Source organism: Bacillus rossius, chromosome 2, assembly GCF_032445375.1.
Source record: "Bacillus rossius redtenbacheri isolate Brsri chromosome 2, Brsri_v3, whole genome shotgun sequence".
NCBI lineage: Eukaryota > Metazoa > Arthropoda > Insecta > Phasmatodea > Bacillidae > Bacillus > Bacillus rossius.
The window spans coordinates 116,491,612-116,731,753 of record NC_086331.1 but is presented as its reverse complement, the minus strand read 5'-3'; the positions used below and the strand labels follow the sequence as shown (position 1 = coordinate 116,731,753).

General features: G+C 36.2%; 4 protein-coding genes across 13 annotated transcripts; 1 reads left to right on the top strand and 3 right to left on the bottom strand.

Annotated features, from left to right (window-relative positions):
- Nucleotides 1–32,153: 32,153 nt before the first annotated feature.
- Nucleotides 32,154–105,860, bottom strand: LOC134529670 (tyrosine-protein kinase Shark-like). Its single transcript, XM_063364006.1, has 16 exons — nt 105,662–105,860; nt 96,038–96,131; nt 87,117–87,257; nt 85,524–85,688; nt 81,269–81,453; nt 78,473–78,560; nt 75,788–75,946; nt 73,945–74,150; nt 66,519–66,683; nt 57,245–57,548; nt 56,307–56,407; nt 51,416–51,562; nt 48,766–48,874; nt 44,630–44,801; nt 43,291–43,417; nt 32,154–40,150 (listed from the first exon to the last, which is right to left on the bottom strand). The coding sequence occupies exons 1-16, from the start codon at nt 105,695–105,697 to the stop codon at nt 39,953–39,955; spliced, it is 2,397 nt and encodes a 798-aa protein (XP_063220076.1). The 5' UTR covers nt 105,698–105,860; the 3' UTR covers nt 32,154–39,952.
- Nucleotides 105,861–131,191: 25,331 nt separating this feature from the next.
- On the top strand, nt 131,192–163,554 carry LOC134529668 (galactosylgalactosylxylosylprotein 3-beta-glucuronosyltransferase S). 10 transcript variants are annotated; one of them, XM_063363997.1, is made up of 10 exons: nt 131,205–131,476; nt 136,460–136,550; nt 139,913–140,041; nt 144,511–144,626; nt 146,111–146,282; nt 149,479–149,671; nt 151,368–151,627; nt 154,405–154,611; nt 155,638–155,773; nt 156,978–158,014. In XM_063363997.1, the coding sequence occupies exons 5-10, from the start codon at nt 146,139–146,141 to the stop codon at nt 157,193–157,195; spliced, it is 1,158 nt and encodes a 385-aa protein (XP_063220067.1). In that variant the 5' UTR covers nt 131,205–131,476; nt 136,460–136,550; nt 139,913–140,041; nt 144,511–144,626; nt 146,111–146,138; the 3' UTR covers nt 157,196–158,014. The 10 variants fall into 10 exon arrangements, with proteins under 10 accessions (XP_063220069.1, XP_063220071.1, XP_063220067.1 ...); XM_063363999.1 differs by lacking the exon at nt 136,460–136,550 and having other exon boundaries at nt 131,192–131,273; XM_063363996.1 differs by lacking the exon at nt 136,460–136,550.
- A 4,663-nt stretch (nt 163,555–168,217) lies between these two features.
- Nucleotides 168,218–211,784, bottom strand: LOC134529676 (inhibitor of growth protein 3). Its single transcript, XM_063364017.1, has 9 exons — nt 211,666–211,784; nt 205,180–205,251; nt 200,244–200,372; nt 199,581–199,715; nt 191,668–191,754; nt 179,340–179,578; nt 174,258–174,418; nt 172,435–172,726; nt 168,218–172,051 (listed from the first exon to the last, which is right to left on the bottom strand). Exons 1-9 carry the CDS (start codon nt 211,691–211,693, stop codon nt 171,926–171,928), a joined length of 1,269 nt encoding a protein of 422 aa, XP_063220087.1. The 5' UTR covers nt 211,694–211,784; the 3' UTR covers nt 168,218–171,925.
- A 10,656-nt stretch (nt 211,785–222,440) lies between these two features.
- Nucleotides 222,441–224,267, bottom strand: LOC134529667 (myb/SANT-like DNA-binding domain-containing protein 3). The gene is made up of 3 exons (XM_063363995.1): nt 223,758–224,267; nt 223,257–223,477; nt 222,441–223,110 (listed from the first exon to the last, which is right to left on the bottom strand). The coding sequence occupies exons 1-3, from the start codon at nt 224,056–224,058 to the stop codon at nt 222,667–222,669; spliced, it is 966 nt and encodes a 321-aa protein (XP_063220065.1). The 5' UTR covers nt 224,059–224,267; the 3' UTR covers nt 222,441–222,666.
- Nucleotides 224,268–240,142: the final 15,875 nt, after the last annotated feature.

Sequence of the window (240,142 nt, the reverse complement as noted above, 5' to 3'; positions counted from 1 at the left end):
TTCGATACGCACGACACCTTTTTGTCTCACTGCTTGTAGTTGACAGGGACACGGGGCTCGACTGACAAGCTTGGTCGATACGCACGACACCTTTTTGTCTCGCTGCTTGTAGTTGACAGGGACACGGGGCTCGACTGACCAGCTTGGTCGATACGCACGACACCTTTTTGTCTCGCTGCTTGTAGTTGACAGGGACACGGGGCTCGACTGACCAGCTAGTTCGATACGTACGACACCTTTTTGTCTCGCTGCTTGTAGTTGACAGGGACACGGGGCTCGACTGACCAGCTAGTTCGATACGCACGATACCTTTTTGTCTCGCTGCTTGTAGTTGACAGGGACACGGGGCTCGACTGACCAGCTTGGTCGATACGCACGACACCTTTTTGTCTTGCTGCTTGTAGTTGACAGGGACACGGGGCTCGACTGACCAGCTAGTTCGATAAGCACGACATCTTTTTGTCTCACTGCTTGTAGTTGACAGGGACACGGGGCTCGACTGACCAGCTTGGTCGATACGCATGACACCTTTTTGTCTCGCTGCTTGTAGTTGACAGGGACACGGGGCTCGACTGACCAGCTTGGTCGATACGCACGACACCTTTTTGTCTTGCTGCTTGTAGTTGACACGGACACGGGGCTCGACTGACCAGCTAGTTCGATACGCACGACACCTTTTTGTCTCACTGCTTGTAGTTGACAGGGACACGGGGCTCGACTGACCAGCTAGTTCGATACGCACGACACCTTTTTGTATCGCTGCTTGTAGCTATGGGACTTCAAGCAAACGCCCTGGATTTTATTGCTCCTGACAATTGACTGAGTTTTATTATCTGTTTACGTATGCTGTACTGAAGTTCCAGATTCACTATTTTTTTTCTTCTAGAAACCAGCGGGAAGACAGAAACCTGCACGCTCTATAAATTTTAACATTCACCGAACCATACTTCGCGAACAGTAAATAAACTGGCTCACGAATGTGTAGTGTTCAAAGCTAAACACAACCGGTGAATTTTTGGTGGTTTCCCACAGCAGGTATAAACAGGTCTGTGTGTTTCTTTGTCTCAGGTAGGAGGGCTGCTTGGACTCAAGCTTATGTTTTATGCGGCAGTTGGTGTCACAGTGGTTATGCAGCAAAACAGCATAAACACTTGTTCCTTTTGTAGAGTATTTGAAATGTTATAGCATTAAAAAAATAATACTCTACCAGTTTTTACGTAATATAAAAACTGTCATGAGGATATACTTCTTGAGCACTTAGTTTCTAAAACATTTTATATTGGGGAGACTGTTGAAACTTGAAACACTTTTTAGGTATTTCTTCCAGTTTAGTTTCACTGAAAAATACATTTTAAAAATCAAAAGACAATGCATGTATAATCTATACTAATATTATAAAGCTGAAGAGTTTGTTTGTTTGTTTGTTTGTTTGTTTGTTTGAACGCGCTAATCTCAGGAACCACTGGTCCGATTTGAAAAATTCTTTCAGTGTTGGATAGTACATTTATCGAGGAAGGCTATAGGCTATATTATATCATCAATAACATTAGGGATCCTTACTGAAAGTCCAATTTAGAATCAAATGCGTTGAAGGGGGTTAGATACAACATGCAGTACACGTACGAAGTGTGTGTTGACAATGCCGCAGGCACTAGAAGTTTATTTCCCATTGCCTATTAACATTGTTGCCATGCACTAGATGCTTTATCATTCTTAATTTTCCCATACATTAAAAAACACCCGTGTGATATTAACAACGAAGCAATCAGTAAGTACCCACATAAGAGTTCAATTAGTATTTAAATACTTTTTATCACTTTAAATCGCAAACCTAAACTATTTTTTTTTTCCTCTCTCTGTGTTTAATTTGATTTTTTATAGCCCTTTTTTCAAGTATATATATTTTACAGACTTGAAACTTCACAGTATTGTTCCTTATGTTACGCAGGATGACATTTTCCGAAAATTAGATCCCATGGGTGGTTAAAACCAGGCAACAGTGGGTACTTTGTCTGCATGAGAACAGGATTTTGCATTGTTCATGCCTTCTGCATCTCCATGGCAACGGGCATCGCGCGGCAGTGGCGTACCCACAAGTAGGGGCATGTATAATGAGCAGCGCAAGAGTGATCTGCCTGTAGACTGCCGTAGCGAAGTACGGGTACATCAGTTGTACGTTGCGTGCACGATTCGGGAAACCATCGGTGCTATTCATTTTCTCTCCGGTACATTATACAGCATTGTAATAAATTTTCACTGAATTTTTTTTATTTACCATTACTGTAAATGGGAGATGTGGCTTAATTTTTTTCCATTAGTATAGCTGTGCAGCGAGTAAATTATAAACCAGTAGCTGTTCTTTAGTCAAAATATTTCTAAAACACTACGTATTTCGTGCAGTTTGTAAGTATTATGAATCTTTTAATTTCCCAACCAATTGAAAAATACAGATGAATTCATATAGCTGAAATATTCAAAAATTCAATGGGAAGTTTCAATGCTTCTGCCGAAAATGTTCATAGAAAAGTTGTTCCTTAGACTTAAGCTACACTTTCGTTTCAAAAGTTACTCCAGGGTGGTTATCAAGCCATACAAACCATTTCTTGATATTGATAGGTTATCAATGTCAGGTCGAGGGCGTGAAATTTATTTAATATGCGGGGTGGTAAAGTTAGCATAACAACACACACGTCGCAGGTATGACGGCCGAGTTACGACGGACGCGTAGAATGCGAGTACGGATCACCGCTACAGCATACAGGTTGGTAGTAAATTTACAGGAGGGACGTGGTTTGTTTTTCCAGCATTTGGTGCAACTGCTAGCAATTACTAGCCAATATAAAACTACAGAAACTAAAACAAGATATGACCAGTCATAATCTTAAGCATGACCTAATCTTAAGCACAATGTAACCTTAATTAGATAAGCATACTATATGAGGAGAGCTTTCGTGCAAAACTCTACATGTCCATCACCAGTAAAAATGTATTTTTCACATGTTTTGAGACCTTTTTTGCACAAAAACCCATAATTCATACTTGTAAATGACTTGGACATGTTGCGTTTTGTATCGCCATGAGATGGTAGTGTTCTTTGCCTCAGAAAAAGGGTCTCAAAACATGTGAAACATACGTTTTTACTGGTGATGGACATGTCGAGTTTTGCATGAAAGCTCCTCATATATCGCGTTTTGAACATTTCTGATTCTGACTAGGATTGAGATGAAACCCTAAATTTAGTGATAGTATACTAATGGAAACGTTTGAAAGAATTATTCTCTATTTTAAATGAAATGAAGACACGTTATCAGTTGTGTTATGGGGCTAAATAAACGCAGCACATACGCTGGGCGCGTCGAATCTACGGCGCACTACAAAAGATGACTTTCAATCCATACTTCCTCTTTCTGGCGAGGCGTCACGCTGGGGGCGCTATGGCGGTCGAAAGAGAGAACCATGCTGGGCTTGCAGAAGGTGTACCTACTGAGGAGCATCCTAGCTTCGAAAATCACTCTGGTAAACCATTGTTGGTGGCATGTTATTTCCATTTGGCAATAGCATTTATGGCAGCTGTCGTGGTTAAGATATTGCCAGCCCATGCAGATGTTTGTCTTCCAATCTCTTTCCCTCCCTAAGCAGCATGAGGCCGCATCCGAAACATAAAATTTAATATTGATTCACAGTACCTATCTATATTTTCTTAATGAGCACCGTTTTTCCTAAATAGACAAACAACCACAACGAAAAATATTTGAAACTGAAGCAAAAAAAACTGACAGAACTGTATAAATAACTGCAAAATACTTAACTCAACACTGTAATATTATGGTAGTCCGTTGCACAACACATTTATATTAAGTACTACTAGCGAACAACACTTTTACAAAACCAATGAATTCTCCACTCCACACTATGTTCTAGGTACAATAGTCTCCCCTCTACTGTATACAGTCGGAGGAAAAAATTATCAAAAAATAGCAAACATTATGAAAAATAATAATACTGATTTTTATTACACAATTTACAATTTTATGTTACTGGGAAACTTGTTATGAAATAATATTGTACCAATTTTAATTTAAAATAAATATTTACATTATTCTCAGGGTAAAATACATTGATATTGTAGCAGAAACTGTACAAACATATTCCATGGAAGTTTATTTTCAACCAATTATAAGTCTTTCAAATCATTTTTATGAGTTATTTATAAGAATCACAAGTATTAACTGTAGGCTGAGATTTACATTGTAAATCAAATTAACGACAATAAATATATTACTTTTTTATAGATATTAGCACGTAATGTTTTATATACGTGACATGTGCTTGACAATAGAAAATACATTTAAATATTGTAAGGGTTTTACATGTACACATGACTAAGTGTAGTGATTTAGATTCAGAAACCTGTAATTTGTATAAGTATTTAGTCTTGGATGATATTTGTCGTGTAATTATCACTGCAACAAGAATTTTACAATAATCTTTGTGCCAGATAGTAAAACATATGAAAAAAAATCCTTTCTTGCTTTACTGCTGTAATTTTTCGCAATCATAATTGAAATTATTTATATTATAATAACTGCAATTTTTGTATATATATGCTGTTAAACATTTTTTCAGCAGACATGATAGTTCTTTTCATGTCTTCTGTGATGTTAACTCTTGACTACAAGGAGTGAAATATATTTAACATTAAATCATACTTTCACAATCGCTTCATTTTGTGACAATAAAATTAAATTTTATTTATGATTAGTCCAAAATATTTAACATCAAGCATTCAGCATAGAGTGTTTTTTTAATGTTTTGAAAGTAATTTATATTCACAAAAAAAAACCTTTATTTAACAAATGGCAACAGTAAAATTTTTATGCTATCTGGTACAACTAATTGCAATTGTACGTATCATTGTATTTAGATCTATATGCATACGTGACTCTTGCCTAGTGCTATTACAGAATCCATAACCTAAGCAGTTTTTTTATAACATATGTTAAATGCCGAAATTGTATAATCTTAATATTTTAAATTTGAGTGTTTCAGTGTTATTTTATAACTTTGTAAAAGTAAACATAACCTTGCAACGGTTAAGTCATAGAGTTAAAATGTTATGAAGAGGCTGTACATTTCATGGTATCTGTCACACATACCTACAGCCTCATGCGCTGATGTAGTTTACTTTTAATATTCACTATCTTTAATAACGTTTAATCATTTTTCCTTTTTCAAAATATATTTTACTCTGTTGTTTGTATTTTTATACAGTAATAAATAATCCAGAATAAAATTCTTCCTCAAACTAAAACTTAAGACTGTGTGACAAGTCAATTTCATAAGTCATTGGTATGAACAAAATGAATTAAATTTTTTGTTTAATTTTAAAGTGTAATGTAACATGCTGTATGATGTCAATTTAGAGAACTATATTTCTGAGAACATTTTTCCAGAAACATTATTGTTGCTAAACTCACTACAACTTCTTCAATATTTATAATTTTAGGTTTAATTTATTTACGTGACATGCTGTACAAAGTTTATCACTTATGTAGCTGATGTTTACACACTCATGCCATGATTTTAGTGATCTCGTGCAAGGGCAGGGAACATTTAGTATTTGACTGCCTCTAGGCTCTAGCATGAACATAATTGTGGAGTTCTAAAATGTAGTCACAAATTGTCGTGATAATGGCACATTTAAAAGTTTTAGTGTATGCATGTTAACGGCTGTTTAGTGCAGTAATGCATAACTTTGACAAATCTCCATTTGTGTTCAATTATTTTTAGCTCCAGAATAGGCAACATGTACTTTTTTTTTAAAATTTCCTTCGAATAAAGGCTTTCCATTTTTATATAACCTAAATGTTAACAAATATGCAAAAAGAATCAACGCTGGACATTATTACAAACAATATTGAAGCAATTATTGAGCTACAATATCATGTACCTCCTGTACTGATATTGTTGTAAATCTCAGTAGTAATTGCTGTATAAGTAAATAGTATGTCAAGTTGATTTTATGTTGGCGAATCCTTTGCAGATTTTACCACTTACATGCATTTAAAGCTGATAAGGAATAACAATAATTATTTCTGTCATGTACCCTCGTTTTGATATAAGTGCAAGACAAGGTGAAAGCTAAATATGTACTGCTACTTTGGTAGTCTGATTACTTTCATTTAATTTTAATGGAATTAAAAAAAAATCAATTTTATTTATCTGCAAGTGGTATTTTGCTGTATTGATCTTCCACGAACTTGTCTGTCTTCCATTCCGGCAAAATGTGATATATTAATTCTAATGTACTGTAGCGACCATATCCCAGTCTTCACGTCAAAGCAATGAGGTTGCATCGCGTGTTACGTGATAGTGGCATCATTAATAACAATTTTAACTGTAAATAACTTTGTCATCAAAGATTTTCATGCATTGAACTATGCATGTCTACTTTCAAATATGTATCAAAAAGATATTTTTATGAAGTTCAGACAAATTCATCATATATGCATGTTGCCTATTATGTGAGTAATCTAACATAAGTTAACTTAATCTAGTTCCTACTGCTTTTAGAGTATTTCCATTAGTGTTGTGAACTGGATAAAATGCACTAAAAAAATTCTGGATAAAAGAAACTATGAAATTAATTTCACAGGCATGGTATTTTACAAGAAAATTATGATATTTTTGATACACTGAAAGAAAACATAACAGTGAGAGCAAGGACATAGAGTGGGGTTATTGCATGCATTCACAAAGTGACCAGTTTGTAATCTAAGTAAGTAGTCTATAAATGCATGTCCGGCAGCAGGGTCCAGGGTGTGGTGTTGGTGTCCACCATTTCGGATTGTGGCGTCAAGGCGACCATCCTGAAAGACCTTAACCTTTGACCTTGACCATAAAAAATTTGCAGCAATTGGCCAGAATGAATCCAAATTTGCCAAAAATTTTCCGAAATTTTGCCAAAATTTGCCCAAATTACCCGTTTTAAAAAAATTCCACCTAAACATTTTAAAAAATAAAAAAAATTAAAGTTTATCTATTTTGAGAGAAAAATCACAGTTTTGACAGAAAATTTTGCGTTTTAGTCCTCAAAAATATGATGATAGATTAAAAATTCCTAAAAGCGGTTTAAGACTCCTAAAAACAAGCCGAACTTAGTCGCTGAGGTCATGGCCTTGATCATTAGGATAATGCTATACGACAATTTGAATTAAAACGTAACCACCGAAACATCGTTACGACAGCAATCTTGAAAATCCGCAAATTAGGCTAGCAAATTAGATAAATTAAAATATCTAGATAATATTTAAATACAATATTAAAAAATAATAAAAAAAACATCATAGAGTCTTTGGTTTGAACGCGATGAGGGTAAAAAAAATGGTGACAGATCATTTTTCCACGGAGGCCACCGACAGAATGAACTCCCACCAATAATATCAAGGAAGATATTACGTCAACCTGTATGACGTCATGACGGCCATCTTGGATCCACTATCTTTTTTTCTGTCTGCTAGAGAGCGCTGGCATAATATTGGTTTGATTTATATCCGTAAGCGTGCAGTAGTATTTATTACTGTGATATCCGTCACCATCTTGTCGACCATCTCGGATGCTATCTTGAAAATTCGTAATTATTTACCTAGAAAAACGAAAAAAAAAATTCTAAAACTCATAAAATATCATTTACTATTGGAATGATTTATTCAATTCATTTCAGTCCTTTATTTGATCTTTGGTTGAAGGAAAAATAACTTATGCTACTAAATATTTATTTCAATTATCATCCTCACTGCAAACAAGGACTCCTGCCGGCTGAATAAATATTTTTCTCGGTATCACTATGCCAACCAAGGAGGTATTTTTCGATACTTGGCATAAATTTCAAACAGAACATGTTAAATGTCAGGCGTATCGACCAAACGAATCCGAACCACGGGGCCCTTCTTCATCGATGATTCTTATAGATTTAAAACAGGCCATGGCATATTTTAAGAAAACAAGACAAGAGTCTCTGAACTGTCAGAACTACAGTATGAATATAACCTTATTACAAGAAAGTAGGCCAAATAATTAAGCATGTTTTACGCTTAGTGGTGGGATGTGTCTCTGTCGGTGGCCTCCGTGGAAGAAGGATATCTTTTTTTTTTTTTGCCCTCACCATATTCTAACCGAGGACTCAACGATATAGGTGTGTTGAAAATTTAAATTTTATTTTAATATTTTTATAAATTTTAATTTTCTTAATTTCTAGCTTAACTACGGATTTGCAATATGGCGACCGTAACGATAATTACAACGGTGACGTCACAATTAAAAATGGTGGTCATAACATTATCTTTATGGTTAAAGTCATGACCTCCGCAGCTTAGGGGTCTTAAGTCGCTTTTATGAATTTTCAAGCCATTGGCATTTTTGAGAACTAAAATGGGAAAATTTCACTTAAAATGGTAATTTCCCCTTTAAATATGTAATTACTTTTTTTTACTTCTTGAATTTTTGGCTCTTTTCGGCAAATATAGAGTAATCTTTAGGCAAATTTCTGCCATTTTGAAGGTCAAGGTCAAAGTCATCCAATATGGCCACCGTGACATCACAATCCAAGATGGTCGTCCCCGACACTGACACCATACCCTTAACCCTGCCGCCGGACATACATTTATATACTCTAAAGTTGTAAAAAAATTAATTAAATATTTAAGGTTGTGTGTATCATAAGATAAAAATTAAATGGTGATAACTGTACAATATGTTAGCTTAATATAAGCTCTTAGAAAGAAACTTTAATGTCAAAGATTTTTGTAAGCAAATGCTGAAGAATCAGTGTTTCAAGTAGTTGATTAGATAGGTACTAAAATATAAAGTCATTTTTGTACCCCATTTAAACGAATACGGTGCTTTAAATTAATTTGTCGTAGGATACACAACCGTGTATAAAATGCTTGTACTTACACTAAAATCTCGTAAGTTAGTCTACATGGTAGCAAACTTGAGGATTCTGAATAAATTTTCTGTATACCAAGGTAGCTGCTGAGATACATATGTAGTTAATTTATAGGAGGTATAAACCACAGGTATGAGTAGTCAATTATAAAAATAGTGTTAATCAAATTTGTAAACAAATTGGTTATGGGGTAAACCCACAGACAATACAAATGTTAAAAATGTTAAGTGCCAACTGTTATATCAGTCCGGAAGTACTATAATGCGCTATTGTATCATGTGAACAAGTGTAATATTTGAGATGTATGTCAGCCAAGTGTTTTCCTTTCATGTTGCAGCTTTTTTCAAAGCTGAAACCTAACTGATCTTGGATGGTGCATTTTTAGATACATTCATGATTTTATGTTTTATTTTATAGCCGGCTATACTTACGGTTTTGTGTTTTTTGATGTCAGAGCTGAACTGCAGTTTACTATACACTTTCTCATTGACAATAATATTGCTATGACAATAAAAAGTATTAATTTCTAGCTATTTCTTAACCTGTGTGACACTATTATATAAGATAGCAAAAGGTTAACAAATAATGGTTTGTAGCATGATTGTATCTGGAAATTAGCCAAATGGTCATTACAACTTAAAGATTAATCAAATCACAAAAAAAAAAAAAGAATTCATGTAGTTTTAGTCCTCAAAGAATGTGTAAAATGTTGACAAATGTGCTATTAAAACCTTGTATATAACTGTTATTAAGGACTTCCTAATCATTTTTTCTTCCTTATAAAATTAATTACTCCTTATCCTTAAAAGATTTCCCAAAACATACTAAGCAGGTTTTGTTTAATGTAAATGCAAGTTTTTAAAACATAGTTACAGAAAACTTTACACAATTTTTAATCATGTATAGTTTTCTACATTGCAGATTTAAAGCTAAAGTGGTGTTAAAGGGTCAACTGTCATATAATCATGTCACCCACATTGTTGTCATTTGTATGAAATATGCCTATGGTAAAACTCTTTGGGGTAAATTAACCCATTTAAAACCTTGATACAAAGCCCCAGAAATGTGTTTATGATATTGATTGTCTTAATTAATCTGGCTAAAAAATTTAATGCAGTTGTCTTGGTATTAAAAAATACTAGCGAATTTTTAACTTGTGATAGTTATTTTTTTCTTTTATAGTATTGTTACAATTTAATAATATGGAGAGAATTGGATTCGCAAGGGATAGCCCAGTTAGTTTTATTACAGTTTTATTGATTACTAATATCTACATTAATAATAAATAATTGTACTTAAAAAATATCCGATCACAAGTCACTGGCACTTAAAAATGTTTATTCTCAAGTCACTCAATGTCTGTAAAGTTCCACAGATCACACTCCTCACTGGAGCTAGGCTCAATTGTGGTTAGCCCCTTACCTCGCACCTGTCCACACACACAGTCTTGCGCCACTCAGTCGCCACACTCTCACGATCCAGTCGAACTCCACTCAGTGCCACTCTCAGGAGAGGGGAGTCTCTCACACTCTTCGCCGATGTCGCACTTCTCTTCACTCGGAATAATCCGCTCGGAACTGTCGCGGGACTCACGCGGCACCCGTTGCGGAACTCTGTCGCCAAAAACTCTCTCGCCGAGGCCGGCGACGCTGCTTAAGTAGTCTGTGGCGCCCTTCTCGAAGCGACGAGAGCAGCCGTGACGAGTCGCGTCATCCCGAGCCGACCCGACGCCCGAAGCGTCGAGAATAGCGTCGCTTGCTCGTGGAATTCACAAGGCCGCTCAGCGGTAGATAACAGCGCCGAGGTAGGGAGACCCGCGGAGTGCGGAGGGGGAGGGGGGTAGCGACAACCCTTGTAACCCGGCTAGGCAGGCGTGGCATGACTTACGTCAGTGAACGCCACGTGACACGGCGCATGATGCTAGTGGCCTCGCAGGGCCGCCAGCCAGCTCCGAATCTGGCACGTGTCGCGGTCCTGTCTGCGTTCGTAACAGTATCAAGGGCACCACCACAAGGGGGATGGTTATATATTTAATTTTCTTCCCCTTAATAATTTACCCAAAAAAGGTTTTTATTTATTTAGCCACACCCTAAATTGGGTAACAGTAAATGACCGAAATATGTGCTGTAAATGCTCACACACGTTAATATTGATAACAAGTTTTTACTTCCTTAAACCTTTAGGCCAGAAGGAAGAGATGAAGTCGTGCATTAAGGGCTAGTCATAGCACTAACAGCAAAGGAATAAGTTTAAACGTGCGATGTGTACTTGCCTACGTATGTCGCCGCCGAAACTCCGGCCAGCCGCACAGCACTAAAAGCAATTTATATATATATTTATGAATGTTTTTAATGGTATGATGATGTTCTGGACCGCACAGTTAAATATACACAAGCGATTTATCCGTGATCTATGTGGATTACAAACCACGTCTGATAACTGACTCAGTGTTCCTAAGTGGTCATACCTCTTCGAATAAGTGTGATGCCGCAGAGATCACTGCTACCAAGGAAAAATTCAGTTTAATATAAGCTCAACACTAAACTCTGTTAATTGTGGCATTCAACTAAAAGTTACTGCTTGGTATGTTGATCTAGTAACTGTTTTTTCATCTGTAAATTTTCCAACATTTTTTTTTAAAAACACAAACCTTGGTTTTTCTAATTTATAATAAATGTTCTCATTCCATGTTGTCACAATGCTTTCTTCACTTAAAGACTGGAAAAACCTATAGTTCCAGAAAAGAAGTGTTTTCTGGCACTCCTCAAGGTGTGGTACTAAGTCTAAGTCTATTACATTTTATCTGGCACATTCAAGACTTAATTTTTAACATTGTATCATATGTATTGTCCATAACTTATGTAGATGACATAGTGCTATATCATCTTGCCCTGTACAATACAACTACAGAAGATATAATAAATGATGATCTAACATCACTGGAGGTCGGGCTTGTTAAAAATAGTCTTGCTTTGTCTCTAGAAAAAACAGAAACTTAAAATCGAACCATCTCCCTGCTATCAGGGAATTTTTATCTATATGGGAAAGTAACATCGCAATTTAAAGTTCAACACATGACCACCAAACTTACCAAGCTGTCAACATTATAAAAATTCTCAGTCTTAATGCCTGGGGCAGTGACCGGAAAAAAAACTTCTGCTATTTTACAAAGCTTGCATCCTCTCGAAACATGTTTAGGGATGCATACTCATAGCCAACATCTGAATCACACGTAAGACACAAGGAGCTGGGCACAGTGGGGTATCTGAGGAGCTGCTCCTTCAAGCCTCCAGTCTTCTTGGTGACCCTGTGGTTACCATTCTAGCTGAAGGGCTAACAGTCCGCAAGTGCCATGAAACTTCCGGCAGTAGCGCTGGGTGACCCAGTGTTGATAACACGATTCCCCGCTGAGGTTCCCTCTACCACCCCTGGGACGCACGGAGTTGGTTTCGCACTGGCAGTTTCAGTTTGTGGCTCTAATCGTTTAGCGCACGTCCTAAGGAGTCCCCACTCCATTGATGGGTGGATGCGGTGAGCGGCGATACAGCTGCTGTAATAGCCAGGACAGTTAGTAGAAATTGGAGAGGCTTTGGCCGGATCATGGTCTCTCTGGGTTTTCTGAGAGGTCCCAGAGATGTTATAGACTGTATAAGCAAATTATGGTTCTCTTAGGAGTGGGTATCATTTGAGCCAACCACAGGTAAGCCGAACTGGTTGAGGGAAATGAGTCGCGGCAATGCAGGGATAGATTGTTTCAGCCTTTCGCTGCAGGACTTCCTCAAACACCTCCAGTCATGATATAACAGCGTATCCATTTTCCCACTGCCTGGGAAGCCATCCCACGGAATTATATGGTCACAAAATGGATTTAACTATTGCATGTAATAAATTGCACGTTTACACTTGTGTGTATTAAATGTACCACATATTTGACTGCATTACAAAATATACAAAATAACTGCCTAAGATGGTGTTTGAGAGCAATAAAATAATCACCAATTGCAGCTCTTCATGTAGAAACCAATACATTCCCACTCAACTTCAATAAAAAAATTTATTAAAAACCATTACTGTATAAGGACCTCGAAATAATGATTTCACCTTTTCTGCAATACTATTAAAAACATGGAATGAGGCATATAATGTCACACTATTACCATTGGAAGACTGACATAAATATTTTACAATGGAATACACAGAATATTTTTTAATGGAAAGACATTAAAACCATTCAATCCAAATAAAAAAAATTCTGCTTTCACACAAACTACCGAAAATTCACCAGGGTATCTTAAGAACCCATCCAGGAATTCTGAAATATATAAAGATGGATAAAAATACAAAAATGTAACTGACTTTGCTTACTATATCCTTCCACTCAAACAATTCTGGTATATTTAAACTACCTACTGAAACATCAATATATTATTTAGAGGCCTATGCAATATATGAAGCCCTAGAAACCTGCGAGACAGGCAAAAACAAAAAAAAAGTATAATGATTTACACAGCAACAACCTAGAATATGAAGCACCTGATGTCATTATAAATATAAATATATTTTTTTTATTCCTTGGCTATAAAAAAGGCATGAACACTACCTTCACGTAGATACCAAGTCACACAGACGTTCAAAATAATGAAATTGTGAACAATTTGGCTCAATAGGCAGCTACAGAAGGAAAGGTGTTGAATGCTCCGCGGCCTCTGCGCCGGGTGGACCACGACCGAGCCGGCCTCTGCGCCGGGTGGACCACGACTGAGCCGGCCTCTGTGCCGGGTTGACTATGACTAAGCCGGCCTCTGCGCCGGGTGGACCACGACTGAGCCGGCCTCTGCGCCGGGTGGATGACGACTGAGCCGGCCTCTGCGCCGGGTGGATGACAACTGAGCCGGCCTCTGCGCCGTGTGGATGACAACTGAGCCGGCCTCTGCGCCGGGTGGAATCATGACTGAGCCGGCCTCTGCGCCGGGTGGACCACGACTGAGCCGGCCTCTGCGCCGGGTGGACCACGACTGAGCTGCCCTCTGCGCCGGGTGGACCACGACTGAGCCGGCCTCTGCACCGGGTGGACGATGACTGAGCCGGCCTCTGCGTCGGGTGGACCACGACTGAGCCGGCCTCTGCACCGGGTGGACCACGAATGAGCCGGCCTCTGCACCGGGTGGACGACGACTGAGCCGGCCTCTGCGCCGGGTGGACCACGAATGAGCCGGCCTCTGCACCGGGTGGACCACGACTGAGCCGGCCTCTGCGCCGGGTGGACCACGACTGAGCCGGCCTCTGCGCCGGGTGCACCACGAATGAGCCGGCCTTTGCGCCGGGTGGACCTCGACTGAGCCGGCCTCTGCGCCGGGTGGACCACGACTGAGCCGGCCTCTGCGCCGGGTGGACCACGACTGAGCCGGCCTCTGCGCCGGGTGGACCACGAATGAGCCGGCCTCTGCGCCGGGTGGACCACGACTGAGCCGGCCTCTGCGCCGGGTGGACCACGACTGAGCCGGCCTCTGCGCCGGGTGGACCACGACTGAGCCGGCCTCTGCGCCGGGTGCACCACGAATGAGCCGGCCTCTGCGCCGGGTGGACCACGACTGAGCCGGCCTCTGCGCCGGGTGCACCACGAATGAGCCGGCCTCTGCGCCGGGTGGACGACTGAGCCGGCCTCTGCGCTGGGTGGACCACGACTGAGCCGGCCTCTGCGCCGGGTGGACGACTGAGCCGGCCTCTGCTCCGGGTGGACCACGACTGAGCCGGCCTCTGCGCCGGGTGGATGATGACTGAGCCGGCCTCTGTGCCGGGTGGAGGATAACTGAGCTGGCTTCTGCTCGACCACATGTATGCCTATACAGGGATCGATGTATGTGGGATGCCTGGAGAGCTCACTTAGAGCCAACATTTTAACATCTTAACAGCGTGTCCGGCACTCAGAGCTGACCATATCGGTAAGGTTTGAGAAGGATGTAGTAGGACATAGTGAGTTTCGGCCACACATGAGCAACAAGAACCTGATAAGGAGTCTCAGCCAGGTCCGTGTGGTCACTAAACATATAGTGGCGCCCAGGCATTATCGACATGCATGTGTAGCACGTGCAAGGCCCTACAACATTAATTGTATCCTTTAAGTATATACTCCTTGACGAACATTACCTTGTTTGTAATCATGTGAATGTGTTTGCAAGTTCTAACAACATATTTTATAACATAAAAGTTTATTGAAGGTGAAAATTTTTTTGGCAAAAAGCAGGTAATCTTGTTGAAGGACACGGTGTTGTAAATCCAACTTCAATGTTTTAGAGTAATTCTGAGTCATGTGTACTAAAGACTCTGTTAGATTATGTATCCCATGTGTTGATTACACTGTACAGCTCTTGACTCAAATAGAAAACAAAAGATAGTAAAAACAATTTGGCATAAGCAGGTGCGGCTCCAGGATTAATATTTGGGTAGGTTCGGACTGTACCGCAGGGGCGTATGTGCAGTTTTGGGGGTCCGGGCTCTACTGGGGAATCTGCCCCATACCAATGAGAGGGTGAACTGGGGAATTTTTAAAATTCAGATGCAAAATGTTAAGTTTTGTGGCTTTCTGAGGGTAATTTATTCCTCTCTGAAGTCCAATATGTATAGTATATTAATAATAAGAATGATTATAAATGTACAATTGTATGTCAACAAAATACACTTTAATGCCTATAAAGGTCACCAAATTAATTGTTAGGATTAAACTTGTGTTAATATAAGGTGCATATTACAACACAACTCGTATATTTATGTAAAATGTTACAAATTATCATTATAGTTTCATTTCATTGCCAAGTGCCCTTTTCAAAATAAACATAATGTTTAATATGAATTGTGTCCTTTTATAAAAAGTCTTATTTTCAAGTTTGAAAATGTTTGGTAGGCCCGGGCCTGCTCAGCCTACCTGCTGGGCATACTTGTCCAGTTGATTTGTAAAAGTAAGATTCTAGTGTGCTCTGTAATGCAGCAGGAACTATTCTAAATGAAAATTGTAATGATTAGGAAGAGTATGGTGTAACTGCATCATTATTTGGCACCATATTGGTTCCACTTGAACTTCTGGCGACACTGAGCAATCAGGTGTGGAGAGGCCTTGTGGCTGTGGATTCATCAATTGCACATTAGAAATTATTCTAGATAACAACTTACACATAACCTGTAATTATGTACCTGCACTATGTAAACCTGTACTAGCATCAACACTAAAAGTACCTCTAATTGCATATTCACGCACCATATCTATCACATAACTTGATGAAAACAGAGATGGCATCAGCAGCAATGCCTTCAGCACCATTACTGAGCTAACGTAGATCTAAATTGAAAATATGTTCACTTGCACCAACCACTGTTAAATGCATCCATCTGTAAAGTATTTATAGGTGTGAACAGGAAGAAATTTGTATTTGCAGGTGTGAATACGAATATGATTGCACTGTTTTTTATATATAAGTATTGCACATTATATGCTAAATTCAAGTTTGAAAAATAGGGGTGCAATTTTTCTGCGAGTAAAACATTTTTGTTGAGGTTAAGTTTTTTCATAAAAACAAAACATGTTGCATGAAAAATACGTTAAATTAAAAAGCTGAGTATAGAAAAGCATGCCAAACAATTTACAATAATTAGTAATGTAAAAAAAAAAATACATTTTGTTCAACATGAAATAGAAAAACAAAAACTGTGAGCCAGAACTAACGTAGCGTACCCATAACTATAATTGTAGTACACACTAATGAAAAAGAGTGGGCTATCAAATCTAGTTTACTCTGCACGAGACAGAGCACATGTGTTGCATGCAATTGGCAAAATTATTGATATTTGACTACATGTGCGCACACTATACGGGCAGCAACTTAACCAAACATAAATGATGCCAACTGACACTGGCTACATATTTATACACGCTACACAACGGCGACAATCATATTTCCGTTAATTAAATAAGCAAGAAGTAAAATCCTAGCAAATAATGGATTTCCATTTTAAAATACATAATTTTATACGGGAAAAGAATTTTATGCACAACATCTTACATGTAAAAAAATAACGTACATTTTATGGAGAAAATAGCGGGACCTAACATTTGACTGTATTGGATGGGAAATCGTATTGTGCTGGTACATCTTAAGCAGTCTTTAATTACTACTGTATTTTCCTATTATAACTATCACACTGCCCGACAGCAACTTGAAAACCAATTGCTGTTGCACGGTGCTTTATCATGTGACCTTTGGCAAAGTCATGTTTACTACATACACAAAGCACTTGGAATCTAAGAGCAGAACCAAAAAATCATGCCACTTTATGCAAGAAATTTTTTTCTCTCTAAATTTTGACATTCTAAAATAACAATGTGACTATTATGAGATAAAACATGGTATTCCTAATTTAATATTTGCACATTAGAGAGTAGAAATACACCAAATATTAGCATTCACATATTTGTATTTGCAAATGTGTACAAATATGTATTTAAATTTGCACATTTGTATTTCAGTATTTGTACTTGCCTATCAGTGAACATGAGAACTTACCACCTTTATTATAAACAGTCAGGAAACGGATGCACATATTTATGAATACAGGCACTACCGTAAAGAAGCCTGTGAACAGCTGCTGAGGCGATGGCCCGCGATGAGAAGTTCCTGCTGTCCGAGAGCTGATCCAACCCCAGCGTGATGACCATGCAGATCCTGCAGTTCCGGTAGACGTTTAACAATGTGCATGCATGTGCACTCCATGCTCACAGAGACAAACACTTTAGGTTGCAGCTCCATGTTGTTCACACTCTACCACCGCTGCTATCATGTCCAATTACTTTTGTAAAGTTCAGTCTTGTTCGTGAATTCTTACCAATTGGAGGGTAAGGTGGTACAAACATTATAAAATGAGTGACACAGGTGGTAAGACGGGATCCGTTGGTATAGCAACGTGATATTCTTCAAGATCCCAAGGATTCAAGAGAGTCTTTCCAAATCAACAGTGTCCCTTTAAGGAAACTAAGATTCTATATTCAAATGACATTAAATAGTAGGTAAGCCATCTACACTTGAAATTTCAAGTACTGAAGAACAAGCAATTTGTGAAGAAATATGTTTGAATAACTCATTAAAGATTTATATTTAAAATATGCTCCCAATATTACAAGCTAGGAAAAAGAAGTAATAGCTAATATTCTGAACAATCAAAATTGATATCTCATTTGAGATGGCATCATCCTCCAGAAATGACTGAGGTAATTGATATAATACAGGGAGAGAGTAAGGCATAATATTCTTTATTGATACCCACTTTGTGGCCATATGAAAAAAAAAAATTGTAGAAGGCTTCTTGAATAGTGTTGAGCAACAGTTTATCCATGTTTTCGATTCCAACACTTCTTAGGGGGAAAATGCTACAATTGCAGCCCTTTAATTTCCTACATTAAAAAAAAGCTTCCCATGTGTTGAAATTTGGGCTCAAGAGTTAGTAAAACTTAGCATTGAGGAACATTATACAGGTTAAGTCTGAATTTGACTGAAAAACTTCAGCTGCAGGTTAATCATGACAAAATACCATGTTTTATTGCATAATCGTCGCACATTTTATACTAAAATAGTGTTTGAAAAGTAGGGGAGAGATTTTTATGAAAAAAAAAAAAAAAAAAAAAAGATTTTTTGTTACGTAAAGTTATTCATAAACACAAAACCTATTCATAGAAAGTACGTTTATTTAAAAAGTAGAGTTTACAAAAGCATGCCAAACAATTTAAATTAACGTCATGCAATAAAAACATTTTGTTCAACTTTAAAAAGAAAAACCAAAACCGTGACCCAAATGTGAGCCGGAACTGACACATAACTATGATTGTAGTACACACTTACCACAAAAGAATGTGAGCTATCAAAACTAGTTAACTCAGCACTAGACAGAGCAGGCATGTTACATGCAATCAGCAGGCTATCAATATCAATATTTGATGACGTGCACGCGCTATATATGGGGATCAACATAACCAAACATGAATGATGCCAACTAGCACTGGCTACATTTTTATACGCAGTACACAGTGGTGATGAAGACGAACGGATAAGGTTATAAAGTTTGAAAACGTCTTCAAAAAAAATTTATACATCAGACCACTTCGTATTTCTGTTAATTAAATAAGTAAGCTGTAATATCCAAATGAATATATTTAAACTTTAAAATACATCGTTTTAAAAAGGAAAACTATCTACACAAAGCGCTCGGAATCTAACAGAGGGACCAAAAACATAATGTGACGTTTATGCGAGAATTATTTTCCTCCAAATTTTGACACACTAAAATAATGGTGTGACGATTATGAGATAAAACACGGTAAGTTGAAAACATATAACCAATTATGTGAAAGTGTTTCCCAAGGGTGGTACACGTGTTTGAAGTAGGAGCTGAACAACAATTTTACTGTAAATAATAGAGAAAGTATTCTGTCGCTGTAGCAAAACTATTTCTCTGAAATATTTGGGGGTAACACCATTATTTTCCAATTATTTTTGTGGCGTGTTACTACCCCCAATTTTTCAATGAAATAATTTTGCTGCTATTTCTACCCCCAATTACTTCAAAAAAATAATTTTGCTACAGCGACAAAATTTTAAGTGGTTGTAGAACCTCATTCAATTAAACATAATCCAGCTCAGGGTTCTTTCTTAAATACTTTCTCTATTATTTACAATAAGAATATTTTTCAGCCCCAATTTCAAAGACATAAACTAACCTTGGGAAACACTTTAGTCATATTTCAACTTATTTTGTCGTGATGAAATCGCAGCCTAATTTAGACTCACCCGGAATATGAAAATCTAGTGGACATATTGATTGACCAAGACCGTGAGAGCATTTTGATGGAAACACAACCTACTTAAAATTAAATTTTTGATCTGGATAGGATCCTCAAATTCATTCTTGTGCTACTTTTCAAAACAATCTCAAAAACCAAGCTACATTGATTATGGACCAGTATTTCAATGATTCTCACACAGGCAGCAAAATGCTCCAACATTACCAACTATACTACACATCTTCAGGTAGTTTAACACACCACTGCCATCACGTTCTCAGATGGAAAGGCTTTTCACCTATGCAAAAATGACTTGCCAAAATCGAATTGACTTAATAATATAAAATTCAAGAAAAGGATTGTATTGCGAGCAAATTTATTATAAAGTTATCTATTCAAGGAAAGCTTTTATATATTATAATTTTATAATATTACATTAAACTACTAGTTTTATTATAAAAAATATTTATGAATAAAATCTTATAAAAAAAACTTATGTTGGTAACTTTTATCTTATTGACACTGTGAAGTAAATTGCAATTATTCTTAAAAAGTCCTGTTATTTGTATTTCCTAATATCACAAAAGCAATTGAAACCAATTCTTTCTACACAAAGCACTGATGTAATCACTCATTGATATTTTGTTTTGGTATTCTATTGGTGCTAAATTAGGTACAAACTATTGTCATGTTTTTTTTTTTTTTTTTTTTTTTTAAGTATTTATATATTATTTAGATTAAAATCACTAAATGATGTTTTCTAGCCCTTGTACCATTTATTGAAAAGTTTTATTTTATTGAGACAGATATCACTGCTACAATTCAAATTTGATATGCAATTATTTTTGTTTATGCTAAAAATTGTTTTATCACATTTGTGTGAAATTTACTTTTGCTAAAGAGATAACAATATATTATATTATCATTAGAATGAAGTATTTTATTGGTTTTGAATTCTTGAAGACTTTAATTTAGGGAGAGGTAAGGACTGGTGGAGTGTGGACCATACATTTTCTCCAGGACATTGAGAAGTACCCAAATTTGTGGTCATAAACTTAGGAAAAGTTTAAATATTATTCACTAATAGGCAAATACAAATATTTATGCAAAATATGAATATATACAAATTTATTTTTTTTGAAACATACAAACATTAATATATCAATATTCATATACATAGAAAATAATTTTTGTGAATAAATTCCTATTCATTTTCACAAATACAAATATGTCCATAATTGACTTTGCCAAAATACAAAAAAGGTTTTAGGTAGGAAAATCTTAACAATGCTTTCCCCATTCTAAAAAGGTTTAAAATGTTTACAAAATGTAATTACAAATACATAAATCACACTAAATCTCTCTCTCAACAACTGCAATAAGAGATTAATTCTTAACTTATCGTTACACATCTAAAACAAGTTCTGGCCATTAAAATGGTCATAAAATATCATAATGAATCAACATTAAAATAATATACATATACATAGGTATAGACAATATCTTGCTACATAATTTTACTAGTAGTCACATATAAAGACATAAAATCACAAAAAAAAAAAAAAAAAAAAAAAAAAGCAAGTTACACAAAATATGTTACTGATATGATACTTTCAGAAAAGATTATTCCAGGAATAATAATTTTTAAAAAAAATTTGAAATGATGGAAAGTTTTTTGTGTGCACATCAGATTTGAGGCATATACTATAGTTCCACAAGTGACACAAATTTGGTTATATGTAGTTAAATTATGAAAATAAATTAATTCATGTTAAAAATTTATGATACAAAAATACATGCAATTATTACTTAAATGCAGCCTTGTAGCACTGCAGTAGGTCCTGCTATATTATTGGATAACATCCCTGAGCACTAGTACACAATAAAAACCATTTTGTAGAAGCAAATTTTTTTTCCTGAAGTTCAATAGATTTGCCTACAAATACAGGCAAAATCAAACCCTACATTTTTTTAACGCTAAAACATGACAGATATTGCTGGACATTTTTCTAGAGAAATACCTGTTTTTCCCACCAAAAAATTTTCAACATTGCTCCATTTCAGTGTACCATTAAGTTCATAATATTGTTTTTGGATGCATCAGCATAGCCAACATGTTCTAACATAACCAACACTGCTCTCCTGGACTTAAGTACTGTTTAAATTTATCATGACGTCAGATAAGCAAGACTGTAAACGTAAACATCATTGTGCAACTGGCACTAAATATTAATAAATTACATATCAATAGGCGAGTAACAAAGATGTAAAATTCTTCCATGTTCCACCCATGATGAAAAGTAAATAACTTTTCAAAAAGAGTTTAAAACCATATTTTGCTTCAGTTGTGTAAGTAGTTTAGATTTCCTTATCTATATTAGAGGTCCTCAGTGGCGGTGCTCGCTAAAGTGTCATGCTTATTTGTTGAGGGTCATGAGTTTGATCCCAAACCCCAGCATGACTCATATTTATGGACACAGAGTTTGTGGCCAAGTTATTTGGAGCCCACTACGATCTCATATGTCCCATCACTTTGAGAATCTGTGTACAACAGTGTGATTTAAAATCCTATAAATAAAAATTCATTATCTATTCAACAAAAATTGTGACTCAATCAGCTAATTTGCCAAATATTATACAACATAGGAAAGTGTTATTTAGTTAAAATAATATTTATAATGGCTATGAAATGACGTGGCTTTTAGAATAATTCACAGTACGATGAGGAAGGTATCCAATGTTCATAATGGAGTTTCGAGTCTCATTCAGTGTATTAAAGTAAATAAAGCCTTACATCAGTATAGACCCCAAAAAAATTTAAATAAAAATGACCATAAGCTGTGTTAAAATAAGGTAAAAGCAGTGCACAAAATTGTACTAAAACACAAAGCGGTGCAAAAAAAACCTATGTAAAAAAATTTTGTTATAAAATTTGTTGACAAAAGTTCATTTTTGCCTTTCAGTCCCTTAAAATTTGTATTGTCTATGCTATGAATTGAAACTTAAAATTTTTTGGTAATTTTTAAGAAGCAGCCTTTTTCCCAGAAAAAAATTAAAAATTCTAAAATTCTTTATTTACCTCCTGAAATATTTTCCAATCATTCTCTAACAGGGTGTATTGATACATAGAGTAGTTTACCATTTTAACTTGTGGTTAGGTTAGGTTAGGTTAGGTACATAAAAAATACTGTGAAATGGTATGAAAAATTGGTTTGGTTAGCTATATTAAAAATAATATAAAATAGGTTCAGTTACTTGCATTGATTTTAGATTGGTAATTCATTGTGATTTTACAGTATTTTTAATGTAGCTAACCTAACCTACCAACCATCTACACTATTTTTAAGTATTCTGAATAAAGCTAACCAAAACTAACCAAACACTTTCACGATATATCAGCATTTGTAATATACACACACACATATGGACACACCAATCATAACCACTTGTTAAAATGGTAAATTAGGAACTATAAGTATCACACAGCTTTTTTAGAGAATTTTTGAAAAACAAGTAATGGAAAAATAAAATCAATAAGTTTTATTATTTTTGTTCTATTTTTGTTTTAATATACATAAAATTTATAAAATTCAACCAAAAAACTAAAATAACTTATGGCTAAATCATTGAGAATCATGGTATATTTTTAAGGTGCTAAGCAAAGCAGTACATCAACTCCCACAACACAATTTGTACATTTATATTTATACTAACCAACAATGGATGTAGATCCCCAGGGTGCCCCCTCCCTCCCTTGGAATCCAAAGAGCCCCTCACTGAGGGGGCCTGCTTGTACTTGCAAAATCATAACTGTAAATGGGTATGATAAAAGTTATCCCGTGGGGCCCCCTCTGGGAATACTACAAATTTTCACCCAAGTTAACAACTAAATTACATGTAAACAAAGGGACGGAGCTACACGTACATAAAACAAGTTGAAACATGTTTTCTCAGAACATTAACACTTATTTATTGGCCTAAACTATAAAATTTTGAAAACATAGAGTGTAAAACAAGAAGATAGGTTATTTCCAAATCATTTTCACATTTGTTCAGAAGTTTTCTGGGAAACAAAAGATTTTCATTTGAGGCATTCATAAATAATATTGAAGGCGCTGTTGTAGAAAAATATACTGCGTTCGAGATGTCAAAATACTTTGTTATTGTAATTCACTTCCTATGTTACAACAACTCTCCCGTCACCATTTTTTGGGGTACCTATACATCATTATACTGTCTAAAGAACCAAAAAGAGTTTGTGACAAAAAATAACTGTGCTGTACAAAATCTTTGATCGGGACAGATAATCTGAGCACAAGGTACCATATTATGTCTTTGTATCTGTTGGGTTGTTCAAATTGAATTTCACAGGGTGACATTTTTGGCATTTCCAGCCAAAAATTGACTTTTTTATATACCAATTGTTTTTAAATTGAAAGTCTATAAAAGAGCTATGTTATCTATGATAGCATATTTTTGTTTGTTATACCAATTGTTTTTGAACTGGCAGTCTATCATAGAGCTATTTTATCTATGATCTAAGAAAAACACTACAAACTACAAGAAAAATTACTTTAAGTGTAACTACAAAAGCCAGAAATTATTTCTACTGCAGAATTTTTTGCCGGGTGAGGGTGGTATATTTTCTGATATTGTCCTCCCTAGTTATGACAAGTAAAATAATTCTTTGGTAGGAATAATACATCAGAGAAATCAACTTTTCAACAAGAAAAGATAAAACTATTGCTAAACATGGCCGGCAATACACAAGAATTTTAACAACTTTAAAATCAAGCAACTTTAGACAGACAACTTTGTAGCAGGACTTACTGCACAGTTTTCCTATGTTGTCTATCACTACAAAAAATAATCTTTCGTTACTTATTTCCTACAATCCATCGTAATATCATCTAAACAGTCTTTTAAAGCATTATCTACACGTAATAAGTAAAATACAAGATGTATCACAAACTTTGTCAATGGGTGCATGGTATAGTTCCTAACCAGACTAAGCAAGTCACAAAAGTGAAACACAATAACTAAAATGCACTTACATGGTGAATGGACAGACCATTTCTTAACTGAAATGGCATTCATAACTATTTTGAGATAACATGTAAATTCTACTTAATGGACTTAAATTCATACAATTTAATAAGCTAGTTAATAATTACTATCCACCATATAGCAGGATTCCTCCACCCTAATTCACATTGAAATTGGATTGTAAATATTCTGTAATTAAAGATTATAAAGTTGAAGGAAAAACAACACATATATTTGTAGCCTCTTTAACATACACTCAAAAACAGATCACAAACCTGTTTTTAATGCTTGAAAGAAAAAAACTTTTTTTTTTTTAAATTCTTTACCAATACAATACACCAAACTTTAGAACTAACACATATACTTTAGGAATCTGGTGTTATTAGTGTGTACTAGAGGTGGGTTGCAGAGTATCAATCTGCTACTTTATAACTGATACACGCCTGTATCAAGTACTGCAAACGAGTACACTATTCAAGTATCAAGTACTTTAGTATCAGTTTAGAATTCACCTGGAACACCACCACGGCCAATGTGCGCAGAACCTGATCGCAGATGACGGTCACTTGGGCGGAGCTTGTGAAAGGGGAGGGAGCGGCACGACGAATAAGGGATAAAGAAGGGAAAGAATGTAGGGGAGGGGGAAGCCTAAGATGCACATCAAGTTCTGTCCCTGCCCGAACACGCCCGAATATTCACCTTCGGCCAACCTCGGGTTTATTTATATATATTTATATTTCTCTGTTTATTTTAATGTAGCTATACTAACCTAACTAACCGTCCATAGTGTTCTAAAGTGTTTTAATGTAGCTAACCTAACCGACCACTTTTAATATTTGAATTCATTTTTCCTGTGCAAAAATAAAACAAATCCAGAGGTTGGCCGAAGGTGAATATTCGGGCGTGTTCGGGCAGGGACAGAGCTTGATGTACATCTTAGGCTTCTCATCAAAGTACGCTCAGTGCGCAGTGCGTGCTCCTTGCAAAGATTGAAGACTCCGAGTACGAAAGGCGTGGAAAGAGAACACCGATACCTTTTTTCGACTACAAAGAATGTAGAATGAGAAAACTGATACCTTTTTATGACTACGAAGAATGTAGAATGAGAAAACTGATACCTTTTTACGACTACGAAGAATGTAGAATGAGAAAACTGATACCTTTTTACGAAGAATGTGGAAAGAGAAAACTGATACCTTTTTACGCTGGTGATGACGGCACGGAGGATGTGTAACCTGTAACGAGAATGCTCATACCTTGTTGCTTCCTGGGACCGCTACTGCTGTAGCTGATACAGAAGTATCAGCTACTTGTAACCAGTACATTACTGTATCAGTAACTGGTTGGAACAGATACCGAAAATTGCTGTAACAACCCACCTCTAGTGTGTACCCTAGATAGGCATCATCATCCATAAAACAATTTAAAACATCAAAAGTTAAAAAAAAATGCAGGTACTCCAAGAGTCAGACAAGTAACAATAAAATAACTTAAACATTTTATTTTGTAATTGTCAAACATCTGATAAATGCCACTAACATAGTTGTCATATGTTTTCATTAATAACCTGAAAATACCAGAGAGATCTTTTTTTTTTCATCTGCAAACAGACTATAGGATATTTTTAAAATATTATAGATATTTTCTCAGTTACTAATGCCAAATAAAGAATTTTTCTTTATCTTAGTTTTATTTGACAAAATTCTGCAAAAATACATTAAAACACTGAGAAAAATCATTAGCACTGGCTTGCAAGATTGTGGATGGTGTTTTATTTGATATAAGCATGGTAAAGTCTCCACAACACCCTTATCAGTTTGCTGTGGTTCTTTAAAATAGTCAACTAATTTAACTTCTCTACTAATAGATTTTTGTTTTACTTACTTGCTCATGAATTTTGTAACAGTAATTCACGGTCCTTTAGAAAGTGTAAACAATTTGTTACATTTACAATTGCTTTTGACACTACATAACAACACAAATACAAAAGGAGGAAATGCATCAACCAAGAGAAAAACTTAAAAATTAAAATTCAACACTCCAAAGAACATTATTGAATCAAAACTTTCACACGTTGATAAAGAATACTTTTTAAATAGTTTTCAAGTCCAGTTCTTTTATGGCCTCAAATATCTAAATACATACTATAAAAAACAAATACTGACAGTGTCACAACTTGTGTGAATATGTTTGTGTTTTTTATCAAATTGTTTAACACAACAATCAAATATACATAAAAAACTGCAACCTCATTAGGTAAGATTCCTTTAATTGCTGTAAAAAAATAAACAATTAGTAAACAAATGTATTTAATAGTCCTCAATTTACATGACTGAAATTAGTAGGCCGGTGCAAATATCAGTTTTCGTAAAAACACCTTAACTGGGTATTTATATTGCACATATGACATAGCCTCTACAACGAAAGTTGGTATTGACAAACTCACAAGGTATGATACGTAAAATATTTGTAACCAATTGAATATTTGTTTTTTCAAAGTGTTAATATTTGAAGTTGAATTGAATATGGATAATAAACTATTTGTATTAAAAAATATGAATATGCACACAAGCCTAGCAATTAGCAAGTAAATATAAACTGCAGAGGTCAGATTTAGTTGCTCAGACCCAGGCAAAAATTTTGGACATGTACATGGTTGAATTAGTAACTTTATATTTTACTTCATATGCACTTATAATTTCTATCGACAGCAGTGATACTAACTAAAAATATAAATGCAACCACACCCCACCTTTAGTTGTAAACTCTACCCTTTACTCATGCTATGAAAGAATAATCTCAACACAACGGCAACAAACTGGCTTCAATCAAGTATAAAATAAAGGCATGGTGAGTCATAACCATAATGCCCTCATCTTCAGAGTAAAATTTCAATTCTATATACATACATATTCATACTTAGTTAACATGAATGTGTTTTGGCTATAGAAAAAATTATTATTTTAAGTATAGTTTTTTAACAAGGCACAATATTGTGGAAAATTTACTTAGAGGTTTCATTATTAAGGAGAAATAGACACATAAAAAATACCTAGGGTCATTTAGACCTGTAATTTGAAATTCCTGACTATAAATGTTATATTATTAAGATTCTTGACTTTAACTTAATTATAATTTTCTAATCCTTTGATTTTATTGATGGACCCTTTACTTTGTTTTATAAGGAAACACTTGATGAAACAGTGTCTTCCTCAGTTCTAAACATAACTCCAACTGCAAAGAAAGGAAGACCAAAGTTATTAAAAAATATCCAACAAGCTTATCTTTACAATGGACCTAGATCAGTAACATCAATGAAAAACAAGACATGTCTGACCTGCCCTTCATTCCACCAGTCCACCAAGACTACCTTATATATCTAGTTACATCAGCTCATGAGCATGCTTGTGGCCCTGGACCAATGACTGACATTGAGGATGAAGAGGAGGGAGACGAGAATCAGAAGGACGAGTGAAGGAGAAACACGGCTGTTTATGCTTTTTCAATAACATTTTACCCAAGTACAAATTTGTAAATACATAAATTAATAAAAACAAGATAAAATACTGTAAGTGTTGTGATCTGTATTCCTGAATCTGTTTAATTTTAACTTTCTCTGATAAGTAAATATCTAAGGATCTATAACAGTCTTAAAGGAAAAGTGGTGTACAGTGGAATACCGGTACAACGTACCTCACTTTAACGTATTTTTCACTTTAACGTATTTTTTTCAAATCCCCGCCAAAAAGTGTATGTTTACAATGCAAAATTGTTTCAGTTTAAAGTATCTTAATGTTCACTATAACGTATAATTTTCACTGGCAGCTTGGCACTGCTGCCACAAAACTTACATAAAATAGTAAACAAACGTCGAGCTAAATAGCGAATGTGATCGAAAGAATAAACAGAAACCACTTACACCACCGCACCGTAAAATATAACCTCTAAAAATAATCAAAACAAACGTTTGTGCGCCTGTACCATAGATGAATATACATACGTACGCAACACGTAATGTATACAACACATCGGCATTCGATACATCGAAACACAAAGCGCGAGGTAGAAGTGTATTTAATTCAGTGGAAAGTGTCCCGCTAATGTACGTATGGTTAAATCCGTGCCGTGATTACTGTTGAGTGTTGTTTGGAATTCATTTTCATGTTACTGTTTTTAGACGCCACGTGTTAGTGCTACAATGAGTGAATCTGGAAATAAAAGAAAAAGAAAACAATTCACGCTTAAAGAAAAAGTGGAAATGCTTAAAGAACTGGATAAAGGTAAAAAGCAGGTTGAAGTTGCGAAGTCATACGGCGTTGCGGCGACGACTGTAAGTACAATTGTGAAAGACCGTGCAAAAATTGAAAAAATGTACGACGAATCTTTGTTTGATTGTGACCGCAAAAGGCTTCGTTCCGGAGATCACCAAGGTCTAGAAGAAGCTTTGAACAAATGGTTGAAAGAAACTCGTTCAAAAAATGTTCCAGTAAATGGTCCCATGCTACAAGCAAAAGCAAAGCAATTTGCTTTGCTTATGGACATAACGGACTTCCAAGCCAGTTCAGGGTGGTTGCATCGCTTCCGGGAACGACATGGCATATCATGGAAAGTTGTGTGTGGGGAGGATAAGGATGCAGACACAGAGGCGGCAAACCAGTGGAAGGAAGAAAAGCTGGAAATAATTTTTAAGTCTTACTCAATGGATGATATTTTCAACGCTGATGAAACTGCTTTTTTTTACAAGCTTTTGCCAAACAGAACAATGGCGTATAAAGGTGAGAAGTGCACTGGAGGAAAAAAAGCAAAGGAAAGGTTGTCTGTCTTGTTCTGTTGCAATGCCACTGGCACAAAAAAACTGCGGCCCCTAATCATTGGCAAACACAAGAATCCCAGGTGCTTCAAGGGAGTTTCTTGTCTTCCTGCAGATTATGCAAATAACACTCGTGCATGGATGACAAGAGAACTTTTCTCCAATTGGTTGGTTAAAACCGATAAAGAGATGCAAAAAGAAGGAAGAAAAATTCTTTTGTTGATTGACAACTGCGCAGCACACAGTGTTGATGTTAGATTGGAAAACATCAAAATTATGTTTTTGCCTCCAAACTGCACTTCTCAGTTGCAGCCACTTGACCAAGGCATTATTCAAAATGCCAAGGTCAATTTTCGAAAACGCCTGGTCGAAAGGCTGCTCATCAATTTGAGATTGAAATTGCCCACCAACATCAATGTTCGTCAGGCTATTGAGATGATCACCGGTGGCTGGTGGAATGTCCAGAAAGAGACAATTGCTAACTGCTGGAGGAAGTCTGGCATTGTAAACTGTAATGCTGATGAGATCACTGCAACATCATCAGACCAGGATGCAAGCCAGACTGCAGCTGCAGCACAAACATGTGAAACCAATGATATTGACCCCCAAGTATGGCAGGAAGTATCAGCCTCCATGCAGTTTGATGCTGTATCATTCACAGACTATGCCTCTGCTGATAACGAAATAGAAACAACACCAGGGTTGACCGACAGTGATATCATCAGTGAAGTCATTCAATCACAGTCATCAAAAGCTGAATCAGATGATGATTCTGACTGTGAAGAGCTACCTGTGACTGCAACGGAAGCTGTTCTGAGTGTAGAAAAACTAAACAAATTTATCTCTAAACATGAAAAGGTCCCAGAAGAGACCAGGAAATCTTTGCACAACATAGAACATTTTGTTCAACAGAGCATCATTAAAAATCAAAAACAAACTGAAATAACAAAATTTTTAAAAAATAAATTAACTTTTGTTTTGCAGAAACTGATGTAATGTATTCGCCAATGTTAATGCCATGTGTTGTTATAACTATTTTTGATTAATTTTATGATTTTTTTTCTTTGAAGTGATAATATGTATGTATTTATCAGTACTTAGTCATAAATGTTAATGCCATGTGTTATAATTATGTTTTTTTTTCTTTAAAAGTGATAATATGTATGTATTTTTCTGTACTAAGTCATCAATATTAATGCAGTGTGTTATAATAATGCTATTTTTGATTCATTTTGTAATTTTTTATTTGAAGTGATTATATGTATGTATTTTTCAGTACTAAGTACTTTCAGTACTAAGTATAAAAACTGGAGGTCCCTGTAAGTACTTAGTACTGAGATTCTACTGTATATCTATTTCACCCCTTATAGCCACCCATATAATATTTGTGTGCGCACCAAATCTTGGGAAAAATTAAAAGAACTTAGGAAAATACAGTATTAATACAAAATATATTAAATATTGCATTCCTTATTTTTTTATATTACTTCTAATAAAACCTATCATATCTCAAAATGAAGTCTAATTGACTTACACCACTTTTTTTTTCACTGCCTCAAATGAAGGCTTGAAATAAATAGGGATCCAAGTGACATTTTGTTGAAAAATATAGTTTTGTCGAAAATGTGATCTATGGGCTAACGTCAACAAGGTAAAAGGAGATTTAAGTGACAAGACGATTCCTATTATTTACAGTGTTTGGTAACAGAATGTGCTGGGTGTACGTGCCAGGCAGTCAAACATATAAAGGGATCTCACTCCTGATGTTTGTCAGTCTTTGTTGCAACCTGTTGTCTTTCTAGAGTGTCGTGAGTGACCATTTGACCAGGCCTATCATTAGAAGGCTTATCAGTGCTGTTCAGAGTAAACTATGGCAGATGAGGGTGGTAAGAAGCGAAGGAAGTAAGGAAAAGGAAGATTTATTGGAAGAAAATAAGAAATTGAGAAATGCTAGCAAGACATATTTACAGCTTCTAATACTGTAGTGAAATCGGATGCCCCATTCAAACAAACTGTATGTAAGTGCAAATACAATTGCAAATGTATACCCTACAACCAAAAATGTTTCCTCTTTGATGAGTTTTATATGTTAGACAATTGTAAACAACAAAACTATCTTCTAGGCCTAATGCAAGTTAAGCATGTTGCAAGAAGTACACATGGTACATATGGAGATGCTGCAGAAAGTACGCATCAAACAACCATGTTGCACACTGTACCAAATGGCGAAGGGAAAATTGAAGCAAGTTTGTAAGAATACTTTCTGTAATATTTTTGCTGTATCTTATAAAAGTAATAATAGTAGTAATCAAGCAGACTAATAACCCAGTGTATGTTGAAAAAACGGGTAGTAAGAAAATTGATAAAAAATTTACTCATGGTGACAAGGCTCCTGTTGTGAGCACATACAATATCATTTCCAAGGGATATAAGCCACTATGGGAGGCAGGATTCAGGGAAGGAACATCTTTCACAGGATTTGAACATATCCAGGTTTTACGAGGCTTTTAAGAAACAACATCCTGACAGCAATATGTCGTACAGTTTTTATTATCTGGTATTTAATAAGCATTTCTAAAGTAAACTTCCTTCAAGCAACCTAGAACAGACATGTGTACATGTGATTTGTCAGCTAGTCAAATCGCAACATCTTCTGGTACAGCTAAAACAGAGTTCAGAAATAAACCAAAACTTAATCATTTGAATGATGAAAAAGCAAGACAAGATGAAAAAAGATTTTAATGAGTCTCCAATTCCTAGTTGTTGTAGTGCGACATTTGGAATTGATTTAGAATAATGTTCTATCTTTACCGGCCTTAACTCATACTAACATGTACTAACTAAGGCAACCTTCAAATTTCATATTCACAATAACACCAGTATGATGAATATGTGGCATGACGGCATATCAGGTAGGGGAGGGGAGGGAATGAAGTTGCATCCTGTGTCTTTCAAGCCCTCAAGAAAATGAATCAAAGGACAAACTCACAGTGTAGAGAGGTAACTACTATGGGCAGAATAAAAATAAAATAATGATACTTTTGTAGATACACTTACCTTTCATTGAAATGTACCCAGAAATAAACCATTAGTTCTTAGTCGGGGGACACTCCTTCCTCAACTGCAACCGTGATTTTGCTGCTATTGAAAAGCGAAAAAGACTTACTAAATCCAATGTTCCCGAAGGCTTAAAATCCATGATAGAAAATGTTAAATTGACAAATATGTTTCAAGTAAAAATGCTAAGCACTGCTAATTTTTTCGACTTCAAAATATACTTTTATTAATACAGCAAAAGTTAACATTACAAAACTTTCATGGATAAAAGTTACTTCTAATTAACCAGGTAAAATCCTGGTTAAAAAGACCTTCAATTAACTCGAAAAATGGACTGAAATTAATGTTTTCAAGCAAGGTGTAACCAAAAAGACAGTATCAGAGGCAGCATTACCTAGTTTGTTGTGCAAATCCCACATTAAAGACGATAAGAAAGCCAATTTAAAAACTATTATTGAGTTTTTCATAAAACCTGAAGACAAACTGTTTTATGAATGCATAAAATCTTAAAACTAAAGCCATGTCCAGAATTTTTTTATTATTCCAATGTGATTTTATTAATGTATTTCAATAATGTTGTATTAATGAAATTGAATATTGCTTACAAATGTTTCGGTGTTTGTATTACCGGTTTATTTCTATTATCATCACAGGCAAGATTAGGTAATATTATTATGTTTAGATATTATCCAATGAAACATTTGTAAAAAGGGATGGAAGTGCCTCAGGCACTTACAGCTTATTTTAGGAAAAATACTGAGGCTGTAGAACTGACCGCAGGTTTTGACTTTTTATTTTTTTCTTGAACTGATCTTGGTTAATTTAAATATTTTTAATGATTGAGCACAGTGAAATAATTCTTAAATTCAATTTATAAACCTATTTTGAATTAGAAATTTAAAAGTAAGTACTAACCAAAGAAAAAATGCAAGCCCTGCAAAATGTTGACAATGGCACTTAAGGCGATTGGTGCACGGTAAAAAACGGTCACAGGCCCGAAAACAATGAATTTTGTATCATATGACCACTAAAGAGTCTAGATGCCTATGTGGGTGACCGTTACTATGTAGGGAGGTCAGGAGCTTAGTTCCAGCTCGTCAGTGGCGAGATGGCCTTCATACAGGAAGGGTGTTGCTGGCGGTCGCTCTGCGGCCTGCCATCTAGGAGGAATTAACAGAACCTCGAAGGTTTTATCTCCCTCTCCCTCTAATACACAGCCGATACGGTTCTATCGTGCCCGGAGGAGGGGAAGGTTTAGCAGGTTTTCTCTTTCACTCATCCTTCGCCATGGGGAGGCGGAATGGATTATTTTTTGTCCGCAACTGTGCAGACGTCATGTGGCCACTCCCGCACTCTTCTCACTCAACTCGCTCATTCTCTCACACTATTTCAATAAATCTTTTCAAATCTTCAACATCAATACTTTAAACCATTGCGCTTCCTACGGATTAATTATATTTCATGCAAGTGCCCGAATTCAGCTGCAAAAAAATAAAACGCGTAGTCAATTTTTTTCTTCAAAAACCTTCCCAAACACTGTGTGTTAAAAAACATTCTGAAAGCCCATTTTTCTAGATAAATGGAAATTCTAAATCACCTACGCCACAAGGAAACATTGTGCTTTAATATTATGTAAAGAAAACACCTCTTAGTTTTATAGTTATGTAAAGGTGGTGTGATATGTTTTAGATGTCGCACCATCTTATCATCCATGTAGAAGAGTTACCCGAAAAGCTAACAAGACTATTGCCATGGAAATGGAAATATGGTTAAGGAAATATTTTTCAAATGGATGTAAACAGTAATCAACATATAAAAAATCTTATAACTGTAAAATTAAAATACAAACAACCCTATAGCAAATTTAATTTCAATATGAAAAAGTCTACAATAATGTTTACAAGAAACAAAATTGCAATAGCAATACAAAAATATCGCAATTTTGTTACATTGTTAATATATATATTATTTCTAATAAAGGCAATAAAAATGACATACTCAATATTTGGAATACAATAAATACCTTAAGCCCTACATAATTGCTGCGATATTCACAATAAATGCTTTTCTTAAATATAGTAATTAAAAAACATCGTAAATAAATTATGAACATACATATTATGGTGAAGGAAAGTGGACACTATCGCACTGAAAAATCTTAGAGGGTAGTTTTCCTCATCTTATTTCTTTCTTTGCGTTTTTGGTCTTGTTCGTTAAAATATTTCATGTTCAAATACTTGATACGCATATACGTTCTTGTCCTGACAAAACAGTATATAACTTCTTCTGGATATTTATTTTCAGTAGTTCCGCAAATAATTTTAGTCAGTGATTCAAAAATCCGCTCTTTTTTGCACAAATTGTTGCCATGAATATTATCAAAACACATTTCAGCGATCTTTATTAATTCAAAAAATTCATTAGTGGGACATTTTAAGTTACCCTTTGATTGTACATGTATCCAGCTATCGTCCACCGAATTGAAATCCGTAGTGCCAAGGTCAGGATATTTATTTCTGAAACGGTGAGCTATATAGCCAGAAACATATTTCAGCCCTTCAAGAGAAATTTCGTCACTTGAAAGGGGCCTGGCCTCTAAATCTAAGTCTATTTCTTCCATGTCAGCAAGATCTATTTCATTTAAAGGTGATTTCTCTTGAAATGTCTTTGTAAAATACATTTCCTTGCACAAAAGTAGTTCTGTAATTTCATTCTGATAAGCACTGTCCTGTTCCATTTCATTTGACGAAAAATCACTTACCAAACACATTTCGTCTGTCTTCTCATCCGTGTTTTTCCGTTCAGCAAAAACTGCTGCAGAATGTTTTCACAATATGTAGTTTATAATTCTGTATTTAAAGTAAATGGGCAACAGATGCGTATTTTATTACATGCTTTATATTAGCTTCACCTGTATGTTTGTTTGTCTGTCCGTCTGTAACTCTTTCGACTAAGAGTGAGAGGCTCATCACTGTAAAATGTCCCACCAATTTCATTACGTTCGTTAGCCGAGCGGTCTAAGGCGCGCGACTTCTGAGACGTCAGCTTTCGGATTCAGCGATCGTGGGTTCTACTCCCGGCCACGCCAGAAAAAAAAAATTTTTTTTTTTTCTGGTAAATTCTAAGATTATGTCCATACATCTAACTGTAAATGACTCGGAGAGACTTTACCATTTCTTTGTGACGTTGCAACTCCAAATAGTTATCTCAGATGGTAATAGGTAGTGTCGGTAACTCATTTCCCTATGATAATTATACATAAATATAGTTTAAAAAACTAAAAAAACATGCTTTTAAAGAATATCAAACTAAAAAGTTAAAAATAAATATAGTTTAAAAAACTAAAGAAACATGCTTTTAAAGATTATCAAACTAAAAAGTTAAAAATAATTTTAAAATTTAATTTATGACAATAGTATATAAGCAATACTAGTACAAATGAGAAAAAAGCATGGGGCGCTTAATATACAAAAAATATGGCACAAAGCGCCTCAAGCTTTTTTTCTCATTTATACTAGTATTGCTTATATACTATTGTCATAAATTAAATTTTAAAATTATTTTTAACTTTTTAGTTTGATAATCTTTAAAAGCATGTTTCTTTAGTTTTTTAAACTATATTTATTGATGTTCCATACCTCTAATATACGGACAGAGAAAAAACCACTCTAACACATCTTAGTTCAGTTTAACTGTTAACAAATATTTAGGTTAACAGGTCCTATACATATTTCCGAATGTTTTACTGACTGAGTTATACTGGACATTAATTAAATTGATCGCTGATATTTATACTTTTAAACAAAATTTTGAATTTATCATTTTATGTAAACTCTAATGCGTTAAAAAGTGTAACGCAACACTACACACAGGTAGTGATGTCTAGTGCACTGCCCTATGCACATTAGTTAACAAAAAAATAAAATGAAATATTAATTACTGATAAATAATACCTTGATGTCGTGATAAAAGTAACACATGCTTATCTGATATTTATTTCAATTAGAATACGAAATAGGAAGATAAAATAATTAACTGATTTTAAGACTGATTTATTACTTACACAGTAAAGTGCATTTTGAAGACAAATGGGTCTTAAGAAGCGAAAATCGTACTCGATTAAAGGATGGTATGGTGTTCGGTATATTAAGGTTTCCCTCAAAGTAACGGTTTCAGAATGCTTTTAAGATTTTAGTTACATCCCAACGTAAGTTTAAAACATTTCTCTTAAGAGTGTGCTTCGTAGCATTAAAAAATGTGCCTTAATTATTTTGCAAATTTATCATTGTTATGGTGACGATGTCAGGGGTTTTCGTAATTTTTTTTTAGAAATATAGTACAGTATTAGCAACTACGTTAAGAACTCTTATTTTATTCACACAGAGAAAAGAAATACAAAATGTTAAAATTTGGCGTTTGTCTTTTTATATACTATATAGGTTTGTTATTATATGTGTGTTGTAACATGTATAAAAATGTTAAATATAATCAACAATATTTGGTAATTATATATATTAAAAAACTTTTATGTACGCGACTTGAAACTTCGTGAAAGGTTTTCAGTCTATAAAGGCCTATTCTATGATTTTTTTTAAATTATTAATTCTTATGCAAACAATTAATAAAATTGGAAGTTTCTTACATTGTCAGTATATGCATAGCATTACAGTGATTCCAAACAATTCTCTACCAGTGTTTACCTAAGGTTTGCATGTTACGTTGGTTCTTCTACTAATACACGTATATTACAAGAGGTTTGTAATAGATTAAATGGGGTAAGTAAGAATTCGTTTTTATAAACATTGTGTATGAAATTATAAATTTTGAGATGTATAATAACAAAAAGAAGTGCGTTCCGAAGACATATGTCGGTAGTGTTACCCACTGAAACATTATTCCCACTTCAACTCTCTGTAAAAATAAAAGTATGGGATTGAATGCGTCAAAAGGGGTATATAAATAAAATTTGAGGCTTCTTCCTTATTTCATACGCTAGTGTCCCCCACTTACAATTGCAAACAAAATTTTTTCCTCAATGTTGTAATTTACTCTGCGTAATCACAAAAATTTTTGGCAGTAAATAAGTATTTAATTTTTAAAAATGAAAGCATTCATGTTTTGAAAAAAATATTAAAGCGATGTGGGGAAAAATGTTTATAGATACTCCAGTAAAATTTTCAGTTTGATTGTTTTGATAGTTTCGGAGCTGTTGCGAGTTTAGTTTAGAGGATTCTTCGGCCGCGCGAGGCGAGTTTGGCTCTTTTTCATTTTCTTCCAGCGTAGGAAGCCGATACCCGGCTTCACCTCGCATCCTCTGCTGGTCTTCCCTTGTCCTCTCCAGATGTATTACTGTATATTAGCTCCATGAGCGCGACCTTGACAGACCCTTCGTTTCTTCGGTCTCCTCTCTCGTCATCCCTCTACACCCCATTCTTCCCTCTCCCCACCCGCAGGCTGCGGCCCGCCGGCCGAGCTCCGCCGGACTACCTGGTTCCGACAAGCGCCGCCCTCAGCGCCACGTCGCGGGGACATTCTTCCCGGCGGCGAGAGTTTTACACGCAGCACTAGAACTGTCACTCCAGAGGGCATGTTTTGAGTCGGATCGTATCAAAAACAAAAGGATATGAAAATATATACATAACTCAATAGTGTTCTGCCAATTATGTTTTCATTTTCATTTAAATTTATTCTTTAAATCGCTCCTGAAGTAGTCCAGCAGTGATCAATGGAAATTGTCAATATTAAACTGTAATTTTGACAATGAAAATTTTTTCTTCTTACTTTTATATGTGCAGAAACCTATTCGTACACTCGTTTCTTGAACTATACTTAAGTTTAACATAATTATGTGTTTTCTAAATAATTCTGGCTTGGAATAAAAATAAATGCATTTAAAATGACATAACTCAGTAAAAAAAAGTTTATTAAAAATATCCTAGGTATATTATGTCTTAAAAAGAAGCATCAAAAATAAATATGTACAGTTAAATTAGTTTTGTCATAATATTTTCCATGCACCAATCGCCTTAAGATCCCCATTTACTCCAAACGTTTTTATGGAAAAATATTGCATGGCACAAGGATGTACAAAAGCTGTTCAAAGGAAAGTTAGGGTTTTGCATTCTATAGATATGCAAAGAAGCTTAAGAAAGTGGGACTTATAAGATTACAGTAGGCTCCAGAATACCAACGCATGTGTCATTATTCTAAACATCCTCACAACTTAGCAAATCAGGACAATAAGTAGTGTTTTGTAATTTGTGTAATGAATTAGGTGTTTCTGTAAATATAATGCTTTGCAGGTGCCATGGCTGACAAATTTACAGCCCTAACCTTTCAAAATTTGTCTCAAGAAACTGTAGCCAGTGTTACACTATGATAGTCTTTTTCACTAATTTAAACTTAATAGATAATTCATATCCATCATCAACAATCTGATATCAAACCATTGTTATAAAATCAAGTTTTGTGCATTTTAATATGGTTCATGATTGCAATAAAGCATGGAGATACTATCTATCAAATTTTTACCAAATTGAAATCTCAGTTCCAAAGAACACTAATTAAGCATTTATTTGAGTTTAAGTTATTTTTACTTAATTTAAAAATTAATTCATTAAAATTTTTGACTATCAAAGGAACTTATAGCCAATTATTATTTTCTAATTTTTACAACAAAAAAAACTACCCCAGAGTTTGTACCTAAAGTTCAATAAAATCTGGTAGTTGATTGTAGAACTGTTTTCAGATGTATATAATGTTAGGTTGCAAGCAACACAAATAAATTTTATCATAACTACAGCATGCTCTTGATTGCTCATTTTATGTACTTAAAACTATCTTACCTTTTAATGATAAAATCTTTTTCAATGCTTTATTAGAACACAATTTTTTATTCATAATGTTGTGGCAGTTGCTTATATTAAATTCTAATGACCAGAAAGACATCCATCCATTGATATTCTGCTGTAACATAAATATGGCCCCTCTCTCTATCTCTCTCTTTCTCTCTCTCTCTCTCTCTCTCTCTCTCTCTATCTATATATATATATATATAATCTTTCTGGTCTATATATATATATATATATATATATATATATATATATATATATATATATATATATATATATATATATATATATATATATATAGACACACACACAAGGTTCCAAACATGATTACGTATTTATAAACAATAAACCCTTTTACAGAGAGCTCTTTGATGCAAATGTTTTGGGAAGCTAGCGCAAAATCCCACACCTACAAAATATCAACTGATGGTTTCAAATGGAATGAGCTCTTTCATATTAATATACTCTGGGTCAGAAGAGAATGTCTGATAAAGCTGGCTAAATGTAGGACGATCACGTGGAAGGTACGCCCAACACTGCTCGATGATCCTGTACACTTCATCCGGACACCTTGGTGACTGGCTCAGCCTTTCGCCATTTTCAACCAGTTGAATTACCTGTAATAAACAACGAGGAAATTTAGCTTGATATAAAGCTATTCATGTACGAGCACATTAAAACATTATAATGTACAACAAACTGACACAAAAATATATCTTTCCTTTATGATAAAAATTAATCCAATCTACTAAGTAAAATAGTGCAAAACTAGAACATGCAAAATCTGAGTGCCAGTAAACCTTCACAACAAAAAACTTATAGCCATACACGGGATGTGATCAAAAAATACTGTGAATAATTTTATTACAAAGTAATAAATGTTTACGTCAAATTTGAACTAATCTCCTTAAAAATACTCTCCTTGGCTAGTGATGCACTTATCCCAACGTTAATTCCAAGATTCAAAGCATTTCTGGAAAGCTTCTTTTGGAAGTGCTTTCATCTGCTCTGTCGTGGCCCCTCAACGTCGAGAATGGTGACAAAATGTGTTCCTTTTACATGGTTGCTACAGAAATAGAATCTTAGAATTCCCTGACTTTTCCCTGTTTTCCAGAAATTTAAGAGAAAAATTCCCTGACTTTCTTTTGAAGTACATAACATAAATATTAACATGCATATGATTAAATGTAATATAAAAATTTCAACATGAGGTAAAATAAGTTTTTTTTGTGTTATTTTGACGGCAGAATTGCGAATGTGTTTTTTTATTTCGACATGGCTGGTGAGAGCTCTTCGACCCATATTGCTGAGTTGAATACTTTTGTAGCACAAAGTGCAGTATGCAGAATTTATGCTTTTAGCAGAGGGTTTTATATGCTGAAACTGTGGCTCCTTGAGCCAATTCTCCTTAAAAGTAGTTTTCTTCGACATCTCTAAGCTAAAAAAAAGTACATAGCCTATTAATATTTTCAGGTTAGGTAAAAACATTGTTTATGAATTCTTAAAAAAAATATAACTACACAAATACAAAAACTCTTACAAATTCACACCTAGCAATATAACGGGCCTACTTAGAGAATTACAATAGCAGCATTACAACATGCAATACTCTTACAATTTTACAATGTTAACTAACGATTCTGGGGAAAAACATGTTCAGTTATGCATATTTTTTTTTATACACAATGTAAGTGTCACACAACAGAACTCACGGATTATAACGATTGAAAAAAAAGTAATAATAAAAATAGGTAAAAAAAATACAAAAACATAACCGTACACAAAAGCCACGTGTTTTCGTATCAGCTTGGTAGTTTTCAAAATGAGAATTGGTATTGCCTCTTTATCAAAAACACTTTATTTTCTTATATTGGCATCAAAAACTAACTTCACCTGAAACAACGCCTTTAAATTCACGTAATAAGCTTTGTACTCATCTTATTCCACGTGAAAATAGCCTTCAAAAGATAAACGACGCCATGCCCGTTCTGTAATTCACTGCATGGAATGGAACATAATACAAAGTCTCAAGGGCAAATTAAAAACAGAGAAGGAGCAAAACACGAACAAATGAAGGCCTGGGTTCGCTAGTGAACTAACGAGTGCCTGGATTGGCCAGAAGTTATGGTGGGTGGTTGTAACAGCCTATTGCAACGGACAATCGTAGACCAAGTAAAAAAAAAGTTGCAGTTGCCGTGTGCCGTAAGCAGCAGCCTTTTAGCGGAGTCGTTCGGTAGCGGTACGAGCGCATCAAAACAAAGCTTTGTTTGAATTATACGAAACTTTAAAATTTCCAGAATTCGTAGAATTTTCCCTGACATTTCCCGGAATTCCCTGACAATTTTAATTTCCCTGACATTTCCCGGTTTTCTAGTACTGTAGCAACCATGTTTTAGCACAGTTTATACTTATGTGAAAGAGCTAGAAGTCACATGATGCTAAATCCGGAGAGTAAGGCGGATGCGAACAGACAGGAACCTTTTGTTCAGTCAAAAAATTTTGGATCAGAAGCAAGAAGTGGTGATGTGCGTTGTTGTGATGGAGGAAGCCATTGGCCCATTTTTCTGGTCTCTTTCTCCGTACATCATTTCGCAAACGTTGCAGTGCAACCTTGTAATATTCGAAGTTTACAGTTGTTCCCCTTGGAATTTAATCTGATCACACAATGTCCTCGCTACCAAAAAAAAAAAAAATGAGCATAACCTTAACATTCAACTTTGACTGACTTTTCCTCTTATGACAAGGAGAGCCACTTGTTTTCCATAAGGGAACTCTGCATTTTTTTGAGGATCATAGTTATACATTTAACTTTCATCTTCAGTTATAATTTTGGCAATGAAATCCACATCTGCATCAAGACGATCCTTCGATTCCGTGCAAACTAACGCAAAATTTTCCTTTTGTTCGTCAGTCAAAGGTCTGGGAATAAAATCTAACATTCAACTAGTCTCATTTGCAAATAATCAATTTTAAATTCCTTGCACAGACCCGTACTAGATAATAGTTCTTCGGTAAGCTCTCGAATAGTTAATTGCCTATTTGAACAAACCATTTGTGACACTTATTGCACGTTTTCGTCTGTTTTTGAGGTTGAAGGATGTCCCAACCGTTGTTTGCCTTTAATAAACTAATTTCCACTTTTAAATTGCTCATACTACTTGTAAAGCATCTTCAAAGTCACCACCTTATGATCACACTCTGATTTTAACATTTACATATGCTTCTTTGGCACTTTTTTGCAACTTAAAACAAAAGTTAATAAAGTTAACACGTTGTTGAAAATCCATGATGTGCAACAGACAAGGCAAACACAACCTCACTCTTCCGGCTCTGGAAGCCAACTGACAAGTCACAACTTGTTCAAACTTGACACGGATTATCTTAACGGATCAGGTTATCGGTTTTATTACTTCAAATATATGTAGCGTCAGCAGTTGTTGCTGCTATAATAATTCATTCACCATATTTTTTGATCACACCTCGTAACCTCAATACTCCAAACATTATATTATATTGCCCTTTTCCTTTTCATTTACCATTTAGTTGGCTAAGGTTTTGATTAGACATATCACATTTGTAAAAACAATTATTTTTATAGCTAAAACTGCAGCAAATGAGTAATTTTTTTGGGGTAAAAGTATTTATCATTATTAATTTTAGCAGTGACTGTGATAGTTAAATGTTAAAGATTTATTTTTAAATGCACAATTTGAAAGCATATCAAAATCACAAAAGAAAACAAAATACTTGATCATACCTCGACACCTCTCATGTCTCCATATGGCTGCTGACCGTATGAAAACATCTCCCATAGAGTCACTCCAAAACTCCAGACATCACTTGCATGAGAGAATGTTCCAAAATTAAACGATTCTGGAGCATACCTTAAAACATTTAATTGCTGTCATAAAAATTAACACAACATTTTTTAATGTAAAAAATAAACAATACATTTTAAACAAAATATGTATTTAAATAAATTAAAACATGCCTTTTGAACACATAGTATAAAATATTTTAAAGTGATATTAAAAAAATATATAAATTATTACGGTATATTACTAAACATAATATTTTTTCTATTCTGTTTGCTTCAGGGAGGAAATGAGTATTCTACTTCTTTTGCAAGAATCAAGAACATTGTTGCTACTACTTTGTGATTCTGAAATTCCCTGAATTCCATTATTCCCATTTTTTTTAATTAAAATATTTCCTGACCGCTCAACACCATATGGTAGCACACAGCTCTCAATGGTCACATTTTTTTGACGTCAATTAAGGGTGAAATATTCCTTTTTACTACAATTGTTTTTTTAAGACTTTTAGATGTTAAAAATAATTAATACTGTATTAAAAATAGTGTTGATTTTTTTACTAGAAACTAGTGGGAATGGACAATGCCACTTATCTCACTATAAAATATGAGACTTGTATATACCCTTAAAAAAATACTGAAATTAATTAATTCAATAAAATTAATATTTCAATATAAGTTTTTGGTTTTACCACAAAAACCCAATGAAAACAGATATTCGGCAAGCTGTTTGCTAAAAATTTTATTTGTGAGTCGGCACTGACATTTTATTTGAAGACCATGGAAGGATAAGGCTGAAAGACCAGAAAGAGATGTTGATATTATTGGAACAGTCAGTGAGAATAGAAATAATTAAATTGTGGGAAATCATGAAGGAAATGACAAGGGTGATATTTAAATGCACAAAAGGACTTTAAGTGGCATACATTAATGGCTTGTGTGGCATATAAAGTTACATATTATTTGTTAACATAATTTTTTTTTGTAGTTTACAAAAATTTAACAGCACTCCCTCATTATTTTTGTTTTCCATGACCTTTCTAGATTAACTATACTTTTGGTTGCCTTCAATGATCAAAACATGACCATATGCGAAGTAAAATTTTGAGCAGTAACTGTCACAATTCACTTTCCTGACCATTATTGTGCCATTCAGTAAGCTTGAGAAGCACAGTTAAAAATACTGTTTAAGTTGCCACTTGTTACAAAACTAAAAATTTTTTTGTTCCTCCACTTAATCATTAAGTCATTTCAAATTATTCTAAGCATTAGCATTACTCACCATTTGATAGGCCATCTGCCTCCTTGTGAAGCTTTGTAGTATTCACTGCCACTACCTAATGCTCTTGAAAGGCCAAAATCACTAATCTTGGCTTGATGCCTTGATGCCAAGAGAATGTTTCGAGCCGCTAGATCTCTATGCACAAATCTCTGTTGTTCTAAATACATCATACCTAAAACCAAAATTTGAAATTTTGGTTAGTGTGTACAAGTTTAACTGCTTTCTTCCATTCCAGAAAATATTGTATGTATAGGAAAAAAAAACATTTATTTGCCCACTTTGTTTTTTCATACTTATTGTGAGCTGATGCATTATTCTACTGGGGACAGTTACAACATACACCCTTAACATCTTACACTGAACCATGGATAAAAAACAGAGCACCAAGTGCACAGATGCAAATAAATATATTATTATATATCAGTATCACTACAAATTTATGATTCAGATATATTCTGACTTTTCCAGATATCCTAGACATGAAAAGGCAATTTTCCTGACATTTTGGACAATGTTGATCACGAGCCATTCTATGTTTATGCTTTTTATGATCAACAAAGGAAGTTGTATATGCATATCTTTCAAACATGGCATTTTTCACCTGCTTCAAAGAACCAGAATACCTACTCGTGTAACACGTTTATGGTTGAAAAAATATTTTCCATTTGTTTTTGAAAGTGAAAAACTAAGAATTAATTGTTTGAAAATCTCTAAAATGTCTTTTTTGCAAGTGTTCATGATTATTTGGCTGGTAAAGGAAGAATTATGACTGCTCTCAAATAAATATATTTTACTTATTTTTAGAAACAAAATTACTAAATTGATCTCATCAAAAAATACATCATAATCACAACAGCAGAAACTGACAACCATACACACACTATATACATATAAATTAAGAGATTTTGTGAAAATTTACTCTAAATTTAACATACCTATCAATTTTCCTTTATTTCTAACACAAAATATAACAAAATGCAAGGATCAAAAATTTATGAAATACAGTGAAGTCTATGAAACACAAAAATAAACTACAGCAAATCACCCTGCTGCCAAATCAACAGTATAAAATTACACTCCTCCTTTCATCATTTGTATTACTTTACTCTGAATTTATTTAGATTTTAACATTTTGTTGGCTAATTTTTTCAGAGACCAACTTGAGTTGCACGATGTGAACCAACTGCTGGACTTACATCCTCAAGAACTCACAGCTGAAAAATAAACCTGACAAGGAACAGTATACTGCACCAGATAAAGAAAAAAATGCCGAACACAAGAGAGAACTAAACAAGAAAGATGTTGATAAACTAAGCATGCTTGGTCCTCGATGAAAATTATCCAAATGAAGAATGAAAAAGTGCTGTGATTAAAGGACTAAATCAAGAATTTGAAGTTTATAGAACTTTTTAGGCAGAACAGAAACCAAAACAGATGAAATTACACACGTTTTTCAAGAAAGGGCAAGATGGTACTATTAATATTACTCAATAAAATCTCTACGCACTTTCATGTTTTGTTTACCGTACATATGTGCTATCATGTTTGTTTGTGCTGTTAGGGAAACCTAAATCTGCTTACCTTGGATTTGTTTAGCAACTTTTTAAAAAGTTATAAGTTGAATGTTTACAGTATTCCGTGTGTTCGCTTGTAATCTAAAGTTGGATGAATCAAGTTTCGCAGTTTCATAAACGTGGTTTTACTTTCTCGAGTTATGTAATAACAACTAGTTACTAAAGCTGCTTGTGACAGCAGGCAGATGCACGCGTCAAGTGTTGAAGGTCACGCCTGGGTGGGCAAGCAAACCATCTGACGGTAAGTACGTAACTACTTATATCCCATTACACAGTGTCACTGCGTAATATAAAGTATTTAGTGGTAGATTTAAAAAGATAAATGGTGCGACATGTTTATAGTCAAGTGTTATTCTACGCGTTTATATTATGTAAAAGACATTTCCATACACATTTTGAAACATATTAAATAAATTAGCCTGCTATTTATGGAGACTAATGCTTGAGAATACACTATTTTTAATAACACAAACATTTTTAGGAACATATTATTCATGCTAAGTGAGGGATTGGTGCATATGTACTAAAACACAAACGTACTAAAACCAAGTAATGCCCATACCTATTTCAAATTGATTACAAGCAAGGTGAGGTGAGGGATCCCCAAATATATAGCTATTATCATTATCTTTCCCTTCTGCTCCGCCTCGTCACTCTCACCTGATGACTGAGGGGAACAAGTGGATCTTTTAGTTCCAGAAGGTAAAACAATGATTTCGTCTAGGCGTTGGTTTCTTTGTTTTTATTTTACTTTTAGTTATTTGTCATAATATAGAGTTACAACCTGTGATATAATTAACAGAAAGCATATACAACATGGAATTGAGATTGCATTAATACAAGAATGGGTACAAGCATGGGTATAAGAATGGTCATAAGAATGGGTACAAGAATGGTCATAAGAATGGGCCGGACCTTATTAAAGAATTAACATACGTAAATTTAACAATTTTTTAATTACAGTTCAGAATAAGAAAACACATTAAATTATCGTAGTGAGGTTCTTGATTTCAGATCGAAGAAACGTCGTGGTTAGATGCTAGTCCGAAAAAGGTTTTAAAAAAATTGAAAAGCTGGCGTTTTGGAGATTGTTGGATGAAGTGGGACAGCTGACGAGATGTCAGAGGGCCTGGGTCATCTGCCCCGATGGAGGCTGATCTGGTCCTTGGAAAAGTACCCGGGTTCGGTACTCGGTGCCTTGGTCCAGCACTTGTACTGTGTTACTTGGTCCCTGTCAAACAGGGTGATGTCTTACAGGGCCTGCCCGCTGTGAGCAGATGAGTGCGATGCGGATGATCCATGATTCTCAAAAAAAATATTCTCTACGATGACTAATACATTACTACTTTAGCTAGATTTACGTGGACTGACTAACGCCTAAACACTATGTTGGGAAACATCCTTTGTCTAATCTGAACACATCTTAAGAGAACAACACGGCGAGGCGTCCCGATGATGTCTGGTTCTATGCAGTCAGTCCTGAATCGCGGCGCGCAGTGCAGTAAGTTAGGGATGGCCGAGACTCGTAATTAAAAGCGATGTTAAAGGAAGAAAGGTTTTGAACATTACTGAGGTGCTTGTCGAGGAAAGGTAGACTTTGATACCTCGAAGTTGATGGTACTGCCCGATGTCAGCGCGACCTACTGAGGTGTGGCTGAACTGAGTAGAGATCGACTTGCGCGGGTCAGCTGGTAGCAGCATTGAGGCTTATGGGACGGACTAATCCAGCGCTCTGGTGGCTTGAAGGGTAACTTGAACTGGTTCCTGCGGGAGACGCCAGAGGGCAGGCGTTGCAACTCCCAGGGGAAGGGATTCGCAAAACTGCCGCTAGATGGCATGAGTATGTACTTCATGTACTACAGTCATGGCCTTGGGGAGGGCGCCTGGCCGGCGTTGGTGGCCGGTCAAAGACCCGGGGCGGTGTTCTCAGGAAAACCTGGAGAGGGGGGAGGGGTTAAAACTGTGATGCCAGTGGGAAAGGTGGTCTACAGGACCCGTAGACATGACTATACTTTGGCGAAGATGATTCGCGATCATGCCAAGGAGCGCTCGCGTCAGGCGAGGTCTAGGAACTGCCCGGTCTTGAGAGTTCACAGATCATAGCAGAACTCGTCACGAATCGGGGACAAATTACAGGAGACGTCCGTGCGCCAAGGCGGGAATAATGGGATCGCCCTGCTGGGTCATTGAATGGTAAAGGCTGGGAAAACTTGGGGACACAAGTTTGACAAAGGTTGGATGGGAGTGTACAGGAGGAGGAACAAGTTTAAGTTCATGCAGCAGAGGAATGATTGGAAACATTATTTTAAAAAAATTCAAATTTAAAATTGTGCCAACACCACTTGTTGGTGGCACACTTCCTTTCAGTTGTATGGCTAGTGGCTTATCCAGCGCTGTTTCAGCTCACATTTCCTTGTCTCTAAAGTCTCTTTCTCAGCTACAAAAAGTAAACCTCCTGGCTACAGTCATAAACTGTAGACTATAAACCACCTTTAATTCACACTTTTATCAAGTAACTGGAAAATAATTTATTAAAAAAAAAACTATAAAATAAAAACTTACCGCATGCTATTTGTGATGCCCACAACTTTAATTCATATCTTGGGCTTACTCTATCAGGAAATTCCAGAAGATATGCAAGCATCGATCCTAAAGAAATTAATTCTTGTACCTATGAAAAAAGTTCATAACCCCTGATGAAACTGTTTCCATTAATAAAATACAACAGCATACTAAACTAAAGAATTATTTCAACGCAACAAAAGTGATATTTTTAAGACATTAAAATTTAAATTAGGAAACAGTTTTTACAAAAATCCCTTTAATAAAGATTAAACAATAGTATAACTACAGAAAATAATGCAGAAGGATGACAAAGATAAATTGTGTGGTATAAAAAACATTTAAATGACCGTCCTTATGAATAAAAACTCAAGCTGTGGCATCTAGGCCGTACACTGACTTTGAAAAAAGGGAAGAAGTGTTCAACTTTTCAGGAAATATGCACATTTTATATGTAAAATATGATGATATTCCAAAAGGATGGTACAAGCATTCACCATATTTTAATGAAGATGTGATTAACAGTGTTTCTTATATTTCAGTAATTTCCCAATAAGGTTCAAAAGTAGGTAAACAAATTAATAGGTACTGCATGTTGAAAAGATTAGCTATTTAATATCAAAGTGGATGAATGGTTCAAATAATTAGTAAATGCTTTCAGTTTCCCCAAAACATAATTTACCTTTAAAATAGTGACTATATTCCCATTGATGATGATGATGATGATGATTCTTATTGTTGTTATTATTATTAAAATAAATAAGTTGCTATTCCTTTGCTCAATGCTGAGAATAATTACCAGGTAAACCAGTGGAGGAAATTGAAACAGCTATGCTTCTGAAGCTATCAAGCAAGGTAATTCCATGATGTTTGGCACTGCCCTCTACAAAATGATCTCCTACAAATATCCTGAGGATCTGCTATGTTACTAAGAATGTTAGCACCTATGAATGAACTTAAAAAAAATTTTTTTGCTAAACAAACTTTTTTTTAGGCCATGTTTGAATAAGTCAATTCATAATTATGTAATTTATGATTTGGCTGGTTTCAATTTCAATGCATTCATTGGTTACTTATTTCACACTCACAGCACAAATTGATGGTAATGCTAAACACAAAAAAATTTATTTAAAAATCTTTAGTTAAATTTATTATGCTATTTGATTAAATACTTTCCCTCAAATGTTAAAATGCAACTTACAAAATCCACCACAGGTAGTTTTAATTTTGATAGGGTTATAACCTACAAGGTGAATTCATAATTTTGTTTTTCTGTGGTTTTGTGGGTTTAGATAATAAATGTATGAAACACATCATCAATTTAGTATGTAAATTAAAGTAATATGAAAAATTTTCAGAACCAAATTATTTGTTTAATTGCATGTCTTGGTAGTTACAGCAGTCTGAGCCTTTTAAGAGCTTTAGAAGGGGTGGCCAACATTTAAATAATAAGAACAAATTACTAGAATTTAAAAAAATTCAAAAAGCTAACTCTGAACTCTGTACCTTGTATGGTCTTTTTAGTATCAAGAAACCCCCTGTCTTCTTTTTTTGCCCTGATGATATGTCAAATGGTTTGTGAAATAAAATAAGAACAAGCAACTGAGCCTAACATCTAAAAAATCACAGATATCTACTGCAGCAACTTAAAAGAATAATTTACAAATTGCAATTACTAAAGACTGTATTATTTTCTTTACTTTTAATTTATTCAGTAGTTGAGTAGTGATTTCCTACTAGCGTGGCAGGCCACTGCCCAAGTTGTGGGGTGCCCAAAATGGACCACGAGCCATGGGTCAGCCCCCAATGTCCTAGTGTATAACTAATATTTTAGACAGAAAACATTTTTCTACAAGCAAAAATTTTAGGTAAAATTGGTTCAATACAGGTTTTAACAAAGAAATGGGTTTAGATTTGAATTGGTCAATAATAATACACATGATAACCTGCGGATAGTAATAAATAGACACTTTGATTGATTTTTTTAATCAATGCATATTTTTAAAACTCATTTTGGGTTCTGAGACAGTGCTAAGGTCTGTCAAACAATTTTCATGCAAGCTTTTAATTTATAACTTAAGTTACACAAAACTCTAAAAATTATAATTTAATTTTATCGGCAAGAAAAGAGTCTAAATCCATGAAGTATGGCGGGGAGCATGCACAAACATAAACCAATTACACATAGACACATAAAAAAGCAATCTTCTTTAGTTTTAAAAGTAATATAAAAATTAATTGATAATAATCTGTATATAAATTTAAACAATACAATTTGAGGAATTTTTTCTGAAAAACATGATTTAAAAATGTATTTAGTATAATTTTCAAGAAAACAATATCTCTTGTATCTTTGTTGATTTTGTTTTTATGAGCACCCAAAATAGGGGAGTTATATTTGCGAAAACTGTTTAAATAAGAAAATTTTACTTTTTCAGATTACATTCAAGCAGTTTTGGTTTATGTACAAGCTCTTTAAGAATACCCTTATATTTATTCTGAATGATTAATTAGGAAAAAGTTTATATTTTAAATTATATTAATATGTGTAAGTCACATATGAATGGCTTGTGATATAAGTTTTAACATGTACCTTGGATTATAAAACAAAACTTTAAATTACAGAGAACTATGATAAACAGTGACTTACCATGAGTAATGGAGGACCCCTGCATAAGCCAATAAGCTTCACAATACAACAGTGGTTAAGGCCCATCATAACTCTGGCTTCCCTCAGAAACTCATCGCGATTTGTATCAACATGATCTTTGTGAAGAGTTTTAATGGCAACGTTAACCTGTAATAAAGACCATTCAAATCATCACTTGTATAGACAAAAAATTAAAACTTTCTAAACAAGATATTTAATGGGATCAGAGGACACAAAACCCATCTTAGTTGAAAACCATAGAAGACAAATATGAAACATTATTGCATAAGGAATAATATTTCACAATTTTTTTTTTACTAGGCTGTACATCTCATCCACATTGGGGTTACTAGAGATAGACATGCACAACATAAATCATGAATATCTGGGAATAAATTGGCAATTGTCTATATTTAGGAATCACCACATCATTTACCTGGCTTATTTCAGGTAATCTTGGAAAACAGTGATTTTAACTCATGTCCTTCCAAATGCAAGTTCAGGATCTTATCATTGCCACACTTTGCTTTCTACACTAAGATAAGTGTACAGATATTATATAGTATAAAGAATACAAATACGAATGCATGTACAAACCTCTACAAGATTAAGTAAAATAACAACAAAAAATGCAGTACAGAACAAAAAAAAAATTAAAGGCCATGTGAACTTAAGAAATATAATCTCAGGCAACACAGGACTGAATTAGACCAGGTGAAAAAACTAAGTGCAGTCTCTTGTTTAACAGTGATGACATCACAACACATGCAAATACAAGCTATAGCCAGCCCCGGATCTACGATTTCTGAACTGGGGCAGAAACTTGATAGTGGTGCCTTTTTCCTCCAATGTTTGAGATAAACAAATATATACTGGGTGGGATTTTTTGTGACTGGGAGAATAAGAACCCTTCAATAAATTTGCACTCTTTATTACCTATTAGCTCATAACTTTCTCTTCTGTGTGACATAAAATTAAAAATAGGAAACATACAAACAGTAAAGACAACAGACAAGCAAGACAGTACCCATTTCTTCAATCTTTAGGTCCCAGAATTTTTACTCTCTAAACTTGCTACAGCTTTACACAGCGTGCTTTCCTTTCTGCGAAAGAATCTGTTAGCTCATCAAAGTTTGTCTCATAGGCAGTTTTATTTTCAATGGCTAGGATCACGAGGCCAGATAGACGATCCTGACTCATTGTTAAACACAGATAACTTTTAATTTTCAGTTTGCTGAAGCTTCGCTCACAGCTTGCAGATATTGTCGGTAATGTGCAGTATATCCTTAAAGCTATACTAACATTAGAAAACAATGCTTGCAAATCATGCTTGCACAGTTATCGAATGCACTTGATTTTTCATTAATTTTGGTTACTAGCTTTTTGAATACGGCGAATTCCTGGCAAAAAAATCGACTGCATTCAAGTCATTCAAATATTTTCGTGCTAGATCGGCTCTGTTTTTCTGTAGATCCTCAGTTGACACATTTAAAAATGTGTGGCCACTGAGGAAGGGAGTTGTCTGGGTTGACCCGAAAAATTCTTCATGACACATGTGGAAGCCCTCACGTACTCATTAGTTCCAAATTTGGGGAACTGTGGCACACTTCAATGCCCCACATGCCAGAAAATTGCACAGTATGACCACCTTACATAATGTAAGCTCATGATGTAACCCCTATAAAACTATGTCAAGTGCTGGTGATGCTTTTTATGGTGTCTACAAAGTATATTTTGTGTTCATGTCATTTGCTCACTGTGTTGACTGTATGATGCTCCACACATTCCTGGCAACAGTATCTCGGTAATCTTGGTGATGCCACTAAATGCACTTTGATGTCTGTTATAGATGTTGATAATGATTACAGCTCTAATCATTTACACATCATTCAATGGACAATGGTATGCACGTGTACCAAATTACATCTGGCTTGGATCATTATTTCTAGGTACTTAAAATTTGTCAATCAGTATAAATTATATGATGTGGTATATTGTATATTTACAACTAATTTATATGACTACTAACCTACATTAGAACAAAGTATAAACACAATATAAAGAATGCATCATAACAAAGTTAACAGTTCAGAAAAAAACATATATAACACACAGAACACAAACAAGGACAATTCAACACATGCCTCTCAAAATCAAATCTGATCATTACTCATTATTATTTTTTTGGCTATTAAAATAACACTCTAGGGGCCTACAGGATAAGCTATTGAGGTATATAAAATATATATTATATCAATATAGACAAAATTTCTTCAACGAAAATAAAATTTTAACTTCTAAAAAAATATGTTTGATTTGAAGCAGCAGCATGATAATTGACATTTAGTAAATTTTGTATGATTATTCTTTTATACTTCAATCTTTTGGGATATTAGTAGGTCTGTAAGAATATTCAAATTTTCGAATATGAATATTGAACTATTTGTATTTGATTTAACCTCGAATCCTAACACTTCGAAATAACGAATACGTGTTTCCTTATAACGAATATGTGTTTCCTTTCAAATACTTGACATAGCATACTTAATAAATTTGTCATATGTGATATAAATACCCTTTTTTGGTGGTTGGTGGTTGGTGGTTGGTGGTGGGTTGGTGGTGGTTTGGTTTGGTGGTGGGTTGGTGGGTTGGTGGGTTGGTGGTTTGGTGGTTTGGTGGGTTGGTGTGGTTTGGTGTTGGTTGGTGTGGTTTGGTGTTGGTTGGTGTGGTTTGGTGTTGGTTGGTGTTGGTTGGTGTGGGTTGGTGTTGGTTGGTGTGGGTTGGTGTTGGTTGGTGTGGGTTGGTGTTGGTTGGTGTTGGTTGGTGTTGGTTGGTGTGGGTTGGTGTGGGTTGGTGTGGGTTGGTGTTGGTTGGTGTTGGTTGGTGTTGGTTTGGTGTTGGTTGGTGTTGGTTTGGTGTTGGTTGGTGTTGGTTTGGTGTTGGTTGGTGTTGGTTTGGTGTTGGTTTGGTGTTGGTTGGTGTTGGTTTGGTGTTGGTTGGTGTTGGTTTGGTGTTGGTTGGTGTTGGTTTGGTGTTGGTTGGTGTTGGTTTGGTGTTGGTTGGTGTTGGTTTGGTGTTGGTTGGTGTTGGTTTGGTGTTGGTTGGTGTTGGTTTGGTGTTGGTTTGGTGTTGGTTGGTGTTGGTTTGGTGTTGGTTGGTGTTGGTTTGGTGTTGGTTGGTGTTGGTTTGGTGTTGGTTGGTGTTGGTTTGGTGTTGGTTGGTGTTGGTTTGGTGTTGGTTTGGTGTTGGTTGGTGTTGGTTTGGTGTTGGTTGGTGTTGGTTTGGTGTTGGTTTGGTGTTGGTTGGTGTTGGTTTGGTGTTGGTTTGGTGTTGGTTTGGTGTTGGTTTGGTGTTGGTTGGTGTTGGTTTGGTGTTGGTTGGTGTTGGTTTGGTGTTGGTTGGTGTTGGTTTGGTGTTGGTTGGTGTTGGTTTGGTGTTGGTTGGTGTTGGTTGGTGTTGGTTTGGTGTTGGTTTGGTGTTGGTTTGGTGTTGGTTTGGTGTTGGTTTGGTGTTTGGTTGGTGTTGGTTGGTGTTGGTTGGTGTTGGTTTGGTGTTGGTTGGTGGTGGTTTGGTGTTGGTTGGTGGTGGTTTGGTGTTGGTTGGTGGTGGTTTGGTGTTGGTTGGTGGTGGTTTGGTGTTGGTTGGTGGTGGTTTGGTGTTGGTTGGTGGTGGTTTGGTGTTGGTTGGTGGTGGTTTGGTGTTGGTTGGTGGTGGTTTGGTGTTGGTTGGTGGTGGTTTGGTGTTGGTTGGTGGTGGTTTGGTGTTGGTTGGTGGTGGTTTGGTGTTGGTTGGTGGTGGTTTGGTGTTGGTTGGTGGTGGTTTGGTGTTGGTTGGTGGTGGTTTGGTGTTGGTTGGTGGTGGTTTGGTGTTGGTTGGTGGTGGTTTGGTGTTGGTTGGTGGTGGTTTGGTGTTGGTTGGTGGTGGTTTGGTGTTGGTTGGTGGTGGTTTGGTGTTGGTTGGTGGTGGTTTGGTGTTGGTTGGTGGTGGTTTGGTGGTGGTTTGGTGGTGGTTTGGTGTTGGTTTGGTGTTGGTTTGGTGTTGGTTTGGTGTTGGTTTGGTGTTGGTTTGGTGTTGGTTTGGTGTTGGTTTGGTGTTGGTTTGGTGTTGGTTTGGTGTTGGTTTGGTGTTGGTTTGGTGTTGGTTTGGTGGTTGGTGGTTGGTGTTGGTGGTTGGTGTTGGTGTTGGTGTTGGTGTTGGTGTTGGGGTTGGGGTTGGGTTAGGTTAAGTTAGGTTTGCTGCATAATTAAAAACAAAAAACAATATTTTGAAATTTAAATATTTGAACAAACATTTTCCATATAATTATTGTAGCTGACTTAACTTAACTAACCTTTCACTTTAGTATTATTTGTCTAACTTTCCAGAAGTTGTTACATGACTTGAAAGAAATTTTTTAGTGGGATTTTAATTCTATTCTAACTGTTCAAATTTGATATTCGTATTCGATTTGAACAAAAAAACTTATATTTGCACAGGTCTAGATATCATAGACTACTTTTAATTAGTATTTAATGTTCATTTGCATTTTATCTTACTAGAGCACCTTTTTACAACATTACAGTGTACAAATTAATATTCCTTTGATATTCTAGTTTAAACTATTTTGAAGTTCAATAATATGGCAAAATCAATAATCCAGCAAGGTTAGTCATGCATGTGCCTAATTAAAGAGTGCCTACTATCCCAAAGGTATCATTTACAAAGTATTTTATATTTTTTTTCCCAAAAGCAATGCACCTAAAAATAGCTACATATCTAATAACATTTTTTTACCATGCATCATTAATGTTCGTAAGAAACACTATTTCAGCTCAATTAAATATATATTACAAAATATGACCACCAGTCAAATTAAATTACAATAAGTTTAAGATCACAAAGCTTAGCTTACCTGCTTTCCATCAGGTGAGTGAAATGCACCCTTGTACACCGAGCCAAATTCACCTTCCCCAATAACTTCATCAAGTCTTACACTGTCTGCAGGTATAAATTCTAAAACATAATTTATTTTTAATATGATTTAAAACATAAGGAAAAATGAGAAAATAATGTTTTAGCAGCATAAACCAACAATTAAAACAATCACAATCATTATAAAAATAACAAGATGAAATACTAAAAAAAAAAGTTAATAAAACATACAATAAACACACAGAACTACACACATCAAAAACAAAACAAACTCAATCCAGGGGTAAAAAATAAACACATTTCTCCATGCTCTCCTAAACTACACTAATTATTTATTTATCTCTATGTAACTAGTACATTCTAAATCTGCTATGATCTGCTTTTACAAATTCTAGACTCTTTCCACTTTCACAGTAAGTTCTACTCTGAATACGTTTAAATAAGCCTCGTCTCTTTTTCAAACATATTCACCACCTCTACCGTCCATTTTAAAAGCATGGTTATCAGGTGTTTTGTTATCACAGATTGCATGTAGTTGCATTAGCAAGGAGTGCAAAAATACATTGTGTCCTAAACTCAAACTTAAATCTTAAACATTATTTACAATATTTCTGGTTTTAATTATAAATTGAGACTAATCTAACATATTGCTGGTTTTTGTTTGCAAACATTTTTGGGTTCATGGATTAAACAGCTGAAGTTGAAGGATACCTAGAGTACTGGGACACACAAACACACATGCATGAACACACATGCCCAAGTATATACAACATGAAAATTCAAACATTCACTAAAGTTTTATTTACATTTGCTCAGGAGAGTTTCTCTAGTACTTAGAAGAATAAACAGCAAAATATACTTGAAGTGACTTCTCCTGGTCATTAGTTCAAAAATAAACTAATAAGTGCAATAACTTACCGTAGTGAAGTGTTGGGTCTCTTATCACTGGATGACGGGTAGGAACAGGTGGCCTTGGCTCATGGCAAATGTGATTTACTCCCGCACTAATGTTTTTACCACGGTTGTCATTAAAGTCATCAGACTCATCAATGCAACCATCACCATCATCACTAACATCAACACCACCACCACCACCATCATCTGCTACAAGTGAACTTTTCTTGCAAAGTACAGGTGAACCTCCAGTACTAGACGAAGGTGATACTTGCAGGCTTCTACGTGGTGAGTGCTTTGCTCTCTTATAAGGAAGTGTTGCTGATAGCTGTGCAACAGATTCATACTTTAGCTCACAAACAAAAGAATAAATTCAAACAAATATTCAATTTTTTAAAGTTTTTTTTTTAAGTGCACAAAATATTATTTTACCATCAGAATCATAGGCATTAATAGTAAACATCCAGCTATTTTTTTACAGTTATAAAAGAAAAAAATATAATTAAGTATGTTGATCGAGGCAATAGATCTCTGTCTTTTAAATGTACAAAGGTGATTAAGTTGCAATAAAAATCTAATATCTAAAATACATACATTAAAAATTAAACACCTGAAAATCTATCCAGGGCTAATACATGGCAGTGACATCAAAATGACAAAAATATTGATGCACATACTATGTAGTTCACTCAGTCCTGCCAGATTCATATGACTAGTTGCACATAAGATTAATATTTTTTTTTTGGTAATTATAAGGGAGACAAAAGTGTTGTGTCTATTTAGGTTACTGTTTAGATACCATGGAATTGGTAGTGAAATATAATACAATGTTCTTGATTTTGTCGAGTCTGGAAAAAGAAAATGTTTGTATATGACCACAGTTTAGTTTGGAAAATCATTAACTTTGGCAGTGACTGTGATTGTTAAATACTGTGACTTATTTCGTGAAGAGAACCCTTATTATAAACCACAAGCTGCTAACAGAAAGAGATTAAGTGATATTAGGGCCCTATGCTGGAGTTTTTAGTTGCATGTATGAGTTGTAAGTCACTTGGTATTATTCCAAACAGAACGTGGTTTTGGTATGCTGAAACCAAATCTGCATTCATAATGGAATTCGACTGGTTTACACATCTCAGATTGGCCACCTTGTAAGTGAAATTGTTCAAAAATGGCTGTGATAAATATGTACATTAATGAAAATCTTACTTTTACAATTTCATATATACTGAATAAGCTTTTACCAAAACTTCTTTTTAGTGTTAATTTTAAATAATAGTGCTAAGAGAGCTGGGAGAGGGAAGATGTTATAGTTACTGTTGAATTTTTTTTATATTTTGGCTCAAAAAACATTAGTGAATCGTGTTTCCTAAAATTATTAAATGCATTTTTAAATACATCAATTACATGATATTGTCATTAGAATTTTTTTATTATGACACCATAAAAAATAATATCACTTTGAAAAAAGAAGTATGTGAAACCCTGATTTTGCACTGTTACACTACTTCACTTTTAAAAACTAATCAGCTTTCTTTTTTTTAAAACTGCAAGTATTCAAACAGACAAATGAGTAAACAAAGATTGATCTCAATTTTATTCAAGGTAGGGCAATATAAATGTGATAATATGTATCTCTAGTTGTTTATTACCCACATACAAAACTTATTAAGAATAAAAACATTATGAGACTATGTATGTAACCCAAATGAATTGTAGCAGACTATTAAGTTACCAAAATAAGCAGCAGTTATTCTAAAGGAAAGCCACTTTTCCATAAAAATTATAATAAAAATTTGAAAATGCTCCTTTTTTTACTTCCTGACATGTTTTGCAGTTATTATGTAAGAGGGCATTGTGGTACTATGTTAGGTTAGGTATATTAAACAAGAGTAAAATTGTAAAAATTGTTGGTTAGGTTAAAAATTATTAATAATGTGGATGGTTGTTTAGGTTAGGTTAACTAAATTAGATTTACTAATAAACTGGGTTAACTGTTGGTTAGCTTCATTAAAAATACTATAAAATAGTAGGAATGTTTGGTTAGTTTAAGTTAGTACATTATATTGGTAATTCCTAACCAACTGTTCAAACAATATTTCAGGATTTTTGATGTGGCTAATATAACTTAACTGACCATTATCAAAATATTACAGTACTTGTAATATGTAACCTAACCTCACCACTTATATCACAACACTCTCGCAGAGAATGATTGTAAAATGTGTCACAAAGTAAAAAAATGGTATTTGGAGATTTTAATTAATTTTTTACAGAAAAGCGGCTATTATTTAGATTAACCTAAGCTGTGCTATCGAATAAGCCTCACACCCGTGATATTTAGACCATAACCAAAAATATTTTATTAGAATAAGACTCGCACCAAAACTTAAAAACAGACCATACTTCAACTTCTTTTATATATATATATATATATATATATATATATATATATATATATATATATATATATATATATATATATATATATATATATATATATATATATATATATATATATATATACATACATACATACATACACATATATATACACACACACACATTTTTTTGACTTGCATAATCATTCAAAATTACAAATTGGTTTAAAGGTTTTATGTAAAAATAATATAGCATTCTCGATACCATTGTAGATGTCCGTCTACCAGTAATTTTTTTCAGCATTATATTCTTGCCACAAGAATACTGTTTCAATACAATTGAATTCTTAATGTAAATTGTAAATATACGCCTCTACAGATATTAGGCAGTAAATATTTTCATTACAGATTAACTATGAATGATATAATGTTTACCTTAAAGCAAGGAAAAAATGGTCATGAATGAAAAATGAGTATCGTTTTTAGGCAGTGAAGCGCCATTACAATTTTGACACAATCTTATTTATTCCCTCCAGTCATGTATACGACTTTCTTCCCATTGCATGATTTCCATTTCCTCATCAATTTTAATCATTTTAGGGTTTTTCAGCTACCGTAGGTAATCGCAACTGCAAACCTTTGGTAATCATTGCAACATCTTTATCACAAAAATATGCAAGATGTCTAGTGTCAATTAAGCAACAGCAGGTTAACCAATGTTAGATCTTGAAGGAACTCATGCTATGCAGCATTGCCTTGCAGCATTGTCAAGTTTTGAATAAGCTGCGCACCATATTTTCCAACACACATTTTATGAAAATTTTTCGTGGATTATTGGGTAAATATGTGCAGACACAAGTTTTAAAATGATTCAGCTAATTCAAATTTTTATAATGAAAGGGCCATTAAAGAAATCATTACAATGCAGAATCAAGCTTATCTCAAAAATTTCTCTGACCCATAAAAAAATCCGACTTTTCAAGGTTTTCTCTGACTTGTTTTAAATTCCTTGACTTTTACAGGTTTTCCTGGTCTGTTGCCACTCTGTACTACTGTGACCCAATTTTCTTGTGGAGCAATACATGTAGGTATCTTTGTAACTATAGTAATTACATTTGCTCCTAGAGTAATACTCAGAATAAAAAAAGTGCAATATTTACATTGAAAACATCACCGAATAGGAAACGATTTTCGGCTCCATGGACAATGTGTAGGATGCTGTAGACAATCAATGGAGAGTAACTAAACTGCACAGCAGTGCACATTAGAAAGAAAACAGTGGAATATTGTTAATCATAATTATTAGTTAGGATTTATGGCTATGAGCAAAGCTATGCAATGATTACACTGGTCAAGCTTTTTGTTAACACTGATGAGAATGCTATTTTTGAGTTCCTTTAGGTAGTTAATGAAAACACTTTTCCACAGAAAAAGCCTTGCACGTCCCATTTTCAAGCATCTGCTTCTTCTTTATATCAAAGGGTCACTGACATTATTTGTACCTGACTTTGGACTGGACAATGTAGGAATTTCCACATGATCGTAAAGGGAGTATTTCTACAGTATTCTACAAACCTTTAAGGGCAGATTTTAAGCAGGAAAATTTTGAAAGATTGATTAACCGATAAATCTCGACATTTTGGAAAGAAACACTGCTCCTCCTGGTAATGCGCCAGCTCGTAAAATATGCTCAGAAAAGGTTCTAGTGAATCAGTTATCTAGCGGCTCCAGTAGTTGCTAAAGACTCACGAGACATCCACTAGAAGGTACCAAGATTAAGCTTGCTGTAGCAAAGCAGAAAAAACAGATAGTGACCGGACTGCTACAGCAGTCCACCATCTGACAGGACCGGGCGAGCACAGACTGCTACGGCAGTCCACCAGTCAGCGGGACCAGCCAGGTCTCGACTGCTACTCGACTGCTACACAAGTCGACTGGAGTTAAAGGGTTTTAAGCCGATTTTATATAAAATGGCAAGTTCTAGTCTATGTAGCAAAAATCCACCGGATAAGTTTTGTTATAGATGCAGACAATTTATTTTAGAGTCACAAGCTGCATCTATGTTCGTGGAAGTCAAAAAAGACTACCATACATATTTTAAGTGCCAAATTGGAGATCAATATAAAAGTTAGGCTCCTCATGTTTGCTGCGTGAATTGTCTCGTTAATTTATTGCAGTGGATGCATGAAAACCCAAAAAAAGTGTTTCTTCCCTCTCTCTATATTAAGCTTGGACTAATGAAAAACTTTGTTAAAGCCATGGACCAAGAAGGTACCTAAAATACATTTTTCCTAAAATAAGTGATGCAAAAATAAAAGAAGGCATATTTATTGGACCTGAAATAAGGAAGCTTCAAGGTGATTTCAGTTTACAAGAAAAATTAAATGAAAAGGAATTGGCAGCTTGGAAGTGTTTTGTAAGTGTAGTGAAAGGATGCATGGGCAACAAGAAAGATGAAAACTAAAAAAACCTCTCATAGATGAACTCTTGAAATCCTATGAAATATTAGGGTGTCACATGTCCTTCAAAATGCATTTTTTATGCTCACATTTGGATTTTTTCCAAGAAAATTTGTGTGCAATAAGCGATGAACAAGGGGAGAGGTTTCAACAGGACATTAGGACGATGGAAACAAGATACCAGGGATGCTGTAACCCATCAATCTTGGGAGACTACTGCTGGTTTTTTTCCAAAAGAGATGATCCTACAGAACAAAAGAGGAAAAAGTGAACGTTTTTGTCGCTGAATGACATCTGATTTAATAAATTCTTTATTCACATAATCCTCAGAAATGTCTTTGAATAGATTTAACACATTTTACATGTTTATACCAAATTAAATAATAATTAATAAATAAATATTAGATTGTAAAAAAAAGTCTTCTCCTTCAGTCACCCACCACCCACCCCCTGTAACAAAAAACTGTACATGTTACAGTAATTTGCTTATAATTTTCTAATTTAGAACTGTTACAGTTTTCGGTAACTTTCTTTGCGATTTAGTTGGCTGTTGCTTGCTTTCTTTTTAGAAGCGTTTGTTTAGTTTTGCATTTAATTATTTAATTTTTTTTTTGTAATTAATAATTTATTTATTTATTTATATTTTTGGTTGTTGTTATTTAATAATTCATAGTTTTGCTTATTAGGTTTTCCTTTTTTTTATTATTAAATTGCATTAGGAGGACACAAAGAAAATGAAACCGTTTGCTCAACGGCTGCCTAGTGATGTGTGGGTTTGGTTGTTACGAGTGTACCCGAGGACGGCCGAAGAAGCTCGATGGTGACGTAGCCGAGTGACGCGCTCAGCGGTGGCGCGCGAGTGTGCGGTACGGGACTTGCGAGCCGGAGACGACAGCAGCAGGATGGTTCGGTGTGACCGTACGGCCCGCGGTGTGGCAGCGGCGGAGAGGCGCGTTGACCACCAGCTGGGGCCCCAGGCAACATGCTCAAAGTAAGGAGTCGACGCTCATACTTGTTATGGCCAGAATAGCCGAAGCTCAGGGCTGTGAAATATGTTTTGCTGAAGTAGACGGTGACTAGCAACGTAATTTGACTTTACTCAGGCCCGGTCAATACATTTTTGGTGGATGAACATTAATGTACTTGTTATTACAGTAGGGCCCGCATGGTACTAATTTTGATGGAGTGCATGGAGACATGTCACGTACTTTTGTTTGAATATTACGAGGACTGCAGTATCACCCACAAGCAAACGAGTTTAGGGATAGTGCGCGCACAGGACTGATAGAAACTTTATCTCTTTATAGTATCTTTCAGATTTGTATATATATATATATATACTAGCTGCAGTACCCGGCTTTGCCCGGGCTGAACACCGCGTGATATATTGTCCGCGAGTTACAGCAAAATGGATAGCGATATGTCCAGTGTGGTGGACATTAAGAAATGACACATAATTACTGTTTGTGTATCTGTGACCTATGGTTTTCTGTTTACCCATGGCGATCGGTTGAAAGGTTTAGAAGTTGATGCGCTACAGCGCCATCTAGCGGCGAGTTACAAAAAAAATTGTTAGCATAAAAACCTTCTCCATGATAAAAACACTTCGATGTGCCAACTTTCATGGCGATCGGTCAAACTGTGTAAGAGTTTATCGACGACATACATGCCAACATCCAATTTATATATATTCTTATATTTCGAAATTCTGGGGCTTTCACTTTTGCGGAAAGTGGATGTTCAGGACCTCGAATGGTTTGGAACACTCCATCTCGAAAGAATAGATATTTGAAATTCCTGAAATTGTCGAAATTTTGGGGCTTTGTTCCCAGAGGGGGGCGGGGGGTACGAGGACCCTGAATGGCTCGAAAACACTTAAAATCGAAAGAAATAGATTTTTCAAATTTTTTAAACTTTCGAAATTTTGGGGCTTTAAACACCTGGGGGAGGGGGGGGGGTTGACGTTGAGGACCCCGAATGGCTCGGAAACACTCCAAATCGAAAGAGATATAAAGGAATATAAGAATGTAGGCATTTATTGTACTCCTATCTACCATAATAACAATATTGACAAATAGAAAGCTTATTACCTACCTATTAATAATTATCTTAATAAATTAATAAATAACTCTGTGTTTAAGAATTTACGTACATACATAATATTAAACTTCAAACTATACACACCAAAAAAAAACTAAGGATGTTTGTGAAACTATATTTATTTGTCATAATGTTTAAAACATTTGTAGGATTTCTTTATATGTAAAACTGTGGTGGCAATATTCCGCTTATCCAAAGGAGTATAGAAATTAATAGAGACATCACTCCCTGTACACACCACAAATCTTTGAATTAAGTATAAAAAAACATAGTCCAAAATGAAACAAAAAGTATAAATAACAACTAATTTGACAAAAAAATTATACAACTGGAATGACAATGTTAACATCCGCCTGAAATTTAATAGAAGTAGGTAGGTAATAATATATATATAAGAAATTAAATGAAATTAAAACATACATAAATAAAATTATCTCACACTCAACCAAACATAATGTTTAATATGAAATAAAGGAAGATGGCAATTACACGTAACTATTCTAATTAATACAAAAAAAATCAACTTTCCTGAAATAGTTGAATTCATATTTTTCAACAATATATTACATAATTGATAAATATTTCTGGTCTTCGGTCTCAGCAGCCCTAAGACTCTTGACGCTCAGCAGATAAATTATAAACACTAAACCAAACTCCTTGCAAATAAGTAGGTAATGTAAAAAAATAACAATATTGACAAATAGAAAATATTAGTAGGCCCTACCTACCTATGAATAAATTTCGAAGAAATTTATAAGTTTAAGAATTTATGTACCTACATAATATTAAACTTGAAACTATCCACACAATAAAAACCTAAGAATGTTAGTGAAACTAATTTTTTTTATTTGTCATAATACCTAAAATACGTATGTTTCCAAAATGAAACAAAGTATAAATAATGACCAATTTGACAAAAAAAAAATTGTACAACTCGAATGACATTGAAAACATACACGTGAAATTTAAAAGAATTATGAGTGCCCTAGGTAGGGAGGAAAAATATATATAGAAGAAATTAAATTTAAAAAATGGGTGCGTGTACTTAGGTACGCGCAAGTTATACTTCTTTGGCATCATTAAAAAATAGTTTTTAATTGCATGCAAAAATATTGCGTGGAAGAAGTGAAACTTCGTTATGTGGAAATGAAAATAGGAAGGGGTAGAAATTGATTTTTAGTGAAATCATATTGTATCAAATCAAACTAAAAAAATAAAGGAAATAAATTTGTAACGATTCATAGATTGATCTTCAGAGAGAGAGAGAGAGAGAGAGAGAGAGAGAGAGAGAGAGAGAGAGAGAGAGAGAGAGAGAGAGAGAGAGAGAGGACACTATTCAATGTCTATAAAACTAACTTTTTTATGAGAGCAGATTTTCATGAAATATATCATGAAATCATTCAACGATAAAACCTGTTTATTTAATTAAGCGGACGGGTTCGCCCCAAGGAGAAAATAACGCGGCGAGACCTCGTGGACATAGAGAAATGACACACTCACTATTTATGTGTCTATGAAACATGATTTTTTTCTGCAATTTAAATTGTAATATACAAAAACGGTATTGAAAATTGAAACAAATATGGCGACACTACAAACTGTCAAGAGCTTTTTTTTTCTTACTCTCTACTTAGTTCCTTACAATAGCAAAACGTAACGTAATGGCTTGAAAGCTATTGCTCGGCAGACATAGAGGAATGACACTAACAGTTTGTATATCTATGACACACATTACATTTTTTAGTTTTTTCTTAACTCAGAATCGAGATAAAATATCCAATTGTGAATCTAAACCATCCTCGAATCCCCGTGAACTCACACAAAAAATTTCATCAAAATCGGTCCAGCCGTCTAGGAGTTCAGTGACATACACACGCACACAAGAAATATATATATAAAGATATATATATATAAATATATATATATATTTGTATACCTTTAGGGTAGGATAACTATGTATTTAATGTATACATGGGGGGTTGTAATCCTTGGTAATGAGTAATAGCCATGAAAGTAAATAATGACTGCACTTAAATGTTTTATTTTTATTTGTTAATGGAACTCACACATTGCCCGGGGAATAAGCGGAGAGGTAGCCATTTACCTTTGGTTGGCCTTGGGGCATGAGTGTGGGGAAAGGTTGCTAATCGCACTGTTGCGGCATTTAAGCAGCAGGGCGGTGGCAGAACTACAAAATACTTCACATACACCTATTTTCATCAATGTTACTTCAAAAAAGTTTAAATTTGTTGACCTGTGTAATTACACTGCTGAAAAGTCAGCAATAAAAGCATGTCAGCAAATTATTTTAAAGAAAAACAAAAAATCTAAGCACAACAAACGAACAACATTACACACCCCATTTAATAATGATGGCGGCATTTCTGGAACAGGTGGTTTTGGTTGGGGCTTCACTGGTACTTGCAGTAAGGTTGGCAATCCATCTGCCATTGAACTGTAGTGCTCAATAACATGTTCCAAAGAATCCAAATATGGACCATTATCAATGAAATAAAATTCATCCTGAAACAAAGAAAGTTTACATCAGTGCCATCTCACAAAGCATGCTTAAGTATCTTAGCAGCAAATGATGTTAGCAGTTTTAGTGGAATAAATTTTTGATTATAAAATTTAGAAATTTAATTACATTCTTAAAATTTTTAGTCTGAATAACTTTAAGTTACCATACAAAAAATATGTAATCATCTGGATAAGTTGTGCTAAGAAAATATGGGTAGTTTTAACACATTAAATTATGAATATCTCTTCTATAGTAACAATAAGCAGAGTTAAGGAGCACCACTAACTCGGCAGCATTTGTCCCATAATATAGTTGTTGGTAGAGCCTTTAACATGGATGTTTATCTAAACCGGTTCACTCTGAATCTGCTATTTCCATAGAATTGAATGTCTGACTGAAATGATAAATTTGAGAAGACACGAACACAACTTTTCCCAGGAACGAAAAAGGTTTATTTGCTGTGCCTGCCCTATGGCAGTCTCTTCTCGGAGTTTAGGGCATATGAGATACACTCACCAGGCAGCAGGACTTTAGCAGCAACAAGTTTGCTTACTGAGTCTCGAAAGTGGCATTGGTGAATCAGACTGTCAGAAAGAAAACTCAGGAACAGTCACATCAGCCCTAGCACTAGAAGTAGCCAGGAGCATGAAGCAAATGTGAGACAAGTGGCATAGCAGTGCAGTGAAGTGGGATCAAGTGGGATTGGGTAGTAAGTCAAGGTCTCAGACTGATGTGATTTTGATAAATCATAGACGTATTATGCACGATTCTGACAGGAAGCGATGTGCTAGAAATTTTTTTCTTCCAGGGTTGTTTGGTTGTTTTCCCTGACCTCCAAGGAATGATGCTGGTCCTCCTGAACTGAGTCAGTTTTTAGAGGAAAGAAACTCTCAGTGTGGTAAAAATGCTCAGCAACAGTAGGGATAGTTGGCAAAAGTGGGCAGCCCTAAGTAGTGTTAGGAGTTTTCTGCACACCAAAGGCCAAAATTCTGCGATAGTGAAACACAAATTCTGCGATAAGAAATGTAAAGTTCTGCAATTTAGTAAAAATAGTTGATCACGTTTGAAACATGTATATACAACCTAAAGAAGTCTAACTAAATGGAATTATATAATTTCTATACATGTGAAATTCTTACCTAATGTAAGGCACTATACAAATGTTGAAATACAGCATTAATCATATTCTTGTGTTCAAAAGTTCAAACAACTGAGCATTTGTGAACTATCTATTCTTTATAAAGACTGGTATTGAAATGCAACATGTTGAGCATCTTAATATTTTCTGGTAACAGATTACGTCGGTTGTCTGAAAGAATGTCCTTATAAAATGAAAAACTTCTTTCACAGTCAACAGTTGGTAGGCATGCATAAATAAGCCCTTACTATACCTGCCAGAACTTGACACCTGCCCTTTATGCTGTCCCAAAACTGGAATGGGTCTACATCTAAACAATCTGAGTCTTTTAAGATTTCAATGTAAGTAGCAAACTCTACTTCACCACAAGATGCTAGAAGTGACAATACACCAACATAATTGTTAAAATTGTGTGACAGCAGAATAGCTTTATTAGGAGAAAATATTCTCACATATTTCAAAAAATTCCAACCTGTTTGACCCTGTGCTGACTGATATTTAGCCAGTTTTTCCAACGAGCTAACAAAGACAATTTTGAATAGCTGTTTTACAGAAACTGAACTTTCAGGAGGCACTTCGTTCAAGTAATATGAGTGGTCTGTTTTCGACTGAACAAGGTAAGCCTTCAAATCTACTAGGGTGCCATACACTTCTGTTGCCTTGGGACTCTCTGACTTTCAAACTCTGTCAGAAGTTAAACAATTTTCTGACACATTTCAGCAATGAACTTCAAACAAGCTGATAGTTTCTTCTGGTTGACATCATTTTGCACAACATCAACAACATATGACCAAGCATTAGATGGAACACTTGTATGTTGCAGATCTTCCTCCAGAAATGACTTATATAGAGCCACCATTTACAACATGCTTGTTCAAAAATGAACGAAACTCACTGTTGTCAAGTTTTGTCAGTGGTATGTTAGCACTGATGCATGCTTTCATGAGATGTTGGGACACAATTTTTCTTTCAGCAGACAAACTTTCTATTTTGAAGGAAGTACCAATTGTTGTTTGCTTGGAGGTTCCTGCCAAACGTGAGGTATGTTGCACCGACCTGGCTTTATGTTTTTGAGAATTTAAATGATCCTTAATCGTGGAGAGCCATTTATGGTCCAATTATAACACATTGCAAATGGAGCAAAAAAGTTTACCACCATCACTGTGTAACACACCTGGAAATTCCTTAGCTCTATCTGCCGCAGACTTGTTTCCAACATGCGATTTTCCCCCGCTGGCTTCTTTAAAAACGTATTTACTCAAAGACATTTTCATTTACTTTAGTGAATCACTATATATATATATTTTTTTTAATATGCTGTGTGGCCTACAGCTTGCGCCAACGGCCATAAGGTCATTCTTTCGTATTCGAAGCCTTGTATTGATCGATTAGTCGATTGATGCACACATATTTCCATCAACTGTGACTACAGTTGTTTCATAAATGCCGGTAGGATCGCTCGCTCAATGTGCTGCTCATCTTATAATCTTATCTTTGGATTCTCTGCAAATGAAATTTATTTTGCCGTACGTAAGTGATAATATTTTGGTAATTCAAACTTGTATTTTTTAACGGCATTGCCGCATTTACAATGTTTGGAAATTATTCACTCTGCCCATAATAAATAAGATATTATTTGGGAGAACATAACCCTTGCACGCATTATTACTGCACTCAAAATGGACAAAAAAGGTACAGCAAAATCTGTGATTCTGCTATGATTCTGTGATTATGCGGGACTCTTGTAATTCTGCGAAATATTCCACGATTGCGGAATCGCGGAAAACTCCTAACCCTAGCCCTGAGAATTACAAATAGTTTCGAAGTGGGTGATTATTGGCAGCTTGTCAATCTGGGTATGGTGGCTCACTGAAGGTACGGTTAAGAAATAGGAAATGGCAAATATGAAGAAGTAAAAGGAAAGATGACAATAAGGAGAAACAATTTAGAAATTGGTAATGCTAGTAAGGAGAAAAATTTTGCAAAGTGGGAAATAAAAGCTAGTAAGGAGAGGTTTTATTCCTAACTATTTTAATGTCTCATTTACAGGGTATAAGCTCCGTATCATGTATCCAAGTTTATCCCTCAATCCTGATGGCATGATTGTGTATACATTGATCCAGTGGTAGTACACAATGTAGTATGTCGAAAGATCTTGGACATAACAAAAAAACTTGTGATATAACAATAAATTATGATCTAAAAATATATATACGAAAAAAAATTTTTCACAAGACCTGTGACATAATTGGTTTGTATTGTGATATTTCAGGTTTTTTTATGTTCAGGATCTTTCGACATACTAAATTAAAACAGCAAGCATCATGTACCACCGGATCAATATATTCAGGATGCCATCAATATCAAGGGATAAACATGGATACGTGATATGGAATAGTTACCAAATGTCAGATCATTAGAAACAAAAACATAGAACAAAACAATCAGGAATATAAATGAAAAAATTTTTATTAATCCATATTGAACCATCTAGCACTTTCCTGGAGTGACTTCAGGAAATAAGGGAAAAATGAAAATTTGAATACCTGTACAGAAATTCGAGCACAGGCATGCCAAAATATGAGACAAGTGTCTTACCATTTGCCATCTCACTCATAGGAGAGGAGAGATGTCTGATGAAAAGATCTGGGAAGGTTTTGAAGAGAAGAATTGTATTCCATTGTGTGTACATGTTGTCTTTTTGATGTACAGTAAACTCTCGATTATCCGTGTTAATTGGGACCTTCCGATGCCCGGATAATTGAATGCCCATAAAAAAAAACGGATAATCCGTTTCACCACTTAAAAATGGTGTATTTACTGGCAAAAGAGTGTCTCTTCAGTAGAATTCTATGAGTACAAGCAAAGGCTTTGTATACCGTGTCCCAGCTTATTGGACCGTAAACAATACTGGCACTGTGTTGCCGCCATCCTTCTCCTGTCCCCTTTATTGCTACGGGAGGAAGAGCGGCGGCAGTCCCAACTCAGCATCTCCCTCCACCCTTTTAACGACCTATTATCCGGGGTCACTACAAAATAAGTGTCTAAACCACAGCACAATATTATACACCTTTTTTTCCCCCTTCCAGCTATTGCATTTTATTTTTCTACCTCGCGCGGCAAGATATTGTTTCTTGTTAATTCCGCCTATTAAAATTAGGATGCACTTTACAGTCATAATTACGAGTATGGGATACTACGAGACCTTCGAAGTTACGAGTTTTGAAATGCACCGTCAGTTTGACTACGTAAATAGTAATCCTAAACTAATCTGGTTATTACGAGTGCAGGAAAAAAAGGTTCACGCAGTAAACAAAGGCTGCAAAGCGAGAGAGGGCCGTGGCTATGCTGGCGCCGGGGAGGAAGGGGTGTCCGGTGGCGAACAACATGCTCCCTTTCTCACTCTGTCTCTCTCTCTCTCGCTCGGCCGTTTCAAGAGGCCCTCCCCCTCCCATTGTGTTACTGGCTGCTTCTGCCGGTAGAGGGGAAATTCCTAAACCACCCCCCTCTCTGCCCCCCCCCTTGTGTGTACGTGTGTACGAGAGCCCCGTTCCTTTTGTACGTGTGTGAGACCTCGTTGCGTGCGTGTGCGTGCCAAAAAAAAAAAAACACAAGCACTCTTCTTGTGTAGCTTTACAGGTTTTAATGATGCAATATTCCAATAGCGTCTGAGCTTTCTCACAAAATTTCCCTTGTCTAGTTGTGTGGAGGAACCAGGGATACCGCCGCTATGTTGAGATGCGCCACACAAAGAATTCACTTTTATTAATATAATATCATTAAAGTTGTGAACATTACTGTGATAATGTAAAACACATTTGTGTGTCAAATTTACGTATGCGTTTGGTTTGAAGATAAATAAAAATACCCCACAATAAACTTATATGCGGCATGACCACCAGCAGTTAAGCCAGGTCGGGTGTTATCTTAGCATACAAATTTGCCTTGGAGAACTGATGTAAATAACTGCGTGAAAAATGCCTCTTCCACCAGCCTTCAGGAGTGTTGGAAGGTAAAAGAGGTAGAGGGACTTTTTTTTTAACGTGGCGGGGTGCTGTGAAAAGAACGCTTGAAAAGAAAATGAAAAAGGTTGAGAAGGGGGGGGGGGGGGGGGGGGGGGTTTAAGCGAGTTGAGCCGGAAGCAGCAGTCAAGGCATTCCTTTTTGGTTTAAAGTGTGACAAATTGACGGGTGAAGATGGCGGGGAACGAGGGTCTGAAGGGTCAGGTAAATAGCTTTCTGACAAAGCAGTAAAAAAAAAAAAAAGTGCAGCGCAGTCACGGCGTAGCTACACCCAGTCATTTCTTTTACAACTTCATAAAAAAAATCAAGCACGGATAACCCGAAAACCGGATAATCCAGGCCCGGATAATCGAGAGTTTACTGTACTTTTTTTTTGGTCACTGTAAGTATCTGGTAAGCTTGTTTATGTATGTTGGCCAACTGTGGATGAGCCTACCTGCTGTGGTTTCAGCTCAGGTAGAGCTTGCCTACTTTGGTGCTGACGTGAGGGTGTGCCCAGGTACTTGCAGTGACTTTTTTTTTTCCTATTTTTATTTTGTTTGATTTTGTGTATTCTTTTATTTTCTGTTTTGAACCTGTCTATATGTGTTGTACCCACCACTGAAGCCCTAGGCTGTTGGTGGGAAATGTTAAAAACTATAACAAATAAATAAATAAATAAATAAATAAGTAAATAAAAGTCCCCGATGGTCGATTGGCCTGCCCAAACAACACCTGCCTGTGGAAAGAGGGTGGTGGACAGGCACGTAGGAAGCAAATATTTAATGGGGGGGCAAAGGAGAGTATCATTATAAGTGGTGGATTTAACAAAGGGGGTGTCCGGGGGCTCTCCCCCGGTAGAAAAAAAAATTGTATTCCAAGGAACAAAATGGTGCTATTTAAGCATCTTTCGTACATAAAAATGCAACGAGCGGATTATATCCCACAATAATATTTCCGCTATCAGCACTGTGAAACGTGAATATTTAGAAGAAAACAAGAACAATTGCCGAGCCGTATTTATTGTGCCTGTACACTTATCAAAAAGTCTTAATTTATTTTAAGAATAAAGTAGCGCACAGACAAGAAAATCCCACAAAACCACTTAGCATTGCAATGAAGACAATGCCTCTTGTTGCTTGTTCATCTGATGCAATGGCCGGGCAAAACCATCACTTTGCCCGGCCATGAAATGTTATGGCCGGGCAGTCGCCTGGGTCGCCCCCCCCCCCCCCCCCCCCCCGGTTCCTACGCACCTGGTGGTGGAGAGAGAGAAACTGATAGTGAGGTGAGCCAGGAAGACTTTACACACACTGCTTTATACAGGAAACTACATAGTGTGCAGAAGTGGTTAAGCACTGCTAAATCCCTTTCAAACCTACGCCACGGTGGAGGTGAGGTGAGAAGTGGTAAAACAGGAAAAGGGTGCCCATTACCAAGAAATTGCTGAGCCACACAGAACATGACTGTGGACCAGCAGCATGGCACAAGGGTAATTACAGTCACAGCACACAACACTTATTAGTGAGACAATGGGACCCCTGTAGAACCTGTAATTACTACTTTGGTAACTAGTGTAAGCAAATCCAACATGTCAAGGTACTTCAGATCAGGGCCGCCCATGATTCTGGGATAACACGTTACGACATACAGCTAACTACACGTAAATAACTATTGACTCCAAGTTTCAGCTGTTACAAGGTTAATGATCCATTAAAAGCAAAGTGTTAAATAATATTTTAATGGAGTCTGAAGTTTATAATTACTAAAACATACAGTACAACACTACTCAAATCAAATAATATTCAAACTTTAAAATAATAAAAATTCCATTCTAATTTAACCATCTAATAGTTAAGAATATTGGAAACTATGGTTTACTGCAAACAAATAGTACTACATGCATCATACTCAAAATATATTATTTACAAAACATATGTTCATCAAACCTAATGTTAAAATTAATCTGTATTTTACACATTCACAGAAAACCAGTCACAAAAATATAAGATTATATTTTCTTTATTTCAAACATAAGAATATAGTTAGGAATCTCAATGAAATATTCATTAAACTGTATCACAACAGAAGCAATTCATAAATATTTGTAACATGTAAACAAACCTTGGTGTTTATGTGGAAATGGTAATACTGGCGAGCATGTACAGTAGTCAAAACATACATCCCTCCACGCCGATCACTGTATCGCACTAAAAATGCCCCGTCTTTGTCTTCGTGTGGCTTCAATAACATCACAGCTTCATTTCTGTCCAAAGTTCCATGATACCAGTCTTTCTTGAATGTTTTAGGGGTAGGAGATTTATAGTTCTCTGAGCGAAAAAAATTATATCAAAACAGACACAACATTCTTAAACCAATTTTTAAAATCATTTTTCAATTATAAAACTTATGACAACTAATTGAGGCTTGAATCAGAATAATTAACATCAAGTTTACTGAGAATAAATTTAAGAAATACTAATTCAGATTATCCCCTGAATATTTTGTAGAAAGAAAGGACCTTAGAGGAGGTTTTGTTAAGTAGTTTGTTGATTGTATTAACAGAAAATTTATATGAATAAAAAACCTGCAAGTTTAAGAGTATTTTCGCACATTTATCCCAGAAATAAAGTCAAGTGAAAAAACACTTGTATGAATGGATGACTCAACCATTTGACTGTCTCGCCAAACACCTGCATTTTACGGAAACAACTGCACCTGAAGCAATGGTAAAAGACAAAATGCTTTAACATTTTTAACACCAAATATTATAGAAGCTTCTAGTTCAATCCTTAAAGCATTTAAGTAATTAAAACTTACGTATCGAAAACCTAAGAACATTCTATATATTTTCAAAAGATAAAAGTAAAATAATTTTCCGGCTGATGAACAGTGATTTGTAAAATTCTTAGCATCCGCAACTCACAAAAAAAAAAGCCAAAATAACCAGAATTAACTGCAGCTAACAAGGGGATTGAACGACCTGGGAAATTCACTTTGGGACGAGACCTGAGATAGAGGTAGTTGCAATAAAGCTCAATAGCCAGCCCATTTAAAAAAAAAAAGCCTTCAAACATTTTAGCGAAGCTTATGAATTAATAAGTATCACTTCGTCGGTAGCAGCTGAGCAGCTTGGTAGCGTTCTTGGCTACCGCCAAGCCGCTCAGGGTTCGAATCTCGGTCGTGATAACTTTGTGCGTTTATTTTATTGAAATGATTTTTGTCTACAAATATTTTAAAATATGTATTTTTAATAAGTAAATATCAAAAGTCTCATCCCGAAGTGAATTTCCCGGGTTGTGCCCTCCCTTTGTAAGTTAGCCACCGAAAAGCAATTACTGACATGCCATGCACAACCACCATACACTTATTTTAAAATAAAGAATAAGAATTTGCTAGTGAAGGACAAAGGGAAGAAAAAATTCAATTTTTCACTACAGAATAAAATAGGTTAACCATTCCAGTATATACTTTTTAGAACACAACAGTAAACATGCTACCTTACTGTATCCTGTCTCCGAGACTGTATTCTCAAGCAATGTAAACTCAAGAAAAATATTCCATTCAATTTCAAAGCTTACAGTAACACCATGGAATTTACAGAAACAATTTTGTCAACAACTGCTTGAGACTTGCATTAACTAAATGTATAAAATGTAAATTAAAACTGATATCAAAACTTTAAACAGTTGGTGTTTTATATACAACTATGAATAATTGCCATAGTACAATATAAATTGTCAAAATCTGCTAATACGCTGAAGAACACTAGTAAGATAAAGAACAATTTTTACAGTACAAATTATATTTATTAGAAATCAACTGTTTTTATATGCATAGACAAAGACATAATAAAAATTGTGTTGACTTTTCTAGCAATAATTTGAAACCCAGTAAACTATATTTTTTCTACCTAATAGTCTACAAGAGGAGTGAAAATTTTGTATTTTTTAAGAACAGTACTTACGAAGTATCTGAGCACATTCAAAATGGCCATTTCTCAATGCCAAATCAGCAGGAATCTCATTTGCCGATGTTCTGGGGTTCGCAGGTGCATTCAAGGAGAGCAGTACATTCACAACATCTTTGTGGCCCCTACTGGCAGCTTCATGCAGTGGCACCCAACCTAAAAATATCACAATATATCACAAATCACACTTTCCAGATGAACTGATGATATTTTCAGTGAGTTTTTACAAAAACCTAGAAAACAGAATTTTTGCAACAAAAAACAATGGACAAATCTATCTAGCCTCATTCAGTAAATGATTGAAACATAAGAAAAGGAATAAAAATTAAAAAAAAAAAAGTATTTTATCAGCCAGCTATCAATTTTAACATAAATACAGAGTCAAGAAGATTTTTGGGGCTTAATAAGTTTAGCTTTTAGCTTAATAATTTAGCTTTAAATGTACTTCTGTGAAACAAAACTATAAATTAAATCTCCTCCGGCATGTCACACGCACAGGCCGTTTCAAAAACACCCCGACGCAAAAGAGATTGCCTCGTAAATAGCTAATCAACATAACGTAGATTCATAAATAAATTTGTTGAGACCCTCACTGACATTGCTGTTTAAGAGAGTAATATTTTATGTGAGAGGCTATTAACTGACATGTAAAGTCTCTCAATTAGTGACAACTAGGAATACTATAAAATCATCATTGCATACAAGCTAAAGAGAGAATTATTACTTAATATGTATTGTTAGTAGATACAAAGATATACACAGTAAAAATTTCCTTTTGGCTCTGAAGACCATAATTATATTAAATTAACGTGAGAGTTCATGCATGCACGCACGTACAGTTAAATGGGGTGGCGGGGAATAGCAAGTGAGGTCTGTGAGCGCAAGGTGCTGGAAGACCGAGCTTCAGGCAGACCTGACCATGACGAGGAGCAGTCATCGACATGGTAGTAAAATAACTGCAGTGGACAAGTAATTGTCGAATCTCGTAGCTGAAGAAGAATATCCTCCAGCGAGACATTCCCTGCACCATAAAGGAAAACGCACAATGTCGATAGTTGGCGACTCGTTTGAGAGCAGCATTAAAGAAAAATAGTATTCTGGCATACGATAATTACCGGTAAGTTTCAAAAAAGGTACATAATGTTTAGATTAACGTTTATAATCTATACGCACATGCATAGACTATTATCATGTGTTAAGTATTATCAAAGCTATTATCGAAATTCCTATCAAATAAAAGTTTTTGGTAATACTCTTAGGATGTATGATAACTTCAAACATATGCAATATATTTCATACTAAGGGAGTTACAGTGATTTTTCAGTTTTTCAAAAATCTATCCTATTTCTACACCCTTGGTTCGATTTTGCCCATTCATTAACTGAGATTTTTCCCTCTCTACATTTTATATGTAATTCTGGAAGTAATTTAAGCATATAACGAACGTCAGTTATGTCAAAAAATAGACATACAAAATTATATACACATATATATACTTTTTTAATTGATGATGGTTTCAGTCTAGGGACCAGGAAATGAAAAACTAGACAGAAATTTTCTGTAGTCACACCATGGTAACCACTGCAATAGGTAGTCTTTCTTTCAAATCTACCTCAAAAATCTCAAGAGCACACCTGTACTGTAAATTGTGTTAAAGAATATCCTCCATGACAAGGCATTCAGCAAAGACAGTTTTCTTGGAAGTTAAAGCTCATTCCAGAAATATTTAATTGATAGAAATGTATCACCATAGTTAAATATTCAAAGCATGATCTTTAATTGTGATTCAAATTTTCTTCCAAGTATAATCGGTGATATAATTTCAGATAATGTCATCATTTCTGTAAACATGATTTCATGATTATTTAAATTAACATGTAACTAAAATTTAAATGGCTACACTTTCCTAATATACCCTACAAAGTCTTTGACCATATTAACAATATATTACTGCATTAAAAAAAATTATAAAATTACAGCCCAGACAAAAACTACAGATCTTAGTTGTTTTTTTGTTTTTTTGTTTCATGGTTTCATGCTTCACTGGAGTATTCTCAGTCTGTAGGTTTCCCTCACCGTCGCAAAAGTGCACATTAAATGCATTTATTTACTCAATTTTTCTAAGTTAAATTGAAGGGAAAAAAAATTTCCAAAGTGAAATGTTAACCAAATTGGTTAAGTATGGAAAGAAATTTGAAGTGAAATGCCTAACATTAGTTCTTCAAAATGGAGCTTGAAACTAAATGAAATGTAGAGTTTACTAGCAAGTGACCATATAATTCTAAGTTTTACAAATTACTTTTTTTCCATAATCTGGTGATTTCGTAAATATGGTACAAATTTATCTGCAAACCATTTATAAGTAATAAATATTTTCATATATCACCTAAAACCTTATTGCATTAAAAACATTAAATCAAATTATAATTCAAATAAATTAATTTAATCAAACACATTAAACAAATAAATATTAATACAAAAATAACCAAAAATTTCAAACAGAAACATTTTACACACTAAAAATTCACAAATAAAAAAGTTAATAGTTTCATAAGAGCTTTAAAATAGAACCTATGATTTTTAATCAAGATTTTAGAAATTCATGAACAAATTTATTTTTAAATGAAAATAATTTGCAGAGTTACAGGATAATGAGACTGATAAGAGAAAATTTTCACTAACCTGTTTCCGAATTCCTGGCCTGGATATTTGCAAAACCAATTTGTACCAGCACTCGCACAGTGTTTGGTAAGTTACTCTGGCATGCATACTTGAACAAAAAAATGAAATTTGAACATAACTTTTATTTCACAAAAATATATAGGCATAATTTAATTACATAAATCATAAAAATAAAACAAACTTTAAAAGAAAATTAATGCACATAAATCACTTTCACACAAAGCTTATTCTTTATTTGATTCTTATCATAAAAGTGTTTTGTCAAGGTTCTTCCTTTGTGATATTAATGATTTTCCCATTTAATATTACAGTACTTTGATATCTTGAATGTAGATTTTTTTTTACTGTAGTGCTAATCCATAATATCAATGTATGACACCAACATGACGATTGCTCTTTGCACTGAGCTCAATGTGATTAATTTAGTTTTTGTTTGATTAATGGATATTGCTATACTTACTTGATTCTGAATTTTTACATTGGCATTTGTGTGGGAAAAGAAGAGAGGAGTAAAAAAATTTGGGGATTCTATTTAAGTAATACTAAGCAAACTAAGAATCAACTAATATGTTGGATAAAAAATTTGATATTTGTACTCTCTATTTTTAATAAAGATGTCATTGTATCAAGTATCCTTAAATAATGGGAGATATTTGAAATAATGTTAAATTATTTAATTTTTCTAAGCATAGCTTTAACCATAGTAATTAAAGTGTGTGGCATACACATAGTTAAAACGAAATAGGCGCATGTTTAAAAATTTTGTAAATGGTTTACTTCATTAATTGAAAAAGGTGTGATTTCATCAGGATAAAATACATACACGAACATTCTAAAACCAAAGTTTTAAAATCAGACACTTGATCTATACTAAAAATTAAAAAGGCCTTCGCATATCCACTTTAAAAATTATCATTCTTAAACTGTTTTGTTATGAAATAAATCTTTAATGCACCTAACAAATTTATTGTGTCTATTTATTTATTAAAAATGTTTGGAATTAATCACATACTTTTCTTTAAATGGTAAGAGTTTAGCAATACTCTGAAATTACATGAGCGAAGCCATAGGTTTTAAGCTAGTATTACATAGAGATAAAGTTATGATAATTTATATAAATGTTTTGTCACTTAAAATCAATATATTGATAGTTACTTACAAAATATAACTGAATTAAAGATAAAATAATTATAAAGTTTATTAAAATTGGAGATTAATCTATAAACAATGTAATTTTTGTTATGCACTTTACATTATGAGGACAATAATTGGCTACTGAATTGGGGTAGTTTAAGTCCAGAATTATCAAGAAAATATTTACAATTTATTTAAGAATTAAAACAATTATAAATGAACAGTGAATCTAAATATGCTATGCATTCAGAAAGGGAAGCTAAACTAGGTTGAGGAGAATGTGAATTTCTCTCTCACGCCATTAATCTATTACTTGTGAGCCACCTCGGTAACTCGTACAGACGCTGACTAACCTCATGTTCACCCTTCTTTCAAAGGCAAGACTAAGGACGCTCAAGTGATGTGATCTCCACCCAGTCACAAAGTTACACAGAAAAATATCAGCCAATGCTGGCCCATGGCAACAACACTTAATAACATCCAGAGAGTTTCTCACTCTCAAGCAACATCTGTCTGTAATTCTTACATGCTTGGCAAACTATAGCATCAGCCAGTTTTCAAACAAAGGACCAAAGCAAAAAAAAAATAAATACAAAAGAAAATTATGTGAACCCAAATTTACAAATAAAAAAAGAGGTCATACTTAAAAAAATTTGTGATAGCCCATAAAAATGTAACCGCACAAATACAAAAACAGGTAAAAATAACTACAAGTGGCTTATTCACCGTAAAATCAGCAAATCATCATGACACTTAGAAAGCATGAAATAACATAAATTATGATCATACATGTGGCAAACCCACAAATTCTCAAACTAATAAACAGCTGGTATTTAAATAATATCACAAAACTTAACCATAGTAATGAATATACTCAAACACAATAAATGACAAGTGGGGAGTGAAGTAGTCTGGGTTGCCACAGTATTTACTTACGAAAATTAGTAACACTTTAACATTTTCAATATTTTAGTACCAAATATAAGTCAGCATTGAAAAAAATAAAGCATTCCAGAGCCTTGCTACTAAATCATGGTTTAAGCCATGTATAAACCCCCAAATTGTCAATTCCTGAAAAGCAATGTTTCACTAAGAAATAGGTGGTCAAATTATGACTAAAAATTGTGTTTAAGAAATTTGGTGGTAACTTCAGAAGCCAATTCTAAAAACTATACCACAGCCAACTTTCCAAATAAGGCATTTCTGTATTCTCCACAAAAAGATGATCTATAATACCAACACTAAGCATGTTGACTTGCTTACGTGCATAGCCGTAGAACATCAAACTTGACAGAATTTACATGAATTACTACTGTTTTGCCCACACCTATCCATACACTGGGCTCTGGTGCCATAACCGTTTCAGTTAGGCCATGTTTAAATTTTGCACAGCTTCCTTTAAGACATCTGATAGCATTATGTCAAAGTTTAAACTGGAGCTATTTTCAGAATTTAGTAAGATTATGTGGAATGACCCCATCACAAATGAGCACAGAGCTGTAAATCAAGTGGTTCAAGGTCCACTAAAATCAGGTCCACTCAAATCCTTTAGTTTATTAAGAACTATTTAATTTCAAGCTAAACTTTAGTTTGCATCAACAAGCTGCTATGTTTCAAAGATGTAGAAATCCTATATTACAAAAAAAAAAAAATCCAGCTTACATGAAGTGGTGCATAGCCTGCTGTGTCTCTGCAGTTTACATTTGCATCGCTTTGGATCAACTTCTTTAAAATATCATCTTTTCCCAGTCGACTAGCTAAGTGAACAGCAGTTTGGCCATCTTGGTTTTTTGCTTCAAGACTGCGGTATCCACATTTGAGCAGTTCTGATACTACCATGTAATTTCCTGAAAAACAAATTGCTAATACACTTTACAATTTGTAAACTTTAATTACTAACCACATTTTAATACTAATTAGAATTGATACTATTTATTTTGCCAAGAACAATCAAACCATTCAAATTGCTAAGGAACTTCTTATGTTTTGAGCATGTTTATTTAGAAGCAGTTGCAGTGGTAGGGGAAGTTAGTTATCCCCCCACCCTTTCACAAACCTTTAAAACTAAAAATAAAACTGGAGGGCTAACAAAAAATAATCTACTCCATAGTTTTGATAATGACTTATCAAGACATAAAAAATATAATAAAATAGCCTTTTAATAGGTTATTTATTAGTCTTTAAGATTTCGGACTCGCCTTTTAACTAAGAGGCAATCCATACCACCCTCCTTCCTCCCAAAAAAAAATTTGAAGCTCGGTCTGCCACTAGTTACACAAGTTGCAACGAAACACTTGAAAACAGTCTCCCTGCACCAAGCAACGCAAAGTTTATTTCCCTGGCATCAGGGTTAGCCTGACACAACCATGCATTTGAAAAATTTGTCAGAAACTAAATTTACATGTTGTTAGAAATTTAATGTTAGTTTATAAAGAAAAATAATTTCCATAAACTCATTAGTATGTACCAATAAACTTTTATGGCTTGGTTAACATTAAATGTAATTTTTGTTCCATGGATGTATATTTACTTGAACTTTTTTGTGTATTTACCATTATGCATTATCCATCATGAATTTGGTATTGTAATGAAACAGGACGAAGAGTTAAAGTTAGGTGTATTCAAAATCTTTTCAATGCTAACAAAAGGTGAGTAACAGTAACTTTTAGATAAAGCCATTCCCAACAAATGATGAAGAAGTATTGAATAGCCATACCAAACCAGATAGCAACTATTATGTTTCTTTACTAAAGCTTTTTTGGGGCAGAGCTATTTTCTTGTTCTGTACATGTACTTCACCAGCATTGTTTAAGCTACAGCAAAAACAAAACCATCAAAGATGTTTTTATGCAGTGTGCATTCCAAAGCATTGGTCCAAAGTCGTATTTTGTATCACGTTGTCGTGACTAGGGATGTAAGGGAACGAACAATTTAAATGTCGGAGTGGGCGCCACCACGTGATGTGGGCACGTGGACCCGGCGGAGACTCTCTTCAGGGCGTGACGTGACCCGTGTAGGGCTAGGCTCGGTTCCCTTAGCACGTGATATCGTTACAGTGGGCTCTTCAGGCGTCCCACACGCCTCGAGGTTCAGGAGCAGGGACACGTGGTCACTCGACTAAAAATCACTAGTTCGACGTACTCCTTTTATTTCAGCAACGTTACAACACGTCTCCAATCGCGCTACACCTACATACACTATGAAACTGTTATTAACGCCAACGGCGGGAGAGAATAAGTTTACAGACTGACCAGGTCACCTCGTGGCCTGGCCTCGTGAAGTTTGGACGCGGTTCGTGATTAAATGTTTGAATTGAACTTAAATATTTATTAAAACGAGTCGGCCACCCGGGGTAGGCCTCGCAGATACAAAAAAGGTTTAAGAATGATAAAAAGTCCGAAGGATGTTAAAAGATCAGTTGATTAAGAAAAATGTGAAGTTGCGCGGTGCTCACCAAGCATCTTACCCCGGGTGACGAACGGAAGTGACTGAAGTGGCCAGGGCAGCATGGCGGCCGGAAAGCACTGGTTTTACCGTTAGTCTCTCCTGTTATTTATTAATACATATTTTAACTAAAACGAAATACACTAAAAATTCTATAATAAAATCATACCAAGGTTTCGTTAATTATTTAAGTTGAGTATTGATTATTTTAATTATGATTATGGTTCAAACTAGTTGCGGGTAGTTCCATTGCCTGCCGCGTGGGGCGCTGCGCCGTCCTTACAATTAGCACTTAAAACATAAACACTTAGAGAATATTATTTAAAGAAAAGACAGGTAGGTAAACATAAAAATTGAATAATAAAATAAAAGGGGTCGTGGCACAGACTTTACTCCCGCCTCTTGTTGGCGCCTCACATGCACACACACACACCTGCACACGGGGCGGGAGGTTTGAAATAGAGGGTGGTGGTGGGAGGAGAGGGGTGTTGAGGGCGTGAGGCCCATCGGGCTTAGGGAGGGCGTAGCCCTGGTCGACGTCAACGTGTAGCTAAAAAGCTCGTGTAAAGGTAAAAATCTACCACACACATTGCAAAAGAATTCAAACTTCTGAGAAAGATGTGTGCTAACAATGTGGCCTCTCCTGCCGGTCAAATCACCATTTGATCTGCAGTGGAGCACAACTTCGTCGCTCTCTGTCAGAAGTCGCATACACAAAACAAGTTGCTAAACTCGCGAACTAAGATCAAAACCAAAATGTTGCAACTCCCCTAAACAATGGTCCTAAATGAAAACAAAAAATTAGCAGAGTTGCGTAGAACCAGGACACTAAGTAAATTAAACTTTTACTAACAAACCACAAAACAAATATTAAATTCTTTTATAACATGCACAGGTCTAGTCTATTCAAAATAACTCGGAATATCATACAAATAGTTCATCTCCAAATGGCTGCAACCATAGGACATACAATTGTACTTTTAGTCTTTGCCAAGGCCATTAAAAATATACTTTATATTGTAAATGGCATTGTCTTTGGTACCAAATGAGGTTTTCAAACACATTAAATAGTAAATCTTCAGTGAGCTTAACATCTTTCCAAATTTGTAAATGTAGAGAAAATTTCACCTAAAGGTTCTACAATCAAAAGGGGCTCCTACAGGCAGCAACAAGACACCAGTTTGTTATAAATTGCAATCCCCTAAATTGCACAGCAATTTTAAATTCAGACAGTTGATGTAATTTTTCTCATGGCGTTTCTTCTGCTAGGCCATGAATTTAAATTGGGAAAAGTTTGACATCCCACCTGATGCACTGCTCTCCATCGGCTCCTAGGTAAGGTTGAGGCAAGCAATATAAAATTGAAATATTGTGACTTACTGTTTATTTTCTAAAACATGTAAAATGAAGTCCTGCAAACATCGCCAAGATGTTGATAAACTGGAAATGCCACAACCATCCACGATATGGCCATGACTGAAGACGTACCTGCACACTCCTGGCGACCGTTATAAATTCGCCCACAATACTTGTTCGCACGTGCAGGCCTCGCCACCTGCATGTTCATAGCTGCCCGCCCCAAATCCAACTTCTCTCGATGCTACGCACAGACACGCTCATCCATGCCACATGCCATTTTTTTTTAAATTCTATTCTTCGGCCACACTAACACCATCTGTTGGGTCACTGCTGCACTTACTTGACCCCAATCCGAAATTATCACTGAACTATCGGCCTGTCCCAAGCTCACACTAATTAGTTTACCTAGCGTTCACCATAGCAGTTCAATTAATCGCAAATAACTCACCAATTGAAAGTTACAAACACAATAATTAAAAATTTACAAAATTATTAGACTGCCGCATACATAAAATAGCTTACATTTACCTGCATATTTGTGCTGCCGTGAATAAATATTAAAACTTATAATAAAACTTAATAAAAACTAAAGTAAATAGTCACACAAACTAAAATAGTATAAAAAATATGAACCAGAATTTTTTGTGGCCTTGGCCTTGACCACAACATGTGCTGTAAAATGATAATTTTTTAAATCCAAAATCATACAAAATGCTAAATTTGAAAAGAATAAATGTAAAAGAAAATTAATTTTAAAATGCCAATACACACACCTATACCAATGACTAATTTAAAGACTGAAAATATCTTTGAGGGTAAATGTCTGTTATATGTATCAATAACAATTTTATTAATTTCATAATAATTTTTTGCTATCAAAATCTGAATGTTCCTTACAGCACCTGTCAAAAATTTCACCCTCCTTATAACAAAGTTTAAAACAAAACATTTGGAATTTTGCATGGTTTACACTACATTTTCCATTTTTAAAAATTAAAATTTTTCGCAAGGAATTCCATGTTATCATCTCGAAACATCAATAAAACTCAAACAAAAACAAATACATAACACTGCAGATCATTCCAAAAAAGGCCACACAACAAATTTTACTAACCTTCTTTGGTAGCTCTATGGAGCAAGTTTGTTCTACCATGGCGTCTTGAATCATGAGGTGGAGGGTCTTTCTTGCAAATATAAGAAAGTTTTGACACTAGACCATGTGCTTCTTCTTGGTAATATTCAATAAGCGTTTCCAGACCGTGCGTGATTGTCTGTTCATCTGTTAAAATAACATGTTTGTAAATTACTGTAGACATTAAAAACATTTAGGTTACATATGCAAAAAAAAGATGTGTTTATTAAGAAATATATTAAGATATAATTGCAACAAACAATAATACATAAAACTGCCGGGATATGTCAGCATCAGTACAGTGAAAGGCCTTTAATCTGGTATTCCATGATTCTGCACATTCTGTAATCTGGCACCAATACAGCTGTTCCCATTCAGATTTTTTCAGGTGGATTCTTGCTGCCAACAATTATACTTTGCTCAGAGTTCATCCATAGTCAGTTTTCATTTCCTGTTTCCTAGCAGGTTACATTTCAGATTTTGTATTTCCATTAAACCTATACTAATGTTTGATAATCAAGCTAATTCCCTAATCGAGCATGAGTGTGGTCCCAAACATGCCAGATTAAATACATTTCACTGTAATTTAAATTTCATGCAAGGACTATGTTACGTTCGTAACTTTCTGCCATTACTTTTCCGGACGTAAATAAAATTTGAGAGAGGGCAGAGACTTGCAATGCCCTGCCCTACAAAAACTGTGCAAAGTATTCAAAAGTAAAATATGTGACAAGTTTCTGTAAAAATATAAAAAAACTACAACTTTTAGGCTATTAACTCTTATTTGAAACAGAATGTCATCCCAAATTTATCAATAAAATTTGCCACTTTAATCTTTTATGAACTGTTTTAACCTACGTCTTATAGTGATTGATTATTTTCAAAGTGTTTTATAGGTGCAATTCAGTCCACCAGCAGGTCAAATTGATTCGCAAAATTCTTCTGTCTCTAGATGAGTGTATAGAAACAAAATTAGGAAAGGTAAATGTTATAAGCTATCAATCCCCTCCTAGTTATGCCTCTGACACAAGATTACCTTCAGTCTCATCCTCTCTAGAATTAACATTTTGGGATGTCATCCCTTCTAAAAACTTATAATTTTTCTTTTAGTAAATAAAGTGAAATTACATTTTACAGGTACATTGTTCTGTTATTTTAAAAGGTGTACACTACTGCTGTAGGCAAAGTTTGCATTTAGAGTTCTTAGTACTTTTTTCCCATAAGTAGGGATACAAGCTATTATTTCAGAGTTTTTTTTTCTTTCTTTTGGATCACAATTTACGATGCTAGACTTTTTTTAATTATTAATAGTATGGACCATGAAGAATTTTTGATTCATAACATTCTACACATACATTACATACCAATATTATAAAACATAAATAGACTGAAATATACACTGAAACAAACTATTAAGTAAAACAATAAAAGAAAACAACTAAACTTGGCATGAGCCTGCCACCTATTATTTTTTCTTTACCAATAAATGGTGTTTTTATCTAACAGAATACATTAAACACATGAAGAATTATTTAGGTACCTACCTCAATACAAATTCCCATTTAACAAACTCACCTATTGAAAAAAATGCATCTTCCCCATGTCTTCTAATTTGGTAGTGAATAATTTCTCCTTCATAAAGAACTGATAAAACATAATCCCCTGCAGCTGTGTTACTTTCACGGACAAGAAATGAGCCATTTCCATAATTTTCATCTATAAAAGAAAACAAAGTGTTTGTATCAGAAAAAAAAATTATGTTTAAAACATAGCTTGCATAACAAACAAAAAAAACACTCCTATCATTTTTTTCAGTTGTCAAAGACAATATAATTTACACATACCTCAATGTACACAGATTGTTCACAAACTCACCCAAAATAACAAAAAAATTTGGAAGGTGATTCCTAATGGAAATTGAGGTAGCACATATATATAAGTACAACATTTTTTTTTTTATTCATCTCAATTACTCTCTCCCCACAATTACATTGATATTTTGGTTTCCCAACTAGCACCCTATATTTGCAATGTATTCCATTCCTGTTATTTACAGCACTAGAAAATATGGTTTTTATTCCTAGTGCTAAGAAAATTTCCTTTTGCCAGTGCTGAGAAAAAATTTTTCTGTCTCATTGCCTAGAAATTTATTGCATAATTAATTAACACCTTGAACAATTATCTACGATGTGCTAAAACAATACTTTAAAAAGTAACTGTGCAGTTACATTAAAATTATTATACTGCAGCCATGTTTTATAATTGACTTATAGCTTATTGATGTCAGTGACAGCAGCAATTTTATTAATGAAAAACTTTTGATGCTGATATAAATATTAATACCAATAAAAAATTCCACTCATAACTTATTTATTTATTATTTAGGATCAAATACTGTCTTTTCTACAAAATTTATCGGTTTTCAAAGATACTAAATGCGGATAAAAGTTAAAATAGGCATTTTTAATGTTTGCGGGATTTCATTTATATAAATTATTCCTTCATTTAGACCATTTTTTCCTCTGTTGTTTTGAAAACTTAAAATAGGAGTTTTATTGTATATGCAGCGCACTTCCTAAGGGTAAAATCTGTCCTTAAAATCTGTTTTAGAAACTGTATTTGTACAAAATATTGAAAATTATTTAAAATTAAACTACAATAGTACTTCCACTTCATCAAAATAATAGGGGGTGGTAGCACACACTTATTGCAAACAAAATTTGTGCCTTTCAGATGGCTTGAATATTTGATGCCAATTCATTGAGATGTATGATATAATGAACACAAACTGCCTAAGATGCACAAATTCAGTGCATGATGCATGCAAAAGTTTCAGCGTGATTAATGCCAGAAAGTAGGCCATACTTCCTGCACAAAAAAAAATATTTATGGTATGGAATCGCACACTGTCTGATATGTTATTCTCTCTTGTAGCTCTTTTGTTAAGTGTCACATTGGTTTCGTACTTTGATTGATGCATGTGGCAAGCACTCAAGTCAATGCGGCCTACTCCATGTCTGTAAATTCCTTCCAATTGAAACTAGAGATGCTCACTCACGGCACGTTTCAGTTGTGGCTAGTGGGAACAGTCAGCCAAACACTGGTTGCATACCACGGAATTGCCTTTGCGAGTAGGAAGTATCATTTGTTATTTCCTTGAGGCACTTTCTGGTATTATTAGCGGTTTTGCTTGTAGATTTTTATATATCCCACCTGAGCTGTAGTTGTTGCATTATCTTTTTGCTAAGTTTAGTCCACAATTGCTAAAATAATATGGTCAATAATGCCAATGGTTAACTGGTGGATAACATATTGGTGGCATTGCTAGCAGAAAGGGAGCACTGATTAAGTATGTATTTTTGAATTCATACATAAGATACACATGACCATTATTTCATACTGAGTGTATTTATTTCAGATTATTTCTTCCAGATTTTAAAAAAAATCTTGCTATTTTATTTATGTAGTAATCCAGTCTGTGTGCCCTTAACATAGTGGTGCCCTCTTAACTTCTTTCCATAAGGAAATGTAACCCTATGAACAACAAGTTAACATTGCGATTAGAATGCTTTACTTTCCATTGTAATTTTTTCATTTGTTTTCTGTTCTTAACTTATTAGATTGTTTGGAAAGTTTTAATTGTAGGGCCAATCCATCTCAAATCATCCAGGGGTCTACACCCCACCCCCTCAGATTTTCTTGAAATTTTTTTTACAGCACCTATGAACAAATATAACGTGTATTTTTTATTTTGGACAAATTCGCTTTAGTTTTTATTTTATAAGTTTTTTTAGAAAATGGTGCATTTTAACTGATCTGTTGTTTGAGGTGCAAGATGAAAAAGGCACTTTTCAAGAAATATCTAATTGTGAAGTTATTATTTAATAATAACTAATGAATTTTACAATTCTTACTTGAAATTTCATCAGGGTTCCAAAAATAAGGTTAAAAATAACATTAGACTCATATTAAACCCTGTTTTCACTCTTTAAAGTTGGCGCTCTGTAATTTTTTTCATCTGTACGGCTATTTCCATAAATGTTCATAACTTTTTTCTGGCTGATCCAATGAGGCTGAGAAATGTCTCATTTGAAAGAGGATGAAAAGTAATATAATAATATAAAATAAAATTCATGGGTATTTGATGTTATCATTCGATAAAAAGGGAAAAACATATTATATTGCTGAAAAGATGCATATTAGCTGTAAATCGTTATCAAATCAATGGTTGGAACAATTATATTAATTTTATTATTACACATAACAAATAGCTTTTACACTCTAATAGGCTAATGAAACTAATCATATAGTTTTAATTTTGTAAAGGATACTACTTAGGATTTTTGGATAACATTCAAGTGTCGAGTAGGTAGTTAAAGTGTGTTAAAAATTATAGGTATTAATAAAGTTTTTTAATTTTTTGGCTTACCTTTTTTGTTGATATGAAACTTAATATTTCCTTGGCCAGGCAGCATTAATGTTTTAAACACTTTTTTTTAGAAAGACTGAACATCATTCGTCCAACTTGAGCACTTAATTGTGGAACATCTATGGAGCAAATTATGTTTGTAAAAGGGACCCAGCACTTATCCTCTCTTCCAACATTTCAGTTTTCTGGCCAAAAAAATGTCTGTGATGGCCAGTGAGGGTGCATAAAATTGATATAATCATCTTTATTGTCATCATCAAGCTCCAAAATGAGTCCAATGAAGCACTTATCTTCATACACACAGCCTATTTAGGTATTTGGTTGGAAATTTGGAAGTTCTAGTTTTTGTGATAAACTATACCTCGATGAAAAAAATTTGTCACTGCTTATCCGTTTTGCTGCTATTACAGTATTAGATAGTGGTTGGAAAAAATGGAAAGATCTTGTGCCAGGTACAGTTTTATGTTCACTAAAACGCTGAGGCAACTTTGGTTCTACATTTTCTACACTATCTATATTAATGAATTGAAATATTATTTTTGAAAAGTGTTTACTACAAAACTTAAACATTTCTTCTGGTGTGCAAATTTGGTCTTTATATGGTCTTTGGAGGTTGGCTCTTGTAACATGGCATGAAAAGTCCAGGAAGCTTTTAGACTAAAATCTGCTTCATGAAAACAAAGATTGACTAAACTCTTGAAATTTTTGTATAGTGCAGAACAGCCATCTGTGATGTATTATACTGTTGTTACTTTTGGTTTTTTTGCTTTCATGTAACTGCAAATTCTGCTTTGTAGCTACTTCATAAACAAAGTTTACATCATGTTTCATGTAATCTGATAAAAAGGAAAAATGATTGCTGTGAAACAGAGGAGCTATCATTGTCTCTGTAATAAACTACTAATGGATGTAGTGTGCAAGATGCATGGGACCGATGATAACTTTGAATCTCATCTTGAAGGATAAATCCGTAATTTTCAGAAAAATCCATAAAGCAAAGCACTTAGTTTTGGGATACATTTTCTTTCCTCTTTTTTATGTAGGTATTCAGATTGTTGCTTTGAAATATAAGAATGAGGTATCAAGGTTTCAAGTTTTTCATTTAATGGTGTAATATACTCGGACAATCGTAGGACCATTGTTTGAAGCTGGCTCCGGTCAGTATTTGTCCATTGCTTTGACGTCAGCCGGGGCTTCGCCCCACGAGCCTGATCATCCTCCGTTCCCTTTCCCACCACCTTTCCTACCCGGCATTTGTGTCGTGACGTACGTAGCCGTGTGCGATTCAAACTGCGCGCCACGAAATACAGCAAGAGGGCGCTTAGCTGCAGTGCGCCGCACCCCTAAAGATGTTAATTAATATTGTAATCCTTTTTCTTTCCGCCCCAAAACAGTGTAACGACGGTTATGCATGTGAGTGTCTTTTAATTAATAACTTCATGATCTTTTGTTATTTTTATAAGTCCAAGCACAAACAAGGACGCTCCCTAGCGGGCGACGGAGGAACTAGCATGAAACTCATTTGAACCCTGTTTTATGTTTATAAGTAATTATTACAGACGGCCTGGACATGGAAGTAATCTAATAATTATTGTAAAAGGATTTATGTATTTTATAATAGTAACCCGGGGCACGCTACAGCAAAGTTGTAACGGTAGTTGTGTTCGGCGCGAAGGACGCCATGTTGCCACCCGCAAGCCATGAGCTCACCCCAGTCTCCTTCTACAGCCGGCCGAGAGCGGACGTCTCTGCAGACACCCCGAGGACATCACCGTTGGTTCACCGAGTAGTAATTCTGTAACTTAATTTATTCAAATCGCTTTCTTTTCATCCTCGGGGCCTCTCTCGGTCGGAGAGACTGCTTAAGTAATAATTATTCACTCTTCGGAGTTTTTATCTCATCGGTGTATTAAGTAACGGCTTGAGACGGCCACGTGCGTGGTTCGCCTCCTCACCTAATCTGATTCGTGCCTCGGGCGTTTTACAGTTGTATCAGTGGAGGATCGTGTAAGGACGTGTACCGTGAGTAGAATAAAAGCCAATTAACTGTGTTACGTGTTTTGTGTTCGGGGGGCCACGTGGGTCCCTAACCTGGTCAGCGGCGTGTGGGACGCCCTGAGAGCCCACTGCGGTAATTAGAAGCGTGCCCGACGCTGAGAGCGAGCTTAGTTAGGGACAGGAGCTGCGTATAACATTTTGAGGGCTAATATCTCACCGCACACGGGCCACGTAACGCCCTGAGTTAGAGTCTTTCAGCCGGGTCCACGTGCCCACTCACGTGGTGGCGCCCATTAATTTCCACCGATATTCTCACAACACCGGTACGCCCTCAGCTTGAATATTATTTGGTCTTTATCATCATAACCTTCCAGTGTTGTTTTAACTAAATCATTCAATTTGTCAGAATTAGGACATTTATCACACATTCTTAACATGCATTCTCTTTTTACATCTTCACACATTAACATTTTAGTTAATTCCTTCAATTTTATTTTATCCAGATTCATTGGACTTATTAGTAGTACAGGATTTTGATGAATGCAACAAACACATACTGAATGAACTCCTCTTTGATTAACTGTTACACACCACTTGGGCCTAAGTTCACAAAACTTTAATAGTCCAATTTTGGCATTAGGGTACATTTATTTAAAAGCTGAGTACAGTTCCTCAAGATTACAGAGGGGGGTGGGGGGCCTGAAAGCTGCTTCACAGCCGCCTGTTTTGTTTCAGCCTGCCCCTGTCTGACTGGAAACCCCCCCCCCTTCCCACCTACCATTTTTTTTCTATGGTCATGTGACTAACTGGCAAGGGACTGAGAAGAAATAATAACTTTCCACCAAGGAAAAAAAAATTAAATACAAGGAAGGAAGGAGAAGGGGGCCTCTCCAGCAGATGGAGAAATACATGTGTGCGGAGCAGGGGACGGGGGGCAGTGCTGTAAGGTTTACATTCCAATAGCTGAGAAAAAAATACAAAGACTTCTCTTGTGCTCAGAATTCTACTGAAGGAAAATATATGGTGCAATCCAAATTCGAGGACTCTTAGCATGAAAAGGATTATCCAGGGTTTTTACATTGGTGGGTTCTAATTAACATGGATAATCGAGAGTTTACTGTAAATGTAAATCTCAAGTAAAAGAAGGTTAACTAATTTTAAAGTGTACACAAACTATGTGTTATGTGTAATAATAAATAAATAAAATGAATATGATTGTTCTAACTATTGATTTCATAATGATTTAGAGCTAACCTGCATATTTTCAGCAATATAATAATTTTTTCCCTTTTTATCAAATGATAAATAACATCAAATACCCATGAATTTTATTTTATTATAGTACTTTTTATCCTCTTTCAAATGAGACATTTCTCAGCCTCATTGGATCAGCCAGAAAAAAGTTATGAACATTTACAGAAATAGCTGTACAGATGAAAAAAATTACAGAGTGCCAACTTTAAAGAGTGAAAACAGGGTTTAATATGAGTCTAATGTTATTTTTAACCTGATTTTTGGAACCCTGATAAAATTTCAAGTAAGAATTGTAAAATTCATTAGTTATTATTAAATAATAACTTCACAATTAAATTTTTACTGAAAAGTGCCTTTTTCATCTTGCACCTCAAATAACAGATTGGTTAAAATGCACCATTTTCTAAAAAAATTATAAAATAAAAACTAAAGCGAATTTGGCCAAAATAAAAAACATGCGTTGTTATATTTGTTCATAGATGCTGTATAAAAAATTTCATAAAAATCGGAGAGGGTGGGGTGCAAAATTTTGTTTTTTCTGGATAATTTGATTTGGAATGACCCTGTAGTGATTTCAAGTACTTTTAAAAATATATTTTCACATTTATAATGATTTTTACCCTAAAATTTCCTCCCCATTATTAAGTTCTCAGAATACAGTTATAATTGAAAAACACATTTTTGCTGGACAATCAAGCAACATTAGTTGCAAGTGTTGACCAACATATAGGTTGGTAGTAATTTTTCTATAGGAAAAACCCTAAACTCAAAAATTATTGTTTATGGTTTTGTGCATGATTATTTTTGTAAATAATTTGGGCTGGTTCTTATTAAACTTGAAAACAACACCAAGAACAAGATACAGGCTGTAAGTGGTAATGAGTCATGCATAAATCACCTTATCCTTTGTTTTAATGAAAACTTTCATGAAGCTGTCAACCTGTACAGCAAATAATGTTTCTGATAACTTTCTGGAATGAACATATTACCTTGCTGTATTATGTACTGTTTCTGCAACATTACAGAAATGTGTCAAACTTTTTGTCTGTAAATTAACAGTACATACCAAATACTGTAAATGCGTGCCCTCCTCTCTCTCTTCTTTCTTTCTGTGCTACACAAACAAATACAAACAAGTTTGGCTACACAGAATGTTATTCCTTAGTTAAACTAACTTTTTTTTTTAATTTTTGGTTATGTATGCCTTAATCAAAAAACAATGTGGATGTAGAGAAAGTTCACAAACTTTTAAAGTCTATAATTAGGTGGATGACCATTGGATTGGTGACTGCCTGGCTAGAGCCTAAGTATCACCTATAATGGAGTACTTTTTAGGTGGGTATTTAAGTTGTGACCCTTTTTCACATAAAAAGTTAACACAACTTTATTTTTGAAGTAACTTAAGAAACCCGGCTAGCGATAAAATTTGAATTCTCAACTGGGTTTTAGTAAACAATCTGAACCTAAAATGAAAACCCATGAGTTGGTTGAATGGGTTGGCACCCCTGGGCTCAAGGGTAGTAGGCAGAGCATAGTATTATCATCAGTAACTTAGTGTTGCATAAAAAAATTAATACATTATTTTAAAAAATGTGTTTGACAATGAACCGAGTCGCTGGACCTTAGCTTTGATGGTAGCACCCTGCGATCAATAGCTTCCACCCCCCCCCCCCCCCTCTAGGAACGTGTTGTTTCTTTCCTTATTGTCCCACTCGTACATTTAGTGGCCTCCCTCCCTCACGGCTCGTTGGACAAGGGTCGCACATGCTTAAACTTCCGCAACATTAATGGGATGGGGCAGTGTGCTCATTTTTGTTCTGCTGGCCGCGCTTCCTCACTTGGGGCTTCGGGGCGGCAAGATGGTCAAACATCCAAGAGCCCATAAGTATGTTCCTTGTTTTGTAGGTGTCTGATGTGGGCAGCACTGCATTGTAAATTTTTCCTGTGCGAATGATTCTGAATTTCATTTCAATCCTTACTTTATAATTAATATTTTGATGTAGTATGACTACATGGCTCATAGGATTCTTAGAATATTTTGCCGAGATTTTGATTTTACTCTGTGAACGCCCCCAGGTACCTGCGTATGTTGCACTGCATCACCCCTTCAGGCCTAATAGGCCTTGATCGCTAGCCCCCCATGTTGGTTTCACTCTTGCCATCTCACATACAACTAGTCTTCCTCGTGGTCTAAAACAGCATATGGTCACTTACGACCAATTAGCCTGTCCCTTGAATTCGGAGTTAAACAATTTGTTAAGCAATATGTTAATCCTTGTAAGGCGACATCCGAAACACACTGAGAAGGCATGGCATGAGCCGAGTCGTGCATTTCTCAGTCTAATGATGCATATTAGTCTATTAGTTGGTGCATATTAATTTCTGCCCATGCTGACATGCAGATGACCTTTATTGTAAGAATTTGTAAAGTTTTCCAATAAGCATTATTTTTGTATTTTGTAACTGTATTAGTTATCATGGTCTGTACTTAACCCACAAATGTGAAACTTTTTTTATTATCTACCTACAAGCTGACTGACATTGTGTTGTTTCTGCTAAATGCAATGTATTTATTGTCATTTATTTTTGATAAATATAACTGGAAACAAATCGCCATCATTTTCCGTGAAACTCAGAACAGACTCATGATGGAGGCTGCCAATTTCAATAAAAGAATTTAAAGTTAATGTTAGTGTGTTCTCGAGCGGAAGATTGGGCACACGTAAAACGCAGGGCGTCCTACTTGCATTTAACACAATAGGCCTATCATAAATCTAAACCGACTTAAAAAATAAGTAAAAAAATATACATTCACCTCTTAGAATTTCTTCTGCTGCTTCACGTGAAAGTTTTCCATGATACCAACAAATGCTATCCTCTTTGCTCATCCTTGAGAATTGAAGGTTATTCTGGAAAAAAAAATCAGAATTTTTAGTTATCTTTAAAAGATTTTTGCAATGGGAGTGCATGACTTGATGTAGTTTTTGGACATACGCCATTGCTAAGAACTTTTTCTGTTGAAGAAAAACTAATAAATAAAATAAATAAAAATACACAAGAAAGACAAAAAACAAAAAAATTTTGTGTGTTTTTTGTCTTTCTTGTGTATTTTTATTTATTTTATTTATTAGTTTTTCTTCAACAGAAAAAGTTCTTAGCAATGGCGTATGTCCAAAAACTTACATCAAGTCAGAATTTTTAGGTAGCACATTTTGATGATGTAGGTGGCACCATATTAATAATGAAAACATAGTTACCAGTTGGTTCCCACAATTTACCCTAGGTTAAGTTAGACAGTAATTCTTGAAAAAAAAATTACAAGCATATATAATACAGTATTTATATTGACGTCAGCCGGGGCTTCGCCTCGTAAGCCTGGTCTGACTCCACTGTCCAGTTCCCCTCCTTCCCGGCATTTGTACCGCCGACGTATGTGAACGTGCGTGTGTTCAAATTGCGCGCCACGGACTACCGCAGTGCGACGTCACCCAGAAACCAAGAACAACAATTATTATTATATGTGATTATAAAACGTAGCGGGTGTTTAATATTCCGAGTCTGTATAAATTATAAGAGTGTTTTGTCTCTTCTTTAAAACTAACCCTTGGCACAGGGTCACAGAGTAGAATAACGGTTTTGTTACGGCGGGAAGCTGCCTGCTGCTCGCCCCAGTTCTCTTCGTCATCGGCTGAGACCAGATGTGTGGCCACGTGTCTCCAACCCCGCGGTATGTGTGTGTGTTAGTCGCCTAGAGCGGGCCGGATCTTAATAAATTAGCTCGAGTAGTTAGAGAACCAGTATCTCGCATCACACGGGCCAAGTAACGCCCTGACCGGGAGTCTCAGCCGGGTCCACGTGCCCACTTCAAACAGCCTCGGGTAAACAGCTATGTCCTCAATATATAAAATTATGTAAATAAAATTCAGAAAACAGTATTTTTGGTAGTGTTAAATATGCTTGATAGTTCTGCAGAGGCGCATTGCAATATTGCGTGAAGTGTTTTACTTAGGGAGGATTTTATTTTTGAGTTGTTTGTTTACATTAGTATACAAGTGCCACCATAAAATACGGTAAATGGCATATACATTAATATAATAGTATCATAAGATAAAAAAAATTGTTGCAGGCTGTACCAATTTGTTAGAAATATTTATGTGTGTTTGGGATTAATAAAAGAATGCTTGTTTATGATTGAAATGTGTTTATTAGGCTATATGATTTGATGTAAAATATTTTAAGTTTTTAAAATATTTCTAAAAATTGTTTACTTCATGTAGTTTGTTTTCTTAAGGTAGTTGGTTTGTGCAAAGTGATACATTTGAATCAGAACCATGTTACGAATCAGTTTGACTTGGCTATTCAACCAATACAAAAGGCTCTTTAATAATTTTTGAGTTGTATAAGTCTCTGTAAAGTTCATAAATTTTGAGGTAAGACTCCACACAAAAATTTCATATGACTGGTTTATTGAATAAAAGATTCCAAAAATAATCTTGGAAAATTATTTTTGATTTTTAAAGAAAAAACACAATGTTCACACTGAATAAATTGGACACAGTTTCACAAGAAGTTCAGAGACAGTAACATGTAATTTTCCCAATCAAAATACAATATATTATTTGACTAAGCCGAATAATTGGAAAAATTTATTAAGATGTAATTACTGATGATTAAATTCTATGGTTGATTCATGTCCATGATACCGCCAAGGAAACGAAAAGAACCTGGGACGAAGAAAAAATTCAGTACTGCCCTGTCATAGGCTACTGCCAATGTTTACTATCAAAACATTCTAATAAAATTCCAAAACAAAGGTCAAAAATAGGCACAATCTGGACCGTAGATGTTAAATTTGCTCTAAAACTACCTACATCATTTTATTGTTTTATTGAACTACTGACAGACGCAACCTGTCCTGTCAAAATTGGAGCAAAGACTGATAGAAACGACGACACCAGGTGTTTCCACACAGGAATAATGCAGTTATGTAGTCTCGTAGACCAATCACATCACACTCTTACAAACTAGCATACCAAAGCCCTTCTTTGAATATAAAACTTACAATACCTTACTGTACTACATGGTTTCTTCCGACTAGCCAAAACAAAAACCTCCACAGAATATTCTACACCATATTATTTACATACTGTGACATCATGCTCACACACTGTGATGACATGCTCACACCTGTTGTTTTTCCCTATCATATATATACATGCAGAGCATGCCAGAGTGTGTGTTATCAAAAATTATCTACAAGTTTCGTTGCCACGAAGTCGCACACCTGACTTTTTCTTTCTTACCTTAACTTAAAATAAAAAAAACCAGCCATGTTCCTCAAACAATACTAGAGCTTACAAATGATTCTAAATGAGAAAATTACCCAAGCAACAAATATTTGTATTAAAAAAGAAACTGAAAAACACCTAGTCACTTGATAAAAGAATTAAAACATGTAAATAATAAAGAACTTGAACGGCTTTATAAAAATAAAAAGATAAAAACAGGTAATATAACCTTATAAACTATTTAAAACATTCACAAATGAAATATACAGGGTGTCTACCAAACTGAGCTAACAAAATTCCTGTACAATTTCTGTACATTCCTGTACACTTCTGAGAAAATTCCTGTACAAAAGTTTTGATCTTTAGTGTCATAACAGAAACTAAATTATAGTAATTTCTAAGTTTAAAAAATTTAATTTGCAAAGATATTCAGAGGATTTACAAAAATAAAGATGGTTAAACAAAATTTACAAACATATACAGGCATTCATACACATGCCTGAACACTTGGTCTTAAAAGGTTTATTTGAAAACCTGTCCGTGGTAACAACCCTTTTTGTAACGTATCCTGATAAAGTTCAGCTGTATACCTTATAACACTTCTGCCTCAACACTGTGACATTTATACAAACAATATAAACACACTACACGACACCATTTTCAAAACAAATTATGATAAAAACATAGTGACCTTGTAATATTTTATACATTACACCATTGATAACACAAAAATACAATTTTTATGAAAAGTTAAATTCTAGCCTTCAATGTTTTGTAAATGACTAAATTATGTAAAAGGTCCACAATAGTCCGAAAACTCGATTTCAATTCTAAGGAAGTTATGGTACTTATTTCTGCAGCTCCTTAACACGTTCGTTGATGATGGACACTTCTCGTTCAGCATCCTCAATCAACTTCCTTTTCTTCTCCTTAAGCTCTCGAAGCTCAGCAGCAGCACGTTTATTTGCCTCCGAAAGTTTCAAAGCTTCTGTGTTCGCTTGCCGTTGTTCATTGAGTGCTTCTGTATACCTGCAATGCGCATTTCTTACTGAATGAATCATGGGTTTTGTAAGTTCAAGTTTCATCAATCCACCCTCATAGGTTACATGGTCAAAAATACGACGCTGCGCAACGACAGACGTTTCTTTCATATTTTCAACTAAAATCTCTTTGTTTATAGAAAATCCACGCTCTAAGGGTGCATTCCCATGTGATACGGTTAAGAGAAGTTTAACTACTGGAACAAGGTTTTCATACTCCTTTTTACCATCTATCAACTTCATCCAGAACGCGTCCAGTCGAGTCTCGGATCGTGAATATGTCTTCAGCTCTTCCATTACAAGTGGTTGTGAACACAGAACCTTGTACTCACGGTCAGCCCTTTCTATTGTGGTAGCAGAAAAAAGATTTGCTTTAAGAACAATTTCAAGAGCAGATGTAAGTTGTTTGTAAGCATCAGCATTTGTAGACATGTGGCATGGGTTCAGACAATTTAATGCTTTGGTCAAAGGATATTTCAGAGGAGACTTCTGCATTAGTTTTACTACAAAATGCTGTAGAGCAGTGCGACAATCTTTACGAAAGAGTAAAATATCTTTTTCGGAGACGTTCTTGCACTTTCCCAAAGCTAACCTTGTCCCATAACCAAGGTCAACATTTTTAATGTCTTTAAGACAGATAAATGAATTGCTCTCATTTTGCTTCAAAACGTCTATTTTTTGAAGAGACGTACTCTCAAGAACATTCTTCTTGACAATTTTAGTCATAGCATGCTTCACTAAAACTGTTAAAGCATCATAGAGGAATGGTGCCATTGGAGCATCACATTGGAATTCCTTTAAGAATTCCTCCACATTTTCAGCCAGTCCCTCAAAAAAAGCTATTTTAGCTGTAAGAAGATTATCTTTAATTGCCTTTGAAACTGTTGAAAAACTACGGCATGTTGGTTCCTTGGCTGTGCCTTTAACTGAACTTATGTATTTGTCAACATGTGGCAACATTTCCCTAGCTCTTTTTGCTACTCTTCCATTCTCAACCCAGCGGATTGAGCATACCTTCAGAGGAAACACATTAGATCCAGAGGCCTGTGTATAGTCGCCTCGTCGACCCGGAGCCTCTTTAAACAAATAGTATAAAGCTCTGAAGAACTCCATTATGTCCCAACAAGTCTTCTTGATACCAGTCTTAAATGCATTATGAACAGTGTGCAGTCCACAAGATCCAATGTCAAGAAATTGTGGAGCATCTGGAAAAGATTGGGTATCTTCAGCCAAAAGTTTCAATAATTTGACATTTACATTAGGACCATCCATCGACAATTGAATGATCTTCAAAAAATCCAAATCTTCTAGGCCTGCTTTTATAGCTTTCAGAAGATCTTCAGCAGTGGTGTGATGCAGGAACACTGATGTTACATAACGAGAACATACTCTGTTTTGTGAAATGTCCCAGAATCTTGCAGACAAATCCATTTGTTGCTTTTGTGCTACTTTATTCATGCTTTCGTCAAAACCCAAGCTAAAAAAGTCACAACTGTTAATGCGAGTTTTAAGTTCACTATGGAAGTAAGGAGATAGACCATATACTATAACATAGGAAATCTTATCTTTTTGAAGTTGCATGCTGTTAGCAATATAATCGTCCGGAAACATTCTTTTGAAGAGGCTAACACTACTAGCAGCTCCTCTGAGGGAATCGTGGTTCATGACTGTTTGGAGGCACCACAATGTTTCAGCACGTGTGACTTCATCTCTTTTAAGATAACTACTTAAACCACGGTTGGTTGATACAGTATGCTGTTTTACTTGGTGTCCTACCTGTGAAACTTCACAACTGCTAGCAACAGTAGAGCCCAAACCTAATGAAGGGAGCTTCGATAGTGAAGACACAGAGGAAGCTTCAGCTACAGCATTTGCTACTGCAGTTGCCACATGAACTGAACCGGCTTTTGTAGTCCACGTGTCAAGAGAGGTGGACTTCTCAGGGCTACTTAATCTAAGTTTGTGTTTGTTACCACTTGAGTGACTGACAACAGCTGTTCTTCCCATGGACTCAACCGAGAAAATAGTTCTACAGACTGAACACCTGGCAGAATGATTGCTTCCATCGACTTCTTGCAGCCATGGAAATTCTTCCTTCCATTGTGGTTGAAATGAATTTCTTCCTCGAATACGCCTAGCCATTGAGGCAAGTAGAAAGGAATCACGTATCTACAAAAACATAAAAATGAAAAAAGGGTAAATTTTGAAGACAGTTAACATTAGGAGTATTTATAAAAGCAAGTAAAATAGGATATAAGAATTTATACAGGCCATATAATACTTTGTAAGACACTAATATTTAAAGTACACCCGCCCCTATAGTAATTTCATAATTGGTTAGTGAAAAACAGAGCGCTAGTCAAATATTTTTTTTTCCATAAGTGTGTTAGTCAATGAAAATAATTTGTTTTCCAATCATGCTTGCCTAACACCATTTTAATCAAGATACTATCGCGTATGTTATAATGGAGGAAATACATTTAACCTCCAGTATGTTTTAACAAAGCATAAACTAAACACTTTATATTATTATTTAGATTATTTAATCAGTTAACGTAATTCCCGACTGTTGTTTACTAAAACAATTTGTTTGTAACTAGCCACTAGAGAATCCTAATGACTGAAGTTAAACTAGCCCTGGAAGATTCTGGCTTTGCTCACCAGAGCAGCTGCTGACATGGCAAATGTAATACAAACAGTGGCTGAAAACTCGGTCATCGGAGATATTTCTACATAATGCAAACTATTGAAAAATATCTGAAATATGCTTAAGTCCATAAACTCTGAAAGACGCGAAAAGTTATTAAGGAAAGCAAAATAGCGTTTGTTTTTCGTCACACTATTAATTCGTTGCATTTAATTAATCTTACACGAATAACATTGCCATTAAACGGATACAATAAAATTTCATATAAATGAAAGAAGACAAAAGTGCGCAACTTCAAATTATGCTGTAAATAACAGACGTCGTTACTTAAAAACCGCAGAAATTGAATAACGTTACTCAAGGAGCGGGTGTAAACGAGATCAATAAATAATCATGATAGTACTCACGTTTCAAATCCGCTTCAAAAAACACGCAATATAAAACTAAGGCATCCTTAAAGAAAAAAAACGTACATTATTACGCAGTAAGCACTGATTAGGTAAACATCACACGCAACATAAAACTAAGGCATCCTTAAAGAGAAAAAAAAAAACGTAAATTATAACGCAGTAAGCACTGATTAGGTAAACAACACACGCAACATAAAACTAAGGAATCATTAAAGAGAAAAAAAAGTAAATTATTACGCAATAAGCCCTGATTAGGTAGGTAAACAACAAAGTGAATTACTTGAGACGTTGAAACTACTGACGAAACGAAAAACAGAGCGAGAGAAAATACAGTGTCGCCAACAAATTCTTTTTAATATTCCCCTTACATCTCTGAACCGAAGTACGGATTGACGTGCATTAGAAGCTAAAGCAATTACGAGACTCTAGTATGTTTTAGCTAAAATTATCAGTCCGTTCTCGGACTTCTGATCCAGCAACTGACATAAATCTTATTGGTCTGTGCGAAGGCTTCTGTATTGAGATATATTTAAAAGTGAAAACACTTTGAAAATTGCACGAGAAAAAAAAAATTCCCGTACACTAAGCAAAAATCATGTACAATTCCCGTTTTTTTTCCCGGGTTGTGAAACTCATGTACAATTCCCGAAATTCCCGAATTTCCCGGTCAGTAGACACCCTGAATATATATATAATCAATTGGGCCACTATAACCTCGAAACTTTATACTCAGCTGATTTACCATACTTACAAAATATAATAATCTGAAACATGTAACAGTAAATACTTATGAAAAGTTTGAAAGGTGGGGTAGTGCTAGGTCACTACCTGTTTGAATTAGACCACCAAACAGATATTGTTGTAGGCATGAAAATGATTATTTTTTTCTTTTGAAGGTTGTGAGATAGGTTTTGGATGGCAGTGGCACGTTTAATAATGATTTTACAGAGCAGTTTGTGTGAATATGTGTGATATTGCATGTTTATTTTATTATTTCAACAAATTAATGGTACAACACATGTTCAAGTAATGTCTGCATGAGCAATGCCAAATATTTATAACAACACAGAAAAAGGTTAATTTAAATGACTCCATAATATTATTGCAAGGACTCTAGCGACGATGCTAGACAGTCAACCCGCGTGCCTGCCTGCAAGTGAGATGCGATGCATGTATTGCTCATTCCCTATTACCGCTACTCGCCTAATTTTATCAGTAGTGGCACCTCGCTACCCTCTTACCCTAACCCAGCCCTTTCCCATTGAGCCCAAAGAATTCTCTCCTGCTGTCAACGGTTCAGCATGTTCTCAAAGCTCATCCATGTTAACCTAACCTAGCCAACCATCCACACTATTCTTCAGTCTTATTAATGCTCCTAACTTAACCTAATCAACCACTCTGACAATATAACAGTATTTGTAATATGTAATCTACACTAACCACTTGTTAAAATAGTAAACTAGACTATTGGTAAACTACTTGATGTATCACAAGGCCCGCTTATAGAATGATTGTAAAACATGTCAGGAATTTAAAAACAATTATTTCGGATGATTTTTTGTAGAAAAGTGGTTTTCCTTCAGTATTACCGCATTAACTTTATAAACTAACATTTTAAGTCCTGCAAAGTAAAAATAAAATTACAAAAATTCCTTCTTCCAACACTAGAGATGTTCCTGTATTTACCCTGAAAACAGCATTAATAAATATGTAACAGTTCATTTCAAATCACACTTTCAAATTGTATTACAATACTTGTGGATGGACGGTGCTGCCACGATTTTTTTGTTTAATCATTTCTGTGTTTATTTTTGGAGATCTTTATTCAACGGAGGTATAGTTTTATAATAAAAGTTAAAATGGCGGCATATTACAGTTGTCGGGAAATATTAATATATATTTTTTTTCTTTGTTCATTGTTTGTCCAAATGTCTCTAATCAAGAAAGTATTTCATTTAAAGTAGTCATTTGAATCCCATATTAACAAACAATTAGTACGTTAAGATAACGTTAGGGATGCAAATATTACTTAAAAATATTCTGGACAGTTGATTGGGTTGGTATAGCTACATTAATAATACTGTAAAATTGTGTTACTTTAGGTTAGCTATGTTAAAAATATTTAAAAATATTGTGAACAGTTGGTTGGGTAAGTATAGCTACATTACAAATACTGTGAAATCATGTGAATGGTAGGTTAGGTCAGGATAGCTACATCTTAAATTGGTGTAATTTCTAAATAACCATAAGAAATATTTTATATTTTTTTTATTTATTTATTTAATTTTTGTACTGTAGATCCCATATGGAGGTAAGGACTCTGGAATATAGAACAAGTCATTTAATACAAATAGTATTTTTACTGTAGCTATACTTACTAACCCAACCACCATCCACAATGTTAGAAAGTATTTTTACTGTAGCTAACCTTACCTAATCGACCATTCACAATATTTGAATAAAGTTCATCCAAACAAACACACAAGCCAGGGCGATGACAGCTGCGATGCACAGGTACTGAAATGTGAGCTAAAAACTGTGATTTCTCAGAAACTAGTACGAATTTACTAACACAGTTTTCGGGGTAAGTACAACGTCCTAGTATTGCAAAATTGTATTTTTTTAATTTTATTTTTACTTTGCAGAAAAGGTGTGACGTAAGATATTTAATCTGATGAATTATTTGACTATGTAGCTTTCGTCAAATTATTGACCAGTGTTTTTGGTTTCATGTCTTGTTGTAACTCATTATTTACAAAAGCACAGGGTTTTAGATACAATTCTGTACATTGCACGATTTATTATTTCTACTCTCACAAGTTCCTTCCCCTTTTTTAAGCTTAAAAAAAAAAAAAGCTAAATGAAAAATTATCAAATTAAGCATAAGAGGTTCTGTTTTGGTATTGTTTTGTTTGACACGTCTTTAAAATTCTAATATTACCCACCCATTAGAACCGATGCACTGCAACTAAAATAAACCCTTAACCAAAACACTTAATACATCAAGAACCCTCAAAACAGTAAAATGGTTACTTGAAACAAAATATAATTTACCTTAATCAATAGTAGCTTTGTAACAACCTTAAGCATGATTAAGATAGACCCTTCAATAATAACTTATTCATGTCATTATCTAATATATACATAACATACACAGATGTAATCATAGACTAAATATGCGAAGAGTGGTAAAACTATGTTAATATGTTGTCGCTTATTTATTTGGGCTCTCACTACAAACACCAACAAAGGTAAAACAAAAATCTCCCAAAATAAATATTTTACTCTTGGCATCACTGTCAAAAGGCAAAGTGCTGCTCAAGGTGGCGTTTAGAACTACTAAAGTTTCATTCAGGCGGGATATTAAAAATTAAACTTAAAATTTTTGAAATATTAAATGTTCAAAGTGACAAAATTACAAATAATGTTATGAACTTCGTTTAAACACATTATTAACCTTTATAGTAAATTCATTACATTATTTAGTATTGTTTAATTTAAATGTTAACTATCAAAACATTTTAATTAATTTTAAACAATACATTATTTAATTAAGGGCCGAATTCAGAGAGCTCTTTCGACGGTTATCCACACACCGAAAGGCTTTTCCATTGAAGCTGCTCGGCAGAGACGCTTTTTAGTGGTTGGTTGACTGCTGGATAAGGAGAGCCAACCACTTGAAAGTGAATGTGGTCTGAAGCTCATTCGAATGCCTGTTCAGTTGAAAATCGGCGGAGCAGTTGATGGTTTTAATATATAATTCCCACATAAAAACGTGTTCATGTATGTTTGTAATTGTTTAAAACATTTTTGTCATATGGCAGATATGTAAAATATGTTTTGATTAAATATGCGTTTTTAAAGAAATCGTTTCGCCCGCAAAGTGTGCATCAGACACGTGTTTTGTAGCGATGGCAGAAGATTTGGATGAATTTCCAAATCACATTGACGAGGTTTTTGAATTTTTTGATGATCTTAAAAATGAAAATCCAGTTCCGCGAAGGTATATAAGAAATTTAGCAGATCCGTTTGATTTTTGTCGGGATCAAGAGTTCGAAACACAAATTTTTTTTCTCTGTAAGAAACTGCATCTGTTTTTTTTTTGTTTTGTTTTCGATTACGGTTTTGTGCTTTCTCACGAGATCAAAAATAATCGCTTTTTCATCTCGAGAAAACACTATAATTTTAGGCAACGTATTCATCTTAAGAAAATTTCTCAACCTTGTGTAGGGTTACCAGACGTCCGGCAAAAGGAGGACATGTCCTCCTTTTTATGTATTTTTTTGCGTCCGGCCGGATTTTCCTTAATGCTCCAAAATGTCCGGCTTTTTTATAAAGTGAGATAATTCCTGCAGTTACACTCTGGACAAAGCGCGCGCTGTCCGCAGAGTCATCCCACTAGTAAGTAGTACTATGACAGCTTGACAGGTAGCAGCACATGCAGAAGCACGTGTTTTTAACAGGGACCGGAAAGTTACTTTTAAAAAGTAACTCAGTTACAGTTACAAATACTCCATTGGAAATGTAACCCTGTTACAACTACAAGTTACGCTACTGAAAATGATCCAGTTACAGTTACAGTTCTGAGAAAAGGAACTGTAAGTTACTTTAACAGTTACTTTGTGAAAAACTAAAAATGTGATACGTAATATTGTTATAATTAAAAGCTAATAAAACATATTGTGTTTAGTAAATATATATGTTTATTTAAACTGAAAAAATTTAAATAGGTCTTAAATTACATTGAGTAATTAGTTCACACTACAAAATTGTTCGCAGAACCACACAACAAGCACTTCACAATAAGGTTATTTTTATCACTCGACCGAACTTCGAAAAAATTAGAATATGAAGGCCACGGCAACGAAAATTCTGGACTGCTTTCTCGGCTTCTCGCTTCATTAGATTGTCATTGCTTTCGCGCATCTGCACAGGTAGGTTAATTAATTAAACAGCACAGCAGTAAACCCGCATGTCGCAAATATTAAATAAATGGCAATCAAAACAAAATACGAGCGCCGGCTAGCCACACAGCAGTTTTACAAGTACAAGCAATACCATCGCAAATAATTTGCTTGTCGGGATTTTCGTTGTGGGATTGAAAAAAATCAACAAATCGTTGTTCGTTCAATAATAAATACATTTAAAAAATGTAACGCAAGAAGTAACGACAATTATCGTTACTTTAAGGCAGAAAAATGTAATTCAGTTACAGTTACAGTTACTGAAAACTTAATATATAGCGTTACCACGATCGTTACCATAAAAAGTAACTGTTACAAATAACGTCGTTACTAGTAGCGCGTTACTTCCAGTCCCTGGTTTTTAATATGCTGTATATGCGTAGTTTGTTTGATTCTTTATACTGAAACTGTATTAAATGCCAAAACATTGTAAAATATCGTACTCCATTGTAATTAATTCATGGCTTTTTTAAAAATATATATATTGTCCTCCTTTTTAGTGAAATGTCCTCCTTTTGCGAGATGAATGTCGTCCTTTTTTATTATCAGTGTCTGGTAACCCTAACCTCGTGTCCAATCCAAACAAAATATTATTTTCAGCGGGAGAGCAAACAAAAGACATTCGAAATGAAATAGGGCGCTTTTCCACACACACTCCAAGTACTTGATCTAAGAAAATTTTTGTGCCATGTTGCCAGATCTTCACTGAAAGTGGGTGGGAACAAGCTTTCAGCTGGCAGTCATTCGAAAGGCGTTTTTGAAGTATGAGAGGTGGAGAGTCTGCCAGATGAATGAGAGTTGGATGCGCTTTCGAAGGTCAACTCTGAATTCGGGCCTAAGTGTTTTAGGGCCGTATTCCAAGACAAAAAATAAGGGTTTAGGTGATGAATATGCAATACCTGTACCGTACCCTAACCATATTCCAAGTGCACGATAGGACACAGCCAGTACCTTATTTTTAGGGCACTGATTTTTAGTGTCCTATCTGTTGCCGATTTGATCCATAACTATATATATATATATATATATATATATATATATATATATATATATATATATATTCCTTTTTAATGAACTTTAACGGAACTTTTGCGATTACAATTCCCCCCCCCCCCCCAAACCGAATATATCTTAAAAAACAGCAAACATAAATACGGCCAAAATTTCATTGTTTATTCTTGTACAACCAAAATTAAATATTTTATTTCACATTATAATTCCATAGTTTAAAAAAAATAAGCTAAAATTACGATGGATTCCACGAAGTACAACTGTTTATAGCATCGCACAAGTCCTCGTTTATTAAAACGGCTGACGATCTGATACCTTACAGGGGTTCAGTTAGGACACGTTTTGGAATATGACCCGAGAGTTAGGGTATGGCAGTTGCCCAACAAGGCAGTGCATATTCGCTACCTTACTCAAACGTCTATGAATACCGCCCCTATACTCTGGGATTAATTATTAGCAGAAACTTTGGAATAGTGATATGATAATGTTTATTCTTAAGTTCAGTACTATGCGGTTTGCAGTTATTTATCCATATAAGTTTGACGCCGCCGTCGGTGCTCCCTTTGAGAGCACAGGCCGTTATGTGTCCTCAACACCTGAATTAGGGCCAGTGCTACGAACACGCCCGCGCGTGCAATATAGAATAGGGGGGAGCAGTGCCTCAAACGGCGTGACGTAAGTCACGGCCGGCTGTGTGTAAGAAGCGCCCGACCGGGTGTGGCAATGCACAAAAGGGGACATAGTGCATAAGCAATTTAAATTACAAACATTAATTAAAACTTTTGAAAAACAAATATTCCTTAATAATTAATTAATGTAATTGTAAATGCTTTCGGTTCACAAAACAGGCCGGCATCATCTTCCCGCGCTCCGTAACTTCCCGCAGAATTTCTTCCCCTCCCTGGCCGGGTTGCCTTCCAGCACTCACCAAGGCCAGCAGCTCCGCGCATGTGGAGCCTTCACTTCTCGCGCCAGAAACAGAATGTAGCTTCAATAGGTAATATTTCCAAATTCGTTTTCATCTGCTCCACGGCCGGCCCTAAATCGACTGTATGACGTGTCGTACAGTTTGTCAGTAAATATGTGTGACTCGACTACGAGTTGTTTTAGTGTCCTACGTAATTATGACGTGTCCCGGCACAGTGTCCATTGCTGGAGGGGCTTGAGGGGGGGGGGTGAAAGCCCCCCCTGGGCTTGATGTAGAGGTGGGTCGAAAAGTATCAACCTGATACTTTGGCACTGATACGCGCCTGTATCAGGAACGGCAAACGAGTACACTTGAAAAGTATCAAGTACTTTAGTATCAGTTCAGAATTCGCCTGGAACAACACCACGGCCAATTTGCGCAGAACCCGATCGCAGATGACGGTCACTTGGGCGGAGCTTGTGAAAGGGGAGGGAGCAGGAACGACGAATAAGGGATAAAGAAGGGAAATAATGTAGGGGAGGAAGCGCAGGGGAAGGCGTTGAAGGAGAGGCGCAAAGCGAAATTGTTACGAGTCGTTTGGTTATTGTCCCACATCAAAGTACGCTCAGTGCGCAGTGCGTGCACAGTCTCGTTCAATAATAAAACTAATGAAATTTTAATATTTAAAAGTACATTAATACAAGATATAATATTTATATTTTGACGTCGTCCGGCCGGAGGCCGATTCAAGCCCGACTTGCAACCGCCCGCCAGTAAACCCACCTCTTTCTGGAACAGACCCTTGTCTGAAAGACATTGTACATGTCTCCGACCTGGTGCTTCTATGGAATGTTAGTTCAGCCAGCGCCCATAGATGGCAACTATAATTTATACACATACAGACTAAACAATGATGTGTCTTGGCCTCTATTAAACTGTGGCACCAATTAGCATTCATGTGTAATATAGTAATGTTGTAAAGTATTTGTTAAATTAGGGAAGTGTGCCGAGATCTTATGGGTAACTGTATTTTTCCACTGTATGCCACTGACCATTGTACCAGGCTGGGGGATATATTACTCCAGCAATGTTGACCTGACGAGATCCTTACTCCACAGAAATCTGGGGAAATACAGCAGTAACATTGGATTGGTGTTTTATTACTCCTCTCCTCACCTCTCCTCTCCTCTCCTCTCCTCTCCTCTCCTCTCCTCTCCTCTCCTCTCCTCTCCTCTCCTCTCCTCTCCTCTCCTCTCCTCTCCTCTCCCTCTCCCTCTCCCTCTCCCTCTCCCTCTCCCTCTCCCTCTCCCTCTCCCTCTCCCTCTCCCTCTCCTCTCCCTCTCCTCTCCCTCTCCTCTCCCTCTCCTCTCCCTCTCCTCTCCCTCTCCTCTCCCTCTCCTCTCCCTCTCCTCTCCCTCTCCTCTCCCTCTCCTCTCCCTCTCCTCTCCCTCTCCTCTCCCTCTCCTCTCCCTCTCCTCTCCCTCTCCTCTCCCTCTCCTCTCCCTCTCCTCTCCCTCTCCTCTCCCTCTCCTCTCCCTCTCCTCTCCCTCTCCCTCTCCCTCTCCCTCTCCCTCTCCCTCTCCCTCTCCCTCTCCCTCTCCCTCTCCCTCTCCCTCTCCCTCTCCCTCTCCCTCTCCCTCTCCCTCTCCCTCTCCCTCTCCCTCTCCCTCTCCCTCTCCCTCTCCCTCTCCCTCTCCCTCTCCCTCTCCCTCTCCCTCTCCCTCTCCCTCTCCCTCTCCCTCTCCGGAGCGGCCTTCGGGATTACGCTCTGGAATCCTTTGCTGGTGCGGCCTCTGGGATTACGCTCTAGACTCCCTCCCCCCCCTTGGAGCGGCCCTTCGGGGATTTCGCTCTAGGCTCCTGTTTCCCCCCCCCCCTCTCCCCTATCTTCGCTCATGCCCAGCAAGAGGGCAGGCAGACGACTTTCCAGGCAGGGCAATCACCAGCCGGACAAGAAGGAACTCTTCGGTAGCGCCTGAACCCGCTACACCTCGGGGGTTTTCAACCCTGGGACACGTCAGTACTGGATAACTTGCTCTATGAAAACCCCCCTCTTAAATTCAATCACAGCCGAAGGCCTAGTGGGCCACGCCGGGGCAGAAAGTATCCACGCCCAAAACCATTGGTTAGCGACTGTGCTAGCCTGGCGCACACCGGAACATACCCACACACCACCACTTCCCACTAGGCCCCGCCCAGGTCTTGAAGCCAAGACCGCGGGTGACGGCAATTTGTGCACCTAACAGCTATGAAAATGCAAATAAATTCTCAGTTGACACTAATAACAGATGTAATCAACATATGGACTTTTTTTTTCCGAAAACAATTAGTAACTAGTGTTTTCATACATTAAAAGATTACGATTTTATCAAAAATTAAAAATAAAAAAAAAAAAACAGATACGTACATTAGTGAGCATACTATATCAATGTTTACGTTTCAAATGTTTCTTCAGATTAGTCGATGATGATTTATAACTCAGTTTTTGTTTACACAAATTACAATTAGCAAACTCATTATTTTACGTAAAAAAATTCCACACAAATGAAGTCTTTTTCCTGCACTTATCCATTCCTTATTTCACTATAAAGATACTAACTACAAAGCATGACAGCCCGCAACAATGTACATGGTGGTAATTAATACACGGCCAGGACGAACTGCAGTGAATGTTGAACTGACTGATACTGGCTGTATCAGGCGGGCATGAGAGTAACAGAGGTAGAGAATTACCGGGCGTGATAAATAATGTATCAGAGACACCGATACCTTTTGACGCTAGTGATGACGGCACGGAGGATGTGTACCCTGTAACGAGAATGCTGATACCATGTCGCTTCCTGGGACCGCTACTGCTCTGATACAAAAGTATCAGAGACTTGTAACTAGGTACATTACTGTATCAATTTCAGGTTGGAACAGATACCGAAAATTGCTGTAACAACCCACCTCTAGCTTGATGTCCTCCGTCGCTGCTGCCGAACAGCTGCTCCTTGCCCTCTTGGAATTAGGGATGCAAACGATACATCAATGTTTTCAAAACATCGATGTATCGTTCATAAAACATCGATGTTAGCATCGATGTTTTGAAGAGCGATATATCGCCGATGCATCGACGAAAAAGTGCAAAAACATCGACATTGTTCATCATAAATTTACCCTAGTTTTTTTATAATATTTTGGCTATCATTTCATGAATATTTATTGAATATATAAAAAAAATTATGATACATTTAGTTTTTAAGATACAATTTTTTAACTGTCTATACTTACTATAAAAACCTACATTTTTAAGTAGGTATCAAAAATGTTGTAAATACTGAACTATTTGGTTGATTTCAGTATCAATTTTTTCCCAGTACTTTAAGATGTGTAAAATCATTTGGAAAAAATAAATACCGTTAAAAAAATTTGTTTACATAAAAATTTTCTTTTAAATTTTGAAAAATATAGGGAAAAAGCAGCGAGACTACATGGACAATTTCATAGCTTGTTGTACATACAAGCTATTGATTGATACCGATACGATCTCGCTAGCTCTATCGAGAAAATTAATGTTACATTTTAAACCTGCACATACTCTTCATGCTTTTTCCCTATTTTTTTTTTCAATTAAAAATAAATTGTGTAAAAAAAAACATATTTATTTTAAAGAAGTATTTTTTTTACTACAGTTATAATAACTAAACATTGGCAAATTTTGACCTTTCTTTTTTTGAGTCTGGTCAGTAAATTACAATAGCTACAATTAGGAAATTCGCTTCCAATGTATATTAAAATTTATAACATTTCATAAAAAAATTGTTTGTCTGTAAAGTCGGTTTACGGACGATAGTTTAACGTGACAACGTCATAACAAAAAAACATTGATGAAATTATTGCATACTTTTATTAATAAAATTGAATAGGTAACTTTTATTGAATTATCACTATTTTGTATGGATACAAAGGAGTGAAATTAAATCTACAATTTAATTGATAAATTGTCTTTTATTTGCACTCATTAATTCAAATATGTTTAATACTTTAACGAAAAGATTATTATAACTATAACTTTTATACATGTTTACTATTAAACTTCTTTAAATCTGTGTTATTCTGTTAAGGATAGGAAGATGATAGGAAAAGTAGGAAATGAATGGGAGTTTCAAGTTTAATGTGCCTCGAAAAAGTCAAATCGATGGTTTTTCCAATCGAGTGGAAGAGAGATAGATGCGGCGCAAGCGTACAATGAGCGTAACGGGACACAGCGTAACAGGACAATGTGCGTAACGGGTAACTTTTTCATGCGTGCAGCCGGCGTTCATCGATTTATTAAACGTCACGTCAAAAAATAGTTATTTTTAAAATGATTTTAGACTTCTTAAAATACTGGGGGGAAAATGATAAGGATACCAACCAAAATGGTTTAGCATATACAACATTTATTTATACTTAAAAATATAAGTTTTATAAGTATCGAAGATTAAAAAAAAAGTTTCTTGAAATCTAAATGTCTTATCGCAAAGGTTTTTGGATGGATAGATCTCTCATGATCTGTACTATTTACAATATATTCATGAAATGATAAATAAAAACAAAAAACAAGGGTAATTTTATTTTAAGTAAGCGTTCGGGCACACACACAGTGCGCAGAGCTTCAGGAAAAACGTGATTTGAAAACTACTCAAGATATCCGAGTGGGGTCTGTTTACGAAAAGCATTCAAGTGTTCGCTGAATGCCGAAAGGTACTTTTGAATTCGGATTAAGTTTTTAAACTGTGTTTTTAGTAGAGTGAAAATGGCTTGTTTTCGGAGTAATTTTTAGTCATAAAACAACCGATACAGAATCTTAAAACCACTTAAGGGCAGCGCAGTACACCTTTATCTTCATTTCTCGGCCATATAATGTTACGGTCACCGCTCATACGCACGACGAGAAGACTGCGCGCCAGTTGAGAGGCGACACCGCGCTAGAAGCACTAGCGAGCGTCGCGCTTATCATCCCGCCTCACTGACACACATAAACCCCGAACAGACGGCCAGCTTTACATACATTTAAATTACGGACATCCCCTTTTCCACGTAAAAAAAACTATACATTTACATTTAAAATTTTTATTAAAACATTAATCAACACTGAAGTAACTTTCTAGATAAATATCTACATACGAAATGTTAAAAATGTGTGTTGTGAATCATTGTGTTTCCTATTGTTTCTGCTTCTGAAAGTAAAATTATTGTATAGTTTGGACCAATGCATACATCGCTTGTGGCATTACTTCCACATGTGTCCCCCCAGTGACGTCACTCACTACCAACCAATGGCGTGCGAGCAACCGGTGCGCCCCTTTCATTCATTTCATTTCGTTCGTGGATACTCGGCCGACGATACGTGGAGTCGCGTTCGCGTGTATTTCGGGTTGTGCAGTGCTACTGGATATTGCTCTCTTCATGATTTGTGTACTTTTGGATAAGTAGGTAAGTAAATTATTATGTTTATAAATTATAATACAATCATTAGTCTTAATTAAATTTATTTGAAACGCACACAGTCATCGAGTATTTTGATGATATGCATACTATAGTTTATTATACATCCATGTGTGTGTTATTTAAATGATTCATGCAAAACCAGAAAATTTAATATAATACAATTATTTAGACGTATGTAATTTCAGTTTAGCGCTGTTTGTTATGGAAGAAAACTTTAAAAACACACAATTGCACAGATAACAAGCCTAGATCAGCCGATGTCGAACAATTTGACCTAACAATGAAGCTTAATAGGTATTTTGAACATAATACCTGTTTATTTTCATTGTTGTGTTAGTATGTTTGCTGCGTTGCCAATGCTGTTGACTGTCTGCTTTTCCTGATATTGTTGAAACTCTCCCATCATTATTAGGCCACTGTGTTCGTCTGTGTTTTTTTTTTGTGACTAAATTTCTTCCATGAAATTCTTGTGTTGTCTGATATTTTAATTTTGAATGTGTTCGTCGATTCTGTCGTCGTTGTGTTGACACATTCCTCATATCCTTGGCGGATGTTCGCCTGTAAACACGGTTCAAAAATGTTATAAGTAACGCAGTTAATAGGCATGACGACTTGAGCAGTTTTTTCAACTAAACAAGTGCTTGTTACCCTTTATTCTGGTAATCAATGTGCGTTCATTAGCATTTTTAACGCGTTAGCTGTTAAAGATTAACTTATACAGCTGATAAGAGGAAGGGTGTAGAAATGCAAGGTAGGAAATTCTTATAGCTTATCCACCAGTATTACTTGTCGACACCAGTAATACTTCGGTTGCTTTTTTCACTCTGCCTTTATCTCTCCCATAAAAATTAGATACTGGCGCAAGTGAGACTTGGAATGTTAAAAAGTATGGGATGGGAATACAGGGGTGGACAGAAGGCATAATGTTTGGGGGAAAAGTGGCGTAATTATTTTTTTACTCTGTGAAGTGACTTTGTTTGTCATCCCATGGGAAAAGATAATTGCTTGAGCTGTCAAAATAAACATCGCCGGTGGCAGTAAAAACAAAAAGTGGTGTACATCTGGTCGATCGCTGTGTATATCTACTCGAAAAACATGTCATAGCATTTCAGGATAACTAGAGTCCTAATGTCTTACGTTTACAGCCATATGTTTTCTACCTGATACATAGGTACAATTTTTTTTGTCACTTTTGAACGAAATTAAACACTGGCCGAGCAGGCCAGTTTTTTTGCCCTGTTTTGTGGATTTAGTATACAGCTTTTATCAGTTTGCTGACAGTTGTAAAATGTTTTTACTCTATTCTCGGTAAAATTAAGTAAGCCGGTATTAATGCGGTTGTTAACAAGTCCAAACATCCATGATAGGCCACAGCGCAGAGGGCAGGCAGGGATTGGCGAGGAGAGGAGGGCCAGCAAACATTCCATGTTGACATGCTGCGGCCGGAGGTTATTTTGGTCGTTGCATTAAAAATATTTATTATTTAATGGCACTTAATTTAATAAGTTCAAATATACAAAAATCATACCAGATAGATATATAGGTTCAAAAAGTAAAATAATAGTTTTCTTCGCCTGGAAGAAAAAAAAAAGTTTGGGGGGGGGGGGGGGGGTTAAAAATTCCACCTCCGAGTTTTCGAAAGTAGCGATTTTACGAACGCAATACGTGGAAACTTGTGCATAGTAGTATAATTAAGGAAAAAAGTTTTAATGTTTTGAATTTCACTAATAAAAAGTTTAGCTTTATTAAATTTTATATGAATATATTGTATTTATAGGTTACAGGTTAATGTTGGAGGGAATGTAATCTTTATTTTTATTTATTTATTATATTGTTGTCTTTAATCATCTTAAAACATGATTTTTTAATTTTTTAACATTAAATTTTATAAAAATATTCATTTATTAAGTACATATATGTATGCCCCGATTTCTCTTACCTACTTGAATTGAAAACAAAAACCAATATTATATACAATTTTAGTCACTACTTGTTAAAAAATGCTTTTTAAATAACTTAGTATTTTTAATGCTTTTTTCGTGTAAAATATGTGCCAACACTGTTTACACTTTAAGAAATATAAAAAGTATTATCTCGTTTTTTTACAACTTATTACCATTATGTACATTACTTATATTTAGAGACATCTGTATTTCGCGAATACATTTCCTGTCAACATATTTCACATAAGACTGTATCTCTTTCTCAGAGTTGTGACGAATTGTGGGCGCGCAGCAGAACGGTACCCACATTCTCAGTGACCCCGTCAAGTGGAGGAGAACATCCCTCACCGACCACAGCCAATAACTATACTAAAAAGCTACAGTATGTTGTGAAATACCTTGACGCGAAATGTATTCGCGAAATACAAGTGTCCCTACGTATATTATATAACCAAAATTTTAAAATTGCTTGTTTGTTTCATTACAGATTACAATGCCACCCAACAAATTAAAAAGTAAGATTTGGCTCTATTTTACCAAAACTGGTGACAAAGAAGCTGTGTGCAAAATATGTAATAAGAACCTAAAAACTTCAGGCAACACGACAAATCTTCGTGGTCATTTAGAAAAAGTACATTCGGAACTGCAATTGCAATATACAGAACCACCTAACAAAAAGTCAAGAGGTAATACCATTACTGGTTATTTAGAAGTAGCTGCCTCAACATCTGGTACCAGTGACTTAAGGAATGATAATCTTACAGCAACATCAAACAACGATGTAAATGTCTGCTCTTTGACAAAATCGTGCAGCACATATGATGGTATGCCAGTACCAGTGTCACTTTCACAAGAAAAAACAGTTGCCAGTACATCGTCAAGCATTCTGGTTCGTGGTTCTAATAAAACTACGCAGCCAACTGTTGATGATTTCATAAACAACATAAAAAACATAACAGCACAGGATGGGGAAAAATCACTGAAGCCATCGTGATTTTTGTAATCATGGATAACAAACCATTTTCTACTGTAGAAGGTAAAGGTTTTTTACAATTAATGAAAGAGGTGTGTCCATTGTACAAGGTACCATGTCGAGAAACAATAAAAAAACCGGATTGACGAAAAGTATGAGGCGATGAGTGATCTTTTTAAAACATACATAAAGAATGCTGATAACTATTGCATTACTTATGACATTTGGACTGAAACAATGCAAACTAAATCATTTGTGGGTATCACTATTCACTTTCTGGACAAGTCTCAACTACTCAGTGGGACATTAGGTGTTTTTGAGTTGACAGAACACCATACATCGCTGTACATCACTGAAAAACTGACAGATATTTTTTTTAGTGGAATATTTCAATTGAAAAAGTTTCAGCTGTCATTACAGATAATGACAGCACTGTTATGAAGGTCAATCGTGACATGTTTGGTGAAAAAAAAATTATTCCTTGCTTTGCCCATACAATTAACTTGGTCGTAACTAAATCCATTGATGATGCTAATAACTGTACTGAATTGATAAGTAAGGTTCGAGATATAGTCAAATACATTAAAAAGAGTGTCAATGCAAGTGACGAATTACGGAAAAGACAGATGGAAACGGGATCAAAAGGTCAAGTTAAAAGAATGATACTTGATGTTCGCACTAGATGGAATTCATGTTTGTATATGCTAGAAAGATTCTTGGAGTTAGTGTCAATTGTAGGAGCGATACTTTTAACTAGACCCGAGGCTCCCCCAACGGTTTCTAGCAGCGAGTTAGAGTGTGTCAAAGAAATGGTCGGATTGCTACGACCATTTGAAAAAGTAACAAAAGAAATTTCAGGAGACAGTTACGTTACTGTAAGCAAAGTAATCCCGTTAGTCAGCTGTGTCCGGGATGCAGTCGAAAATATAAAACCTAGGAATTAAATCATTGCACATTTTAAAAACGAAATAAAAAAACAGCTGGCTAGAAGGTTTTATAACATAGAACATTCCGCCATTCTGGCAATTTCAACAACTCTTGACCCAAGATTTAAGTTCATGCACTTCAAAGATCCCGTCGCTAAATCAAAAGTAATTAGTTACTTAAATAAATATATAAGGGAATCGAACGTACATACCACCCAGAAAGACACATCTGATGAGTCGGAACAAGAAGATTCGGAAGAATTTGACATCTGGAAATACCATAAGCAGTTGACACACAAAAACATGAAAATAAGGCATCAACATCTGCTGGAACTATCAACGAAACAGAGGTTCAGACGTACCTTTCGTCTCCTGTTACACATATGAAAAGAGACGCTATTGAAATCTGGCAGGACATTAAGTCTATTTTCCCAAAACTTTCAAATATTGCAATGTTATACCTCCCCATCGTCGCCACATCTGTGCCAAGCGAGCGCTTGTTCTCGGAGGCTGGTGCAACCATCACCCAGGAAAGAAATAGACTCCTAGGGCCTAATTTATCTAAACTACTGTTCCTAAATTCTATTTCAAAATTTTTGATTTTAAGAAATAAATAGTTCGGTTATAAAAATAATTTTCATTTAAAGATTTGTTATATTTAGTTTCTTAATCTGGTGATGTAAGATAGCTAATACATTGCATTTAAAAATATCTCTGATCACACTACTTACATTATTGCATTAGCTATCATAAAGTTATAGGTACTACCTACTTATTGTAATCCCGAGGTGCCATATACTCTGGACTTAAAATGAATATATTTTTTTTTATAGTTAAATGGCTATCTTTATTTAATGAATTGTAATAATTTACATATTTTTTAATGAGTTTCGTATCAGACATTGGTATGTGTAGGAAGTTTTTGTTAAGGTTAGTAAGTAGCCTTGTATCTAGATGTTTACAGAAGTTTCATGTATTGTCTATGTTATATTTTAGTTTAAGTTTTACCAATTGTTATTGTATATTTATTCTTATAATATTTTATTTAATATAATATGTGTGAGAATAGTAAAATTTAAATATTTATGTGTAATATGCAAGAAACTCCTGAACTATTTTTTTTGTGTGTACACACGAAGTGCATATTTTTTAAAGACTTTAAAATTTATTTATCGGCCATGGTTGTTGAAGGTACTTTTTGTTTTAGATTGGTGATTGTTTTAATATAAAAAGGTATTTATTGAAACTATTTTCTGAACATTCATTTTATGATATAAATGCTTTTTTTTTTTTAAAGACAGATGGGCACATTTATATTTTATATTAATGTTGCTAGAGAATTTTCACAGCTATTTTTACATAACTGTAACCCTGACCTTGACTGACACCCTTATATTTTTTTTTGTGATGCTTCTGTATAATTTTTATCAGAGAATTGTCACTTCTATTTTTTTTAGTAAATGTAAATATTATATTTCTTTGTATGATTTTTTGTCATTTTTACCATGTTGTTTTTTTCATTAGGGATTAAAAATCAAAAGCGAACATTGACTTTATAACGCATCAGTTCCTGGGACGTGCCGCGGTCGCGGGTGAGTTACCACGTCAGGTACCAACGAGCCCGTACCCAGCTTAACGTGGCCCACGCCACCACGAGCACGAGCCTCGTTTTTCACGTAATTTCCCTGAACGGGAGAGGGCAGTATCATCCCGAGCTCCGAGGCATTCTTAGGGTAAACTTTATTACCAGATTAAGTGTTAGTGTTAGTTTTCGCCATCAGCTATGTGTAAAAGTTAGTTACAGTGTTTTGTCTAATTCCTTAATCAGTGACTAATGAACTATCTTCATAACTCAGCGTCCGGGCTACCACTCCCTAACAACTAAATTCGCTACGTGCCTTAAATCGTCGTCACCGTCACTCTCAGGATAGCCTGCGTCCCTCGGTGTGGTAGTCTTCTGGAATTCCGCCAGACACGAATCAGTACCGCCAATCGAGGGCCGTGTGAGCGAAGATGAGAAGGTAGACGATGATACGGCCAGTCACGTGAATATGTACTGTACAAGGTGAAGTACTGTATCGTGTGACGCAGCAATAAAACCAGTTATGTTTACGTGTGTTTTTCAATAGTTACGGCATCCTGGGTGGCCAAAATAGCCCGGGGGCCCTTTGTAGACGCGTCCCTGCCTGCAGCCACGAGGCAAAGAACCCCGCCCTCGAGTCAAAATTCCCATTCACGTAATTTAAATATAATAATTTTAAGACAGGCAGCGGGGACGCCATCAAGTTCTTTAATAATACAGCCAGACTTTTTCTTTAATTTATGTGAGATGAACCAATTTTTAGTTGAACTATGGGTTGTGGCATCGGAAGGTTAAAGTGCTGTGCAAAACCTTGCTACTAATTCTATTATGCTGTGGAAGGTAGTCCTTAGGTTTTTAATATCCAAGACATTAGGCATTAAATATAAAATTCTTGCAATTACAAACACTACAATAACACTATTAGTATACTTATAATCAAATTGCAATTAAGAAGGAAAATTTAGGTTAAATAAATAAAGAGCTTGCCGTCGTCCGGGTTCTCGTGTTTCGAGGTCCAGCGTGGTTCCTAGCGGGAAGGCTGGCTTTTTAATTCCGGGAGGGCGCCCGGCTAGCTCTGTGGCTAACCAAGAGTTGGGTCGTTGGGTGCGAGTGCCCCTGTGTGGCCCGCTAGGACCGTCGGCGGTGGTCGTGGTTTGAGGGGTCCCTGGCTATTGATAGGTTATGGGCCCTGCACAGCATAACACGCTGATTCTTGACTAGGTTAGGGAAGTTCACACATTAACATACACTGGTTTGGTTTTGCACTGTCGTATACACGTCTCGCACGGAGTGTGCGGAGTGGATGTTTTATTGAAATCGAACAGTTACACTTACAGTTACAGTTACACGATGCACATTGAATTTCCCTACAAAAATTACACTAAGTTGACACTGGGCGCTCTGACGCGCCGTCACTAATATTAAATCCCCTCGCCAGTCGAGGTTGAGCGGGGAGGTCGATTGGAGGCGGCCAATCCCGAAAATTGTAACCGGCGACGCCCGGGTCCACCTGCGTGGGCCGCGTAGCTATTAAACTTATTACAAGTCATTACGTTATTGTTGCCGGTGCCTGTGTACTCGGCGATTATCCAAAAGTCTTTGGTGGTGGGAGTCGGCCCGTGCCGTATGCTGCACTGCCGCGCGTTATGCTTTGTGAGGGGAGTTTATGTTTAAGCAGCTCGGTTAGGCCTTACACCGAAAAAAGGACCGGGTGCACACGGAGAGTTAAATACAAAAAGGATTTGAAGAGTGACTATAATTACCAGTAGTGAATTCAGTGAAAACAAAGGTTGAGGACTCCCCGTGGGAGACACATCCACCCCGGTCCGCGAGTCGCTCGGTACTGGCGTTTTCCCTTGGCGCGAGGGGAGGCCTCAGCGTCCTGTCGCGCCAAAGTTTCTAAAGTCCCGTTATTCGGAAATTATTAATTAATAAGAAATTGAAAGTGGCTCTAAATTCATACATTAAATAATAACAATTAACCTAATACACAGATACTCTCTAGGAATTGGATTTAACAAGTTTACATTAATTAAGTTTGAATAATACGAGTCACACATGAGACTGTTCGTCACTTGTTGACTGCTCCAGTGGCGAGTTATACACAAAAAATTGGAAGGTCATAATTACGATACACAATACTCAAATTAATTTAGGCTGAAGGCCACAAGGGGAGCACTTACAAATGTATTAACATAAATTCACACGTAAGTGACCCGGGCACTCCTACGTCGCACTTCCCTTGAATTGGGATTTTAATTAAAAGTGATGTTACCATTAAATTATGTTTAATTTATAATGCTAGTGGCTAATTAATTAGGGTATGGTCTTTCATTCTACCTGTTTTTCCGGTGCTAGCCTGACTCGGGTGGGCCATGGCTAGGGGTGCGTTCTGTTAGCGGGGTCGGATACTGGCGGTTGCAGGTCGGGCTTTAGGGTGGCCTTCGGTCGGACGACGTCAAGCTCTACAATTCAAGATAACTACATTAAACAATATAGGGATAAACTAATAGCTCCTTATCAGACCCTTTAACCAAAAAAATATTGAAATATGCATCTAAAACACTTACAGTTTTTTTTAAAAACCTCATAATAATGTTGTTTAGAAAGCTATGGTGACAGATTATAACATTAACATATTATTGCGATAATTAATTACAAGAGGGACTCAGGCATTAAAACCAATTTCAGAAAAATATATTTTCATTTCAAGTAAAAGTCAGTGTCATAAATGTTCGAAAAAAATATTTCCTAATTTTATTATTTTATTCACGGAAAAGCTTTGATGCGAGAATTCTACCAAAATTACTCCATGGTATTTTTCACTTAGTTAACCTAATCACCCATCCACACTATTATAAAGTATTCTCAAATTAGCTAACATAAACTAATATTTACTAGGTTTATAAGCTGTTCTCCAGAATTAAATGAATATCACTAAAAATTGTAATACTGTTAGCACTTACAAAATCGTTATAGGCGGAGCTTAGGCAGGAATTCCAAAACAAAATTAAAAAAAGGGCTTAGGTGTTGAATATGCTACACCTGTACTCTAACAGTATTTCAAGAGCACAATAGGTCACGAGATAGTCAGTATCCACCGGGAGCTCGAAGAGGCTGGTCGTCTTCGCGCAACGTTGAGAGGCCACCTTCGCGCCAATTCCGCAACATCATCTAGAGCGTGAGTTACAACCCCACTGGCCGTGCGTCACAGCGCAGGTCTTGACAGCCGTCGCGCGCCTAGCGCCATAACAGCAGCAACATCCGCCATGTTCTGTTCTCTTCAAACTCCCCCTCTCACCATTATAAGCAGGGTCGTCACCGAACAGCCGTACACACGCAGAGCTCACTAATCCCGAACAGTCGCGGCCAGGGGATGGATAGCACCATGTAAAATTTGATAAGTATAAAAAAAACACACTTCACGTAGCGGAGTACATCATTTTTAGTGTAAGGCGTCTTGGGTGGCCTAAACAGCCCAAGGATCACCTCTACAGACACGTCCCTGCCTCCCGCCACTTGGCCGAATCCAAACCCCGAGACCCATTCCTCAAAAATATTTGATAGCTTTGACGGGGAGGCAGCCGGACTGGTGCCAATACATTTAAAATGAAAATATTCAATATAGTTAAGTTTATTATACATTAGTTAGTTAATATAATTTAACAGGATTGGTTTTAAATGCTAGACTTTGACGCCAACCGCCGATGCTCCCTCTGGTCCGCTAAGACCGTTATGTCACAACAACACTTACTCTTAAGTGCATCGAACAGGCCCGAGCGTGATGTCCGCCGAGTGAGTGTAAGTGCACCGCGACGAACGCCAAATCGATTACAGCGCCTGGCCGGGTGTGGCAATGTGCTAAACTAAATCAGTAAATTATTCTTTTAACTCAAAAACAACCAAATTAATAACAATTAAAAGATAATTAATTCAAGGGAAATTATGTTCAATTGTTCTATAATCATATATTGTGAAATATGTCATTTAAGTACAAAACTCGTCGGAGTTGTTTTCCCGTGCTTACGTGTCTTGGCGCGTGGTCGCAGGGCGCCCTTGTGCGGAGTTGCCGTCGGGGACTAGCAGGGGTCGGTCGCTCCGCGAACGCAGAGCCTTCAGATTTTGCGCCTCATCCAAGTCTCAGCAATAGTGTAAGTTCTTCAAATCCTTTTACCAGCTCTGCACCGACCCCACTCAGTCGCACGTTATTTCGTGCGACTCGTTAACTAATCATTTTATCCCAACAGGGAATTTTGCAATTATTACGTAATTTACATGTCCAGAGTTTAAGGACAGCGTAATTGAGTTACGCAGTTTTCCGGCTTCCAAAGCCAAGTAATCGTTATCGTCGAAGGCTCTCAACCAGACACGTGTGTCGAGTTCTTACTCGTTAATCTACGTATCTAACTTTCATCGTATTTAAAGGTGTAACTTGTAATGTGCATTCTAACCACGTCATAACTGTTTAATTAGTGACTGTAACTTGTATGTCTTATCTAACCAAACCCACGTACTTTTCGGGACTTTTAATATTTCGCAACAGGCTAGATTGCAACTACCTATAGAACATTCATTCGTACGTGCTGTCGTACATAATATCATCAATCTCAGCATAAGCTGCGGTAGCATTGCAACTCCGCGACTATCCGCCGCGTCTTTCATGTTGATAATCGGCCTTTGTATAAGTCCGCTCATACCATCTATCCTGGCCGCGCGTATCATCTACGCATAGGGACTCGCGTGCCGCGACGGTCAGACAACAGACGCGACCAGTACTTGGACCAGTGTGTGTAACGGTTCTCTATAAAGTGCAGTGTCGTGTCAACCAGTTTATTATTTATTCATAAGGCATCCTGGGTGGCCTGAACAGCCCGGGTAGGTTTCGAACGACGACGCGCTCCTGCCTGCAGCCACGAGGCCGAACCCCCGTTAAAATCCCTGAGATCACTTTTCCAATTAATAACTACTTCAAAAAACTTAGACAGGCAGCGGGAGTGGCATCAACTTTTTATTTTTATTCACTGTAGAGCGTTGTTTGTGATTTTATTCAAAACCTGACATAATTATGAAATGTAATTGTTCAAACATAATAGTTTAATTTTGTGAGAAATAATAAAAATGAAAATGTAAAAAAAAGTAACAGAGACGGTACCGAACCCAAGCCAGAAGATTGGCAGGCAAATTGCTTGATCACTGCACCATGCCCCTGACTTAACAACACTTTAAAACATATTTCTGAAACATCAAATCAACCTAACTAACAAATTCAGAAATATTTTAAGGTATTGGTACAGATTAGGAATTTCCCATCACTCAAACCAATGAAAAAATAATAATTTGGAAAAAAACATTCAAAAATTGAGATGGAATTAGGAATATTGTCATATTTTATACTATTGGCAGGATGACAGTTTGGTAGCACAAAATATTTAAGTTGTGGTCACCAGGTGTATACAATTCTGATTAGCTCAAGTTCTCTAGTCCCATATATTAACATCGCAGCAGATTTATCACGCAGCTAGGTGTTGTTTAAAACGGCCGGATAACCCTCGCCCCACTGACATTCCCAATGAAATGCCTTCGTGTGATGTTTTTTAGGGTGGTTGGGGGGTTACCAATAGTAAGACAAAATTCAGACTTTCTGGTTTCGACTACTCCATTTAAATACTAAGAGGTTGTCTTAAAATTAGGTAATGCATTCAGTTGTCAATATGAATTAATTTAGGTCCTAGGCCGCAAAGAGCATAAAGGGAATTTGCTAATAATAATGCCCTGAGGAGACCAACACACACCAGCTTTGTGTCGCACCCTCTTTTGTTGGAATACTGGGATGAGATTAATATTGATTACATATTGAATGATAATTATTTATGAATAGGTACCCTCTGTTGTTTTCACCACTAAGGCACTTATTTGAATTTGTCACCACAATCTTGCACCTTTGACTCATGAGTAGGGCAATACGTAGGGTAGGTGCACCAGTAGTCAGCCAGTTAGAGGAAGTAATGCATTCAGATAATGTTTTTAATATCAAAAATACATAGTTTTACATTTAAGTAGACAGCATTACTTATTACTAAGTTAATATTAAAACATAAAAAATTCTTTTTGAAAATAATTTTAATAGAGTATTTTATAAAAAAGAAAAACTTCTAAATTAGCCATTTCACCAATACTCAGCCACTTATCACCAGTATTCAACCAGTATGTATCCTGAGGTCAGCCACCAGGGTGTAGAGACTAAAACAAGCCATTCTTGTGATAACTTGTTCCAGTATAGGCCAATTAAACTATTTAATGAGTAAAACATTATACATATTAGCTTATGAACAATGCAAAAGCTAAAACTAGCTAACCTATGTGACAGTTTGTATATCTTTGTGATTAATGTTGAATTTGTACAGTCCTCTTCCATAAGCCGTAGGGTTTTCTAATCTTCCAACAATGTCCCCTTTTTTAAAAGGGTATTCATCGATGACAGTTGGGAAGCCATACACATAACCAGAGTGATCTCTTGTCATCTTCGGTCGAAGAAATGTCCCTTCATACCCTTCACTGTTCACACGAATCACTTTTCCAATGAAGAATCTTCTGGCATTAGGTTTGTCATCATTGAAGGAAATCAGCAACCAGTCATCAATGTGTACCTGTAATTAATTTGAATATTAAAATCAAAAATTAAATTATATTATTAATATCAATCAGTAGTATGGCATGAGATTACAGTAGGAAGCAACAAGAAGCCAAAGCTGACATAAAAGTGTAATTTTTAAAGTTAATAGGTATTATATTATTTAATAAAATATTAAATAATATTTTTAAATTTAATAATTAATATATAGGCCTATCATAAATATTTAATATAATAGCCTACTTTCTGTCTTACCTCTTCAGTCTTTCCAATTGGCCGTACATGGGGAAATAACTTGCCAAATTTCCATATTCGGGGCACTCTTGGTTCCTCATTGACACACTGGTTTTCACTTTCAGGTTCATCAACATTGATCTCTTCATCATTTTCCATGGAAAGTGGAACTTTTTTCTTCTTTTTTCCTTTGTTTTAATTTTTTTGTTCTCTCTCGGCCTTCCTTTTCCTTTTAGATTCAGTTTCTTCTAGCTTGGCTTGTTCCTTACTTTTCATGAATGCTCGCCATTTCTGGGATGAAATAGCACTCGGTGCTTTTTCTTTGGGCACTTTCTTCTTAATATTCGTTATTGGTTTTGGGTAAAACAGGTGTTTCTTGAAAGGTGATGGGGTTGTCCTACCATCCTTTTCAACGGAAATAACGACAGGTATTTCGGGAATGTGCCTAGCATATTCAGCACACGTAATCTGATGAATTTTAAATTCTTCTGAGATGGGCTCAATATCTTCAGTATTTACTAATGGAACAACATAATTTTCTGCCAAAGTCTGCTCATTGTGTTCAAGAGGTGCGGTTGGAGAGACTTCATTTCCCACTAGCATATGCTCATCTTCACAAGTTTTCACTGGAGTCACTTAATTCTCCTCTGTATACCTCTGCTCAATACCTCCCATTGTAGAAGAAGCTGAACACAATGCTCTGCCATTTTCAGTATCAATATGGGCTGATTCGCCCATCGTTAATGGCAGTTCTGACTCCATCATAATTTCCATGTCAGCAATATCTAAGGTGTGTAAATAAAGGGAGTTATCAGATGTCACTGACTCGTCAATTACATCGGTGAAAGGCCTTGAACATGTTGGTGTGGTGCAAATGAGATTTTTGGTTTTTTTGAGCTCTTCTAATATGTCATCAGTGTTTATTCCCTTCTGTAAAAGTTGTGGTCTTAAAAATGAAATGACAATTTCTGCAGTATGTACTTGTTCTCTGTTTAAAGAAACTGGAGCATCCATGTTATTGCTGCTAAGAGTTTCAAGTTTGTTTTGAACACATTTACTATAATCCACTGAATCTGGCTGAAAGGGGTAAAGTCCACATTTACGAAAGCCATTCTGAATTATCTCCTGTAAAGAAGGGTTATCAAGTACTGTGGCCAACAATGGGCAAAATGTTGACTTGGTTAAGACAGTGTTCACATTTTCTGGTTTGTACTGCCATTCTCTCACTGTCTTTTTCCACTCCGATTTAAGAGGCTTGAAAACACTCACATCGGCTGGTTGCATTAGATGTGTGGTGTTTGGTGGTAAAGCATAAAGTATTATTCCATTATTACTACAAAACTCGCTCAGTTCTAATGTTAAATGCGACTTGTGACCATCAACAAACAATATAACAGGTTTGGGCACTTCTTCATCTTCAAGCCACTTATTTACACCATTTGCCACATACTCAAAAAATATTTCACTTTTCATCCAACCACTTTCACTCCTCCCCAAAAACCAGTTTTCAGGAATACTGTCAATTACTTCGCGTGGTGGTCTGACATAAGGGAACACCACCATTGGGAAGAGAGTTTTACCACTGGCTGTAAAAACTAGAAGGACAGTAATAGTCTCTTTTTCATTTGCCAATTTCACTTCATAGACATCTTTCCAACCTTTAGGGGCAATCACTTTTCCAGTCTTAGGACATAAACTAAAGCTGGTCTCATCACCATTCAGAATTCTATTTGGATCCTGTAAGATGTCTTTGGCATTGATCTCTTCTAGGTATTGCTCCAAGTCTTTAAACCACTTTCGTATGGATTCCTCTGTAATAATTGCACGTCCTTTGGTTAAACTTTCAGGCGTTCTCTGTACTAACTCTGGATGTCTCTTCATGAAAGAAGCATACCATTTCTTCCCAGGGCGGTCATCATTAAATGGAGTTTCCCTTTTTGTTGATTTTATAATTTGTTGTACAGAATTTAACAGTTCTTTTTTCCTTGGAAAACCACTTTTTGCAAGATTTACTAACCACTGCACTAATTTTCTTTCTTCTTCTTCACTCAACACAGTTGAAGGACCCATTTTTCTTGGGCCTTCTTTTACCCTTCCATGAAGACGATCTTGTAATGAACCTCTTGGTACTCCAAATTCACGACTTGCTTGTCGAATTCCCATGCTCTGTTCCCTGATTGCACGCAAAGCATCTGCCAGGGCATCCTCGCTGTAATTGTAAATGACTCTTTTTCCTAATGCCATCTTGTCCTTTGTTGTTTTGCAACAGTAGGGTAGTCGCAAAACCACTGCAAAATAGAATTTTAAAGTATAAAATAATCACGTTATTTTGTATATATTTTAATAAAATGATAGGACTACCTACAGTAAATAGGCTATTAGCTAAGAGCAGGACATCAGGCATACGGTGATAGGCTATTCTGCCTCTTGTCATGTAGGCTACTATTCCTATTCAGTTAGTCCAACAGGTAGCCAATATTTACCATATTAAATTGTAACGAAGCACATTATTATTTAAGTGGGCTATGATAATATAACAAATAAATTTAGTACAAAACTTCTTATTCTTACATAGACAAAAACACTTTAACTGCACATTTATTAAAAATCATTCTGGTGGCTGAACTAAGGAGACATAAACACCATTACTCAGCCATTAACAAGTTGACAAACTATTAGGTGGCTGACTACTGGTGATTTGGAACAAAACTATATATCACGGTGCACCAAATAATAAGAAACTTTTCTGCATCCATAGACCATAAAAATACCAAAAATATTGTGTATGGTATAATTCACCAATAGTCGGCCGCTGTGGCTGACTACTGGAGATATCTTCGCAAAACGAGCCCTATACACAGCCACGTTATAATTAAAAGATTCACGAAATATTTGTTAAAATTTACTCTTCTAATAATTTAGTAAAAACATTACTATGCAAATAAACTACTTCCAAAACACATTAACATAATATTACCATCTGAGTTACCTTTGAAAGCTGGAGGAGTACACTAACAAAAAACTTCAATGGATTCCATCTTGCAAAGACAATGACAACTGTGTTTAAAAAAAAAAATCATACCTAGATAACATATCTTTTCAGGTGGTGTTATGGTGCTTCTCCCATAGACAAAATAAACTGGTCCGAGCATTCGGCCAGTGCATGGAGTATATACTACCACAGATATACTTATTTTAAGCAAATTAATTAGGAAATGGCTGACTAATGGGGGGTGGCTGGGATAAGGAGACTTTACCCTATTTCGCGAAAAGATTCCGAGATTAGTTATAATTTAAAACACTGTAGCATCGTCTGTGTTTCGTGATTGGGTGAATTTCTTTCAGGCGCATGTCGATTGATACAACACCAATCGCAGTGGTTCAGTGCGGAAGCAAACACGTCTTGAGAGCCCCGGTCAAATAAGGAAATGACTTCTCCCGCAGACGGCCGCCAATCACAAGGGAGAAACCACTGGTGCGGATATACCTTGTTGCAGTCTAATAGGCGTTAAGATTTATTCGCGAAAAATGCCTGGCCCTACTCATGAGAGATGGCTGGAATGGCGCACTCTCCCAGCGGGAACTGGTACTGGCGGTTGCAGACCGGACATAACTGCCGCAGGAGCTACGACCTCAACTTGTTTGGGATCGGCAAGGACTTCTAAAGAACTTAGAGGCCCGATTTCGGTTGCCTAAATTATGTTCTTTTTAAGATCGCTAGGAGTTTCTCTGAAACATTGATGAAACGATTTAATGTGCTGGGTAGCCCTTACACAAGCCTTAAGCTGATCTTAAAATTTAGGTTTTATTGGTGAAACCGGCCATTAGATTTAATTATCTCCCTGCAATAAAATTTTAATTATTCAGTTCTCTTCTTTACGTCACTTGTGGTGATAGATTTGTTTATTTTTGTTTTTCCTTTTGGCTGTTTGCTGTATCTATGACCTGGTTTTTTTTTTTGTTTTCTGTTTGATTGTCTAACTTGTGCTGAAATTTCTGTTCACAAACAAAAGACCTGATGTTTGTATTTTGACTAATTTTGAGTTAAATGCTTTAACATTGAGATTTTAGGGGCTTGTTTATTGAATTGCTATTGTAATCCAAACGTTTAACGTAGCTGTAGGTAGTGACAAAATATTTAAATTTTAATTAATTAACTGGACTAGGTGGCAAAGTAAACGGACAGTGGGATCGGATTTAGTTGACCCAAGTTCGAATTCTAGGTAAATTTCCAGAGTCCCGTCTTTTTTTTATTTTTTTAAAATTATCTGGCTGAGGGGCGCATTCGAAAAAAAAAGCGAAAAAAAAAAATTTAAAATGTTTTTTTTTTTTTTAACTTCCTAATATTTTTCTAATCATTTTGTGAAGCGGCAATGCGATATTTTGAGTAGTTTAACAGTAATTCACTGTTTTATTGGTTTGTTGTATTAGGTTAGCTACATTTTGATTAATTATATACAACTGCAACTAGACATTTTATTGGTGGCAAGGATTCCTTCTTTACTTCACTCATTTATTGCTTTTATCTTTCTCCTTAAACCCATTTTACTCATGACTTTGCCTCACCAGGAATTCATGTTGGTAATTGTTCCATATCATGTATCTAAGTTTATCCTTTGATCGTGAAGGCATGATCCTGTTTTAATTTAGTACGTCGAAAGATGATAGCCAAACAAAAATATCACAATACAAACAAATTATGTCAGGTCTTGTGCAAATTTTTCTTTTTGTATTCTACTTATAATTCATTGTTATGTCACAAGTTTTTGTCATGTTCAGGATATTTCGACATACTATATTATAATAGCACGTATCATGTTCCACAGCATCAGTTAAACATGATCATGTTATCAGGATCAAAGGATCTAGGGCTACTTGAATACGTGATATGGAACTGTGCAACCCTTTTAACAGCTTCCCCCATACCCCTTCTCATTGATCACCTTGAACAGTCTCACCAGTATTTATATCCACCTCCTCCTCTGTAGTGTTTCTAACCCCAGCTCCATCATCACTGAAGGCATATGTGCATTCTTCCCCTTCCCTTCTTTTTAATGTACTCATTACCCATCTCGCTGCACTGCACTGTACCTTCTCCAACTATCTTATTGATGTCATAATGTACAGGTCACATCATTGCCACGTACTCCATCATCACCCTCACCAACATGGAGTATGCCTGTGCTTTTATGTACCTTCCTTCGTGTTCCCTTCAATGTCCTGCCAATAAACCCTAGCCCCTTCCTACCCTTCTTTAACATTTGTTGTACCTGCTTTCTCCATCTCAGGTTGTTCTGCATCCTGCCGCTTCCAGCAATAAACTTCCTTTAATACTGTCATCCTTTTTGTAAACCAACCCCCTTCATCTTTTTTTCTTTTAATGCCATCCCATTCTTAATTGACTAGTGCTTTAGCCAGTTCAAATCACATTGCCGGTTTTTCCCCCTCACCCAATAATTCATACGTCTCAAAGTCATCTACTAACATCAGCTTACCTCCCATTTTCTCTCCAATATCGTTCATCTTAATAATGAATAGAAGAAGTCCCATAACACTCCCTTGCAGTACACCTAACACCACTTTCAACTCCACCGCTTTCTTTTCCCTCTCTCATCCGTTGTTTCCTATCCCTGAGGAAGTGTCCCATCCAATTTACAACCCTACTGCCCCTGACTAATCACTCCATCTTCTCCATCAGCCTTCTGTGCTGCACCCTATCAAATGAGGGTAAATAAAGATGGAATCCATCAGTTTACCAACATGCACCAATTGTACTAGGTCATCCAGTAGCTCAGCCATTTGTTTAAATAGCAAATACTCCTAAAACTATGTTGCCTCTCACCCATCCAACCAAATTTTAATCTTTACATCACCATTACACAACATAACATTCTTCTAAAAGTGCTCAGTAGATTGATAGCTTAAGGGATTACACGCAATGCTGATAAAAGTGTTTTTAGAGTGACAAAGGTAAAATATTTATGGTGTGTTTTGTCATCTGAGGGCATTACCATAGATCCTGAGAGAGTGGAAGCTCTTAAAGAATTCCCCCAACCATCTTCTACTAAAGAGATTCAGTAGTTTCTAAGGTTGGTAAACTTTTCATTGCAGTTTCTTCAGGTAAAGTCAATAAACTCAGATTCCATCTTGCCGCTGCCTCCCGCAACATCTACTTATGGTACAGAAACTTATATACAAGTTATGTGGTGGTTTAGTTTTCACCACATTCATTGAAACATTTCATATATTTAAAATTGGGAGAAACAATGCGGATACTAGCATTTTCTGCACACTAAAACAGAATCTTGTTCCTGCAGCCAAAGCTTCACTTACTGGACCAAAGGTGAAAGATGTCAGAATCCTTGTACAGGCTCATTGATGAAGATAGTTTGAACTAAAATGAATGTCTTTTTCAGTTTATTCACAAAACAAGACTGCTCATGTATGACAAAAACAACATAAATGCTGATCCATAAAATATAGATCTTAGTCCCTTACTATTTCTGTTGTTCGAGCATTTCAAATAGTCTCAGATAATTAAAATAGTTTAATTACAAGTGCTTTTTGCACGACTGCCAACACTCATTTACAAGATAAATAAAATTTATCTTCCAAAAGAAATTTCTGTTCAACTACTGCTCAAATCTGCACACAGCAAGCACAAATATTACCCTGTTAGGTTTTCTATCGATGAGATTTTAACTGGATTTCTGCTGCACAGTAGAATACCACTCGGAAAGACAAATTATTTTTTTCAGATGTAAATATAGCTTGCAGTTGCCACTGTCAGAATGTGACTGTGTGCACTGCAGAAGTTCTCGACTTATCAGCACCCACAAACATAATAAAGTTGGCTGCATGTGCAGCTAAGCACTTGCCAACGTGCAGCAGAAACATGAGCAGCCTACTGCCCCTGACTAATCTATCCTCTTATCCATCAGCCTTCTGTGCTGCACCCTATCAAATGCCTTTTCAAAATTAATAAAAATGGCATCCATCAGTTTCCCAACATCCACCAATTCTACTAGGTCATTCAGTAGCTCAGCCATTTGTTTCAAGAGCAACTACCTACTCCTAAAACTATGTTGTCTCTCACCCATTCAACCAAATTATAATCTTTACATCACCATTACACAACATAACATTCTTCTAAAAGTGCTCAGTAGATTGATAGCTTAGGGATTACACGCAATGCTGATAGAAGTGTTTTTAGAGTGACAAAGGTCAAATATTTAGGGTTTGTGTTATCATCTGAGGGCATTATCGTAGATCCTGAAAAAGTGGGTGCTCTTAAAAAAATCTGGAAATTAATTTTTTTTAACTTGCTGACATTTTCTTAACATAAATGTAAAATGGCAAAGCTATAAATGAATTATTTTCTAGTACACCGATATTTTTTTGATAATTTAAGCGATTTTTCTGTTACTGTTTTGAAAAATAGTTGTGAAAAAAACTCTGAATACTCGGATGTTTAAAACAACGCATATTGTTCATGGGTAGTATGTTCATAGAAGGAAATTATTTCTTTCATGTTGAATATTTTGAACAAGATTTTTGCATATTGTGGGTGTTTGTAAATCACTTAAAGATTCTTTGTATTTTGTAGAATTGGTGGTTGATTTTATAAATATGTGTTTCAGAGGTTAGTTTTTCGCATGTGTTGGTGATTCATGATAAAAATAAAGTTTTATTGGGTTAGGTCAGCTACATTAATAAAACTTATTTACTATGTAATGCATACATAACATATGATTAATGTATAGCTATCCAAATCAACCCTTCACATGTTTTTAACAGTATTTTGAATTCAGTTAACCTAACTGACCATTAATATTGTCTTTCCCGGAATAAACTTTAATGAAAAATTTACCAACCCCAGAAACTGCTGAATCTCTTTTGTAGAAGATGGTTGGGGGAATTTTTTAAGATCTTCCATTCTCTCTGGATATGGAATTGCCCTTAGATGATAACACAAACCCTAAATATTTTACCTTTGTCACTCCAAAAACCTGTTAGCATTGGGTGTAATCCCTCAGATATAAATCTACTTAACACTTTTGGAAGTATGTTCTGTATTGATAAAGGCAAAAATTAAAATGTCATGAACATGAAAAATGACGTTTGAGATACCCACAAAGACCTCCAATATTTGTTAGAAAAATATTTACGAGTAGGTACACGTTTAATCCAAACAGTAACCGTTTGAGCACAAATCTTCTGAACGGAGTAATGAATGTGATAAGTAATTAGGTTTTTACAAAATTGAACTTTATAGGGAAAGCGAAGTTCACATCAATCTTGATCAAATACTTTGTACCTTTCAGCTGAGCACATATAGGTTAAATGCTTGTGATAGGAAAATGAGGATGATTAACATTGTGATTTAACTCTATGTAATCTCCACAAATATGACCTGAGTCACCTCTTAGGGACTACCACAATAGGCACCACCCATTCTGTTTGTTCAGTGTTTTGTTCAATTGTGTCTAACTGAATTAAGCTGACCAATTCCTTTTGAAGATTTTTAAGTAGCGGAATGGGTACAAATATTGGAACTGATCACAGATAAGGTTTGGGTGTTTTCTTTCTATACAATTTTAATTTGCCCTTTCATTAGCCCAGGAAACTCTAAGGGTATTTGTACTTGTACTTGTGATTTTGCCTTTAAACTCCCTAGCTATGTGTGTGAGATGTCTGCTTATAAAAATAAGTGTTAATCACCCTGGAAACTATACGTAGCATTTACAATTGCTCTCTTCCTAATATGGGTGTTTTCAGACCTAATATCTGGTACTCTTCCGCTACCCTTAACCTACATTTGGCCTGAAGTTCTTGTTCTAAACAATATCCAATGGGCAGATCTTTGCCATCTGGCCCAGATACTCTTTTATGACAACTTTTCAGTTGATTGGTAAAAACTTGTTTGGTAAAACCTCAGGAGTTAAACAGGTAATATCAGCACCAGTGTCTATCAAAAACTCTAAATGAGTTTGTAAATCCTTAATATAAACTGAAGTAATTTACTGATTTAATTGAACATAATGAATTTGACAAATAAGTTACCCAAGAAGATTCCATTGTTACTTCTTGTTGTACCTCTTCCAAAACAGTGTGCAATTTATTAGGCTCATGACTTTTACTAGCTATAAACACTGAAGCCCAATGCCCTAATTTACCACATCCAAAGCACTTGGCACTTCTTGCAGGGCACTGTGAGTGCTCGTGCAAACCTTGACCACAAAATTGTCACCATATTGCTGAACTGGCATCTGATTGAGGCATTGAGTTGTGCTGAAAGTAAGTTGGTTACTGCGATTTTCTCTTGCTCTGCACTCAAAATACCTATGATGTGTGGTCCTGGTGGAGTACTGCTGACTGGCTGTTTTGCAGTTCTGATTGTTTAGCCACCTGGGTTGCCTGTTCCAGTGAAAGTTCAGGAAGTAATTTATGGTAGTTGTTAGCTGATTTTAATATATGCCAAGCCCACCACAATCCTGATACGTATAAATTCCTGTTTAAGGTATGCCATAGTCACAATTTTCTGCTAAAGCTTGGAGAGCTGTGATAAAATCTGCGACGACTCGCCTGGCAGTTGAGAACGTGAATTAAATCTGAAACTTTAAAATATGTTTTTTTTTGTTCTGGGGGTGAAGTAATCATCAAAAGCTTGGATGGCTGTTGCAAACGTTGTAGGTTCTGTTTGAAATTGTGCTCAAACTTCTTCTGTGTGATCACCCATGATATATTGAAGAATGTCTATCTGCTCTTGCTGTGACTTTTCACCATGTCCAGCAACATATACATACCGCGTAAATCTTCTTTTTCAAGCATCCCACAAGGCTGGTACGGCAAAATCCGACGTAGGTGAAACATTTAGGTTAGTTACATCCTTCCCTTGTGTTGCAGTGCGATTTTTTTCCCATGATAATTAGCACTTTATAACTCCTGGCTGATAAAAGATGGGAGAAACATTTTCTTTGAGCGTGAAAACTAGCCCAACACCACTGCCACACATTACTGTTAATGGAGGTGGGGAATAAAGTTAATACATGTAACCACAGGTTAGTCAGTCAGTCAGTCTATTCGGGTGCCAACTTGACGCTGCCTCCCTCAATGACCACTTATGGTACAGTTTCACATATGACTTTTTAAATTTTCACCCAGAATCTGGTGATAAAAAAAATGGTTCACATGTCCTGTTTCAGTTTTTCAGCAAGCTGTTATATATTACAGGAAAAGAAGGTGTCTGTTTCACACGTAACTGTAGCCTCTGGATATGGTTTAGCAGTAGTGACAAATTGTATTCTTAACAAAAGCTGTGTACAAACCAAAGTTACGATCACATTGAGAAAATAAATGCCTTAGTACTGTGAACAATTGTGTAGTATTTACATTAAATGTCTTTGTGAAACACCATGAGAATGCCAACATTGTCAGTATGCTGCATCTGATAGAATACAATTTATGTGCCTTCAGGATGCTCTTTAATCTTTTTTTTGCAGACAGTTATATACAAATGAAGAAACAGAACTTCCATCTTTTTAAATTCAGTTTTCATAAAAATGTACAGGAAGAATAAGTGGTCATTATGAATATGGACATTAAATTTCTTATAGAATCTCTTACAGATCGAGAACTGGCAGGTTACATTCAATTTTGGTATGATAAAATCATTGACTAGAAGTGTGTTGAATACGTCTTGTAGGTACTTCGTGATAAGCTGCTTTCTGGTCTTTCCCCTTGAAGTATTGTGAGAATATTTTATATAAAATATTGACTTCAGGGTGGGAGCATCAAAGTAAAATAAATCTGATTTTCTTATGTGGTATGCTTTTCATATGTTAAAAGCAAGATATCCCACACCAAACCATCTAATTTTATAGGTCTCTTTACATGCTTTCTTCTCTTTCCTTTTAATGTAATTTTTTTGCAGTGATACTTCTTTGCTGAGGGGGCTACAGTTTTCGAGCATTATGAAAATTCTGATTGCATGAGGGGAATAGTTAGGTATGTGGTGGGGGAACTGGTAGAGGAGGAGACAGCAGGGGAGAGGTAGAAATGACACAGTATACTTGCACATTTGCACACTTGCATGCTTGCCCACTTGCACCCATGCATACTTTTGCACTTGCATACTTGTTAAATTGCATAATTTAGCACTCACAAGTATTTTTTTATCTGCTATCTCAGCCAAAGAGAATTATGTTTCCTATACCTAATAATATAATTTTTACTGTTATACTTCCAGACATATACATTTTAAAATGCCTGTGCTACAGCAATGCCAAATGTTATCTAAAAGTTTTTTGATGTTTTGTCACAAGTATTATTATGCCATATCATTGGGAGCAACACTTGTTTATATGAGCAAATTTCTTTGCATAAGTTAGTATCCAGATATTGATTTATAACTTCCATCTGAATTTCTTGCACATTTGTTTGATTTCTGCTTCCATTCACATTTTCTCATTGTATTTTGCCTCTAGTCTGTTTAGCTGTTTGGGTAGTTAATACTGTTGAAGAGGATTGACTTTATGTCTTCTTATAGCCAAAAATAACATAATTTCTTAAAAACCCATCAAAAAATATATATATACTAGCTGCCCGACCCGGCTTCGCACGGCTATACTAATGGAAAAAAATTAAGCCACATAACCCATTTACAGTAATGGTAAATAATAAAAAAATCAGTGAAAATTTATTACAATGCTGTATAATGTACCGGAGAGAAAATGAATAGCACCGATGGTTTCCCGACTCGTGCACGCAACGTACAACTGATGTACCCGTACTTCGCTACGGCAGTCTACAGGCAGATCACGCTTGCGCCGCTCATTATACTTGCCCCTCCTTGTGGGTACGCCACTGCCGCGCGATGCCCGTTGCCATGGAGACGCAGAAGGCATGAACAATGCAAAATCCTGTTGCCTTGTTTTAACCACCCATGGGATCTAATTTTCGGAAAATGTCATCCTGCGTAACATAAGGAACATTACTGTGAAGTTTCAAGTCTGTAAAATATAATACTTGAAAAAAAAGGGTAATTTTTGATATTTAGATACCAGCTAAATTTCAACGGTGATGAGGACTGCACTAACAATGAAATAGTCGTTGTCATAGAGACGAATGAAGCATCAACAAAGCAACAGCCGTTGCCATGGTGATTTCCTACCAAAAAATGGAAATTTTGATATATTACCCCCCCCCCCCCCCCCCCCTCCGAAACGCCCCTTGGGATCGGATTTCCGCAGAATCCATTCTTATTGAGCGTCTACATCACAAAATGAATAATTATGCTAAATTTCAAGTCAATTGGGTTTATAGTTTTAGAGATCTCGTGATGAGTGAGTCAGTGAGTGGTATTTCGCTTTTATAAATCGCAATAAATTAAAATTGCGACTATAATTTGAGATTTAAACTATCCTATCTCTCAAGTTGGATCGAACTGCACATGGTGTGCAAATTTTATTATAATCGGTTAAGTGGTTTAGGAGTCCATTGAGGACAAACATTGTGACACGAGATTTATATATATTAAGATATATATATAAATATATATATATATATATATATAATATATATATTTTAATGCATGAGGGTCAATCCATACCAAGTGGTTCAGCACTGTAGTGAATGATTACTGTAAAAATTTTTTGCAGGATTTGATTTTTGCAGAAAATACAGTAATATAAAATATGGTTCCAACACAAGAAAACCAGACATGAGTCCACAGGTACTCGAAAGAAAAATGTTGGAACGTTTTAATTCTCTACGGAGAACTTGCGAAGGTAGGTGTTAACAAAACCTTTAAAGCCAATGTGTAGCACAATAATTTTTTTGAAAGATTTTTAGAGTTGAATCTTTTTAAATTGGGAGCCTAGATGTATGTTTCTATTTAATTTTTTTTATTTATTCATAAGCTTTTATAATTTTATCAGTGTCAGAATTTTACAGTGTCTCCTAATTGAAATTTGAGGTACTCCATATTCAGACTGTGGGGCTGCCTCAGTTCATTCCTAGTGTAGTGATGCAACATCAGTAATGGGGGCACAGTGGCGAGCGCGAGGCGCTGTTGTGTGAATACTTAACATACCAATGTCTGGTGTTCGATCAGCAGACCGCGCCGGTTGCTGTTGCCTGCTGCTGTTTTTGGGTCGCGCCGTGGTGAAATCTGGGCGTTACTCCCATGTATGGCCCACTTAGCTGAATCATGGTTGTGAATTTTGGGCTGGGCAGAATGTATCCTCCTGGAAGGTTGGGTGAAGTGTTTTCAAGTGGGTGATTGTGATTGTTCGTGGCTCACTCGGCGGGTGAGGCCCCGTGGTAACATGTCGGTTATGGGTGCTTCGTGGAGTTGACAGTGGATTAAGTCGTTAAATACGTTTAAGCTCACTTGGTTGGCACGGTCCCCTTGGTATTAAATTCGTGTTTCTGGCTGCAGAGTTTATGATGTCAAAAGTTAAAGTTAAGGTTAGCTCACTCGGGCGGAGTGGTCCGTTATAACAAGTTTGCGGTTTAAGAAGTAGATGCTGTAATTTTTTGTGTTGTCAGTGAAATTAAGTTAGATGTCTATCATGAGAGCAAGCCTTAAGGAATAGTAACAGATTAAGTATAGCTAATTGTTTTGCTAAGATAATTTGAGTCACAACTTAAAAGACTAGTTCTGAAATTTGTAAGAATGTAGTAAAGGTTTAACGTGAAAAATAACTGAATACATTTTTTTCCGAATGTAAAGGCTTATTTTAGTTTTTTATATTAATAATAACTATTTATTTTTATGATTTAGTGTTTATTTTAAAATTAAATTTAAAATATATTGTTGATTAGTCTCTCACCACAAGTGTCCTGATTAGGACAGAAACTTAGTCCTGTGATACTATATATATATATATATATATATATATATATATATATATATATATATATATATATATATTATATATATATATATTTTAATATTTAAATCCTCTCACTAGTGATAATCTATTGATGACGATAAGTTGAGTTAGATTGTTGTGATTCCACCAAGTCTAGTTTAGTGGCATTAAAATTTGGCCTCGAAATTGTAATTGAAATTTTACTCTCATCACACCTAAAGAAGTTTCCCTTCAATAAAAACTATTCCATGCACGAGTTCTATTTAAACTTTTTTTGAACTAGCATATTCTTAGTAGTTACATGCTCATGGGCTTATAATTACAATACTGTGTGTGATTTAATTAATGAATTAATAATTTATGAAACATAATTACCCAGTGAAACTAAAGCTGAAAAGATTATATGAGCAAAAACAATATCAAGTTACACAGCTAACACAGTACTCATAACAGTTTAACAATATTGATTTACACAAGTAATTAAAATAATGCATACTTGAAAGAACACCATTTTCTTGCAAATATGGGCCGTGGCACGGTGCACAACAATAAGCTCAAACCCCGTTGTTTTGCCCTCTGTCCAAATACTCCCTAAAGTCGGGGTGACGTCAGGCGCCGGTGGGTCCTTACTGCTGTGACCCGCCTATCCCTGCAGCATGGTAGGGTTTAACCTGAGCCGCACGCCACCATGTGGAGTCCGCTCAAGACATCAGGGCCCGACGGTTCTCTGCTCCGTCCGAAACCTATTCTTCATCCTTTCAGCATCAGCAACTTTTCACAACAATGTTTCATGAAAACATTGCATTAAAATTCGGCCTTAATATTTTATTTCTATCGTGCCCAAAGAAGTTTCACTTCAAAAACATTACTATCCCTTAATATTTATCCCTAGTAAAAAATATCTTATATTTATGCCTCTCACAAAGTTCAATAAGTATGGAAGTTATTTCCCTTTTTCACATAATAAAATAAATGTAATAAAATGTGTTTTGTATTCTAAGTTGACTTTTTGTGTAGTGTAATCAAGTTATGTATTTCCTTTTTTTTTGCTATGTTATTTTTTATATATGTGTTACTTGTTTGTGTTTATTAATTTGTATCTCTTTTTTTGTTATGCGACCCCTGCAGGTGTGCAGTGCTTGCTTATTTTGATGCGACTACTTGCGGGTGGGGTCTACCTGCGCAGATTTTTTTTTCTTGTAGGTGGTGTCTGCCTTTGCATAGTGCCGAAATGCTTGCGTTGCCTGGCCACATGCAGTGACTGCATCTCTTGTGCCTTTGTGTATTTTGTATCTTAGTGTCCACCATTAAAGTTCCTCAGCTGTCTGTGGGTATGTCACAAATACAGGGTAATTATAAAGTCCGTGAAACATTTAAAAAAAATCGGTACAGTGAAATGGCTAAGAATTATGTAACAAATTATATACCACGTGAAAGAAAAACTCTCAAATTTTTTTTTTCACTAGTTATAAATGTTCTGTGTGTCCACCTTGCGTCACACGACACACATCTAATCGATAGTCCAATTCTGCCCATACCCGACCCAGAATATCAGGAGTGATGATAAGAGCAGCTGCTACGATGCGGTGTCTCAATTCGTCAAGGTTCTGTGGTAGAGGTGGAACATAAACACTATCCTTGATGTATCCCCAAAAGAAAAAATCGCAAGGTGTCAAGTCCGGTGATCGTGGTGGCCACGGGAGTAGCACTTGGTCAGCGGCCGCCCCACGGCCCATCCAGCGATGTGGCAACGTCTCATTCAGATAATCTCATACCACATTGTGGTAATGAGGTGGAGCACCATCTTATGGGAAGATGAAGTCCCTGCTATCAGCTTCAAGTTATGGCATAAGCCACAATTGCATCATGTCGAGGTAGGTGATACCAGTGACAGTTCTCTCAGCGGAAGGGGCCATAAACTGTCTTGTTTGACATGGTACAGAACACATTAACTTTTGGCGAATCTCGGACGTGTTCGAGAGTTGCATGTGGATTCTCTGTCCCCCATATGCGTGTGTTTTGTCGGTTGACTCTTCCTAAGTGATGAAAAGTGGCTTCGTCACTGAAGATTAATTTGCTTGCAAAGTCATCGTCTTCAAGACCGTTCTGCATGGCAATGCAGAACTGCAGTCAGAGCAATTTGTCATCGTGGCTGATGGCTTGCAGAAGCTGCAATTTGTACGGCTTCACTCTTAATTGCTTACGAAGAATTTTCCACACTGTTGGCTGAGGGATGTTCAATTCTGCACTAGCCCGATAAGTTGACTTCTTGGGACTCCGCACCATCACGTCCTGTACACAATCCACTGTCTGTTGTGACACGCCTGGCTGACTCGACCATTTTGCGTCGCACAAACAGCCGTCTTCCTCGAATTTCTTGTACCACTTCATTATGCTATTGTAAACTGGTGGTGTTTTGTTAAACTTGCCACGGAAAGCTCTTTGGACACTCACTACCGATTCGCTACGGGTGTATTCAAGCACACAAAAGGCTTTCTTTGCCTGGTTCGCAGCCATTTTCAGCAACAACATGCACTAGCGCCCCTGTCGGTTGTTTTTTAAAATAGCTTTTTGGCGCTACATTCAAAAAAACTTTGAGAGTTGTTCTTTCACGCGGTATATAATTTGTTACGTTTTTCTTTTCCATTTCGCTGTACCAATTTTATGAATTGTTTCACAGACTTTATAATTATCCTGTATAAATAAAACAAATTACATTCCTCAACACTAACAAACTAAATACAGGTTGAGCAGACTGGAATAAACCATGGTAAATATCAATGCCATTGAGACACAAAGACTATTCTCTCTCTCTCTTGCACTCTCTCTCTTTCTGGCCCCCTCTCTTATGCCCTCTCTCTTGCATACCCTCACTTGCACACCCTCTCTCTCAAGACCTCTATTGCATACCTTCACTTGCATATACTCTTTTCTAACCCTCTCTCAAGATCTCTATTGCATACCCTCTCTTGCATATACTCTCTTGCACACCCTCTCTCTCAAGCCCTCTATTGCATACCCTCTCTTGCACATCCTCTCTCAAGAGTGCTTTCACCCTTCCTCTCATGCATTCTCTCGTGCTTCCTTACTCTCGTGCCCCCTCTCTCGCTCTCAGCCATCCAGATGATGTGCAGGAAGTAGGTTGCATCTTGATTGCTGCTACTTTTATTATATACTTTTCCAGTGTTCTTGTTTTTTTTTTTCCCTGCGGGTAAACACAATTCCACCAGCAGCAAACCAGAATATGCTGTATACCCGAACTGCAAATTTAGTGTGTTTACTCTAATTTCATTTATTACATTTATCTTTATGAGTGTCACAGTACCTACAGAATTTATTTGTATTAATTTTAATTTGTCATATTTGAACTTTTCTTGCAGTTTCAAGAAAAACTGAAGCTTAAAATCCTCAATCAGGAGTATTGTGAATATTTTTCTGCTATTTTTTTTTTAATCTTAAGGAGAAAGTCCTTACTCCATTATATGTTTAAAAAAAGGTAAGATAAACAGTTTATTATATTACTTTTTAAAATGGCTTGAAAATTAAATAATATTGGTGGTGTTATTGATAAGTTTATTATTTCTAAAATATATATTTAAATAATGAGTGAGGATTTTGAGGTGAAATTTTTTCTATTTAAGTTTATTGATAAAATGAAATTTGGTCACAAAATGCAAAATAAACTCAATTATAATCGTAATAAAATTAAGAGTTGACGTCGTCCAGGGCTACGCCCATCTGAGCCCGATGTGCCACCACCTCCCTCCCTTCCTGTTAATCCTCCCGGCTGACGTGTTTTAAATAGCGCGCCGCCGCAAGAGGGCGCTGTAGAATCAGTGCTTCGCTCCCCAAGATATAATAATACTGTGCAATCTTTTGTTTTGTTCCCCAAGTGCCATATGTTTTTATATTAAAATTTATTGTAATTTTTATGCATTTTAACCACGTCCGCGGCACGACGGGAGACAGGGTAACTGTTCAGGGCGCTTGGCGCCAAACACCCCCCCCCCCCCCCCCCCCCTTCACCACGCTACCTCTGCGGCCATTGCTCGCGCAGTCGCTTCCCGTCGCCAGCTGAAGAGAGACGCTCCGTTCCGGCTCTCCGAGGAAGGCGTTTTCATAGAGACATTGTGTTTGCGTGCTTCGAGTGTTGTTTGTCGGCGTGTGGGGCGCCCTGAGATCCCACTGCGTGGTTAAGGTAATTGCGAAAGGGGGAAACGAGTCACGCCGCCACACGGGCTACGTCACGCCGCCACACGGGCTACGTCACGCCTGAGACAGAGTCTTCTCGCCGGGTCCGTGCCCCCTAGACACGGTGGCGCCCACTAAAAGTACGTTATAAATACTACCGAATCCCCCGACCTTGTCAATTGGCGCCCAACGTGGGGCAAAGACGAATGAAAACAAAAAGGATTTACAAATAATATTAAAACGTAGCAAATTAGGGGTGCGGCGCACTGCAGCTAGGCGCCCTCTTGCCGGGCTAGACACACACGCACACACGCACGCACGAGCGGGAGGTTTGAAATGAGACGGTGGTTGGGCGGTGTCGTATCGGGCTCAAAGGGGCCGCAGGCCCGGACGACGTCAGAGTAATGTCGTGGAGTCATATATCAAAGCAGCATAGGAATACATATTTTAAGACCTTTTAAGCACAAACATGAGTAGGAAGCAGTTAAAACTATGAATGTGGTGGTGGTGATGCTAGTATAGTTGTTTATGTAGAAAAATATTAACTGTGTATAACTTTTTGATTTTATTGTTGAAAGTTCTAGTCCTTCCAAAGTCCTTCCAAAGACTGTTGAAGCAAATGTTAGTCACTGAGTCATGACGTACCATATGTAACATTTTATGGTTTATTGATGATACATAACTTTTATGGTTTATTGACGATACAGAATAATCATGTTAACCCTTCTAATAAGAAGCATACAACTGTCAGTTATTTTAATATGATTTATTATGTTTTGACTGTTTTAGATAATGGCAATTTTCAACTTACGGAATAATGACTCTTGTGAAGAACATGTTTTTCTTAACAGTGGCCTTTATGCTTCTTGTGATATATTTTGTTTGGTCATCGCAAGGAAAATTAGTAAACAGAAAATTTTTTCACGAAGAGAATGGTTTAATTTGCCATCTATTGCTTGAGGTAAGTTTAGGAAAATGATTTAGCAAATATGTAAGTTCTTCAGCAACTTGTAAGCATGTTTTATTTTATCACATAATGATATTTTAGTTACTTGATGCTAAGTATAAGTATGTCATCAAAATCTTTATAAAGCACAGCATTGTGGCCATGGATAATAATGAAGATTTGAATATCATCACTTATAGATGTTCAGCTCACATATTAAATTTGTTAGCAAATGACTTAAATATTCATAGTGTGATGTGTTACACATAATAAAATATTAGAGAAACAACCACTTTGCTAATGCATGTTACAGACAATATGTTGTTAAAAATGAGTCCTCCGAAGTGAAGTACACTGGAATACACTGGTAGATTACCTTGAGACACATGTTAAAGGTTGGGAACTCTGTTACAATTTGTGAGGAACACTGTGACACTATTGATAAAGTATTACAGAAACAAATTTGGAACATGACATTGAAACAGAATGTAGAGTACTGAATTAATATTTTGAAGCCTATTGCCATAACCCTTGATGGTGGTCAGAAAAATAAATGCACTAGTTCTGAGTCATTGTTCATGTGGGAGAATCTTCAAATGTAAATGGAAGCCACAATGCTGGATTCAAAAGAAAAAAAATCATCACTTGATGTTGATTTGTGTGAAGAAAAAAAAAACATAGAATTTGATTTGGCAAAATTGAGGTATTTGATTAGTTCTCTTCTTCCATTAATTGTTAAGTTTCAATCAAAAAGCTTACCCTTTCAAGAATTGCTTTTTGAAAATGAAGCAACATAACAGGTTACAACCTATGAAGAGTAGTCAGAAGAATGATATTGAGAAATTTAATGACCAAGTTTCTCTTTTTGTTTAGCAGTTACAAGCACAAGCTTCTTTAACGAGTATAGAGATGGTCTTCTCATCATTTGGATTTGTGCATTCTAAAGAACGTAATAAGTTAAGCATGGAGAAAGCATCCAAATTTGAATTTCTGTTTTAAACAGATTTCAACAAACATTCAAGAACAAGCATTTTACAAACACAACCAACATGATGTGATGTGACCTGCAATACAAACAGGAAAGAACGAGCCAAAAATTTTTTTTAGCTGGTTGATTTTGATATTTTAATTTTAATAATGATAATCAACGAGATTGAAGAGAAAAAAATTTTGTTTACCATTTATGACCTCTAGGTTTTTGTGAGTTTATTCTGTTATACACACTGTAGTACTGTAACAGATTTTTTCTATTAGTATTTTATCAGTATGTTTGTGCAAATTTCACCCCAGTTTGTGGCATGGTAGTGCAAGAAGAGATACACAAGTCTAATTGACTAAATGAATAAGTTGTCAAATGGCCACTAAGCCACTCCCACTACCTAATATTTTTGTGTGCTTAGTATTGTCAGCTAGTATACCAGGAACTGTGCAGAACTGAAGGTATTTGAGTCCATAGCGTTAGAGAACACTTAAAAATATGCCGGCGAGAAGTGTCGCATCATTAACTTATTCTTCTGCAAACCTGAATTCAGGCATTGTCAGCATGTTGGGATTGTTAACAGATCTCTGAAACCATTAAAATAAGCTATAGTTTATGTGTGAACTTTTAAAAGTTTATCAATACCTAGTACAAATTTTTAATGTGATGTTTTACTGTTGTTAATAAAAATAAGTAAATCATTTGCATTGTTTTAATCTTATAGTGTTAAATTATGTGGTTTATTAAAAGTTTTAGACTATAAAAATAAGATATTGCCTGCCCATGATTTTTAGCCTGGTTTAAACCCCTCAACTCTAATGAGACTATTGTCAGTATTGCTATGAGAGGGTTTAAAAATGTGAACAAAATTCTCAATAACTATTTAAGTAAACATAAACTGAATAAATAAATAAACAGGTCAATAATAAATCTTGAACTCCTTATGTTGGATGATATTATATAGAACACTCTCTAAATTCTATTTGCAAAGACTCAACAAATACTTAAATACTTGGCCTGCGAGAAGTAAGCGAACACATCTTTCAAACTAAAGGAAATAATGATGAACCAGGATCCTTGGACTAAATTCCACATACTTTTCCAGGGTGTTTGAGGAGAGGAGAAAATAGAGGTTTCTTTAAAAAAAAATTATAGCTTGTTTTAAAAATAAACCAAATAAATATTTATAATTACATTTCAGTCTTCACATTTCATTTACAGTAATAATTATTTCAAATTAGATTACTTATTTAAAAGAAACCTGCTTTTAACCAACTTTGATGGTACTTATAAAGAGTGTCAGAACTGTAGACATTTTGTAAAACTTAACTTAGACACAGACTTATTGATAATAACTAACACCTCCTTTAGGGAGTTTGACTTATGATTAACCTGTTGAACTATGAATTCTCTCCTAGAACATTTCTCTAAGCCCTCTGAGTAAGCCTTAACTTACAGACTTAAACTTTATCTCATCTTGGACCCCAGCCTAACTAGGCGATATGCGGGGGGCCACGCCTGAGTGAGTGAGCCTATCACTAATGTTACATTTCTGACTTTTTCTTGGGTCAAGATGACCCAAGTAAGCCTCGCGCAATAGCTAAGACCCGCTTAAAAACCCGTGCCTGTGCCTGTCTTTCCCAGAACTGTCCTGTGTTGCCGCACCCAAATGTCATGATTAGGGCTCAAGCTAGCTGGGTGAGGCCTATTCCACCAACGCCACACTCGAGTGGTGCTCTCTGGTTTGTCAGCAACATTTGCACCAGCACGCACAGCTGTGCAAACACCACCTTCAGGAATGTGTTGTGCTTGTACTGCTGATGCCTGTGTTCGCAGAATACTCACATAACCATATTGTGCCACCACGCGGCTATGGCACCCACACAGAGCACAGATCATGGAACACCAAAAATTTAAGTTCGGCGACACGAATATTCCTGGGAAGTGACAATCTACACTTTGTTATGATCTTTCAATATATCTTATTTTGTGATATCTGCCTTGCAAGTTTTCAATATTAAACATCAAAAAAGTAGTTATGGCACAGAAACAGTTGAAACCAGCATGGTATCTTTGTTTCATAACTCTCCTTCTTAACTCCATTTACTCAGTTTACATGCAAATTAAAATCAGCTACTTTTTTATTTGCTAGTTTAAGTAGTTCTGACTGAGGTAGGATTTTAATTCTATAATTTAGAAAAAATTGTGTATTGGGATTTTTTTTTCCTGTAGGATACAAGATACTTGAAACGTGTGGATTCACCTATAATTTACTTTGTGACACCAACTTACCCAAGACGAGAGCAAGCAGCAGAATTGACGAGACTAGGTCAAACATTAATGCATGTAGCCAATCTTCATTGGATTGTTGCAGATGACAGCCGAATTTGTAATTCTATGTTGACTCATCTTTTGCTAAGGTTTGGTATGTATGTTTTTTTTTTTTTTGCTATTCAAACCATGTGTGTACACTTATTTCTGAGTAATTGTAACTGGACTTTACTTACCTACTTCACCAACCTTCTTTCTCAGGAATAACAGAAATTTGGTGACTGGCAATTTATTTTGCATGTTACGTGCATGGTATATACTGTGATATATCATAATTTATATTATGTTAAGTTTTGTTGTATTGATGCCATCTGTATTAAGGGGCCTGCGAAGCCAAGAGTGTAGTTGTGTTAGTAAGGTGGATGATAAGAGCGATGCTCGCTGGTGTATCTAGTATGGTATCGCCTCTAAGCAAAAAGCTGAGGACTGACGTGCAAATTTTCATTGTGCATAGGGTAAATACAAGGTTTGAGTGGTCACCATAACATTTTATGGTGTATAAATGAAGATGAAGGTGTAATGTATGTAGCTTAAGTGCTTTTAAAAATCTTTACCAAGAGTTTCATGCCTAAATATTGTTCTGAAAACACATGTTTTAATCATTTTCTTACTACTAAAAATACAACTTAAAAACAAAATCCAGTAATGGAACTACTAATCTGACCTCACCGTATCCTTCAATGCTTTTCGTAAACTGACTCCACTCTTATATCGTGTGCAGTTTTGTAAAGCTCTGCACACCGTATGTGTGCCCCTGTAGGGGGAGCTCGTAATGTATAGTATTTACCTTTCTGGGGCCTCTTAGGGATGGTCTCACCAACAAAGATTAGAAAATTCCATCTGGTTAAAGTAACAAATAATTTAGAATGTTTAACATTTGAGTTTCAGTCACCACGAACCTTGTCACGATTTTCTCAGCTTATTGAGTTAAATCGGTAAATTCAGTTTATTGGAATAAAGTTGCAAGTGTTTTGGGCTGTGTATAATCTAATGTTTTGAAGAGGAAAGTAGTGACTAAGAAATTTATCTTCTCTTGCTGACAGTGATGGTTAATAAGAAGTATAACCTATCTGCACCACAGTGCGCATACCACGTGGAATTTCCAAGAGTCGTGAGCAACTTACGAGAAATAACTTTGGCAATTTCATAACTGCGCCACTTCTAATGTTTCTGCTGCACCAGAGATTTTTTTAAAACTATTCAAGAAGCCTAATACAATACCATTGTCGAAAAAAAAAAAAACTGAAATATAGCCTTAAATACATTACAATTAAAATATATAAACGTAAAAATAAGCATGTAAATCTAACCACTTAATGCTTAAGATTTATTTATTACACACAAAATTAACTTTAATAAATCATAAATACTTATGCACACCGTGAAACTGATGATCCAAAGGTAATTATTATAACCTTGCAATATCTAAAACAATAACCTAGATTACTTTTATAAATTTATTAAAAAACAAATAGTAACCAAATATTCTGTTTAAATTTTCAAGGGGCAGAGAGTTTTCATTGTTATAATATTTATCGTTAAGTTTATGGTAACTAATTGTATCCAAGTGTAAAATTTTTATTGTGTATGTTTTTGTGTGATAATTGTGTAACCAGCATGAATGAATGTACTTGTGATTATATTAGATTATTCATGCACTGGTTTGTCTTTCTTGTTAAGTACCCATGTATGCTGATTTGTTCATGTATTTAAACTTATTGTTTTCTGTCAAGAAACCAGTATATTATTTTCCATTTTTAAAATTTCATACCATGTTTATTATTTTTTAGGTATTCCATTCACACATCTTGCAAGTCCTATGCCTGAAATATATCGGAAAAAAAGTGTGGTTCCTAGAGGTGTTGCCAACAGAAGAGCAGCACTATCATGGATCCGAAGAAGTGCTAATTCTGGAGTTATCTATTTTGGTGATGATGACAACACTTTTGACCTAAGATTATTTGATGAAATTCGGTACACAAAAAAAGTATCCATGTTTCCTGTTGGACTGATTGGTGATTATTCAGTCAGCTCACCAGTTTTGAAGGAGGTAATAATTTATTTTTGATAACGATGCAGTGATTGTTCAGTAAAGACACTGGAATTATCATTTTAAATAAGATTTTCTGAATTACCTTATAACTATTACATTAATTACATACTAATAATAAAAATATGTTTAGATTGTTAAAGAAACTTAATCTTGATTTTTTTCTGGTTTCAGTTTAATATTCTGTCTTTTTTAATGTCTCTACTGTTGTTATAAAACACATTACTTTTGTCAAAGAAAAAGGTAAAAATTTGTCATAGAATTGAATCTACTATTGCAGTCATCAACATTAGAACTGAATTAAAACAAAAATGCATGATTTTTTTTTCCCTACACCACTATTCAATTTCTTCACACCACTGTCCATGCCTGCACTTGGCTGACGTCTCACTAACGACTCATGGACAACTCCCTAACTCTCTCGTGATTGCCATGAGGTTTGTCGTGTAGCCCTTTCGGTGCGCTCACATAGGTGCCACCACACAGCGTTCCCTCGAAACACAACCCAGCTCCGCGTACAAACCATAATTAAAGTCTGGCATCATCCACTTTTACTTAAATCTCTCAACCCACAACTAATATACATAATAATTTTTTTGCCTTTAAATTCTCTTTTTTTTTGCAAACTTTCCAGACCTTGCAAACTTACAAAATTTATCCAGTTTACCATTGCCCTAAAACTTTAAACCTTATCTTCCCCCCAGGCCTGATGTTGAAAACAAGAACAAATTAAGTAACAAAACTAAATATAAATTACGAAGAGGAACTGGGCTACACCAAGAAAAAATTATCTATTTGCTAATGTATATATTTTGCAGAAAAGAGAAAGTAAGTTTCACAATACTGATCCTAGGCATTGAGCTGAAAACATGCAAAAAAAAACCTCTTTACACCTCTGTTAGCACTATAATACACCTAAAAGCTGAAACACTAAAATAGCTACTAAAATAAATAGGCTTATTACATGCATAGTATACATAATATTAAATTTAAAAATATGCTTCAAGAGGGCTTATTAAAATCTTTATAAAATACTACATATCCACTCAAATGTCTTTCCTTTGAGCTCAAAAATATGTGAAAGCAAAATCACTGTAAATTACGCATAATCGGGCCACGCCCACACTAAAAAAAACATTTCTATGCCACATTTTTGAAAGTTCAATAAAACCTCTATGCTAACAACTATTACGGTTATTCCAACAAATTTATTGTTTTTTAAAGATAGGCCAATGTTCATTTCCAGCATGAACACACTATAAACAAAGACTACTTTCTCTGAGTAGTAGCAGTAATTAAACTACTTTGGGCGGAATTGTTTCTTTATTCACAGCTGGGGTTACCTAACCAGCATTCGCTTTCGCTGGTCATCACAGTCGTAAAGTTAAGTGGCCAAATTGAAGCAAAATTTAACATCTTTATCGGTGGGGCCTACTGGGTGAAGAAATTGTACCAAAGTCACTTATTTTATGTCACAATGTCAAAGTCTCACAGGCTTGGGGATGACTTACATAGCTTATTAATACTACTCTCAGGTAAAGAAATGAAACTTTGAAATAAAAGGTTACTAAAACTTTAAACGTTCTATACATGTTGTCGTGTCCTGCGTTTGCCCTCGGCCTCCTCTCTCTGCATCCAACATGGCCGCCTCGCAAAGAAAGCCGTATCCCAAAAGGCTTCTCTACACCAGCCGTGGGATATAGGCTACGAGAGGTGCCGCAAACATACCATAGATGGCAGCAAGCACTTTTGGACGTTTATAACAGTGCATATGGATTTATTAATGACTGTATAATATAAAATGTGTGTCAGTGCTATGTATGTAATAAGTAAATAGTGTCCTGGTGTGCGAATTACTGGGGAGGGCACAGGATGACCTGTGTGGGGAAAATATGTCACTCATATCAGTGACCAATGTCTGAAGGAGCTGTATTTAAGCTAGGTCGAAATGTACCTAAGCTAGGTCGAAATGTACCTAGCCAGTGATCCCTACCCCCAGAGAAATCTGGGGGAAATAAAGCAGATAGTTGGAAATTGGGTTATTGCTTTCTGCTCACCTCTCCTCTTCCTTCCTCTGGAGCGGCCCTTGGGTGCTCGCTCTAGAACCCCACCTCCCTCTGGAGCGGCCCTTGGGTGCTCGCTCTAGATCTCCTCCCCTGGAGCGGCCTTCGGGTGCTCTCTCTAAGGCACCAACTAACGCCCCTTCCTCGCACTGTACCTGACCACACCCCTCCTCTACCCCTGGCCCAGCAAAAGGGCAGGTTAGTGCCAATATCTGTGAGTCAAGGAGCAGCTGCCAGCCTACCAGTGGGCCTTTCGCCCCACCTCACGCCACTCCATCACCCGACGCTGTTGCCGGGACACATCAATGTTTTTATGAGTAAATTAAATCAATTATAAAACAAAAAAGTAATTTTAATTTAAAAATAAAATTGAAAAAAGTAAACTATAAAAACTATTACAAAAAAATTAACTATTAAAGATTGCAAAACAAAATACAATGTAACAAAGTTGCCAGTGCACAATGGCCACACTATGTCTATGTATTTTGTTGACAGTCCATAATATGTCATACCCATCTCAAAAGTTCTCCAACTGCCAGTGGGCATGTTACAGACATAAATAAACAATTATAAAAGTTTTGAAGTTTATTAAGAGTTACACATATTTTCAAGTCATTTTTAGTTTTTAATGGAAATTTGGTAGGCATAAGTAAAAGTAAAATTTTGAAGTGTAGCATGACAGTAGAAGAATTTTTGTTTTATTTTTGCTTACAGGGAAAAGTTGTAGGATTCTTTGATTCATGGCCATCAAAACGTATGTTTCCTGTTGACATGGCAGGGTTTGCTGTTAGTGTGAAACTATTGTTGGAGCATCCAAATGCAACAATGCCATTCAAAGCTGGTTATGAAGAAGATGAGTTCTTGAAAAGTTTGGAAGTAAATCTAGAAGACATAGAGCCAAAAGGAAATTTTTGCACAAAGGTATTATTTAAATATATATGTGTGTGTGTGTGTGTGTGCGTGTTTTTATATTTATATATATATATACTGTGTACTACATGTCTCCTTAATCCTTTTTAATGGCATTATGATTTATGAAAGTATTAATGTTTTTTTACTTCATTTCATCTTAAATAATTAACTGAATGCTGTTTGTAGAGAATAAAATACTCAGTATTTTGAAAATAATATGTATTTAAATAATGGTGTTTAAGTCATAATTGAGGAGTCAAGGAAATTAGTAATGTTCACAAGTTAAATTTGCACTATAGTGTCTAATTCTACATGACAAAAATAGACATGATTTTCGCAGGCTGTATATTTATTATTTCCGTGTAGTAACCATATTATCTGAATATAAGTCAATATTGTTTGCTAGTTTCTTGTATGAATTTTTTGGAAGTGAACTTATTTTGGAGACCTAAAGTTTGAAACAGTCTACCATGATATTTAAATCGGTGCAGGTAAACAAATAGTTCATGTTTCATGAATGGTGCAATTGGTTCATACCATAAATTGTTTCAAATATATTAATATTTGGTACAAATAGCTTGCCAAATGTTCAATCTTCAATACAATACAAAAATGATGCAAATTAAACATAATTTTTTTAGTTTAATTGTAATTTATTTTATTTACACCTAATGGATGTCAAATGATTCTATGTACTGTCTTCAATGGAACAGTTCACTTTCATACATTTTTTGGTGTTTGATAAAATGATATTTGAATTGCTTAAACTTTAGTTTTGTTACAGTTTATACATTTTGATGTGTACTAAAACTTGGGGATCGACATAGAGGTCAACCTGTGTTTGGATAAATATGGTTTGTTAACAGAAGCAAAACATATGTGTTCAGTATTTTTAGGGTAGGTTTAAAATCAAAATGAGTTCACTTTGTGTAGTTTTAAAAATTTATGTCATCATTAAATTATTTTCCATAATTTTGTTTAAACAAAATTGAATTAGAAAGTTGTATTGCATATATTATTGTTTATATGTGGCAGATATTAGTATGGCACACACAAACTGCAAAGAAACCAGTACCGACAATCAAGATAGGACATAATATTGATGGAAACTTAAAAGACCTGTTAGAAGAGCTTCATTTCCTTGGAATGGCAGAAAAAAGCAGCAGCAAAGGTTAGTATAAAGTCTTGAATTGTTAGCTAACATAAAAATATTTTATTTCTCTGCTGAAAGTTTATGTGCTCAGAAGGTTAACTCGATCCCAATCATCAATTTCAGATTTTATGAAGAAATATTGTGGAAATAAGACTATATTAATTTATTTGTATGTACTGTATTTACCCGCATGTGGATCATAGATTTTATGCGTTTTTTTTTTGTTTAAAAAAATGTACTATGACCCATATGTGAAAATTTCCATTTTGGGTTTAAAAAAAATGAACATTGCACTGTTGTGGTTGACTATATGCTTAAATAACTAGCCTGTGTTGGTTTTTAATAAATATGTCATGAGTCAATATAAATTGTTCAATAAAATATCTCGGCAGTGAGTGTAAAGCATCATGAATTGTGCGGTTTAAGCTACATCTGCTGCCTGTCGTGCGGCACACGGCAAGAGGGGGAATCTAAAAATAAACCAGCCAGAGAGCGAGAGAGAACGAGGGGAAGGGAGTGCATGTTTCCACGCAGCAGTGTTTATGGTTCTTCCTCCCCCTCTCCTCTTCGTGAACTGGCTCCGTACACAATTATCATGTCTACCTCGACAGGTTTTTGTGACGCAACCGTGTCCCAACAATGTTTTTGCGTGATATTTCCTAGCTTTCTACCGCAACATTTCATTCATGAAAAAAACTGCTGTAAAGGGCGTACTTGTTTTTGTTGAAGAAACTGATAAAAAATTGACAAGGCAATAGCCTGCGGTCTTGGGGAAGACGGGAAGGGAAACATAGGTATGTATGAAAAATAGCATTATTTTCCTTTGTAATTTTTGTTAGATAGTACTAGAGTGAAGATGGAGGGGGAGGGCGAGGAAGGGCCATAAAAGATGAACAGGGGAAAGATTAAGGACATGGGTGCCGTTTCTTTCGTGGCAATAAGCTACGGACCATGAAGACTTCACTTGTATTCTTTTGGCGACAGTTACATGGCACGATTGATATTCGAGGGCGACCCTTATGGTGAAAATGTTTGATTTTTTTGCCCAAAATTAAGAGTGCGACCAATACGAAGAGGTGACCCTTCTGCGGGTAAATACAGTATTACCCAGCTATATAAATTTAAAAAATGAACTGCTGTGTGTCCATGACAAGACTAATATTTTTTCCACTTTTTATATTAAACACACGCGCAGTGCTAAGACACTGGACTTGCATTCCAGAGGACTTCAGTTTGAATCCTGGTCTGGCCATCACTTCTGACAATTGCTGGAGTGGTGGTTCCTTACAAGAGTACATAGATGATTCCTTCTCCAATAACCCATTTTTATTTAGTTGTGTGCTATTGTCTGTAAATTACCTTGCATTTGAAAAAATATGTTCAGCCCAAGCATGTCGTTTTTATGGATTTTATCCATTTTCCTGGATATTTGAAGAGTAAAACAGATTGGCAGAAAAACAGCAACATTCACTGTTATTTACCATGTTTGGGCCGGTATTTTCGCATTAAAATTATGTTCCTGTATATTACATTTTACTTCGCTATTAATTAACAAGTAGATGTCTGACAGTGTACAACTACCATTACGTGTGGCGCCATGACACTTCCAAGCTTTATATCAGCAGATGAAAAACATTTACCCAATGGCACCATTTCACCCAAGCACTGAAGTACAGCAATACCTATGGTTGTGAGGTAAATGTTTTTGGTATGTTGAAAGATTAGAAATGTCATGGCTATACTCTGTATTTTAATTATTTGCTGATTCAGAGTTTTTGACACCATGTTGTTTCAACTTGTTTATATGCCTTTTAGATGTGTTATGATGGTGAAAAAACTACAGTCATCACCAAATGAATGTTTGTAAAAATAAAGTAATTGTTAAAATTCTTAGCAGTTGTTTAAATGGTTGAGGCTTATCAAAACAAAATGTTCAACCATCTTGTTTTCCTGAAATTCTGAACAAACTTGACGGTGTGTTGAAAGATCTTCAGCGGCATGAAAATATGTACATGTTGTTCATATGGCAATCCACAATCTGCGTAGCAAAGTTTTTTGATACTTTTTTTTGCCTTAAAACCGGACAGCAAAATGACTGATGCAAAAAAACCTGTTACAGGAAAACTTTGTGTGCACGAAAAATAGAAGGACTTGCCAATGATGATTGCCTTGTGCATTGTAGAAAGCTAAAATCTAAAGCATGATGACAATATATATTTTTCTTTTGAACTTGTTAGTCACAGATTGGGGGAAATAAGTCAAATACAGTAAACTCCCGGTATATCGCGCCTCGATTGATCGCGGAATCGGGTATATCGCGGGTCAAACCATGTCCCCCAGTCAGAAATGAATAATAATAATGGAATAAATGGTTGACAGCCGATTAGGATAATTTTGCGTTGTAACTAACAAACTAAGCATCGGGCAGAAAAAAGCCTAGGCGTAGAAAATGTCCGCAGTAAAATTCTAAACAAGATATCTCCGTACATTATTCCTCTATCTTGTAGGGTTTTCAAATTATGGTCCAATCCAGCCCAGTGATATTTTCTGAAACACTAGTTCTTAACGTCGCTTTATCTCACAAATGAAGCATTGGACAGGGGACCTGATAAAGCCCACCGTCCAGCGACATCCAGCGTGACTCGGCTGGGGATTGATGTTGGATAGGCTTGTTTTTCGGCAAGCGCGGGTTAGGGAGAGGCGAGCCGAGAATATGGAGAGAGGTAGAGATTAGAGCGGGCAGAAACACGAGGGGGAGTGGGGGAGGGAATGTGTTCACGCAGCACACAGGCAGAGCATGAGTCACTTGACTGAGCAGCGTCGCTGCGTACAAGGCAAAATCAGGTAGTCCGGTGTTTAAAATTCCACTCCAGAATCTTAATTGGTACTTTACTGGACATCTGTATATAAATGTTTTGTTACAACTTAAACCTACAGACGTAATATTATTGGGTAATTCATTGTATTATACAAGTTCATCTTTTTACTTTGGTATAATATTTTAACATTAAATAGTAAAGTAAATCGGCTAGCGTATTTTTAATCTTTGCCCAGGAATTCCCAGTGGTCCAATATTTACGTGAACCATACTGTACCACTTTTGCCGTGAGGTAGTAAACAAGTCCCGGAAATGTTTATGTGTAGCGGTCTCCCGACCTTTAAACAGAGGCTGGGGAATATAACACTTGCCGATCCGAGCCACACACACTCAGCAACTCGACACAGCGTTTGGTGAAATAAGTAAAGACAAAGTTTAACACGGTTTTTAATACGGCGTCACTGATTGCGCTAAAATTAAATTGGCGCAATTTTTGTTTCCCACATGTGACCATTTATAATTTACTGTAAGCATGGATAATAAAGTTTAACCACTTGACACGATAGACGATTCTTTATTTTTTATTGTACGAATGCTAGAATCGTTTTTTTCCTGTATCTGCGTCCTGCTTCTACAAAAGACAAGCTATCTGTAAGTAAATCTAGAACTTTTATTTTGTCAATCAAACTCGGTACTTTGCGATTCATATTCGGTTTGAAGTATCACTACGGCCTTTCTTTTTAGAAGACTTTGACCACAGAATCGTGTGTAACCGCACGCACTGCACTTACTTTGTTACGGACACTTAGACGAAGCAGATACTGTGGCTGACACCACGAGACTGGCAGCAGCTTGTGTGCCGCACGTGTGTATGGCGGCGTGTGGCGCGCTCGTAGGCCGTGCGACAAACTGCGCGGCACGCGGAAAAATAAAAACAATTCAACATTTAATATTTATCTTTAAAATTTATTATTTTTTATTTTTTCACCCGTGTTTAGTGAAAACTGCGGATGCAAAGTCCGCACAAAGGCGGGCCGTCTATACTGTGCGTGCTTGCCGATCTATTAGAACACAGGCGGTGTTTTATGCCTTTTGACCTTGGTCACATCGAAACATCGCGGTTATGCAACAACGCGGGTAAAAGTTATGTCCCCCGACAACCGCGTTAAATAGGGAGTGTACTGTAGTAACTAAGTTAAAGCTTGGTTAAGTTAGGTAAGCTATGGTAATAAAATGTCACTTTTGTTAAAATTGTAATTTATGTATTATTAATGTAGCTTACCTAACCTAACCAACCTTTCACCATAGTTACTATTCACCTTCATTTCCGGAAGCCGAAAATCAACCACCTTCAAGTAAAATAAATACTGTACTTGCAATATTTTTAACACCCTTTTGGCAAAAAAAAAAAAAAGCGGGGGGGGGGGGGAGGGGGGTTTACTCAAGCCTGGACACAAGAAAATTTATTTCATTAATTTATCTCACTTAGTGTCAATGAGCCTGTACTTTCAAAATTTACTTTTGTTATTTTACTTTGTACATTTAAAATTAAGTGAAACCTAATGTGAATTTATGTTTTGAACATTACAGGATTTTTAAATGCTATGAACAGGATTTGGAAACAGTTCTTGGTGGCAGGCCTAATTTAACACAAATAAATTTATATAAAAAAAATTTGTTTCACTTTATATATACATGTTTCAATGTAGTAAATGTTTTATATTTTGTGACGTGCTTCAATACATGTAATACATTACAATAGATTACATTTAATTATTTCAACAAAAACAAGTCTCCTTTGGATTACCATTTGTAAACAAACACATGCAATTTTCAAATTAACTAATTTTGACAGTTATATTATAAAATGGTAAGCTAATGTTGGAGCTACCCACAAAATATCATTACTAGTCTATTCTTTCAAAGCACTAAACAAAAATATAGGGAAGAATTAATAATAATTGTTTAAAACTACGTATACTGCTTTATGAATCATCATCCACCTGCTAAAGAGTAATAGAATGTTGTGAGCGTAAAAACATTGTTTATAGTGAGAAATGATTGTTCATGACAGTTGAAGGAAAAGTGCTGGCTATTTATGTGCTAAAATATAGGCTATAAGTATTTAATATATGTATTTAAAAATTAAAATATATATATATTTTTTTTTTACAGGTGTCAAAAGTTACATAACTGTGAATGGCAAGCCTCATCCAGCATAAAATTTTAACTGTGGATTGTAAGCTATGTACTGCACAAAGTTTTAACTGTCAAAAATGTTCGACAATATTGTTGAGTGATTATTTTTACATTTGTATGATATTATATGCTATTATAAAAGAAGATATTTGGTCTTCTTTACACTTTTGATTCAAAGGATTGATATTAAAGCACATAAAAGCTTATAGAAATTTTTATTAGCATTTCACTTTGAATAGGTGATAGATTTTTTTTAGCAATTGTATAAACTCCTAGAATTTGGCACTAGATTTGTTTTAGAATCTAAAGCACCTATAACTTGTTCTTTACTGATTGAAGTTACCTTTTTAATGATGTGTTTTCATTTAGTTTGTGATAATTTGTGAGTTCTCAGTTTTGTGACTGAGGGTACTGTTAACATTTTTACAATGCTTGTATTTTCATTCTAAGAATTTTTATATGAGTTTTAAATTAATAAAAGTTTTGCAGAAAATTAACCTAATGCAGTGCTGACAAATGTTAATAAAAATAAACATTTAATATATAGACCATTGCAAATAAAGTTTTTATGTAGGTTTGCAATAAAACAAGAATATAATACAAAATGTTTTTTAAATGTAAGGACAAACTTATTCTTTATAAATAGTACAAATTTTTAAACTCTGATTGTGTGTTTTTGTTAATAATTTTGTTCGAAATAAACTGTTTTAGTTTGGTCCCGCCATTTTTACTCCGAAATGTGTTTGTAAATTGTCATTGAAAATGTCTTTAAATTGTGTAATAAATTGCAAAGATTCAAGTTACATGCACCATTTTATCATGAAAAATAGTGTATTTTTCAGTTTCGTCAACATCACTGATGTCAGGAAGTATACAGTACAAATTACTGATATTTAAGTTGCGTGATGTATAAATGTATGTTACAGATTATTGCTTTTGTTATAAGTAGGCCTGAGCAAGTATCAGAGTTTTAGTTCCAATTGAATTTTAATACAAATACCTATAGCAAGAGTGGGGATTGCTTTTTAATAATCTATGATAGTTTAAAAGTCAGATTTTTACTAATATTTTCTTATATAACAATTTTGTGAAATATCTATTGCTATTTATGTTACAACAAAAAATATAAAATAAGTTTTATTTTCTAATTTTTATGATTCTTTTTTTCCAAACTGATTATTAATCGCTTGGTTTCTTATCACAAAATTTCAGATTTTAGATAGTACTGCCATTTGAACTTACTTATTTTGTGGATTTTGAAGTGAAACTTCTTTACTGAGGGGACAACCATTTTCGAGCATTATGAAAATTCTGGTGGGGAACCGGTAGAGCAGGAGAGTTTATCCAACGCATGCTATATGCTAGTAGTAATAGCTGAAAGGGTAGAGGTAGAAATGACGCAGCAGTGATGCTACAGAATTCTCATAAAGCTACTTGTGTTTTTCTACTTATCAATTTTCTTAACAGCTGACGATTGATGCTGCCATATTTCTTTTATTTTATTTAAAGACTCTCCCTAAAATTTATTAATTCTTGTGGAAAAGTTATTTATTTGTGCAATTGAGTTAATAATTATCATTCATTTTTACGTGGATAATTTGATCGAAAATGAAAATAATTCTTCTCTATCTATACATAAAAAGCAATAAGTTTCACTTCTGTCGTGCATAAATTCCACGCGCACAATTTGTTTTTACAATTGTGTGTTTGAGATTGAATATGAATAACAAATTATTTGTTTTGATGTTCAAAATTTTTAATATTTGCACAGGCCTAGCTATAAGCTATTATTTGCTGTTATGGCATGTTGTCATGTACAGTGTGTGTGGCAGTGGTAGCTGGCATCATGTGTTTCAAATGATCGTACAGAGGTTTGCTTTCTCAGCTAAGCTCCAAAATTGATTACTTGTTGGGCCAGAAGTCAAATTGCTGTGACACCTGCAGTATGCACACACTATCTGATAGCAAATTATATTCATGCTAGCCAGCTTCTATGGAGTCCCACACCCACTACTACATTTAGTTGAATTTTATGTATTTACAGTGTCCTTTGTGGCCAGAATTGCTAACGCTAATATTGATGTGGTGAGGGTTGTGGGTTTGTTTCCAGCACACTTTATGAGCACAGAGTCGGTACCCAAGTGGTTTAGAGTCCACTATAATCTCAGGGGTTCTGTTGCCACAAGCCACTGTGCATAGTTGTACAATGTAAAACCCTATCAAAATGTATGTAGTTTCATCCATTTTTCATTTATTTGTCTAAGAATGTGCCGCCTTTTGGTCTTGTGCCCATGACAGTTTTGTATGTTTTACAGCAGGAAGCCTAAGATGTACATCAAGTTCTGTCCCTGCCCGAACACACCCGAATATTCACCTTCGGCCAGCCTCGGGTTTATTTATATATATTTATATTTCTCTGTTTATTTTAATGTAGCTATACTAACCTAACTAACCGTCCATAGTGTTTTAAAGTGTTTTAATGTAGCTAACCTAACCGACCACTTTTAATATTTGAATTCATTTTTCCTGTGCAAAAATAAAACAAATACCGAGGTTGGCCGAAGGTGAATATTTGGGCATGTTCGGGATGGGACAGAATTTGATGTACATCTTATTTGAAGCTGTAAAAGATAAGCCTAAGACTAACATAAAATGAAACATATTGTCTGTGAAAGAAACACACTACATTATAAAAGATTTTATATTTTGATGCTTGTTACTGTTTGACAAAGTCATTGTTTAAAATATTGTATTAGTTTGCATTAAATACTTTCAATAGAAACTGTTGAAAAATATTCATTTTTTTCTTTTTCAATTTACACTTCGCCTGCTCCTACACAATTTTTATTATTTTGCCTGTGAAAGGTGTAAAATTGGAACAACTCATAGTTTAGCTCATTATTAGGAACTTTACTTCCCCTGAAGAGGGATAATATAATCATTTCACTTTACTCACTCAATTTTGAGTATATTGTTACATGGTGAGATGTTAACACAAGTACAATTAATTACAAAATAATTATCTGCAACTCCTGCCATATGTAATAATGGTGGTTCAAAAATATGCTTGCAGAGAGGATTAATTAAAGAAGTAACAAGAATGCTTTAAGTAACAACTTATGACTTCTGTTTGGGGTAAACGGTGAGAGGTAATCTCAATTATTTAATCACCATTTAAGGACTGCCAGTATTTTAAATTACCATTAATCCAATCTTTATGTTGTAACTAAAGGACTCATTCATTTACCATTTCACCAGCTATCTTATTAGTTATTAGTAGGCCTGTGCGAAAATCAGTTTTTTGTTTGAATCAAATATGAATAGCAAATTATTCGTGAAATTGTATATCTAATTTGACTAGTAAAAATGAATTAGAATACTGCAAAATTTTTTTTTAAGTCATGTAACAACTTGTGGAAAACTAGACAGATAATACTAAAATGAAAGGTTGGTTAAGTTTAGTTAACTACAATAATTATAGGGAAAATGTTAAAATATTTAAATTATCAAATAAATAATTGTTTTTTGATTATGCAGCTAACCGACCTTAAAATAACCTAACTTAACCTAACCAACTTTTCTTTTTATTCGCCTTATTTTCCACAACCTTTAACTCTACACATTAATCCAGAAAATATTCATGAACGGCAAAATGCCTGAAATCCATTGCAGTCTATTTCCCGGAAAAGCGAATATTTTTTAATATGCTGTATTCCCAAATTAGCAGAGACTGACTGAGCTAATATTATCATATTTAAACCTTAGTTATTCGTGAGTTTTATATGTTAATGGAAGCCAGGTAAATATTATTTTGGTTCAGAAATATTAACACAATTTTTGCTCATTTCAACTGGAATTTTAAACCATCATTTACTTTTTTAAAATTTATTTTTGAGTTGCAACGTCTGTTTTGTCATAGATATATACAGGAAGTAAGCTGCTACTGTATCACATGGTGTTAGATTGATTGTAACAATTTTATATGCCGTTGAAACTATGATGATTACGTCTTTTAATCCCCATCTCAATGGAGTATCCGTATAGTGTGGTGTTTTAGCTCCATGGTTGTTAACATTTTTTCCCCCCACTTTTGGTGCAAGTGACAAAAAGAATACAACTAATATTTTGTTTTCAAGTTTGAAATGACAAATACGCAGTGTTTTGAATTGTTTATGCAATTTTTTCCATTACTACTTAGCGAGACAGTAGCAAAATTTTTTTTTTTACTACTTGTATGTTTAAAATGCTTATTGTTCATGTTTTTGATTATGAAGTCCCATTAAATATAAAAAAAAAAAATATTTATATCACACAAATGACTTGTTCTCAGCAGTGAACTTTGGTATATGATAAACTCACAAGGTATTCTATGCAAAGTATTTGTAAACAAATGAATATTCATTATTTCGAAGTGTTAGTATTCGAGATTGAATCAAATAGTTTAGTATTTTTATTTGAATATTTGCACAGGCCTATTTATTAAGGACTCTCAACTTAAAAAATAAAAACTTAATGTACAATGTTAGTCTCCCTTGAGGGACGTAACTTATAGTTACATTTTGACTGCACCATATACATCTGGAATAACGTTTTCGTTCCCACATACTTCCCTGCCAGAGTGGCTTAACTTACAAATTTACTCAACCGAACTTCAACTTGATGAATAATACTATTTCACGAGACATTACCATGCCCCAAGAAATCCTAATTTAGATTTTAACTCACTTGAACTTCAAGGACTTTAACAGTAGCCCGACAAAATTTTCCAGATTCATACCTAGCCAATCGTTACCTCAGGTCTCTCCTGATACAAGTGATCCTAACTTAAACTTTTTTCTTCTCAAACTCTGCAACCTGAAATGGGAACGTGTTATCTTTAGGAACTCCCTGCTGAGTGAGCCCTGACAAATGGACATCACTGGCTCTAAAACCCACCGCCCACCCTTCCAGGACGATTCAGTGCTGCTTCACCGGCTCTAAAACCCACCGCCCACCCTTCCAGGACGATTCAGTGCTGCTTCACCGGCTCTAAAACCCACCGCCCACCCTTCCAGGACGATTCAGTGCTGCTTCACCGGCTCTAAAAACCCACCGCCCACCCTTCCAGGACGATTCAGTGTTGCTTCACCGGCTCTAAAACCCACCGCCCACCCTTCCAGGACGATTCAGTGCTGCTTCACCGGCTCTAAAACCCACCACCCACCCTTCCAGGACGATTCAGTGCTGCTTCACCGGCTCTAAAACCCACCGCCCACCCTTCCAGGACGATTCAGTGCTGCTTCACCGGCTCTAAAACCCACCGCCCACCCTTCCAGGACGATTCAGTGCTGCTTCACCGGCTCTAAAACCCACCGCCCACCCTTCCAGGATGATTCAGTGCTGCTTCACCGGCTCTAAAACCCACCGCCCACCCTTCCAGGATGATTCAGTGCTGCTTCACCGGCTCTAAAACCCACCGCCCACCCTTCCAGGACGATTCAGTGCTGCTTCACTGGCTCTAAAACCCACCGCCCACCCTTCCAGGACGATTCAGTGCTGCTTCACTGGCTCTAAAACCCACCGCCCACCCTTCCAGGATGATTCCGTGATGGATGCTTCACCCAAATTGCACCACCACAGCCCACGCCAGCTGAGTGAGCCACACTTACCCGTGCACGTGGGTGCATCACCACGATTTTGCCGAAGAGCGACCCAAAACAGTGGCAGGTAAACTTCGCCCAGCGCTCGGCTGAGCCAACACCAGACAGCTCCGCACCACAGCCACCTGAGGAGACGCCACGTGACTGGGCAGCCACAACCACCTCCAAACACAAGGTGCCACACCCACCTCTGGCACAACCTGTTGCTTTGTTTACGTTGGTCATAGTATCCCCCGTCTCCCCTACTATCTCTGCTTTTACAGTCACTATAAATACTTCAGGAATTATATTCTAATACATTTTGCTTTAATGAAGACAAAATTAATCAGATGTAATACAGGCTTAAAAATTCTAGAAAGCAAGATAGCAACTTTTATTTCATATCCCTCCCCAAATTCATGATGGATAAACTATACTCTAGGACATACATTTTTTTTTTACATTATTACATCGCAAGCAATTGGTGACACAGAAAGAATTTGTTTGTTTACCTCTCTAGTTTTCCAGAGGATAAACATTTCATTTACATTACATTTGAAGTAACAGAATTGTACAAAAAAAAATACCTGGAACTGAAAAATCGGAGAACTGCACCGACCTAGTAATCACCTTTATTTTACATGTTAACTTAAGATTTTTTGTTAACGAATGCCAAAGTGAACATAAACCTACATAAATTCTGATTTTAAGGGGGGGGGGGGGGGGGGGGGGGGGGGGGGGAAGACAATCTGAAAATTATTTCCACATGGTATATGCAATTTAAAATTTTTTATAACGAATGTGTCTCCTTTTCATCCATTGTGTTGTACGTCAGCTTTTTCCGGGCGTCTTCGGTACATTACCTTCCTCCTCCCCTCACCCCTTACACACTCCTAGTTGTGTTTTGTCTGTTGAGCTTGCTTACTGACAGTCTATCAGTACACCGATAGGTGGTGCCGTGCACCCGGTCATTAGCATGTATGATACTTGTTGGAGATTACGTTTTATATTTAAGTGAGTGACTTATAAAGTAGCTTCAATTGTTTTTTCCTTGCTTAGTTCTCGTTTGTATGCCACGTTATAAATTTATACCTAGAATTTGTTTTAGTTTGTCTCGTAATATCTGGGTGTATGTTTATTCATGCCTATGACCAGGTTTGGTTATGGCATGTACCTCAGCACACGTTTAAAGCCTTCGCATTTCACTAGCACGCCAATCCTAATAATCACACGATTTTTAAAATAATGATTAATGATTACGTAAATGTTTTGTTGTCTATTCAGACACAATGTATGGAATTTGAAGGTTTGTTGGAGTATGCACACAGGCATGATGATTACACTGGTTCTTATTGAACGTATTTATTCTAATTGATTATTAATCTAAGAAATATTTTTAATCAATTTACTTATAGCAAACATATTGTTTTGCACACATTTATTATCTGGTATTTTAATTATATAGGAGTGCATATTTAACTTTTATTGGCATTTCATGTTTACAGTTTTTCTTTATGATAAATTGTGTTTGCACGATTTTGATATCCGGTTATAATTTAAACCCACTCTTGTGTGCGCCTAGCATTTATCAGATAATCTATTGTATATATTCATAGATTTATGAAGCTTGAATAAAAATTTATTGTATATATTGTACATTACCACTTCACACGAATCACTAATAAGACAAGATATTCCGTACAGGGGCAACACGTTTCACATATTGATCGTTTCAAATCAAGTGTTTTCTCAGTAGCAGGTTGGAGCTTCCAATGATGGAGAAATGGTCAGTCACTGTATGCTTCAAATTAAATAGTGTCCACAAAATATTTTGAACATAAATTTTTATTTTGCAGAAATATAGTACAAATTTATATTTTTAAAATACCAAACACAGTTTTTTCCTAACATTTTCAACTCACATTAAAATTTAAAATGTAACCCAGATAGATTCAAATAATTTTTTCTGCATAAAGAAATTATTTAACATAAATTGACAAAATTCCAGAATGACAAAAAAAACTTACACATATACACATTCACTGTACCAATCAAAATACATAATACACTACACATCAGCAGCAGGAGCACAATACTTGCACACTTCAAGAAAATAATCCATATTACTATCATACCTTGGTTATTGCATAATGTTTGCACCACTGCTTTAAACTTATAATTTAACGATAACATTACTATCATAAAATTTGTGACTTACTCGTATGTTATGTCCACCAAATTAACTATAAGTTTAGACTCTCCTCACCGCAAAAGCAAAGATTTGCTGGCTGTTATTATAATTTGAAATTGTTTAGACCTTATGTGTGCTTAGAGAAGATTGCATGCTGGCTCTGCTGCTTTTCCTTTTTGAATTTACGAATGCTGAAAGCACAGCAAAAAACCACTCTCTGTCCAGCACAGATATCAGGCTGTATTTTCTCATGGAAACTGCACGTGGCTCCCAGTCACGGTAGCTTCCTAGCTTCTTAAGTGAGTCAGCTGCCAGAAATTTTTTTAGCTTTCATTTTTTTTTTTTGCTAAGTGTGGTTTTTATACAAGTAAATACAACTAAGCCAGCACCACACAAAACCCATTTCCTTAACAGTTTTCTATCCATTTTCTGTTAGCACGCCTGCTCCCATGTATTTAACATTTCAGCACCCTTTCACGGGGTCTGGCTCTGGGTAAAAATGTTTTCATACCCGAAGTCTTAGCCAAAACCGTAATCAAATGTGTTCTATTTTACTGCTATACCCACGAGCCGAAGTCATCAAGATGGCGGACCCACGTGTTGCAACATAAACCCTTATATATTTACTTTCGTAAACATTAGTGGACACACCAAAAATAATGTCTCAAATGAAACTTTATAATAGCTTAACTACCCTGGAGTATACTTAGTAAACTTAAATAGTCATAAAAATAAGTAATCACAAGTTTTAAAATCACAAGTTTTAAAATAAATAAGAAAAATGGCATTACAATAATAAAAATATATATTTTCCTTCTGAAGCCTCAAAAGTTTCGATAGCATAGTGCTAGAGCGCACGGTTGAAAAGATCCAAGGAGAATTTTTGACATGGTTCAAACCTCAAGACTTGAAAAAGTTTTACTTTTTTTAAAATAACACATTACTGGATTATATGAATTGTGCTTTTAACATATATGCATTAGAACATTTTATTTATATGATTGCTATAATATTATTAAAGACATAGCTCATTCCATTGTTTATTATTTTATACTACATACACCTAAATCTTTTACTTTTTCTTAAAATAAAATTATATGTTCACAAAAGTAAATTAAACCAAAAATTTATTCACTAATTAAAATACCAATACAGTACAACCCTGTTATAACATTCTCCAAGGGACCAACATAAAAAAATGTCATAAGCAGGAAAATGTTATAAGCAGGAAATCATCTTCACTTTGTAAAAATTACACGTGGATTGATTAAATTAAAAAGTATAGGTAAAACAACACAAAATACAGGAGTATTACACTAAGTACAGCAATAGAGTGGAAAATTGGTTAATTTTATTTATAGATAATACCTAATAATATGCTAAAGAAAAAAAAATGTTTTGTACAATACAGTTCAGAGTCGAAACAGAAATATTCAACTCTTTTGCAATCACAACACACGTTTTGTTGGGGTTCCTGTCCACTTGGTTAATAAACTGAATTTTTTCAGCTACAGAATATATTTTCGCTTATATTTATCGGCCATCATAACCGTACAAAAACCTGAATAAAATTTCAATACGGCGTATTTTAATTAAATACGACCGTGACTACAATAAGTAAAAAAATAATAATAATTACGGTAAAGGTTAACCACAAACAAAAGCCGTGAATATATCCATAGAACAGTTAACCATCTCAAGGTGTTAAACCTTTGAAACAAAAACCAGCACCATAGAGTATAGTAGCACTGTTTCCGACCATGTATCAGTGCACAAAATGTGCATCATAAGTATAAAGGAACAAGTCATAGGCTAACAAGCGCGAACAGGACGCCATATTGATAGTCGATCCGGTGCAAGTTGTGGAGTGCGTGTGTACCATGTCTATGGTGAACTACTCAAATGTAAACATCTGATGTTTGTATATGCGTGCTGTATTTTCTAGCTATGGTTTCGCTCTAAATTATGACTTTGAAGGAAGGGATACCGCAAATTGTGGCAGTTATCAAAGTAAATTTGAACGTTAAAGGCGGGAATGTAGAAGTTTTAATATTGTTATAGGCGGGAAATTAAAGCATTGTGATAAATGGAGAAATGACGGGACCATGAAATTATGGTGTTATAGGCGGGAAAATGTTAAAAACGGGAATGTTATAACCGGGTTGTACTGTATTCATCAGGAAATGAATGTCCATAAATTAGTTTATTCATTAATAATGCTTCATAGAAACTCCACATTTGTTAGCCTAAATGAAAATGCAAGATGGTTTTCTTTCATTTCAGATTTAAATTAATTATTGGCACTACTACTATCTTATACAATTTCTTAAAGTAGTTTAAAAAGTTAGTAATCAATTAACATACACAAATATGTGAACTGGTAGAATTCTGAATTATTAAAATGAAATGAGCACAATTAACACCATTCATTTGCTGAATGAGCTGTCTGATAAATGTAATAATATAAATATATCATAAACTAATTAAAGAAAATTTAAATTCCCTTAAATCTTTTTAATTTTATATTACTTAAATTTGAAACTTACTTACTTAGGAAAATCCAATCTCATTAATTTTAAAATTGCTCTTTATTTTTTTAAAATAATAAACCAACTTTGATATATATTTTTTTGCATGTGAAGTGTAGAAGATAATGTATCAAAAATCATTTATCAAGTTACACAATTTTTAAAACACACGGCTGCAATTTTTATATACTTTCAGTTTTTGGTAAAATGGTCGGCAACATGTTTATCTTACCCTAATATGCTTGCGTTGGTCGGCAACTGCCTTGGCTGGTTTTCTGTTAGCGTTTTAGGTATCGTGTGTATGGAATAACAAATTATTTCTTCTCTTCTGCTAAACTAACTTTTATGCGCACTTTTATACACATGGGTATAACAGAATGTATAGCAGAAATTGGGCATTGTGTAGGGTGGGCTTTATCAACAAATTACTTATCCTTCATTTACGTCAAAGAATAGTAATTGAAATGAATTACACCGTATAGTCAGCACAAGTTTGCCAGAAAGAATATATATATATATATATATATATATATATATATATATATATATATATAAAAGCACTTGTACAATCTTCATAACTTTCAAGAAAAAACATACATTTTAATCATAAATAAGTTTTCCAGGAAAATGATTTTTTAAAAAATCATGAGAAACCATTACATAAAACTATAAGTCAAGCGACTATCTAGATATCATTAAGTAGAAAGTAATTTGGAAATTACAATCAATGAAACCATTAGGTATAAAAAAAATAAAGAGACAATAGGAGTCTTAACGTTAACACTGGACACAGGCACGTTGAAAAAAAAATTTCAATTACACAGCATTTGCTTTCCTTGATCCACGGCGCTTCATGGAGGAAGTGCACTGAGGACAGTACCATCTGCCCTTTGGTGGTGCCATTACTCCCACACAATTATAGTGGAACCACTCGAATGGACACTGAAAAACACAATCAGAAGAAATGTGCCAAACAAGGATGCAAATCAAATGCCACAATATATTTTGTTTACTGACAAATTCAAGCTAGATACATAGTAACACCGGGAAAAAAAAGTATTTACCCGCATATGGGTTGCACATTTTATAAAGATTTTTTGTTTAACAACATGTAGTGTGATCCTTATGCGAGTTTTTCACACTGGGTAAAAAAAATAAAATTTTAACATTGCACTGTGAGGTTGAATATGTGCTCAAATAAATAGCCTGCATTGGTCAACAGTATGTGTAAAGCATCAAGAACTGCACCGTTATGCTGCATCTGCCGCCTGCCTGTAGCTGTAACTAAAATCATGTGTTTAATAAATATTGAAAAAGACACTCACATCCTTGTTGTCACATGCCACCATGTCGCCATACGACACTTGATTGCAGATGCAGTAACGTGGCTCGTTGGGGTCGAAAGACCAATCAGGGTTGTCTGCATTCAGGTCCACAGCCAAGTCCGCTGTTGTCGAGGTAGCAGGAGCAGTTGCTGCGACAGCAGTGGAGACAGCAACTCCACCAGTGTAACTGAAAGGAGTGGGTTCTTGGGACATCTGTGTAGATGTGACCACAGGAGTTTGGGCTTGTAGCACCTGGACTGAGGCACCAACATTTGCCACTGCCAATGACTTCCTGCACACAGAGAACCAGTTTGTTAATGGTGGGCCAGCAGAAAAATAATCCTTATTTTATCCTTTCTCTACCTCCACCCAGGGGCGTAGCCAGGAGGGGGGGGGGGGGGGTTAGGGGTTCAAACCCCCCCCCCCCCACCCCTTAGCACCAAATCTTTAATTAATTTCTTATTCATCACTCAAACAAATTTCATATTAAAATTAATAAAATTTTTACCATTACAATATTTAAATTTTAGTACCGAAAACTGCTAAAATAGCACTATTTAACACCTTAAAATCCAAATTTTCCCGGGGGAGGATCCCCGGACCCCCTGCTTTAATACGGGGGGCCATGCTTCTTAACACCCCCCATACACAAATCCTGGCTACGCCACTGCCTCCACCATATGAAAGGCTTTCACACGTTACCTAAATGGATTAGGAAAATGCAACTACAATGAAATAATACAGTCTGCGTTAACGACACTATAATGGGACACACATATTTTTTCTCCTTTTTGAACCAAATACCTCTACCTCTACAGTTTTTACTAAGCTTCTACTCTTTGCTACATAACTACATATACCAAACCTAAATGTTCTAATATTTTCTAGCAAACATGACAGCATATAAGCTAAGGTAAGCTTTTTATAAATGAAAACTGGAAAATAAATTCACACCTTCATGTAACACGTACGGCCACTTGGTCTTGCGCATGGAAATAGCACCACCCTTTTAATGCAAAAATTAAAAAATACTTTACTGTGGAAATGACTTGTGTGTAAAGTAGTGATGGCTACTGTGTATGTGTTAATGAACTGTGTGTGAACACATGTGTCTGCATGCATGTGTACTAGGGTATCTGCTGGCATAATCCTTGCACCTATTCAAGGTCGGGGTAAACTCAAGACAATAACATAAAAAAAAGTTTTTGTTTTCTTTTGAGCACCTCAACCCTCAGACAGGTTCAGCAAAGAAAGAGGAGAGGAAGCTACGCAGCCAGCTGGCAGAATGGATGACCAAGCTTACACTACACTAAAAAGGAACGGAGAAACTACTTATCCAGTTTCAAAGAAATTTTTCCACTGCATGGTTGTCATGAAAGTAAATAATTATAAAACTCACACTTTCACACATGCAATAATCCAAATACATAGATTTGTGCGATTGTTTCATAATATATTATAATATAATATAACATTGTATAAACAGCATCAATCAAAGGAATGATTGAATGACTGAATGAATGAATGAATGAATGAATGAATGAATGAATGAATGAATGTTTGAGAGGTGAAACTATGAGATTTGAGTAGTATTGGAATACAATGACAAGAAAAACCCCAAAACCCCAAAAAACCTATTCTAAGTGCAAGGTTTATACCATGTTTCCAACTGCAAATAAATCCAGCTTTGACTGTCAGAATTTAACTCATGACTGCCTTTGTGAGAGTCAAAGCTAAAAACAGTAGTAAAATTTTAAGTAAAGTGTTCTTACATAGACCCTACAGCTACTTTGTTAATAGACCATAAAAAATTATGATTTTACCCATATTTTTTTTGCTTCTTTGTAGTCTCCTGTATAGCTGCAATTGCAGTCTGGGCAGCACCTGCCAGCTCTTTTCCTATGCTGAACTCATGAGCATGAATTCCTGTATTGATTGCTTCATATGAGGCTTTCAGACTTGCAGTTCTACGACCTTGTTGCATCTGAACACAAAAAACCTCTACGGTTTACGAATTTCCTGGTGCAAACCGATACAAATACTATCCACATGTTTTACTTATGAAATAAATATTTACAAAAAATTAATACCTTTTAGGTAAAAAAAAAAAAAAAAAAAAAAAAAAGCATGCTAATACGAAATATTTGAACTCTTAGAAATTGAGGGCTTTCAAATTTTAATGTATTTTTTAAAAGACTTTCATGATTTAAACTAGTGCATAAGCACACACATGTCATACGTAATTTCATATAAAAATATTAACATAAAAGATTTAACTTTTCATGTTTAAAACACATCACATCCTACAACATGGGCGCACATAGCAAGCAAATTTCTACTTTCTTTGATATTTCTGCATAACAGGGTATATTTCAGAATTACTATGGAAAACAACAATGTTGAAGTTCAGGAAACATTGACAAATATTTCATTTTTCATATCATTCAAACTATTAATAATTGCTTAAATAAAATCTTAATAATACAACAAATTATATTATTATGAATTGCAAAAATGTAAACCGATGTTATTTTGACGTACAAGGCTTCATAAAATCTAACAAAGTCGTCTGACGGGTCAAAGCTTTATTCTTCTCACACAAAATTTACTAGTAGCATGCTAACAAATAGTGTAGATGGAGTGTAGAATCAAAAGGCATTAAAACAAAAGAAGAACAAATCAACATGAAGATTGAAAAATCACGTAACCCTGAATTCATGAAGAAGGAATAGTGTAAGTCGAGGTTGTAGTTAACTCGGCACTCGTCAGAGAGCGCGCTTTGCATGCAATCGGCGAGATACAAATTTTTTGAATACGTGTGCACACTCTATACGGGAAGCAACATAACCAAACATGAATTATGCCAACTAGCACTGGCTACATTTTTGTAAGTGGTACACAAACAGATAAAGGTTATAACGTTTAAAAAAGTCTTTAAAAGAAAATTTACACATCAGACAACTTTATATTTCCGTTAATTAAATAAGTAGGTCGTAATGTCCGAATAAATATTAGTTTTATACTTTAAATACATAGTTTGATACCGAAAAAATACCCACACAAAGTGCTCGGAATCTAATAGCGGAACTAAAATCATGGGACGTTTACGGGAGAGGTTTATTAATTCAAATTTTGACGCCCTAAAATATAGGTGCGACGATTATGCACGTGCGACAATTGTGCGATAAAAGAGGGTATTAACAAAAAAAAATGAAGTTTACAATTTGTTTTAAAGCATTCAGTATTTTCTATCTTTCTTCGCATTTTGCATGTTCTTGACAATATCACAATACCATGAAAGATATAAAATCGCACCTACAAGAGGTAACAAGCACGTACATGTATGTAGCACCTTTTCTCTATTACATTATGGAAGGAGACTTCAATGAATATGTCTTTTCGTATGTAGCTTTGAATTTCTTTGACATTCAGGATATAGATTTAGCAAACACTGCTAAAAGTAAACAATACGCTAAAATATTTGTTTCTATGTTGTGCACAGCCTTTCCTTTCCCACTGGGATGTATCTGTTCCCCAGTTGGTTTGCTTCTGTACTGTAGTGCATTGCGAGAAAATTTTCTTCAAGGCCATTACAAGTTGACAAGCCAGCTAGTGTTTTGTGTGGGTATATCTTCCACTTTACGCTGGTTAAATAGCCTTTCAATTGCTTTGTTTTTGAGAGTTTTATAGCACTTTATGATTGCAGCCTACCAACTTGTTTAACCATGAAAAACTAAAAACTGTTTTCATTTCAAAATACTTTGATTGCTTGGTAACATTGTAATTATTTTAAGAATAAAGTAAAAGTTTTGATGTAACCTCATAAATAGTGATAACATAGAATTATTGTGGTAAGGACTATATTTCTTACTGAGCAGGTTCATTAGTATATTGATTTTTGTCTTGGCCACAAAACCTTTTAAAATCTGTGATAGTTATGCTACAGGATGTCTACTGAGTTACAAAAATAAAAATTAGTGACTTTTTCTTGACTTTTTCATGACAATTTCTACTAAAGTGTGACCACGAAACTTGTCAAAACGGTATAATTTTTAAATGTTATAAAATTAATCTTGAAAAAAAGGGCCAAGGCCAAAGGTTGTCACATAACCAATTTTATCCTTCTGCATTTTGAATTTTTGTGCTACACAACACTGTCTGGGAACATTATGGGGGACAAAAATACTAGTAGCGCAGGAACCTCTGTCAGATGTGTGTGTCATTACCTTATTAAGTGACCACAATATTTCTGCTTTCCACACATTAGAAAATATTACAATTCCATTCCGTAGCACTTTAACCTCTTCGACAATGATTTCAGTTGGAAAATAAAATGTGGCGGCAATTTACGGATTTTTTTGTAATTTGTAAACATAGTCGTTAACAAAACCAAAACATGAAAATACATCACACATTATGTGCACAAATTTTTGGCTTTCTTTTATCCTAGCCAAACATAAATTTACGTTCCATACACACAAGCAAGCAGTAAACAAACGAACTCAACGCTATAATTTCGATTATGAACGCTAGCCATTTGGCTAACAATTTATCGATATGGACGCGGGACGCACACATTGACGCCTTGACAGCTACAATCGATTATGTGCGATCGTTGTGCGCTCTGTAGAGTAAGAATGAAACTGACTACGCCGTGGCCGCCACGGAACGAATACCACTTTTTTTTTAAGCGTGTAAGGTACGAGAATTGAATAAATTACGTTTTCACAGCATTCTAATGGACTTTTTTTTTAAATAAAGAAGAGCTAATCCCTATTATTTAAATTTTCTCTGCATTATATGTGAAAATTATGACGTTGCCTATAGAAGCTGTAAGCAACATTTTGAATGGGATTTTAAAGCAAACGTCTTATGGCGAAAATGGCGGGACTGGCCTAGTTAAACACGGGAAAATGTATTGTGTGGGAATATCTTATGTAATGATTTTCCTGAAAATGCAAGCTGCCAAAAGCACAAAAAATATGGTATTTACAAGATCAGTGCACAAGAAATACACATTAGCCTTGTAATTAATATTTTCGTGACTTTTACCAAAATATACTTAAAAATGGTGACTTTTTCGGGACTTTCGTGACCTTTTACAACATTCGTGACTTTTTCGTAACTTTCGTGACCTAGTAGACACCCTGTGCTATGATTGTAAAATTTCCTATCCCATTTATATACTATTCATGACCTTAGAACTTGAGTGTACGCTCTTGTTACCTATGGAACCCTACTAATTGGTGTTTCTTTCAAGGTATCTGAACATCTTTGGCGACTATTTAGTTGATTAAACCTTATGTTTCTTGTTAAAAAAACTGGGCCAAATTTTTCAGCAGCTTCCTTACTTGTAAGTATGTAATAATTTCTCTCTGGCTTTGGTCAGTTTTTCATTAAAAAAATGGTACATTGTCAACAATATTTTTATTTCATTAATAGCTAACCCCTACAAAATACTGAGAATAAAGATGGGCCAAAAGCTCGAAAAAAGTTCCAAATCAAGCGAGTAGCTAGAGCATAAATCGGCTAGATAAGTTTATTGCATTCAACACGAGACGCGATACATGTTTGACATGTGCAATAAACTTAAAATCATGTACCACTTTTATGGAATTATTTTAAAAGCAAACTTCTTAATTTTTACGTTCCTACTGTTTACGTTTAGCCAGAATTTACATGGTTTTCTTAAAGTATTGTGCCGCGCAATCCAGTAACACCAAAAACTTGAGATTACAAAATTAAATAAGTGCTATCTATTTCTACGACATCCTGAATATTCATGATAACTTAATAATGCATTTTATACATTACTAAAATTTACATATTTAAATAAATACTGCGTAAAATTAAAAAATACAACTTACATAACTCCTCGCTTCTAGTATATTCTGGATGGTTTTTAAAGTTCATACCAACTGTTGCAGACTTCCACCAGGTATATTACCAAAAATTATTAAAGGATAAAAAATAAAATGGAAAAACTTACAAACCAAATTAATTACAAATATTATAAAAGTGCAACAGAGTAACAGGTAAAATAATTTACAAAGTTGGCATAGCTAGTCTATGCCATATTTTATCTTAAATGTCTCACGCGTCCTTTTTCTACTACAGGAGCAATCAATGTTCGGTATGCCCGTAGGAAAACCAAAAGCAATAAGTCTTGTTTCGTATCTTTATGTCTTTATCTATTCAAAATGTTGTTACGGCTTTAGTTAACCTTTCTCCCGGTTGTGTTTACACTTTTCGTTTTAGTAATTTCATAGTTTAAGCACAGTTCTTTAACATGTCCATTAAATTATGTTAAAACAAGTTTATTAGGTTATTTAAATAGTGAAAACATTACAAACTCGGGGGAAGTAAAAACCAAACTGTAAGGTTTGTTAGGTTGGTATAAATACATTAAAAACACATACTTAATACATTATTAAATGCATAACAATTATGTATTAAAACTTCCTGTAACTTACATAACATTAACCAACATTTATATTTAGTTATCATTCCACTGATTTGTCAAAAGTCACTCTTCTGCATGGTTACCAACAAATTTTATTTTCCAAAATAAGGCAAAAAACATAGTATTAAACCTATATGCCAGTAAAATATATTTTGTTAACTTATTTGACTTAGTACCAATGAGAAACTACTTTTAACATTTACCAAAATAATCAGTACTAGTTTTCTGCATACATTTTGAGAGCAATTACAGGCAATTCACTATTTCTTACACAATAATTTATTAGATGTCTTACTAAATGCCTGCTACCAACTGACTTAGCTCTAAGAGGTTCCTGTGTCCTTTAAGGATACTAAATATTATTAATGAAGGAACATGGGAGGCTAAGGTACAGACTACACTGCACTATAAAAGACTGTGACAGAACAAGAGAAGAGTATACCTGCTGTGTGGCTGCTATAGCCTGGGAGGCAGCTGCTGCAATGGCGTTCCCACCTGCTCCAATGTGGCCTAGATTGTAGCCAACGTTTGAAGAACTGGATGGGAGAGCGGTGGCCTGTGAGACTGGAACCGAGATGACAGGGACTGATTTTGGTTCAGGTAAAGCAGCTACTGGCTGCTTCTCTGCTATAATGCGCTTCTCCATGCATAGCAATGGTAAGCTGGTCTCCCGCTTCTTTTCTGAAAAAATAAATAAATAAATAAATAAATATATGATTTGGAGCTTTATTTTGGACAGAAAGGTTTTCTCCCGACTTTTTGTTATTACTAACTGAAATTCCGGCCAAAACATTACTTACAAATTCGACATAAATCAAAAAGATTTAAACCTTAAAATTTGATGTCAAAATGAAAAATCAATAGTACTGAAGTAGGAACCACTTGATAGAATAACGAGTACAACCAAATTTTTAATGTATTTTAAATTACAAATAAAATAAGCAATAATGATTTATTTTGTGTTTGCATGGGGTTGCCAGTTTCACAAGTTGAAGTTACCTGATTTTGAAAGCGAGTTTTATGAGTCATTCACTTCATACAGCCCTTGCAGATTTGCTGCTGATGATGATTATGCCACACTTCATTGCACATAGTGTTTTTTCTCAAATTTGTTTTTATTTTTGAATTTCTACATGATTCCCGGTGCCATTTTTCCCCCCACCGGCATCAAAACATGTGCGGTCTGGTTTTTCGTTTCCTACGCATCCAGTCTGTACGAACAAAGCAAAAATCACAAATATATTCTCCTTGAAAACATTATGTGCTTAATCTCCTTATCAAGACAAAAATTAATTTCAATTTTATCACAAGTGATAAAATTATTCTATTTTTAAATAACTCTTTGTAACTTTAACTCTAATAATCGATATAAGCCGGTAATCTCCAGAATTATTGCAAATTAATTCCGTGTTGGATTATTTATTGACGATACATGCCCATCAAAATAAATGGCAGCAGGTAAAATTTAAACAGTTTAAAATCAAAATACATGTTTGCAAACACTTACTATTGATTCACCCACCTCAAACTATTGAGTAATGGCTCCAACTTGTATGTAAACAGGCGTAAATACTTTTTTCCTGGTTAAACTTTGTGTTTACAGAAAAAACCGTTGGAATTCACAAAAAGAAGGAAATACAACCGAATTTCAGGATATTAAATGTTTCCAGATTTTTTGAGGCGCCTAAACGTCAACGAAAGCTGTGTTTTCCATATAATTTTGTTAGCACTAGATGAAATTCCAGAAATATGTTGTGGTTTCCCGGAATTACCTGACAGTTTTAAATTTCCTAACTTTTCCAGGTTTTTAGTCCTGTATCAACCATGTAATTGATGTGTGATACTGGAGTTTCAAGAGGTAACTTTTATTGCAACGGACGACAAATGGTTCTTACTTGTGAAAACTGACAAGGCCTGCAGCGACTATTAAGAGGTCAAGCTACCTGGTATGTAATTTTGCTGTAAGATGATTAAAAAATATTTTTTAATATGAAGCCACTGAATGTATTCACAATCTGTTTCTGCATAAAAAAAAATATTCAGCCTACATGGTTAACTTACTTCAAGACAGTTGGCAATAAAATTTTTTTTTACTCAAAGCCCTTCAACATAGCCAAAATTTAGCAATTTCACACTGCTTTATCTCAAACTCTTGTAAATGAGTATCTTGGAAACTACTTAAGATGTATGGACTGCACTGGGTTACTCTCTTTTAAACAAAAGAATCATATGTCATCGCTTAAAGTCTCATAGATGCATGTAGCACGCCAAAACCTTTCTTCTATTTTTAACAATGGTAATTTCAATGACAAAAGTAAAAATAAACTGGGGAAAGAATGGGACACAGCCTATAGAAAGGAACCATCCCAGAATTTGATTGCAGTGATTAAATTTGCTACATACCGAAGCAACTGTGTTAACAGCAGTCAGTCACTAACTGAAGTGACGATCGATTGCAGGGGGAGAAGGGAGGGTGGAGTGGGAATAAGGATGGGAGGGAGGGAGGGAGGGAGGGAGGGAGGGGGAGAGAGAGGTAAACTGTAAAACCTGATCATGTCAAGCTGTCTTTCCTGCTGTCAATATGAAACTAACACAACATTCCTGGAATTATCTAAAAATTCATGGTGTTTTCCCAGTTAGTTTTCGGTCATGTCAAATCCCCGCCAATTAACTATTTTTCACGGTTGGTAGACACCATGTACATCTACTTGAAGTAATAAACCCAACAGCCTGATACATTGAGATAGTAAGTGTTACGTTTGAACAAGTTGTGACTTTTCAGTCTTCAGAGCCAGAAGAGTGAGGCCGTGTTTACTGGATCTGTCTTGCATCATGGATTTTGAACAACCTGTAAACATGAAGTTTTGTTGATTTAAAAGCAGAAATGAGTCCGTTGAAGACAAGCAATGGTTGTGACTTCCTTTGACCTCAAAAAACGTGAAAAAGTGGCAAAAATGGTTCCTTCAAAAAGGCTATTTACTATTCAAAAGCTTACCATAGAACTAAATATCTCACACGGGTCCGTACAAAGCATGTTAGCTGATAATTTACAAAAGAGACAAGTGCAAAATTTGTTGCCAGACTTTTGACTGACGAACAGGATCATCTTCATGCAGATACGGACTTCATGGCAAAAATTATAACTGAAAACACAAATTTTAACAAAAAAAAAACCAACTTTAAAAAAAACTATTCCAAAACAAATTAATATGCACTAAAAAGTAAACAAATAATAATTCCATATTCTTCTACAACTTAATAATCAACTTACTTTTTATCCTCATTAATATGTAGGTACAATTAATGTGTTTACCATGCAAGAAGGTAGGTATAATGTAGTTACAATTATTGTTATTTTTGGAGTCGGTGTCACACTTCAAATCTAACTCAACACATACCCACACCGTCCTTCTTAAGGTAAGTTTGCGTTTAATATTGGCTATATTTTCGTATCACCGTTTGCTACATTATGTCTCAGCATAGTGTCGTATTAAAGTTTGTTTGTTTCGTTTAAGAATTATTTATGTCGTTTCAAGGTCGCAGATATTGTCACAGTATATTGTCATATAAAAGTTAATTTGTAATTGGGTTTAATTAGGTATTGGTATTCTGTCATAGTACTCACAGTATATTGTCGTTCGTATAAAAGTTAATTTGTAAAAAAATATTTCTTAAAGTATTCTCGTATTATTATTGCTTGGAATATTGTAGTGTTTCCTTGCTGACACAGACTCCAAAAATAACAATAATTGTAACTACATTATACCTACCTTCTTGCGTGGTAAACACATAGATCGTACCTACATATTGATAAGTAGAAAAAGTAAGTTATTATTAAGTTGTAGAAGAATACGCAATTAATTTTTAACTTTTTAGCGCATATTAATTTGTTTTGGAATAGTTTTTCTAAGTCATTTTCTAAGTCTTTTTTTTTGTTAAAATTTTTGTTTATTTTTTGATTTTTAGTGAATCTGAAGTACACTAACTAATTTGTCTGAATATGGGTAGACCTACTACACGTGCTGCTCATATGAGACAGCGCCGTTTAAATGAAACAAACGAGTCAGGGAGAAACGCCTATCTCAACAGAGGAAATTGACCTCGAGGACAATTTCAAAAGAGACTTGCGAAGAGCGCAAAAACAGACTTTCGAAAATGCGGCTTTACATGAAAAAGTTTTGAACAGGGAAAATATCAAAAAACGTAGTCACCGTCTCGGCTTGATCAACGATCGTCTATCAAATGAGATGGAGGAGCAACGTGCCCACCAACTCAGCGTGATACACGATCGTCTATCCAAAGAGACAGAAGAGCAACGTGCAAACCGTCTCAGCTTGATCCACGTTACGGTAGGTGACAAAAATATCCGGGTAGACAATAAAAGATTCGGCCTAGTATCGTTAATTTGCTCCTAAGAATTGAAGATTTGCGTTACTTTGTCACGGATCCCATAATCAGAACCTAACCAAATTTTCATCAAACTACCTTGAAGTACATCAATTCTAATAAAAAAAAAGAATCATCGAAATAGGTTGGCGTGATATTGAGTTATTCGGCCATTTTTCACGCACAAACTTAATTCAAATTTAAGACTTATATGGTTTTCTAATGGATCCATTGTCAGAACTGGACCAAACTGAAATGGGACCACACGGAAAGCACTAGCTTTCAAATAAAAAAAGAATCATCAAAATCGGTTCACCCAGTCGAAAGTTCTGAGGTAACAAATAAAAATTTTTTTTTAATAACACAGACGAATTGAGAACCTCCTCCTTTTTTGAAGTAAAAAATGAAATTTGAGTTATTACATTTCACTTAATAAAATAAAAAGATTTTATTTCCTTTTAATTTGAGAGTTTTCATTGTCTGAAAGACGAAACAACCAAATCCCATCACTATCAATATTTTTCTCACGCGTTCAGCTCATCTATCCAATTGTCGATAATTGCATCTTTCTTGCTCAGGCGATGAAAATTAAGCAGAAAAAAAAACAAACGTAGATTAAGTCCTTCAGTAAAAAGTTACTTGAAGTACACAACTAGTGAGGCCCTAAACCTGGCCGCACCTGGCGAAACACAGTCGCCACGAGCCTAAATGCCGACAAAGATGGTCACAATTTCTAATTAAATGGCCGAATGAAAATAAAAATGTTAGGTAACTTAAAACTTGGCATGGCTCTGACCACCATCATTAAATTTCCTATCCCACAATTCTCCGACATAACATATTTGGCGAGAAGCCACCGAACGCGCCCTCGTTGAGCAGCGATCGACAGACGACTGACGAGATCATGGCACTGGTTCCTCCACGCAGGAAGGACAGTCACATGACCTCACCGACCAATCACATACACTCTTCATTCACACTAACAATTACAAGCCAATCAGAACACAGAACATATACACTGAAAACCATTTTCACACATAGAAACAGGGGATTCACTTTCTCCTCTCTCCAACACCGTGGGAGAGTAGTTCTCCTCCAGTTCCCACGCAGTGACAAGATATCGTTACAGTCTCTCTCTTACTGGGGAATCACTATTTCTTTCTCACTTGCACTTACAGGCCTCTTATGCCTCTCTCTACACATCACCCTAGACACAGTCCCTTGTTCTAGAATCATTATGCAACATCTGCATTCTAATAAAAACGTAATATATAATTATAATACAATATTCAAATTTAAATAAATAATAGAAAAAAAACTCATTACACATAATATTAGGTAAATATAAGTAGCAAAACAAAGTTGAAAGGATGACAGGAAAAACATGATTATTAAATAATTATAAATTCAGAATAAAATATACTGGCAACCTAACCTGTTCTTAGTAACAATTTTATTAGTAGAAAAGGCATGTATACTGCAATGCTACAGAGTATACGGCTATGATCCTAAGATGAAAAGTCAGAGTTCCCAATGGAAAATGATTGGCTCTCCTCACCCTAAAAATGCACGTAAATGCTCTTTTTTTTTTCGATAGTAAGGCCATAGTACAATCAGAGTTCATTCCTATGGGAACAACTGTAAATTCTGAATAATACAAGGTCGTACTGCAATGTCTGCGGAATGATGTACACAGAAAGAGATCAGAAAAATGGGCCAATAGCTTCCTCCTTCATCGTGAAAAGGAGTAGTGCCACACCTAATTATTGATTTGAGAGTTTTTGCCAACCAAACATTTCCTGTCGGTCCACATCTTCCTTACTCTCTAATTTGGCACCATGTGACTTCTGGCTCTTCCCAAAAATAATAACATTGCTAAAAGGAGAGGGCCATCATGAAGCCGCTGAAAGACGTATTCCAAAATGCTTCCAACCATGGAATTAACGTTGACATAAGTGCATTGATAGCCAAGGAGAGTACTTTGAAGGAGATTAGTTCAAATTTGATATAAGCTTATTTCTTTCTTTATAATAATAAAATTATTCACCTAATTTTTTGATACACCTTGCATTTAATCTGTTTTATATCAAGCCTTTTGGCGCTGTTGGCGTAAACGTCCAAGACGACAATGCCAAAGTATAGTTAACTAAAGTACAGCAGCTGGTGAAGGGAAACTTGGTACATGATGGAAAGGATGCACATAGTGCCCAAAACTGCTCAAACTCTAGAAGGGGCCCATGCGCAAGACATCTGCGTTCTCTCCCTTTGCCTCCTGCCGGCTCGTGGTCTGAAGAGGCAGTTGATACCGAGTACACTGGCCATCCCCTATCCCACGAGCACCACTATGCACGGCTGGCCATGCCCAGACACCCCAGGAAACACGTCCTGCAGATCTTCTATGCAGGGAGGATACTTAAGTATGGAAACTGACATAATTTATGAGGGTTTTAGAACAGAACGTTTGATCCAACTGGTGATGTGATTTTCGGACAGAATTAGGAATTATCAAATAAAACAATTATGTCCCTGATAACAATAGAAGAATACAGTTATTGTCTCTCTCTGATATATTTTTTTATATAATCAGATTTTTTTACAGCAAAAACATAAATCGGAGGATAAATGGACAAATGACTGAATGAAACAGTATTCTATTACCAGATTGTGAAAAATAGAAAAGATTAAAGGAACGTTTCAAAAACAATAGGTCCAGCCTTCACAACCACATGAAACTTCTACACAGTAACACCAGACAAACCTTTTAGCAGGTATTACCCTGAAGAAATTGAAAACTTTCGTTGTGCATCATGTACTCTGAACATTCAGTAAGTAGCATGCACATAAAATAACTTTCTTCCAATATCCAGAAATTGTTCAGGCGGTATCACACTAAATATTCAAAAATTGTAGAAATAAATAATAATCTTAAATAAAAAAAATGATGTACCTTTTTTTAAAGTTCTTTCATTGAATAAAGCAAGGTCTATAAAACACCTCCAGTTTGTAGGCCTGTGCGAATATTCAAATTTTCGGATATGAATAATAAACTATTTGTGTTTGATTCTACCTCCAATACTAACACTTCGAAATAACAAATTTTCCTTTGCTTACAAATATTTTACATAGAATAATACCTCATGAGTTTGTCATATACCAACGTTCACTGGTGAGATTAAGTCCTTTGTGCGATATACATACCCTTCTTTTGATGTTTAAATAGGACTTCATAATCAAAAACATGAATAATAAGAGACTTTTAAACAAGCAACAAGTATTAAAAGTTTTTTCGCTAATGTCTCACTTAAAAGTAATGGAATAAATCATGTAAACAATTCAAAACACGACACATTTGTCATTTCAAACTTGAAAACAAATTATTATTTGTATTATTTTTAACACACGCACCACAAGTGGGAAAAAATTATGCCTGTGCGAATATTCAAATTTTTAAATATCAAAACAAATAGGTTGCTATTTGTATTCAATTCAATTTTAAATACTTAAGGCGAGGCCACACAGAACGCTACACATTGTTCGCTGTGTTCACTGCACCAGGTGGCCACACAGGATAGACTAGTTCGTGATGTTGGAGAGACGACTGCTGTGGGATTCAAGTGATGATTCAGACGATGATAATATTCTGCTGGCTTTCTTAGTATGTAAACATAAAAAAGAAATGGGTTCATGAAGTCAATTCAAATAGAAAATAATTTGAAGAGTTACATCATTTGATAGGTGCATGAGGACAAAGCTAAATTTGTAGATTATTTCAAAATAATTACAACTCAGTTTGATAGCATTTTATTTCTCATAAAGAATAAAATTGAGAAAAAAAATCTAAATGACAAGGAAAGCATTTTAGAAGAACAATTGACTATTTGCTTGAGGTCAGTAAACAATTATTTCATGACGATATACTTCATTAGCTATTAATCTTCAACGAAATAAATGGAAATTCAAGAACAAGGGGAATTCATACCAATAATTATTGTTCTTTTAACCTCCTATGATTTCAAATTCCAGGCATTATCTTGCATATCTTGTTTTCTATATTCTTCTATTGATTTATTCCATAAATATGGATATTTTCGTATTTCTTCAATGAACGTTTCCATCAACATAATTCTAATTTAAACCAAACACAGACATAAAGTATAATTTTGCGTGAAAAAAGATGATTTTGTTTATCTGCACATGCGCAAAATCAGCAACTTTTAGAAAAATAGCGATAACCAAACACCTGGTGACGTCGAAAACATAGCGAACATAGTGGACACAGCTTTGTGTGGCCAGTGACAACTGAGATGCAGCTGGCTCTATTTTACTTTCATACCGAACATCGTGAACTTAACGAGCATAGCGCCCTGTGTGGCCGTAGCTTAACACTTCGAAAAAATGAATATTCAGTCATTTACAAATTTGGGGTTTGTGGGATCTCGAATGTCTGGAAAAACTTTGGAATCACAGAAGTTTTCTCATCGGGCGGGGACAAAATTTCCACAGTCTTTACATCATGTTTTAGGGTTATTTATGTGGAGTTTTTGCTTAATCTGGCCATATAAATTTTGAGAAGACTAATATAGTACGGCCGGATTTAACACAGTAATTCGAAACAATTAATAACACCCACAAAATCATCAGCTAAAGTATTTTACAGAGAAGAGAGTCGGGCAGGTCATTAAAAATAGATTAGAACTGACAGCATACTGATAATGATAAATACATGTTTGTAAAAATCAAAACACTGCGCAGGTGTTAATGTTGACAGTTTTCTGATCAGAGGGTAGAAACACAGCATTCCAGCTCTGTGATTAGTTTCATTCAGAACGGGGTGGCGAAGAGAAAAAACCTGTATAGATCTCCTGGGAAAACATCTGGTCGCATACTCACAGCAAAGACTTATAAAGCCAAATACCAACGATGTTTTTTAAGTGGATAATACACAACCGGACAACCGGATACAGCCCCCCCCACCACACACACACACACACACTCCTACCACAGTGACAGCTGAGGCAATCATTTGCTCCTGCATGGTCCAAAGATAAGGTCACACTATGAATGGGGGGGGGGGGGGGGGGGGGGGAGGAACTTTGCCTTTTTTTACCAAGCTCACAAATACACTGGACAGTAAAAAAGAGGAACATTCTTAGCAGCTACTGTGTTCCTACATTTTAGTTAAAACAAGCAAAAAAATATAATTCATAAATTTTAATATATGAGAGGGGACCCAAAAAAAAAAGGACTGAGATCGTGCTGCCATTCGTAGACTTAGTAGTGAGTTCTCCCGCTAGATGGTGTCAGTAGATAACTTTACTAAACAACTGCCCAGATGGCATAAGTTTGTAAGTTAACATTCTATCGTAACATTGTTTTTCTCTTACTGTTCTCATGTTCCCCCTGCAAAGTCGTTATGGCAGATTTAAAAGAAGAAAGAGCGTGTTTGAAATTCGGTTTCCTGCTTGAAAAATCAGGAACGGAAGCTTATTAAAAGCTTTAACAAGCTTTCAAGGAGGATGATATGAGCCGCACACTAGTTTTCGAGTGGTTTGGGGGCTTTAAACGTGGTGAGACGAGTGTTGAAGACCATGCTTGTTCTGGGCACCCTTCAACATCTCAAAACGATGAAAATGTGAAAAAATCTGCCAAAAAATCAACGAGATCATCGTTTCATTATAAGGAGAGACAGGAGCGAGATGGAGCTCATGCCAGCTGATTTTGACTGAGGATTTGCAAATGAGACATGTTGTAAATTTGTTCCTTGCCTTCTCAAACTGGATAAAAAAAACAACATTTGATTGAATTTGAGCCAGGACTTGAAAAAAGACATTGAAAGTGATCCAAACTTTTTGACCAAAGTCATTACAGGTGATTAGAAATGGTGTTAGGGGTATGACTCACAAACCAAGCAAGCGTCAAGCCAGTGGAAGACTCCCCCAGACCAAAAAAAAGAAAGGCAAGCGAAGTCGAATGTTAAGACGATGATCATTGTCTTTTTGATGTTCGTGGCATTGTGCACGGGGAATTTGTTCCCCCTGGCCAGATTGTTAACCAGCACTTTTATTTGGAAGTTTTAAGACTTTTGCGAGAGGATGTGCGCAGGAACCTCTTGGAATTTTGGCGGTCAGGTGACTGGTTCCTTCATCACGACAACACCCCGCACACACGGCCTTGCGAGTGAACCGCTATTTCGCCTCTCAGGGGTTGTCTGTCATTCCCCACCCTCTGTATTCATCAAACCTAGCCCTGTGCAACTTTTTTCTGTTCCCGAGAATAAAGAAAAATTTAAAAGGGAAGTGTTTTGATGATGTGGAGGCCGTAAAAACAGATTCGCAAAGGGCACTGGACGATATCAAAGTTGAAGAGTTCCTGAGGTGCTTCAAACAGTGGGAAACAAGACTTGACAAGTACATTGCATCTAATGGAGAGTACTTTGAAGGTGACTGAAGGAATTTTGTAAAAATGGTAATAAATAAATTTTCCATGACAAAAATCTGAATTTTTTTTTGGGTCCCTCATATGATAAATAATGATTTATTTTCACATAGTGAAAAATATAAACAAATAAGTTTAGAATTTTATTTTAGACCTACATAATATTTAACTGTAGATTATAACTGATTACTGTACATTTTTAAAATCCACCCTCTTGAAGTTTCTTCATACATACTGCAATTAGGTACCAAACATATTCACTTTGCACTAATTATCCAATTTTTTTTTATTTTTTCCCGATCCTTTTTGATTACAATGAAAAATAATTATTTATATTTTTCCTTCAAAATTTAAATATTTCAACAAAATTTTACCTGTAGTAATTGTAACTGACTTACCCTAACCAACCTTTCACTTTAGTATTATTTATTTAATTAACCAGAAGCCAATACACAACACATTTACTTTTTCTTTCTATTTGTATTTGTTATATGTGGAAAGAAATTTTAGTGGGATTCTAATTAATACTGTTCGAATTCTGTATTTGTATTCGAGAATAATTTTAAATACATATTTGATTCAAACCAAAAAAAAACTGATACATTCGCACAGGCATAGAAAAAATAACCAAAAGTCAACAACCATGGACTAAACGCCACAAAACACAGACACTACTCCAATGAGATGAGTACTAAAAGAAGTAATCGTAAATTTCAATGGCGTATAAATTGATAGCCACAATCTCTAACATCATGAGATACCGAACCAGCTTACTTACTGTACGATGAAACAGATGTTGCGACTCAAAAGTATATAAATAAATGTAAATAATTGTTTTAAGATGCAAGATGAAATTAGCAAAAATTGTGTTTATAATACCGCTGAACTAAATTACAATTTACCTGGTTGCCGTAAACAATAAAAAATCTGAATAACTATGGTTTAAATATGTAAATATGAGCTAATTCAATAACTAATTTGGGCAAACAAAATTTAAAAAAAAGATTAATGTTTTTCGTAAAATAGATTGCAATTGATTTCACGGTATTTTGTGGTTTGTGAAACTTTTTCTAGATCAAAATGTAGAGTAGCAGGTTGTGGAAAATAAGACGAACAGGAACTGAAATGAAAGTTTGGTTGGTTAGGTTAAGTTAGTTTGGCTACATCATTAAAAAACAGTTATTTTATAATTTAAATATTTTAACAAACATTTTCCATGTAATTTTGTAGCTTAATTAATTTAACCAACCTTTCACTTCAGTAATATTTGTCTAATTTTCCAAAGTTGTTGCATTATGCAAAAAAAAATTTTCAGTGAGATTTTTAATTCTCATTCTTACTATTCTGTTTTGATATTCATATTCGCGAATAATTTGATATTTGTATTCGTATTTGATGCGAACCAAAAAACTGATATTCGCACAGACCTACCAGTTTGTATTTAGCAAATCATTTAAATAAATTTAATTGCAAAATTGATTTGGTAAAATGTATTTGTATTTAACAACTGTAGATAAATAAATTTTAATTTTTTATATAGGCTGTAACCAGATAAAGAACCAGCAAAGTTACACATTCCACACTTTATGGCAACCTTAAAAAATCAATATTACTGCACGATGGTAGTCTACAGTCTTAAAAACTAATAGTTTCAAAATAATCAATGAATGCTTTGTTATGTGTTTATACTATGTATATATATTGTTTAAATGTGTATATTTTGTGAGTTAAGTACTTAGTTTTGTAAAACGACATAAGTTTAACTGTATATTGTTAATTTTACTGTATTAGCGATTGTTAAGTAGTTATGTTTTGTCTTTTGACGAAACCTCCCTATAGGAAGAAATTAAAAAAAACAATATTAAAAGAAATCTGAACATTTGTACCTCAAGATATTTTTGCTGTACGGTTTATTCTGGGAAAGTTATTTGTAAACCAGACTAACTTACCATAGGGTGAACAGCGTACTGAGGTGAAGCTATATATATTTTCTTTCTGACTGTTGTTTTTCTGGGGCTGGTCAAGTTCCAGGGACCCTGAAAATAGCCATCAACCACTGTTACTTAAAATTTTTCTTTAATTTTGTTACCATGTAGATTTTTTAATTTCTAGTTCTCGAAGAACACTTGCCCTAATTAAATATATTACTTACCATGCCATTAATTCAGATTCCATTATTTCTCTTTTCTCAGAACTTATTAGGTCAAAATTAGAATATTGTTCAGTAATATGGAACAAAATTAATTCTCTGTATTGATAAAATTGAAAATATTCAAAACAAATGTATTAAACTTATTACTCAAAAATCATTTCCCTCTCCTCAATTAACATCACTTTTTGATCGGCGTGCCCTCCTTGACCAATTTTTTATTTCCAATTGTTAGTCATCTAAAATCAATTGTAAATACATCGTAGATAATATTGGTTTAAGAGTTCCCCAGTATCATAGTCGACTTACGTCTACTTACTGTACAATCAAGAGAAAAATGATATTTTTAGATTAATAAGCAATTATAATAGATTGGACCTAATAGTAACAAGCTTAACCAATTAGTAAATTATTTTAGTAGCACTTGCAGTCAACTCAATTAAGTGTATTTTTGTTTGTTGGCAATCTAAATTTACTATTATTCTAAATTCACTTATTTTCTGTAGTTTTGAATTAATTAATTTTTTGTTTTTAATTTTTTTTGTTTTGTGTCCTTTGTCTGTGGTGTGTCTTGTGTATTATGTTTGTTTTTTTGCACCGTGCACACCCCTGTAATCTCTTTTCAGATCATTGGTGTGCATGTTCCAAATTATAAATAAATAAAATAAATAAATAATGTATAACAAATATAATGCAAAGAATAAAAAAAGTAGCCAAGGATTCAAAGAATAATCTTTTTAATTTAAATGTGAATATAACCAGAAAAAATTACATGTAAATAGTGTGTACGAGCAGTTTTACCATGGGGGAAAAATAAGACACCCATATAATTTGTGACAGAGACATACAGTGTTTTATTGCATAATCGTCACATTGTTATTTTAAGGGCGTCAAAATTTGTGGAAAAAAATTCTGGCATAAATATGGCAAGATGTTTTCAGTCCCGCTGTTAGATTCCGAGCGCTCTGTGTTGGTAATAAACATGACCTTGCCAAAGATCATATGACAAAGCACCGTGCAACAGCAATTGGTTTTCAAGTTGCTGTCACGCAATGTGGGAAAATATAGTAATTACAATTACAAAAACTAATTTGAGATGTACCGGCACAATACGATTTCCCATCCAATATGGTAAAATATTTTGGTCCTGCCTTTCCTCCAAAGATGTAGGTTATATTTTGCCATGCAAGATGTTGCCCATGAACTTATTTTCCCAAATAAAAGATGTATTTTTAAGTTGAAATCCATTATTCGTTAGGATATTACCACTTAACTTGTACTTATTTAACTAACAGAAATACGAAGTTGTCTGATGAGTAAATTTTCTTTTAAAGATGTTTTCAAGCGTAATTACGTTTATCTGTTCATTGCCGCTGTGTAGTACGTATAAAAATGAAGCCTGTGCTAGTTGGCAACATTCATGTTTCTAACCCGAACTAACTGGGCCCAAGATCAGTTCAGGTAAGGTATTCTGTAACATAGCTTATAATACTTTCACTAGCACAAAATCACTAAAGATTCTGATAATCGGGTGAAGAAATTAAACTACACACTGACTCTTATTGTAATATGAAATGAGTGTACTAGTGTGCACGAACCCGCAGCTCAAAGCCAATAATTGCACCTTGGATGACATTCCCACCCTCATCCTGCTGCCAACCCTCTCTTACGTGACTGAGCAATGAATTGTGTTAGTTTAAGTATAAAAACTTTCAATAAAAGTCCTGGGTATTTCCAGGTTTTCCTGAATTTAAATTCCAGTTTTCCAGACTGTTTAACTCATTCACTACCCAATTTCCATATGTTCTTTGTAACAGTATGTTACACTTGAAAACACCTGCGCACAGATCTGGAGAGTTTAAATGTCTAGTAGCGACCCAAGTTACTGCCCTCCCCAATTGCTACACAGTTTATTAATGATTTATTATGGTCTCTCATCATGTCCAGTACTATAGTTAGGTATTCAGGCATTATTTTAACACCAACATTTTATTCTTTTTAAGAAGTATTTCCTGTGTCTGCCAAATGTTTTATAATCATAATTTACATGATTTGTTTGCTTTATAGTGAACAAGCTTCTAGATGTTATATTTACCTGTTGGCTTATTTGCATAGTGTTTTTTCATGTGTTTAACATATTTTTTAAGTGTTGCTTGTTGGTTTTTATTTGTAATTGCATTTTAAAATAATTTTACTTTTTGCCATGGTCCTTTGTCTGACGGCAAGCAGGTGAGGTGGTTTTCCAGTTGCGTAATAGTTAGAGAGCGACAGAGAGTTTGGTAGCAGTGAGTAAGGACTCTGGAGTTTGTCGGGCTGTTTTTGCCATGCACCATTATTGGGTGGTAATTTTTCCATGTATTATTTTGACTGGGTAAAAATGATGTCGCCGAACTTTGTGATTTTGTTCTCATTTTTGCCAGAAAATCCTCGTTGCGAGAGTTAGGAAACTTGTATACTGCTATGTTTTTGTAAGGGATATGCTGTGATTGGCTGGAAAAGGTCATGCACCTGCCACTTCATTTGGGTGGTACACATTTTCACGTAGCCTTTTTAGTCAGTGTCCGAACGAGGTACCGGTAGGTCGTGTGTCGGGCGGTGATTCACAAAAACATATTAATGTGAGTTATAGAGAATTTCGCGGCTGTGGTCCATGCGCTAGCTTATATAATCAACCTTCTTTTTCATCGTTTCAAACTGTAACTAGAATTTTTTTGACCAAAGTCACAGGTATTTCACCCATAGAGAGGATAAAGTGAAATTTGTCTGTTTCAAGGACTGAGTCTTCCAGCTTGTACCATGAGTTCATGTAAAACCACGGGACATAACTGATAAATATTTTTTAATATTCATCCTTTTGGTACCTGCGAACAGTCGACACATTTGTTTTTGGAGTCAGTGAAGAGGCTATGCGCGAATTGCTTGTAAATTCCACATGTACCGTATTTACCCATGTACCACCCGCCCCCATGTATGACCCGCACCCCAAATTTTCAACATACTCTCTGGAAAAAAATTTTTTTCACTGTAATGTCTATTTACATGTGCCTGCATAAATAGGGAAAAAGAGTCTGTCATTGTAACAACAAAGAAAACTCTTTATAACTGCAGCACAGAATTTTACTAACACAAATGCATGAAATATTAAGAAAAAAAACCCAGTAATATTCATTGTCAAAATAGTAGATCAATTTTTCCAAACAACAGACGTAAATTTGGTGAAATAAATTTTAAAATGTTTGTATGCAATAACCACAATCGTCAACTGTTCAGTCCGTTGCAACATCCTGCAAATAAAAATAAAGCTCGTAGTGCCAAATAATTAAAAATAATGAGTGATGCCATAAAACCATTTTATTCAACGTACAGGGTGTCTACCAGATCAAGTAAATTAAATTCCCTGATTTTTCCAGGTTTTCCAGGTCTAAAACTGAATTTTTCCAGGTTTTCTTTAACACAATTACGACATTCCAAGAAACTGAAAAAAAAATTGCATAATATTACAATGACGGGTTTCAAAGTATTTCAACTTACTTAAATTAGTAAAAAAATTACCTTCTTCCAAACGTGGCCAAAGTGACTCAATTGATGGCAAATAAAAGATGCTGCTACAAATATTTCACACACTTCCTTTTGCAAAAAAAAATTAGTAAAAGGAAGCTCCCATCAATTTCGCAGTGACTCAACTTTTGCGTCTATTGCACTTACTTCAGAACGAGCCAAATCCAACATTCGAGCCTTCTTCAACTGCAATGCCTTGATCTCCTCTTCAACTCTTCTTTTTTCTGCCTTCTTCTTGTCTGTAGCTTCCTTTTCTTTTTGTTTTGTTTGCAGGGCTTCCTTACGCCTACAACTAGCATTTCTTACATACTGCTCTACACCTCCAGAACGTTGAACAAAGTCATACATCTGTCTTTGTGCAATCAGTATTTCTTCCTGCAAGTTTTCAGTCAGCTGATTAGAATTCACTGAAAATCCTCTTTCCAATGATGAATTTCCATGGGAAAGTACCAACACCATCCTCACAAACTTTAGAAGGCCTGTTTTGGAAGCTACTGTATAAGCCTTAAGAATGAGCATCCACAAGTGATCAAGGCGCCCGTCTTCTCGAGAAAAAGACGAGAACAGTGCTGCAGAATCTTGCAAGGAACATACCAACTGATATGATCACTCAATGTTATCAGCTTCTTGTCCTGATAGCCACCTGTTTTGAAGACAACATTCTAAACTGTACTTCACACGCTGTTTCCTCACACCCGAATTTAAAGCCACAGACGGACATAAGCAGGAAATTCCCTTGGTAAGATTGTACTTCAGGGGACTTTTGTCTTGAAGTTTTTTTACCATAACCTTTAGACAAGTCCTATAATTTTTCTGTAACAGGACAGACTTTTCTGGTACTTTCTCTTTCCTGATGGCATGGCGTACTGCATAACCCAACTTGATATTGTTAGCAGTCAATAGATTCCTGGTTATCTACATCCAATAGAGATACATTGCATTTCTCCCTAAAGCTCTTCAGTACTACTGGTTTCAAAATTTTCCTGCCAAAGCTAATAAAACCAGTGAATCATAGAGAAAAGGTGCCATGGGTGCTTCACTTTGGAACATTGTGAGAAACAATTCCAGCTCTGATGCCAAAAAAAGGAAGAATGTCAATTTTACTTTTAGAAGATTATCTTAAAGAGCACATTTCACTACACTGAAAGAGAGAGATGAAATAGAAACTTCACTAACCAATTTCTTTAGGTGGGGTAACATTTTCATGGCACGCTCAGCAACTGCAGTATTCCATATGATTGCACAAAATTTCTTGGGAAAAAGCTCTGATCCAGTTATTCTAATGTAATCTGCCCTCCTTGCAGATATGTGCTTAAACAAATAGTAACTGTGCCTCAAAAAACTAAAAACGTCCCATTGTGTAACAGAAATTCCAGTTTTGAAAGCACCATGGACCGTATGAAGCCCACAGCTACCAATTTCTAGCAAAGATGGTGAATCTTCACCAAAAGTGTCTGTAATATGTATTTTCAACGCTAACAAAAATGTCCAGTTTACGTTGAGGGCATCCATAGATACTTAAAATTAAATGCACCTGTCGGTATAATCTGAACGTAGGAAGCACATGCTGCAGCACGTCACGTCAGCAGGATAACAGACCATCTTGAACCAGTTTGTATCACGTGATTTGATGCCACTTCCGAATCCGATGGTAAATAAAAGAATTTGGACGTGGGAATTGTTCGTTATTTGCCATTCAAAAATAAAAATGGGAGGGGATACACATGATGCCACGCCAATGCAAGCTGATCAATAAACAAAAAACATATTGCCAACTACAACCTACCAAACAAAAATTCCCTGATTTTTAAAAAAATTCCCTGATTTTTCCCTGATTATTCCCTGATTACAAAATTCCCTGATATTTCCAGGTTTTCCAGGGTCAGTAGACACCCTGAACGTAAAAAAACCCGTAGCAAAAACGTGAGTTGTATTGATACGCATAAAATGGCGCGGGTTGCCAGTTATAGTTAACTTGGTTGTAAACAGAGCGCGCGCGTAGCAAGAAGTTTGCGAGCTATCGCTATCGATCTTCGACTACGCGCGCACGCTCTATACCGAATGATGCCAACTGGCGCTGTTTACGTTTTATAGGTGGATTACAGCGACTCCCGACACGTTACGGATAAAGTTTAATACTTTTAAAAACGTCTTGAAAACACATCAGAATACGTCGTATTACGATTATTTAAATTAGAAAGCGTTAATCTCAGAATAAACCGCGTAAATTGCGGGAAGCAGTTTATACGCGCGTTGTAAACAACGGCAATTTATTGCATTGCATCATATGAGGTTAAAACGGGACCGAAATAAAATGGTGCAAATATCGGGAAAAAGTAAATAACGGTAACGTAAATAAGGGGTTTCGCTGTATTTTCATTGTAATAAATGCTTCCAGCATTCGGTAATGTACTATAAATCCAATTTTTTCAGTCTTCATTGTTGTCCAAAACCTCAAATTTCGTGTATGACCCACACCCCAACTTTTGAATGTTGTTTTTCAGAAAAAATGTGCGGGTGGTACATGGGTAAATACGGTATTTGTTTCTCATGGTCTGGAAATGGCAACCAACATGACTTGAGAGTTTTCATGAAATAATAAAAAAGATAAAAAATCAGTGTCCGAGAGGCGTTATTCCAGCATCCAATTGTCGACAGTAACATTTCTTCGGAACTAACATGATTTTTTTTTGGTGCCCAAATGATTTATGCAAGAATTTATGAATGTACACTTCAGGCTAAATATTCGAGCTAGCCTGTCATTCAGCAAGGATAATAATTTTTTTTCATAAGTTCTCAGTTTTTTTTTAATGCGAGTTCATCGTAAATTTGTCTAACTTCAGAACGAGGATTAAAATTTTATGCTTTTTGGCTTCCAGTTCCTTCACAGCCAAATCACTTAGCTTGCGATGACGAGCTTCATCTAACTGTACTGACACTGCTGTTCTGCATTCCCGCTGGGCTTCAGTAAAGTATGTGCATCGGTTTGGACCATAGAACTCAACACACTATGGAGAAATGGTACAAGAAGTCAGTCTGACAGAAAATCACTCAAAATGTCTTCATAATCTGAAGCTATAATTATGAAAAATGCTAATTTAGGGCCAAGCATACAGTCTTTTATTTCAGTTTGAAAAATTCTGTAACTAGTAAGTACTATATGGTTCCAACTTTTCTTTCTGAAATATTTCAACACAAAAAATCACACAAGGCCAAATATCATTAGCTCTTTGATCAACACTTGTGTTCTCCAGCCAGTGTTCAGCACAGAACTTCAGATGAAATAATTTACAACCAATATCATTAATGTGGACTGATCATGCAGAGATGGAACATTCTCGAAAATACTGTAAAGTACCCTTAAAAAAAGGACTACATTCCAGCCTGTACCACTAACACCAGCTTTAAAAGTAAATTCATTTTAGGGAGGCCACAGGTTCCAATAATGATTAGCACTGAATCATTTTCATCATCTTTCATGGACTCTTAAAAACTTTACATTCACATTTGGGCCATCCACAGAAATTTGTACAACTTTCATGGAATCTAGCAGTGAAATTATATTGTTGAAACGCCTTAAAAAGACGGCGCACTGGCTCCCACGTCAAGACTTATCACCAGAGTACAAATAGTACAGCACAATTTGCCGCGCAATTAGTTCATCTGCCTCACAGTGGCATTGAGAGGGAGAGCCCAGCACTTGACCCTGTATCTCTATTCCCTGGCGGCTAACTTCTTTGAAGAAGGCATCGAGAAGCTTGATTTACGATATGACAAATACCTCAATCGTTTTGGTGATTATGTAGAAAAATAAGTAACACCATGCTGAATTTTTGGTAGTAAAATTATTATGTTATGTGAATTTGTCTTTTTTTTTAATAGCCCATCGGAGGTTTGAAAAAAAAAACCAGCCTTCATATCCAGAGTTTATTTTGAAAACTACCCACGAAAATCTATCATAAGAAAATGCCATTGTTGAAGGGTTTTGGGAATATCACAATTTAAATTTTTTTAAAAAGTGTGATCATACACCATTTAATTAAAAATTCCTGCTTTTGAGAGCTGTAACATTTGAAATAAAACATGCAGTTTAAACAATACACTGGCAATGGTACCAACTTAGATTTATATCACCAAAAATAAAATCATAATTACTTTTTTCCAAGACCTCTGTGATTCCCATATGATCAGCCTCCAGTTCCATCTTGAACTTGTGCAAATCTTGATCAAGCCGGCGCAAGTATCGTTCAACCAAGTCGTGCATTTGGTTGGCTAGCTGCACTTTCTCATCTATCAACAAAAAATAAAATGCATTCATAATATCAATATGTAAGGAAAGGTAAAGCTATTTGTGATAAATCAATCAGAATGATAATTTCAGGAATATGAATCTTTGCAAACTCTTTTTCAAAGAGCCCAGGACTCTTTTGGAAAATCATTTTTGAAATTGGTCATAAATAAATGTGTGACTGTTGTCAAGAAGTAAAATTAACAAGACAGCGGTTTACATACAAAACTTATGAACAAAAAAAAAGAGGCTTAAAGAGATGGAGATAAGCTATGAAATTTCTACTCCAATGGAGGATTGAATAACACCCTCCCTGTAACCAAATGGACTAGGATTCCAAGTATGGCATCTTTCAGTGTAGCAAGTAATTCCAGTTTAGCTTAAGATACAATTAGAAAAAACATAAAATATGCCTACAGTTAATTTTGTTCAAAACATATTAAATATTTACGGTTGGCATGATGTGGTTTTTGTACACAGATATACATATCAACAAACACTAACAAAAAATTAATCAAAACTGTACATACCTGCATCCTCCAAAGTCTTGTAATAATCTTTTCGAATTTTATCATATTCCACATCTCTATCATTTTGTTTCATAGCTTTTGCATCAGAGAATAACACTTTGACACGTTTCTCTAAACTGTCCATTGAATCTGTAAGAAAATAAATAAAATTTTTAAAATTTATTTAAGCTGAGCTTTACATCTTGTTGACAGTGAAGTCATTAGATATGCACACACAACAAACTAAATTCAGGGTAATTGGGGAAGGAACCATCACAGCATTTTCCTGAAGTGATTTTGGTAAACCCAGTAGAACCCTGTTATAACTTTTTCAAGGGTACGTAAGAAAAAAAATTATAAGCAGGAAATATAAATTTAGCACTTCTCAGTTTTTGAACTTTTTACCAATGGAATCAACAAGCAATGTAAAAAAATATAATGTTAAAACCACTGATGGTTACACTCAATGCTCGAATTTGCTTAGTCAATCCACTACGCATGTATATCTGAAAAAACACTAGAATAGCAAGGAACTAAAGGATTTTTTTTTCCAAGACAAGGGTGCCAAAAGCCATGTAACTGCAAACATTATGTACCTTTTATACACTGAATACACAGCGTAGCCAGCACTAACATGTAGTATTAGTGTACTGGCACAATTACATTTTGTTTCAGTATAGAATCCTATTTGAACAATCTACATCTATGGTATAACAGTGACTGTAAACAAAAAAGTACATAAGTGACATAAAGTAAAACTTTTAAAAATGTTAAACTTCACAGATGGGATAATCATTGGAATAATTGGGTTTTTAAAACTATTTTTTTTTTGCATTTACTGAATTTTAGAAAAATGGTGATTATCTAGGTCCTTACAAAGCTATTGGAAGTCATGATTAGTCAAATTTTTATACATCATTTGATGTTAATCACCTAGTAAATGTGTTGCATTCCAAAGTTGGCCCGACAACACAACCCGGAATAAATATAATTGAATACTGTTATAGTTTTGTTTATATTTTTAAAAAAATTTCTTGTTACAAATTACATTTTTTATTGTGAGTTGCCGCAGCCGAACGTCACACTGGTTCGACGACACAACAACTGAACACGCACCACGCAGTTACCGTCCCTTTACAAGAACAAAAAAAAAAAAAGGGAGGCAACCCCGTGGGCCAACCAACCAATTACATTATTTCCTGAAAAATACTGGCATGGGGAGACATATCACGCCATCTCAAACGTTCGCCCTGATTGGCTGGTGAGACTGCGCCCAGCGACAGTTCCAGTTTATTGCTGCGTAGTAACACGTCCACGTGCTGGGATTTTCCAACGACGCACTAACTTGAGGCGTGATAACTTGTTGGTGACAGTTTGTCGCGCCTGTGTTCCTTTCTTTTCAATCTTACTAGATTGTTCTCGAAAGTTATCGTCCAACTATCCATACTATGCTTTAAAATATATAAAAAACGTAAATAATACACATGTTAATTTTAAATTATGAAGTAATAAAATAATAAAACCCTACAACATAACCTAAATTAATAATTATTATTAAAACACCAACAAAATATTGAAAATAAAAATAATTATAAAAATATTCACAAAACACTAAACATAAAATAGTCTTATTCAAATGAGAAAAATATTAGGGGGCAGGAATTCTGCAATGTAACGAATGAATGAAATGCTTGTATCTGTAACAATATTAATGCCTTTAACCCTGCTTTTACAAAAAAATCTTTAATTACCCAAACTGGATCTTTAAAAGATCCCAGTCAATCCTTAAAATCAAAGAAACACTTTCATTAACTCTATAGAAGAAACAAAAACATGTTTTATTACTCAATTCTCATTCTTCCAGAAACGGGCTAAGTATATAATGTCTACTGGTCCTGATGGGATACCACACTTTATAATAAAAGGCTGTTCTCACCGATTAGTATCTATTCTAACACATTTATTTATAATGAGTTTAAAAACTCAAGTCTTTCCAAATGAATGGAAAATTACAAAAGTTATTCCACTTCATAAAAGTGGTTCTAAATTAAATGTCTCCAACTACAGACCCATATATATCTTCTAAAAGGTTTTTCAAAAATTTTTGAGAAAATTATTTTAAAAATTATAAATATCTCATTCAAAAGAGATTGTCTGATAATCAAAATGGTTTAAGATCTGATATGTCCACAACTACAAATTTAATTACATTCTTCAATCCAATACAACGAAGTCATCAACAGCGGTCAGGTTGATGCCTGCTATATTGATTTAGCCAAAACTTTTGACTCTTGTTAGTCATTCATTATTATTTAAGGAAATTATCTAATTTTTAAGTTTTTGGGATAATTTTTTTAAATTGGTCTATCAAATACCTCACAAACAGAAGATTTTTTTGTCTCTATTAATAACAGTAACTCCATAAATTTTGAAGCTAGTTCTGGTGTCCCACAGAGTGGTACATTATCACCTTGACGTCAGCCGGGGCTACGCCCCATGAGCCTAGTCAGTCTCCGTTTCCTCAACATTCCTCTCCCCTTCCCCGGCATTTGTACCGCCATGTACGTAGTCGTGTGTTTGAATTGCGCGCCACGAACTACCACAAGAGGGCGCTTAGAAGCAGTGCGGCGATCCCTAAAATTGCTATGTTAATATTAATTGTAAGCCTTTTTGTTGTTTTCATCCATCTTCGCCACAGTGCTGTGTAGTTTACTTGTGTTTCTTTAATTTAAATAAGTTACCTTAAATAACTATAGACGTTGCCCGGGCGGACCCGAACAGGCACGGACTTGGACGAGGATAGGAATGCTTTTATATGAATTATCATTAAATAAGTAAATAGTAACAAACTTTCCATTGTCAGTAATTTTTATATATTTTTAATGTTTATCTGTAATTTACTCAACTTTCGCCGGGGCACGGAGTCGTAGAATACAGTAACGGTAATTGTGTTGGCGCGAAGGGCGCCATGTTGCCACCTGCGAGCGATGAGCTCAGCCCAGTCGATCTTCATCACTGACCGAGAGCAGACGCGCCAGCACCCCGGGGACTTCAACCTTTGTTCTGCACTGACCAAGTAATTCTGTCTCGTTAAGTATTTCTGAATCTCTTTCGCTCGTCATCCTCGGGGCAGCTCTCGGCCAGCGGGCTGTTTAATTAATTAATTGTCTCAGTCGAGTTTTTTCATCACCGTGTAATAAGTATACTTTGCAGCATGGCCACGTGTGTGGACCATGCCCTCACCTAAACCGATTCGTGCCTCAGGCTTTTTAACCGTGTAATGTGTAACGTGTAACGGGCGTGTAGAGAGACGTGTTAGTGAAATTAAATCTGGAGAATAAATATAAAGTGAGTACTTATTTAATCACGTGGTGAGTGAGTCTAGGAGTGTGGCGTGCCCGACGCCTAGAGCGGGCCAGGTCTGGGTAGCTAGGATAGAAAGGGCTGGTAACTCGTCCCCACTTGGGCTACGTCACGCCCTGAGTGAGAGACTCCGCCGGGTCCACGTGCCCTTCCACGTGGTGGCGCCCATAGTTAACATCTCGAAATCACCGGCAATGCGCGATCAGCCCTCAACCTTTACTGTAAAATATATTCATTGATGACATTACTCATGTTATTTCACATTCTAATTGTGTATTGTTTTCAATTGACTTAAAAATTTGAAGAAAAATCACCACTTTAAATGATTTGTCTATTATTTCAATCTGACATTATTGTAATTAATTTTTGGTGCAAGTCAAATTTGGTTTGTCTTATCAGTGACAAAACTAAAATAAAATCCTTTAGCAGGAAATATCTTCCTATCAAATATGATTATAAATTGGAATATAAAATTAATTCCAAAAACTACTACATTAAAAGATCTTGGAATTATTATAGATTCCAAATTATTTTATCATGTTGATTATCTAACTTCTAGTTCCAGAATAACACATGCCCTCATTAAATACATCTTTAATTATGCTACAAATTCTGATTACATTTTATCTCTTTTCTTAGCACTTATTAGGTCAAAACTTGAATATTGTTTAGTAATATGGAACAATATTAACTCTTCAGACAATGATAAAATTGAACATACCTATTCAAAAAAATATGTCTATCCTATTGTTCAAAAAACTTTCCTTCTTTCTAAATTAACTTCTCTCTTTGACCGGCGTACCTATCTTGATTTTCTCTTTATCACAAACTGTTAAAGTCATTAAATTCATTGTAAATATGTCTTGGATACCACTGGTATTAGAGTTCCTCAATGTTTGAGTTACAAAACATCTACTTTATGTACACTTTACAGGAAAAATATTTTTAGACTAATCAATAACTATAATAGATTCAATCAACTTGGAAATAAAACTAATTAGCTAGTACACACAGGTATTCCCATAATTAGTGTATTCTCAGTTGATATAATTTACTCTCCATGTGTTAATATAAAATCTATAATTCTAATCTATTCATCATCAATTTTGTAGTTTTTTTATTTATGAATCTTTATAAGTTTGATTTAATGAATGTTTGTGTCCGTGTCCATTGTTTGTTGTGTCCTTTGTGTAATTATTTAAATTTAACAGTGTTTTGATCCTTGTATGTTTCGTACACACCCTTACAATCTCTTCAAGGAGTGTTAGTGTGCATGTGATAATTGTACATAAATAAATTAATACATACATATAAATACTACATGTAGTTGAGTAATACAAAATTATATTTATAGGTTGTCCCTTCTTTGAACTCTAGTAGCAGATAGTAAATACTAAATTATAAAATATACATTTATTTTGAGACAATTAAGTAATTTAGGAGAAGTACAAGAGTTCAAAACATGCTATGCACCAAACTGACATGAAGTATGGTAATATCTTGTAAATAAACTTTCTACACCATATAAGAAGGTTACCTATGCTAGTATATTTGCAAGTATAAATACTATACAGTACAAAAAAAGACATCTTACTCTGTACTGAGAGGTCCATTTCTCGCATCTCGGTGAACCGGTCCCGCAATTCTTGTGGCAAATGTTCAATCACTGCAAAAAGGACAAAAATGTATTAAAACGATTATAAAATTATCACAGAAAAAATTCTTTGCTTATAGCGTAGCTTATATCTCATTAGCAAATAGTATATGATAACTGGCCCAAAATCTAACCATATAAAAACTGGAATCAGGATGACCAGATCTTGATTGGGTCATTTGGAATACAAGTCCATTGTATTAATGCTTATGCATTGATAGGTTTTAAGAACACTTGGTGGTTTAATGTTTAATGCTCATGCTCAAAATTAAAAATCATAAAAATCTTTGGTGGTGACAGAAGGACAAGTTTTTTATAATTTATTAAATTCCAATTTCCTTTTCGTCAAATATTTCATCATAGGCCTATTTTGCATTGTATGAATAAACAAGAGAAAAAACACAACTATAAATTAATGTTACAAGATAACATGACCCCCCTAAAAATTAAAATATTATTCCATGACAATTTCAAGATACTTTTAATGAAGCAAATTTGTTAAATGTGGAAAGTTTATTTAACTGTACCTTCACATTTTAAAGAATATACTATTTATATAAAAAAACTAATAAGTACACCACTTGTATTTATAATTTTTTAACATATATAATTTTAAAATGAGGTTATGTTATATGCTTGCAATTCTGTGATAATTTACAGTTACACATTCTTTAAACAATGAAAACTGGCTTTAACTTACATTTCTATAACTTATAAGTGATGTATTTTGTTTGTAGGTAAACTATGGGAAAGAAAAGTGCTCAACGGATGCAGGAATGTAGAGGCAGAAGACACTTCCAAGAAAAGAAGAACACACTACGTATGTGTATTTACAAGAAAGCACATTCCCAAAGATTTCTTTTTACATAAGATTCATAGACAATTTGTTTTTACAGCTTATAATCATTTAACAGCAAGCAATATATCCTGACACTAACATTTTACTCTAAAACAAAATCACGGAGTCCTATGTCAAAAATTTGGCAGCCAACAGAGTTATTTTCAATGTTTACAGCAGGGTTAAAAAATGTTACATATATTTAACATGCAATAAAATGTAAACTGAAGTGTGCACAGAAGTAAAATTTTTCATCACAGTAATACACAAGGTAATGTTTTTAATGAAACCAGCTAGAATTACATATATTTTTTAGAAAGAATCCTTACTGTCCTAAATTTTTACACAAACATTTTCAAGCAAGGCTTTATGCTATTTTTGGTCAAAAGTTAAATGTTGCTAATAGTTTTCTTATGTTAAGTAATAAAAGGATAATACTTCTGTGATGTGCAATAAACATTAATGTAGTTTATTATCAAATTTGTACATAAATGATTTGGTGTTTATTGAAACAGCAGTGATAAACAAATGCACAACAGCCTGTACAATCTGGCATAGCTTACGACTTGAGTATTAATGGTTTAGATTATATATTTCTGGCCTTTTTCATATGCCTTTGGTTTAGTTTATCTCTTTACTGTTTTTCCCTCTCTTTTACTAGCTATGCACACTTCTTTTTTTTAAATCATGCTGCATTTGTTAGGCACAATTATTTTGTGCAGACTGTTAAAGAACTGGCAAATGTTCACAAGAGCACAGCTTGCAGAATCATCTGAAATTTCCTAGTGGAGTGGTAAAAGTTGACTGCATTCACATCAGACTATTTAAAATTCTGTGTAGCCAGAGCTGAATTAATCAAATATGTACTTAGTATTATGTTTGCAAAAAGGTACTTTCCAAATAACATTTCTGCTGGAAAGAAAAACTCCCAAAGAAGTCAAATCACCAGCAGTGTTTGTTATTAAGTTAATTATTAAAAATACATAAAATGCTGCACGTGGATTGGTGTGCCCTCCGTATCTGCTCCACTCATACTCTGGGAAGCACAGTGATGTGGATTTAGGATTAAAATGAGGAAATAAACTAAGATTAATTAAAAACCAACATTAATTAGACCTAAAACCCCATTATTATTGGATTTTTTTAAACCTGTTATTCAGAAGAGTCTATAAGATCTAAAATTACCTGAATAACATAACAGCTGCAGTTATTTTGTGAGAAAGTATTAATTGGCAAGTGTACTATTTCGCTAATAAATTAATGCAACTGAATGAAAATACTCTTTTGTAATGCTTATTTTGTTATATATAAGTATATAAGTATATATATGTATGTATGTGTATGTATATATATATATATATATATATATATATATATATATATATATATATATATATATATATATATATATATACACACACATACACACACACACATTTTTTTTTTTCATTACTGGAATAATTTGACAAGAAGTATTTGACAAATATAGACGAATATTAATCAATATTCACATGGAATGGAAAACCAATCTGGGTGGAAAAAAGGATTGGCCCCGGAGGTAATGTTCCGATATTAATAAACCTTGTCTTTTTTAAAACAGTTCTGGCTCTATGATAGATTCCTATCTCTGGAGAACCAAAGGATCAAGTTGCTGCTAGTATCAAGAAAACAGTACGGCAACGACAACAGGATCAGTAATATCTTTTGTTGAAAACTGTCTCTGCTATTATTAACCACATGTAGATGACAGCATCACTGCATAGGCTACCTAACTTAACCTATAAATTGTAGTTACTCAGAATCCAGTAGGAATTTTCACAGTAAAATAAAGGATTGTCTGGAGTGTTTAAAAACACAATTTTCTGGATTCTATTTTTTTTTTTACAGATCTAGATACCATAACAATATTGACAGCACCAAAATGGCTGCACTGACATCATTAACACCCCTACATTTTTATGGGACAAGAGCGGGAATAATATGGAGGTTTGGGTGGGGAGCATTCACATGCTTATTTTGGACAAAATACGTTTCTTTACTTAGCTAACTTTTGGGTATTGTATTCTATACTACCTATTCAAGTACAGAACTCAATACTGAAGATACCTCCGGTATCATATTTTACACTATAATCCTACCTGGTTTATGATATTTTGCGATACCATGTTTTATAATTTAATGGTAATACTCGGACAGAGCAGCTTCTTAGGATGGAAAGAAATATCTGAAAACATGGTTTTCACATATTACACAAGTCGATAAATTTACCCTGAAGGGATAGTTCATTAATTCCTAATAGTTTGTGAAAAATAATTGTTTATAGCTTACCTTACTATACCAACATCGGACGTAGCTGCTTCATGGAACCAAAAAGGAAATAAAAACGTAAAATATGTTTTTGAAGTACTAGAGACGTTCCTAAATTTATACTCGAAACATGGTTTTTTAATTCCTACTGGTCCATGAAAAATAAAAGTTTAAAGCTTACATTACAATACCTGTGTTTTCACACTTACCGGCAATCGTGTATCTCTTTGTTTAGCACATTTATTGCCAACTATGGAGAATAAACAATGCACTTTCTTTCGTTTCATATTCAGTACTGAAGCTTATCCCTGGATCCTGAAGGCTTTATCCTTTGGTACATAATGCTTGCTCTTTTAGTTCATTATATTAAAAGATCCTGATGTCTTGGTTCTGTTGGACTGATCCTGTTGATGCTTGCTGTTTTAATTTAATACATCGGAAGATCCTGTGCATAAAAAAATATTGTCATATAATGAATTATGATTGTAAGTTGAATAAAAATAAATTTTTTCAACTTACAATAATAATTCTTAATTATTTTGCAATTTCTTTCATGTGGAGATTTTTCTGACATAATGAACTAAAACACACAGGATCAAGCCAACAGGATCTTTCAATGTACTGAATTAAAACAGCAAGCACCATGTACCACAGGATAAAGACAACAGGATCATGCCATCAGGATCCAGAGATAAACTGGGATACTTAAAACACCAGTCATGTCAAACACAGAACATATGACGGCTGTAATCAAAGATTTCTTAGGAAGACTGCAAAATTCAATAGTTATTATTTATCTGAATTGCATTATTACAACACTACCTACATTGACTAAAGTTCTCTAAACAAAAAATTAAAAAAAACACAGGTAAACAATGAATTTCGGCGATTGCAGGAATACATACACATTGTAATGTAAGCTGTAAACAGTTATTTTTTTCACAAACCAGGAGGAATTAAGAAACATTCCTTTCAGGGTTAATTCAGGAACAGGAATTCTGAAATATATGGAAAACATATATTCCTATTTTTTTGCGAATAACAATGAATGACTGCGGCGTAAAAGCATATGTAGCTACTTAATGTAATGTAAGATATAAAGATATAATTTTATCACAAACTAGTAGGAACTACGATACCATCCCTTCAGAGTAAATTTAGAGAAATGTAAACTGTGTGGAAACCACGTTTTCCAATTTTTTTCTTTTCATTCTAAAAAGCCGCTCTGTCAGAGTATTACCCATTTAATTAATAATTTTCAAATTGATTTTAACATTTTGGGTATCGTAAAGCATACTTATAGCCCTACCTATTCTAGTACACAAGATACCGTTCATGTAATATTTTGTGGTATTGTATTCTAATATAAAGTCCCACCTGGTTTAGGATATTTTGCGATACCACATTTTAAATGTTTATTATTTATTGTTTTTCACAATGTTTTATTAAACTTCTAACATATTATAAAGTATTCTTCTAACATACGGTATTGTAAAGTATTCTTCAGCCCTACCTTCCTATAAAACAAGATACCGAAAATATATTCATACCTACTCTAATTTAATTTTCTCAACAAAATTGTAGTGTAAAATAAGGATGTTAACCTTTCCCATCAAAAATGCCTAATTCCGTGCTTATACCATAAAAAAGTACAGGTCGTAATAACTTCAGCACAGTATTGTTGAAGACTTCATCAAATATCCCTACCATATCGCGATGTATTAAAACACACATAATTTTTTTCATTAGCTGACCTACCATAATAAAATATTTTGCTAACTGGTCAAGTTCTAACATTGTAAATTTTCCATGTATGATATAATAACATACCGAAATGGTGTTTTTTTTTCAGTACTACAGACATTCCTTGTTTTACCCTGAATACAGTGTTTTTAAATAGTTGGTTTTTAATAAATTACATTTATAGGTTACATAAGAAAGCCTGCGCATTGACGCGGCCGCCGTCACTTTGATCTTTGATTGCATTTCTGATTCTATAGTTCTCCATACATAAGAACGTGTATATATTGTACTTGGATTTTGTAATGCAGTGCAAGTTAAATAAAAATTTGAAAAATATGCAAGACCCTACTGTATATCTAAACGCAAGCATCAACCCTCAACAATGACGTTTTAAGTTAAATAGTATAGAGGCACAAAGCGCCGAATTGTTACATGCAATAGCACGCAACTTGACGTAACAAAGGAACTGTTATAACATATATCAAACATAGGATCCTGTGGTCGCTGATGCCCTCCATTGCCATACAACACTACCTCAACCGATCTCACCAGCACCACATTTAACAGATTGTAAGTCTCCTCTCATTTACCCCATCTCTTCATGGTAGGCTCTCCCACCACTTGCTTCAGTCCTGCACTCACCAATTGGGTTGTCCATCTCTGCTCCCTTTCCCCCATTCCCTCCAACCTCTACTCCACCACCACCCCTGGCATGTTTAGATTTCCAGCCACTATTACCCATCTATCTTCCCCCAACATAGCCAACCTATTCTATACCACCTGGATGGCTTCATCTCCTCACCCTACATGTCTACATACCGCCAGTAGCCTTATTTGTCTATCCCATCCTCGTATCCGAAACTCCTATTACTTCCACCTTTTCCCCCACCCATGCAAACTTTTCAATGAGTCCTTCCTGCACGAATACCATTTTCTGCTTTTATGCCCCTCCCCCCTAGCTTCCTGCCCATTGCATGTAGCCTCCACACTTTCTTCTTTCAGTTTCTGTCCCTTCCAAAATCTAAAAACTGAAACACTGAAGTTCCCCATCTCCAATTGTAATCTGAAATACCAAAAAAAAAAAAAAAAAAAAAAAAAAAAAAAAAAAAAAAAAAAAAAAAAAAAAAAAAAAAAAAAAAAAAACGGGGCTTTACGTTAAAAAATAATTAGGAAAACCTTAGAAAGGTAGTTACAGGATACATCAGCAATACCATTTTCACATTTTTAGAATTTTTTTTAGTGCAAAACCGCAATTTTCTGGTATTACCGGGTGAACCACTTGCAACAGTGCAATGCCGTGTAGTAGTATTCGATTATCAAAAAGAATGAGAAATCAAAAAACAATTTTCAGATTTTAATTTTTTCAGACGAGCACTTACACCAGAAAAATATCTCCAATTGATTAGTTTAGCATTAGATTAGCGTTTATCGTTTAGAGTCAAAAGTGTAGAGGAGAGTTAAACAAGTTTCATTGGCGTAAGCAATTTTAGAACATGCATTTAAATGCACAGCAAATAAAGTCTTAACCTAACACTTACTTTCTAAATAATCTTCTAAGTACAGCATTATAGACCCCTTTTTAAAAACTAATTCCAAATCTCTCGACACTAACAAAACCGCGTTTGGTTAACTTCTTAGATATAACGTAAACTAAAAGATTGGTATAGAACAAAATCTCACGTATATAAAACGTTGAAAGCGAACGCAGCACTCACGGTGCCTGGGAAATAAAACTAAATTCAATAAGGCAGCGAAATAATATCTGCTTGCTAGGCAACCGTTGTAAAATAAATATAACCCAGATTCAGTTCTTTTGGAATCATTTGGGACTTCCTTGCAACTTTCATTGTATTTAAAATTACAGCACATTGCAAGTCGAAAAAAAATACACAGTTCCAAATATTCCATATTTCCAAAACAAATTTTAATTGGATTTCGAAATTGCATAATTTGAGTGATACAAATCTATAGTTTTTGTTTCTTAACTTGTGGTTGATAAACAATTTGGACTTCTGAATTTTTACTACACACTGATACTGTATTTTCAATTCTACATTAATTCAGCATTTTAAGTTTGAAATCACCAAATATTAATTAATTTTTCCCCATTTTAGATTAAATATATTGGTGCACAAGCTAATGAAACAAATGCCCTGCCACCTTCAGTCGTGCTGACTGAAGCTGATGATGGTTCTAAGGGTATCAACTAACTTCATTTATAAACATTTAGTCTACAGATAGAGCACAGGTAGAGCTCGTTGATGATGGCGCGGCCTGACATTGCTACAGCAACCTGCGGGGTAGTTGGGGGTGGTTGTGTCGGGGGTAGCATGTCAGGGCGAGTGCGGACCATCACTACATCGGTGGCCTAGTGGGCCGCCAGAAAGTGCGGTGAAACCATGTGGTTGCACAACTTACCATGCCATTAGCCTTCTCTGAAGCTGCGAGCAGCGATGTCATCAATGGCAGCATGTTGGAGGTAGTACATGCCGACACTGAGTTGGCGGCCAACTGGCCAGTCTGAAAATGCGGTGGAGCGATGGTGGTGGAGCCCGATGTCGCATCAGCAACCTGCAGAGCAGCTGGAGGCAGCAGCATTGGGGGCGGCATGTCTTGATAGGTGCGAGCCATCACTATGTCAGCGGCCTTGTGAGACACTTGAAAGTGTGGCAGGTTGATGGCGAAATTGCATAAATTTACACCAGCAACCCAAGGAGTGGCTGGGGGTGGCGGCATCTGGGGCAGCATTTTTGGGCAGGTGTGTGCCATCACTAGATCAGCAGCCTAGTGGACATCCGTAAAGTAGACAGGTTAAATGTGATGCGGTCCGATGTCACACCAACAACATGCAGGACAGCTGAGGGTGGCAGCACTAGGAGTGGCATTAATAGGCAGGTGGGCTATCACTACATCAGTGGCCTGTTGGGCAAACAGAAAGTGTGGAGAAACCGGGTGTTCGCGACGCCACACCCGCCAGTAACCTTCTCAACACTTGGAGGTGATGGCCTCATATGCAGCAGCATGTCGATAGCGGTGTGTGTCACCACTGCACCAGGATCCTGCTGGCTTACCTGGCAGAGGATAAACGAACACACTCAACTACTTGTGCCATCTCACCTACATTCCAAATTACTCCAATCTCTGCAATATTTGAGGTTAGAAGAGAATACTTACCTTTTTAATCAGCTGTTTAGTAAACCCTCCAGTGTATGTAATGAATTAAATATTCAAACAATTTTATATTTCTGATATTATGTGCATTTGAAGTAATACTACAAATAGTATGTACTTTCAATTAGGTTTGAAATTTATTATATAAGAAATGTATCTTCCTGTTAATATGTTATAAGTTTCTCCACTTATGGCAAAGTGTATTGTTTGAGTGTTGAAGCAATTTTTTTTTTTAACCAGTACATATTAAATTATTGTAATTTACGGCAAAACTATGAAGTCCTCAGCATTTTACCAATTTGTATTTTCTTTTTAGAATCATCGACTTGACGCCAACCGCCGGTGCTCCCTCTGGTCCGCAAAGGTCGTTATGCCACAACACTTGCTCCTAAGTGCATCGAACACGCCCGAGCGTGATGACCGCGGAATGTGTGAAAGTGCGCCGCGACGAACACCAAAGCGACGTCAGCGCCCGGCCGGGTGTGGCAATGCGCCTAATTAATTGTATAATTAATTTGTCAAATTGAAACAACTAAATTAATAACAATTTAAAAGAGAATTCATGTAAGGGAAATTATGACTAATTGTCTTAAAAGCATATATTGTATAACTTGTCTTTAAGTCCAGAACTGGCCGGGTCGGTTTTCCCGCGTTCTACGTGGTTAGGCGCGAGGCCGCAGGGCGGTCTCGCGCTCAGTTACCATCGGGAGCTCGAAGGGGTCGGGCGCTCCGCGAACGTCGGGCCATCAACTTTCGTGCTTCATCTCCATATCAGCAATAGTGTAAGTCTTTTAAAATCCTTTAACTAGCTCGGCGCCGACCCCACCCCAGTCGCACGATATTTCGTGCGACTCGTAACTTATTAATTTTTAACCCGACAGGGAGTTTTCTCATATTCTACGTAATTCCATGTCCAGTTTAAGGACAGCGTATAGTGGTACGCAGTTTCGGCTTCACAGCCAGCTAATTGTTATTACCGTAGGCTCGTTGTAACGAGTGTTGAATGCTACTGACTAACTTTCGCCTTTTAATTTTCACCATCTTAAATGTGTAATTTGTAACGTGTGATTTAACTGAATAACTTTCAATTTCAAGAGATTTGCGTGTACGTCTCCAGCTGGCGTATCTACGTAATTTTAGAGACAGTAATATTTCGTCGCAGGCTAGATTGCAAACAATCCTGAACATAGGGATTTCTCTTCGTGTTTCCGTGTCAGCCTAAGTCGTAGCAACATAAGTTCCGCGACTATCCGCCAAATCCTTCATAGGGACGTGTACCCACCGTTTCAGCTTGTCGATATTACTTTGCAACCTATCGTGGTCGCGTGCGTCATTTACGTTCAGAGATACGCGTGTCACAGCGGTCCGACAACGGACGCGGCCAGTACCGGGACCAATAAGTGTATCAATACTGAATAAAGTGCAGTGTCCTGTAACTCGTTTACCAATCATTTACAAGGCGTCCTGGGTGGCCTGAACAGCCCAGGTAGGTTCCGAACCACGACGCGCTCCTGCCTGCAGCCACGAGGCCGAACCCCCGTTAAAACCCCTGAGATCTTTTCCAACGCTAATATTTAATTAAAAACATAAACAAGCAGCGGGAGTGGCGTCAGACTCTACATGAAAATGTTGAAATATTTAAATTTTTGTTGGTTTAAATTAAAGTTTATTTTTAGAACACTCTCAAAAACACAATCTCCTGCCATATAACTCACACACTTTTAAACCAAGACTGATTTTGGACTTAATAATCTGCCTTGTATTCAGCAGCATAGAAAAAGTAAGTAAAAAACATTTCAACAAGCATCTTCCCACCAAACAGAGCCGAAATAGATTCTTGGGACATGACCCCATCTCGGAAAATAGATATTCGGTGAAACAAAAACATTTTAAAACGGCTTAACTGTAAGTAAGTAACTGTAAGTTTCTCAGCATTTTACCACAAAGTAAGGGTTGTTTCACACACGACTTGCCTCAGATGTTGTTTCACAGACTTGATGCTGGCTTCCCACAGCCCATCAAAGTTGGGACTAAGGGTGGTATTCCAAGACATTTCAGTAAGGTAGCGAATATGCACTTCCTTGTTGGGCAACTGCCGTACCCTAACTCTCGGGTAATATTCCAAAACGTGTCCTAACTGAACCCCTGTATGGTATCAGATCGACAGCCGTTTTAATAAACGAGGACTTGTGCGAGGCTATAAACAGTTGTACTTTGTGGAATCCATCGTAATTTTAGCTTATTTTTTTTAAACTATGGAATTATAATGTGAAATAAAATATTTAATTTTGGTTGTACAAGAATAAACAATGAATTTTTGGCCGTATTTATGTTTGCTGTTTTTTAGGATATTTGGGGGGGAAATAATAATCGTAAAAGTTCCGTTAAAGTTCATTAAAAAGGAAAAAATATATATACAGTTATGGATCAAATCGGCAACAGATAGGACACCAAAAATCAGTGCCCTAAAAATAAGGGACTGGCCGTGTCCTATCGTGCACTTGGAATATGGTTAGGGTACAGGTCAGGGCCGTTTTATGAGAATGGGAGGCCTGGGGGAACAATTTTCCGAGGCCCCCTCCTTTTTTTATTGTAGTGATAATTTTCAGATATGAAAAACTCATATTTAACATATTTATGCAGGGAAAACAAAATAATGTATAACAACAAATTTTCTAGTTGAAATGTAGTAATATTTCATAGCCAACACCCACCCCCAATATTTCTCTGCTTCATTTACGAAAGTCTTAAATCGTTCTCAAATATTTACACAATTTTATGAGTTGCAGATCCCGACCAATCAAAATTACATATTTATTAAATCACTTTGCAATAAACTTCTTCCTTGCCTTTTTAGCAACAAACAAGTTAATGAGTCCATCAAATGAAATGCTGTTCACAAGATCATGTTCTGTAGAAATCACCGCTAACGAGTTTAATCTCTCTTGTGACATAGTAGATCGGAATTGATTCTTCAGAACTGACAGTTTTGAAAATGATCTTTCACTTTCACAGTTTGTGATTGGTAGTGTCAAATACAAGCGCAGTGCTATTGCTACATTTGGAAATACATCAATTATATCACTGTTATATAAGTGCTGCAAAACCTTTTGTGGAGTGAATGATGTAATGCTGTCTTCAACTTGTTGCTCTCTGAGAAATGATGATAAGTGTAATAATTCATTTGTAATAACAGGCTGCAGATTCTTTCTGTATTTTCTGACCAACTCAGTAGCACTAGATTTGAGTTCATCTTCACTTGCTGTAGTTAAGTTACAAAGAAACCCAAATGTTGAGGCAATATCTTTGTAGGAAGCAGCTCTCTTCTCCAGTTCCATGCGGAGCTTCTCAGCAATGCATAGAAATGTGGAAATTCTGAAATTCTCACGGGATGTTACAACAGTTGAAAGTTCGTCTTTTCCATCCAAAAACTTTTTATTTTTGGTAGATCTAGTATCTACAAAAGTTTGTAACACATGGTTGCATAGTTGTGTTGCTTTAACTTCAATTTCATAAAAATTATTTTGCAAATTGGAAACAAAATCTTTCAAAGAATTCATCAGTTGATGACCATCGAGTCCAGGCTTCTGTAGATGCTTGGTTACTGCACCGAATCTTCCATAATGTCGTATCAAAAAACGGCCATAAAAGCAAATTCTAAATATTGCATTTTCTTCATGAGGGAGTTCACTTCCATCCTTGTGACTTGCGTTTCATTTTTGTCGTTGAACATATCATTAAATGCACAGAAAATCTCATCATAATGAATGACGAGAGTTTTCAATGCATCTTCTCTGCTTGACCACCTTGTTTCAGACAAGCTCTTGACAGTGATTTTTGGCTTTCCACTATTTCCTGTGCTTTACGAAATAACTCCTTCAAAACTGACCACGTGTGAGTGGAAGCAGTGAAAAATGAGTACAGCTTTTCTAAAAACAGAAACAGTTTTGTTGCATGAATACATTTGACGTCGTCCGACCGAAGGCCACCCTAAAGCCCGACCTGCAACCGCCAGTATTCACCCCGCTAACGGAACGCGCCCCTAGCCATGGCCCACCCGAGTCAGGCGAGCCACCAACAACTAAGGTAGAACCCGGCCTCCCCCAAATAAACAGACCGTCACTTCAATCAACCACGTATAAAAACAAACACTAATTATTAAACTATATTACGTAGTAATTTAAAGTCGATTGACAGAAGTGCGACGTAGGAGTGCCCGGGCACTCACATGTGCAACTACATAAATACGCGTGTGAGTGTTCCCCTGGCGGCCTTCTGCCTGAATCAATCAATCAGACCTTATGACATAATTATTCAAACCTTGTGTTGCGTCATTAACCACACCAGAACAATCTGACGAGAAACGAACAGTCGCTGGTGTGACGTAAAAAATTCAAACACAATAATTCTTAAATATAATAACTTTCAATTCATAGAAGGGACAAATGACCTTAATTCAGCCTTTATAATTTATATAAGAATTTAACATCATTAAATTCTCTTATTAACTTATCAGATCAGAAATTAACGTAATGAGGTCAACCCTGGCGCGAGGGCCACCGAGTCTCGGCCGGACGCCATGACATGACGCCAGTACAGCGCGACTCGTGGACCGGGGCGGACGCACGTCCCACGGAGAGACATCATCCTTTGTCCACACCGAGTTCACTTCTGGTAACTATAGTCATTCTTCAAAACCTTTTTAATAATCTCTCCGTGTGTACCCGGTCCAGCTTTTCGGTCTAGGACCTAATCCGGCCGCATAAATATCACACCCCCCCCCCCCTGCACCACACTTGGTCCGCGGGGTAGGTGCATTATCCGGTACGGGCCGACTCCCGAGGACAGAACTTTTGTTAATCTCAGTCGCTCCGGCGCTGACACTCCCCGTAAGGGAACTCTTGAGCGAATTTAGCTGCGGTCCGCGCTCCACTGCCGTGGACGCGAGCACCGCCTCAATACGCAGATTTACGGGATTGGCCGCCTCCAATCACCCTCATCCCTCGTTGAGCAGCCAGGCTCAGAAACGCCTAGGGACACGATAATACGGAATAACTACTGACACTGTAACATTCTTTTGTAAACTTGTGCAACGCAACCTCGTGTAACATTCTTTTGTAAACTTGTGCAACGCAACCTCGTGTAACATTTCTTTTGTAAACTTGTGCAACGCACCTCGTGTAACATTTCTTTTGTAAACTTGTGCGACGCACCTCTCCACGTAACATTCGTGAGCTTATATAGCGCAACCTCGTGTAACATTCCTTTTGTAAACTTGTGCTACGGTAATTCAGTAACTCTCAGACTCAGTTGAGTGTAATTGTGTAATTTGTATCTTGTAACGTCACCTATTGTGCGACGTGGCGTGTAACCGACAACGTTACACCAGAGCCACTGTCGACTGAATAAATGACACACGTCATTTATTAACTCACTCCAGCGTACGCTTCTTTAAACCTGCTATCCCCAACCACCGCCGAGTAGGGAATCTCTCAGACCCACGTAACACCGCCGACGGTCCTAGTGGGCCACGCAGGGCAATCGACCCCACGACCCAACTACCGACTAGCACCAGAACTAGTCTGGCGCCCACCCGGACTCATTACATTCGCAACAGCCACTCCCGCTAGGAACCGCACCGGGACTCGAGCCCGAGACCCCGAACGACGGCACATTCACCAACGCTGTTTTTTCCTACTAAGTTTACTGAATGTGCTGCACATGGAACATACAGCACAGAGCTGTTTATTGATTTAATGTGCGCTTGTAGGCCCTCATATTTTCCTGACATGTTGGCTGCATTATCATAGCTCTGACCTCGGCAATCCTGGATATCATTGGTGTTGTCTTTTAGAGTACAGGGTACAACTTCACTTAAATTTCTTCCTGTGTGTCTGTAAATTGGAATGGAACACAAAAACCTTTCCTAAATGTTACCGTTAAGGCAGTATCTAAACACAAACGATAACTGATCTGTATGGGAAACATCAGGTGTAGAATCAACTATCAGTGAATAATATTTGGCCTGTCTAATCTCATTTAGCATGTGTTTCCGAACTTCATTGCCCATTAGCTCAATGAATTCTTCACATATATCAGAAGAAATATACGATACATGACCTTTTCCTTTGTTTCCATGTATCCTTAAATGTTCTTGTAAAAAAGGATCAAACTGAGCAAGGAGTTCCGAAATTCCTAGGTCATTACCATTACGAGGTGATCCAAGCATCTGATTATCACCACGAAAAGGAAGACCACGACTGCACAAAAATTTTACAACTGCCACTACTCTAACAAGAACATTCTTCCAGTAATTTGTCTCAGTCACATGTGCATCTAAATGTGATGAAATTGAAATTTTCTTATTTTTTCTTGAAACCCATTTTAAAGAACATGCTTTGTGTTCAATACTGTTTTCATGCTCCCTCAATTTTTCTTCTGTTTTCTTCCAATTAGAAAAATCATTTACAAATTTTGATAGTTTAAAATTACTGAAAAGTTTTCACGCAAAGCAAAACACATTTCCCGCACATTTAGAGTACAATAACCATTTTCTCTCCTGTCGCTCTCCATTTTCAAGAACTCTCACAAATGCAGATGATGTTAGTTGACGAGTACATTTTGGATATTGCCTAGCAGAAGCTGTGTAGTCTCCATCATTATTACAAAAAAAAGTCCGGCCCCTTATCAACACAATAACTAATCATTTCGTCAGTGATATTGCCAGGCCATGCCGCATGATCTTGCTGGATTTCTTCTATTAACACTGCACTATCAAACTCTACACTTCTTTCAGTCCTAGCACAGTTTCTAGAAGTTATGGGAATTTTTGGAGTTGTGTTAATGAGATTACAATTATCTATTTTAGTTACTTCTGTGTTTTCTTTAACTTTATCAGAGCTTGAAAGTGGTAAAGTCAAAGGCAACTTACCATCACAATCACATGGTTCTAGTGTTTGAGGAGGTTAATGGACCGGCGTCGATGTCGGTGACTAACTCAGTAGTTATAAATAACACCATACAAGTTACAGCACGGTGTGGTTTTATTGTGGAATCATGCTTAACAAAACTAAATAAATATCTAAATTTAAAGACAAGTTATTATTCCGCCAGATATAAAATGGGAATTCACTTTAAATAATGATATATTTTTTTGATAAAATTTGAGACCCCTTGAATGTGAGGCCCGGGGCAAATGTCCCTTTTGCCCCCCCCCCCCCCCCCCCCAGACGCGGCCCTGGTACAGGTATTGCATATTCAACACCTAAACCCTTATTGTTGTGTCTTGGAATACAGCCCTAAGAATGGTATTGAAATGCCACAATATGTTAATGACTGCCATTATGGGCCTGAACTTGAAATTATTTTCGACCTGGAACAGCTTTCTGTAGGTATTGCCGTCGGCCGGGGTCTTGGGCTCGAGTCCCACGGCGAGTCTAAGGGCCGGTTTCACCAAGCGAAATTATCTCGATAAAGTAATGAATTATCCAGATTAACTGAATATCCCATTTCACCACACCGAATATCTCGATCTTTTAGTGTTATCGAGATAAAATATTTTAACCACCGATTTTCGTGGTTAAAGTCTTATTATCGAGATAATATTGTAAAACGAAGTGACGAGAGGAGATTTTAAAAATTGTAATGGCTCGAGGCATGTACAATTTGATTTTTGAAGATGAAAGTGATGAAGAAGATGCCATTGTTCGTCGGCCACGATGGATGCGAGATAGAAGCGATTATTTTGAAATGTATGATGAAGAAGACTTTAAAATACATTTTCGCCTTTCAAAACAGTCGACTATGTTTGTTTTGGAACTTATAGAAAATCAACTACAGTTTCCCGAAAAGTAAGTTTATATTAATATTATTTCCTAATGTTAATTGTTTCTGTAGAATAATAAATATGTATATGAAATCATAGACAAGTAAAATAAAACTCATTTATACGAACATTACATTACAACCTTCAACATACTTTTTTCGTCTTTCACAGGAATATGTCAGTGTCGCCAATGAACCAACTGCTGGCTACACTTCGATTTTATGCTACAGGCTGTAACCAGCTAACCATTGGGGATTATGCTGGCTTTAGTAAACCCACAGCTCACCGAATAATACATAGGGTTAGCTCCGCAATTGCATCTCTTCGACCGCAGTTCATTAAATTCCCAGAGACGATGGAAGAACTGAATTTAGCACAAAGGGATTTCTATGCAATTGCTAAATTTCCCAGGGCTATTGGTGCTATGGATTGCACTCATGTAAAAATCCAGTCACCAGGTTGGTTTAAACACTGATTTTATGCTACCTTTTTATTAAACATTGCAATCCACATACAAGCTTGTTTTATGTTTGTTGCAGGTGGAAACAATGCAGAATTCTACCGTAACAGAAAAGGTTACTTCTCTGTGAATGTGCAAGTAATTTGTAATACAAAATTGGAAATTACAGATATTGTTGCACGATGGTCTGGTTCCTCACATGATAGTACCATATTCAACAATAGCAACAGAAGGGCATGTTTTGAGAGAGGGGAGTATGGTGATTCTGTACTACTTGTTGATGCGGGCTATGCTTGTAGGTCATATCTAATGCCTCCATTAGATAATCCCAGAAGTCCACAGGAACACCTATTTAATGAGTCGCAAATTAGGTCAAGAAATCCTGTAGAGCGAACATTCGGTTGCTGGAAGCGACGTTTCCCAGTCTTATCTTTAGGATTGAGAGTGTCATTAGAACATTCGTTTGCCATCATTGTAGCGACTGGGGTGCTGCATAATATCCTGCGACAAACTGGGGAAGAACTCCCTCCAGACGACCCTAACCTCAATCTCCACCTCCCTTGGCAACAGTTGCTTGAGGAAGGAAATGTACAGCAGAACAACGAAAATGCAAACAGAAGGCCCAGATATGACAGTGTCAGGCATTTACTGATTGAAAACTATTTCAGGAGGTAAATGAAATTTACATATACCTATAATTAAATACCTATATATGTGTGTGTGTTGTAATACTTATTTAAGATACGATTATTTATCACTCTGTGTATTTTCAGTTTGTTGTAGGTCATACTGATCTATATGTCACACAGAGATGCCATCAACTTGAAGATTTGCTGGTGAAAATAACTACATATAGCAAGATGTATGGAATATTTTAATACATTTGCATTGTACAACTGCTTAGATCATACAAAATAATGTGACATAAGCGAACATGTATTATCTTTTATATAATTCTTAACATTTGTACTTGAAACTGTTTGTTAATAGGCACAATGAATATCACTTTGTAAATATACATGTAATATATAACAATTATGTCATGATAGTTGAGCAAATGTTTAATACATAAGAACAATTAAATTACTGTAAATGTTCTAGTTCTTTCTTTATTTTCAAGATTTGTAAAGATAAAAGTTCAGTTTGCAGCTTTTCCTGCTTTACTTTTTCTCGTTCTTGTTGTAACCGCAGTTCCCAGATTTCTTTCATAACTTCTTTTTCCTCGATTGCATGTTTTTTTGCAAGTTCAATTAGTTCGATTTTTGCTGCATTGACAGCACTTACTTCTTTCACTTTGGTGGCCGGGGTTGGTCGCCGCTTGCTAGTAAAGGGAGATTGCACTGAAGCATTTCCCCTACTGCTAGGAGGCATTGCCTTCCCACTACTTGCACTGCATGAATCAGTAGTATTGGTCTGCACTGTGTTTGTGATAGCCGAGTTGTTATTGGAGTGTCGAAGGGCAGAACACACAGGACTGCTGAGCATGGCTGGAGTATAATGCGTCCAGTCGCCATTTGGAAGAGTTACCTGTGGAAAAATTAAATTTGAACATTATGTGAGAGAAATAAAGTTAACACAGTGCATAGGCTATAGCTATACATGATTAATAAGCATAACTATGCACAGTGACACATCCATTAGGTTTTCTCAAAATAAAGTGTAGGCCTACTAACTGTCTCTGCCGTCTCCACGAAAGAAACATCCACTTCTGCTCCGACATCCAGTTGAATGCTGTCATCCTCATCAGTAGGCCTATTTGATGCATCAAATGGTAATATTATTGCATCTGAATCTGAATCGAAGGGATTCTTGGCACCATCGATAGTCGGTTTGATTAGGCTCTGCACTCTCTCACAAATGGGATCCTTACTAACTGTTTTTGAAGGACCTCCACCTGAAAAAATACAGAATTAATTTAGTTATGTGGTGTATATTTCATATCCACTGGTGGTATAGTGCGAAGTGTCTTCTTGACAGTGCAAAGGTTATAGTTCTGATTCCAACTCCACCCAAGATACCTCTTTAATATATTACAATTAATTCAAGTAACTAAAAAAATTGTTATTGCACATGTTTACAATTCGTAAAATTGCATTATGGATAAAAATGCATACAATATTTATTGCTGTACCTAAATATAATGTACCAGGATATACAGACAAAAAATATATTACCTGTTCCAGTTAATACTTGAACTCGTTGATCAGCAGAAGTCTTTCGCGTGTGCTTTTTGAGATTCTCCCACACCGCTTTTAAATTTTCTGCAGTCCTGTGATGTTCTCCAGACATAAAATTGAAAGTATCTGCAAGTATTTGCCACTGCTTAATTTTTTGTTGCTGTGAAACACCATCTGTTTTTTTATTTTCAATGATATTGAAATGTTCAGTTACTAAATCTAAAAGAATGTATTTCTCCTGCTGCGATGTATTTTTATTTCTCTGCTTCTTTGACAAATTACAGCCTTGGCTCGCCATAGTAGCCTACGAAATTTCTAGCCAAACTTTGATAACGAAAGGTGTTTACAAACAGAAAATCGCGATAATTTCAGAAGATCGAGTTAAACTTATCTCGATTTTCTCAGAGAAAGATAATATGTGGTGAAACACATATAACTTTATCGAGATAGAAATGGAAGATTAACTTTTTATCTCGATAACATCATCGGGATTTTCAACTCGACTGGTGAAACCGGCCCTTAATCGGCAAGACAAACCGAGTCATGTACACGGTAAAATCACTACACTTTAATGAATACGCCACTTTGTATGAACAACACCGTGCAACACAAGTGCGACGTAAGAGTGCCCGGGTCACTTAGTTGTAGTTTTTTACTAAAACAGCTGTGAGTGCTCCCCTTGCGGCCTTCAGCCTGAATTCAATAGTGTAATATGTGACTTAACTAAAACCGCCCAAATTAGCATTTATCATTCGCCACTGGAGCAGTTATCAAGCAACAACAATCTCCAGTGTGACTCTGATAATTCAAACTTATTTTATACAAACTTATTACATGTCATTTCTAAAACATATATATATATTAAGTTAATCATTAAGTTTTATTGTGTAAATTTAGAGCCACTTACATTTTGTTATAAATATAATTTTTTACGAATAACGGAACTTTAGAAACTCTGGCGCGACAGGGAGCTTACCCCTCCCCTCGCGCCAGGGCCAGACGCCAGTACAGCGCGACTCGCGGACCGGGACGGACGCACGTCCCACGGGGAGCCATCATCTATTTGTCTTCACCGAACTTCCATCTGGTAACTATATTCAAACCCCGAAACCTTTTTTTAACTACTCCCCGTGTGTGCCCGGTCCTTTTCCGGTGAGGGCCTATCCCAGCCGCGTAAACTTAACACGCCCCGCACAATGCATTACGCATCGCCGTTCACGAATTACGGGATAAGCCGACTCTAATCAAACTCTCTCCCTCAACCGCGACTGGCGTGAGGATGTAACGTTAGTGACGGCGCGTCAGAGCGCCTAGTGTATAATTGACAGTGTACTTTATGTAGGGAAATCGTGTGACTGTAATTGCAGTGTAATTTGCCAGCATAATTAAACGTCCACTCCGCACACTCCGTGCGCGACGTGTAAACGACAGTGCAAAACCGTGTACGTTATTTCTGAGCCTCACCAACCCAGTTAGGGATCAGCGTCCTATGCTGTGCAGGGCCAGTGGGGCAACAAGTATTAGGGATCCCTAACATCATCACCACCACCACCGTTCCTAGTGGGCCACACAGGGGCTTTTGGACCTCACGACCCACCTCGTGGCTAACCACCGCATTAGCCTGGCGCCCTCCCGGACACGTTTCCCCGCAAGAAAACAGCCTTCCCGCTAGGGAAACTGCCGAGTCTCGAACACGAGAACCCGGGCGATGGCAAGCTCATACTTCTAACCAATGGGGTGGGTCGATCGGCCCCAGCGTGCTTCCCTAGACTCGGTGGCTGTATCTTAAGGGTGGTGTTAACTGCTAGTAGACAATGGTGACACTCCCTGTTCAGCATAAGGTGGCTGGTGCCTAACTACATATGAAATACACGCACTGGAACTGAAAACGTGTGGTACACGTATGTATTAACGGACATATTTGGGTACACGATATTGCACGACACTACTCTTGGTTGATAATTTGGACATAATTGATACACGATATTACACGACACTACTCTTGATTAATTATGATTGTCACTCCCTAAGGCAGTCCGTTGGAGGGGGGAGTTCGTTGGTTGCCCTGGAGTCGGCCACGCCCGTGAAGTGACTGACCTTAAGGCGGCCCTGTGGCCCGTGGCCTTAAGGCAGGAATTACGACGGCCGGGTTAAGCCCTGCACCGTAAAAACCGACCCGGGGTCGCGTGAGGAATTGACATTACAAAGGATTTGGTTCATGACTATATTTACCAGAGTGAAGAATCGGTGAGTTACTAAATTGAAGGTTCCCCACGGAACGAACATACGAACACATCCACCCCGGGCCGCGAGCTGATCTGGACTACCGGAGGGGGCTGTCGTGCGTGGGGGGGGGGGGGGGGGAACAGTTCCGCCGTGCGCCGAACCACGAGTGAAGAAAAGAAATTACAGTTATTCGGTTTTTAATTGAAAACTAACTTGTTAATTGTACATGACCCTTGTTTGAATATTAATGCTGACATTAGATGTATTATGAAATATTGATTAAAGCTTTAGTTTAAGAAATTGAACAAATATTATTTAAAAAGATAAGTCAACTTAAAGACTACTGACTAGTTGGTAAAAACCACTGGTTATATTTATGTTTGTGGGTTTGTTCTGGATTGTTTCTTACTTAAATTAAGGCTCTAGGCTGCGATGAGAATTATTGGCGTTCATTAAACTCTGCCCAGAGGGGGCTAACACTCGTGCTCTACGACGCACATTTATTATCACGTGTTAATTTAAGGGGATGGCATGATGAGCTTACTCCGTGAATTATTATCGGTTGTTTGCATCAGGTGTAGTTCCGTGACAAAATTTATACACTGGGAGTTCTTCTGTATCTACTCCGCATTTGACCCGGGTTGAGTTTGCGAGGGGTGCATTCCACCAGCGGGAGCCAATACTGGCGGGTCGAGGCCGGGCTTAATGGCCTATCTTGATTCAGACATTGAGCCACAAAAAAATTTGTAATATTGTCTCTGTAGACTGGTGATGGCAATACTCGTAGTGCAATAAAACTCTTGAATGGAGCTAGGAAGGCACTAGCAATCACTTCGGTTACCAACTCCAAATGCACTGCTCGAGTCGACATGTAGAAAAAAAGATATATATATATATATATATATATATATATATTAGGCTTGACTTTTGCTTAGTCGCATGGGCATGACCAGGAAGGGTCCAACAAAATCAATGCATGCGCATGGAGAAATGCACGAATACTGGCAAGACGAGATGGTGGCAAGGTGTTTATCATCAGTTGCATTGTGGAGGGTTGAGTCTTGAAACACAAAATTTACTGGTGAAGTCGCTGCTGCATCAAGTTCCGAGCTCTCAATATCCAAAATTCTCATACTGTGAGTAGTTAGGGGACCTATGTGCAAATAGGTGGAGTGGTTGGTAAATGACATTTTCTTGGTACAGGATGGGGTTCTTAGCCTATGATGAAACAGGAGGATAATGTAACCATCCGCCCACCCTGAACAGACATTCGGAGTCAAAACATGGTGCTAGAATTCGAAGAGACTTGGAGCATAACACACCCTTACGAAAATTGTCGAGATCATCCTGAAAGTGTACTTTCTGAATGTGTTTGACCAAAAATAACAGAGTTCTCCACTTGTCAATGAGCCAGTACAACAGTCTGATTTAGCCATCAAGTTTGGCTCGCAACAACCAGGCTGTGACTCATTTCAACAATGACAGTGGGGAATATTGCCCCAGTTGTATTGCTCCGTCCTCTTGTACCTGCTGCACCTTCAAACATGCTAGTTGTATTATCATAATCTCTATTGTATCCTGAGCAATGACCATGGGTGCTTTTACTGGCCAGTCAGCTTGTGGTGCTGATAACCAAACAGGGTCCGAAAACCACACCTGGTTGGTTAACAAGGCTTGCGGACTGACTCCCCTTTACATTAGGTAAGCAGGATTGGAGTCAGATGAGACATGGTACCACGTGTTTGGAAGAATCACTCTTTGAATTGCCAAGACTATTTGCCACAAATGTTTTCAATTTGTAAGGGGGCGTAATAAAGCCAGTTATAAACAATGGTTGAGTCAGACCAAGCAAACATAGAACATGGAGCAAGTGGCTCTTGGAAGAGCTTGTGAACATATTGTCAGAGGCAAGACAGTACACAATTCCAGTCTTGGAATGGACACCATCTTGAGCAGTGAAACGTTTTTTTTTAGCAACAAGCAGTTGAATAATAACTGTGTTATCTGGCCCAGTGCAGCGGAAATAAATGACAGCAGCGTAGGCCGTTAAGGAAGCATCACAGAATCAATTCAATTGAATGTTTAATGCAGAACTAACCTGAAGACAGCGAGGAAGTCTTACTTGAGTGACACATAGCAGTTCGGTGATGTATTGCTGCCATTGTTCTGTTATGTCAGCCGTGACAGGGTCACTCCACGATAACCCTGCTGTCCACAATTGATGCAAGGTCATTTTGGCCAATATTATGACAGGGGCCAGCCAGCCTGTAGGTTCGTAGATGCTAGCAATAGCTGACAACATGTTTCACTTTGTAGGAGGTCTATGTGTCGTAGTCATGGTGATGTTGTAGCTCAAGGAGTCTGTGTTGTGGCACCACTGAAGACCCAGTATTTTCACTGAGGGAGATACTCCATTACTAAAACTTCTATGGTGGGGTCAGGTAAGTCTATAATATGAGTTAATATGAATTAATGATTAGAAGCCGAAATGTGCAAGCTAAATCCCCTTTTGTTCAGTGAAGAAATCACCTCTTATTTTAACTGTGTTGCTTCTTGAAGTGTTGATGCACCTTTTACAATATCATAAATATAGATATCATGCATAATAGCATTATCTGCCAATGGAAAGTCATTGCCCTCATCCACTGCCAACTGTTGTAACACATGTAGTGCCTGGTAAGGAGATGATGTCACACCATAAGTAAATGTGCTCAGTTGTTAGATCTGAGGAGGGTCACTAGGTTGATCGCCATAAAATTTACTGGTATGGTCTGGCATCATGGTGAACTAAAATCTGCCTCTACATTTTTAGAATGTCAGCAGTCAGTACGATATTGAAGAGCCTAAATTCCAGAATGATATCAAGAATATCCTTTTGCCATTTAGGGCCTAACAGGAGAGCATGATTGAGCGAGTTACCTCCGTTGGTTTTGGCTGATGCATTAAACACAACTTATACCTTAGTTGTGGTAATCGCTTCCTTTATCATGGCATGATGAAGAATTACATACTTTGTTTACACCATGTTATGATCATCAAGATTTGATAGCAAGAAAGTCACGTGTCCCAGTACAGTCATAAAGGATCTGTACTGATATTGTAAGATTGTATCTTTTGTTGTTTTGATTCCAATGCTTTAAGGCGAGTCCGAGGCATAATTCTGAGAATCCCCTAATGGTACTAGAGGGTTGCGAAAGGGAAGTCTAAGCATATAGCGACAGTCTTTAGTTCGAGCATGCTGATGAAAAATATCTTCGCTTATCAAATCTTCTGCAGAGACAAGACACTTGTTGGGAACTTATCCAATCTCCCAGAACTGTTTAAGTGAGGCATCCAAAGATGATTCAGCTCTGACTAGACAAGATGACAAATCACCTGAACTGCTCTCGCAGCTGACATTTCCAGTGATGACCCATCCAAACAGAGAGTGAAAGGCACTAGGGATACCTGGTATTTGAGAGCCAGTCATCACTTCTGCCACAAAGTCAGCTGCTAGCAACATGCCAATAGGTCCTGGTAAGGCAAATCCTTGATCTGCAAGACTGAGGCCTTGAAAATGATTTAACCGGGTAGTATAAACTGGTACTGATGGATGTGTATGTGTAATGGTGGTTAGGATGATATCATCAATGATAAACAATACATCATCTTGACCTACTGGCTTGATTTCACATTGTGTTTGACCCTTATTGTCAGGAACATGGAATTTACCAACTCCAGACACAAGGCTTAATGACTGATATCGTGGAGACCTAACCACTTGAAACATGTCTCCATGATGAAAGAGGTTAGAGATGCCCCATCTAATAATATTCTAACAGACTGGAAGTTACTAGCTGCATCACATACATCCACTAAAGCTGTTTTAAGAAGTATTGCGTTTGGTACTGAATTGCTAGTGGATTTCCTTTATTCTAATGCAGACATTGTTACCTGTACATAACATTATGATGCCAGTATAATATTATTATTAATCGTTAGTTCAAACTGTTGTTTGGCAAATATCTTGTTAGTGCTTGGATTGGTGGAATTAGGCATACAGATTGTGGCCAAAAATTGGGTAATGTGTATCGTATTGATGTCGTCCAGCCGAAGGCCACCTAAAGCCCGACCTGCACCCGCCAATATTCGACCCCGCTAACAGAACGCACCCCTAGCCATGGCCCACCCGAGTCAGGCGAGACTCCGATACCAAGGTAGAACCAAGCGCCGTGTCTAATTAATTAAACACCTCGACCCCCGTTCATTAACAATCTAACATAATTTAAGGGTAACTTCAATATTAATTAAAACCCCCGCCCAGGGAAAGTGCGATGCAGGAGTGCCCGAGTCACTCACGTGTGAACTTGCCATAATAAGTTTGTGAGTGTCTCCCTTGCGGCCTTCAGCCTTAATTAAATATAGTGTTGTGTTAACCTAAATATTACCTCCCCATTTTTTATGTGTAACTAGCCACTGGAGCGGTCAGCAAGCGACGAACAGTCTCTGGTGTGACTCTGAACATTGAAACTTAATTTACACAAATTAATTAACCGTAATTATTAAAGGCCATCTGCCAATCAGATTAATTAAGAATAATAAATATATGAATTTAGTGCTGCTCTAGCTTATTATTATTAAAATAAATTCCGAATAACGAAACTTTAGCAACTTTTGCGCGAGAGAACGCAAAGAGCTTCCCTCGTACCAAGGCCAGACGCCAGTACCGAGCGACTCGCGGATTGGGGCGAACGTGTGTTCCACGGGGAGCCATCATCCTTTGTTCTACACTGAGCAGTATTTCTTGTAATTATAGTCATCAACCTAAACCTGTTTTATTCTTTTTACGTAAACTCCCAGTGCATCCCCGGTTCTTTTACGGTGTAGGGCCTAACCCAGCCGCTTAACTTTAAACTCCCCGCACGACCCATTACGCGGGGTAGTTCACCTTACGGCACGGGCCGACTCCCGCTATCAACGAACTTTTACTAAATGTCGAGTGTACGGGCGCCGACGACAGCTACGTGTAAAAAACTTTTCATCTAATTTAACTGCGGGCCGCGACTCACACAGGTGAACACGGACGCCGCCAAATTAGCAACTTTCGGGATTGGCCGTCTCCAATCAACTCTCCCCCTAACCTCGGCTGGTGAGCTAGCCTGGCGCCCTCCCGGAACACAATTTCAATAAGAACCAGTTTCCCGCTAGTTAACACGCCCGGTCTCGAACACGAGAACCCAGACGGCGGCAGTATAATGATCATTGAAGCCCACGTGTATTGGTGACTCTTTACCCACAATCTTGTAATTGGCCTTGATGTGGTCGTAAGGCACATAATTTATGTGGCTATGGCAGGCCTAATTGTGACATTATAATTAGTTGGGCAGTTACGTTGTATAAAGGACTTGTTCGTTGTGTAGTTGATATATATATGCATGGCTATGGGGTAGTAGAAAATTATATAAGTGCTTATTTGTTATTATACGAAGCAGGTTACAGGAGTGACAGAATTTAATTGATACCTTTAAATAAAATAGTTTTTTTATAATAAGTTACTTTTTTCACTGACTAGGCATAAAAAAGACCTAACTTATAAAAATAAAAATTTATTGATATATGATTTGAATAATATTTACATTTTTTTATTTTTATATTTAAGTTTTAGATTTTAAAGATCACGGCTGAGGTGGACGCCAAGTTGGCTGATGATCTGGTAAATGACACAATCTCTCTCTTTTCAAGAGCAAGCTGAACAATATGGCAACTTACACCAGTATACTCTAGCGAACGTCAAGAGAATTCAATATGGAGACAAATATGACTGCCAAGATGTCGCAATGGCATTTGGTGGTAGTTGTGGGCAGGGGCGCAACAACTAAATTTCCAAAGGGGGGGGGGCAATATACCTTTTTATAAAGAATCATCGATCCCCCCTATTGAAGCGGGGGGTCCGGGGGTCCTCCCCCGGGAAAATTTGTTTTTCAAGGTGGAAAATGGTGCTATTTAAGCAGTTTTATTATCTAAAAATTGATTACACAGTACTTTCTTTGCCCCGTTTGCCCCCACTTCAAGGTTTCAGAGGGGGGGGGGGCAAAATACCTTTGCCCCCCCTGTTGTTGCGCCCCTGATTGTGGGAGCCGGTGCACTATGTGTTATAGATTTTGTAAGGCTGCCCTGTGACATGTTTTATAAGAGCATTGGTAACCAAACTGAGGATTTTTGAATTCTGTGATGTGATTTGTATTTAATAATTTTTTAATGTTGTATTAAATTAATTTTTTCCACTCGTCGGTTTTAAACCAAGTACTTCGAAGTTTTTTTTTATGTAAGTGCTTATTTTATTTTTTTTTATTTCTTTAGAAATTACTATGTAATTTTATTTTGTAATTGCCTATACAATTTGCTGTCAGGGGCCAAGGTTGATATAATTAACTGAGATGAAGCTGTTTGAGGAAAGTTAGCTTTGTGCCGTTAATTAGTATTTTCGACACGATATATTTTAAATTTTTATTATGATTTTAAATTTTTTTTGTGTGGAAATTGTATTTGCTCTACTATAGTGTGATTTTACTTTGTTAGTCTGGTGTACTCCTCTGAGTTAAACTTTGTCTCAGTGCTCTGAAGCCCCTTTCCCATCGGCGTATCGGATATTTTGCTGGCCTAATCCCTGACTGGCAGACAGCTTACCATTTCCCCCGCCTTCAGTCACGCCTCAAGCCTGTAATATCATTTCTCTTCGAGACCCAAACTGCATAGACAAGCCTGTAGCTTGCAGGCGACCAGTTCTCAGAGACGAGCTGAGATTGGCCTTTTTCATCACGTATTAGTGTTAAGTTCGCTCCTCTGCAGGCACGACGGGACGTAGATTCCCAGCAGCGTTGCATTTTACCCTCACCCCCCCCCCCCTTCGCAGTTCCAAGTAAGACCAATGACCGGTCGTAACCCCCTGGGCAACCGTGACCGTCCTCAAGGTCTCCTCGCAAAAACGAGTGCGCCAAAACTGATCGCAAGCGCTACCTAGCGACCAAGTCGCGAACTTCTCCGCTAGCCTACCCTCTAGGGCGCCAGAGAGCAGCACCTGCTTTCCCTTGAGTTATATGGACGCCGTGGGCGAGTCGATTGTTTTCAACTCAGACCCCTCCGACAGAGTTCTCTACTGTCGCCTAGTGATGCCAACTTCAAAACTCCTGCCAGAGTTTTTTTTTCCGCCCGCATTCGGGCAAGTTCGGAATATTTCGGTGGCCCAGACCCCCTCCACCTGTAAGAGCCGGCGCCCCTTTTTAATTACGAGACGCAGTTTGCCGCGACACAGATCCGCGTGCGTCACGTTTGCAGACAGATCTCCGGCGAGCTCAGAAGACTCTGGAAGACTTCATCCGACCGCTAGCGACTATGTAATCGTCCTAAATAAGGGATGCTATCCCTCAACTAAATTCAAGTAGATTAGTCTGTCTGCATAGTGTTAGTAATTTTTTTGTTTTGAAATTTTCCCTTTTAATTTTTTTAACTATGAAGAAATCATCCGCGCCCAGCCGCGCAAATCGCGAGCTACGGACCATGGCTGACTCCGCGATGGCAGCTTGAAGGCAACTCCCCTGTTTTGTCAGGGGTTCGACCTCCCAGCGATGCACATATTCAGCTAGATTCGAGATCCAGCAACTACTGGTGGACGAATTGTCCACCAGTATGTTTTTCGGCAGTCCGAGATCCATCCATTAGAAGAAGCAGCTTTCTTCCATTCTACAGTTCGGCATTTTTAACTCCACACCTGGAAGACTCGGGTGATATGGTTTCTATTTCTATTCCCCCCCTTTTTTAAAGACAAACCAGCGATACGTGACTATCCACTTAATCCACTGATATGGTAAACTAATCAGCGACAAATTTAATGTAGTAGAACATTGCAAGTTGTAATAATGTATCAATACAATGTACTTTGTTTTAAATAATCGCGGGCCGGCCCCTTTTCGTTTTTCTTTTTTTTTTTTTTTTTTAAATCTTTGAAACTTGTTAAAACCTTTTGTATGTAAAGTAATGGAAACAAAATAATTCATCAGGGCAAATAAAACAGGGAAACTATAGATCAAGTTAATCGTGTAGTTTTTATTTATTGATTTTAACGATCCACCAACTTCCTCCTTGCTTGTTACAGGAAGTTCCTAAATTTTGTTTGTTCCCCACCTCGTGCCGCCTCTGGTAAATCAATTTATTTAACTTATTTTTTTTATCCCGTAAGTTTCCAAGGCTCTTTTTAATTAATTCAAAATAATTCAATTTTGAGGCACGAGGGGTGTAACAACTTGGTAGCAGAGCATGGTTTCCGGTTTTATATGCATACCTGAATAATACAAAGAAAAAAAAAATTAAATTAATTTTTTTTTGATGATAGCAATTTTGTAATAATATTGTAAACTCATCGCTGGTACACCCTGTAGTTATACTGAGTTAAAATTTTAAAATTTATCTTGAGTTAAATTTCCATGTGGACTTAGGCTAGCGCGTAGCGCGCGAGACGTCCTTCAGCCAGCCAGCTGTCCTCTCTCCATCGCGCGTCCCCGGACGTGCTGTGGACAAGGCCGTAGACATCCCCTCCTCCCCTGCACCCCGGGCGACCGGCGGTGTTATCATATCTCGTTCGTGTCTGAGGCTCGCGCGGACACACACACACACACACACACCCCTTGTTCCCGCAAGTCCCGGAGGTCGCTTACCTCTGAGTGAGACGCCAACAGCCGTACCAACTCATTCGTCTGCCGGCAGCAATAGTTAGTCTTTTTTATTAGCTAATTGTGTGTTTAGAAGTTAAATATTTAAAAAAAAAAAAAAATTGTATTCTGGGCACATACTTCCGACCCGTCGGAGCAACTACGATATTATTAAGCTATGTTAAATTAAGAGAGTCTTGTGTAGAATTTAAGGTACTGTTTCAACCATAGTTTTAAGTCTTTGTTGGTAATTTTCTTTTGAACAATCAACGTAAATTTTTGTATTGTTTTGCTGGCCTCGTAAGACTGGACCAAGGTCCACCTACAAAAGGGACACAATGCTCACGCCGGAGTATCTCCTCCGTGACGAGCTGGAGTACGAACTCCGATTTCGAGGTTTGTCAGGCCTCGGTGACGTGGCCACGCTCCGGAAAAGATTCCGAGCTGCGTGTGCCGAGGAAATTCAACCACAAGTCACTAATCTCGCTGACTTGGACACTTTGGAGGAATTTAACTGTGTTTGTAGTAAATTTCAGGAACTCCACAGTTACACTAATTCTGTACGAGACGAGACAAATAGAAACAACATCTTACGTTCGCTAACTCGCTTGAGTCATATTGGCACGAGATTTACCAACCTCACAATAGTAGCCACCAACAAATTAAATGGGATCTACCAAAAGGAGATCGAGAAATGTAGGCAACAGATTCCTGGTCTAAATTTCCAATTGCGGAGCAAACTAGCCGCAATCGACCAAAGAATACTTGAACCCGTAGAGGCAGTGGCAGGAGGAGTAACTGACAGTCAAGTACAGGAACCCCCAAAACAAATGCAAACTGGAGGCAGCCCAGTCCCTACCCCACCTCTTTTACCCTCCCCACCGCCCTCACCCCCCGTGACATCACGTCGCCGGGCATTGACTTCGACATTCACACCATCTCATTTTCCATCTGCGACTGTCATGGCGACTGGTACTCACCCGAGCACCAATGTCACCTTCGCCTATCCTATGCATTCGCTCTCAGCTCATCCTGTTTACATGCCCCAACCCATATACCTACCCTCCACCTCACCCGCCATTTTCAACCCCTATCATGAATTCCGGTCAGCCTTCTCATCCCTCCATACCTCTCCGGAAGCCCTTCCCACCTCCTCGGCCATTGAAAGGTCAGTTTCGCCACTGATAGCCTTTCCTTCCACCCTGGCAGCTACGCTACCACAACCAGCCCCTGTGCACACTGGTGGCAGGATAGAATCACAACTTCCTTACCCCAGCCCCGCCACCACATACCTGCCATTGGGCCCGCAGGTATACCAACTTCAAAACCAAACTCAACCTCCACCAGTCACACCTCAAGCCTCTAATCTAGCTCCGAACCCAGTACCTGTGGTTCCTACCTTCAATCAGACAACTGGAGGTAGTTTTTACGCTAAGATACCAAATCCAGTTGAAAGACTGCTGGCTAATTTGAAGGAAACCACAGGGTTGGAGCCCAGGAGCCTAATCGACTTCCTAAAGAATTTGTTCAAAATCAAACAAAAGGCAAACCTTCCAGACAGGGAACTCCTAGAAGTTATTTTCCCCTTTACACAACCACCCTTGAGCGAGCGAGTGACGCTCGCCATTGAGCAAAATTATTGTTTTACCAATTTCATGAGGACGTTCTAAATTATTTTATTCCAGCCCGTTTGATGACCAACATCAGACTGGAGTGGTACAATAGGCTACAGCAAAGGAATGAGGCCCTACCTAACTTCATAGCAGACATCAAACTAGCTGCGCAAATTCTTCGGTTGCGAGTACCTGAGAGTGAGATAGTCTCAAACATCCTTGATGGAATTAATCCGCAGGAACGATCGAGGGCAGTTTTCCAGTCTAGACCGCAAAACTTTGCCGAGCTAGACCGCCTGTGTATCTCGAACACGAACGTGGAATATGCTGACCACCAGCGAAATCGAGAATCAAATTCCTACACCCACAACAACGCACGGGCGGAAACAGAAAACAAACAACAATTTCCCAATAAACATTTTTCGCAACAAAAGCACAAATCAGAACACGTCGCTAGGTCCCAGTACAAAGATGAGAGCATACCGGTTTGTAGGTACTGCAAAAAGTCTGGGCACTACATTAAGCAGTGTCGTGCAAGAAACTATCGGCCAAATTCTAACTATTCTCAGAATCCAAAAAACATGTAAACCGCTGGCCAGAAAGAATTTTTTCTGTGCCAGCCACCCAAACAACCATTAGGAATTTTTCCCTTCACCAAGGCCCTAATAAAAATTACGAACAAAAACTTCAACAAAACACCGCTTCCCCACACAGAGGAAAAAACAAAAGAAGAAAACAGAAACAAAGGCGAGCTAAGAAAAACAAAGCCCGCCAAGACAAGCAAATGGAAAACTGTAACACGTCTAGGCCTATGTGCAGACAATGTAATTGTCCGCGAACCACGGACAAAAGAACATGTCATAATATTCTAGCTAATATACCCACAGTTTTGCCCTACGCCAACACAATAATTGGAAAACAAGAAGTTCCAGGCCTAATAGATACTGGATTCGTGCGATCATTCGTGTCAGGCCAGCTATTCAGGAAATTACAACAAGACCGTTTGACTCAAAAGGTAGAGCCAATAAAAATAAAGTGTTTTACAGCTACTGAACAGCCTTTGAAGGTAAATCGTATTGTTTTTGTTAAAGTAAAAATCGATTTGTTTTCTTGGTCTTTCCCATTCTTAGTAGCAGATGATTTGGCCACAGATTTAATTTTTGGTTCCGATTTTATCGCAAAAACAGGCATGATAATTGATTTGAAAGCACGGAGAGTTCACTTTAAATTTAACAACCAAGTTTTTGTTTCTTTTGTGTCACCTGACGCAAAATGTCAGAGCAAAGTAAATGCCATTCACACAGAGGCTAAAGGTTATAATAACATTTCACTAACCCATCTTAACTTTGAACAGAAACAAGAAATAGAGAAGTTATGCCGTAACTTTCCCGACGTTTTGAGTGAAAAATTAGGGCGCACCCATCTCACCCAATATGAAATTAAGCTTTTGGACAAAACCCCAGTTAGGTGTCACCCTTACCAATTATTAGGACCTAAAATGCAGATAATGTGGGATCACATACAAAATTTATTGGACAAAGATGTTATCGAACCTTCCACTTCCAGTTTCGCCTCCCCGGCATTTTTAGTACCCAAGGACCAAGGCCAAGGTCACCGCATGGTGGTCGATTTCCGCCGCGTAAATCGGCAAATTGAAGTAGAGATGACGCCATTACCAGACCTAAATTCGACATGTCACTGGTTTAGTAAAGCCAAATTTTTCAGTGTGTTTGACCTAAATTCGGCCTATCATCAAATACCACTAACACCAGAGTCAAAACACGTCACAAGTTTCTGCGTTCCGTGGAATCTGTACCACACAGGCGCCCAAGTGTTAACACGCCTTTTAGACCAAATTTTCGGCGACCTGAAATTCAAATTTGTTTTTAATTATCTTGATGATGTTGTCGTTTATTCAGAATCCTTTGAAGAGCATATGGCTCATTTGCAAGAAGTCCTTAAGCGACTACGTAAATCCGGCCTCACTGTTAATACAAAGAAGGTGAAATTTGCAGTGCAGGAAATTTCTTTCCTCGGACACCTGATTTCAAGTCGAGGAGTAACCATTGACCCTAATCGCACACAAGCGATAAAGGATTTCCAACCCCCTAAAGATGCTAAGGGCATTTCCAGGTTTATTGGCATGGCAAATTTTTACGCCAAATTCATACCTAATTTTGCTGAGCATGCAGCACCACTGAATGCTCTACGTAAGAAAAATTCCGTTTTCAATTGGGGTCCAGAACAGGACAAAGCTTTTGATTTTCTAAAACATGCAATAGCTAGCCCTCCAGTACTTAGAATGGCCGATTTCAGTAAACCTTTCATTTTGCAAACCGATGCATCCAGTGTGGCCATTGGAGCCATGTTGTCACAAGAATTCGATGGCTGCAGGCAACCTATAGCTTTCGCCTCCCGCACCCTAACACACCAGGAGAGGAAAGCCTCCTCGGTATACGAACTTGAGTGCCTTGCCGTAGTTTTCGGCATAGATAAGTTCCGGCCCTATTTGGAACACAAAGAATTCCTACTAGAAACCGACAACCAGGCCCTTGCTTGGCTTCTAGCCCATCCGAAGCAACTAGGTAAATTAGGTCGGTGGATTGTAAAAATTGCTTCTCTCAAATTCAGCATCCAACATATTCGTGGTTCACAGAACATCGTGGCAGATACTCTTTCTCGAATGTTCGAGAATCCTTCCAACTCCGAGATTCAGGAAAACAATCCTATGGCCTGCCACGCATTGCTCACAGATTTTCCGCTAGCCTTTTCGGATTTACGATCCCACCAAAATTCGGACCCGCAACTGTCTGACATAATTGCGCAAATAAACTCAGGTTCACCCCCAAAATACCACAAACTATCTAAGGGAATTCTTTATCGAAGAACTCAGCAATGTAAGAATTTTAAAATAGCCTTACCTCAAAATCTCAGGGACATGATTTTTCAATATTATCACTCATCACCTTTAGGCGCACATTTAGGCATTTTCAAAACTATTGAAAACATCCGCAAGCATTTCATCTGGGACGGAATGCATAAAGACATAACCCAGAGGGTCAAATTATGCAAGTTGTGCAATTTGAGCAAACCTGCCCAGAAAACACAATTCGGATTTTTGAGTTCCGATGTGGCCGAAAGGCCCATGCAAAAACTTTTCATTGATTTTGTGGGACCCTTCCCAAGGTCAAAAGACGGAAATTCGATGCTTCTAGTATGCGTAGATGCATTCTCAAAATTTGTGTGGCTAATCCCTGTTAGAAGAGCCACGGCCGAAATCACCATTCGAGCCCTCCAAAATTATATTTTCAAAATATCCGGGGTACCTTCCATTATTGTTTCCGATAATGCCACAAACTTTAAATCGACTCAGTTCAAAAACATGTGTTTTTCACACGGGATTCAGCATGTGACCACGACTCCCTACTACCCCCAGCCTTCACATGCGGAGCGTTTCAACCGAAACCTCCGGTCTGCCTTAATAGCATTCCATGCGAACTCGCAGGATAGGTGGGATTCCAATCTCGTGTGGTTGCAAATGGCTTTCAATTTTGCCAGACATGAAAGTCACAAAACAACACCGTTCGAACTCATGTTTACATACCAGCCCAACACCCCACTCTCTAACCAATGGACGTTAAAAGAGTTACTGCCAGACGACCCCAGGAACATTAAGGAAGTCTGGAGTAGAGCTCGTAAAAACCTGAACTTGGCCCACGAGGCAAGCAGGCAAAAATATAACAAAAACGCTATCCCAATCCCTACAGAGTAGGAGATTTAGTGTTGTGCAGAGCACACACACTCAGCAAGGCGATCGACAAGAGGTCAGCCAAGCTTTCATATCGTTGGAATGGCCCCT

Excerpts from the sequence above, each read along its gene's own strand:
- LOC134529670 (XM_063364006.1), bottom strand. The coding sequence starts at position 105,697 with ATGCTTAAGGTTGTTACAAAGCTACTATTGATTAAG. Across the intron at positions 87,258-96,037 it reads AGCAGAAGAAATTCTAAGAG|ATGAAAATTATGGAAATGGC; the intron begins GTGAATGTATAT and ends TTTCTTTTATAG. Across the intron at positions 75,947-78,472 it reads GGCCAGGAATTCGGAAACAG|GTTGGGTGCCACTGCATGAA; the intron begins GTTAGTGAAAAT and ends TGATATTTTTAG.
- LOC134529668 (XM_063363999.1), top strand. The coding sequence starts at position 146,139 with ATGACTCTTGTGAAGAACATGTTTTTCTTAACAGTGGCCTTTATGCTT. Across the intron at positions 146,283-149,478 it reads TTTGCCATCTATTGCTTGAG|GATACAAGATACTTGAAACG; the intron begins GTAAGTTTAGGA and ends TTTTTCCTGTAG. Across the intron at positions 151,628-154,404 it reads GCTCACCAGTTTTGAAGGAG|GGAAAAGTTGTAGGATTCTT; the intron begins GTAATAATTTAT and ends TTTTGCTTACAG.
- LOC134529676 (XM_063364017.1), bottom strand. The coding sequence starts at position 211,693 with ATGCTGTACTTAGAAGATTATTTAGAAA. Across the intron at positions 199,716-200,243 it reads CAAGACTTTGGAGGATGCAG|ATGAGAAAGTGCAGCTAGCC; the intron begins GTATGTACAGTT and ends TTTTGTTGATAG. Across the intron at positions 179,579-191,667 it reads AGTACGCTGTTCACCCTATG|AAAAGAAGCGGGAGACCAGC; the intron begins GTAAGTTAGTCT and ends TTATTTTTTCAG.
- LOC134529667 (XM_063363995.1), bottom strand. The coding sequence starts at position 224,058 with ATGGCGAGCCAAGGCTGTAATTTGTCAAAGAAGCAGAGAAATAAAAAT. Across the intron at positions 223,478-223,757 it reads TCAAGTATTAACTGGAACAG|GTGGAGGTCCTTCAAAAACA; the intron begins GTAATATATTTT and ends GTATTTTTTCAG. Across the intron at positions 223,111-223,256 it reads TCGTGGAGACGGCAGAGACA|GTAACTCTTCCAAATGGCGA; the intron begins GTTAGTAGGCCT and ends ATTTTTCCACAG.